At 34.3% G+C, this 207,961-nt stretch overlaps 10 protein-coding genes, 2 long non-coding RNA genes and 1 other non-coding gene across 34 annotated transcripts; 10 read left to right on the top strand and 3 right to left on the bottom strand.

Moving 5' to 3' along the window:
• The first annotated feature begins 306 nt into the window (after window positions 1–306).
• On the top strand, window positions 307–17,178 carry LOC105339997 (serine/threonine-protein kinase PAK 1). 6 transcript variants are annotated; one of them, XM_034449709.2, is made up of 9 exons: window positions 307–448; window positions 696–768; window positions 9,448–9,669; window positions 10,328–10,521; window positions 12,032–12,278; window positions 12,674–12,812; window positions 13,324–13,387; window positions 14,110–14,595; window positions 14,990–17,178. In XM_034449709.2, exons 3-9 carry the CDS (start codon window positions 9,637–9,639, stop codon window positions 15,306–15,308), a joined length of 1,482 nt encoding a protein of 493 aa, XP_034305600.2. In that variant the 5' UTR covers window positions 307–448; window positions 696–768; window positions 9,448–9,636; the 3' UTR covers window positions 15,309–17,178. The 6 variants fall into 6 exon arrangements, with proteins under 6 accessions (XP_034305600.2, XP_011444119.2, XP_011444118.2 ...); XM_011445817.4 differs by lacking the exon at window positions 9,448–9,669; XM_011445816.4 differs by lacking the exon at window positions 10,328–10,521.
• Window positions 17,179–19,446: 2,268 nt separating this feature from the next.
• On the top strand, window positions 19,447–56,728 carry LOC105339998 (uncharacterized). 8 transcript variants are annotated; one of them, XM_011445820.4, is made up of 10 exons: window positions 19,447–19,650; window positions 22,319–22,502; window positions 41,990–42,154; window positions 48,541–48,613; window positions 51,549–51,887; window positions 53,099–53,146; window positions 54,357–54,451; window positions 54,801–54,881; window positions 55,252–55,461; window positions 55,765–56,728. In XM_011445820.4, exons 1-10 carry the CDS (start codon window positions 19,568–19,570, stop codon window positions 56,311–56,313), a joined length of 1,827 nt encoding a protein of 608 aa, XP_011444122.3. In that variant the 5' UTR covers window positions 19,447–19,567; the 3' UTR covers window positions 56,314–56,728. The 8 variants fall into 8 exon arrangements, with proteins under 8 accessions (XP_011444122.3, XP_011444123.3, XP_011444124.3 ...); XM_011445821.4 differs by lacking the exon at window positions 53,099–53,146 and having other exon boundaries at window positions 19,448–19,650; XM_011445822.4 differs by lacking the exons at window positions 19,447–19,650; window positions 22,319–22,502 and adding an exon at window positions 25,920–26,117.
• A 5,956-nt stretch (window positions 56,729–62,684) lies between these two features.
• On the top strand, window positions 62,685–76,202 carry LOC105340000 (protein bicaudal D homolog 2). Of its 7 annotated transcripts, none has more exons than XM_020072125.3 (5): window positions 62,685–63,020; window positions 68,799–69,177; window positions 69,490–71,246; window positions 72,559–72,611; window positions 74,284–76,202. In XM_020072125.3, the coding sequence occupies exons 1-5, from the start codon at window positions 62,805–62,807 to the stop codon at window positions 74,423–74,425; spliced, it is 2,547 nt and encodes an 848-aa protein (XP_019927684.3). In that variant the 5' UTR covers window positions 62,685–62,804; the 3' UTR covers window positions 74,426–76,202. The 7 variants fall into 7 exon arrangements, with proteins under 7 accessions (XP_019927684.3, XP_065938337.1, XP_019927687.2 ...); XM_066082265.1 differs by having other exon boundaries at window positions 72,597–72,611; window positions 74,284–74,511; XM_020072128.3 differs by having other exon boundaries at window positions 72,594–72,611; window positions 74,284–74,511.
• Window positions 76,203–78,130: 1,928 nt separating this feature from the next.
• LOC105347623 (tripartite motif-containing protein 2) lies at window positions 78,131–80,897 on the top strand. Of its 2 annotated transcripts, none has more exons than XM_011456782.4 (2): window positions 78,131–78,366; window positions 79,105–80,897. In XM_011456782.4, the coding sequence occupies exon 2, from the start codon at window positions 79,109–79,111 to the stop codon at window positions 80,771–80,773; it is 1,665 nt and encodes a 554-aa protein (XP_011455084.3). In that variant the 5' UTR covers window positions 78,131–78,366; window positions 79,105–79,108; the 3' UTR covers window positions 80,774–80,897. The 2 variants fall into 2 exon arrangements, with proteins under 2 accessions (XP_011455084.3, XP_011455075.3); XM_011456773.4 differs by lacking the exon at window positions 78,131–78,366 and adding an exon at window positions 78,442–78,636.
• Window positions 80,898–85,115: 4,218 nt separating this feature from the next.
• On the bottom strand, window positions 85,116–108,463 carry LOC105347636 (protein mono-ADP-ribosyltransferase PARP14). The gene is made up of 21 exons (XM_066082263.1): window positions 108,308–108,463; window positions 106,659–106,805; window positions 106,038–106,256; window positions 105,125–105,418; window positions 104,362–104,463; window positions 99,951–100,078; window positions 99,059–99,173; window positions 97,876–98,049; window positions 97,277–97,570; window positions 96,432–96,557; window positions 96,048–96,170; window positions 95,655–95,882; window positions 93,402–94,990; window positions 93,012–93,156; window positions 92,265–92,490; window positions 89,090–89,340; window positions 88,671–88,876; window positions 87,743–88,151; window positions 87,155–87,312; window positions 86,080–86,260; window positions 85,116–85,637 (listed from the first exon to the last, which is right to left on the bottom strand). Coding segments are annotated over exons 1-21 (5,409 nt in total). The 5' UTR covers window positions 108,309–108,463; the 3' UTR covers window positions 85,116–85,344.
• A 139-nt stretch (window positions 108,464–108,602) lies between these two features.
• Window positions 108,603–112,624, top strand: LOC105347645 (N-alpha-acetyltransferase 11). Of its 2 annotated transcripts, none has more exons than XM_011456813.4 (7): window positions 108,603–108,708; window positions 108,872–108,970; window positions 110,135–110,193; window positions 110,634–110,682; window positions 111,604–111,764; window positions 111,937–112,021; window positions 112,289–112,624. In XM_011456813.4, exons 1-7 carry the CDS (start codon window positions 108,688–108,690, stop codon window positions 112,328–112,330), a joined length of 516 nt encoding a protein of 171 aa, XP_011455115.1. In that variant the 5' UTR covers window positions 108,603–108,687; the 3' UTR covers window positions 112,331–112,624. The 2 variants fall into 2 exon arrangements, with proteins under 2 accessions (XP_011455115.1, XP_011455106.1); XM_011456804.4 differs by having other exon boundaries at window positions 111,937–112,027.
• Window positions 112,625–114,898: 2,274 nt separating this feature from the next.
• Window positions 114,899–126,072, top strand: LOC105347660 (cyclin-Q). The gene is made up of 6 exons (XM_066082262.1): window positions 114,899–115,083; window positions 116,792–116,889; window positions 117,198–117,283; window positions 122,358–122,490; window positions 123,547–123,774; window positions 125,368–126,072. Exons 1-6 carry the CDS (start codon window positions 115,029–115,031, stop codon window positions 125,452–125,454), a joined length of 687 nt encoding a protein of 228 aa, XP_065938334.1. The 5' UTR covers window positions 114,899–115,028; the 3' UTR covers window positions 125,455–126,072.
• Window positions 124,141–124,213, bottom strand: Trnat-agu (transfer RNA threonine (anticodon AGU)). Its single transcript has one exon. It is a non-coding gene; the product is annotated as a tRNA-Thr (tRNA).
• Window positions 126,073–127,553: 1,481 nt separating the features above from the next.
• LOC105347669 (multiple epidermal growth factor-like domains protein 6) lies at window positions 127,554–138,600 on the top strand. Its single transcript, XM_066082261.1, has 10 exons — window positions 127,554–127,680; window positions 129,855–130,075; window positions 130,333–130,423; window positions 131,004–131,146; window positions 131,397–131,669; window positions 132,220–132,346; window positions 132,775–132,923; window positions 133,390–137,239; window positions 137,383–137,477; window positions 137,663–138,600. Exons 1-10 carry the CDS (start codon window positions 127,618–127,620, stop codon window positions 137,733–137,735), a joined length of 5,085 nt encoding a protein of 1,694 aa, XP_065938333.1. The 5' UTR covers window positions 127,554–127,617; the 3' UTR covers window positions 137,736–138,600.
• A 4,212-nt stretch (window positions 138,601–142,812) lies between these two features.
• Window positions 142,813–143,954, top strand: LOC136274416 (uncharacterized). Its single transcript, XR_010712732.1, has 3 exons — window positions 142,813–143,033; window positions 143,203–143,317; window positions 143,832–143,954. It is a non-coding gene; the product is annotated as an uncharacterized lncRNA (long non-coding RNA).
• Window positions 143,955–157,572: 13,618 nt separating this feature from the next.
• LOC105347678 (uncharacterized) lies at window positions 157,573–159,989 on the top strand. Its single transcript, XR_010712546.1, has 4 exons — window positions 157,573–157,957; window positions 158,111–158,294; window positions 158,936–159,030; window positions 159,471–159,989. It is a non-coding gene; the product is annotated as an uncharacterized lncRNA (long non-coding RNA).
• Window positions 159,990–161,486: 1,497 nt separating this feature from the next.
• LOC105347865 (phospholipid-transporting ATPase ABCA3) lies at window positions 161,487–177,065 on the bottom strand. 2 transcript variants are annotated; one of them, XM_034449715.2, is made up of 21 exons: window positions 176,748–177,065; window positions 174,139–174,518; window positions 173,993–174,016; window positions 173,328–173,558; window positions 172,572–172,822; window positions 171,709–171,946; window positions 168,888–169,061; window positions 168,453–168,634; window positions 168,222–168,350; window positions 167,922–168,051; window positions 167,500–167,654; window positions 167,166–167,321; window positions 166,765–166,975; window positions 166,351–166,600; window positions 165,987–166,207; window positions 164,832–165,842; window positions 164,295–164,525; window positions 163,689–164,200; window positions 162,836–163,023; window positions 162,138–162,308; window positions 161,487–161,968 (listed from the first exon to the last, which is right to left on the bottom strand). In XM_034449715.2, exons 2-21 carry the CDS (start codon window positions 174,431–174,433, stop codon window positions 161,533–161,535), a joined length of 5,196 nt encoding a protein of 1,731 aa, XP_034305606.2. In that variant the 5' UTR covers window positions 174,434–174,518; window positions 176,748–177,065; the 3' UTR covers window positions 161,487–161,532. The 2 variants fall into 2 exon arrangements, with proteins under 2 accessions (XP_034305606.2, XP_034305605.2); XM_034449714.2 differs by having other exon boundaries at window positions 176,753–177,065.
• A 7,477-nt stretch (window positions 177,066–184,542) lies between these two features.
• LOC105347684 (cysteine-rich DPF motif domain-containing protein 1) lies at window positions 184,543–196,006 on the top strand. The gene is made up of 4 exons (XM_011456856.4): window positions 184,543–184,697; window positions 187,919–188,027; window positions 188,606–188,689; window positions 195,704–196,006. Exons 1-4 carry the CDS (start codon window positions 184,579–184,581, stop codon window positions 195,734–195,736), a joined length of 345 nt encoding a protein of 114 aa, XP_011455158.3. The 5' UTR covers window positions 184,543–184,578; the 3' UTR covers window positions 195,737–196,006.
• Window positions 196,007–207,961: the final 11,955 nt, after the last annotated feature.

The raw sequence follows: 207,961 nt of genomic DNA, 5'->3' as shown, positions 1-207,961 counted from the left end.
TTAATTTTCTATTTTGAGAACATATCACATTGAAATTTTGGGTATTTTTGGTTTTTTTTTTTTTTTCTTTTTGATTGTTTTTTTTTTTTTGGGGGGGGGGGGTGTTTTTTGGGTTGTTTGTTTGTTTTTGTTTTTTATTTTTTGGTTCTTTTTTTTTTTTTTTTGGTTTTGTTTTGTTTTGTTTTGTTTTTTTTTTTTTGCTTTTTTTTTTTAAGGGGGGGGGGGGTGTTCGTTATTTACCATGAGTGTCGTCAGCAGCTGTGGAAGTTGTACAAGAAAATATTCTTATGTTTTTAGAGTTACGCCTCTTGATTTTCAGGTGCATTGTGGGTCAATTTTTCCGGAAACAAACTTCAGGAAGTAATGTTACTGCCCAAAAAAGAAAGTCTGCACGTTTTGAACATATTGATGAAGTAATTATGTATCCATGTTTTAAATTCAATTACTGGTAAGTAGAATAGATCAATTATTTCCTTGTTATGACGTATTATTATCAGTATTCCACTAGAAAATAACGATAAAAAATAACTTTTCAAAGTGAAACAAGTTGCTAACAATTTTTGGAGAGAAACCAAGCAAACAAAGCCTCAAAATGATGGTATATCTCTGAAAGCAAAATATTACAGCTATATTTATGAACATATAACTCAACATAAAAGCATTGTCATAGTACGAGATTTTTCTATTTTGAGCAGATGGTGTGAACATAGCGCGCAAGTCTCGAATAAGGAAGTTACACATTCAGGAACTGGAAAATTTTGTGATTAGGTATTGTATTCTGTTCTGTCATATTCACCATTCATGTCCTGTTGATAATCACCCATACATGTTGGACAGTGTATTGTTTCTTTGTCATCATGGAGACTACTATGTCCAAAGTCAAGAGAAGGGCTAGCTTTGTGGTAATGAGTTATTTTAAGTCCTATCAAATTCTTTCGTTTAAAATAACGCATGTATATTTTTAGGATTTTGTTCGAGTGGTTAGTTATAGATAAAGGTGGCAGATATGTGTATGCAGCTGCTCTAGTGTTGCCATTATTATTACACCATCATTGCCATTGATATTGTGATTACAGATTTGGAGGCGCTGTTTTAATTATATTTTTTATGTTCACTAACTTAACTTGCATTTCTTTACCATTTAGAATTAGCATAAGGAGTCATCATTATTTGTAACTGCTTGATTTTATAAACTTTTGATTGTGAATGCGTCAAGTAAATGTCAATTTAGATGTTGATGAAGTTCAGAAGTTTCCACACGAAAGTGTTCTGAACTGTAGCATTTTCTCTATACTAGTATGTGGACTTAAACCACTATCCATAAGGCTCCAACAATAAATATCAGTCGCTGGAACTTCACTATTTTTAATTTTGTCAATTAGACCTCATTATAGTATGGATAGTAGGATGCAGTTCAAACAATGGCAATTAAAATTCAAAGGTCATAGTACCAGTATCATATTTGTTTTGCACATGCATGCAACTTATGTGTCATAGATGTATGACACACATGCATATATGTACCAGAAATTCCACTTTTGAGCTGTGCATTTATCATTTTTATCCCACCAAATTTTTTTAATACAGTAGCATATTGTACCAAACTTTCAATGATTCATTTGTTTATGTTAAAACATATACAACAGTTTTATCAGATTTTGGGTCAGGTTTTTCTTATCTTTCTTTGTTGTTTTCAAAAAGTTCAAAAAAGAAAATTATTGTTATAATTGAAGAATTTCTTCATGGGCAAGAAAAAAGATTCATTAAGCCCATTTCCATTGTCATTGTTTTATAAGTTCTTTAGTTGTATTATGTTGATTTGTATGAAACTTCAAACAAAATATCAATCAATGAATAGCCTAGTTGATTAATTTAAAAGGATGGCCCACCATTACTCATACTATGAGATAAATGGACGAAAATGGTTCTTAAATTTAAATGTACTCTTTGGGGTTTTTTTTCAATTCTCATGCACACATGATATTTTTTTCTTTTCTCACAAAAATAGTTAACAAACTATAAAAAAAAACCAAATAATGCAAATTCCTTTGTGTATATACACACTGTATCTAATATTACATTCTGTCTGATTTCGTTGATAAACAATGGTTGGATGCACTGAAGTGAATCAAAACTGTGCGCTGTCTACCAAGATTTAAAGCAGTTTGGAGTTGTCTTCATTTGATATGTTAGCTGTGCTTCTTGTTAGGCTTATTTTATCCCTGTTGGAAAAGTCATAACCTGTGTCTCCTGAAGCGGACAGTGGTGCCTATTAATTTTACCATTTACCAAACATTATGTGCCAATCTTTAACACTACACTGTAAATATGACTTAATGTGAACTTGTTCATGTATGGCAGTATAGTTTCAATGGATTAGTAATTTTGTTGTAATTGCAGATGTTGACCTCAACTTTCTAACTAATATCTGTAGCACAGGAATCAAGTGATTTGTTGTTGTTGACGGAGGTTTTTTAATTAGAAAGGTCAAAGTTCATTGTCAGGTCAATCCCTATTATTTAGGGTCAAGGTCAGATGAAGGTCAACAGCTTCGCAAACATCAAAAAGTGATAGCTTCCATTTGGGTCCCCATATATCTATGATACGAACCCATCATGATGAAAACAAAGCTAAAAGACATGATAACACATATACATATTGAATTAAAAATTTCAATTGAGGAAAAGAAAAAAAAAATAAATGCCTACAATGTTACTTGATAATAAACACTTAAAATGCATTTAAATATAGGAAATATGAGATGCATCAGAAAATCTTGTAGGCTATCTGGAAGTGTTGATGGTCTAGATGTAAGAGCTTGAATCCTGGTGTTAGTTAAGAGGATGTAAGGCTGTTGTATCTTGACTAAAATCCTGTCCAATGGGATTTCACGGTGAACAAAACATAGGGGGCCGGTAGTATTACAGCCAGGCAAGAGGTCCTACTAGCAGTCTAATGCAACAATATACATGTACTTCCATATACAATGTACACAATTTAACACCCATCATGTAGTAAAAGAATTCTAATATTTCAAGTACAGGTTCATATCGTTAGGGGTTTCATATTTACACAGTCACTTTCATTGTTGTGTGTCTAAAATTTCATTCAGGGAAATTTTAGGGGAATTTAACCCAAGATTAACCAGTGTCTTTATCTTTGGATTATCCTGAGATAAGCTAGGTCTGATGCTGCCCCTACAGAATCCAGGTCTCGGGATTATAGGATATTCCCAAGATTTTGTTTTACGCCAAAACAGTTTTATCATACAGTACGCTTGTCAGTCTTCTGTTGATCCTTGGGTTATGGAGAGTAAATTTTCTTATCAGCTTTTTAAATATGAAAGGCATTTCAGTATTTGTACAACTAGTTAAAAACTGCTTAACCTGGATAGGAACTTATTTGTTACTTTAAGCGAAATACCTGTAAAAAGTATAAAGCTACAATTTAAAGTGTACTAAGTAGATGTAATATTTATTTGGTTTTGTTTAAATACTGACTTCCAGGGAAATTTATTCAGAGCTGTCATTTAAAAAAGCAAATGTCTTTGTCGTCAAAATTACCATATATGTATTAAGTTCAGTGGATTCTTTAAAGAATTCTGGTAGTACATGTATTTGCTGAGTTCTTGTGACGAATTGATTCGTACAACTTTGGTGTCTGGCATTTGGTGTTTGGTACTTGTAGTATATTTGCTTTTAAAATTCTTGAGTGATTATAACAATATATCACCAAGCTCTCTCGCATGTATTGTAATGAGTACTAGCTGGGATACTAGTACACTGTAGGACTTTATTATAGTAGGTAGATAGATATTCTCAATTTCCTGATTACACGATGATATCATGAGTGGGTATGACAATGATGATGGTGTACAGAGTGTTTATTGGAAAACTTAGTTCTTGTTCCCATTAGTTTTACTACCATGCCAGTTGCTTTATAGTGCTCCACTTGCTTAAATTGATACTAGACATTTTATTACCATATCAAACTTACAACTGGATTTATGAAACACTTCATTGTATTATGGTAAAATCTTCACTGTTTAATGTGAAAAAAATGAAGATTTTGACCTTCTTTTTTTTTAAGTGGGTGGGGGGAGATAGGTAGGAATTTGGGGGGTGGGGGGTGACTAAAGTGGATTAAAAAAATGTTAGGATATGTATCGATAGCTATCTTTTAGGTTTATTATAGATCTGTAAGAACATGCTCTCTGGTCAAAGAGAGCTTCAGGTATATTGTTACTACCTGTGTAACTACAGGTAGACTTGGTTGTATCTGCAGGGGATAGAGACACGACTGTCACCATTACCTAGTACCTGTAGTAATGATGGCATGTCATTAGGCCGGCAATTATCACTTCAACATTAACTTGTCTGATAGAATGGGGCAAGTCATCTGCACATGATCATTGTAGTACATTGAAGTTCTACACCTACATGACTATATATACAGATAGGGCAGCTAGTAGGTACTTTATAAATTTAAAGGAGGGGGGGTTATAATGTTTTACTGTATTTTGCAGAATATAGTACTATAGAGTTCTTTTTTATCAGAATATTTCGTTAACTTGTCTGACAGAAGGGCCGGGGCATATCATGTGTTGCATATTGTTATTCTTGTGTACAATGAGATTCTGCATGACTTTGTGAAATAAGGCCATCCTGAAAAAATATTTGTTTGGAATTGCTGCCTGGTTTCTAGACCCAGGAGGGGAGAGGGTGGTCTATTTTTCACTAATATCAAAAATTGATAATTAAAAAAAAATTCCCATATAAAAAAAAGTTCTTTATTTTTTGCTATTAGAATTTTATCAGTGAGGCTATTTCAATGAGGCAGGAGGCAATTCCAAACAAACAATTTTATTTTGGACTGATACAAAATTTGGACACAAAATAAATACTTCATGTACTTAGTACGTTTTTTATATCGATTGACATTGATGGAAATCATTTTTTATACTAAGGACTTAAACTTGATATAGTTTGCAGTTAATTTATATATAACTTGTAGAACCTTGGAAAAGCTTGATGATCTAGGATAGTTAGCCTCGGAAAAGGAAGGATGCATATTCATATATTTAAAAAGCTTAAGAATCATTTAATTAATTGTCTTAGTTCCTGATATGGATGCAGGGGTGCTCTAGACAAAGTCACTTTTTGTTTGGAACCAAGGGGTCCAAGGCTCATAATAATTGTAATTGTGGCTTAACTTTAAAGAATATTTTTTGGTAAATATACCACCTTAACTTAATGGTGGTGCACATCTCACAAAATGATGTCGATTAAGATATGCATTTTCTATTTATTAAGAACATGCATTCCAAAAATTTTTGACACTGAATAGCAATCAAGCTTTCTATTTGTACATGCATTATATGGGACAGGTATTCACTTCTGATGTCTCCAAGTTGCAGGAGATCAATACAGTCTAAAAATAGACATGACCATCCAGGTTTTTTTTAATGTATATAAAAGCGGTTTGTTCTCGTTTTGCACACATTTGAAAATCTAGTATAGAAAAAATGTGTGCAGAACGGGAATTTGTCCAGGTAAGTTAATTACCTAATTGCTATATTCCGTATCACATTTAATGCTTCAATTATAGTTCAATACCTAGTTCCAAAGCTACAAAACGCAAGGAAAAATTGATATATCAATATTTTATATGATGTACCCATTTTTTGTCATATATGTTATATGTAAATTTATATTGCACAATTTTGGATGGTTAATTTTTAATATTTTGTTTATTGTTCAACCACCACCCACCCCCACCCCTTATTGTGTACATATAAGCCACAGGAATCGCACCAGGTTATATGTACATTATACACTAAACTCTTCTTTGAAATGCCATTGAAACTCGGGTAAAAAGCAGACTATAATTGTTATCAAAACACTTACAATTCACACCTATTGTTTTGAACTCATACAATTATCAAATGTGTGCAAAAACGGGAACACACTATTAAAAACAAGCAACAACAAACGCTATTTATACAGACATATATATATAGGGGCTTACAGGTACGTGCTACGCCGGGACAAAGACAGTGAAGTTTTGCCAACTGACTAATTGCTACACTGAGCCTGATTGCCACATCTTTGAACTCATCTAAACATTACCACTCACCTAGGAGGCTTGACACGTGACACTCGAACTCGCTGTACAGTAATGCATCATCGCGATTAAATGATAGCCATTGTGTGTTTGTTAGTCATGGGATATGTTACAATGAAGCTGAAGTAGATCTTTGTTTTTGTTGAGGAGTTGAGTTATTTGGGGGATGCATCAGGGTATTTTTTGTGTTTGGCTGCCAGGCTTGAGAAGATATGAGAAGTGACTGTTCATATTTTAGACAGGGAAACAAAGGCACTGTTTTTATGCAGGAAGAATCTGACTGATATATTTATATATAAACATAGTACACATACAAATTACAGGACGTTTAACAGAACTTGGGCAAAAATCTCCCCTCGAGTACAAGGAAGGAACGCAAAATTTCATACAAGACAGCTAGAGTGCGGTATTTAATGCACTGTTATTCTGTTGCAAATATAATGAGCCGCTTTTTGATACGCGCGTTTAATTAGATCATTGTCAACTACATGGATATTCATTACAACTGTGCATGCAGTGGGCCTAAGTTACTGTATGACGATAGGATAAGTACAATGTATAGGGATTTTTATTTTTTTTAAAACAGTTTGTGAAGTACTTTGTCGAATGGGTTGAGGAAGTTATATAGTGTTGGAAAGGAACTAGCTGACAAATTACAGTTTACACACAGAATGTGGCCCCTTATTGTGTGACAAAACTCTTACACCGTGATTCTTCTCGAGGAATGTGATATTTAAAACATTTTCAAGTTTTTTTTCAATCTTGTGTGACATAACTACATCAGGAAGGAATTTAAATCCTTTACGAGAATTTGTCCGCGAAGCTCTGAATACTGTACCTGTATTTACATGTAGGTTTGTTTTACATACACACAATTTTTTTTATTCAGGAAGAAGCAGTTTGTTTTTTGTCCTCCCATATCAAAGGTTTATGAGACATAAAAGTAGATCAACCTAAGAAATGTTTTAACCACATTTGAATTTGTATTTTGATGAATCTCAGCTAGGATTTGATTTTGTTTTTCCTAAAAAAAAAAAAAAAAAAGAAAATGACAAAATGAATTGTTAAAGCCACCATATTATATACTGATCCAAAAACAAAAATGTTCAGTCCATTAAAATGGATTTCTTACTTATTTAATTGTTACCACAATTCTAATATCCCCGTCCAAAGAGACTGTGAATTACATGATTTTGGTACTGTACCTATTTTTTAACTATATTGAAATCTGAACTCTAGCTCAGTTTATCTTCTTTGGTTTTATAAATAATCAATCTTCACATGAGCATCAATTTTACAGTACATGGATTTTTATTAAAAATTCAGTTTTGAGGTTTGTAAGGAAATTCTTGGTCTATGATCATGAAAATATGAAATACATGTAATACTAAAAGTTTCTGACTTTGCTTAACTTTTAATTTTGAGGATGAACTCAATTAAAAACAAACTGAATGAACTGCAAGTGAATTAGTGATGAGAGCCAAATATGAAAAATCATATATATATAAATAATACCAGTATATTCTTAACTTTGAAAAAATTATTCCCAATTCCATGAACAATGGGTAGAAATTATATAGCATACCGCTTTTTCAGATTAATCTCATATCAGATATATAGTCAAGGTAATGTATGTACAAATAAGGCATTATAATCACTTTACGCCTGGTAACTTTACGTCCTGGTGATCGACTGTTATTGAAATAGTGGGAGGAGGAGATCATCTAAGATCTATAATATTTGATATTTCGCATGTCGTGTGTTGTGATTTTCTTAACAATGTTATTTCATTCATGTGTTGAGTGGTACGTGTTTATATATTAAGTCATAAAATCAAATACAGCACACGTACATGTACTTTAAATTGATATGATTAATCAATACATGTACATAGTTAAGTATGACAGTATTTCATGATCAGCTTATGGTCACGAATGGTAATTGCACGAAAAGGTCTATCGCTATCAGACTTAAATTTTATGATTTTATTATGACAAGGATGTTACTAAGCATGTAGTTTATATAATGCTGTTTTTTTAGAATGCTCCATTTTAAGGCAATGGGTAATTGAGTGAATGAGTGAAGAATGAGTGAATAAGTTCTCTCTTGTCAAATGCTTATCAAGTGCAAGGTAGTAAGTTTTTTTATCCACGATGATTTTCTTAAAGTTAATAATCTATTTTTAATAGTTTAGCTGTAGTTTCTATAGTTGATTTTGTAGGCCAGAGTTTGATAGATTTTAAGATAGGAAGATTTAATTGGAGTGAGCTTGCATAATTATTTCAAAAACTGGATTCCAAATCTTTTCAGTTGCGCAAACTTGTCCTGAAATCTATCTGAACATAAATCACAGGATTCCAATCCACATTAATTTAACACATTTATACATTTGTGTTCAATGTACAAGCATATACAAGCTTTTGAAGTTGGAAAAATGCTTTTTATTGAATAAATTATAATTTCTGTTCGTGTTAAAAAAAAAAAAATCTCGATTTGGTTCCTTTTTCTTCAGTCATTCTTGGGAGAGCAAATAAACAATTCTTTTAAAGATGACCCAAGAAAAATTAAGAGTTGTATGAAGTTCCAGTAATTTTTAATAACCTAATTGTGGATTGTGTTTCGCGTGCAGTGTCACGACGATTGCCTGTGAATTTTTAAGTTTTAAAGCAATTAAAACCCCTTCCTGTAGTTATTAAAGTTCATTAAGGAAGTCAAAGGTTTTTAATTAGAAGATATCTCTGCATGACCCAAACATTGATTTATATATATTTTTTCATTTAGGTCTTCATTGTTTGCAGCTGGACTTTATGAAGAAATATTGCCTTCATCGAAAATCATCTTAGTGCTAAATGCTTGTTCTTAATCTTGACATTTTTTTGTTATGGAACATATGAAATATGAAAGTTTTGGGATTTTTTTATTGTTAACTTGAACATGTCGACATGTTCTAAACTTCTAATATTAGCTACATTGTAGCTAGGGTGTATTTTGAGGAAACATGCCTTCAGTTACTGCTTTGAACCTTGTATTTGTGTATAGGTACCGGCTGATTCGGAAGGTTTAAAAGCTAGACTTCATAAGGAAGTCATGAACTAGCTTATAGCATTCATTTAATCTCTTCGCTGTACAACATGTAAGTTCAAGATTAAGGCTACTGGCTACTTTGTTAGATATTTCAGAATGTGGCGTATTGTGTTTGTCTTTAAAAAGCAGGAGGTGATCTTAGATATTTTAAGAACCTAATGATATATAATAAGATTTCATGGTTCCTTTGCTATATAATCCATTGTCAGTGTTGACTTTGACTCGTTTTTTTTGATACAGCAACTTTAGACAGTAGAGAGCGTTGATCATGAGTTTCATAAAAAAGTTCCGCAAAAGCCGCATGGGAGCGAGCAGCGAGAAAGACCCCTCGGCTTCCGGGATTCACGAGATTAGCTCGCCAACAGGAGTCAAACACAACCTGCATATAAATATTGACATGGTCACGGGAGATCTGATACTCTCAGAGACATGGAAAAAACTGCTGAAATCGGCAGACATTTCGTAAGTAGATCATCGCCACACTCCCACCCATGGAATCTTGGATCCGCCTCTTCCTCTCTGCTGTGTTGGATCTGCCCTCAAGTTACTCCTCTAGCTATGAATGAGACTGTGATCACCTCCTCCACATTAATTTATTAATCCTCCAAGAGTTACGCTGCGTTTTATGCTTCGTATTTGGAAGTGTGATGAACCTATGGATGATTAACCATGCTGTGTGTTATGTCGTACATGTATACTCATTTTGTATTGTATACACCTCTACTATGTACTGTATTTTGTAGCGAGACGTAACAAGATATTGCTCGGTAACCTTATTGTTGTTACTGTACAGCATGGAGATGTACCCGAGCCTCAAAACCATGATTGTTTTTTTCTGTCAATACATACACCTTTGTAAAGTTAACTGTTAAGGTCAATCCTGCAATAAATTCCATGAGGACAAATCAAATTCAGAAGCATTGATTCAGGAGTATTATTCTGCTTATTTAAAAAAAAAAAAAAAAAAAAGGTGCATGTTGACAATGAAAAAAAAATTTGGTTGAGACTGAGGATTATGTATTCCTATGTGATATTTATACTGTATTTATATTATTACACACACAGTTCTGGCTTTGTAATCGTATATATTATCGTTGCCTATTTTCTTTTTCTGCTTCAGTTAAGCATGCCTTTCAAGATTGGTGGTAAGAAGCGGCCCTCGGGGTCGTCTTCCTCCGATAACGCCCCGGCCATGAACATTGGTCCCCCCACAGCCGTCAAACACAACTTTCACGTAGGTTTTAATCAGGAGACTGGGGATTTTGAGGGGCTCCCTCCAGCATGGACTGCTTTACTTCAGTCCTCCAATATATCGTAAGTCTTCCTTTTATATCGTAAGTGTCTTCCTTTGTATCACAAGTCTTCCATTATATCAAATCTTCCATCATATCATGCATATTAATCCTTTTATATTATGAGTCTTGGTCTTTATATTAATTAATACATTTAATTAGTATGGGAAGTTTTCCTTGAAGAGTATTCTAGTATCGTAATGCCTATTCCTATAAAGTCTTCCTTTATAGCAAAACCCATTGTTTATATTGGAGGTTTTTCTTTAGTCGACTTTTATGTTGCAAGTCTTGCATTATATTGCAAGCCTTCCTGTATATATCTAATTAAAAGATTTCCTTTTGTATTGTCAATTTAATCTTCCTTTTCTGACAAGAGAGCCTTTGATATATATTGAGTAATCTTGGATATCCTTTGACAAGTTGTTCTGACAACTGGTATATTATCCGACACATATTCTTTCATAGGCTGTCGGTATGAAATTATTAATTAGATAAGGATATAGACACCTGTTATACCTTGCGAGTTTTATTCTATTTAAGTATTATAATTAATCTTCCCATTCGTAGTCCTGGTAAATCAGAGCTAGTACGTTAAAACGTCCTCTCCATACCCTGTTTATTGACATCAAAACATGTAAAATAATCTTATAAACCGTATTATTACTAAGCACCATATTCCATTGTATCTGTACGAATCAACTGTAAGAATTACTTCACATGAGACATGCAGACAATATCATTCTATTTAGATATATGCATATTTACCTATAATTTTGTTTATCACAAAATTTAAATATTGTTGTTAATAATAATATAATTAACCTACCTAGCCCAACAAAATGCTTTATTTATAATTGATGAAATCAAGTTCTCCTATTTTGGAATAACACCCCACCCTTACCCTAGTACTCGAACCAAAAATTTGGGGGGGGGGGTTTAGAGGAGGAAGACATCTAAGCTCACTGGATGCAATTTATTATGCAATTCATTTCCTTCATACCATTGTTTTTATTGAGTCATAAACTGTTTTATTTTTATCGCATATACAAAATATATAGATCTGCTTATTTTTCCTATTGATGAATTAAAGATAAATAAAAGTTTAATGATTGATATAAACTTAATGATCAACTTGTGATGTCAGCTGAAAAGACTTTTCATGATGGTGGGTTACTCTGCATGAAGTCGTTTTCATTTGTGAAGGTCATTTTTTCATGAATTGATAATTTTTCAGTTACATGAATTCTGATATTATTTCCTGGATTTGCTAGTATAAATGATGAATGGTTGTATAATTTATTTTTAGGATGTACATTTTTTGTTTCCAATGAAATTTATGAAAATTGTGCCTCCACAAATTCTAATGATTTCACAGTACCGGTAACTGTGTTCTCCGAATAAATCAGTTATCACCTAGACATCAATTATTTATAAATTTTGACAATGCATTCAAGAAATTACATTGAAAGTAGAGTTTAAGTGAATCTGATCTTGAGAGATTCTAACTTGCTTTTTGATTGGACGATTTAAAGGAAAGCTGACCAGGCAGCCAATCCAGAGGCTGTTATTAATTCACTGCGAACCTTCACCAAGTCCGTCAAGAAAAAACCTGGGGAGGGCAAGTTTATCAACGTTCAACAGTCAATCGCCGAGTCCGATGATGAACTCGATTACAGCGATGAGGAAAAACGCAACAGCAAAAAGTCAAATGAAGAAAAGCTTCCCGCCCCACACAATGTGGACCCCCCCGTTTTTGAGAGGACACCATCAGACGCTGAGGTAAGTGTGTAAATAAAAGAGGAAACCATTCAGTATTACTATTGGTACTTTATCTTCAATTGAGTTATAAAAATGTTGCTTATAAGTTGAATTAAACTTCTTGTGCTGTAAATGATTAATTAAGTTTTACATGTTAGATGATTTTTGATGAGTTTTTCTGTGAATTAAGTGCAGATGTAAATTTCAGTAAAAAAATGAATGTTACATAATGTTTTGAATCAATTATGAGAGGGTCAAAGAATGGTGTTTAGTCATTTATGAGAGGGTAAAAGAATGATAATAAACACAATTTCTCAAGTTTTGAGATGTATTAGAAACTATAACATTTAACTATGACATTTAGTTGTATTTTGTGTTAATTTTCATAGTTACCATTATATCCCTTTTTCCTTTAGCAGCATAAGACTGATATTGTTGATGGTGTGAACAAAATTACGATCGACAATGACAACGAACCTCCAGCCGAAGCCATCCAGAGGCGACCCAAATCTCAAAAGAAAAACATGACAGACGAAGAAATCAACAATGGCCTTCGTGAGTTCAACTGCTTCTTAGAAAAGAAATTAAAGAAACTTTATTATATTATTTCAGTTTGGTTCAATTAAAAACTTTTTTTTTTGAAGGTTTGTTTTCCAGTGTACAAATTGTCCGTATTGTATATGCTTCATTCAGAATTTATTAAACTCAAATGAATACAAGGAAAATCACCTTTCTGATTAAAGCAAAGTTTTATTTTTATGAAAATAGGGGATGCAAGGATAAGTTTTTGATTTCTCTGTAAATTGCTTCCCTTTATCGAAGCTCTTGTGTAAATGAGGCTATATATATATATTTAAAATTAGAAATGAACAGACATACCTGAGCAGCCCCACATTTACATAAACTTTTATATTGTCAATAAGATTTTACTCCGCATCATACTTGTATAATTATCAATAATACATGTATCAAGTCATAGGGATAAAATACTTCTTGAAATTGAAAACTTTAGATACTTGTTTTCCAATTCATTTGATTACTGATTTTTTGTTTGTTTTTTTATCAGGGGCACTTGCATCACCTGGGGACCCCACCTCTAAGTACACCACTCAAAAGAAACTGGGAGCTGGGTAAGAAGTCCATTTACAAATGTACTATAAACCTAGCTATAGGTTGATACATGAACAAGTTTTTATTTACATCTGTAACAAGCTACAGAACAGATGGATAATATAAGAGTTATAAGTTACAGCAGAGCTGGAAATAACTCTGATTATTTTGTGAAATGATTTTTGAAGATCATAGGAGATTTACCTAACATTAATATTAATATTTAAGTATTTATAACATTATTTATTTGAGTACTGTGGAATCATCATTGTTTCTGGGGGACCGATGTTCGTTGCTTTCGTGGGTAACCCTTGCTCATGAATTTACATCCCCACAAACGTATATACATTTCAAGTACCAAAAAAAAAATATGGCTACCAACAAACATTGACAACCCCCCCCCCCCCCCCACCCCAAATAAAAATGATTCCATAGTAATTGCAAATGTCTTAATCTTTTTCACACACTTTGAAACATCCCAGTAATCGAGATATCGAGGGTAAAATACTGAAAAAATAAGTTGTTGGGACTTAGAATCACTTCGACATATCCATTGTATTCGAGATATCAGTGTTCAAGATATCAAACTTCAACTGTATTATATTTTTAATTTGATTTCTGAAAAATTTGGTAGAATTTTGAATAATTCGTTAAATGTTTTAAGATACATTCGCCTTGGAAATTTAAATTCAAATGTTAACAAAAAAACTTTTGTAAACATGCTTTGAAATTGGTATTGCAGAGCATCAGGTTGTGTGTACATGGCAAAGCCAATCAAAGAAGGAGATACAGTGGTGGCCATTAAATCGATGGATTTAGCCAACCAGCCCAAGAAAGAGCTTCTCATCACAGAAATCGAAGTCATGAAAACCTACCGACATCAGAACATCGTCAACTTCTTAGATTGTTACTTCCTGTCGGAGAAAAATGAATTGTGGGTAGTCATGGAGTACCTAGATGGAGGTGCGCTGACCGACGTTGTCACGGAAACCATTATGAACGAAGGACAGATCGCCGCGGTAACCCGCGAGTGCCTACAGGCTCTGAACTATTTGCACTCCAAGGGTATTATACATAGGGATATTAAAAGTGACAATGTACTATTAGGAATGAACGGGTCGGTCAAGCTCACCGATTTCGGGTTCTGTGCCCAGTTGAGCGGGGATAACTCCAAACGACAGACCATGGTGGGAACTCCATATTGGATGGCTCCCGAAGTTGTATCTAGGTTTGTACAAATGGTGCTGTTCAATTTAGATTTAGGATCATTAATGATTTTTGGTGGGACATGACTTTTCATCCAACAAGTTGTGGTTTTTAACTGAGCATACTTCCCATTTGTCAGGAGGATAATCCTGTCCCATCAAAAGCAATGGAAGACCCATTTTATGTTTTGATTTTTTTTTTTTTTTTTTTGTTGATAACTTTAAAAGGCAAAAAAAAAATGAAAATACAACGGCATTGTATAGAATTGTTTGTCCTGTCAGTACAGAGTTGATATCAAAATAAACATCAACTAATCAGAAGTTGATAATTAAGTCGAGTGTTATCCATTGGAGATGAGTTACAAATAGATTCTTCATTTTTATCAAGGAAGTTATCACTGTATGATTCTTTTGCAGGAAACATTATGGCAAGAAGGTGGACGTTTGGTCAATGGGGATCATGATAATCGAAATGTTAGAAGGCGAACCTCCATATCTCAACGAAACCCCACTGAAGGCTATTTATAGAATTGCCACCAAGGGAAAACCCGAAATTAAGAATTTCGAAAAGCTCTCTAAACTACTTCAGAATTTTATTGACCGGACATTAGAAGTGGACGTGGAGGATCGCGCAGATACTGACGAACTTCTGGTGCACGATTTCCTGAAATGTGCGAAAGACCTCAAAACCCTCCGACCCTTAATCGTGGCAGCAAAGCAAGCCACAGGACGCTAATTCATCATAAGTGTATATATAGTTTAAAGCGTTTCAAATTTTACTTTGATTTTTGTGTCATAACCACACAGCTGACGAAGATTTTGTACACAAAATGGCACATACCTTTTTCGCAACTGTACTGAGTGTATGATGCTATCATATGGAAATACTATGCTCTTGTTGAGTATTTTTCTTCCAATTCTCTATGTATGTTTTCAATGCAACTAGGCAATATTTTGTGAGGGAAAAAAATGATATCTCAATTGCATTTTAGCACTCGATCTGTACGTGAAATTAGTGTTTAACATTGAAACAAGTATAATGCATTCCTTCAAACTACATGTATGGTATTCCCACCACTTCCTGAACTCTTTAAAAATCAAAAACTTGTCACAAGCCATGTCGTATAGTTGAAAGGGAATATGCAGTCTGCAGAAAGTAATTCAACAGCGATAAAAAAAGATTTTAATTTAATGTACCATTAAATGGTATGATGTGCACAATTTTCACAAAAATTAACTAGGTAATATGCATTTCTTCTTTTTTTATGTTTTTTTTTTTGGTTTAGTATTTAAAATGAATTCTCCAATGTTTATGCAAAAATATTAATAATAATATCTACATGATCTATGTCCAATTAAAATGGAATGAAGACTACCCAGTAGCCACTTTTGCTTATTTCTGGTTAAAAGCAGATTTAGTAGATTTGATATTCATTGGCTTGGTTTTATTTGACTTACCGTAATCTTTAAACTGTGTATGAATTGTGTATGAATGATTGACTGATGAGGAAAATTGTCCATGTATGGTGGAATTGGAGTTATTCATGTATGCCTGCTCAGAACACTGAGACATTTTACTTAATTCAACATTCCATGAATGATCTCTCAAATATTTTATTAAAGATGTATATTTGATATTTGCTGCCATCATATTTTATTTTTTTCCTTTTCTGTTTGGACTTTAAATATTTTTTTTTTTTATTTGCGAAAAAATTTTGGTTTGCAGCATTGGGGATAAAAATTCTCAATTTTTTTTTTTTTTTTTTTTAAGAATCGAATAAACTTTTCATACATGTGATGTGAATGGCTCGATGAGAGAATTTCTTGATCATGTGACTTGTGTGGTGTAATTTTGCTGCTAACAAAGCTGTGTTGCTATCTTCCATGTATATTTTTTGTATCTCTGTTGATAGATTTTTTTTTTATCGATTGTATTTTTTATACATTATTATTATTATATGTCTGTTGCAAACCATTCCTGTTAATTTTCTATAGTATTTATCCCCTTTTTGTTAAATGAACAATTGATATAGACAAAAATTAAAATTCTTATGTGCTATATATGTGAAAATAAAAACTCTGCTGGTGAACCTGCTCTTTGTAAAAATTGGGAATTCAATTCTGTTGCTTTGCTTTATAAAAAATCATGGAATATCTTATGTTTTATATGTGAAGATAACACCTTTTGACAACAGGAAATAATTTTACCACATATAAAACAATTTTTTTTCCATTCTTCCAAGTGGAAATATGCTCTGAACTTCAACTGGCTTTAAAAATGTGTATATGTTATTTGGATGGTGGGAGGAAAAAAAATACCAGTATTACATATATGTGTACATGTGTATTGTAAACAACCACTCCTTTCATTAAGATATCGATAAGACTACACTGTTATGTTCACATTGACCTTACAGCAGGAAATTGTAATTTCCTTCGACCGGAAGTACATGTACAATTGTGTTGATTTTAGCTGAATTTTTTTTTGTTCAATGCACTTGTCACAAAAAAAAGAATGAAATCAAGGGTTATCTTCTCTTTGTAAGGGGAGGCAGATACCATAATGTAATTTATAGTGATGTATGTAATAAACGAATTTAATCTACTTTATTTGGGTTTTCTATTACATGTAGTTGTGGTGTATATATCTGATGTATTTTCCAAAAAAACCAAAAAAAACGCAACAAAACATTAACAAGACTCAATGTAGATAATTAAAACTGCTCTTTGTTATCAATGATGAAATTGCTTAATATTATATGCAGGAAACTTTGTTATTTCATAGTGTTAATATTTTTTTTTTTTAGTGTTGTGGTGACATTTAAGGGATTTCATTTCTTACTTATAAATTACTATAGTAATTTTAAATATTACAATAATATTTTCAAAGACAAAATGTAAAAATCCGAATAATTAATTAGGAATAAACTCTTAACTACTTTGTTTCATTAGATATAACCACTGTGAATTTCAGTGATTACCGGGTACTGTACATGTAGAAAGCTTCCCAGCGTTTAATTATTTGAGGTCTTGGGTTCGATCCGTGGCTGGGACAGACGTTTTGATTGACAGAAAAGCAGGTCGCTTCGATTCGATGAAAATCATCGACAATGTCGCAGTTTGGTGAATCAACGGATCGAGATATCATCATCTTTTTCTTCTCCAAATTATCGGAATATTTTAGTGGGTCGAGCGGGTAGAGGGGGGGGGGGTCTCTAATTTTGGTTCCTTGTCTACGGTAGGGGGTTAAACAGGACATGCTCAGCTCTAAATATGTTTGTTTCTAAATCTAAGGGTCCCCAACACCACAAACAAATAATGTATTTAAATGGTATGATATTGTAGCATGTAAGCGATTTGAAAATATGATCATTTTGGTGGGAAACAGTTTTCAAAATATTTGTAATATGCAAGTAAATGTGTCGCAATCGGTGTGGAGAATCTTTGTTGTTTTTATGCAATTTATCCGGAATCTGCTGACCCCTCGAGAGTTAGAAATGGAAATTTGGAGAGGCTGCAATTACGATCACGCACACAATCATTAAGGCGCTCGGGGCGCTAAGACATGTGGAAGGTACATGTATGGACCATTTTTCGTGGATTTCATGGGTACACTGAACCCACTAATTTTATAATACACAATTTTTTTTTAATTTGATCATCTTCGCTAGCCTATTAGGGTTTTCCATACACTCCGTTCCTCCTTTGACTATCGAAGATAAAAAATTTTATTCAATAATCTCTATAATATTTATTGTTTGTAAAACTTGACATCATGACCCAACGAACTCATTCCATGAGTAATTATAATCAGCGAAAAATCAAGTTGCTATTGCCACGGATGTATTACACATGTACATGTATATATAATATGGCGCTGTGGTTTTATCATTATTCATAGAACACATTTTTTGTGTATTTCGTTGATGCACATGTATTTGTTAAATGAATTGACACAGGTGGTTTTGATGAACGAAATTAAACTTTGTATACAGCTTTACCAGTCTTGTCAACTATACAAGATATTTTGAAACTAGCGCTGATAACTCTCAGAGAGAGAGAGAGAGAGAGAGAGAGAGAGAGAGAGAGAGAGAACACGTCCGCGCAACATACTGTGTTATTTTTCCACCTTAATTGTTTGAAGCTAGTGCAATATACGCTTTTTGTTGCACATGTACCTACCGGTACTGCTGTCTGTCTCGCACACGGAAACTGGGCTTCTGGCATTGGTCCTCATTCAACGCCCAGTTTCTGCATGCCCTTTACTCCCCACCATTTGGAAATCGGGACACAGTTACTAAACCAATATAGAACGCATTCACAAGTCACAATATTTGCACTGAGTTGTTAGAGAAAATTGCTAGATTGAAATACAATCCAGGCACGTAGCATCGTTTTTGAAAGTGAATTTTCCAAAATCTTCAAAATCCTAATCCGGGGGCGGGGGGGGGGGGGGGGGGGGCTAGTATATCTATAACTTCAATATAACGTCAAGAACGTTATTGATACATCTAAAAAAAAATTCTTTGTCAAACTCATTAATGCATTCTTCTGAAAGTAGACAATGATTAGTTACGTAAAATATACATATATATCATAGTAACCTGGCTATTTCTACTGAAATGTTCGATCAGTTAAATTGATATACAGTACATGTACATGCATTGTAATAATAATGTACAAAAACCTTTTATCAGCAATATGAAAAGAATTTGCACAAATCGTAGTTATTGTATAAAGGCCTACAATGACAACGATGAAACCTCAAATCAAGCGCAAACTTCAAATGTATACATGATGTAAGTAATCGATCAAGTAAGCGCACCGAAATTTGGCGGGAATGTTTATTTCGGCAGTCACGTGAGAGGAAGTTACCATAGTTGAGCACGTGACAAACACTTTTCTTTGGCAAGGTGCCCCGGAGAAGACCTCCGTTTATCTATTTATCATGCTTCAAAGATAAAATGGTGTATAAACTATCAACATAAATTAAAAATGAAAACAGCCGACCACTTATCCAGCAGTCTACCAGCGGTTCTAAAGCAGTATCTTCCGGAGTACGAGCCCACTGTACCCGTGTAAGTTATGTCGTCGGTCGTGTTTACATTAGAGATCAATATCGATAAGGTTTTTATCGCTCATTTATGATATATTTCCTTCCTATTGATGATTTTGGTTTAAATATAAGAGGGCATTTAGATAGTATATCATACATGCACCATTTCATTGAGAAATTGCAGTGTTTTACGATTGATAGTACTTTCTGTACGTCGCCGTTCGAATTTCCTCATCTGTTTTCTGTCGATAGTACGTTTGAAGTTGACATTGTTTATAGCTCTTTTGTCGAGGGCAATTTTCATTTGAAATACACAACAACTTTACACGTTCGATTAGTGTTCTATAGTCTTCAGCTTTCATCATAGATAGGATATTATATATATCGGCTAAAATTTGGCCATTTTTTTGTTTTAAACATTTACGAGACCTTTCTTCTTTGAAAATTTCAATTTTTTTTGTATTGAAAAAGTCTGATTTTGACAACTCTATTTTTACTTTTTAAAGATAGAAAGAAAATTGACAATTGCTTTCTATGATAATAAGGACAATTAATTTAAAACCTCATGGTATCTTAATTGTAATAAATTTCTTAAGCTTAGTCTAATATTATGCACTGTAAACAGAGAAATATTCACCCGTGTTTTCTTCCCACCCCTTTCAATCTCGTTGTAAGTGGGCAAATTTAATATTGGGCAATACTGGGCAAACCCGAGACAATTTTTTATGTTACTGTCTTAATTCAAAAGAATATCTATCCCACATCTATGTCTCGGTTGAATTCAAGACAGGATGAAACCCTTTTCAGGTGTAGAAGGGAGAAGAAAGTATTACATGGGCCAAAAATAATTCTGTATACAGTATATTTACTAACTGATGAACTTAACTGTGGGATTTGCAAAATTGAGAGAGAAAGTAAAATTCTTTTTGTTTTTATCATGAAATTTTTAATTAAAAATGGTTCTCGAAAATAATACAATCAATTCTAAGGACAGACTACCTATTTTGTATCATACAATTTCACTTACATACATTATAAATTCATAAATTATATACCTTTAATATATGTTTAAGCGTAGGGACTCTGACTCAAAAAACCATTGTTTTACAGGTCTTTATAGTACAAAGATGTCAGGTATTTCATCGTTTAACAATGCGAATGCTTTTGTTGATTTGAGAACATGTTGATTAATTTTGAACAACATAACATTTTGGTAATGTTATTTATATTAACCATACTGACCAATTAACAGTGTTTATTTCACCCCCTGATTGTGTTATTTTGTATGTTGGTTTTGTTCAGAAGAAATGCATGAATTGGATGACCAATTAACAGTGTTTATTTCACCCCCTGGTTGTGTTATTTTGTATGTTGGTTTTGTTCAGAAGAAATGCATGAATTGGACCACTGACTGTTGATATGGCCAAAATAAAATTATTGATTGTTTGGAATTGCCTCCCCTCTGATACAATATTATTAGCAAAAAACAAAGAACTTTTTTTAAATGGAGATTTCTATTTTATTTAACAATTTTTTATTAGTTTAAAAACTTCAAGTTTGAAAATAAAAATCCCTCCCTTCCTCCTGGGTCTAGAAACCTCCAGATGGCAATTTCAAACAAACATTTTTTTTAAGGATGGCCTAATCAGCTGTTTCTGAAAAAACAAACAAAAACAAACATGGCTACTTAACCTCAGCACAAAAAATTTGACTGAATATGTACATCAATAAAAGCATGCTGATTTCTGACACACCCAAGGCATTGAAGTATAGATTTTTTTTTCCTGAAAATTTTAGTGATATTGTATTGTCAGCTTTGGGGGTTATAGAATGGATGTGTTCTCTTTTGTATAGGATCAAGGCAACATCTTTGCAAGATACCATATACTGTCATTTCGGTTTCATGTAAACAATTTAATCAAATATATTCATTTGCAGTTTTATTTAGCACATGCTATTGATTATACATTGTATAAAGCTAAAAATAAATCAAACGGCTTCAGAGTGTATTTTTAAAATTTTTATTTGAAATGAAAAAGAATCATTCAAAGCGATGGGTTTAGGAATGGGGGGAGGGATATGTCAAGAGAGCTAGTAAGAGTACCTTCTTAATGGAGTTATAGGGTGTTAGGTCTGAAGGTTACTCAGCAGTTGACCTAGAAAGAAATGGTTGCAGTGGAACAATTATGAAGCCACGGTGTACAATAAATTACAATGAAATATTCATGTCTTGACACCATTTAGAGTATCTTTCTCTCCATTATTGATGATCTTGTCAACTTGTACCTGGATGTTGGTAATTGCATTCAAATGCTGCATCTTCAATGTATTTGTTTAACTTACAAATTTAGTGCATTCACTCAGAATCCACAGAGCATTTCAACATGTTTTGAGTTTCGTTTTTCATTAATTCAAATTTTAGATCAGGGGCACAGATCTGAGTAAGCCTTAAAATTGATAACATCTGTCTTTGAAAATTACGAAAAAAGCAACATTAATCTGATAGTTATTCAAAGTGTTTAAGAAAGGAAATAAGTCAAAGTTCTATTTAATTTTTTTTTTCATAGAATGTGGTAAATATGATAGTAGTACATATATATGAGTGTACATATATTTGGAACCTCATGCAAAAGTTTGTGAAATATCATTTCATTGCACATTTTGTACATTTTTACCATTGCCATTTGCAGAAAAGCGCTGGACTCTCTCTCCCCGCGGAACACTTCATCCCAAAAGTCCAGCAGGAGCAGCAGATCCCCGGGAAGGAAGGCCAGCTCAGCCCGGAACAGCAGCCGGAATGAGGACAACCTGCTCCTAGGATCCGAGTCTTCAGACAATGGGCAGAACAAGAGGAGACAATCCAGTGAGGCAGAGGTAAAGGGTCTTGGCAGAGTTATTGCCCCTGATCATGTATAGAAGCCAATGATATACATGAATATGTATATAGATTTGAAACAAATTTGGTACTAACAAAAGATGTAGTCATAAAACAAAGCAGTATTTTGGAATTTTGGACGCCTTATTTATTATAGTGACGCAGCATCTCAATTATTCTTAGTTCTACCGAAAATCTAGAGTTTGTGAATAAACTAAGTCCCTTTGCCGAGTTTGCCCTAATTTATGCCTTCTATTTCTTTGATGGAAAGTAGCATCTGTTTAAATTCTACATCTGCCAAAAATCAAAAATGCATAGCAAAATGTCTTGCATTTTAAGCTTATGAATATAAAAATCTACACAAATTCAATTCCTGCCAAATATTTAGCTAAATGCTATGTTGTAGCAGTATTTGTAATAAAATTTGGATAGCATATATTTAACTGCAGAATTTCTCTTCATTGGACATCTCAACCAGCTATGTACAGGTTTCTCAAATTCTCAAATGGCTTACATAGAGATGTTCATACAAAGGGCTGAAGAAATAATGCTAAGTGTCCTTAGACAAATAGTTTAATTATATAGTGAGGGTTACATTCACCCTCAATTCTGATGACTATTTTTAGTCTAACAGATCCTTTATTAACCCCACCCCCCTCCTTTTCCCCCATTTTCTCTCATCTCTGCATTTCTATTGATTAGGTACATTTGTACATTTGTTATAGAGAGACAGAATGGGGGAAATTGATTCTACACTGGATAATGAATTAACTATTTGTTCAGGGAATTTCCAAATGCTTGGGTGATTTGTAGTACTGTGGTAGGTGGGAAATTGAATTAGGGGAGCCCTGCTCGGTTTGGTTTGCCGGTTTGGGTTGCCGTATTGCTGGGGTTTGTTGCTCCAGGGGCCTTCGTAATAAACACAATAAGTTTATTATAAATTCCATAGGTGCATTTTGTCTTATAAATATTTCTATCAACGTCAATGTTTGGTGCAGGGAAAATCTTTGCGTTATAAACTCTGCTTTGTTTTTTTTTGTTTCACTGAGATCTGCCGGCCATGTTGGGCCGCCTTCAAACATCTAATTTTGGGTCAAATATTGACATTTTATCAGCAAGCTAATGCAATTTACACACAATTTGTGTAATTAAAGTCTGTTTGTTTTTCAGAACAACTAACTCTCTCAAGTAAATTGATTTATTCTTCTAAAAGTACAGGTTAATGTAACAGAGGTCGATGCAAGGTATACACCTATTTCATGTTATTATTGTAATATACCATACTAATAATTTGGAGAAAAAAATAGATGTTTTTAAGACAGCACTATCTTTTAGTTTCAATAAGAAAAATAAGACATTCATTCTTTGTTTGTTTGATATTTTCTTAGTTAATTGTCATATTTCATAGTAAATTTTGTGTTTAAATTTGTGTTCTATATTGACCTGTACCTAAAGCAAAATACTTTTTATTGGTACATGACTTATTCCCCTTTGGCAGAAATGAATTGCTGTATAAAATCTTCAGTTCTTCTTTAATTTTATTTGCCTTTTTATTTTTATTCACCCTTTAATTTCTAGATTTTCATCTTCACTTTTTGATCTTTTTTTTTTTTTTTGCTACATATTTAATATATATGGTATTGTAAATTATTTCTTTTTCCAAAATTGCCATCTGCATTCAGTAAAAAACAATAATAAACTATTTTTGGAAATAAAACACCTCTTATTAGGGTTTTTTCAAAGGAGAGATTTATTTGTTTTATGAAAAAATATGATTTCATTTGAGCATTCACATGGAAAAAATAAGGTTAATATTGTGAATATTCATGTAGTTAAATCTTCTACTGGGGGTGGAGAAATAGCATTATGATATTAAAATGACGGAAAAGTAGATAGAAAAACACGGAGTTAAAAACATGTCTAAACAGCTTGTCCTACAGCCAAATCATTGATTGTCCCACGAAACATGAGTATACTCCTTTTTTTTTTAAACTATACGCTTCTTCGATTTAGCTTGGGTTTCTCTTTTCTTCCTCCCTTCTCCTCTCCCTCAATCTTGCGTCAGTGGCTGAATTATTATCGAACTTTACGGAGTGTGTATGAATATTGTGTCAAGTCACCGGTCGGTATTGATATCCATTTCAGCGGTGTTTAATAGTTTGTTTAGGTAATCGCGAAACAGTATCCGTTCAATAAGTCGTCGAAGCGGGACGGCTAGAAGTTGTGTTTGCTTAAAATGAGTTACCTTGTTGCCCTGGTAACCTTTTCATCAATAATTGAGCCAAATCAAGCTTGTACAAGTTTCGGGGGGCTTTGTTTAGATAATAGATTTTTTTTATTCTTTAAGCATTGAATGAGTTGCAATTATGACTGAATTTTGTGTGTTTGTGTAATGGTTTAAAGGTTTAAACTATTGGTAAGAATTGTGGAAGCTCATACAAAGGCTACCAAAATGGGGCCCATAAAAGGAAAATGCAGAGAATATTTTTAATGAGGATCATTAAAGGGACATAAAAGTGGTACATACAATTTTACAATTTGATACTCATACTAATTTTGTTAGAACATGTTTCATTAGGTTGTTCAAGTAGAAAATCTAATTTAGAAGATTAATGATATAAGATCTTCATATTTTCCAAATTAAAGAGTGTTTGATTAATGATTGAAAGATATATCTAGATGGATATATTTCAAAAGAAGAAAAAGAAAGGAAAATTGCCATTTAGGTTTGTAATTGAATTCATTGAACTGTAGTGTACAAATACCAGTAAGTAAATTTTCCAAGAACAAATTATATAGACATTGCGAATGGAGATGAGCTGAAGGCATGACAGGATGGGAAAAAAGGCTTTTCATGCAAAAATGGGGACCAGTCATGAAATAAAATCATGCCAGCTGACGTTTATTCGGTAGATGTATTGGTCTATCTCCTTTTTTCACCGCTCGGTCCACTTTGAAGTCGGTGAAATTTGCCCGATCCCCGAAGAACGCCGCAATGAAACATTCATAATTAGTGGTCCCAGTGGTGTCAGAGATGGTGGAGGATGCTGAAACATTGATATATCTGGTTCCCCCGAGTAGGTATATTTCCCCCACCTCTCTCTCTCTCTCTCTCTCAATGGAGGGCCGTATAAAGTCTACTTCTATTGTTTCTGCAGCGGGAAGATCAACAGCTGTGGGGTATATGTGCTGTTGTAAGTGTGCGTGTGTACACAGAAATTGCTGCGCGGTATACAGAGGCCTCATCCTGGTCAATAATTCAGTTTACTGCATGTACGGGAATTCCTCTCATTTTTGTTGCCGACAAAATTCACGATATTTTTTAGGGACCGATACCCAGTTTCAGTTAAAGAGAAAGAGGAATCAAATGGTGACAGTTTGGTCGGGTAATTTTTTTTTTCCCCTCCTCCTCCAATGTGGGTGGATTGTAGGAAATTTGGAACTGAGTTATGCCTGATCGACTTTCAGATATGTTTTGCCGTTGCGCTACAGTGCCCCGGTTTTGAGAAGCAGTGAGGAGTAGGGTCTTTTAAATGAAGGGGTAATGGGAAAGGTCGTTAGTGCCACGAGTTCGTAGCAATTCACCCGTTCTAAACGCATGGTCACAGTCCTAGGTAAGTTGTCGTTTTTTTTGTTATGAATAGCTCATTATTATTTGGCGAGTCCAGAATTTGTAATTAGATGTTGCCACTGTTCTATCGGTCAGTCACTTCTCTAAGGTTTGATATTCAATCCTGGGTATGGAGTTTCGTCTTCATGAACAGAAGGGCTTTATTCTGATATGTAATAAGAAAAATCATATCTAATATTGGGTGTTTAATGATAGTAAGAGAGTAAGCAACAAGTCCTTTGTTCCATATACTATATATTTATAATGAGATGTACTGAAGTGTAGTAATTTTTTTGTACCTTTGATTACTGGGATGTATGGTATATGCATGTGCTAGCTTAAAGTGTTGCAATATTAACATAAAGTCATTGCATTACTATTTAACGACAGAATTCATTTATTGTCATGATTTACTGGATTCTGCTTGTTTTAGAATAAAAAGGAGAAAATTAATTTTTTAATTCAGAGACTAACAGAATAATTGTTTTCTTGTTATTTTCATTATTTTGTGTGGTTGAAGACAAATGCAGCATTATTTTGAATCATTGAAGATGTATGTATGTGTTTTAATAAGGCCGGGCCAGTTCTCGAGGGATTCATTGTTAGCAAGACTTGATAGGACGCATGTACAGGGATTGTGGTTGGAATATCCTGAACCTCAATCATTCCATGACGGAGATTGGGTTTTAGTAGAGTATAATTATAATTACAGTAGCATCTCTTTAATCTCAGGTATAATATACGGATAAATGTCCACCTGTATGCTGACTGACCAATCATTTGTCTTCGTGAATTTTTTTTCAGAAGACCAAAATCTTCAGCATGTTTTGTAATAATTAAAATGTTTTTACATTATATTATGAGAACAAAATTATATCGGGCCATGGCATGCATGATATAAATCTATTGTAAAATATATGACTATATGTGAACGGAGATGATCAGATCAAAAGTATCTAACTGCCAGATCAGTTGTTTTATCTCAACATTGTCGCCCATATTTGATACAAGGGATTTTATCATATTGCTTGTAGGTAAATGAACTACTCTGATCACTGCTCTGAAAATTGTCAAGAGAGAAGTTGTTAGATTTTGCTGTTTGTTCATAAGTTTGTTTTGAACTGCACTGTTAGCAATTAGTGTTCTCCGATTTGTTCCTGTGTTAACCTGGTTCATAATTTCCTGCATCAACATGATCAAGCTCCCTGTGAGATCTTGAGTAAAACTAGTTCTTTTCTTTTTTTTCTATGGCAATTGGTTTAGTTTTATGATATGAATTTCTGCCACCAAACAGTTTCTGAACCAAGGCTTGCACAGTCCTATTATGTATTGCCCTGCAAACTTTTCCAAGCATGCAGTTTCTGCACTAGGTTATCTAAATAAATTAAGTTTTTCTAATATCACGTACCCTGTAAGTTTTTTTTTTTTCCAAAATCCATGCAGTTTCTGCGCTGAGCTTTGTACTAAATCTCAAGTTTTATTTTAGTATCGCCCTGCAAGTTTTTTTTCAGTATGGCCCAGTATTACCGCCCTCACGCGTACAAATGCTCCACTCCTGGCCTGACAGTGGGTCAGCCTGCTACCTAACACAACAGGTTTTATATTGATTGGTTCGCCCCACAGGCATTTTTTGTGGTCAATCTTCTTCTCTCGGAATATATGTTAACACGTTACCTTTTATATACCACCTAGAGCTGGACAGAATCTGTGTGAATGTTTCTAATAGTGGACGGATGATGTGGCGGCCGGTGGAACCATATAATTGTGTGTCAGTGTACACCTCTTCATTGGAAAATTGATCTTCGTAGGTGTTTGGGAGATAGAAAAAAAGGTATTGGGGAAAGGTTGGTTTCCTGTTTTAAAATGTTATACACGGTGGATGGGTAAAATGATTGAGTGTTTATGCTAGTAATTACATTGCAATGTTATAAATGCTCCACGAAGTTTAGAGCTGAATTGCTATTTTAGTAAATCTTTGAATTGCTTTCATACAGCTTTGACCCCAAGGGTTACTTGAAATAAACTGACAATACTTCTGATTCATGGCTTTGATGAGAGAGAGAGAGAGACAGAGGGGGAGGGAGGGATAGATAGAAAAAAATTTTAGAAGAAAAGGAAGGGTTAATCAATTTCAACTTTACTTTAGAGAAGCTTGTCATTTTGATAATATAGGTGTAACATGGAAAGAGATTGGAGGATGGTCGTATGAAATTTACCTGTTCACAGTTTACTCTATAGAAGTATAAGTTTTTTGTGCATGTTGACACGTTTTATGATTCCTTGTTTGGAGAATCTGACAGGTAGTATGCCAAGCTACACAGATTGCGTTTTATAGAGTCGTAAACATCAGCCATGTGTCCCTATACAACCCATGTAGCAGAAACCATGTAGGGAAGGTGTTTTATTATTTATTCGGCACAATTAGGGGGGTGTGTTGCCAGAAGTGGTCAGTGAATAGAGGAGGAGGGGCTAAGGAATTTTGCGACCTGAAAATTACCTGCCAATTTTTCAGTGTCAATAACAGGGGTGAAATTACAGCTCAATGTGAGGCCATTTTTGCCAGGTATATAATCACAGATGTTTTTGTTTTTGTTTGCAACGAAAATCCATACCTGATGTGAAATCTGGCCAAGTCTCCATGATTGGAAGCTTTGATTTCAGGCAGTATAAAATTTTTTTTATCAATTATGCGGTATAAAATGATGCCTAGATTTTGTTGGTTTAATCAATGGGAAAATTGAAGCTTTGCGGTTACCCAAAACCCGAAACTGAATTGCAAACTTGAGGTAAAAAAAAATGTTATTGGGTTTCGATGCATACGCAAGGTGACTGCCTGTTGTGATAATTACACGGAAAAGGAAGTTTGTCGGGGGAAAATACAAGACAGGAAGTGCCTCATTTTATGGAGTATAGTTGAGCAGAAATCTTAAATATATTATTAACCAAAAAAAACCTTTAGAAACAGAGAGGAAGGGGAATTTTATAGCTTTATAGCAGGGTAAAATTGAGGAAAACATGATTGATTTTTCTCTTTTTTTTTTCTGTGTAGATAGAACCATATGATAGAGCAGGTTTCAAGAAATGCCTCATAAAGACAAAACTGCTGGTAGAAAGAGTTAATTGAAAAACTAACGAAAATTAATAGCCGAAGTTCTGGCTTTTTACAGAACTTGCTAGATCCCAAGTGCTAATTTTTCACGGCGCAAAAGAAATAAACATTAAAAATGCTGGTTTTAGCAGGTAGTAGTTATGCATATTGTCAAGCACTCATATATGGTGGGGGAGGCATTATTTATTGTGTGGTTGTTGCAATTGCTCTGTATTTAAAATCCTTTGATTGTTAATTTATAACATATCAAGTAAGCATAATCATGATAATTATCCTATTTGATCTGAACATGCTGAAATTGGAGTCACAGAATATTTCCAAATATTTTTCCCCTGACTATGTTATACAAAGTCCAGGATTTCGAAGCATTCAGAATGCATGATTCTCCTGCCAGAATTGGTATACACGTATATGTGTCTTCATTAAAGCAGGTTTGTAAAGGAATGGCTATTTCTGAAGAACACCGGACGTTAATGGGGACAGGAAGTGTAATCACTTAGCGAGTTCACTGCCAAGTTCCTGTTGCGAAACGTCTTCTGCGAAATCCCTGATCATTCGTGTCGCAGCATATACCTGTATTAATTACAGAATCCATGATCAAATCTTGTGACACCATCATAAGCATTACATGTCATATACATTGGCTAGCTGATAACAGTTTGATAACTTGAGGAATTGAAAACGAATGATGATTTTGTTGTCAAGCAATAAATGGTATCCATTGATACTAATATAAGATACTATCTAGATAAAAGATTTTAACTATACTAAGGGTATATAGTTTTAAACAATGCCGTACAGTAGGTAGAAACATTGATTCCTTGCATTCATTAACTATTTCTTGGCTTTGATTTTTTTCTCAGGATCATTTGTAATAATAAATTGTATCCTATTAGTATATATAGACCTGTACATATAATGTACATCTAGACATCATGCCCGGGAAAGGTTGTTTCCAAGTTGTCAAAGCACGGAGTTTGATTGGTTCATTCATTGTTTTTCATGAGTTTGGTATTGATTGAACATCATAAACAATAGAAATGATATGTGCAGTTCCTACCTCAGAATCCACCAGACATTTTACCCTCTGCCTCTTGTTGGTGTTCCTTTCCATTAATTAGTTTAATTGATTGCATTTATCTGGAGTACACTTGTCTCCGTGAATTGGTCTGATGTAATCGGAGGAGAGTTTTTCGTGATCAGAGATTGTCGTTAATGTACAACTGCCATGTTTTATTCTTTTGATAATTGTCACATTAGCTCGCTGTGCCCTGGTCTATTTTTGAAAAGGTGTACCGTGTTCAAACTGTATGTTCGATACTGAGCTATTATACTTATATACCTTGATGATATTTCAAGATGGAGGAAAGGTTTGTGAAAATATGTGACGTTTCCTTCAATAAGAATGTTTGAATGGTTGCAGGGAATCTATCACATAGTGTTTAGCAATATGAGATCAAGATTTAAAAAAAATAATTTGGAAATAGTAGGTTTTTAAGTTAAAATTAATATCCAACTATTCTAGAGTTGTTTTTTATTTAAATCAAACTTGCAATAGTGGTTCTCTAAGTGAGATTGGATCCTGTAAGTTTTTATCTTCTTTGTGGTTTATCTAAATCTTTAAATATGTTTTAAGACATTGAAACTTAAGACATGGTTGCAATTTTGCAATAGACTGACTTTATGTTTTTATACCATTACCTGGTCTATGAAAAATGATACCACTTTAAACATATGTGTTCTGTGGAATATATATGTTATGATGGTAGTGTATCTAACTTTGGAGATGGTAGATTAATATAACTGAAGAATTGACATTTTGATTTGTTTCCATGAACAAATTGTACGATCACAAGAGATTGCAAAACGATTCATGGAGATGCACTAAGTTGGTTTTGTAGGGAGATACTGTTTCATTCCAGTATTTTGCATATTTGTGGACACTCTGATGCAAAGTAGTGAGGTGGAATAATTAGCACACTCTGTTATGCAATTTTGTAATTTAGAATATTGGAAGAGCCTGAATATGATCCATTTGTTTTTGTTTATGATTGAATTTTTATTATATTTTTTTTTTATGAATTTGCTTTGCGAAATGACCTGTCCTAATTTAACCGTTGGAAGGAAATTAGTTTCTTTTGCATGGGAGAAAAGGAGTTTTATGTGGAAATTCAGAGCCAATGAAATGAATATGGTTAGTTAAGTGGAGGAAATTGATTGAGTTAAAATGCCCAATTGTTTGGTATTGATGTTTTTGGGGAAGGTTTTTCGCTGGTTCCCCCCGTCTCTAATGGACGGCATCCAACAGCGCGGAATCCTGAACTAGAAACAGGAAAGCACCACAGGTCCTTTTGTGTGCCTGGGAAGATTCCGCGGTTGGTCGTGGGTCAATATAGCAAAAACCAAATTGTATACATGTAGCCCTGAAATTACAGGGCCCGTGTTTTGTTAGGCATCAATATTTATGGATTTTTGTTTTTAACCAAATGATGTTTATGAAGTTTGTCTTGTGTGGAAATTTTCGTCCGTGATAATAATGACTAGCACAGATTGTAGAGAAGTCTAAATGGATATAGGTCCATACTACAATTTGGCTCAAGTTCGATTGATATTTTATCCATAAAGATATATATTTGTAAGATTATATATATATACATTGAAGCAAGATCAACCTTTTATAGGTTTTTGACTTCATGTCTATGGAAAAGAATCACCATATTTTAGCTTTTCTTTAAGCATCCCATCAGGGGAAATTAAATTATTACTATTTTCTCTATAAGGTTGTGTTGTAATTGGAGCAGAATCTTTCAGCTGGGCAGTTTATCAGAAAAAAAATTGTTTTTTATGTTACCTCAGGCTCAAGTGCACAGCAAGTTGATAGAACTGTAACAAATGGTTGCAAACTAACCAAGTTTTTGATCATATGAAAATAGAAATATTTATTTTTGGACAAATGGGGAGAGAAAGTGTGTTTGATGTCTGTGATGTAATAACCAGTAATATAACCAGGAGCCAATGAAAATCAATTAATTCAATTACAGCATGTAACAAAATAGTTCGATCCCCTCCTGTATTGTCCTGTGATCTACCACCATCTGTTGTGACAGAATCGCTGATGACTTGTGTGAAATCAATTGTAATGAGGTAAAAGCCAAATATTTGCCAACTTGAGAGAGGGAGAGAGAACAGGGTCAATTGAGAGCTTACAAAGGAAACATCAAGTCAATAGGCCCTTTCTCTGAAGTCCCTTCTGTATGTTCACACTTGTTCTTTGAGGGGAAGACCTGGCTTCTGGGTGAAAAAATAAAAACTGGTATGCTTGCATAAGGGCTAGCTGTCTGAGACAGTCTCTGTATAACAGGATTCAAAAGGGAAGAACAATTCCCTTCAGAAACACTCTTTGAAAAGTTATGAAATAAAGTTATTTGCAGCATACCATCTTTTATATTTTTTTTCTTCTAATAATTATTAACATGAAAGGTGTTTCTGCCTTTAACAAATGATTATTTTTCTTTGAACATGCAGACTTTCAAGGTGATTTTTAAACATGTACAGCTTTTTTTATTCATAATAAAGAAAAGGGGGGAAAAAGATATTTCTAGTAAGTTGACGCTTTAAGGAATAAAAATAGGTTGCCGATTTCTGCTTGCTTTGCAAAATGCAAAAATTTCAGTAATAGATTGTTTGCAGCAGGACTTTTTCATTGGCTGCAATGGAGGCAATAAATCGTCAGCTAGGGCTGCTGAGCATGTACTTTAGGTGTTGGAAATTTGCTGTAAAATTATGACTGCCTGCATTCTTACATATATCATGGCTACTGAAAGAAGTCCCACATAATGATTTCAATGACAGCTAAAGAATGGGTCCTCATTAACATAGAGATGGGGTCAGAAGGCAAGAGTATTACCGTGGCATTATGACTTGGTTTTTGTGTACGACCAAAATCGTTAGACAATTACTGTTGAAAGTTAGAGAAGGATTTAGGGGTTTAAGGTAGTACTGGATGAATATGGTATGAGGAGGGGAAAAAGAGCTGATTAGCCAAGCGGTCTTGGACTGTATCATGTAATGTCCAGCTAACGGTATTGTGACAGGGGTGTTGATCTGAGAGAGAGAGTGTAATCGGACAAGTTTGTTTTAGCGTCCGTGAAGTAGTAGCACTATGCAAAAGCTTTAAACTGTTTGCTCAATAAGCATTACCTTGGGGGAAAAGAGAATTTGTTTAAATACAGAATTATAAGCTTTTGTTAGAATGAAATAATTCCGCATTGGGGTTTATTCAATGTGGTCAATAGTTGGTGAGAGGGGCACAGAAAAGGGGGAATAGGTTATGGCCAATTTTTTTTTATTTCTGGTAAGCAGAATCTAAAAAAAAATTTCTACTGAAGATGTCTGACAACAAGTTCTATAAATGTGGAAACTTGAGACCTGATGATCAAAAATCTAATACAATGTTGTCTATAAAAAAAATTTTTATATATATTTCTTCTCTTGTTCTTCTTTTCTTATCAATTGGATTGCTCATTACGATGATAAAAAGATCAATGCATATTAAAGTTCAGAAGGAAATTCAATTTCTTCTTTTTATCAAGGTCAACAAAACTAATCTATTCTACCTTGTTTACTACTGCAGCGGTTATTTTTGGCATTCTTGTTGGATATTAAAAAGCAGTGTCATGTACTTTTATAAAAATTTTCAAAGAGGAAACCTGCTTGAACCTCGTTGGCTTAACCATAGATAATTCTCTATTTTCCATCTAGGTAATCCCCTACTCTTTTTTTTAATTCACTGGGCCAGTAAAAGCAAAGGCAGATTAGGGTCAGTGAACTGTAAACTGTATTTTTGGAGCCATTCTTTACTGACCATGCTTTCGACAGTAGCACTAGTAGACTCCAGAGGCAAGTAAATTCCTCTGACCCCTTCCTAGCTCTCTCTGACCAGCAGTGTGGCTACCGGTATTCGTACTTGTACAGTGTGCATCTGAAATGAGGCTCCGTTCCAACAAGTTGCATTTCTTTAATTATTTTTTTTTTTTTAATGGTAAAGACATAGAATATGACTTTAAGAGCAGATGAAAGAGAGATATTGTCAGCTTGACCTGTGCGCTATATCGAATGGTGATAGAATTTTCACCTTGGTGGTGCCATCCAGTCCCCAAGCATATGATTTCACAGGATATGAACAAACCAATTACACACCTTTGCTAGAAAAAGGGGAAACAACCTAGGGGTAGGTATTTGTTCATTGTATTCTTGTTTACCTTTGAAGACAACTTATTCTTTTTAATTCAAGACGAGATCTCTCTTTTCCTTTTTCTTTTCCCTCTATACCCCCTTTCGGTTTCTCCCCTGTTGTGATCCCCTTTTATTGTTGCTTTAATTATTGATTTGTTAATTGGATGTTACTAGAAATTGCTTACAGAAATATTGAGCTTTTGACCAGTGTGCGGGACTCTTTACCATATACACACACTCCCAGTCTCTCTCTTTCTCTCTCAATTCTTCGACTACTCTCGGTATCTCTGTTAGGGTTGGAGAAGGTTGAAACAGGTGCTTGCGCTCTTCTTCTTGTTTCTGTTTAACGGGGAGGTGTCAGCTGACCTTGAGAGAGTGAAACTTCCGCATGTTGCCTACGATGTGTTACACGGATTTACCTGTGTATTTGTTTTTCACCTGTAAAACTCCAGGTATGTGTAAAATCATTCAGGTCATAAATTACAAACAGTTTGCAAACATGTTAACTGTTTCTTGGTCTGAGTACTTTTGACCATAGTTCTGTGTCTATTTTTGTGAAGGTATATCTTCTTGTATATATGTATATTCCCCTCTTTTCCCTTATCTTGATCAATATTTATTGTATAAGTATAATAGTGTTGTATAGTAAACTAGATTACTTTGGCTCGTATGTCATGAGAAAAACAAATGATACTTAAATATTAAAACTGAAGTGAAGTTGTTAATTGTAAATGGACTGGGGGGAAAAAATATATAAATTTCTGCAAAGTATGTGCTGTACTCATGCAAGCCCATACCCATTATTGAGTTAGGAATGTGCCAGCTAGTTCTCTGGGGAGATTGTACCCGGCCATATCTAGGATGATCAAACAACAGGGCTAATTCATTGAACAATGGATCGAGGGGAAGGGGAGATTAAATATTGATGCTTATGACACAAAATACATGTGAAGGTATGTCATCTGAGCTGGTCCCCATAGACCATTGTTTGGTCGTCGGGAGTCTCGCATTCCAGCGCCCTATAGGGTTAGTGCTCTAGTATCATGTGCAGGGTATGTTTCAATCATGCTATTGCTATGATATATATCATGTATTGCTTAAAACCGATGCAGTCCATATGTGATGCTGGCGGCAGCACCAGTCATGCTGATGATGCTGCAGGCTAATGTGTAACTTGATCTCCCCACTGCTTGGACCAAGTGTACACCAGATGCATTAACCCTTCTATTTTTTTTTCTCTCCTTAGCATTGCTTCTTGAGCTGAGTTGACAGGATATGCAGGCCTGTTATGTTGATTTACTTGAAGGCCATGGTTTGTCATACCCTTGTCATGTTGTACCACAGTCAAACTGAGACATTGCAGCTTGGTCCACTTGATTGAGATGCATGGCAGTCTCCATGTGATAGAAATTGTTTCATTTTAGTAACCAATTGATAATATATTTTCTTTCACATGGGTGCAATATTACTCTGAGTAGCAACTTGAATGTACCCTTTTTTCCTTTTTATATTCTTTCATTTATACTCAGTTTTAATAAAAACATATTTGATGCTTTGCTTAATTTTTTCTAAAAAAGAAATGTCAGCGATATTTTATGTCAGACTTGAAGGAGAGCGGCTCATTTGAGGGAAAAGGATTGAAAAAAGATCAATTGGCATTTTAATCTGTTAATTAATTTAGTCAAAACATGTCAGTTTAAACTTCGCGATTGCTCATCAACGCTGGATAATGTTTGTGCATCGGCAAATGAATCGCATAAAAAATGCGACTTTGTAATGGTTCAGGCATCAGCATGGTGTGAAGTCCCTGTCGTTTTTTTAGCTGCATCTTGTGAATTTTAAAGCCTTTTTGTGAGGTAATTATGTTATGCCAGAGAATGAAACATGGCCTTATTGACTCTTGTGCTATTGTCATTGGGTGATTATAGCAGTTTGTTTTTTATCGTGTGACAAAAAAAGGAAATTAGAAAAAAAAGTTTTGTAATCGTAACCCTTATTTTGCTCCTATCTGCCAAGACAACATGGATCTGACAAGTACTGGCTTTGGATTCCTCGGCAGAAATAAGGTTTTAAATGTGACGCGTGGGACCTTGATATTGTGAAAGCGATAATTCGTACTCTTTTTCCGTCTTTTCTTTTTTTTCTTCTTCTTTTCGATTGGGTAATAGAAATTGAGAGAATTTGCAGAAACATGAGCAAAAATGGAAAAGACTTGTAGACTTGATTGTATTATAGCTGTGAGCCACAAGAGAAGGAATCTGTCATGGGAGATATCTAGGGGGATCCTTTTACAGAGTTAGTAAAATGGAATTCAAAAAGATGATCCAAAACAGTTTTTTTTTTAGGGTTTTTTTAAGGGGGAGGGGAGATATTTTACAAAGGGATGAGGAAGATATGCAAATTCAAGGTTCCAAAAAGATGTGCAAAGGGGAGGTTTGCGATCAAAGCCTTCATAGCTAGGCCCGAACTAGATGCATGTTGTCTACCATAGAAAAATTATTTTTGGTCATAATCAGTAATCTTTCCCCCCCAAAAAAATGATCAAAATGAAAAAGAAATAGTTAGAGGTTTACACATTTCAGTTGAAGTACAAGAAGATATTTTGTTTGTGGTTTGCTGAATTCTCAATCATGCATATGAGTCAGATTGAGTTATTAGACTGTATTAGGTAGGAGTAAAGTGAAATAAAATCCCTCCAGCTAATTCCAGTGGTCAAGCTGGATTTTTTTTCTTTTTTCACTGATCATGTATCGGCAAGAAAAGTGTGAAAGTATAGACCTGGGTACATATTTATGTAGAGAATTAGTTTTGTAGTGTCCCGGGGAAAGGAAGACAGTGAATTGATATTTATTCTGTTTCTGGTTGGCAAAACACCATTAACCTTGTGCAAAAACCTTTGCTGTAGCAGGTGTCTTTCTGTGTTGTAAGAACTATTTCATATATACATTGTAGATTCCCCAAGTGTTTTTTTTTTATTATTGAACATGTACAATAAAAAGTGGTTGTTTTTTGGTTAAAGTTTATACATATTTGTATATCTTACCAGAGTTCACCTCTTTTTAATGTTTACATATATATATATATATACATATATGTATACAATTAAAACAACAATCTGTGTGTTGTTAAACAATTGTTTGACCTTTTTAAGGATAAAAGTCTGTTCGCAGTATATTTTGTTTTAACGATATATCTGTTACCTTGGACATTTTTAACTAAAACTATGCATTTCAATTTTTTTTTTCCAAATTTGATTATTTTCTTCTTTTTATCCAACAATTTCTTTCGCAAGTTCATTGTTGTCTCTTTTTTCCTTTTTGAAAAGCAGTATTTAAGTGTCTATTTTGGTACATATATACTGGTATTTAACAATTGTTTTTATTCATGGCACAGCAGCTGTATAGGCTAACATCTACTGTTAAAAATAGATAGCAAAAATATGTTGTTGTTTTTTTTAATTGAAAGGAAGCAACATTTGTGCAAGAAGACAGTGTTTAAACTATTTTGGCTTAACCTTTAAATTGGAGGTCAATGCACATATTGAATAATTTTCTCATTTAAACCTAAAAAAATCAATGACAAGTATTCTTAAGGGTAATTTAGATGGGGACAAAAAGCAAAAATTGCACAGGCAAATGAGCATTGTGAAGTAACCCAGCCAAAGACTTGTGCAGGAAGTGGGCTAGCTAGCTTGTATGGTACATTGCTCTCTGTATTGCGTGTCTTAGATCTGGAGCTTGCTCCGACTATCAGGCAAGCTTAAAACTTATCCCTACCCTGCACACTACATTAATTTCAGAACATTGTCTCTGTCACGGGTCCCGGTTAGCTAGATGCTCCCGTATATTTGATCTCTGAATGGTTCTGTCTTACAGTATAGAAGGAATTTAGGTGTAACTGGGGTAGATAATATTGTATTTCGGTAATTGCTTCATGGGGCACATAATCCAAGATTTAATTGAGTTAAAAGATTTGCTAAGTGATATTGAAGTCATATTTTTAGAATTGACAAAGGCAGAGTGATTGCTGAGAGCACTATTAAGAAATTAATGTAATTTATCCGATAGAAAGTGTTGTGTATATTGCACTAAAATAATGCCATTTACTCTGTATAAAGTTTCTGTTCATTCATAGTATTTTTCTCAGTCTCTGATTTCAATATGTTCTAAATTTAACAGGTATTTTATTTAGAGTACACACTGTGTTGAGGGCATTGTAAACATTTAAGCCTTTTCAGTATTTAAAGCAATTTCGCAAGACCTGCGTAAAACTGGAACTTTGTGGAAGGAATACTGACTGTAGAAAATTGTTCAAGTCTTATGTTTTTAAAAATGATATAATGGAGGATTTGGGACAAGATATGTATGGTATTCCTGCATGGTGACTTCCTTACAAGGACAATTCTGCCATAGATACCTGACCCTGGCCATTGTGAATGCTGTAATCAGAACCTTTAATCAGTTCCAGGCAGGCAAACTCTTCTGTCAGAAGTCGTAACCGAATTCTCAGTCCCCATACAGGACTCGCCTGAGTGCACTCATAGAAACTCGTTTTGCTGTTCCCGTATGTGTATACATGTGTGCTAAACTTTTGTTCTTTTTGTTTTTCCCCCCTTCTGTTCTCATTGATTGAGTGTGCGTACAAGTCTTCACGTGAACGAGGGAGGGTGAATTGCATGCCGTGGAGGTTCTATAGGTAGATATAGACTCAGGCTTTCAATATGGCCAAGTTTTTTCATGATTGTGCGTGGAATTAACAGAAAATTAGTTGAGAAGAACTTTTAAGAAACAGTCCGACCTTTTCTATTATGACAATGATATAACATAGAGGTAAGATAGCAGGGATATGGAGATATAGTTTCAGTAAGATATTTTGTTTTTGTTTGAAGGAGAGAGGTCTGTTGCAATTGCATTATGAATATTGTTAAATATTCATAAGGACCCAATGTTTTTCAATGATAATATGCTCTTTACTTTATAAATATGTTGTAGAATTTTTTAAGGATTTATTTTCGCATTGGGCAATATTTTGTCCCTCGGGAGCTAACATAATCAATTGTGCCCTCAACCCCTCAACGTCAACATTTATATATTAAATGTGTTGAGTTTACAACTGGAATAATGTTTGGGTTAAGAACAGGTTTTTTGAAAATCACCATTACAGATGTCGTCTGAACTAAAAAGAAATGCAGACTTTGCGACAAATTAGGGTTATCATCAGACTAAGTAGTGCATTTGGTAATAAAACTTGGGCCCATATTGATACTTGCTACAAATATCTGAGTAAGCCCTAGACAATTATCATTCTTGCTTTCAATTTGTCATCTTGCATGCAGTTGATGAGCTCTTGAGAACCATTGCAGAATTTTTGCAAATGAGATCAAAAGAAGCTTATAGACCAAGCTTTCATTCATTATGGAACATCCAAGTTACCGTGTGGTTTGGTGGGTCCTTTGGTTTTTCCATTGTTGCCTCCATTGGCTTGCAAAGACAGGGTTTAATGCAGCAAGATGATTTGGGGTCTGTCTGATGTTGAAAATTGGTGCAAAGAGCTCACATTTTGACCCAGTTTTTCTAAGAGGGGGGAAAAAAAGTTATTGCTGGCATTATAACACGCTTATTTGGCATATAGGATCCTTTATGACCATCTCCTGTCTGCAGAGCCGTATTTCTACATGCAGGACTGTTGAAATGCTTTGGAAATAATCAATAGATCTGCTTTCACTGGATTTTCCCGATGAAAAAATTCTGGATAGGTTGTTAATGATCGTAAACTTAAAGGAAATACATGCAATTAGTGAATGTTGGATAATGACTTAAGTAACCTTTATAATTTAAGGGGTCTTTAACACAAGGGTCATCAAACTGGAAACAAAACAAAAGAAGGAAAGATCTTATGATTCTCCAGCTTTGTTTTTGGAAGAAATATTGTTTTCTAAGTAAGGAAATTAAGAATTTGTCATTTGGTATTAGCCCTTAGATTTTGTAGCATTCTAACATGTTTTTGTGCAGTTCTAGCTGTTTTGGTTGATTTCTCAATCCATTTTGTGTTGTATATCATTGTAAATAAATTGCCCTGTTGATGTTAATTTCTCCAATTTTGGACAATACATTTTTTGGTTCCATGATAATTATAATGTTCTGCACCTTCTGATGGTCAACTAGGCATGAAATTGGGAAACATTCAATCATAAACCATGAAAATTAAATGTGCCAGTAATTAACACAGTAGAAGAGCAATGGATAACCTTGGCCAACATTGAATTTGTTGGTTTCAAACCACAAAACTATATTTGTTGTTGACTAGAATCTATAGCAGAAAATTTGTAAATGGGTAAGATGTTCAGCCAACAGAGGAAAGGTTTTGAGGCGACCTTGGAAGTTGTCTAAGCTAATACAATAATTCTCTCATATTTGAAATGAATGAGAGGGGATTCAAAACTAGGTCCCTCACCAGAGCGTTGAACTTGGGCAGGGATGTTTTTTAGTCGCAGAGTGCATTCATTGCTTTGGCTTATTGATTTGAGTCGATCTGTTGTTGGCCTATTAATAGAGAAATGGAGTAGAGGAACTTTGCATAATGTCACTGTGACTTTGATGCATATGATCAGTGCTGCAGCAGTTTCATTAAAGTTATTTGTAACCTTTGAGTTGACCCCCAACCAATAAGTGATCAATCAATAGGAAGGGCTCAGTAACTTAATGACTGCAGTGTGTACTAATAACTGCACATTAATCCCATATTTATTGCATTTTCCTACTCTCTTCTATTGATTTAAATTTCTTTGCTTAAATTCAGTGAGTGATATTTATAATTTCATCACTAAAAATCTTTACTTTCCTACACATATTTAGTATCAACCACCCACCCACCAACCAATCCTGTTTTCTGATTATTTTAATCAAAGGTCAATGCATGATCTGAGAATAGGTCAAAGGTTATAAGGTTGCATGGCCATAGACATAAGAGAAGCTCCACTCCATTAATGGTATAATTCAAGTGTGGCATTTTCTCTCTCTGTTGAACTTGTGGTCTGTGGGAAGGGAGTTAATGGTTTGTTGTCACCTCACATGGGGAAAAAAAAAGGAAGCTAAGTTGTAGTAGGAAATAGGATTAGAACACAATGAGTCATTCAGAAAAATGTGCCACTTGGTATGGCAGCTTGGGACTATGTTATGTATATAATATGATTTGATTAGAGAATTTAAAGTTTTCATTGTACTAGAATTACACACTGATTAAGAGAAAAATATTGCCATTCAAATCTGTAAGTGCCCGTACCGAGAGAGTGCGGAGTGCAAATTCCCCATTAATTTGGAGGTATTTGTCAAGATGATCAGTGCCAATTAACTAATGTCTCATCAATTGCAGTCTGTACAATTTGATTATTTGTGTGAGCCTGGTTAACAAATGCAACAGTTTTTTCTTAAGTTTCTTGTATTGTCAAATTATGAGATCACATAATGCATCTATATGAATTACAAAGAGAGTTTTGAAATTGATAGGTTGTTTTTTTTATTTTTGTCTTACAGAGACTAGAGAAGCTGTCATTGAAGTGGGACATTGCCAAAAATGATGTCAAGCAAGACCAGCATCAGATGCTCAAGGACAAAGTCCTGTTACAGCAACAGCTCATTAAGAAACAGGACGCCCTCGCACAAGCCAAGCGGGAAGATGCCGATAACGAAGCCCGAAAGGTATGCATAACTTTTCTGGGTTACTAACAGCAAGACTCACTTACATAAAACTCGGATTGAAGGAAATCTTGGGAAGATACAAATCTTATCTGGGTTACATGTATACAGTATAACTTGCTGATGATGAAGAACTCACATAGAAGTAAATTTTGTGAAAACAGGAAGTTACGTCTTTTCTCCCTCAAATCGTAAAGATTTCTGGTTTGGAGCTGAGAATCTTGGTTTGTGTTGAAACTAAGAATTTATGGTTCACAGGGCTTCATTTTACCAGTAAGTTTTACTGTAGGCACAAAATTAGGATGGATTTAGAGGGGGTTTTGATTGCAGGTCATGTGAGCTGTTTCCATGGAAATGAGAATCTGCTGTAGGTCCCTGGTTTCAAGTGGTGAATAGATTTTGGAGTGAAAATACTGTCTAGCACCATTTGAAATCAGTGCATCTTTTAGTGGAATGACAAAGCATGGATTTGGACATTGAAATGTGGCCTTGATATTTGTCTTAGATAGGTGCCCTTTTGATTGGTTGAGGTAACTAAGGCATAGAATGTTTTTCTAGACATCAGTTTTTCTGAACGATCTTGCTTTTCATTGAAGTTTGAATTCTATTTTAACTGGGGATATACAAAATTAATTACTATGTAGCATTTTTGTTTTTATTAGAATTTCTTTAAAACTTTCTAGATTGGTTTCTAAAGTTCTAATTCACAAATGGGACTTTTAATCAAGCTCTTTAGATCAAATGCAAGGACCTTGGAAAATTGAGGGGACTGTTGGTTGCCTGCCTGCAAGACAAAACAGAGTGGTTTTGGGGGAAGTTTTTTTTTGATTTTTTTTGTTTTATCTTCTTCGGAATTTTAATTTTTTTTTAATCCTGCCACCAATAAGAAGACTTTGTAATTCTGACCTCACTTTGAGTTTCTTAACTTCTATTCTGCTTTTTAAAAGGAACTCAAATTTTACACACCATCTCAATAGTTAGTCTAGATTTTGGCAGAGTGAGGGTTTAGAATCTCAGTGTTTGGCATTAAACTGACTGTCCAATATAGATGATGGTGAGAGGATGTGTTTGGGGGACCATTATTTTGCTTTATTTTTTGCAATGCCTTGGGTCAACAACCTTGGAGGTTGGGATCCCTGGTGAAAGTTCAAAGGCTCTGCATCGATCTTTTGCTCGCTGTAATTGGTTGTAGTCCTTGGTCATTACCCAGCTTCAGGGAAAGATAACTCTAGTTTTATTGCTTGGCATGGTGCTTTAATTGTTCCAAGTGTGTACATGAGATTGTTGGAAGTTGATAACAGTTGTTCCCGACAAAAATTTTGTAGCTTTTTCTTATTTTTGACAGCATAATTAGATCAAGCGTTACAAAATGTTTCTTACATTCCAAGTTTAAGCCCAAATAGAAAATTTTGTTCATGAATTTTGAAACATGAAAGCAACACAAATTGATAATTTATAGGCTTTGAATGGATTTGTCAGTATCCCTTTATGAGAAATCCATTAGTTGGTAGATGCATCTATACTTGAAACATTGATCTTTTTTGGAATTTTTTTTTTTTAAGTTCCTTTGTGTAAAACGTGATGAATAGAACATAGAAGGCGATGCCTGAATAATTGTTTAAATTATTAATGCCTCCCAGATGCTCCTGATAAAAGGACCAATATAGGATATATGTACATCTCAGTGGCTCTAGCATTTAAATCATTCATATCAAAGATAATGCTCCACTGAGGCCTTTGTTTTTGAAACTCATGCAGGACGAAGAGATGGATATTGCAGAATTCAAGATCTTGCGTGTTAATTAGGCATTGCATTGGATTGTTGTAAAGGCTGCAGTTTGCTGTAGATTTGGAATGCTAGAGACGATTTGGAATGCTAGAGACGACTCTCCAAAAATAGGATTGAATTGTTCCATGGAGAGTTTGACATCTCGAATAGGAGTAGTCTGACCTTATGTGGTAGTTAGAAACACACAAGTTGATGTAATCTTGGCCTGTTGGAACCTACAGACTATTGAATCACCCTAATATAGCATATATGTATATATACGGTGGCTAGAGCTGGAAAAGATGATTGAGGGAGCAATAGAGACAGATAATACCTCTATCGTTATGCCCATTGTGAGCGATGGTCACCAAGACTGTATATTGTGAGAACAAAGCGTGGTCAATCAATTGGAATTCAAGAGAGACTGGGTCAGTGCAGGAGTGATTGACAATCGAGTCTTCCGTGGTCTATGTACAGTCTACGCAAATTATTGACGCTATTTTGAGCCGTTGGCATGTACACAAGTACATGAAAGGTATGGATTGATGCTAATATAATTTTCTTTCTACTGCAAATTTGAGAGGCAGGAATCTGTGAATGAACAAAGTGGCTACTTTTTGGGGGTAGATTTATCAGTAGAACGGCACCTGTGTTTTACCCTCCTTGGGACGCCTACCATGGGTGCAGACTAGAAGTTGTGAATGCTAGAGTCTCACTGCTTTCTCCTGTACATTAACAATTTATTGGGCTGGGAGCTACATCTATATATTGATTCGCATTGCTTGTTTTTTATCGATCTCAAAGAGGACTGATTCTCTTCCTAAACATAGATACCAGGCTCATTAAATTTGGACCGCGTGCCTCCGAAAATCGTCTGTCTGGTGTGGAACTGACAGTTCATTCATGGGCTCTTCTTCCAAGGGTGTACAGACTTTTAGGATCCCTATCTCATTGAAATCGAGTACAACAAATTATTGGCAGAAAAATTAAGGCCTCATGATGTTGCAGGTATTTGCTTTGAAATCTTTGTTCAGGTTTTGATAGCGATGTCGCTTTTGTTTAATGTGTAATGGGGAAATGGGATCTGCGCATTGAGTATATGTAACACAGTATGCATTTCATATTAACTTGTCGTTGAATATTTTCTGAAATTAATCAATTATGAAGTAGATTCACGGAGACTTGGGGATTCTGCAGCGGGCCCCGGCATTGATTCCATCATTGAGTGCATCCATTGATTCAGTCACTTGGCTAGGTTTAATTCGGATAAACTCAACTTCTTCAGGTAATAAAAAAAAGTATCCCATGTGGAGATACAGTAAATGAGAAAATACTGGGAGGGAAGTAGTAGAAAAATATGAATGAATTGAAACCATTTGGCCATGTTCTTTCTGAAATCAGGTTCCATGTTGTGTGGTTTTTCAGGTGCTTTCATTTCCTGCAATTCCTGGTTTGTGGGTTTTCCTGGTTTTGTGATTTCCTGGTTCAGAAAACGTAAGGCCTGATGCTAATGGGCTTATTTGTATATTTGCAGCTATATTTGTCTGTCTGGCACATGTTGAGGCAAAAGAGTTGCAGAATAACACTTGTATGCAGACTGATTCATTGATTGCATTATGTTTGATGTCCCAAAGAGAATCTTAATTAGATTCCAAGACAAATGTCTATACCACTACTAAAGGACAGTGTAGTCCATGTTGATTATCAATTTTGTCTTGTAATGGTTTTGTCTCTGCATGGACCTCTGTTTTGCAATGTTTTATCCATTTGAATTTGATTATTCTAATTTGGAGGTTAGCGAAAAAGAACAAAAATTAAGTTTAAATTTTGTCAATTTGCAGATGCTAGAAAAAGACAACATTTTCTGGTGTTAGAAGTTTGATTTTTAAGGTTTTCTTCATAATACAGTTTTTTGTTTTTTTTAAAGAAAGATGGGGTTTTTTTTAAAGTGCATAAATGGAGAAATGAAGTCATGCCTTTCACTGGTTAGAAACTGTAGTTTGGAATGGACAAGTAAGACCTGTTTCTTACAATAGCCCTTTGATGTACAAATGTTTTTTCTACGAATCAATAGGACATTAACTGTGGGGAAGAGAGAAAACAATAAAAAATTGATCAGACCTAGCTCTGATATGGCCAGAAGATAGCATTCCTTCATGTGTGATTACCAAGTAGTCATCATCTAATGGTCGGTTTCACTGAAGTTGAGGGGGCTATCCATTCCAGGGCCAATGGACCTTGATGGGCTGTACACCAACACAGGCCATTGTCTTAACAGTAGGGCAGTCAAAGTACACTGTATGATGAATGGGGAGGTAGAATTCCTCTTGAACTTGTAAGCAAACTCTAGAGGTAAAATAATTGTGTCAATTCTATCTGAAAAATGAGGGTTTTTTGTGTTTGTTCATTTTTTTTTTCTTTTCTTTTTTTTCTATTTTTTTTTTTTATTCTTTTGGGGGGGGGTTTCATTTTTTTATGAGGAAATTCCAAGTGTATAAGATACTTAGAATTTGGATTTGATCTAGAAAAGGAAATACAAAGTTGGCTTAATTGTTACCTATTATGAAACCTCTTTTGAATTTTGCTGCCTAAGAATAAACTTTCTCGAACTATTAAATTGACTTTGCCTTAGAACGATTCTTTTAGATGGCCAAGGGAGATAAGTAATGGAACAAGGGAAGAAACTGCAGGGGGAAACGACAGCAAAGGGAAACAACTGAGACACGCTACTGGCTGACAGCCTGGTCTCATGTGGTGAATAGATGAAATCAAGTTCTAGCACCATTTGAAATCAGTTTGTCTGAGTGGCACAGCATCTGAATGTTACCACAGGAAATGTGGGGGGAATTAATAGAGGGAGAATCATCATGTTATTGTAAAGCATAATGGTCAATTCCCTTTTAGCAATTTTTTTCTGCTATGTATGAAAAATCAGGAGAAATGAGATGAGCAACTTTTCAAAAAAAATCATTTCATTGTTTTCATATAGTTATTTACCATCATATGGAAGTTTACTACTAAAAACATTGGATAAATATTGTGTGTGTTTTCTCTAAGCTTTGGTTGTCAAAGGTCAATGTTCAAAGGAATCTCTTTCAATATTCACCCTTCAAAGGAATAGGCATCAGTTGTAATTTATAGTAGAGCATACAGGTATATTGATTGCATTTTTGAAGAGTTTGTTCAGACATATACAAAAAATGGTAGAAAAGCATCAAAGTGCCTTATTGCAAACCTTTAATAAAAAAAAGCATGCATATTTAAGCAAAATTCAAGTGCATAGAAATTCTTTTGTATGAAAAAATGGATTTCATTACTCACCCCATCCTATAGAGCTACATTTCATGAAATTTAAATGATCTTTTTTTTTTAATTACAAGGAGCGATGCTTGGCGGTTATTGAACCTAATCACGTCGATCTGTCATTTTTTGAATGGGTTTCTTCAATGTCTTTTTTTTTTCATCGAAGTGTTTGGCTATGTTATATTTGTACATTGTCTACTGAGTAGGAAAGATATAGCTCATTTTTTTTAGTGTGAACAGAATCAGATGTGTTTGAAAACACTGGGACTTTGACTATTTATTTTTTGTTCAACCCCAAAAAAATAAGGATTCAAAAGCCTCGATAGACAGATTTCGAAGGATTTTTGAGAGAGGACTATAATGGTTAGGGAATAGAATCCCCTGTTTGAACAATCAGTACTGAAAATCTTTGTCTTTGTCTCCAAGAAATGGATGAACATCTAGAAATTTAATCAGTGAATGGCTCATTGAAGAAGACAATATATCTACACAACAGAAGAAGATAAAAAAAACAAAAAAAAGAGCCTCCATTGTTTCTTTGGAGAGGAATTTGTTAATTGTTCAATGCCATGCCTGTAAGTGCAGTTTGCCGTTTTCCAGTTGGTGTCATTCACACAAGTGTATAGAGCTAGTGCGTTAGTGATCCTCCATTGGTTACATTGTGTTGGATAGGCCTCAGTTTTAGTCACGCCGGGCTGGGTAGATTATTGTCATGTCCCCGAGATTTTCATAAATATACGACTTCCCTTTGTCTAGTTGTGCGGCTCTTGTTTCATGGGTAAACCCCATAGAGATTTCAGATTAATTAAAACGACAATTTTTTTTTTTTTAAAGTCATTGTGCAGTTTTGAAAATATATGGAGTGAAACCAAATTTTGTTCTTTGTTAAATGAGTTTGGTTTTTAATTTAGATTTGTTAACTGTTTCATGTGGATTGTATTGCTTACTCCTTAATTTGCTCTCTCTCTCTTTCTATGGTGTAGAACAATGAATGTATGCTAATGATAAAATTTGATATTCCTTACATGCAAGCTCCAAAGTTAAGCTTGAAAAATGAAAACTGCAAAATATAAATTACAAAGGTAATGAGAATTGTTGATTAAATTATTAAAAATTTTGAGTTTTGTGCCATAATTACCGGTAAGAGTTAATTACTTAAATTACTTTCGTGTTAGATGTTAGATAACAATATTTTGTTCATGTTTAAATAATTGTCCGTTCAGGGGTTTAATTTTTTTTTTAATATCCTTGTTTATCTTTTATATCGTGTACAGACTTTTTGGCTGTAGTCAGTCTAAATATTGAAGTTTTTTTTCAGCAAAAGGAGTTGGAGAAGGCAAAGAAACAGGCCAAAGAGGCAGCTTTACTTCAACAGTGCAAAAATTCTATAGGTAAGTCCAGAAACAAGACACCCTCCAAGTGCTCTAGACCCCAATATATGTACGAAACCCAGATGTTCATGGCAAGTTACTTCTGACTTGGCGCCATGTTCCACATTAGAATTTGGACTTAAATCAAGGCTGCTACTTTTAGGAGCCCTTTACAGTCCAAGCAGAAGTGCAGAAGTTCTGTAATGACATATTTAAATATAAGTTCCCTACTCACAAGCAAGAATTGTCAATGAGTTCTCAAATTGACCAGCAAGAGTAAGTCAAAATTTAGAAGAATAAGTTGGTACAAGTTTTACAGGCAAGTCAGTTGGAAGTTGTTATGTCAAGAAAGGAAAAATTACAATTTCTGTGAACAAACAGTGTTTTTGGCTAGTACCATGGGCGAGAGAGTCAAGGCAGTGTTGCTTGTGGTTAATCCACTTTCTTTATGCAACTTTTTGTCCTCACCTGTTGGTCTTTGTAGCTGCAATGTCAAAGTTGCTTGTCAAATTAAGTATTGCACACAAAATTTGTACTTTTCCCAGATGAAATTTCCATTTTGTTGAGGGGGTTTTTAATTGGTCCTCTTTAACCTATTTAAGACTAATTTTAGGCAAAAAGATGGTTAAGAAGGCTGTGCATTTGTGTGTCACTAGACCATTTTAACCTTGAATCACAGAAGAGTTTTTTGGTGGACTCAATCAAAAGGTTTATTGGGGCAGAAACTGTGCTCTGTTTGGATTCACCGAGCTGCATTGTTGATGATTATATGCAATAAATGTGGTGAAATAATTGTTTAAATCTCTCCCCCTTGAATTTTACTCTGTAGTTTGCAAACCTAACCCCTTTATGTTATTAGAATAGACCTCAAATCAGAAAGCTTTATGGAGATAATGCATTTCTTTCTTTTTTCAAGAAAGCTATTATTGTGTAAAAAAAAAAAATGAAGTTGAAGAAAATTTGATATAACAAAAAATCTTAATTTTAGTCAATTCAGTTTAGGCAATCTTATTCTCTCATCTTCAGGGTTGATAACTGTAATGCTAAATGCTTGATTAAGGTACTCTATGTAAATCAGATACTTAGAAAGAGTTGTTCCTCCTGAATTGTTTAAAGTCCTGCGAATTTGAAGAATTCAGCGGATAATGTACTTCAGTTTTAATTCCTGGGTTGTTTTTGATTGACGTGTGTATACAGGTCTCGCTGTGGACATAAATAATTACAGGTGTATTTACAGAGTTTGCTGACATTGTTACTCCTTAAAATAAACAAGCTTACCTGTAGGGGGATCAATCTTGATTAAAAGAGGCCTCCAGGTGTCGGGATTAAGCCGCAGGATGAAAGTTTCTCAGGTGTTTCATCTTTTAAAATAGTTCACCTGTAAAATGGATGCAGAGATAAAAACCTACCTGCACTCCAATAAATATAATTTGGGTATTTCTATACTTTAATAAAATAGGTACAGGCAAAAAAAAAAATTTTTAACTGTTCATTTACACCTGATGGAATGGGGTGTAGATGGTAGGGTAAATTTTCTTTAGAGTTAATTGCCCAAAGCTCGTTAACCTTTTTTTTTTTTTTAGATGTAAACTTCTTTATAAAATTTACATATTCTGAAATTGGAGAGCTGGTTAAGATAATCTTTGTTATGGATTAGTTGAATGGGGTAATCTGCTAATCTTAATAATAAAGATTTAGTTGGATTCAATGTATCGGATGCATTCAAAAGGAATTAAATAGGGCCGTAAATCTACCTGGATAATCCCAACTCAATATCGCCATGCAATTGTAACCCATACCTGGTTATATACCTGTTCCTAACCTGAACACGCTGTGGCAAGGTATATACAGGTATACCTGTGGTAGATGGGAAATCTTTATAACGTGTATGAATATTATCTGTAGCTGCACTCGGAACCGACTGATTCTGATCAAAATTTGGAACTCTACAATGACAATTTCAAGTTGTTGATTGAAGGATCGAGAGAGATATTTACACATGTGGGTTTGTCACTGTGGGAATGGAACTAAGAGATTTGGGACACATCTAAGTAAACCCTGGACTGTGATCTCTAAAGGTGTTGTTTCTCTGTGCTAGTTTCCCCGTTTCTTGTCCACCATGTTTCCGTCTAGATCCCGACTTTCTAACTCCATCGGGTCATCGTCAAGCAGTCTGGAGGCAATCTCAGGTAAAATCGGACAGGTGTATGTTACAGCGTGTACAGGCATTTCAATTGTAAATTCACAGGGGTCTCCACACACTTGGTACTTCTGTAATGTTGTCGTTTGAAATCATGTGTAGTTATTTTAGGAGTGGTTCAAAATATGTCTTTTAAAATTTTCATATCTAAAAGTTTATAAAGTGTTTAATGTTTATATACATTTAGGTATTTGAAAGTTGTTTATATGCACATAAAAGCCAGGAATCAATGATACAATGAGGTACCGTTTCTGCTAAATCTGCATCTTCCTTATTGAAATATTCAATTCATTGGATGCGTCGAGTTCCATTTTGTGCTAGATGCGCGATGTGGGGGTTATGATGTGAAGAAATTCAAAATATAAATCACTGCAGCAGACCGGCAAAAATCAATAGTGGGGTTTCTTATCCACATCAGACTCTACATAGGGGAGGCCTCGACAGATACTGAAACAGATTTATGGCCAAGTCAGGAGAGATTGTTCTCCCACCATGTCCCTCTGGGATCTGAGTGTTTGTCTAGGTCAGAGGTCAAATCAGCCGTAGGTCAGATTTATTCTGAGTGTATTGGTTACGTATGATTAACATCATAATATCAAATACTAAACAATTTTTTGTTTATAAGTTGTATGGTTTTTTTTGTTCGTAAAATGGCGATTAGTTTTGTTGCTGTTTATTTTTTAAAGTAAAAGTGGTTATGTGTGCAATTTATTGGAAAAAAACAAAACAGTGGGTTCATCTTGCTTTTTTTTTCAGAGGAAGACAGGAGGTCTGCCAGTAAAGAGAGAAAATCCAAGGCCAAAGCTTCCGTCACCACCCCACCCACCCCTTCATCCAATGTCCCCTCCAGCCCCATCAGAACGCCCTCCAAGTCGCGGCGTTTCCACCCCAACCTGTCGCCGGTCAGTCGCACCCCCACAAACACGGAGCTTCTGGACCGCGACCCCTCCTGGAGCATGCCCGAGGGGGAGAAGCTTCAGTGGCACCAGAAGCAGCTGTACCAGGTGCTGGGTAAAGGGGCCGACTACTTCCTGCACCCCAAGATAGAGAAGAAGGCTGTTAAGCCCATCAACAGCAAGCTCAGGAAGGAAGGAGGTGGGTTACTGTAAATCGTGTTAAATATGCATTTCTACTTGGCTTTTTGTATGATTTGTATGTATCTATGTATAGGTGTTTATCCCTGCATGTATGTACAAAATGTATCAATTTATATTAATGGTGTACGCAGATATTGCTTTACCTAAATAGCTTTCAATTTAATTATTATTACGTATTATTCTTTTTGGTCTTGTTGATAACATTCAGAAGTGTTTTCAGAATATGATAGTCTAAGATAAGGGCAAAAAATATTGAAGGCTTATATCTTTTGGAGTTTTTGAGAAGTTGCAAGTAGTTTTTGGCTCTATTATGAAAGTTTAGGAGAGAGTTATGTCCCTTTCTGATAGAGATGATTGCATGTAAAACAGAACCACTAAAATAAAATAAAAACTTTTCATAGCTGAACATTCTTGTATGAAATATTCAAAACAAAATTTGATTTGATCAGACAATACATTTTTCACTGCAACCTATTTTATCAAGATACTGGCAATAAAACAAACAGGTTTTTTATACTCTTTTATTATCGTTTTTGTATTTTTGCAAATTAAACAATGGACTACCCATGCTCACACTATCGAATGTCTAGATTGCTATACAAGTTATTTGCGCAGTGCTGTAAACATTCTGTCTTTATGAAGTTTATCTTGGCTTCCATCTTCAGACGTGCTATTTTAACTGTCCCTATTGCACTTAATATGTGCAGTGCATCTTCTTAATTGGTTGTGAGATAAAAAACACTCAAGTATTGCTTGCATGTTGCTGGTTTTAAAATGGTCATAAATGGTACACGAATATCACAGATTCTTTTCTGTTTTTAGCGTTATTGTAAAATGATTATATCTTTATATGTACAGCAGAAGAAGCAAAGCTATTAATTATTTTTTGTCAATAAAAACAAAGTAGTATCTTTTCTTTTAAAAAATTGAGAAGAGTATACATGTACCATTACCAATATCATTCAACAATATGATATTTGGCCATCAGGTTTCATAGAAGAGGCTTATATGGTTACTTTTGTTTTTTATTTTATTTTGTAAAACATGTATCAATTTAATTAACACATCTTTAATTTTAAGTGTATAGCTGACATGTATATGTATATCCCCAGCTTGCATCGTAATACATTTAATTTCATTTCCATTGCTTCGCCTGCATTTTGGTTAACAGATGTGTATCTATATGACAAATGCTTGCCTCTCTCACAGGAAAACGCAGAAAGCGGGAGAGTTCCGAGATGTCCTTTGATTCCCTAGGTAATCGGTTGTCTCCCTTGATCCAGTGTGGACAATATATTCCCTGTGTTGTTCTTCCCTACCCCATCAGACACTGGCAAATTGATAATTCCTCCATAACAATGAGACATTTACCAATATCTCATCCATAATTTATTGTTTATAGAGGCTCTGTGCATGTTCCTCTTTTTATTCACTGATTTAGTACAGCTGTTATACTAAAATCTTGTTATATGATTATAAATAGTTTATGAATTGAAATCAATTTTAAAATGTAAAGAGAGATAACTCCTATTTGAGAAGATCAATTTGCCAGTGTCGGTGGCTATTTTAACAGTCAGTCAGTCACAACATTTAAAGTTTGTAGGTGCAGGAGGGAGAAAGGTGGAATATTTAAACTTAAATTTGTGTACAATGTTTATTTAAATGGTCATTGGAAATCAGTTTGACCTTTGTAAGAATGCCAAAAGAAAAAAAATGAAATCTGATTATCAAAGATTAAAATTTAAGTCACTTTGTTTTCATCACCATATTTGTTATTTGTTAATTAACAATGTTTATTATATACCAAATTTAAGTTTAATCAGAACATCTACAAGATGGTTAAGTTTAAATGTCTCCATTTTTGTTTTAATTTTCCCTTTGGAAAACACTTTAAACCTTGAAAATGTTAATGTTACAATACTTTTACTGATTTCAACGTTTATTCATTTATCTCATGAGTAGACCCATCGCAATGAATATATGTTTTAAAAATGGAGACATTTATTGAAATAACTGACTTAAAATGATTAATTACTGCTGTCATTTTCGAATGTGATAGAAAGTTGTAATGTTATTTGTCCTGGTTGAATTTAGATTTGGTATAATAATGTGTTTTGATCCCTAACCCGATGTACCCAAAGTTGTGTGTGCATGCTTACCCCTGCAATATATACTGGTACTTAGTCATTTGAATTATGAGACAGATGTAGACAGATTTTAACAAGTCCACCATGAATGGTATACATTTGTTTAAACAGAGGGTTTTATTTTATATTTTTCTTGGATCTATAACTATATATTTGTACCATTTAAAGGTGGTGAAAATTGTATAATTGTTGAATGCTACTTGTTCTGTGTGATTTGCAATAGAAAAATTCATTGGTTTGAACTACATAAACTTTATTTTTGCTCTCATTAATCAGAATCTATTGAGTTTTCTTTATCAGGGTATTTTTGTTTTTAACAGGTCGAGCTGGTGTGGACAGACTGTTGAAGACCCTGAGGGACGAGTCCCAGATCAGACTGCTGAAGGCTGACGCCCACATTCCCCAGGAGCTGAAGGTAAACAGGGGTGGCATTAAACCATTAACAACTATGTATAAACGTACATTAAACCGGGCCTCTCAGTAACAGTAGTTGTCAGCCAGTTAGCTGATAATGCATTACATGCAATATTAATCAACAAATGTATATATATATTTTTAATATAAAGACAAAACGAACGAGATTAACAATGCCAGAGCAAATGTAAACCTGCAATCTGCAGTTGACAAAAGATTTAATGAATCAAACAGCTTTGTAACATAAACAAAAATGCTGTTATGCATAAATAAATATACCACTACATGTATTGCATGTCGATTATATTAACCTTGACAAATTGTCATGTAATAACCTTGAACCTTAACAGGACACCTTTGGAGCCTTTGTGAGGGAGAGTGTCGGCAAGGACCGCCCACCAGTCAGGAGGTTTTTCTGTCCACAAGAAGACGTAAGCACTTAGTGGTTGTGGTTGTACAAGAAACAGCAGTGTGCTCAATTCTAAATGGCACTGTGCTGAGTGTGCTCCATTCAGTTTGGTGCACCATAAAGCACAAAATCTCAAATTCATCTGAGATTCAGACAGTCATTAATAAAGTTTATAAATGCATGTTCTACTGTTAATGAGATTAATCAATCATAGATTTAAAAATTAATGTATACATAAACTGGATTACTAATACAGAAAAATAATATAACATACATCTCCAATATAAATGATTAATTAAGTGTCATATTTAACAAATGGCTTCTTTTTTTCTTAACAAAGATTGAATTATCATTATTTGTTTAAACATGTAGATGTACACTTTGTTTCACAGGTTCCCGAGTTGGCTCGCCTACAAGACCATTCAAAGACTGCTCGCGTGCGCCATTACAAGCACAGAGTAGACCTAATGTACCGGGCCTCCAGGAACAATGAGGACCGCACCAACATCCTGATCCACAACAACCCACCCCCTGAGGTGGCTTCCCTTGATACTGACCAGGACGGGGTGGGGCGTTACCTCCCCTCATGGATGGACGATAGAGTAAGTGACCAAAAAAAGAAAACCAGGGTAATCTCTCTAGATTCACCACACTGAATGTTAAGAGGAGGGATGTAGGATTGAGATTGTTTAGATAAATTTATGCTGTTAAGTCAAGAATAAATTCATAGGTCATTAACTTACTGATTGGTCTCAGATTTACATCAAATTTACTTTGATCAGAAGTTATGACAGAAAAATAACATGGCATGCCGTACAGTTTTGGCTATAATTTAATGCAATAGACTTAAAAACTTTTCCAAGATACACTCGGTATCTTATGAAGTTTTATTTTTTGACTTTCAGGCAGAATCTGAGCCAGATTACATGAAATGGGTGAAGGAAGGAGGAAACACCCACCGTGACCTCACCAGCCAGCCAATCAAAGAAGACGATGAGGACTGGCAGAAACCAGAGGAAGACTTGGGTGGCGAGGGATTCACAGATGAGGTCATCCTCCAGATGAGTCGCCGGAAACACCGTCATCCACAGCCTAAGTACATCTTCATGAAGGAGGAGGACACGAATGTCAAGGGGACCTTTACAGACAAGTTCCGAGACATGTATGACAACGCAGACATCCCGCGACCATTCAACGCGACCAAGCTGCCGACCCCCACCAAATCCAAGTCTGTGCTGGGTCTGACGACGGAGGACTTGGTAGAGGACAGGACTTCCTGTCAGTCCGCCCCGGTCCCCGAGAGGCATCGACGTTACTACGACTACATCTCTCAATGGGAGCCTCTCAGCATGAACGCACTGATCGAGTACACGCAGAAGAAAGAGGCGGAGGGAGTCGGAGAGTACAACCAGGGTCGACCCAAAATGTGGTCCACGCAGGTCAAGGTCACATGACCCGCCTGAGCCAATGGTTGACGATTAAAGACTATAGCTGTGATACATAAAAGACTTGTGATATAATGATAATAATTGTGTGAAATTAGATTTTATACATAATCATGATTATATAATTTGTTTTTACAAATATATTATCTTTACTGAGTTTAATTCTCTATCTTGTTTGAAAAAAACATTCAGTAGATTTTTCGACAATATTTATATAATAAGTATATGTAAACTATGGATCTGTTTATTTAATGATCAGACTTGATTTGATTCAGTATTATTTTTGAGAGTGTTGATGAAATACTGTAAGTGATATTTGTTGATTTAATAACTCTATTTTTCTTGTCCGTCCAGGTGAATGGATTTTTACTGTTTATATATTTCTTGTGCTTTTACAAGATTCATTAAATTTTGTTACAATTGAGCTTTAAAAAACTCTTGTTGTGATTTGGAAAACTCACTCTCACTAGGTTTTGATACAAAGTGCCATTATTTCATTTTGTGGAATTAGAGTGCTGTGCGGAGATTTAATGGTAAAGTTCTCCAATCCTCAGCCTCAAAGTGTTTCTATCATTCTTAATCTAAGAATGTTGTGTGTTGCTCCTCACAACTTTCATACATGCACATTCACACATACATATTAAATATAAGATGAAAAAAAAAAATAATGTTCATTATGATAACCAGTCATTTACAAAGTCTTGACAAATTTGTCAACCTGAGGTATAATGAAACGGAATAAACAAAAAGGAAACGTTTATAGGTTTAAAGACAGACCAAACCAAAATCTTCATTTCTAACTTTTTGTTGGTAGAAGTGTGATAGACTTATGGTGTGTATATATATATATATAGATATATATATACACACACACACACACACACACACTTTCTGGATATGTAAGAGTTTTGCTCTAGATTGTTAAAACATCTCCATCTTGGTTATAACTTGCTGAGCAGAGGAAAATCTATTATAGACGGAAAGTCTCGCTCTATAAAGGGCTCTTAACTTGAAGGGCCCACAGTATATACTAATGAAATATATTTTTTGGACTTCGTGTCCAAAGCTGTACATTTTGAGTAAGTTTTCTGCAAAAATATTTAAGACAATGCTTACCGTTACGTAATCGGGTACTCTATATCTTGGTCCAAAATGGCAGATCACTCCAAAGTGTCCAAAATTATCAAGGAATCGGACTTTTTCAAGATGACCGTATGTGGTTTAAAAAGAAAATCGAAAATGTGCACAAACGATAATATTAGCATATTGTAATATAGTATGAGCATCGAATCTTGTCAATAACAAGTGAAAAGCTGTCAATGTGACAGCAAACCGGGTTTTCTTTTATGTGAACTGTATCCATAATCCATGTCAACCCATATCCAGTGAAATGGTGTACCCTATATGCAAGATTTTGCCAAAAAATGACTAAGTTCAAAAGCTGGTATTTTTTTCATGAATTATTGGAAATCAAAATCCTTGCAATATGCACACCTCTGATATATGTACAATTGATCTGCAAAAGAACAACTTCCTATCTTGAAAGCTGTAGGGGGAGTTATCCGTACAATGAGGGTACCCTATATGCAATATTTGGCAAAAAAATGACTAAGTTCAAAAGCTGGTATTTTTTTCATAAAATATCAGAAATAAAAATCCTAGCAATATGCACACCTCTGATATATGTACAATTGATCTGCAAAAGAACAACTTGCTACCTTGAAAACTGTAGGAGGAGTTATCCGTACAATGAGGGTACCCTATATGCAATATTTTGCCAAAAAATGACTAAGTTCAAAAGCTGGTATTTTTTTCATAAATTATCGGAAATCAAAACCCTAGCAATATGCACACCTCTGATATATGTACAATTGATCTGCAAAAGAACAACTTCATATCTTGAAAACTGTAGGAGGAGTTATCCGTACAATGAGGGTACCCTTTTGGCAGCCGCACGCCCGCCATTTTCACCATTTTAATAACCGGATTTTTCCTTCGGAAAACACGGTTAAAAACATTTAAGAATGTTGTTTGGAATATTCTTCGATGGGTTTATTTTGTCATATAATCCTATATCAATTGAAACAATTAAAAAGAAAAAAAGGATACATATATTTATTATCAAGATGCTAGGAAAACCATTTCTGTGCCATTACTATATATGCACATGTACATAAAGAGATGAAATTAGTATAATGGCGAAAATAAAGATGTAAACTAATTAAGTGAAAAGGAAAATAATGGGTGAGCGCGAAAATTGAAGTAAAATTTCAAGGTTATACCGATTTTTACCCCATTTTTAATGGCAATTTTAACGAAACGTCAATATTTTTGTGCACTGTTCTCCACAGCAGAAGAGCTGCATGAACTACACTGCGGACAAAAGAGGATGACACACAATTTCAAAACCAGTTAGAAACAATTGGAAACTCTGCGTGCTAAATTTCCTGTTTAAATTTTAATGCACTACGTGAATATTTATCAACTTTTCTAATATGATACAGTATATGCACAACGCTTGATACAAATACTCGAGTAACAGTAACGATCAATGGATACTTATAAATTATCCATTAAAAACCTGTAGGGCTTGGCATGATTTGAACTAAAGGTTTAATTAACATCTTTTTATCCCCCCTCCCGTTTTTTCAAGCCTAGAACAGTTAACTTGAGCAATAGTAATCCATTACAACAAATTTAAACATTGAAATTCAACTTGAGTTACAAGCAAGATACAAAGATCAGAATTCCGTAAAACAAGCTCGATTCTTGTTACTGTTTTCAAGTAATGTACATGTAAGGATGAATAAAATTATTACATATTTACATATTGTAACTCGTGGCAAACAAAATAAACTGCTTTATAGTATTCTATAACCCATAATATCCCTTGATAATTTCATAAGTAGAAAAAACACAATTTGAAGCATTGTAACTAAAGTTATCCAATCCATATTGATATTTATTGGACCTAATTTTCTAACATTGAAGATCCATCATAATTCTGATTTTAATTCGAAGCATGTTAGAGTAGAAAAGATTTAAAAAAAAAACCACAAAAACGTTACTGCTTATAAGAAGTAATTAATTAAAGAAAATTGAAATAAGGTCTATAGGTCTCTATTTTTTTTTTTTTTTTTTTTTTTGAAAATGAAAAAAGTAAACGCTTAGAATATCAATAAATGCTTAGGTGGAGAAATGTATAAATTAATCATTAGGAATATAGAAAACCAATTGAAAAGATAAACAAATTTTATACTGGATATATTTTATTAGAATTGATTTAAAAGCAAGGGGGGGGGGAACTTTTCAAGCACTTGAAGCGGTCATTAGGACGCAATTCCGCTCCTACATGTATACTAGTATACTGGTACTTAAACATGAACATTATGTCTAAGTAAATACTAAGTATTAATCAATACACATGTGTTTTGAATCCATATTCAATGAATCCTGGGCTATTGTGGGTCGTTAAAGGCTAAAAAGCTATTACCTGAAACACAATCATACTTTTTCTTATTAGCATAATTTATTCCAGTGTTCACGGTTCATGAAAATTAGAAAAGTTGTTAAAAAAAGCATAAACGCCAAAACCTTTAAACATCAATATTTGGAAAATTATTTTCTATTCGATAGATACCGCTCCTAAAAATTTAGGGGTGGGGTGGTTCATTTTCTGTATGTAAATTGAAGAAAAATGTAGTTTTCCAAATAAATTGAAGGGGAATATCGAACAGTCCCCTGATTTAACTTGATTGAGGTTTATTTCAAACCCATCATTTTATTAAATGTTGTATAGCTTAGTATTTCTATTCAGTATCGGTCATTTGCGAATTACATGTATACAACTTGTTGCCTCATAGATACCCTTTATTTTCGTGTAAAATGGATTTTATTCAGTAAAAAAAAAAAAACACTCTCCGTTTTATTAAAAGATAAAAGTGTATAAAAATTGTTAATCCTATAAGATTGATCAATGTTTAATATGACGTATAAATTATGTTAAGCTCTATACGGATTGAATTTTTTAGCCATCGATTTAGACGGGGCGCCATTGAAAAAAGAAAAATAAAAGCAACCGTGTATATATATATATTTTTTTGTTTTATTTTTTTTTTTGGGGGGGGGGGGGTTGCATGGTTACATGTATACTTATAAATCAGTGGCGTAGCTAGACCAGAAACGAAGTGCTTGCTTAAAATGGCAGGGGGTGACCGGTCTGTGGGCCGCCATGAGGCCCCAAGTGGGTACAGGGCGAAGCCTGGTGGGGGCTCAGGGGGCGAAGGCCCCGGAAGCTCATGGATTCTGACGATTTTTAACAATAAAATTCTTCGCAGAAATTGAAAGGAATGCTCACTATTTAAGCATATTTTTAGGCAGTTAAAATTATTTTGGGTATAGTTTAGGCATAAAATACAATCACAAAACTTATTAAAAGCTAAAAGAAGAAAAAACTTTTGACGTTTGTTTTTGACCCACTCAAATATGGCACGCCAAATTCACAAAAAAGAGCTAAACATAGTTTCACAGTCGATAAACTAGGTTTATCAGCCGTTTACTATAGTTTACGAATCCTAAACTATAGTTCACGATTCGTGAACTATAGTTTACATCTGTGAAACTATATTTCACGAATGTAAACTATAGTTTACGAATGATAATCATAGTTTATCTATCTGTAAAAAACGTTAACAATAGATTTAGCTGCTAAATATAGATTCACATTTGTTAATTACAATTTACAATCGTAAACTATAGTTAAGAGTTGTTAATTAATTATAGTTTCACAAATCGTGAAACTACATTTATGAGACAAATTCACAAAAATGAGCTAAGCATAGTTTCAAACCTAGTTTATCGACTGTTAACTATAGTTTACGGATCGAAAACTATAGTTACCAACGTTAATCTATATTTCACGTCTGTAAACTATAGTTAACGCGATAATCTATGTTTCCCATCTGTAAACTATAGTTAACATTGAAAACAATCATTTGCGATTGTTAAACATAGCTTATCTGATAAATATAGTTTCACAATTGTGAAACTATGATTAACAACTCTAAACTATAGTTCACGAATGCAAATTGTATTATTTAGACATTAAGGCGCCAAATTCACAAAAATGTGATAAACATAGTTTTACGTTTGTAAAGCATGGTATAAATGACAGTTAACTATAGTTTAGAACCGAAAACTATATTTAACGATTGTAAAACATAGTTTATCTGATTAATATAGTTTCACAATCGTAAAACTATATTTATCAATTCTAACCTATAGTTTACGAATGTAAACTATAGTTTACAGATGTGAATCTATATTTATCAGCAAATTCTATTGTTAACGTGTATTTCCAGACAGAAAAACATAGATTTGCATTCGTAAATTATAGTTTACAGATGTGAAATATAGATTAACGTCGGTAACTATAGTTTAGGATCCGTAAACTATAGTTAACAGCCGATAAACCTAGTTTATCGACTGTGAGACTATGTTTTGCTTATTTTTGTGAATTTGGCGTGCTTTAGATTTGTAAACCGTTATTTACTGATCATAAAACCCTATTTATCAGATAAACTATATGTTTAACAACCGCAAATGATTGTTTTCAGTGTAAACTATAGTTTACAGATGGGAAACATAGATTATCGCGTTAACTATAGTTTTATATGTGAAGTATAGATTAACGTCGGTAATTATAGTTTACGATCCGTAAACTATAGTTAACAGTCGATAAACCTAGTTTATCGACTGTGAACCTATGTTTAGCTCATTTTTGTGAATTTGGCGTGCCATACTCAAAGCTTTTATTCTTAAGTTCATTTTCACCTAGTTTATGGTAATGAATATCTCAACAAAGCTGTGATATTCTATGGGGGAAATTTAAAATGATGTGTAAAACCAAGTTCAAATGCAAAATAAATCTTTGCTTTATTAGGTACATGCATTGTGTACTGTTTCTTTAATATGGTACTGTAAGACCACATTGCGTGTCTATATTTGGTACTTAAGACGTCTTTGTTTAGTATCAATTGATAAATTTGTCGATGACCGGTTGATGGAATAACTAAGTATGGACCTTAATACTTGAATTCTTTTTTAATTTTTTTTCTTTATTTTTTTTACTGAGTTTCTTCCTTTTTTCCCAAATGATGTGCATGCTCAGGCATATAAGCATACATGGTAGCTTCTAACAGATTCCATGTATTATAACGATAATTCAGTAAATATCAATGATATAGCCTATACTAATTAAATACTTAATATTGAATAAGTTTGTCTATTTTGATTGTGTCTAACATGTTATAGAATAAATGCCCGCTTCTTTTTCGTATTTTAGCTACGCCATTGATCAAAAATAGCAGTATCCGTTGTCACGTGATACGCATAACTGCATAAATTAAGATGGCGACTGGCTGAATGGAAAACCTGCCCTTGTGAGACTTTCTTCCAAAATTTCGTCCTTATGAAGAAGAGAAATCGGCCTCAAACACAAAATGTCGGAAATTAATACAAGTGACCTAACTCCCGATGAACTTCGGAGAGAAATTGAACGTCTGCAAGTCGAGTTACAGGAGACAACTCAGGAGAAATTGCAGGCTGCAGAATATGGTTTGGCCGTTTTAGAGGAAAAAGAACGCCTACGTCTGCAGATAGAAGAGATAGAAGGTCATTATGAAACCGTGAAACACGAGCTCGATTGTGCCAAAGAGGTACGGGGTTTATTGATATAGATTTAAGATTCCATTATTTTATTTAGGTCTATGTTGTACATGTGTTCGGCTTAGGGGGACAATTCATTTGGTGATGCAATCTGACCGGCATTTTCCTGATTACACTGTTAATATGCATCTGACGGAAAGCTAAATGGGCGAAACAGAACGTATATTCTGTGAATCAAATCAAAACCAAAAAGAAAACATTTTCATTCAACGAGTTTGTATTAAATTAGGCCTATAGTTGCACACACGTGAAGGTATAAGCATGTTCCAAAGCCTGAGTCACTGTGTTGACTAATATATATACATCTGTCTCAGAGAAGAAGGTGTGTATCTTATTACATGCTGTGTAATGCCTACATACTTCTGTGATTTCATCATTTGTGTGCCTGATACAGTTTAGTATATTTCATTTTTTTAGTAACTCACTTTACCACAATAGAAGTAACGAGACTGCACTACAGTTCGATGCATTTCTGTATGTTGTTTCTTGCATGTAGGATATAAATATGCTGGTATACTTGTTACATCGATTCTTGTTCTACATCGAAAAAATATCATTGACGTTAAATGCCATTCTTTGTGTTCGGGATATCTAGAATATCATGAATACTGCATTAAATACATTGAATTACATTGATGAAACTTGACTACGGATTAAGATTAACTAATACAATTTTGTATCAGATTGCCTGATTACAGTGACCAATATTGTTCTCATGTTTATTATCTTGTAAATAGTTTCAGGCAAATGTTACAGGGGTAAATATTGACTGTGGTCTTAAATGTTATCTCTGGCTCTTGGGTACGAGGTTACACACACTTCCTTTCTTTCTGGTCAGGGTATAAGTGAATACCAATCCAGACATCAGTCTACGAGGGATTTTTGCCTCATGTTATAAAGTAGACACGTAAACATGTGACAAAAAAACATCATTCTGAATTTTGAGCTTTTAAGTTGCACACCACACCTTATTTTTTTTTTTTGCCTTTATCACTCAAGTTTCTTGTGACTGAATTGATCGAGACAATTCTGTTGGAATTTGAAACCAAATAATGCACTAGTCTGTCACCTCTGACAATATTGAATGCTTGTTTAGATACTTTATTCTTCACATGATTGCACAGTTTTCTATTTAAAAATAATGAGGTGTTTCGGACTTTTGGTTTTGTTTGCTGTGTGTCGATCTTCTGCACATTCGTGTTGGTCTTTGTTTATATTTCTGTTTTTCATCATTTGAAGTTTCAGCATTGAATAATACAAGGACATAATAGTGACACTATATACATTCAAATACCTTTTTGTGTAGATTTCAGAATTTTATAAATCCTTATTATAAATATGTCCAATTCACAGATACATGAAGGAAGGAATTCAATCTAAAAAAATTTCTGAATGACACAAATGAAAAAGAAACCCTGTAATGATAATAATTACTGTGAAGTGGTAACCTCTATTTCTGAGAATATGTATGTACTTGAAACGTCAGACTCTCTATTCAGGAATTAAATGTTATTGTTTATCTTCAGTTGCTGATTTAGAATTGGGGAGAATTGATTTTTGTATGTTGGACTTGATACATTAATGTAGGGTCGTAAGTTTATATCAAGATCAGGAGCCTAATGCACCATGTACATTACTGTATGATGTTTACTGAATTGAAAAAAAAATATATTAATTTGAAAGATGTGATGTTTGTGTGCAACATCCTTTGTTTGGTAACGGGATGATGTGATAGCTGTTCATTCCCCCCCCCCCCCAAAAAAAATATAGATTTTTAAAGAATATTATAGGCTATCATTAATTTGTAGGTTTATAATCATAAATGTATTACCAAGATTTAATTAAATTAATCTATTGTGTGAATTAAGTTAAATTTTCTGTATAAATTGTGTGAGATTATTTACCAGTACAATGGATGTAATTAAATTAAGCTACAATGATCAGGTAATGCTCACTTAATTAAGGACTGGTGGCCTGCAGTGTGCAGCTTTGTCAAACAAGTCCTGTTCTGCCAGGGGGCTCACTGCTGACACAGTCAGCCTTGTAACATGTCTGTGCAGAAAAAAAAACTACCTATAAGGGTCTCCACTGTACTGTAGTGAGATGGAAGAGATCTTAAAAAATGTCAAAATGTTTTGCACTGTGGTCCCAGAGAGAGAGAGAGAGAGAGAGAGAGAGAGAGAGAGAGAGAGAGAGAGAGAGAGAGAGAGAGATTGGAAAAAAGGCCAGGCTATGCAGCTGTGTTTATACTTTTTGTTTGTATAGTCATTCTGGAGTTTTAGAAAGCACTAAGCTTTGGTATGTGTAAAAAAAGAAAAGTCAGCAAAATGTTTTGAACTAGGCAGTTTTTAGAACCTCATAAAGGCACACATATTAAATAAATATATGTGCATTTTGTGTAGCTCTCCTTTGTTGCATTTATGATCTAAGTTTAAATATGTTTCATAGCACAACGGAAAATGTCTGAGCTCAGTATTATTTGTGGCCTCATTAACACATACATGATAAATGAATATGTGCATTTTGTCTGGTCCTCTTTTTTATTGCATCCACAGTCAGTTAAATGTATATAAACAAGGGGAAGGTACTCTGTTCAGAGAAACAATTTGTGATACTTTATGGGCAGATAAATAGCTCCCCTCATTTTGATCTTACAATAAATCAACAATTATCACTCTATACTGCCACTCATTCCAACTGGACCGTTAATTATTTCACCTGGGAGGTGTAACCAACAGGTATGTAATTTACCTGTCCCAGGTAAAGCCACATGTAATGGCTGTTTAATTTTCCTAACATTTGTATCTGAGGTAATTTCCCATGTAATGAACCCCAAGTCTTTTGGGTTCAAAAATGAAGGAAAAAATATTTGTCTGTTACAAAATAAACTCAACAGGTAGTAAATACCTTCTGTCTGACACAAGGTAGGGCACAGGTAGATACAGGTGTGTCAGAGTGATTCGACCGGACAGGTAAACTGTCAACTTGGCTTAGCATGTGTCCTTTAATTAATATTGATATATATTAATCTGGAGATATTGATTCCAGGTCACTTAAACTGTTATTATACCGGCATGCCAGGTAGCTAGCAGGGCGAAATCTAAGATATTTTTTCTGGTAACTATAGTAGCATATTGTAGTTCAGAGAAAGCATGGCTACCATTATGGAATCAATACATATATCAAGTGCTGCATATGAAGATGGAATTCTGATTTATATGTAGTAACTGTTGACTCTCATGAATACAGATTTAAATTGTACATGAGTATCTATAGATATTGTATTATAATAAATGAATAAAATGATATTGTAAATAAACATATCTTTATTGATAATGGAAGACTTGAATAGCATTTGTATATGTGAAGTTGCATTTATTTGCATCATCTCAGTTCAATATTTTAAGTAGTAATGGTTCTGAGACAGAGCTATGATAAAAGTATCACCCAATGAAACATCCATGATATTTAGAAACTGATAATTTAAAACATCTATGATATTAAGAATCTATTTTAGAACATAGTAATTTATTTGTTCATTTCTGATGCATTCTTGTCAAAATTTGATCACATTTCATTGTATGGCCTGGTATACAAAGTGTTGGGGTCATTAAGGTCATGTGAGGTCATAGCATGCCCCATTTGCATCTGACCTTCATTGGCTGTGGCTGGTGCAGTAAGGAGGCTTGTTATAGCAGCTGTTTCAGAAGCAGACAACTGTTCCCTTTGTCATGGTAAATTGGGATCATGTTAAAGGGGAGATGAATGGAGAGTGGGGAAGTCTGCATCTGTTTTGATGTGGCTGATGATGATAAAATCTGTATACTCCCCAGTGAACTCTCTCTCTCTCTCTCTCTCTCTCTCTCTCTCTCTCTCTCTCTCTTGTAGACAGTGAATCAGGGAAATATCAACCAATATGACAAAACATTGCTGCAGCAATGGATTAAGGGTAATTAACCATAGTCATGTTAATCAACTGTAAAGGAGTAGCCTTCATCTCCTATGTCTCGAATTAGCAAAGTCTTTATGTTGTAATGTTACGTATCGGTTTTCCAGATTTGATGCAGCTTTTGCAAAGACAAGAACATAGATCTGTGCCAATCCCTGGGTTCAAAAAAGGGAGAGGGTGTCATCTTTGGCTAGCATTAAGAAGGGCAGTAGGAAAATAGATATGGAGTAGTAGTTGTGATCAATGAATCCTGGCACTTGGTATAAAGCAAGGGTTTTCTATTTTTATGGTATTATCTTGGAAACCATATTCTAGGAAGAATTGACTCTAACTATTGATAGAGAGGAAATTTTCAAAAAATTAGATTATTGAATTTATGAATACAACTAGACAACGGACAAAAAAAAATGAAAGTTTCATAATACAAATATAATATATTGTAAAAAGATATTCTTTCTAATATATCCCCACGAACTTCAAGCACATGTTTGATTATACTACAATGTACCAACGAAATTACATCCCCATGAACCAAGAAAATTTTGGCTACCCAAGAACATTGACTCCCACAAATAAAAATGATTCCTCAGTTTGGAAAACCTATTTACAAGATCTACTAGAAATTAATATCTTTGTCATCATCGCCACAAAATAACCCCCTATCTTAATCTGTAATTGCCCATAATGAGATCTGCTGTATCACCGATAATAAGACCAGTATAGCATGTATACCAGTACTTGTTTATCTGATTTCTATCAGGATGAGAATCTCCTTCAAACACACTGCTCTGGCCTCCCAAGTGAAAACATACGGTTGCTGTTGGAGGAGATAATAATGGAGCCAGGTTAATGATCTATTGTGATATCAGGAAGTTATATGAACAAAAACTTCCAACCAACTCAATACATGTACATGCATTGTAGTGCAATGTAGCCAAGTTTTCTAGAAAGAAAAAAAAAGTACATTGTTTACAGTTGTGTAATTTTTTGGAAATCTGTATATTAACCTTACATCTATTATGAGTCATACATTTTTAGTCAATAATCACAAGGGTTTATTATAATCAGAAATTTTTTTGCTGAATCGATAAACTTAATTGATACATGAGGGTCATGGGAGTTTTATTCCCTTTAATTCAAAGATTGGTAAATTTGTTGATTATTATATGCTTGTTTGTTCTTTTGCTTACAAGTGCAACCTTCCTTTAATTATTACATGTATTAAGATTTAAATACTGTATACAGGGAAATATTCGCCGCCATTTTTCGCTTCTTTCACCCTCATTGTCAGCTGGCTAATTTAAGACTAGGCAAATTCCAATATCTCAATCCATCTATCTTTAACATAACTGTGTGTGCGCAAATTCAAGATGGAGCAAAACTGTTTGCAAGTGTAGAAGGCCAAAAATTACGCGGGGCGAAAATAACCCTGTACACTGTTTACATTTGGTGAAAACTAAAATTAAGTATACAGATTTGCAAACTTAGCTATAGCCATCCGATGAACTGTCTAAGACTGTGTCGTGACCTTAAAGTCCCATCATCAACATTGTATTTGAAAATAAATGCTGCCTTTTAATCCTTTTAAACAGCGCTAGTTTCATCTATTCCAAATGAAGTGCTCAAAACAAAATTACAAAAGGCTGTTCAGATATTTTGTATTCTCTTTCCATTGCTTGTAGAATTAGATTGATAGTGATGGGGGTGAAAAAATAGGATTTAAATCTTTCGCTTTCACCAATTTTGTTAACTTCATGAGATGACATCTGTATTAATTTTCTTTTCTGCAAACTGATAAATATGTTGTCTTTTATTGTAGGCCTTAAGTAAACACCAGGACACTTTTCGGAAGCAGCAGAAGTCCGGGATCCACCATGAGGACTCGGTCCTACAGGAAGCTGCCACGCGGGAAGAAAGTTACAAGTCCACCCTCATCGAGTACGAGACAGAACTCAAGACCTGCAAGCAGGCGCTCGAGCGCTTCTCATCTGAAAACGAGCGCCTGAACTCGGCACTGCTCGAGTGTCAGCAGCACAACGACAGCCTGGAGGAACAGAGGCGGCAGATCAAGAACGAGATTCGCGAGTACAAGATCCGAGAGAACAGGAATCTCGTGGACTACGCCGAGCTCGAGGATGAGAACATCAACCTCCAGAAGCAGGTGTCTCAACTCAAGCAGAGCCAGGTGGAGTTCGAGGGTAGGAAACTGGTTTCAGGAAAAAATACCATTATTTGTCAAATGTTAACCTTTCATAAGCTTGGATGAAAAATTATGAAGATGATGATTAAAAATATTCTGTTAGATTTATCCAAGATTTTTCAATCACACCAAGGCAGATTATTCACTGTTTTAAGAGATCATTTAAACTATTGATATATTTGGATGAATTTATAAATGTTTGAGACAGTTTAAATTAAACTGGTTTTCTTCAGCTCACTAATTACAAATGCCGAGTAATTACTTGCAACTCAGAAATCAATGAAACTCTCACAAATCATTCTTTTTCCAGCTATGAAGCATGAAGTAAAGCGACTCCAAGAAGAGGCAGATGACCTAAATGTACAGCTGGATGATGCTGTCAATTTAAAAAAAATTGTGGACAAAAACTACGAGGAAGCAATCGCAGCTCTCCAACATGAGCGAGAGCAAAAACACGCCCTCAAAAAGGAACTGGACACCAGGCTTAATCAGGAGTCCATGTTTAATTTGAGTAACCTCGCTCAGCTGGGGGGTCTCACAGAGGGGCTACCCAGGTCGATGCATCAAGACAACGGGGTCGCCCCAGAGGAGGACGACAGTGAAAATCCGTCCCTGCGAAGGTTACAGGCAGATTTCAAGAAGGACGACACAAAGTCACCTGTCAAGCCTGGGCCGGGTAAGGTAAATGACATTCTGAGTGAGATCCAGGAGAACGAGGTGAAGAAGTTGGAACAGCTATTGGAGCAGAGTGAGTCAGAGAAGTCGGAGCTTCAGAATGCCCTCGAGGAGGCTCAGAAACTCATTGAGGACACACAGAGGGACCTCATCGAGCAGAAGAGTCGGGCCGATCAATTGAAGGCCCAGATTTCCTCTGTGATAAGTTCCCCGGAATCTCCAGGAGTGGAGGAATCTTTGGAAGAACTTATTGCTAAGGAGAGCGATCCGGAGAAGAGGGCTCTGCTCGAGATGAAGAAGAACTTGTTCTCCAATGAGAAGAAATACTCAACAGCTCTGTCTGAGATTAGCCACTTACAGAGCGAGATCAATAAACTTCAGGAAAAAGGTCATAGTGGTTCAAAGCAAGGTAACAAGGAGTTTGACAGTGCAATCAATGATTTGAGGAGCAAGTGTAATCAATATGAAGAGCTGATCAAAGATTTGGAGAAAGATCTGAAGACGATGACCCTGGCTGCTGGAGAAGCTCAAGGCAGTCTGAACACGACTCAGGACGAGTTAGTCAGGGTTACAGAGGAGCTTGCACAGCTTTATCATCTCGTGTGTGAAGTCACAGGTGAAACACCAAGCCGAGTCATGTTGGACCATGCCAAGGCATCGTCACAACTGGCGCGGCAAGAGAATGGTGAGGAGAAAGAAGAGGAGAAAGATGATGAAAAATCAGATGAGACTTCACCAAAGACCAAATCTAAAAAATCAAAATCCAAGAAAGACATTTCTAGTAGTGAAAGTAAGGGAGATCCTATCTCCTGCTACAAACTGTCAGAGACAATCATGGATCAAGTGAAATATCTCAAGCGAGCTGTGGAACATCTCATGGAGGTGTCCCGACAGCGTGGAGACGACTCGGAGAGTTCGGACGTTTTGGAGTTGCAAGAACAAATTGTTAAACTCAAAGCCATGTTGTCCACCAAGAGAGAACAAATTGCCACACTCAGGAGCGTGCTCAAAGCCAACAAGTCCACTGCCGAGATCGCTCTGGCCAATCTCAAACAGAAGTACGAGAACGAGAAGGTCATTGTTACAGAAACCATGATGAAACTCAGAAATGAGCTCAAGGCACTCAAGGAAGACGCGGCTACGTTTGCCTCGCTGAGAGCCATTTTTGCCAAACGGTGCGACGAGTATGTCACTCAGCTCGACGAGCAACAGCGACAGTTGATCAGTGCCGAAGAGGAGAAGAAAACTCTGAACTCGCTGCTGCGTATGGCGATTCAGCAGAAACTGACGCTGACGCAGCGCCTTGAGGATCTGGAGTTTGACCGGGAGAGGCGGACCATGCGGCGACAAGATGGGGGTGGAGGAAGGGGGCGGAGTAAGACGGCGTCCAAAGTAAGTCACTCCCACAACTCATATCCTGACGACCGGCACGGGGGCGCGAGGTCTTATCACCATAACTTCAGGCGAGATTATTAGTCGCCTGTTTTGCGGTGAGTTTAGTCAACAGAAGAGCACAAGTGCTTAGGAATGCCTGGCAACCATTTCCTCTCTCTCTATACATAATATCTTAATCATTTATATACTGTTGCCTCTGTATTTGCAATGTTATAAAGAATGCACTTTTTTGGAATAATATCTCTCTTCTTTTTTAAAAAGTACTTTATCAAGTATTTTGCTTTTTCCTTTATATGCATGACTTTATTTTAATATACATGTACCTTGATTTTGATATTTTACCAAAATTGTGTTAGGACATTTAGCAATGCTCATATTTTAATACTTTGGCCATTTTTATGAACATTTTCCTGTTTAATCTATCCCAAAAAAAAGTTTCAAATTTAAATTCATTGAATTTTCTGTAAGTATTTGAGGGACATAGTGCTAATATAATTATGTATTTCGAGAACATATATCTGTTCCTGAGGTTTTCAGGAAAGTAAGCTATAGGAAATGGTTGCCAGTGATGCCACTCTCTCTTACCTACCGCTTACTCCTGTACTGCTAGAGGTGAAGGTCAGGTCACGGGTTTGTATCATAACCATGGGAACAGGTCACATGTACCTTTAGGTCTCTGTCAGGCTTAGATGTAGGTAACTATAATCAACTCATACTGGTGTACATATATATAAGGAGCCGAGCACTTAAATTAACAACGCAAGCTGTTGAAAGGTTTCAACATTATATTCTATCAATTCTCTCTTCTGAGTGTTTTCATTCAAAAGTAGGTTGCTCTGCTTCGATCAATGAGGAAGGAACAAGTGCCTGACTATAGGTGAAGCTTTTTAACCAGATTCGGAATTTTTCTATTTCCTTAAAGAAAAGTATTTCTTCAGTGTTCTTCCAGCAATAGAAGATCTTTGTTTTGTCCTACACGTAGCTACTACTAGTACCATTTATATATAACTACAACACTGATCCATTTCTTTGCCTTTCTTGGAGTGATGTCTTATATCAAATGTGTGTAATAATTTTCAAGGAAGATAACTCTTAGGAAAAATGACCAATCAAATCAGTTTGAAAAAGTGCTCTGTATGGATAAATCAATTTGTGATAATTGTATTCAGAATAATAGGAAATCAAGAATTAGTGATTTTGGTATTTTCTGGGAGCAAAGCTTATGAAATATTTGTAAAAAGATTTTTTAAAAGAGAGAAAAAAAAAATATGACCATTCCATTTGAACACCGTCTAGTAATGACTTGTAGACTTGCTTCTCTTTTCCTCCTTGTACGGGAAACAGCAGCAGTATGTATGACGTGTAATTATCATTTTGTTATTTCTCTTTTCTTACAATTTGATAGAATTTCTATCTATATGTATATGTATTATAAACTTCTAGAGCCTTTGTGTTTGTGTTCCGTCGGACAGATGTGTGCTGCATGAGATCACCTTGCTATTTCAAACAGATCTATTCTCTTATAGTCATATTAGTACAGTGTATATAATATATACGTGTACAATATACTGCAAATGTATGATATTTGGCTGTTCATCACATTTTGCCTTTTTTTGGGGGGGGGGGGGGGGGAGAGTAGCTTCCACTGTATCAATAACATTTATAAATGTTATGTGTGTATATGAAATTATGAATAGAAACATTCAAAAAACATACCAAAGCAAATCTAGGCTAACTTGTTGAAATATCAAATAATGTACTGCCAGTTGTCGTTCCTGTTAATTACATGTTTACAGTGTACCTTTCTTTGCTAAAAAATGTATGTATTTTACAATTGAATTTTTGGTGGTTTAAGTTTCATTCATAGAAAATTCCACTCAACCATAAAGCTTATGAATCATATGGAGAATGCAAGAAACTTGTAAAAAACATCAATATTCTTGACCAGGAAAATTAGAACCATATAAAGAGTCCTGCATCTTTGAAGAATTCTAGAAACCCATGCATTCTGTAATGGAGGAGGGAAGGGGGTGTAATGAAGTAAAGTTTTAGTGAATAATATTTATTGGAAAACATCGCTTCATTATTAGGGCTCTTTATACTCTAACAAACAATAAAGTTTTTGGACTAAAAAATTAAGATTACTGAATGAATTTGTATTTAGCCGCAGTGATAAATGTCTAAATTGAGCATATGTTTTTATTTTCCCTGGGAAACATGCTTACAGTAATACTCAAACCGAAATTCATGCAAACAAAGCATATTTGATCTTTGCCTTGGTCTAACTTATAAAACTTTTTACATTCAAGGGCAGACAACTCCCACAATTACACATAGTGCTGCTTAGCCGTTCAGATGAATATGAATTTGATCATGATTGACATCTTTGCTTCCCTTGAATTTAATTTAATTTCAGTTTATTAGGTTGTGTCTCGTTGATTATCTTCTTATGGCTTTTATACATGAGCATGCTGAAGTTTGCTACAGGAAGATAAATCTGTCTATGTACTTTTTGAAACGATTTTCCTTTAAAAGTGTAGAAAATTGTTTATTTATTATAAAATTATTTGTGGGTTTAACAAATGTGAAAGCTAATTTAGTGGGAAAAAAATGTTTATACATGTTAGTATACAGGGAAGTTTTCACGCCTGTTTTAGTTTGGCTATATTTGCTCTTATTGGCAGTGGGCAAATTTAAAAATGGAGTTTACGTAGCGAAAACTGCAAATAAGACATATGAAGATGAATTTCAAGCATGGTGAAATTATTACTGTAACAATGGTGATTTGGGGAAATAACACTGTGAAAATTACTTTCTAAGTATTTAGTTTATCTATGTCACAATTTAAGTTTTTGTTATGGGCTTTCATTGTATAAATGTCTACAGAATTTTGATAAATTCAACATATTTTTTTCATTTAAATAAATAATGATAAATAAGGAAATAGAAGAAAGTATTCACATAAATTGTGGAAGATAAAATTTACGTTTCTCCATTTTCAATCTTTATAAGTATCTTATCAAATTTTTTACAGTGCTAACTTGAATTCTCAAGGAAAAGAGACCAGAATTCCAGAGAGACGTCAAAACCAGAGCAGACAAGCTGAACAAACCAGACGCAGGGGAATGCTAAATACCCCAAGAGCCTCTAATCTACCCGGACGAGTAGAAAAATAGTGTGTGGTGCATACAGACATGAAAGAGCTTGTAAAAAGCATGGATGTAGAAAAAAAATGGAATACAAGAAAAGTAATCATCATAGGCTACAAAGATTTTTTTCTGTGATAAACTGTCTGGTTGTCAGCCATGCTTGTACGTGCGACTCATTGTAAAACATTTTTTATCTTATTAATAAGCCAGTGTGTCGAATTCAGCTTTTTGAAATGAGTATAATGCTATAATGTAATATGTTTTGTCATTTGAAACCATTCTGTACGGACCTTTTACTTCGTTTAATTTTTTACGTTGCCAAAGTTCAGTTAGGTCGGTCACAATTATTATTGGGTGAAGTGGTGGCTTAATGGTACAGGTGGTGGTACCACTCAAGTGGTGCTTTTCAAGGCTGTGCCTGTCTCCACATCTAACCATTCCATGTACAGAATGTAAATCAATTATACCACACCATTGTGTATTCAGTATTCTAATATGATATATAGTCAAAGTAGTCATATTAATGAGTGTTCATATCTGTATGACAACATTGTGTAATAAGGTTACCATAGTAACCTATTAGATGTGTTCTGTATATGAGATGTAAACTTAACAACTGATGATTTAAATTTCACGGGTATATGTCTTTTTTTCTTATAAGTTTGTAACATTAGTCAACACTTACAATTTTTTTTTTAAAGGTATTTGAGCCGACATAACCATTAAGATATTAATTATTGAGACTTTGCAGTGTTCCATATACATGTATATTGCAGAACCTTAAATGATAGAAAATCCCAAGGTTGTGTCAAATTTAAAAAAGAAAAGAAAAGAAGTATTAGAATGTATAGGTATCCACGATCCTATTTAAATACAAGTTTAGTGTATATCATTTGTACTAGAAAATTAGTGACCATGAATAAAAAAAAAAAGGATTTTGCCATAGATGCTTGGGAGGAATGTCCCCCTTCAGTGTATAATGATTTCTTTTTTATAGCTATTAAAGAAACTATTGTATATTGATGCCATTTGAAGGAAATTTTGATAATATATGTATTTTAATTTATTACAAATTTGAATTTTATTTATTGTATTATACATATTTTAATTCGCCATGGTATAGGACTCTGAAATGGTAACAGTCTGTGATATTTTGGATATTTTGTTTTATAAACAAGACGACCGATTCTTCTTCATACCCCCATGACATGGGACTTTCTGATAGGACTGATGATCGAGGCTTTAATTTGTTGATAGAGAACAAAAATTATAGATATTCACATATCATTCTTGAACTTGAAAATCTTTGAATACTAGATTTCAAAATGGAATCTGATTCTCTGTGTATATTACATGTACCAGTATATTAGACTTTAAAAAATGTAATGAAAAAATAAATTTGAAAAAAATGAAAGGGAGATAATTTTGAAAGACAAACAAGAATTATCAGAATAATTCTTTAATTTCCTGTTCTTTGTGTAAAAAGCTTCAAGCTATAGAATATTAGTTTACAACTTTATTTGTGAACGTTGAATTTATTTTTTAATACCTTATGTGCAAATATTTATTGTAATTGTATTTGTGCAGTACTGCTGTCCATTCTAATCAATTTAATCAATTGAAATGTGAGATTTGCACTCAAAAAGTTATGCACACATGTAGACTTATTTAATGCGCATCATGAATTATGGTAGTTCTAATTTTTTTTTTATAGAAAATTTTTTTTAAATCATGTATCAAAGATTGTTATTGGCCTGAGGATGTGTTTTGTTAAAGATCTGCAATAAAATAATAATATATGATTGTGTGGATTTTTTTTTCATTCTGGATTACTCTTCCTACTGTAGGGAACTGAAATAATGAATCATCATTACATCCACATTTTTTTTTATCAGGGGAGGAGGGGGGGGGGATCGGAGGTTATTTTTGCTAATAGGAACAGACCCTGAAAAGAATTTGATGTATAATAGAAATAAAATTAAAGAATATTTAATACTGTTTAAAACGGTATATCAACATACTGAGGATCAGAGTGCTACAGTACCCAGTGCATTCTTAGAATATATGTACATGTGTACTCGGAAAACGAAAATCTGAAACTGTTTCTGACAGAAAGAAAGAGGTCATACCCCTGTTGCAACGCACTTTGAGAAAATTACGCACTTTGAAAAAAATTTTCAAAGTGCGTTAATTTTGGGACCAAGTCAACTCACTTTGAAATTTTTTTTTCAAAGTGCGTTGATATCGTCGATATTAACGAACTTTTAAAAAAATATTAATGGTTTAGTGAAAATAGTTGATATTTTTATATACAATAAATGATTGTTTTAACCTTGTTTAGCTTAATGTGATATATTTAAAAAAGAACTCATTGCATTCTCGGCTAACTTGATAAACAGTTTCTAGATGAGAATTTTTTTCTTTTCTCGTAAGACAAAATCGACAATTTACACAGAAAAAAAATCTCGTTAATATAAAAAATAATGTAAATATTCTTTTATTGAAGTGATTTATTTCATTAGAATACGAAAAGAGGGTTACTGTTGAAACACATAGATTCTTTAACATACCAATAGAGAAATTATTGTTCGGCCAGCTCGTTTTTGCAATAACAATGCATGTACTTATACAGAGCATATTTCTTTTTCCGATCTTAAATGTTTACCTAAAGTTGCTGAATATCGTATGTTTTGGAAGGAAAATGAGGGGAAGGGGACCCTCCTCTTGTAATCAATTAAATGATGCACTGGTATTTGACCTGTATCTTTGGTTAACCACCATCCCCACCCCCGTTCTAAATACGGTAAATTAGATTTACGAGTTTGAACAAATCATCATTCTATCAAGTTAGAAATTCAGTTCCAGTGTGATATAAAACTATTTTTTCAAAGTGCGTTAAGAGTGTCGATACTAAAAAATGTTGATGTACCTTCATAACGCACTTAGAAATTTTTTTTCAAAGTGGGTTAACTTGGTCCAAAATTTATAACGCACTTTGAAAAAATTTTTCAAAGTGCGTTGAATTTGTCTAAAATTTAGCGCCCTTTGAAAAAATTTTTAAAGTGCGCAATTTTTTCAAAGTGCGTTGCCACATACCCCAAATGTATTGTTTGCTTTTTTTTTATTCCCAAAAAGCTAAAAATAACTAGAATTCGAGCCGTGTGTGTTTAGTTTTGGAAGGGGGCGGGGTGGGGGGCTTCTTATTGAAATAAGAATTTCTCGACATTGAATTTCAAATCAGTTTATTGACATCACCATGTTTGATTTCAAAATGAAATCAAATGACAGACAAAAGAATATTATATATATATAACATAAAGGCTATAGCAAATTTATACAATTCTTTTTAGTCCCTGAAACTGTTTTCTTTGCATAAAGCATTTATCAAAATAGTAACAATTTCTTTAATGGGATCAATACTTACAGTATAGTTTATCATTAAAATTATCACAATATTGAAATCGAAGATTGTCATACCATGCATACGCAGGACAGTAAAGTATGATATCAAAAAGATTTTGATATTCTTAATTTTGATTCAAATTGTGATGACTTCTGTCGACTACATGCAACAGGTGCGTTATAGGAGCCCCCCCCCCCCTCCTCCCACCCCCACCCCGTCGTGTTGCTATACTATGCTTGACTACAATAAAGGATTTCCCGTGAATCTGATTAGATAATTTGCACCAAAGTCATATATGAACATGTACACACGTATCAATGCATGCACAAACATAATTATGTAGAGAAACGGACGACGCAATTTACACCGTACGAACCGCAATCTTTATACGGAATTAATTAATTGACTAAATTAGGACGTAGTTCTTTTAGGAACAGTTCGGCGCGACGCAAATGAGTGATGTAATTTGCAGTTTGTATATATAAAGAAGTCAATTCATGTGCAAACTATTAATAGAAAGAATCTCCTCCGGATTTGCTGAGCAGACATTTATTAATCATATTTGGTAAGAGAGAGAGAAAGAGAGAGAGAGAGAGAGAGAGAGAGAGAGAGAGAGAGAGAGAGAGAGAGATTGTACTATGTAAACGTCCACTGGGGTCTACTTTCTATATGGATGTTTAAAAAGTGAAACAACACACGTGTTTGGTATTCAGAGCGATTATAGCAGCTGTGTTTAAAATCATTGTAAAGGGGAAATAGGACGTGTAGATCAACCCACTAAACTATGACTTTGCTTTAAATTATTGGCTCTAGTGTTGATTATGAGTTGATTAAGGTATGGTTCTATCTTTTTTTCCTTTGTTCTCTTGTCAATGTGACATTTGTGCCAATTATAGACATCGTGCAAGGAAGTCGATCGATTTAAATGCCTGAGCCATATTTTTTATTTTTTAAGTGACGAGGTAAAATATTTTTCTTCATAAGAGTTTACACACGTGTTTACAAACCTTATTATTTCAGTTTTAGACAGCAGTCAGAATCTTACTAAAAGTGAATTAATATATTATGTATGAAGTATTTATAAAATTGACTAACATGTTCATTTGTTAATTAATATACCGGGGCGGGGGGGGGGGGGGGGGGGGGGGGGAGTTAGGGTAGGGGATTGATGCTTTTAGGGTCATGCATAGTCGAGGCTTGCAAAAGCATTTTATAACAGAATGATTTCAAGTCATTGAGGTTTGATAAGATTTTCATAGTTAAAGGTTTGAATTTTTAAGAGTTGTGTATTAATGTGTTTCAGAACAATGACCACCCTAGTTCCAGAATCTCAAGAGGTCGTGACCTGTGACCTTTGTTCCAAGGCGACTCACCAATTCTGCAATGACTGTCAGGTCGGTCTGTGTGTAGACTGTGTGGGTCACCATGTTGACAAGTTCAAGTCTCTCACTCACGACATGGTACCTTACGACGAAAGAAAATCCCACTTAGTTCTCTCTCCGTGCCCCACTCATCAGGGGCATAGATGTGAAGCCCACTGCCAACAGTGTGACGTCCATGTTTGTGTCAAGTGCATTCTGGGTACCCATAAGTCTCATCCAGTTTTTGAAATGGCAGATGTGGTTCAGAGAAAGAAAGAAGAAATTGCAAAGGAAAATGAGCACATTGAATCGGTCATCATCCCGAAATACAAGAAAGAGAAGGACGACAGTAAAGTGAAGATTTCTGAGTCTGAGGTGAGGTGTGCAGAGCTGAAGAAAGAAGTGGAAAGTCAGCGAGAGCTCTGGCATCACGAGGTGGATGAAATCTTTAATAAGGTCTTAACAAAAATCAAGTTCATGACCGACAAACACATCACAGCATTGAAGATACACCAGTCCAAGCTCAGAAGTATGATCCCAAACATCTACCATACGATAGAACAGAACAAGGAAATCCTGAAGACCAAACACACTTCTACTGTCACTGACCACAAGTCCAAACTCCGTGAATTTCAGGAAATCCCCCCTGTCATCGGGATAACGATTCACGAATTGACCACTGTCACGGACAAAGGGAGAGAACTCATGATAGAGCTAGGGGACTACAGGGCCAGCCTGACTCAAATGATGCTTCCAAACACAGAAGAGGAGGACAACGCTGAAAATCTCACAGAACTGTCCGAGAAAGCTACTGTGTTGAGAAACATTGCGACGGACATAAAGAACATGCGTGGCTTGGAGTGCGTTGGAACAAACGAAGCTTGGATCAACGGTGAAGATAAAATGATAAGGCGAGTGGATGTGGAAGGTACTTTGAAGGAATCTGTGACCAGTACTTGTCCAATAGCTCCAAATGACATTGCCGTGACCAAGCATGGGGAACTTCTTTACTGTGATGGGCGAAACAGAGCGGTCAATGTCGTCAAAAATGGGAGGTCACAGGTTCTGTTAACCACCCCCTTAGGCTGGCACCCGGACGGACTCTGCTGTACCAGCTCGGGGGATGTCCTTGTCAGCTTAGGAACCACTGATTTCAAGTGTCGAAAAATCACCTGCTATGATTACGAGAGTAAATATGTAAAACTGGAAATCGAAAAGGATGAAGACGGGATTGGGATCTTCAAAGGAGGCGAGTTTGCTCTCTATGTGGCAGAAAACAAAAATGGTGACGTTTGTGCGTCGGATCAAAACGCTGATGTTGTGGTAGCGGTTAGTATTTCTGGCAGAGTTCGATTTCGTTACGATGGTTTGTCAATGGAAGGGATCGATAGTTTTAGTCCTAGACAGATAACCACCGACTCCCTGTCCCAGATAATCGTGACCGATGCCCTGAACCACTGCCTCCACATCCTGGACTCCAGGGGTCAGATGTTGGGCTACATCGAGGACGAATCGTTGCTGAACCCCAGGGGACTGAGCCTTAACCGGGCGGGGCGACTTTGGGTGGGTCTCTCCTCAGGAGACATCAAAATCATTCAGTATTTACAGTAATAGTGTAATATCAAGGCCAATCAGTATTTACAGTAATACTGATAATTCAGCATTTACAGTGATACCTGTCGATTAATATTTTTACAGTATATTTACAGTAATAAAAGTGTGATACCAAGGTCAATCATAATTTCTGGTAATACTAGTAGTGTAATACATTTTTAAAGATTATTTACAGTAATTAGTGTAATATCAAGGTAAATCAGTACTGGTATTTACAGTATAATCCTTGTAATCATCAAGGTCACAGGGTTATTTACTGTAAATAATATCTGTTAGAAGTCAATTGAGTGTGCTTAAACCTCGAAGAAGAAACTTTTTAAATGTTTTACAATACATTAAATTAAACCTTGAAAAAGTTGAAAGCTAGTATTATGTGTGTCTCCACTTGAATTTTTAATAGGTACATGTACATCCTTCCTACTTCCTGTTTTTAGTCAACTGAGGCAATATTTAAGCTGTGATAACAGTCAAGAATTTTAAATTTCAGATGATATTTTTTTTCCATGGAGAGGGCATTTTGTGGTACCTTTCTATATTATAACTTTGAATTTTCAAGTCCAACACCCCTGTCCTCCCTCCCCTCGACCCCCCCCCCCCCCCCCCCCCCCCGGCCAAAAAAAAATGCTATCTGTTCCAGACATGAAATATTTTCAATATTGCTTCTCATCTGTCATCTTTACTTGTACCAAATATGTTCCTGTAAGTTTTTACTTGTTATTTTTCTGCTTTAGTGAAGTATTAAAAAAATCCGCCAAAAATCCATTAAAATTCGATCTCTGAATATTCAGGAGGAAGAAGAATTATTTTCCCCTACCATGAACATGTTTTTCTTGAAACTTTACTCAACTGAAACTGTTGCATCTTTGAACCATTTTGACACATTAATGGATATGATGCCATGAAAACTTGGGTTTGAAAAATCTGTACTAGTCTGTTGTTCTAATAGTATATTATTCAGGTGATATGTACCTGACACTTTAGAATCATTTTAACAAGAGCTTGGACTTTGGGTAGTTGTGTCAAACAGCAATGTGACGTAGGCCTGTCTATTTCTTTGATGGCCACCCATGCAGCCATGGCTCTTTGAAATCTACAAGATTTTTTCTTTGCATATTTCACTTAACATCAGCGTCATGTTTGAAATAGTTCCTTCCAAAAGTCCAAGGTCTTGTTAAAATGGTTCTAGTTTAATTGTTAAATGTTAAAATCAAAATTATTATAAAAAAAGTTACTGTGCCATCTTTGCCAATCATTATTGAATTTTTGTTTTGTATACATATACACAGCTGTTATTTAAATATATGATTATCTATTTTATGTGCTATAATTCGTATATATATACACAGCTTGTATTCAAACTGTATTCATTTGTTTATTGATTGTGCCATATTTTAGAATTTTTTGTTTTGTCTATACATGTACACAGCAGGTATTCAATGTTTATGAGTCAATGTTTTACAAAATAAAAAATGTAAACCATGCGTCAAGAGCATAAAATTTCCATGTTTCATATTGAAACATAATGCTGCTACTGTGCAAGGTACACTAGCAGGAAGTTTCAAGAGAATTTGAATGTAGATAGCTGCAAACTTAACTTTCAGAGTCATAGTGTGTACATTTATGAGTTAATGAAATAACTGTGTAGAAATAAGTTGAACAGGTACAGTGTTAGTTCAAACCACTTAGTTCCACTTATCTGGTAATTATCTGTAATTGATATTGCCAGCAATATTTTTCCTCAAAGCATATATATTGCTCAAGAAACAAAAGGCCTGTATGGATGACTTTGCTCACCTATCCATCAATATAATCCCCAATACACTGTAGATCAAAACAAACAGCTAGCTTCTCCACATATATGTCAAAATAACTTTGCAAAAATATTCCAAAATTTTGATCCTTGGAATGGAATGCCTTGGGTTGTTCTTCATCGATTCAATTTTAGCTCACCTGGCTAATGGATCAAGTGAGTCTTGTCTCAGGATTCATTGTGTGCTTTAATTTTTAACATTTTTATCTTCTCCAAAACATGGAACAATGCATCCTTTATATTTCTAGTAAATGGAATGCCACCACATCAAAAGGGATAAAATTTGGAAATGGTGCATGGTTGGAAAATCCTCTTCTCATGATCAACAAGTACCTGCAGTACTGTTGCTATTCAATCACTACAGTTCCTTAAATACAAAAATTTAATTTCGGGCAAATAAATATGTTCTAGCACATTTGAATATTTTTTGACAGTGAATAAAACTTTAGTTCTCACCCTTAGAAGTTTCTTTCCATTTCATAATTATATTTAATTTCCAAAAGATGTGTGGGATCATATGAGAGAAATATATAGTGTTAAATGTAAAAAAATTGTCTCAAAATAAATGCAGACATCTTGTTTTGGTTAAATAAAGTTTATGACATCTAAATCTCCATCAAACAAATTTGCAAATAAAGAGATAATGAACTTTGCCCTTTGCATCCAGCTTTGCAATTTATGGTGGAATAACACACCTAGAAAAATCACTCAAATTTACAGTAAAAATTTTGATTATGAAAGATATAATGATAAATAAACTATACATATGTCAAATAAGCGAAAAATTTGCAGTTTGGGGATAAAAAAAATGATTATTTAAAAAAATTAATTCTGTAAGTAACAACAAAAAGCCCTTTCGGGATTCGAACTCGGGAAGTACGGTTCGCTAGACCGAGACCTTATCCACTTGGCTATGGAGTGAGTTATATGTTGCCATCAAAAAAATTCTTTTAATGAAACGAAATATCGCTTCGATCAGAGGTCAGCCATTTTGTGACGATGTGTTATTCCACCTTAATTAAAGATTTCAAGCCGACAGAACAAAAATAAGAAAGAGAAAATTCATATATGATATACAGTGACTTTGGTTTAATATCAGTTCACGTATACAGTCATGTAATATGGTTGGTTTATATATGATCATCTCTGTTGCACATGGGTGTAAAAATACCCTGGTCATATTGCTTTCTCTGGCTGAGATTTTACATAACATTTATTCAGCATTATAAAACAAGCACACATAAGGCTTACAAAACACAGCTAATATAAAAAAAATAATGCATGTTTATATTATATGCATAACCATTTGTAACAGTAACACTAAAATAAGCATGTATATAATACATGCATAACTAATTGTAACAAGGAAAGCAGTATTTTTTTTAATCATCATGAATTGTATACGTCATTTCATTAATATGATTTATTTTGGAAAATAATTTATTTAATGCCTAAAAACAAATGTTGACTATCCCTAATCAGCAGAGTTCAGCAGATAAAGAAGTACTCAAACAATTAGGATCAGTGACAATTAAAAAAAAAATTAACTAGATCAAAATGATTGAATAGAATATAAGTTTAATGCTGTTACTCTGTTCACTGGCCAAATCATAACACATATAAAATACCGTAGTACAAGTACAGTCACGGGGCTGCAAAAGTAGGTCACTTTTTTTCACTAGACTAAGGATACATTCTTTGAATACAAACATTTTTTCAAGAATTGTCATCAACTTTAAGTCGCCAGTCCATTGATTTTGAAAAGATTTAGATTAATTTAATAAATTTGGAATTTCTTGATATGCTTTTTTTTTGCATAATAATTTAAAATTATTTTTTCAACCTTCTGTACCTTCAGAGGTTTGATATTAACAATTCAAAGTAAGATGTTTTGACTTGAATGAATCAGGCAAAAAATATATATAGTAGAGCTCTAACAAATTTATCTTAATGGCGTGTTTGAAATACCCAAATTTTACAAACGATCAAGTCGACAAAAAAAAAAATTGTATTGTGTATTGTCTTAATGTCTTTTAAAAACTATAAATACACATCAAAATTCATAGTGTCATTAAACACTGTTACAAAAAATTAAAAGCCCATGTCCTCTTGAAACTTGAATCATATTTTATATATAAATTCATATAATTTTAAAAAATAGATGATTGCTATAAAATTGCTAGCTTACTGTTATAAACAATTAATGCTACAAATTTAAGCATAATTAGTCATTCTTTTTGATAATTTGACATTAAACATTTGATTATAAATATACAAATACATTTATTTATCACATAATAAAATATTACAGTAAATTAATTTTATATATAAATTAATAAATGTATTATATAACTAAATAAAGTACCATATATCTTTTGAAATTTTAAATGAGAAAAAATGTGATTTTTTTCTTTACACTTTGAAATAATAATTTGTTGACGTTAATTATTTTTTTTATCATCAGTATTATAATTCAAAAATGCTGCCAGTTGTACAAAATAAGAATTTAAAACAGGAATGAATATACAAAGATTTAAATTATATATACATGTAACTGTCTTTATTAATCTGGAGAGAAGTTATCAAAATTAACATATATTCATTTCCTTATAAAAACACACTCTAAAAACCATCAAATACATGCCATTGTATTAACCCATATCAAACCTTCAACTTAATATTTTTGAAAATCTAACAAATAACCATTATTTTAGTCCTTTTATGTCATTGAATTAATTACAACCAGTATGAAAGGTTTTCATTGGATGGAAGATTTGATCAAATACTCCGGATAGGCCTGAGAATCCTGAAAAACAGCAAAGGTCTGCGGGGCATTCATTTTGTCCACCACAGAATCGTAGCGTTGATGACCAGTTTTGCTGCTCTTTTTTTCTGGAGGAACGGAGAGGCTCGGAGATCCTTCAGTGAAGCTTCCAGTCAGAACGCGACACAAATAGACGGCCCTCTGTCTGCCTGTGGTCTGTAGCTTGGTCTCCTGGAGACTGTGGATCAGTGAGGTGTCAAAGTATACTCCATTACCAAGGCTCATAGCTGTGTCAACCATATAGTGGAAAAATAAAAGTACATTTGTAATAATTCAGGCTTGTGGTGACTAATTTATAAAAAAGAATCTTTGTTAAGGTCTTACACTAAATTTAAAACAATTCTAAGAAACATTTTTAAAAGGACTTAAAAAAACTGTTTATGGCAAAAGTATTTGCAACAGCAATTGAAGCTTCTAGTTAACCTAAGAAAAATAAATTGCATGCAAATAAAAGCGCATTTTCTTTTCTCATAGTTCAAATAACATGTTAAACTGACTTGAAAAAAAAATTGTGATGGCTTTAAAGATAATCTCATTATCTTTACAGTTTGCAAAATAAACTACAATGACTTTTTTAAATACATGTATACTAGTATAAACACAACTAATGATCAGGTGTTTCTTCTACAATCAAGTTACTATATGTTAGTATTTGATGAAGGGTCTTACATTTTCGGCTACACTTGTTCCTGTTGAATCCTGATGAATTAACTTCGGATATGTCTTCTATGTCTACTGCATGCCATAGTTGCCGCTCCAAGGGGACAGAACTCCCTTGGGACTGAGTCTCTATGAACTCTTTCATAGCTGAGTACTGCTCAAACAAGGTACGATTCTGAACTCTTTCCACCTGTCAAAACCATGACGATTATATTACATGTATATTAATATTTTCATCCAGTTCAGGGGTTTGTACAAGATTACTGCATAAATACTTTTGCTATCAAAGAAGATCAAAATATCTCTCTATATTTACATTTTCCAGTGTCATTGCCTGTGATAACACTACGTATCGATTTTGTACTATATAACCCATAATGCAAATGACGCCAAATCGAGGCGCCAGTGGGGTTTGCTTATTTATATTTAAATATACAATCGTACGATGGCTTAAAATTATATAAATATAAGTAATAAGGAATCATTCTTTGAATATTATGAGATGATAATTTTGGTCGGGGTGTGATCAAATCTATCATAAAGCCCTTCGGGCTTTATTGGATTTGATCACACCCCGACCGAAATTATCACCTCATAATACTCAAAAAATGATTCCTTATTTAGAAGAGTAGAAAGGCATAGAATTTATCCATGAATGACCACTACTCTAAATAGATAGGTCAAGCTGCATACTGTAAAAGTATTATATTGGCACATACGATATTTGGTGTAAATAAGGTTTTGAACAAGTTGGAGTGGATTTGAATTGGCGTATTCCTGAATGTGACTATTCTTATACATACATGCATGACAATTAGCGATGTACTTGATTTAGCAAAGGCTGTGTTCCGCCAAAGCGCTAAAAGGAATACACAGCCAAATATACAGTAAAACTCGCTTATAACGAAGTCCCAGGGACGGACAATTTAACTTCGTTATAACTGCAAGTTTACAACATGAAATAGAGACTTGGGGAATGAAATTCACTTCGCTGTAAGCGTCAATTCATTATAAGCGTGTTCGCTATAACCGTGTTTTACTGTAGTATGTTTACAGTAATTGTACGTAGCTCGCTCAAACTCACCTCAAAACTTGAAACTGTCAAATGGCCAGCCAGCTCACCCTTCAGCTTACTGACAATCTCTGTGTACTCCTGTTTAGTGCGGTTCAATGGTATCGTGATCAAGTTATCGTCTGCACTCATTGGTGACCAGTGATCAGGAAGAATTGTCTTGCTTGGTTCTGAAAAATTAAATTTTTTTGTAAATCAATTTGATATCTATATGCGCAATTTTTCTGTTCAAAATTCATTCAAAATGTATCTGAAGATTTATTTATTTTAAAACACTTTTCATTTGCTAAAAAAATGTAAGAGGTTATTTTTCTATATGCTTCAATTTGATTGTACCCTACAAGTCAAGGAAGCTATCAAGGATAGTTTCAGTACTTTGATTACTCTCAATGAAAACAAATAAAACTAACACTTCTGTGATTTTTCAAAATAGATTATCAACCCAAATTAATACATTATCATGTTATTTCACTAAACTTCATTGAATATCTTTTGATTAAAATTAGTTTTCTAATTTGATACAAAATTTAAAAAAAATTACAGTGCACTTTCATCTCATGATAAATTCTTATTCAATTGACCATTCATCCATTCTCATACCGTTAAGTTTTGAATGACGCTGAAGTTCGGAAACTTCCGTAGTATCAAAAGGGTCGTGCAGGGTCATCTTTGTGAAATCGACAATATACTCCTCTTGACTAATATGAAACCGAATCCGTTTTTCCTGCTGCTGGTAGTATTTCTCTAGACTCATGTTCAGCTGAGGGGAACACTCCACCTCCTCCTGGTCATTGAAGACCCTCTTCCACTGGACCACCGTCTGGTAGTGGCTCAACTCCTTCTCCGTCTGCTGTTGCATGTTATGTTTTCGTAACAATTTCTGAATGACGTTCTCCATCTCGAAGACGTCTTGCGTCAGTCCGTGTAGCTTGATGCGACCTATGCGCTGGAGCTTGCTGAGATCTATCTCCACGCCGAGCTCTCTGGCCTTGTTTTGCAGCTTGGATTTCTGTTATGGGAAGAATTACAAAATTAAACTCAACTGCTAAGAAGGAGGAATTACTTACCCGGCCACAATCAGAAAACATGATTTACTGAAAATTTTATCTTGTCACATGCATATGAACATAACACTGCTGTATTTTTGATTAATATGTTTCAAAGTACAGTGCATGGTGGAAGTTACTATGACAACAAACATGTACTGTAAAAATGCTTTTTGTGGGAGTGTTTTTAAAAGTATGCATTTTTTATAGTCAAACAATATGTGTATTTAATATGCAGATGAGTTATTGATCACACTAAAGTTTTGATTTTTTACTTTCTACAATATGCATGGGGGTATTTTAAGCTTACCACATAACTATCATAATGTAAATTTTCCCCATGTGTAAATAACCAGTATTTGTAAGATTAAGTATGCACAGAGGTTGCATTCATAGCACTATGAAGATACAAGCAGGGAAAAGGCTTGGGGGTTGGGTTTTTCAATATCTAAATTTTAAATACAAGCATTTCGATCTGATACCTGTTTATCATTTAGAGTCTTCAGACCGGAGTCGGTGAAGTCTTTCCTCTTATAGTCCTCGCTAGCCATCTCCCGGAACTTCTCCATTGCTGATCGGAGTTGATCCTGATTGTGTCCATACAGGGTTAATTCTATGGAGGTTTCTAAGACGTTTTCCGACCTCAAGGAATCTCCTAGACTGTATTCAATCTCTTTAGGAGCCTTTTCTATTGAAATAAAAACAGTTCACTGCACACTGTGATTAGAAAGCATACTCTGCTCTTATGTTTGCACCAAATATGAGCATGGACAGGACAATTCAAATACAACCCCTTTAAAATTTCTCTTGTGGTGGGTATAAAAAAACAGGATATATTTATAAGCCATTTTTTAACCTATCATGAAATTCTTTGGTATGAAATTGTCCATGGACAGATTACCATGAGGGGTCTTGAGCCTCTTCCATGCCTGGTCATGCCCTTCCCCCTCGACTACATTCAAAAATTTCTCTTTCAGAGCTGCTGTAAATGCCTCAACAACAAGAGTTTTGATGTCACATAGGTAAACTTCGCGGATGACCGAATCTGGATTTGCCAGGAAATATTCTTTTATCGTCTCCACAATGACCCGTGTGGCCATTTCCCGTGGATAATTAAAGACACCAGTACTGATGGCAGGAATAGCTATCGATCTGAAAATACAATACATGTATTTGAAGAAGAAATTTAAATTCAACTTCTCTTACAGCAATAGCTTAGTACCTAGAATATGATATAAACTACAGTAAAACTTCGTTATCTCGAACTAGATGGAACTGTTTTAAAACTTCGAGATATCCCAGTATTCGAGATATCGAAGGTAAAATACTTAAAAAATTAGTAGTTTGGACTTACAAATCACTTCAACATATCCATTGTATTCGAGATATCCATGTTCCAGATATCGAAGTTCAACTGTATTTAATTTCCTTATGATACCATATTTTTTTTTTTTTTTTTTGGTGAGTGAATATTTTAATGGCTCAACAATTATGGTACATATATTTTTAGAACACAATTCAAAACGTTTCACAATAGTATAAATGATAAATGGCATTGAAACAGATCAATATATGAGTACCTTGGACATGGAGCTAAAATATTAACATGGATCTAAAATATACATGCATCTTAGTTTTAACATGGTATAAAGCATTAATCAGCAAACTTCAAACAATCAAGACAATCCATATAATACTGAAAGACCACAGTTTATAAGTTAACTAATATTGGCTGCCATAATTCATAAAAAATGAGCATTTGATTCTTTGAACAAAGATAATTTTCTTTCGCATGAAGTTTGTTTCTTAGAAAATTTTTAAAAGCAATGAACTCAATTTGTTTGCCAGGAGATTTTGAATGAATTAGATGTATAAAGCATTTTCCAAGTAAAATACAATAATTTTGTGGAACATTTTTTACTTTGTAGACACCAAATATGACATCTTGCATTGTTAAGTGATTGACATTTTCTATATGTTGTTGCCACCAATATAATAGATCTTTTCAGAAAATTTGTATGCTTCTACATTGGAAATATCTATGATGTATAGTGTCAATTTCATTACAGTTGTGTGTGTTACAGTTCGGACTTGGAATCAATTTCATATTAAAAAGCGACTTGTTATGTACTATGATTCTGTGTAATATTTTGAGCTGAAGAGATTGTGCATTAGTTTGTGTGCAACACTGAAAAGGTAAATTAAATATCTTTTTATTATCAGAGACTGGAATTTCTACTTCAAATATTTCTGACCATTTTTGGATACAGAGAGTAATTTCCTTGCAACTGTTAATTAAAATCTAATATGCATCTTTACATTTTAGTTCACTTAATGGTAGAAGTTTTCCTTGAACAGACAAGGAGTGCATTATATTCCCTTCGCTATGGGGAGGATGTGTTTTGTCTTTGACATGTTTTTTCCAATTATTTGGGATAGAGGAAAGGAGACTGTTGTATTGAAGAAAAGAGGGTTTAAATTTAAATTTTTCGTAAAACTCATCTAAAGTTAAGAAAGAACCATCATTGTTAATAATATCTTTTAAAAACATTATTCCATTTTTATACCATTCAGAAAAAAAGATTGATTTATTGTCGATGCATATAAAATTGTTAAACCACAAGCATTCTGTAAAAATGGGTGGGTTTATGCTGATTTCATTCATACAATTTCTAAATATTTTCCATGAAGTAATTATATTATAATAAATAAATAAAAGGTAGGTAACTTTTCTGGAAAACTTGGCAGGCTACATCTTGTTAAGAGAAGATCAGTAATTTCTATTTTACTAACAAAAGCATTTATTAATTTTTTCCATTTTGCATCACTCTCACTAAAAAATCTTTTGATCCAATTTATTTGAAGTGATTTAACTTGAATTTATGATACCATATTTGCTAAATGGAACTCAACAGACAAAAGTGCAATAATTACCATACTTGCCAACTGACCCGATTTCGTCGGGTCACACCCGATTTTTCAACCCTTCACCCGATTATTTTTTATGACCTGGCGGGTCATGCTTTTCACCCAATTTTTGTCGAACAACCCGAAAATCTCCCCATTTCCGGATTTGGTTCGTAAATTACGTTGCGCGTTTAACTTCCAGTTATGAACCCAAGCTGAGCTTGGATTTACGTAACGCGTAAACAATGCCGATGGCTATAACAGACACATTAAGTGTAATTATTATCGTGAGTTGTTTTGACTAAGCGAAGGTTTAAATCATTAAATGTGATTGTTTCCAATAAGAAAAGGTCTTCATCGTAGCTAGCGGAATCAAAACCAACAAAAAGAAAACGATATTTTTGTACTTATCAACATATCTGGGAAATTGAATTCCCATAGGTAAAACAAAGTAATCGAGTACAAAACGAGGCTTTTGCGTTCTATGTAACGCACATTTGAATATTGGATTTTGTGCCCAAAATGATCTGACTAAACATTCAAAAACGCTTAGTCATGTATAGAATGCTTTTTAATACACAAAAGTCTTCCAAGTCACTTACAACTTTCATGCCATCATTTACAGAGTTCAAAAGCAAGGTTAATGTAGCAGAAACTCTTTTTGCATTTTTTTTTTTCAGATGAACACAACCTACCATTTTCTGTGTCAGATCACTTTACAAAATTCAAAATCAGCAACTGTTTAATAGTTAAAATGCTTCTTTGCAATAAAGTATTACACATAAGTTTTAACACATACATGTATTTCTATTGTATATACCTATGAAATGCATGATTAATATGTCGTGAATGTCGTTACGCGCTATGACCAGATTTTTTACTTTCCAAATCTGGTCATGACCAGATTTTCACATGTTGGAGGTTGGCATCATAATTTAACTTTTCAAGTGAAAAAGAATGCATTATGCTCTTTTTGACATATCATTATCCCTTAGTGTATCTTAGATTGATATATCAATTTGTGTCCCCTGTCCAATAACTAGTCATGGGTTGACACAATAACTTCATAGTGTGATGCATGAATGCTACGAAAAATGAACAAATGCCTGGAGTTACAAGTACTTTCAGTACTTTAATTTTTTCTGGCAATAATGACACCTGTCACTCACTTGAACTGATTGTTTGGTTGGTCGCACTCCATTAGACAGCTGTAGATTGCCTCCCTCAGAAGCTCCGCCTCCTGGTACTCTCCGTCCTGCCACACAGGACCCACTGAGTGAACCACAGCCCTGCACTTCAACTGACCCGAAGCAGGGCAGCAAAACACATCCCCGGGACTCAGCGGCCCCTGGTCACGGATAAACTTCTGACAACACTGGTACATCTCATCTCCACCTTTGTGACAAAAATACGGTCATATTGCTGTGTTTTTATTTGTCCTAATGTAACAGAGACACTTATTGCCTCTGCTGGGGTTTGAACCCGGGTCCTCTGGCACGCCAGTCCAGCACTCTACCGAGCGAGCTAAAGGGTTAACCCGCTAGCCAGAGCTAGTAGGAATGCCATTTACCTGACTCTACCCCACTAATCATACAGTCATACAATGTTCTTTAAACAATTTACTAGAGAGGTGATTGGCAATGCAAAAAGGTGAGTTATTTTCATTTTTTGTTTTAGAGGAAGGAAATTAAATTTTTCTTATATATCATCTGATAGTGAATATCTTTGTACACCAAGCAATCCTGATAAAATAAATGGGTTGGAAAATACTCATGGTATCTTTATATACATGTTAATTAATGAAAATATTGGTCATATGATGTTATTATAGTACTAATATTCCTTAATTTGGTTATCAAAATTTGATCAAAACAAGTATGATTGAATGAATGAATAAATGAATGAATGAGTCCGACCTTTTTGACCTATGACTAGGGCGAGCCCTCCCTCCAGTTTTAGTTTTGCGTCTGCTGCATTCACGATCACATCCACATCTAGCTCAGTCAGGTCTTGTTTCACCACCACAATTTTCCCTCCAAAATTTAGGTCACAGGATGCCAACTGTATTCAGAATGGAAAGAGAATTTACAATATCATCCTTATCCAGTAAAATAGAATTACAGTTAAATGCCACAGACCAATTAATTTTGTTTTCTTATATATGAAAATATATATAATTATATAATTTATATTGATTACTGATAAATTCATTAAACGCTCTTGGACTACAGAGAGAAATGAAACAAACTTTGCTGTAAGCATGAATTTTTTTTCTTTAATCTTCGGATAGACAATAGATTTTGTACCTGGTACATGTCTTTTTCACGAGACTGTTGTTTCTGGATGGGTGTACCGTGAAAACTCTCCTTATCTGCCGTGATGACACACTGAAATTCATGCTCCACATCCTCAGCTTTTGTGCGAGCATGATCTCCAAGTAGATACTTTACCACACTAGGAAGTTTCAGGGTCTCCATTCTTTTTTCAATTTTTTGAATCAAGGCAACGACTTTTCCCTTTATTTCAGACAAGGCGCTCTCAACAGCAGTGACGCAAACAGCTGTCTGTGAGCAGTAGACCTCGGCAGAAGCTTTGTTCTGACCCTGCGTAGCTATATTTTCTAATTCCTCTGAGCAAAAGTCACTGAGATACCTCAACATGGCAGGAGGCAACTCAATAGCCTCTCCAACCATGACATTAGTCTGGAAGAAATTGTCTATTAATTCCAGGACCCTTTTCTCCAATTCAGATACCATTAATGTTTTTACAACCAACTTCTCTTTATCAGCAACAACCTTCATTAAATTATCATGATCCTTTTCAATTTTCTTCATTTCTTTTTCAAATTCAGGTGATGAAAGAAGCAATTTGTCAAACTTGGAAACTTTGCGTGGTGTCTCAATAATGAAGTTCTTGATAAACTGAGCCATCTTTACTGCTTGTTCATCTGTTTCAGCATTAACTTCAATGCAGCGATCATGTTTGATCTCATAAAAGCCTTTAAGGTTACTTTCCTTCAATTTTTTCTCCAAGTGGCTTTGAATTTTGGGAGATTCCAAGAAATTCAGTTTCTCCTGAGTAAATGACCCAACAGGGACCCTACTTCTTCTGTGTAAAAGTTCAAGTAATGCACATTTTGCCTTGTACACATCGGTGGGAAACCCATGAAAATTGATCCTCAAGTTCTTTTCATCTATGTCTATTCTACAGCGTGGAAAATACTCCTCGCATTTCTCACAAAACTTTGTAAACTTCAAGATTCTCAAGCTCATTTGTTTTTGCAGCTGAAGTACCTCAGTTATTTCATTTTTTATTTTTTCCAATTTTTCATTGGCCTTTTTAATGAAGTCGGTTAATTTGCCCATTGCTATGGAAACGTCATCTTTCCACCCAATGACCTTGACCTCTAACAACTCCTTCTTTGGTACAATGACTACACACCCTTCAGCCTCACTTTCAAACTCCTCTTTCTTTCCTTCGACTTCTTCCCAAATTTCCTTCAGAGGTCTTACAGACTCAACAAAAATGCAGTTAAAAAACTGGTCTAATTCCTTTCTAACCTTTTTTTCCCATTTCTTTGCTCTTTGCCTACAATCAGGGACATCATATTCTAGAAAGCAACTAACAGAGATTTTTTTAATGCCACCTTCACTCTGAATTTCTGCCAAAGCATATAGTGGATCTAACTTGGATTTCAATACATCTTGTGCTTTTGAAGATTTTTCCAGAAACATTAACTTTTCTGTCTCTTTGGGGTCATAGGTCAGCTTTGATGGAGGGGTGAAGGTCAGCTGCAGTTTGGAGCTCCTAGTGACCCCAAGGCACTCATAATACAGACAGACTTCTAGCTCCTGTCCATCCACACTGTGGTATTGACTACAAATGTCTCCGGTCACTGGAATAAAATAATTACAAAATCAAATGCATGTATATCACATTTAGATCAGCGGGATGTAATTTATTTTTTCATTTGGTTCAACTGAGAAAGAAAAATGCTTTCCATTCCATGTACAAACATGCTCCCTTTCTGTTTTTAACTTGCATCAACTCTCCCATCCCTCCTTCTTTAATTTTCATGCTATAATAATGCTAATTAATCTAGTTGCTACCAGTTTGCTAATTAAACTAGTAACCAATACCTGTAAGGTCAACAGACAAGGAAATAATCCCTTAATTACTGTAAATTCCTAAGTAAAGTCGAGGGAATTTATATCCGCGTAAAACCGCGAGAAGCCTGTCTCCCGAATTTTAAAATCTCGCTTTTAATTTTTGGACATATATAAACTACATGAAACTATAATAAAATTTCGGCATTTGTGATTTTATGTTCTTGCGATGTGATGGAAAACCGTTGAATCACGGAATTAAGTACTCGCGTAAAATAAGGAATCTACAGTATTTTGGTTACGTTTATTAGTCAAACTACAAGTTCATGATTGTGTACAGTAAAACACGTTTAAAACGACCACACTTATAATCACAAAATTGCAAGTCTCTGAAATTTCGTTATAAGCATGTTTTACTGTGCTTTGGTAATTAAACTGGTTCCCAATACATACCTGCAGGGTCTATGAACCAGACAATGAAGGAGTCTTCTCCTTGCTTCTGAATCTTGTGGATCTTGCCCCCGTTCACCCTGTACTGGAAATGCATGCCTAGGCAGTCCTCTGTTGTTGTGTCAAGGACGTTTCTTACAAGGACACTGTGTGTAACCTTGACCTTTTCAACTGTCAGGTGTCTATCGTCAAGTGTCTTGTTTTCACACAGCTCTTGGAGTTTTTGAACATCTGTTACCATACAATAGTATAACACATTGTCTTGAATTGACTAAATCAGAAACTGAAAATCTATTTAATTATATGGTTAGGACTAAAAGTAAAGCATTTTGCTCAAAAGTCATTTTAAAATATTGAAGAATTGCAATAAATGCAAAGTTTAGTTTTAGGAGATACCGATATCCGAGGCAAAAGTGACCACAGCTTTCGAGGCATCCCTGCAGATGTTCGACACACGAACATTCGCTCGATTTTGTAAATAGTTTTCCAGGCCATCCTGAGTTGTCTTGGGATCAATTCCTAGAACAAGGATAAACAAATATAATACAGTACATGTACTGTGAATGTTATTGACAAAACATATGTATTAAGAAAATTACTTATTAGCCATTAATATGCATACAACAATCATGAAAACATCAAAAAGATTAAACATTGTAAGTTTTTTTCTTTTGACATAGTGGTTGAATAAAGAATCAAATTGAATATTGATAAAAAAAATATTAATTGTAAAATGATAGAATATGTTTATTACATCAATTCAAAAGATAGACTCTTTACCTGTTACAAACACTTTGTTTTTATAGAATTTGGGTTGTGAAACATTTCGCCTATGGACATGCTCATGGACCCTGAGTTTGACCCCATCCAGCATGTGACCTTCCTTATGTAGAACACTCTCTGCCACTACAGAAAAGGAACCCCATTAACATCATGATAAAATTATTTCGTAACCTTCCTGAACATTTTTTATTTCACTTCATTCAAGAGATTTGGACCAATTTTTTAATCATCTTGTAATTTATCTGTAAAATTACCTTAGGTTTACTCATTTTGTGATGAATAAGACATAAAATTAATATCGTTTTTGCATGCATTAAAATGGGCTTGGAATACATTCAATGTGTTTAATCAAACATTTGACAGCTTACATAGCCCTTTTTATAAAATAAATGATATGCACATGATATATCTTTTCAATTGATAGCATTTTAAATGCCAATTCTACTCATTTCAACGGTAATGTAATGAAGTGTAATGTAATGCAGTGTAATTTAATGCAGTGTAATATAATGCAGTGTACTGTAATGCAGTGTAATATAATGCAGTGTACTTAATGCAGTGTAATGTAATATAACGTAATGAAATGCAGTGTAATGTAATGCAGTGTAATGTAATGAAGTGTAATGTAATGCAGTGTAATATAATGCAGTGTACTTAATGCAGTGTAATGTAATGCAGTGTACTGTAATGCAGTGTAATGTAATACAATGTAATGTAATACAATGTAATGTAACGCAGTGTAATGTCAACCTAACTTATGTGAGTGATATTCACTGCATATTGGTGATCATACACATGATTTCATGAGGGAATTTGATCTACCATTGCAGTAGTTAACAAACCTTCTTTGTCCTTGAACTCTACGTATGCGACACTCTTATCAGGCTCCATTCTGATTGGTAGACGGATGCTGTCCGCCTTCCCTCCACTCTTCTCATTCTCAAAGTAATCCTCCAGAGTTTCTTCCCTTGTTTCGGGTTTGAATCCACTGACCTCCAGTGTGACCAGGGGTCCCTGTTCCGGTTCAGCAAGTCCACTGAGGGTGAGCAAACTATCGTCGTTGGGATGGTAGGGCTCTACGTTAATGTAGTGGGTTTTGAAAAGAAGGGGCTTACTCTGGAGAAGTCTGCCAACAGCTGGGAATAAAAGAATGAAGGAAAAAATCAAAGTCCTGAATGTACTTAAGACTTCATAAACTTTTCGTGAGGGTAGTTTTTCAAATCTTAGCTTGTTCATCAAGTTTTGAATTTGAGGTTAGAGGAAGCTGGTAATTATGAGATTAAAAAACTTATTATAGGACTGTTAAAAGGTATATGAGTTATCTTCAAATTTCACCAACTGACTGTTTTTAAATGTTTATGAACAGATACTGTTTTTTTGGAATCGTTTAATTTCAAGACATCACAAAATCAGTGTGCATTATGGTTTGCTTTCTTTATACCTCTGTAATCAGTAAAATTAACAATGGCCTCCCCTCTCTGTGTGTTCAACCTCATATCCTTGACTGGTCCGCCTCCATGTTCCCGTCTCCTCTCAAAATACTCTCGTAATTCCTCCTCCTGAACATCTCGGGGCAGATTGCTGACCACAATGGAATGTGTGTAGGCTTCCTGCTCTGTAAACAATGGCCGTGAAAAAAAAAATATCCAGATGAAATACCATAACAAGGGACATCCATTTCGATGCCTTTATTGGTGATGATTTTATCCACATCACCAGCTTTGAGAAGTCCAAGTTCATATTTGTTTGCGCTCGGAAGCAAATAAACGTAACTAGTACCATTAGGGTCACAACTATACTGTTGAACTTTGTTGAGCTCTTGATTATAGTATTCTGTTTTATCTACCGGTATATTATAAGATCTAATCCAATAACTAATTGAATCTATAATTAACATAATTACATTAAACTTAAGAAACATCTAATTGGTCCTAAATTATTTTATTCAGAACAATAACTTGATCAGACCAATATAATGCCCCTTAAAAAATACACCTGGGATATTGATGGAACAGACTGTAGCTTATGGATTAAAAAAAAATTGTGGCAAAAAAACTGATGTTTAATGAAAAAATAAACCAGAGATGTTTGTAAAACACTTATGCCCCCTCCCTTGGAAACTTCTGCAAAGAGAATGAATGGAAACTGCAATTAATTGAAACATCTGCGAAGAAAATTAATGGAAACTGCAAATAATTGGAATTTTTTTAAGTCGAAGGTGCATAACTTTGACAAAAATTATTTGATCGTATCCAAAATTACACTTGACCTAGATAAAATTATGAATAATTTGTATACAAAATGAACGGAAACTGTTGGTGAACAGACCCACCGACTGACAGACAGCAGCAAAGCAATATGCCCTCCCTTCTTCAAAGGGGGGCATAAATATTTGATTTTTTTTTTAATTAATAACAATTAAGAAATGAACTAAAACATTTTAGTTAATGACCATTGTGACCAAGTGGTAGCAGTGTATTGGAATACTTGTTGACATCTCTATAGTATTTATGAACAAAATAGTTTTTCAGATGGGCTATTCATCAAGGAGACATGCAATAAGGATAAAAAAAAGCCTGCATGGTACATGTACAATTGATGACCACACATAAAATTAGTCTTACCAAAATCACTCCCTTTATCAACACTCTTCTGGGATCTGTAGGTAAGCTCCATGTCTGTTTGCTCAGGAAATTGCTCCCCCGAATTACCAGAAAGTTCCTGTACACTAAAAACTACCTAAAAGTCATCAAATTTAAAATAGATTAACTTTTTTTCTGAATAACAAATCATACATTTAAGTCTTGTTTGATTTTAAATAAAACCCACATGTATGATGAAATTCTCAAATTCCTGCTTTCAGAAAAAGAAAAAAAGAAATTATGGTTTAATTGGACCCCATCTCTTCTATGAATCTATTCACAACAAAAGATGTTTGTGAAACACTTATGCCCCCCTCCCTTGGAAACATCCACAAAGAAAATGAAAACTGCAAATATTTGGAATTTTTCTAAGTCCAAGGGACATAACTCTGTTGAAAATTGCTCAATCGTATCCAATATCAAACTTGACCTAGATATTGTTGGTGGACCGACCGACAAACCGACAGACAGCAGCAAAGTAATATGCCCTCCCTTCTTCGAAGGGGGCATAAAAATTAAACATAACTGGTTTATAAAGTCCCCCCCCCCCCATCACTGCATGATGGGTAAGTTGTAATGAATCAGATTGAAAATCTGTACGGTTCACTGAAAATCTGTTCAGTACTGTAAAAATCCATTAGTCCATGAAGAATGGCCAAATTTCAAATTTAGTGAATAAATTAATGATGACTTTAGTGATTTCAAGATTAAAATACATAAAAAACAGTAGTTGCAATGTCCAACTTGCTTATACATAGTACTCTACAAATGGACAATAAAGTTCCAAATTCAACCTTTCTATTTTTATATGATAACAGATTGACTGAATTAGATAAAGATTTGCATGATAATTATGTTATACAGTTTCTATCACCTGAGGATTAGGGACCCTCAGACTTTTTACAGGAGTTGAGACGAGGGAGGTGAAATCCAAACCAAGTTCTCCCGATGCCGCCTTTGGGGCCATTTTCGTCAACGATCCCTGGAACGATTTTCTTCGCTCTAGAAAATAAATATGTACTGTTCAATTTTGATTTGAAGTTGTTCTCAACAATTTTAAAAGTAAATAATTAACTTAATATGTGCATACAGTGTAAGCTTAAGGATCCTCAACACCCCTCAATGTGAAACTGTTTACTGTAAATTCCTATTAATTAAACGCGGGAAATTAATCTCCGCGTAAAATCACGATAAGCACACCTCGCAGATTTTAAAATCTTGCTTTAATTTCTGTACAGATGTAAACTATTTGGAATGATGACAAAAATTTGGCGTTCGCAATTTTACATTTTCCCGATTTGATGCTAAACCGTTGAATGGCGGAATTAAGCACTCGAGTAAAATAAGGAAACTTCAGTATATCACTGAATTTGGGTGAATATCTCTGTAATGCAATGGGTATAGCTTCAGTCTACTCACTCTTAAGTACCAAGTTAAAATACAGCAGCAACTTTTGTTTTCATTAACAGCAAAAAACATTTAAAGCTGGTACAATATGCATTATCCTCAAAACTGAACTTTTTTCCCTTGTCATTTTCAATTTGAATACATGCTAAAATTCCAAATCTTTAAAAAATATAAAACTTTGGAATTGTGATTGAAACTTTTTTCAAAAGGTGTGGAGGACCCTTTAAATTACTTCAAAACTGAAAAATGCAAAAATACAGTACTGCAAAAATCTGCCGACAAACAATATTCTAGACACTGTAAATATATTACCGGTACATTTAACTGTGTATTTTGCAGAATCATGCAGCTTCTGCTAAATCAAGGACATCGTTGAATGTCAAACAAATATGTACATGTATAAGATTATATTAAAGGTGAATTCTGAAAAGCCATAAATCAAGTCCATGCTATCCTGTTGTAAAAAAAACAACATTTTCTGCCAATTATTGTGTACGTTAAGGATAATATGTTTACAGTTGAAGGTATAATCTCATTATTGTGTAATTCCCAGCTCTGCATACATTTGAGCGACAGTATACAGTTGTTGACTGGGGTTGAGGGCAACAGTTGATCTGTCGGACTGGCTCACAAACTGTTGCCCAAGGTTTTGGCCTTGGGCAACAGTTTGTGAGGCGGTCCGACAGATCAACTGTTGCTCGAGACACAGTCAACAACTGTTTTGTTATACTCCTTCTAATCATTAATTTGTTTTCGCGGAATGTGACGTCATCGGTCAACAGTCTTTTTTAACAGTCGATTTTAACAGTTCCAATCCAACAAATTCCAGTCCAACAGTCAAAATGCTGGACTTTTTTTCGTAAAGAGTTACATGTATATAGTAACTGTTTTACAGGGGTATAACAAAATTTTATTCCTCTGATAATAGCCGTAAAATCAAAGACAATGTAAACACCTGGGGCCTGTTTCTCAAAGAGGCGTAAATCTGGGCCTAAGTTAGTCCGACTAACAAAGTTACGCCAATATTTATTCGGGTCTAAGTTGCGTTTCTGAAAGAGGCGTAAGTTAGGGTTTAAATGTCGAAAATTTAGACATCATGAGTACTAAGCATGTGCATATCATATTTTGTTTTGCTTTGAGGCTATGATTATATGTGGTGGATCAATTTTCCAATTCATAGTACATGTAGTACCCGAAAGTACGCATGTTATACTTTACCACTGAATGTGCATAGTTCAAGCTGTTCATGACATTTTATATTAATAAAAGTAGAACAAATGCCTATACACTTCTTAACATAATGAAATTTTAGAGAAAGGTTTCAGAAACCAAATATGTGACAATTAAATGCATTATAGATGATATTGAGGCACAATCTTACATATAAATTGAACGAAACAATACATAGAAATTAACTTCAATGTTCGTGTAAACTTCAAATATTTATAGAATACAGGAACAAGGTACAGTGGATATGCCCCAGTACGTCTGCAGAATGAGAAGTATGCTTCATAGACACTGTAGATCTTTAGACATTTTCAGATGCTGGGATAAAGCTTGATTCTTTTTTATCAGTCCACTATATTATTTATAGAAAATAATATGACCATGAGTATAACAGCAACCAACTGAAATCAAAAATATCTACTGTATAAATAATATTACATGAACCTTGTCCATCCTCTTTTCCAATATTGAAAGAATGTAGACAATGACATGGAAACGATTCTTAATTTTCTGCGATTCAAATGATAATATTTTTGAAAGATATTAATAGTCAACAACAATTAACAAGACAGGAATTATCAACATTTGAGGTTTTGGTTTAATCGATTGATTATTTTTTTTTTTTCGGGGGGGGGGGGGGGGGGGTTGAAAGTAATATAGTAATATACACCATAAACAGGGAATAATTTGCCCTGTTTAATTTTCAATTATTTCATCCTTGTTGTCAGCGGGCGAATTTATGTTGATTTTCAATATCTAATATTAAGTAACTTAAGTAACAGCTGTGACTGGGCGAAGTCACGACAGAGTGAAACTGTTTGCAAGTGTAGAAGGACGGAAATTACACGGGACCAAAATACCCTGTATACAGTATCTTGATTAAAATAAAGATATAAAAGCAGTTATCTAAGAACACTCTTCCTATTTAAAGAAAGTTTTATAAATAAAAGGATTTTACAAGTTTAATGGAAAAGGCATCTAAAAAATCCCCTATCCCCTTAAGATAAGACATTTTGCATCTTTGCGGTTTTAACAAGTGCATGTGAGTCTTACTTTTTTCCCTATCTGCTTTGAGTTATTGGGGTGGGGATGTATACAATTGTTTATATAATAAGTATGACAAATGCAAGCTAGTTAAATTTATAAACAATGCACACTGTTGTAAAACTGCTAAAACAACGCTTTTGTATTGCAAGTCAACAACTTTGAAATAAAAAAAAATCCCTTGATATACGCACATCTTAAATATGATGAAACAAAACTATCATCATGAATTCAAGTAATTAAAGATTAATTCAATTAAATGAGTACAAATAAACAATGCATATGAATAAGCACGAAGATCATTGACAGTACATGTGCACCATACCTATTTTAAAAGAATTACCATCCATGTTAAATATGAATGCAATTGATCACTTCGATAATCCTAGAATTCATAAGATTAATGAATTTGATTTCCAAAAATTCAAGGTGTGCATGTGAAATTTTATGATATTCGATAACCTTGACAAACGCTTGTCAACAGATCTAAAATTGATGCAGACTCTGCATGCTTCTAAAACATATTTTTAAGTAATATTTTAACAAACAAAAATTGATTGTACCTAATTGCGAGTTCATAAACATTCCAAAATACATGTAGCTTTCATACGGTTTTGTAAAGATACTAGGAGTAAAAAAAGGAAAATGAGAATGCATACGTGTTGTAAAGTTTTCAGTAATAAATGTATAGATAAAGAACAAACAACCACATACAAAGACAAATTACAAATGTAAACGTTTTGAGTTGCTCTTATTCATAATTTTGAAATCGGTTTCGTTTCACAGGTTCAAATTTGATTAGAAACATTAAATTTCTAGTTCATGCTTACTGAGTATTGATTAAAAAAATCAGTAATCTACTCGTACTTTTATACATCTATCTTGACTTGTTGGGGAATACATGTTTAATTTAGAAATGAAGCATCTTTTTAATAATTGTGTTTCTATCATTTATCGGGGTATACCCATTCTTCACACTTTAGATAAATTTCATTACGAGAAGTAATATTAATGTTTATTACATACGTTTGATAAGGTGAGCCCATTATTTATCAAATTGATTTAATCTTAATTTATTTAGAAATAGAAACAGTTATCGAACAATAGGTATTTTTTAAAGTTATAAGTACATGTACAAATATTTAAATAAATGTGAATGTATTCTTTAATAACACATAAAACAAACCAAAAAATAAAATTCTCAGTATATTTTGCCTTAGAAACAAAACACTCGCTATTTTTGTGCACAGACTTACGCCAACCCATTAGAAGGCGTAGATTTAAACCCAAATTTAGTCCCGACTAAGTTTCCGCCTTTTTGTGAAACGCAACATAGTCTGGTTTTGAGGTTTAGTCCCTGATTTAGTCCGGACTAAGCTTACGCCTGGACGTAGGCCTTTTTGAGAAACGGGCCCCTGACCAATAATTGGCATAAAACATTCAAAAGCCATATCCATTGTATTTTATATTCTTACCAGCATTTCCAATCTCACAGCTTCCCTAGGGCTGTAGGTTGGAAACATATGATGGTAAAAAGTATTTTCTCAGATCAAAAATTGCAAATTTTAATTTTAGAAAACAATCTTAAAACAATAGTAGCCTCCCACCTTTCTCTATCTCTAACAAATTCCTCTGTGCCTTGTCTAGCTGGGTCTCCAGATCTCTTTGTCTCTTCAAAATGTTCCGGATTTCACTGGCATGGTAACCACCTTCATATATGATTTTAATGATTATACAATCATTAAACAATGATTATACAATCATTAAACAATGATTATACAATCATTAAACAATGATTATACAATCATTAAACAATGATTATACAATCATTAAACAATGATTATACAATCATGAATACACAAAATGTCTGACAAAAATGACACAAAAAAATATTTAACATCATGATAGTAAAACAAGCTTATAACGAAGTGCAAGGGACAGGAGATATTACTTCGTTATATGCGTAATTCGTTATATCCATCAATTTTACACAACGTGTAATTAAGTAACAGGGAATGAGAAACACTTCGCTGTGAGCGTCAATTCATTATAAGTGTGTTCGCTATAATTGTGTTTTACTGTATATTCAATAATATTTGTTATTGTTAAATTCATACTTTTCTGGCAATTATACGCATTTTTAATTTTAATTAATGAAACCAAATACAGCTAATTTATTGTTATTACACATTAAATTTTTTTGTCTTTGATCAAAACAAGAATTCTGGCACAAAATTGGCATTTATTTTATTAAAAAAAGAAGAAAGAATTAATCCTGGTTACCTCATCTCAACTAATTAAAATAAATTAATATTCAAATCAATTGGGGGGGGGGGGGACCATGAAAAATAAAATTGCAGATGTAAATACCATAACAAGGTACATCTATTTCGATGCCTTTATTGGTGATGATTTTATCCACATCCACAGCTTTGAGAAGTCCGAGTTCATATTTGTCTGCGCACGGAAGCAATTCGATGTAGGCCTCCAGTACCATCAGTGTCACCACTATACTGTTGGACGGTTCGATTCCCGCCACTATTACGTACTCCGGCTGACACCCCATTAGCTGTGCTACGGTTCGCTGAACATGTTCAAGCTGTGGTCGCCTAAACGTGTCCAAACCACCAGCCACATGGAATTTAATGAACTGGTAGCCATTTTCTGTCAAGATATTATAAACAAAATCATTAATTTACCGTACTATTTGTTGCAATACAAAATAATCTAAGTACAAAAATTGTAATAGCAGTATTTTGTAGTAACTGTAAATCAACAAAACTAAATAAATATATATTAAATATATATCTAATAGACAACTTACGGAGGATTGACACAAAATTATATATATTTAAATCAAAAAGTTCATAGATCAATTTTGACTGTATGGTACATTGTATTGAGTACTGTTTACTGTATAATAAAACAATTCCTTATCTATGGTGAAACAAAACTGAGTGTAATGTATGCGAGATGCTATGGGACTATACACACATGTGTAACAGAAGAGGAGGAATGACAACAACTAGGCTCCAACTCGGGACCTTTCAGTTTAAAAACCGACGCTCTACCGCTTAGCTAAAGGGTTAACCCACTGAGTTAGTGCTAGTAGGAGCGTGGCAGTACTGAGCCTTTATATACACACTATTACACATGAATCACATACTGGTATTTTTTTTTTTTACTCGTGTGAGATAACCACTGAACCCTGAGCGAACATTTCCTCATTTACAGCAACAATTTTGGGAATGGATGCATCCTATAAATATGTATAAATACCTACCTGGTGTATCCTTTGGGCAGTAGAAATGGAGAATCTTGTCAGACGATTTAGCGAACTCTACACATTTTCTATGTAGGTCACGGCGACCTACGTTCCACAGACACGCCTGCACAAAGATCAGGTTCTCCCTGTTCAGGTACATTTTTTCTTTGAGGACCGTGAAAAAATCCACAGCACTTGTGATGCCAGAAAGTGTTCTTTTCTGTAGGCCTCCATCTCCTTCAAATATAAGGAGTCACAGAAATAAATACTCATGAAGTATGTTAGAAATATACAAAATTCAAATTCTCTGTTCCTTAGCAAGGTTCTGTAACTCTTGACTTGGCAATTCCTCACTTGATAAATTACTTCCCCCCACTTTTTTTTGGAATCAGCAGAATAATTGCAGAATAAAATCTTTTGGTGAAATTATGTTTTCATTTTTTATATTGAAGAACTTGCAAAGACTGGTTTTTTTTTTACTTGATCTTTAATTTGGTTATAATTTTTTTTGCCTTTGAATATGCTATCTTAACAACAACTTTGATATTTCTTTCCAAAAGTTGAAAACTAATTTGAAAAAATTTCATGTTTTTTTATGTGGTCCAGAAGTTGACTTGGAGGAGTCGAAAACCAACAGACCATGAAGCAGACTTTTTAAGTTTTGAAGATCTTCATCCGTTATTTCACTGGCAAGTTTCTGTAGGAAGGTGTTCAGCTGGAAATCTTGAGGTATCGGCATATTCAGGGACTGCCACCCTAAGGTTGGTGAAGGCTCGAGGCCTGCCACTGGGAAGCAATGAAGAGATTTGAGTATATTGATTTAATAGCAACACCACAGAATGATAACATGACTCCAGTGCTCAGGTATCTGAATCAAATTCTTTTTGTCATTTGTTTCAGTAGACTGTATTTTTTTAATCTACTGTAGAAGCGGTAATATTCGTCGAGGACTGTAAAAATCAATGAAATTAAATATATAGTGAATTTTAATCCCAAAGATTAATAAATATAGAGTTGATATGCAATACATTTTATAGATTACGATATGACGAAATTAAATGCCAACGAAATTTTATTTTGCTTAAAAACAACATCCTATGCCTGTCCACTTTTCAAGAGAGAAGTACCTTCATATCCAGCATGAATCACCAAAGAAAGTATTTTATTACTTTTAAAAGTAAATCACTGTAATCTGTATGCATGTATACAGAGGTGAATTAAATCACACTGTCAATATAAGTACAAAAAACAATAAGGAAGTTCTGCACATACCGTTTCATATGATCATTCAGTCTGATAATTTTGATCAAGACTTAATTAATTTGGACAGCTAGTACTTAAAACATTTTTAACAAATTCATTGGTTTTAAATAAGTATAACCCATACTCAGTTTTGAGATGAACAAGCTTTTAAAACCTTAAATAGTACTGAAGGTGGTATAATTGAACTAGCTGTGACCACATATGAAATTCATGAAGTGATCAGTGTTTCAATTTTAAACTGTCACTGAAGTATTGACGAAATTGGCTGAACATCCAATTTATGCTTCCATATACAGTTGAAAATTTAAAAACTTAAGACTGAATTCTCAGAGTGGCTTATCTTATAGAGACCTCAGGAATGTTTGAATTCTAAAAATACATGTAAAGTTGCATGATTAGTTTGAATAGAAATACATGTTCATGTCTGAAAGTCTAATAAGTGCATCCAAGGTTAACGCTTCCATCACATTTTTCCCATTTTCTTAATAAGTACACATACCTGTCAGTAAAAAAAAATAAATTAAATTGATTTCTAAGATTTTTTTCTTTAAAATGATCCCTAGCTCTTTATGCCAAGAAAAAAAAATCACAGGAATTGAATTCTTATGGAGATTTATGATGGGAATTAAAATTATCCATTAGGAAATTATATATTCTTATGACTCCTTGCACAGTTTTTCACCATTATCATAATGGTTTTGTTCATACTGCCTATATATGTCAACATGGTCAACGAGCATTTTGAGATTTAATGTTAACAAATCTGGGATTATCTGAAGATTTGCCCATTCAGGGTTTAAATTGTACTACATGTACTATATGTTGCCTATAAAATGTACGTGTCCCTTCTTCTAGCATGTATGGTTAAGAAAATCAGGATACGCTTATAAAAAAATTTAATATTTTTAAAAATTGACAGAACGATTGCCTTCGCAAGGTCAAGTATAGTGCTTCAGGGTGCATTCTACTGACGCTAGACCTCAGTCACTATGACTTTGACAGCATTGTAAACAAATAACACTCACTTCTTTGTCGCTGTTTCCAGCTCAGTCCTTAAAAAAATCGAGTAAAGTTTACATATTGTAACCGTTACAATCGTTACATGATTAAATTATCATAAACACACCACATTACTTCCAAAAATATTTTCTTGTGAAGTCAAAACGAAAGTAGAAATTTACGACAATATCTACTACTGTTATAAACCACATCGGTTTGTTTTGTTATACATCCAGTAAATTTTTGTTCCGTTATATCTTTTATATGCTGTGGATATACATTTTTCAAATGATTTTAAAAGTAATCCATTTTTTTTTATTGCGACAGGTGCCGCAAAGTGTTCTTATTTCCGGTTTGTAACGGGAGATACACGAGTTTTGACAACTGATCTTAAATTTGCACTAAAATGAATATAAGATGTGCAAGGGTATGTGTTATTTACTTTTTTTTTTATTACATAACAATATATTTACTTTTAGAATATCATTATTTCAGTGTATCATCAGTTCCAGTTTTTAAAATGTATGGAAACAAAGTGTTGTCCTCTTGTTATAACAGTAATAATGTTATTGTAATTTTTTTTATTTAAGCCGGAAGACCTGATGAATATGCAGCACTGTAACCTGTTGTGCCTGCCTGAGAACTACCAGATGAAATACTACTTCTACCATGGACTTTCCTGGCCTCAGGTACATGTTTCAGACTTGTACTTGTAGAAAACTGTCGACCATCTAATCGGAGATTCCTCTGACTCTAACCCCCGCTTTTATATTGTGACTTGCGGGGGAGAGTTTCTCCCCCGTAAGTCACAATATAAAATCAGGGGTTAGAGTCAGAGGAATCTCGGATTATCGACCATCATGCTGGCAGGACTGATTTAAAATGATTGTGGTGTGGTCAATTTCCCTGTGTGTCCAAATAAATATAAAATATATGGTTACTCTCTTGTTATACAAGCGATATTTAGGCAAGGTAAGAGAACATGATAGAGAGTAAAGGTGCGGTCAGACGATACAATTTTTTTATCTGATTTGCTTTCGACTAAAATCGTATCGTGTGACCACCTAAGTCAAAAGTCGAAAGCAAAGTCTGAAGTTAATTGAAAACCTGAAGTGCGTCGGATTTTCATTCGACTCTCAGGTGAGAATCGTGACGTCACAATGACTTTTACTCATACAACAAAAATATCGAATAGGATTAATTAATCAAAAATCGATTGTAAAATCGTATCGTGTGACCACCTCAACAATCGACTCCAATCAATATACCTGAGCAAGTTGATTGAAAATCTGATGTAAAATCGCTTCATGTGACCACACCTTTAGGCTTGCTGCATATGGGCCCTTTTCATACCATATCCTTAGTATCACTTAAATGTCAAGACAGTTAACATGTATTTTGTTTATATACTGCAACAAAAAATCACAATTGATGAATTGAAAATCACAACTTCAGACAGACTATTTTTAACAAATATTGGTGCATAACTGCAGTTTCAACCTAATACCATGATGCAAATTGGCAGTAATAAAAAAAAAAATAGTTGGTGTCATAATGCTTTTGAACGTATAGGGTAAATACAGAAGGCTATATTTGGGATTGGGTCAACTTAATTTGATGAATAAAAGGGGTAGTTGCAGGGTAATTATATATATTTAATTCCATAATTTTGATTTAGGTACCAAACTTCAAACTTGAAACTAATTACTATAATTGCAACAGGATTTCTGGTATGGATTATCAAAAGCTTAAAAAGTTGATGAGTACTTTAGTAAATGGTAAACATAATGTATTATTGCAAATAAATTTATGAATACACACACTTTTACCATTCTTTTGTTTTGTTATTTCAGCTCTCATATGTAGCAGAAGATGAAGAGGGGAAAATAGTGGGTTATGTATTAGCTAAAATGTAAGTCAGAAAGAATTAATTAGTAAATAAGGTTCAAAAGATTTTCCTTATGATACCCCAAGAGATCAATTATCTGATGGTCATATTCAGGGGTTTATTTTTTAAATATTTTCAACTGCTGCTAGGGATAACTTTTTACTGTAGCTTTTTGACAACAGTTGCTAGATTGTGCAATTTCATACATAATACTGTTACCACAATTTTGTGCTATTGTCGATTTCTTGTATATTTTCTACCATTCACAAAGTTTAAAAAATAAGTTTTAAGGCCAACATTATGTTGAAAGAGTACAAATGTGCCTTGCACATGGGGGCCCCCTTCTATAGTCTTTAAGTACCCAGGGTTTACTTGATAGTGATGATATAGTACCATTTAAGGTGTTGTGTGCAGTACTTGATTTATGGACAGATATCTGTATAAAATTTACATGTGTTTTGTAGGGAGGAGGACCCAGAAGACTCTGTTCCTCATGGTCACATTACATCACTGGTAAGTTACCATCGACAGGAAGAACTCATTGCTGGTTAGATTATTGACACTGGCAAGATTCCATTTCTGGTCACTAAGATTATGTACATCACTTTTAAGATAACATTACTGATACAGTAAGATTACATTTCTGGTACAATTACACCTCTGGTGATATAACATTACTGATGCAGTTACATTTCTAGTAAGATTACATTCATTTACAAAATGAATACCGGTAACTAGTAATATTACATTGCTTGAACATTAGCATTATAATTTATTTGTAAGATTACATTGTGGGCACAATTACATCACTGGTAAGAGTACATTAATGGTACAATCACTGATAAGATTCCATCAATGGTAACTTTTCATCACTAGTAACATTGCATTACTGGATGAATTTGATCACTGTATGGTAACATTGCATTACTAGTAGGATTGCATCACTACGAATATATTAAGATTACTTGAAGCTTGTAACATTGCATTACTAGTACGATTGCAATACTGGTAACATTGCATTACTACTAGGATTGCATCACTACTAAGATATTACGATTTCTTGAAGCTGGTAAGATTGCAATTCTAATCGGATAATATCACTGGTCAAATTACTTAAGTGGTAATTTCAAATCACTCGTAAAACCACCAGTAAAGGGATTTTGTCGATATTTATTGAAAATCAAGAACTAAAAAGGGGCAAGTAGGGAACAGTTTGGTGATATATATACAGTATTTGAAAGGAAGGAAAATGAACTGTTATTGAAACATGCCTATGAGAGAGAGGTTATTTGACATGAGTTTGGGCAAAAATCAAAGTTTCTCATGCATTGTTACGTGTACAACAATAAATTATTATTAATTTTGTCTTTGACATTTGGTCTGAGAAAATAAAGATTTTTTTGGCCGAATTTTTTAAAATTATTTTTTTTGTAGGCGGTGAAGCGTTCACATCGAAGGTTGGGGCTGGCCCAGAAGTTGATGGATCAAGCTTCCAGAGGAATGATCGAGTGCTTCGACGCTCAATACGTCTCCCTGCATGTTAGAAAGAGCAATCGCGCAGCTTTACATCTCTACAAAAACACACTCAAATTCTCGTATGTCCATCGTAAATATACAAATTTTAAAGAGTTTTTCAGTAATATCTAACATCTGGCTAAAGAGAAGTACATTTTTTGCTATGAAGTTAAAGATATTTTTCTCTTGTCAAACATCACTGTATGCAAAATAATGTATAATAATGTATTTCGTTCTTGTGATGCATTTTAGAGTAAGTGAAATTGAACCCAAATATTACGCAGATGGGGAAGATGCGTATGCTATGAGACGGAACTTGGGTGAATTCAGAGAGAAAGTAAGGGCGAGTATATTTTTTTATTTACATTTTTTTTTACATCAAAACTCTGCAAATATGTTGAATTTTTTTTCATTGGTGATATATTTATACTTATATTCATGTCTTGCATTTTCTTTGTTTAGGTATCTTCTCTCCATATTATTAATACTTAAATTGTTATAAATTTGTTATAAAAAGAAATAAAAATGCCTGAATGGTAAAGAGCATTATAAAACTGTTGAAAACACTCCAATTTAATGGTCAGTTTCCTCTTCTCTTTCACAGTATGGACTGAAAGCACAAGCTGAGGCAGGACCATCGTCATGACAACAGTGAAAAGAAAGTGGAAATATGTGAAATAATGACATCTGATAAAACTTGATACGCGTGTGAAGTGGGAGTTAGACAGCTGGGAATTGACTGTGTATACTTGGTGGTTTCTGACTGTTCAAGAATACATTTTATTCTCATTAAAATGAACAATATATATTTTCTTTTTTCGCTTTGTGAAGTATACTGTACATTAATTTTACACTATAAAACGTACCATCCATGTACTAACGAAAATGTTGTTATTTCTATGGTATTTGAATTCGTCATAATTAGGATGTTGATATTCATGCATGGTGTTTTTCTTTTATTGTTAAATATGAATTTGATTCATGATTTAAAAATATTTACAGCCCTCTTTTACGTGTATCTCCTCATTAGAAAAAACAAGGCACCTTAAGGTCAAGATATAGTAAATGAAAGGTGCCTACAGGTTCATGGAATTTGAGATATAAATTTTTTCAATGATGCTTCATAACAATAGCTTTGTTTGATAGGGTGTACCGGGGCTTAATTTTTTTGTAAACACAATGAAAAATCAGGTTTGAAACTGTCATTTTCAATGAAATACATGTATAACGGAATTGATTTACAAAGGACTAAGTGCGGTTTTATGCATTTTTTGCCCCCAAAATCAAAGTTTTAGAAAGAGCTTTAAAAATCAAAGTACTGAAGAACTGACGGGAGTTGATTTTGTCGATGTTTATTTATTTTAAAATCAATGATATGTTATTTTGCATGACAAGTACATGTATACGTAGTTTCTAATTTGAATTACGCATATTTTTATAATATGAATTTTTGAACTTTTTCGACTAGAATGTCGAGAAACCTCCATATGATCATGTTAAATAATATTTAAAGATAAAATTAATTCAATCAAACTATGTATCAGTGGTAGAAATATTTCTCGAAAATTGTATGGATCCAAGCAATATTGAACTCTAGTCTCGTTCAACCAAATGCTCGGCTGACACCGTAAATCTCTGACAAGGGTTTACAGAGACAGCCGAGCGTCGAGTTGAACGAGACTATATTGAACTCTGGCGTAGGAATACATTCGACTACAAAAAATATTTAAATTGTTCGTATCATTTAAAATCTGACTATTTTTAAGGTATTTGTAAATAAGTTTCCTTGAAAAACAATGCTTTAGCATACATTACATCGAATTCATCAATTAATTTCAAGAACTAAGTCTTGTCAGGAGCAATGATTTGTGCTGAGGTCCAAACACTGTTTCACTTTCGGTTTGTCCGAGTGACTGCATAGGAGAGTTGATTAAAAATCAACTCCCAATAAGGTGAAAGATAGTTAAAATCATATTGGAAATAAAGGTGTAAAAGGTTATCACTACAGTGACGTCATAATGTAGATATGACGTCATGAAGATTGCATTATTTTGATAAATTGATGTTTTGTAGCGAAATATGGGTGTTTTCTGGTGGTTTTTCGACTGTGAAACATCGAGCGCAGGCTTGCTCAAGTACCATATTTTAGTATAATGTGTATAACTATCTGAAGAAAAACATATGTTAAAATCGCACTTGAGCAGACCTGCGCTCTATACTTCCGAATGCAAAATATATAGCAAAAATGAGAATATTTTCATTTGTTTGCAAATTTGCGAGATTTGGGCCATTTAGGTGACGTCATAGATATATGCACAGCGAATGAGCAATGATGACTAAAATCATTATTAAAGTTATAGGCATCCTCTATACAATGATTTGTAAAGATTTTATTTTTATACAATACTATTTAAAAATTGGTTGAAATAGGGGGCAGATATTTGATCATACCGCACATAGTCCTTTTGGAGTTTTGTCCATTTTTGACTAACAAATATATTTAGAATGCCTACAGTCTCCCCAAAAACGGAAATAAACAAGCTCTTGACCTCCTCTCAAGAATGATGTCAAATTGAATATAGGTATCAGGATTACTTTTGCCATAATTTAACATAGAATGTCAAGAAATTGTTTAATTTTCTACCTAATTCCTATAAAGCCATAAAGTACGGGGAAAAGATTCTTCAAATCAATTATGACATCATAATGGTTCTAGCACCAAAAAGACACTATGAAATCATTTACTAATTCTTGACCATAAGGAGACTCCGAGTCCAATACAGAACTGTTTAGTTATAAATGTGTATATGAGTAAATTTTATGAAGGCATATCTTTTGAATGAAATGATAATTATCCATGGAGTATGAGGAGATAATGATATGCTGCATTGCAATATCTTTTGCTGCTTGGTATTTTGAAACAGAGACATCAAACAGGCTGATATAAGATATAAGTATAAAGCAAAAAGTTTGATGGACATGCACTATCAACTGTGTGCTTTTTAATATGTAGGGTGGAATATCTGAACTAAACTCTTACCTCCATATATTTACATGAGAACTATTTTAAGTGAAAGATATAATTTTTAATAAAAAAGAATTCAAGCATTTAAGATAAGTTAATAATCCCATCCAACAGTGAACTCATGGCCCTCTAAAAAAAAAAAAATCCGGAATTTTCAATATGGTACATTCTCGGCTTTAATTTTAGACTGATAACCAATGCTTCCTGAATGATCTGACGCCAACCAAAGAAAACAAAGGCGTGCAAATATTATAATTATTATATATTAAAAATGCTGCAGTAAATCATTTGCTGATTTTGATTCTCTTCTTTAAGAACAATGACGAACACAGAGAAGGTCCATTTTGTGGTGAACCATTTCATAAATGAAGCAGGTGGGAATCAGTCGTTGGCCGGTAACCGTTAAATGTGTAGCAAGGGTGATAACTATGCCCTCTCTATATATAAATATAAAAATCTGTAATCGTTCAGAGAATTTACTTCTGATATGGTTGCTTTACTCACGGGCCTCGGATTTTTTTTCAATAAGCCGTTTTATGTAGGTAGATAGCTGCAGGACTGTAGCTCCCGGTCTGAAAAAATTCGGATGGACGACCTGGGAGCTACAGTGCCTCCCATAGTAAAAAACTGCAATTTACGGCGCACAAAAAATTGCGCTAGTTTTGGACTTATTAACCCTATTTTCACATTAATTCTGTAAAAATAATTAGAACCATAAAATTTTTCAGCAAAATTACTACTGATATCGTCACTTTACTTGACTCAGACTTTCTCTTAAACATGATAACCGACCTCGGAAAATGAAGTTTGTTAATTTACGTCGAGATCGAGAGTCGCCATTTTTAAATGTAAACAAACTTGCACCACTTTAATTTACAGGGCTGGGGATGTTGTTTAAAAGAATATCAGAGGCAAGTAAAGTGACAATATCTTTAGTAAAATGTCCGAGGAATTTTTTGGGATTAAATATTTGTACAGAATGAGATCGTAAATGAGATTAATAAGTCCAAACCTAGCGCATTTTTTTGTGCGTCGTAAATTGCAGATTTTTACTATGGGAGGCACTGTAGCTCCCAGGTCGTCCATCCGATTTTTTTTCAGACCGGGAGCTACAGTCCTGCAGCTAGTAGGTAGATGGCAAGAAGGATTATGTGAAATATATACCTAGATATAGTCTGTCCAAAGTTATTGCTTCCATCAATTTTTTGATGATTTTTAATAAAAAAAAAAACCCCACATACCCGTGAAGGAAGTACAATTGAAATCGATGAAAGGGAATATAACCAAGATATCTTCATTGAACAATTATCCCTTTTCACTCATAAAATTTCACAGGAACGAATACAATTTTCTTACGGAGATTTGTAATGGGAAATGTTTACATCTTTTCTCCATTCGGAATACACTCGGAATACATCGCGCAATTTTTTAACATTGTCATCCGGGCTTATTAATGGCTGATGCAATGCAAAATCTCCGTAGACTTTCAATTTTTTTATGTGTATTGAAACCTGAAGCGGTAGAGGGGGCTTTTCAAAACAGATAATCTGGACATTTTTCATATTAGTGGATGAATGTAGTTTGAGCACAAAGGTATTTACTATTATCGAAATATCAAGCAAAAAGTGGTGGAAGCAAAAACTAGTCCAGAACTTGAGAAATTTTTGTTTGCTGTAAATTGCAAAATTTTTTTTGCATTGGGAGGCTCTGTAGTTCTAAGGCATGTCATGATGTCAGCTCAAATTTTCTCATAGAGCTACTTACCTGTAGCTATGACATTTTTAAATGTCTTAATGCTCTTTTGGGAAAAATTATAGAAATAGAAAATTGGAAAGTTTACAATATAGAGACTTTGAGAGGACACAAAAAGTATTACTAATAAGTAATATATACGTGCCAGAGCTGATACATTTGCAAAATACAAAACATGATATGTTTAGATATCACTTTATGTAATATTTTTCTAATTTACAGATGTTTTATTTTTGTTGTGCTGAAAAGCTATTAGTAATACGTTTTGGGGAATAATTATGATATCATAAAGCCTGATGTGATAATTAAAAATAAACTGTTTTCTTTTAGGTTTACGACTTCATATGAATTCTGTTCCCTTGGCAACTGCATCTGTCATTTACCACAAATTCTTTCGAGAGAACTCACTTCAACAGTATGACCCATATGTAAGAAAAAGATTGTTTACTTAGTTTTAAAACTATCTTACATGTCATGATATTTCAGAATATAAATAATTATGTTTTAACCAGTAAATGCATTAAAAGATAATTGTCATGTAAAATACCAGATAATTTAATGGACAACAAAGTTTCACAAATTTTATTGGTGTGACCCATGCTTATGTTTAAATTGAATTTTAGAAAAGGATATTATAATAATCATGTTTTAATTTGTACATAGGTAATATCAAAAATTGTCATAAAAAATCACACGGTTTTCTGCAATACCTTATATGCTTTAGTTTGAATTGTAGCTGATTGCAACAACTGCACTATATCTTGCTGGGAAGGAAGAAGAACAACACCTAAAGCTACGAGATGTGGTGAATGTTTGCTACAGGTAAATAACTACAGTGTAGAAGCAGAAATATTTTTTGAGGATTTAATTTCGTTATTTTCTTCGGCAGTTTAAATCAATTAATGAAATTAAATCCACGACAAATTTTTAACCCAAGTTTATTAAATACAGAGTTGATATGTGAGACGTTTTAAAGATTTAAGATATATGACGAAAATAAATTCCAGCTGTACCAAGAGTAAAAGCAACAGATATTATGGAATCATTTAGGGCTCAGTTTTGTGCATTTCAGGGGTAGCCCTTCTCAGGGGCATTATAAAACACAATCTAATACACAAATCCATAAAATTTACATCCCAAAGAGTCATAAAAAATTAACAATCCATTAAAAGTTGCCCCCTCCCCTTTAGTTGGAATTATTTCACAGTATGTAGATATTATTAGATATTTTTGTATCCAAATTCAAGAGATATTGATATTAAAGAGAAACACATTAATATGCTTTGTTTTGCCAATTTTTCTTTGCTCATTAAATAAATACATTATAAAAAATATGAAGGAATTTTGAGTGTGTATGTGGCAACAGAATTATTAAAACATGATTTGTATCTATATGTAAATGTACTGACTGATATGAAATCAAAGTACTGAAGTAACGACGGGAGTTGATGTTTTAAAATATATTACCTGGTACATACCTGGTATAAGTATATGTAGTTTCATAGCTGTACTGAATAATTTCGCACGTTTTTACTACTATAAATTATCAAGCTTTAGACGGAAATCCCCATATGAATTATGTTTTGTAATATTTAAGAATAGATTTAACGCCATCAAACTCTGCGATGCATTATGTATCAGTAATTGAAATATATCTTCAAAATTGCATCCCAGCAATATTGAATTCTGGCATAGGAATACATACGACTACAAAAAATATCTAAATTGTTCGTACCATTTAAAATCTGACTATTTGATTTCCTAGATACATGTATAACTAGAGCAGAGCTCGTGGCAAAGCCCCGAGTAGGTCTTCCGTTGTTGCTGCGAGTTGAAAATATATGTTATATGGTGTCAAACGATTATAATGACTAAACTTTCAGTTCTGCTTTTGTTATAAAAACGTGTTGTGATTGAAAGCCTGTATATAAAACGTGTTTTGAAACAAAGAAAGGAAGAAAATATTTTAGGAAAACTATTTGTCGAGCAGAGTTTACGTAATCGTTTCAAACATTCTTTAAAAAGTGAGATGTTTAATGGCGAGTTAAATTTTCAAGGTTAGCAAGCATTGTTATAAACAGTATGTACTCATGATTCATGTCAGGAATTGTATTTCTTTTTTAAACTGAACCCGCCTACAAAACACGTAAACCTTTCTCAAAGATAACTTCTATATTAAAATATTTCCAAATTTTTGAAGACTATGTGCAAGTTTAGAATTGCGTGCTGACAAAATTTACAGACCCTAAAACGTACTACTACACCAAAAAAGCGTGCGGCCTACGTGCGAGAAACGTTTCGTGTAAACCTTTTAGAGTTTCATGTAAACCGTTTAGCGTTTCGGGCAAAGCGTGTAAATCGTTTCGAGCAAAGCGTGCGAGAACCGTGTGATTCAGATTTCATTCGGAACTCTCTGACAAGTTAATTGTTTCAAAATGGCGCCCGTGTTTTACATTACTTTAACAAAATTGAGCGAATTTTTAACAAACAAAAGAAAGGTATATATATTAAAAGACTACTAGTAACAGATAATTACATGTATATTTAACGTTTTCATGCGATGTTTCAGTACTGAAACAATATTAAAAGTCGCTATACATAAGAAATATTAAATACAGTTAGCGAAACATGATTTCTATTGGAACAAACCTAAATCAACTTTAACTTGCACGATCATGTTTTGATAAGCATGTATTTTTATTATTTATTTACATCGATAACTCTTACTGAGACCATTCGGCTGTGTACAAGCAGCACACATAACCTCGGACATCGGGTGAGACCTGCACCTGGCTAAACCTGTCAATCAAACTCTGTGTATTTGTTTTCATTGGATGGTCAGGCGTCTCTCTTTTGTCAAAAGCCAATGGAAAATTAATGACTTCAAGGTAATCGGAATACGTATTTGATGAAGCACACAATTTAAATGATAGAAAATTTATTAATTATTTGAACAAAATTAAATGTAAACATAGAAAGGTAATAAAAAAAATCAATTATTATGGGAATCTATACGCATTGTACTCAATTCAAATAGATTATATTATGATTTTGTTATTTTATGTAGTAAAATCACCCTTCCAACTGTTACTCAATTACATAACAATTGATGACCTGGGGCTATAAATGTTCTGAGCTGTGTGCGCTGAAGCGACACAAGATTCTCGGTCGCATGCGGCAATTGAATTAACACAGACTGGCCGAATAAACAAAGGGGTGGGAAAGTGAAACAAAATGTTACACATAAGAAACCACCAAAAATGATTTTCGACAGATCTTGCTATCTTTTCTCCAATTAAAAAAAAAATCCAGCGCGAGCACCTGTCAGCGGGGCGGGAGGAGGGGGGGGGGGGGGCAGCAATGAGTTCGCTTCCGTAGTGATTAATATGTGACCGATAGAATCTAATCTAAAGTTGTTTAAACTCATGTGAATATTTTTTAAAATAATCATCGAATGCCTCAATTCAGGGCATTCCTTTATCGTGCTAGCACCTACCGCAAACATGTAACATGGAACTTTGATTATAATTTGATTTGATTTTTAAACTACCTTATACGCTATCGTATAAATCAATGCTTAATCAACTGTACAAGTAAAATAAATTTATCTTTTCATCTTAAACCAATATAATAGTTGAAAACATAATAAAATATAGTTGTGTCCGTGCAAAATATGAAACATAAACGCGTCATAAGGTACATGTAGAAGAACACGAACCGACCGCGGATCACTTATCCACTCGCGCCGGATCTCCTCAGCCATGTGCGAGGGATGATCATCATTTAAATGTTTAATATTTGAGGGGGAGGGGGGTGTTGAATTAAAACATTAATTGTACAGTTTTTAAAGTAGTTTACATAAACAAACCAACCATTAGTTTATGTCTAACGATTTTTCCGATTTGGAGTAATATCGTTCATTAATATTCATTTACACTCAAATATTTAATTAAATATATACAAGTAGGACAAACTTTTATAACATAAAATTAAAACAGTTCTTGTATATACGGCTATATTAACTCAAACACGTTCATATGCATGTAAGTGTAAGTCGCGGTGTGCGAATCTTGTGTATTAAATAACCGCTTACCGCTAGGTAATGCAGCCGTCGCTGATCTCCTCGGCCGTGGGCAAAGAATATATTTCGTAAAGGTACAACGCAAAGAAACGCACAGCTCACAACCAAGGAAGATTTGAAAAGTTTGCAATATAATGACCTTACTCTATCAAATAGAAGTTATATATTTTAAACTTAAACCCCACAATTGATCTATGTCTATTATTGCTTTAGAGAATGGCATTGCTTTTATTAATTAAATGAACTATTTCTTACTTGACATCCAATCGTTTAATCCACAAAAGATTTTGTGTAATCAAAACTTAAACAATTCTTGAGTTCGCGGCTAAATAAACTCATATATGAGAGACGCAACTCTCGTGTATTAGATAACCGCTGACCGCTAGGTAGTCCAGCCGCGAGCATGGTGACCGATTTTCTCGGCCGCGGGCGAGCTTACGTAATGGTACACACACACACAGCTCTGATTCAAGGTAGATTTTAAATGCATGGAGTTAATAAATAAACTGTAATGCATAGAGTTTTTTAATTCCATATTTTGTGGTTAAAAAGAAAAGAAAAAGAATGTTTTGTTTTCCAATTGCCGTTTTTAATGATTGTGCACTATGAGAACTAAACAACAATGACTTAAACTCCTAAAAAAAAAAAGCATGTACTCCAAAAAAAAAAATTCTTATAAATTAATGCCTCCTGTATAAACCAGCATACTTTCTGCGGCAACTTTATGCCAGTTGTACGCACAAAGACTTTCGTTAACTTGTCTAATGAAAACAGGTACATGTCAACATGTAAAGCTTTTTACACTCATACTACACAAATCACTTACAAAATAATATTGTTACGACCTTTATGAGATCCCAACAAACAACTTTTCAAGCGACATCCATATCAAAATCCAAACCGTTTTTGAGTTATTAAGCAAAAACTTTTAGGGGCTATTGGCCCTTAATTTAAGGGGCCAGCCCTTTTTTATTGGTGTCAAATAAAAGCCCTTGATATTCTGCACAACTTTTATTCTGCATGTTTTAACAAAATATTTTTCGTTAAAAAGATATAAAGGAAAATATGTCTAAATTTTTGCACTTTTTGGAATCCTGTTTTTTGACCCCCTACCTTTTCCTAAATAAGGAACGTAATCCAAAAACAAAAACCGATGTATACAACTTCAATGTCTTTGTTATTCAAATTCGTTGGATTCCCATTCCCTGCTATCATAGTCTCGGAGCCTTTGTCTGGAAACCAAAGGCCCTAAAATTTTTTAAAAGGGGAATAACTCGTTAACGGAAAGGGAATTCTAACTTTTATGAATTGATGAAGATAGTGTTTTGTTAAGTCCATTAGCCCTGAAAATTTGAGCAAAATCCATTCAGAAATGAGCACGATATGAAGCCTCAAAGTTCGCGTCTAGGAAGAAAAAAAAAAAAAAGAAAAATAAGAATAATCTTAACCCGCACAATAATAGAAAGGTCTTCCGTTGGAAACGGAAGACCTTAATTATAAATAAGTTTCCGGGAAAAACAGTGCCTTAAAATACATTACAACAAAATTATCGATTATTTCCAAGTAATAAGTCTTGTCAACGGTGATGATGTGTGCTACAGTCCAAACAGTTTCACTTCCGGTTTGCCACAGTAACTGCATAAGAGTGTTGATTAAAATCAACTCCTAAAAATATGACAGAAATTTAAAAAAGAACACTTGTTGATGCTCAGTTTCTTTGTGCCTTATGTTATTTGCTGTAGATTGTATTCCCAAACAAATCCATTATTTGACCTAAGATACTGTAATATTCATGAAATGAAAAATATATTGTAGAATTCTGCACAGCACCAAGCCGCCCTTGGAGATGGGGGAAGCTTTCATGTCTCTCAGGGATACTGTCGCAAACTGTGAGCTGTTTGTTTTGAGAATGCTGCAGTTTAAGATTTCATTCCAGCATCCACACAAGGTATGAAATGGGTTTATTAGCTAAAGTTGAATAGTGCTACCGGTAGTTTTGATATTGTTTAAGACTTTGGCAGGACTGATTTTATTGTAATTGACTGTTCAATGTTTTTAAACCACAGGATTCATAGTGTCTGATTTTGATTTCTTGATTAATAAATGAAAAGTGTCCAAATAATCTAGAAAACCTCAAGTACTTTTTCACATGTTGCGTAAGGGAAAGATTTGATACCAGGGCTGCGTTCAAGATCCTTGCAGCTAGCCTAGTCGCTAGGTCGTAGATATCTAGGTCTATTGAACGGATGGCTAGGTTAGCCGCTAGGTCTCAGATTTGAAGTTGGAAATATTCAACTAAAGACTTATTACATCGACAAAATTTGTTAATTTCAAGTGGAAATATATATGTGAAAATTCATAATAACTTAAGGGATGAACAAAATAGATTTATTGTTTTTTACAAAGTGGTAGCGAAGGTGGCCATCTTGAATTTGATGCTTAGCATAAAATATTTAATAGGCTACCAATATCTACATAGACCAGGGTTGTCTCTAAAAATTGAAGTAGATGGAAGAAATAAAAAAGTAGAAGGGGGGTCTAGGGGTCTTGCTTATAGCTACATTGTGTTGAAATGCAATAATAGCCGGGTAATTGAGGCATTATAGGCGGGGAAATTCCCCACCTCCCGGGTCTTAGAGACAACCCTGATAGAGGCTAGGCTAGCTTACCATTCAACTACGTAGCCCTATGTAGCAGCTACGATCTTGAACGCAGCCCTGAAAATATGTAATAATAAGGTTATGTTTTTCATTAACGATGTCTTATTTGTAAATAACTATAATAACAGAGTAGTAAAAGACTTTAGTGGGTTATCAATTACATGTATTATCTTTTCCAACTTTCTGTATACAGGGAAGGAAATCATTTGGAATAACTGGAAATTCATATATTTTAACCAGCAATCTTGTTCCATTGTTCTGCTACATGTATATTTAAATGATATTTAATATTAATTTTAAAAATTTGATATTAATTAAGTAATTGAAATCTTATACCATTTCAGTACCTGCTTCATTATCTGAAGTTCCTGAAAGACTGGTTTGAGCCCTATAAATGGGAGACAACTCCTATAGCTCGCTCAGCCTGGACGTTTCTGAAGGACAGTTACCATGGAAACCTGTGTCTGCTCCACAAGCCTCAGCACATTGCGGTGGGGCTGATCTACATGGCCCTGGAATGTCACGGGGTGGAGGTGCCACTTCAGTCCAGCGTGGCTATTCCCTGGTGGAAGGTCATTGTCTTTTTTATGTTTGATTACAATATTGTAGTGCACAGTTTATAATTTTTGTTAATTAAGGGTGCAATATCAAAGCTACATGGGGTGGAAGTGCCATTTCAGTTAAATGCGGTCATTCCCTGGCGGAAGATAACCTTGGTATTAGGAACAATATGTCTTTTGATCTTGGTATACAATATTGAACTGGTATTAGCTTCTGGCTCCATAGGACTTAGACACACTTAAATAATCTCATTCATTTCTAGTAGAAATAAGTGAGGCTGAGATCAGACATGGACGCATATATTGATTATTTAGATGGTAGCATGTAATACTATGTCCAAAATTTTTTCCACAAATGTAACAGATGGTGAAAAGTCAAGTCTCAACTGGGACTCAAACCCAGGGCCTCTGGCGTACCATGCCAGCGCTCTAACCACTGAGCTAATGAGACACGACATATTGACTGACAGTCACACACCTGTCAACCTGGTGACACAAAGAAACATGAGAAGCTCACAATTTATAAAAAGGGTAATTACCCAGACATGTTTTATTTTTCTCCGAAAAATATTTAATTTTAAAGAGCATCGGCAGGACATGAAAATTTTGAAGGACTGACACAAGTAGGGGATACTTATCTCTTTAGGACATCTTTTTGTTTACATCAAGTCTGTGCTCAATTATCAGTGTTAAGTCTTGATAATACAATCAATTTTATGGCAACGACTGATTGTACATGTAGGTAAGATAAATGTTTACCTGAATTGAAACCCCAAGGAGTAGAACTCAAAGGTTGTATTTGAGCTATTCATCTGACCTACATGTGATATAACAGGCCACAAGATACGGTTACCTAAATAACGACTTCACACACAAGGTCATGGTCAATTGCTGTATCGTGAGTATGCATATTACATGATAGCTGATGGGCTTGTTGGTTTACTGATAGCCTAGTAAGTGGACTTAAACCATATAGAAACATTTTCTAGCTAGATTGGGGTGGACCATTGAAACCCAGCAGGATTTTGCAGATTTCTGTATATGAATTATATTTAGCGTGTATAATTTTTGGAGTAAATTCATTTTTTAACAAGTTAGCATGGATATATATATATATATATATATATATATATATATATATATATAAAGCTTCAGAGCCAAATGTATCCTTAACTTTGGTTATGCAGGGTTGGCTCTAAGACCTGGGAGGCCGGGAATTCCCCCGCCTATAATGCCTTAATTACCCGGCTATTATTGCATTTCAACACAATCTAGCTATTAGCTACACCCCCAGACTCCCATTCTACTTTTTTATTTCTTCCTTCTACTTCAATTTTTAGAGACAACTTTGGTTATGTACCTCTTCAGTTTAATTAGTTACAATTGCCATTAGCTTACAGTCAAGCACCATGAAAATAATTTCCATTTAGGAGTGTACGTGATTATTAAACCTGCAAATTCTGAATTTATTTTCAGGTTTTGTTGTAATTCCCTACCCCCTCCCAACAAAATCATTACTATACACACACTCGCATACAAAATTGCTGGGTTTTTTTTTTCAGGATGACCTTATTGCCTTACTTTCTATTTCTATTTTCATTTCAGGTTCTCACTGATGACATCACAGAGGATATCATAAAAGACATCATAGAAGTTGTTATAAGGACGTATGAAATAGAAACACTGGCATGACACGATACAACCAAGATGTATATAGTTCACATGGTATCATGACATGATGAACGAAGACGTCATGAAGATGCATAAGGATTTATGATATAGAGAGACTAGTGCAACATGCAGACATGTTCTATTGGAAAAGCATGACGGAAGTTGTTGCATAGACTTCTGAAACGGAGATTGACATGGAGATTTTTTATTATTTTACAATGGTAAATTGAAAGATTAGCAACAACAGCACATGGAACCAGACTTGATGGGAGCAAGATATGATTGAAATGAGAGTTGTTTTATCAGCTGACATGACAGATATGATGATAATTTCTAACAAGATGATGTTGGAAAACATATTTTATATGGAGGAAACCTATGGAGAAAAAAACATTTTTCTCCAAAATTAATTTTTCTTCAAACATATTAAATTGCATGTTCATTAGATAAATTTTATATTGAATATATTCATGAAACACCACAAATGTGATCCTGTATGATGAAGTGATGATGATGATGATATTGATGATGATGATGAAGATGATGATGATGAATAATTAATTAACATTTTATTGACCATTTTGTAAGACAATTTTAGATTTGGAACTATTTTTACAAAAATTAAAAGACTTAACAAATGTTCTTTGTTCTTAAAATATTAAGTTTTGATTCTAAATGTTAATAAATTAAACTTGTCATGTAGTTTTGTCTTTGACGTTTTAAAATACCGATAGTTTTTTTTAAATAGTTGATCAATAATGATAATTTTGGCCTTTTTGCTTTCTTAGTATGTTACAATGTAACTAAGATGTTCATATAACTTTAGAATACATTTTTGTTCACCACTGTACATGACAGGTGATAGCTGCCCAGTTTCAATAATGTGAGCTGTACTTTGGATTTGAGTAATTTTGCATAACAGAGATAGGAAATGATATGAAATGACCATAGACAGCCGATAAAGATTTGAAGCAATGCATCAGGCGTGAGAACTAAAACTCAGCATGAATTGTTGTTATTGTAAACCCAGCGATTTACATTTACGTCCCTGTGTAAACCAGGTGACACTCATGAATGTTACGTAATATCATATGGCACGTATGTGTAACCTTCGTCTGTGCGTTCCACGTATAACTAGTGCACAAAAAATATGCGTATAACAAGTGCTGTTTGCTTAAATCAAATCCGCTTCTAAAGCTGCATCTTAATTAATATAAAGTCAAGCCACTCGGCCCTAAAGAATGTATTTTTACTTTTTAAACCTTTCTCCTTTTGCGTGCGTTTCATGACGTCCTTTTTTTTTTCTTTTGATCTGGCGAACTTGTGTCTAATTTTCGCGTGAAAAACATGCAAATAAATTCGACGTGAAATTTTACCATTTTGAAGTACATATGGTATGATTTTGTGTTACCCAGCGTTAAAAATTTATGTTGAATTCATGTGGTATGAATTGGACGTGGAAATAATTCGTGTGGTGCCCACGTAATATCACGTGAGGAACACTGGTTTATGTCCGCTGATGTACTATAGTCATAAACGGACAATTTTTGGTCGCGAAAAATCTGAATGTCTATGACGTGAGTTTACGACTTCTTTTCAGAACATTTCCGGAAATTGAGTGGTTGCGTCTTTATAACATGTAAAGCTAGCCACACCTTGTCGGATAACTTTATATAAACGGATGAAGAAAAGGGCAGAACACAAGACTGTCGTCGCCACAATTGAAGGTTAACGTTTTCGTAGACAGTGTATTGAAGATGAAGATTCACTGTATATACCAGTAACTAAATTTGAGATGACTTATTATTGATCTAACTACAAATTTGTTTCATTGATTTGGAAACCTCGAATAAATAAATTCAATATTACTATGCCCGTTTCTTTCCAGAAAAAACAGACCATAAATTTTTGTACAGTAACTTTTCTTTTAAAAAAAAATGCAATTAAATAATATAAACGGCATGCAGGTATGGAAATTCTAGGAATCAATGCGTCATCTCTTTATTAAAACGGACCAAACAGCCGTAACAAACAAATTAAGTACAATGTATTACATGAAAATGTTTGCTGAAGTTTATCTGAAAAAGATTATACTAAGTAAACAAAAAGGCGTTTATCAGATTTCCTTGTAGTACACCAACATTCTTAACGAATACACCGCTGAAGACAAATATAAAAGTTTGAATGAATTATCGGAGGATGGCTAATTTTACAAATATTTTAGTTCTTTCTGCAATTTTCTTGACGGTAAGTGAAAATTTTGAGTTTACCCGTACTTGTCAAGAAACTGGAGAGCAAATTAGCGATTTATTTTTTCGATAGATTGATCAATCATCCAAAAAATTTAGCGATTTATTTTTTGGATAGATTAAACAAATTCGACCCTATTTTAAATGGATTGTTCTCAGTAGTAAAAGATCTTTTACATTATCATTACTGAAGAAGAAAGGTGATTTTATTGTTCTATTTGATGTCATAACGTACTATCATTTGAAAACCTAATCTTTGAAATGACATTCCGTATGTATGGATAAGCAATTTTCTTCACGAAAGTGTGGAAGAGCCAGTTCGAATATTACATGAATTATTCACATTCAGGCACGTAGCATCGTTTTTGAAATTGGGGGGGGGGGGGGGGGCAGACTCATCCAAAAAATCTTGACAAGCAAATAAAAAAAGAAAAGAAAAAGAGAAATTTAAAGTTTCCAAAAATCATCAAAATCCTAATCCGGGCCGGGTGGGGGGGGGGGGGGGCGTAGTATGTAACTTCAATTTCACTCCTCATTTATTTTCATATAAATTTTTTACATACTTCCAAAAAAGTGGGGGGGGGGGGGACTCCACGGTAATTCACTTTTTTTTAATGTAAATATTAAAAAATTTGTTGCTGCGAGAAAAAGTGGGGGGGGCCAGCCCCACCCCCCCCCCCCCGGCCACCCCTGATGTTACGTGCCTGACATTAACGATAAACGTTCAATGAGTTTGCCCACGGTCAATTAGCGAATTGTTTTTGTACGTAGACCTGTGAGTGAAGGTGTGGCTTTGTAAATGTAGATATGAATGCATATGTGAACTAACAAATTGTCTTGCAATCCTTATGTGGTATACAGAAGTTAATTAGAAAACTATAATTTGATATTCAATTATCAATTGTCTTATGTACACAAAATATCAATTTGTTTTCCCTCGGACTGAAATGTCACACTTTCATTGGTTTAAACATAGCACGTGATTACCTCATATGTCTCTATATTTGTTCGGTGAGAAATAATACTAGGCAATATGGCCGTCACTGGCCGACGCTTCGCTTACTCCTTTCGACATTTCATAGTATTTAACCGAATGCCGTAAGTTCTTAAAGTATTTAGAGTAGTTGCCCTTCGAAATTCTTTGAAATTAGAGTAGTTGCCCTTAGAATATTGACGTCACATTGTTTTGTCTGGAGCAGAACAAAATGGCAGCGTCAAAATTTGCTCAAATCTCTGCAGAGAAAGGGAGAAAACATTTAAAATTGAATAGCAACAAAACATTGCAAGTAAACATGGGTGAAGATAGAACGGATATCTTAATACATGTGTAATTAATGCTATTTTTTAATTTAAACATATTTTACTAATATTCAAACGAATTAGGTAACAGGCATATATCACATTGTAAAGTAGTAATACATGTAACCATATTCTAAAAAAATATTTTATAACACCCCTACTTTGACTTTGTAATTTGGAGAGAGTTTACAAAGGCTATGCCTGTTACCTAATTCGTTTGAATATTAGTAAAATATGTTTAAATTAAAAAATAGCATTAATTACACATGTATTAAGATATCCGTTCTAAAAAAAAAAAAAAAAAAAAAAAAAAAAAGATATCCGTTCTATCAGTAAAGACGAACTTCCTCTTTCTTACTCTGCTAAGGAATTTTCATTGGTAAAAAGCTTCGCTCGTCATTCTGTGATCTAAAATCGTTTTCAAATGGTGGTGTTTAATTTCTCTGTTTCAAAAATAGTCAACATATCAAACGAATCGGGAGATGAACAATTTTGTATCTCGTATTATGATAACCCTGAGTATTTTGCATAAGTTAAGGTCATATGCATATCTCATTAAGCATTCACAGAGTATAAGAGAACAAAAAGCAAGAAATATATTCCTTTATAGGTAGATAAAACTTTTGTAGAAAAATAAACCTTTTCTGATTTCCAGATTTACGGGTGTAATACCAGTATTTGTACAAGTATGGTGTTTTTTGGGGTGTTTTTTTTCACGTTTTTTGTAAAAGTATTCTGTGTTTTCCTACAGTATGTATATGAGTACAAGTATCGACTAAGACTTATATTTTTACCACATGTGTGTATAAGTATATTTTTCAATGCGCATAAACAAGTGTATTACTTTTCTCAATATGTGGGTTTTTTGTTCAGACTTTGTTGCTGAGCTTCGTATCTTCAGAGAACAATGCGCATGTGAAAGTAGACTCGTGCACAACGTATTGCAATGCCACAATGTTCCAACACTGTAAATGTACAAACCACTCCACCATCATGGAGTGCGACAGGACGAGATGGGTGGGGATTTACCTGTCCATGACAATCAAGGACACGGGTCCCGGGAACACGAGCTTTCCTTTGTTCTACACGCTCATGTAAGCTCTTGCAATTAAATGTGCTCTCTTTAAATCAAATAATGAGATTTTGATACATTTTCTGTACAGATAGAATTTTGAAAAAAAATTTCCCCCCGATATGTTTTAAAAATTGACATAATTAGCAGAAGATAAAAAAAAAATAGTGGAAAGGAGATTTGCATGCATATTTGACACGAATCGTATTAAAGATTTTGAATCCTCATGACTTTATAGTAATATGGTTTAAAACCATGCCTTTTTATCAATATTTTAAGGTACGACAACACCACATTTTGCCAAGGACAACTGGAGATTCCTCCCTCTGGGAAAGAGGTTAAGATTTACCTACCAGAAAGTGACGATAAGGTAAATATATGCACAAGGCATTGTTTGTTCTGTTCTGTTTTTTTGTTATGTTATGTTATATTATATCACATCACATCATATTATATTACATTATAACTATAGGGTTGAAAACAAATCAAAGATACGTCAAATTTCACAAAAGTGTCTCTTCACGAAGTTTTATACTAAATTTCACTGAAAATGTCTTGAATAACAGTATATCAAAATTTTAATTCCATGACTTTCAGTCGGAACATGCCCAATCTTTTAAATAAATATCGTATTATATTAATTTTCAAATAATATCAACAATATACATTTGTGTAGATATATGTGCCGACTTACTCGATGCACGCGCTTATATATTGCATATGGATGAGGAATTCATTTTTTTGCAAGAATCAATTCAATGAAGAATCTTAAAACTGATCGAATCAATTTTTTGATAAGTAAAATTTTGGTTTACAAGGGAAGTATACTGTACAATGTATATACATGTACTTTGTATTTACGCCCATGAGTTCACTATATACGCCATGTTTCTTTCAAATTGTAATAATTAACATGTAACATTTTAAAAAACAATCTAATAATTTTTCAGGCGAATCCAATAGTCAATTTAACAACGACTGGTAAACACAAATTGACTTTGCCACTGATACATATTGAAAACAGCATACAAACCGCGTCTAGTATACTATCAAAATCATCTCCTTCAGCTTATATTGAAAACACAGCAATACGGTACGTCAGATCTCAATTTAAAATTCCAATACTACGGTATGTTTTCTATCGAACCCTTTTTTATAGAACCAATAAAAAAAAGAATAAATTATTGCTTTGATTTTTTCTGTTGGCGCATTGTTTCACTTTATATTTATATATACTAGTATATACATGTACATGTATGTAATCTGTTTGGATTATCAACATTTGAATATACAATTGTCTTATCTATTGAATAATAAACTTTCATTTTTTATTCTCTCTGTAGAGCGAGTGATTTTCGCGTCTATTATGACTGTGAAGCGGGTGAAAACCAACTTTGTGACGAAACAGGTCACGTGCAGTGTGCGCCAGGTTACTATGGAGACAAATGTCAAACTTACTGTAACTCAACCATGTTTGATAACTGTAACTGCTCAACAGACGGGAACCTCCAATGCAGTGAAAAGCCTGTGGGAGTATATTTTGATGTCCGACTGATTTCAGCGCATATTCCTCCCAACATGCACAATACCTCATACACACTCTCTCTTGACCAAAGGTATAGCAATCGAATTTATATAATCATTTTCATTTATACTTAATACACTTAGTGTCTAAATTTCAAATATTTCATGTACAGTAACTGTTTGATATCTAAGCGGAACCATGTAAATCATCCATGTGATGTTCCGGAATGTATTGTGAAGAAAATCGATTAATCATTATGAAAACAGAAAAATGAAAAACGACATTTCTTATGGTTAAAAATACACCAATTAATCAGTCTAGACGGAACTCCTACTTACAATCTGAGAACGCTATGTAAAAGTCAAACCAACATTGTAAAATCCGGATTGTGACGTTGTTCGATACTCGAAATACACGTACTTAAATTCCCCTTTAAATACTTGTTTTGCCTCGGAAATCATTGGTTAAAAATGAGTCGTGGTCGAACGTGATTGCCGTCTAAAACTCTGTAGATAACGCGTAACAAAATTTAGACGGCAACACCCATTAAAAACACTTTAAACTTCTTATTTAAGAAGCAACATGTAGTTTACCAATACTTTTTTTTATCATTATCATATTATCCATAATATTTTTATTAGTTACCGAAACATCTCCTTTCGACGACTCACGTTTTCGCCTCTTATTCTTCACGAGACACCTGATCTGGCTCCATTGGGTTTCTCAAACAACACGATGGTGTTCTTTTATCCCAGCTTTAATTTGCTTGTGAGTATTCCTCTTCTTCGTCGTAAAGGTTGATTGATACAGGCACGCATCATCGTGTTTGAAAGTGAAGGGACAGGACTAAAAGCTGAGGAACCAATTGTTTTACGATAACTTTCAGTGGATTTTTTAAATAAAAAATTTAAGAAAATGGTACTTTTAAATAAAAGTGAAGACCCCCCACTTTCGCTACTACATTGCCTGTGATATGACATAATAATTGTATGATATATGCACCGATTCAAAGAAGTACATGTGAGTACTAGGATAGTTTTTAGTGAGGGTTTTAAAATCTGTCATTTAAGAGAAGTATGGATATGAATGAAAAGAAATATGAAATTAAGAAAATGTAAGAAAACTTACAGAACCATATGCACCCAAGAATAATTGTTTGATGTAGCATTTATCTTCTTATACCGTCATTTGTTTAGAAAGATGCAAGCTGTACAATAAGCATAAAGAAAGATGGCAACATAAAAGCTGGGCAGATCTTCCATCTTAGTGCTGTCTCCTCATCAAGAAATGTCGATATATATTCAAATTTAACTCTCCCGGAGAAAAAGAATGATTCCGGTTTATAGTAAGTGCTAAACAGTTGACAAATAGCTCATCTGTCTTATACGCAAAAATATATTTAAAGATAATATTCAGATAAAATATATCATAGAAAATTTTTATCCATGTAAAATCTGATGATTTTGTTCAAATGCTTCTTGCTTTCAAACTAAAACAAATTAGTTCCTGTTCAAGTATTAGTACATGAGTATATACGGTTTATTGCTAGAGTCCTATGGCCGTACTAGCTCAATATTTCTTCTGTAAAAACGCTGGCTCAGCTTTTTAAAAATGTTTTATATTGATGCCTTCTAGTCAGGGCATTATTACGATATAATAATATCACTTTAAAACAGAGTTAACAAACATATTAAATGATATAAATTATGGAAAAAATATCCCATATTGTTAATCATTTACGTAAACACACCCTCTTTTATTTTCTGAATCATAGTCTTAAATAAATTATGTTTACTCCGATTCTGTTTTAGCTTCAACATTCAGATCCGTTTAGCTTATAACTGTACACCGTCATCAGAAAATCAGAAATGTAACAAAACTGGAGAACTTGTGTGCAAGGAATACTTTTTTGGTGACGACTGTCAAAGGTTCTGTAACAGAAGCATTGAACATGGCAATTGTAGTGTAAATGGAAAACAAATGTGTGAAACTAATTATTTTGGTGATGACTGTGAAGTGTTTTGTAACGTGACTATTCTACATGGTAACTGTTCACGGAATGGAAGTCGTATTTGTGCAACTAATTACTTTGGTGATAACTGTGAAGTGTTTTGTAATGTGACTATGCTACATGGTAATTGTTCAGTGAATGGAACTCGTATTTGTGCAACTAGTTACTTTGGTGATAACTGTGAAGTGTTTTGTAATGTGACTATGCTACAAGGTAACTGTTCACGGAATGGAACTCGTATTTGTGCAACTAATTACTTTGGTGATAACTGTGAAGTGTTTTGTAATGTGACTATGCTACATGGTAATTGTTCAGTGAATGGAACTCGTATTTGTGCAACTAGTTACTTTGGTGATAACTGTGAAGTGTTTTGTAATGTGACTATGCTACAAGGTAATTGTTCAGTGAATGGAACTCGTATTTGTGCAACTAATTACTTTGGTGATAACTGTGAAGTGTTTTGTAATGTGACTATGCTACATGGTAATTGTTCAGTGAATGGAACTCGTATTTGTGCAACTAATTACTTTGGTGATAACTGTGAAGTGTTTTGTAATGTGACTATGCTACATGGTAATTGTTCAGTGAATGGAACTCGTATTTGTGCAACTAGTTACTTTGGTGATAACTGTGAAGTGTTTTGTAATGTGACTATGCTACAAGGTAACTGTTCACGGAATGGAACTCGTATTTGTGCAACTAATTACTTTGGTGATAACTGTGAAGTGTTTTGTAATGTGACTATGCTACATGGTAATTGTTCAGTGAATGGAACTCGTATTTGTGCAACTAGTTACTTTGGTGATAACTGTGAAGTGTTTTGTAATGTGACTATGCTACAAGGTAATTGTTCAGTGAATGGAACTCGTATTTGTGCAACTAATTACTTTGGTGATAACTGTGAAGTGTTTTGTAATGTGACTATGCTACAAGGTAACTGTTCACGGAATGGAACTCGTATTTGTGCAACTAATTACTTTGGTGATAACTGTGAAGTGTTTTGTAATGTGACTATGCTACATGGTAATTGTTCAGTGAATGGAACTCGTATTTGTGCAACTAGTTACTTTGGTGATAACTGTGAAGTGTTTTGTAATGTGACTATGCTACAAGGTAACTGTTCACGGAATGGAACTCGTATTTGTGCAACTAATTACTTTGGTGATAACTGTGAAGTGTTTTGTAATGTGACTATGCTACATGGTAATTGTTCAGTGAATGGAACTCGTATTTGTGCAACTAATTACTTTGGTGATAACTGTGAAGTGTTTTGTAATGTGACTATGCTACATGGTAATTGTTCAGTGAATGGAACTCGTATTTGTGCAACTAGTTACTTTGGTGATAACTGTGAAGTGTTTTGTAATGTGACTATGCTACAAGGTAACTGTTCACGGAATGGAACTCGTATTTGTGCAACTAATTACTTTGGTGATAACTGTGAAGTGTTTTGTAATGTGACTATGCTACATGGTAATTGTTCAGTGAATGGAACTCGTATTTGTGCAACTAATTACTTTGGTGATAACTGTGAAGTGTTTTGTAATGTGACTATGCTACATGGTAATTGTTCAGTGAATGGAACTCGTATTTGTGCAACTAGTTACTTTGGTGATAACTGTGAAGTGTTTTGTAATGTGACTATGCTACAAGGTAACTGTTCACGGAATGGAACTCGTATTTGTGCAACTAATTACTTTGGTGATAACTGTGAAGTGTTTTGTAATGTGACTATGCTACATGGTAATTGTTCAGTGAATGGAACTCGTATTTGTGCAACTAGTTACTTTGGTGATAACTGTGAAGTGTTTTGTAATGTGACTATGCTACAAGGTAATTGTTCAGTGAATGGAACTCGTATTTGTGCAACTAATTACTTTGGTGATAACTGTGAAGTGTTTTGTAATGTGACTATGCTACAAGGTAACTGTTCAGTGAATGGAACTCGTATTTGTGCAACTAGTTACTTTGGGGATAACTGTAATGTATTTTGTAATGTGACTATGCAACAAGGTAACTGTTCAGAGAATGGAACTCGTATTTGTGCCAGGAATTACTTTGGTGATAACTGTGAAGTGTTTTGTAATGTGACTATGCTACAAGGTAATTGTTCAGAGAATGGAACTCGTATTTGTGCAACTAATTACTTTGGGGATAACTGTGAAGTGTTTTGTAATGTAACTATACTACAAGGTAACTGTTCAGAGAATGGAACTCGTATTTGTGCAACTAATTACTTTGGGGATGACTGTAATGTATTTTGTAATGTGGCTATGCAACAAGGTAACTGTTCAGAGAATGGAACTCGTATTTGTGCAACTAGTTACTTTGGTGATAACTGTGAAGTGTTTTGTAATGTGACTATGCTACAAGGTAACTGTTCAGAGAATGGAAGTTGTATTTGTGCCGGGAATTACTTTGGTGATAACTGTGAAGTGTTTTGTAATGTAACTATGCTACAAGGTAACTTTTCAGAGAATGGAACTCGGATTTGTGCAACTAATTACTTTGGGGATAACTGTAATGTATTTTGTAATGTGACTATGCTACAAGGTAACTGTTCAGAGAATGGAACTCGTATTTGTGCAACTAATTACTTTGGTGATAACTGTGAAGTGTTTTGTAATGTGACTATGCTACAAGGTAACTGTTCAGGGAATGGAAGTCGTATTTGTGCCGGGAATTACTTTGGTGATAACTGTGAAGTGTTTTGTAATGTAACTATGCTACAAGGTAACTGTTCAGAGAATGGAACTCGGATTTGTGCAACTAATTACTTTGGGGATAACTGTAATGTATTTTGTAATGTGACTATGCTACAAGGTAACTGTTCAGAGAATGGAAGTCGTATTTGTACAACTAATTACTTTGGTGATAACTGTGAAGTGTTTTGTAATGTGACTATGCTACAAGGTAACTGTTCAGAGAATGGAAGTCGTATTTGTGCCAGGAATTACTTTGGTGATAACTGTGAAGTGTTTTGTAATGTGACTATGCCACAAGGTAACTGTTCAGAAAATGGAAGTCGTATTTGTGCCAGGAATTACTTTGGTGATAACTGTGAAGTGTTTTGTAATGTGACTATGCCACAAGGTAACTGTTCAGAAAATGGAAGTCGTATTTGTACAACTAATTACTTTGGTGATAACTGTGAAGTGTTTTGTAATGTGACTATGCCACAAGGTAACTGTTCAGAGAACGGAAGTCGTATTTGTTCAACTAATTACTTTGGTGATCACTGTAATGTATTTTGTAATGTGACTATGCCACAAGGTAGCTGTTCACAGAATGGGAGTCCTATTTGTGCAACTAAATACTTTGGTGATCACTGTAATGTATTTTGTAATGTAACTATGCCACAAGGTAACTGTTCAGAGAACGGAAGTCGTATTTGTGCCAGTAATTACTTTGGTGATAACTGTGATGTATTTTGTAATGTAACTATGCCACAAGGTAACTGTTCAGAGAACGGAAGTCGTATTTGTGCCAGTAATTACTTTGGTGATAACTGTGATGTATTCTGTGAAAGTAACACGGAGTATGAACGTTGCACTGTCAATAAGACCAATAAGTGCGAAGTACAGGCGTGCTGTGGCAGTGGAGACTGTCCTGTAGTGGTATTCAACAATGGAGTCAAGAAATATCAACAGGTATCTCGTGCTTCGTTATAACTGCGCTTAACTATATACATGAACAATTTAGGAAAACGTTAAAAGACTACATTTGACATGTAAATCAACAATACTTGCACTTTTGAAATTTTAATTTTTACATTATATTAATTATATTTAAGGACTCGCTGTCAAAGAACTGGAGACTGATAGCGTCTATTTTGGGAGCCATTTCTATAGCCTTGAGTATCGTTCTTTTCGCTGAAATTGGAAAAATGTAAGTAAACCGCAAGTATGCAAAAATCCTTTACATAGGAAGACGATTAAATCAAATTAATATGTTGTCGTTACAATTCATATCATCAGCCAGAAATGTGAATGAAATAAATAAGCTCTTTATAAAATGAACTTGTTTTTTTAAATCTTGCAGTCATAATTAAAAACCGTGTATATTGTTTACAGGAAATACCGGAACTTACTGGGAGTTTCCTCGATGGTAACACCTGATACCTGGAAGAAGAACATTGTCAACTGAATTCACTTCCACTGACAATGTTTATTTATCAAAAGTTCTTTGACGCAAACCATTATATTTTCAATGTCGTGCAATCCTGTATAATAACAACCACTATATATTGTGTTCTAGAAGTCATCACATTTGTGTTTTAATTACATTTGTGTTTTAATTACATTTGTGTTTTTATTACATGTGTTTTTTTATATATATATTTTTCGGTTATCACTGAAGATTGCCTAAAGCAGTTGGAACACGTGCAATATTTATTGTTTCTTTTTTTAGACAGACGCCACTGCAGCAAATATTGTTTGATTAACTCATTTCAGTTTTGCATAATAAACATCATTAATTGTGTAAAGAGTTTGTGTACACATATATAAACTACATATAAATGTAGAGCTAACGGAGTGCATTATTGCTTTTGATTATGCAATGAAACCAGGGTTTTCCTTCTACGACATATTTGCTTTATCTTAAAATGTGCAACCAACCAAAAATCATTTTACCTTTCATCAGCTTAGATAAGCTTACTTTTCTTATCACATTTTGCCTGTCGTATCTTGTCACTTTGTTAATTTCTTGCATGTTCAACTTCTTTTCAAGAACCACTTGGCTAACTTTAATTGAAATTTGTATTAGGCATCACTAGGTTAAGAAAAAAAGATTTTATGCATTGAAGATCGAGCTATGTCCTCTTTCCATGGGAGGTAATAAACATCAAACTTTGACGGACATTTAATTTTCTCGAAAAACTGTTTAGCTAGAAAAGTATTGCCAGGTATTGTAGATTCAAATATATGTTTGAATTATGATCCTTGAAGGAAGATTACACAGGTACATGAGGACAGGATCCCCCCCCCCCCCTCCGCCTCAATATGTAGACCCCCGGGACTTTATTTTTTTTTTTATTAAATTATCCTTTTATGACATATTTCTAATCTAAAATATGCATCCATTGCCCAAAATTACATAAAACAAACATTTTTGAAAAAAATCAGACCAGCAGTGGCGTAGCTACCATGTACTAGTATGCTTAAATGCCTGAGCATGCACATCGTTTGCGAATAAAAGGAAGAAACTCAGTAAAAAAAATAAAGAAAAAAAATTAACAAAAAGAATTCAAGTATTAGGGTCCATGCTTAGTTATTCCATCAACCCGTCAACCGGACATCGACAAATTTATCAATGCCATTGCCTAAACAAAGACGTCTTTAAAAGTACCAAATATAGACACGCAATGTGGCCTTACAGTACCATATTAAAGAAACAGTACACAATGCATGTACCTAATAAAGCAAAGATTTATTTTGTCATTTGAACTTAGTTTTACACATCATTTTAAATTTCCCCCATATAATATCACAGCTTTATTGAGATTTCCATTACCATAAACTAGATGAAAATGAACTTAAGAATAAAAGCTTTGAGTGGGTCAAAAACAAACGTCAAAAGTTTTTTTCTTCTTTTAGCTTTTAATAAGTTTTGTGATTTTATTTTATGCCTATACTATACCCAAAACAATTTTAACTGCCTAAAAATGTGCTTAAATAGTGAGCATTCCTTTCAATTTCTGCGATGATTTTTAGTGTTAAAAATCGTCAAAATCCATGAGCTTCCGGGGCCTTCGCCCCTTGGGCCCCCACTAAGCGTCGCCCTGGACCCACGGGGGGCCTCATGGCGGCCTACAGACCCTTGCCATTTTAAGCATGCACTTCATTTCTGGTCTAGCTACGCCACTACATAGAATACAAGAAGGTTGCCAACTTCGTCCATCTAGAACCAACGGAAGTAAGGGTTAATCGCAAGGAAGATAACTCGTAACATATTTTTTTAAATTTTCTCTTTTATGTCTTCCATTGTAATACACTCAGTATGAGTGCCTTCTTTTAGATTTTACAGTTCCCAAGACGATATAAAAGTTTTCGCGGCTTGATTAGAATTCATACTTCTTATGAATTGTACTTTTTTCGAATTTGCCATGCATAAATCTCTCGGAGTTGTCTTCCTTGCGATAAAACCTCACTTCCGTTGGTTCTAGATGGATCGGTTCAAAACTTGTCGGTGAAAATTGTCCTATTTACCTAATAAATGTATTTACACGGACATGGCATGCAGATATTCAGTGAAGGGAATTATCGGGCTACGACTTGAGGTCACCGGTTTTTACTGGTAGATGTGTTTGATAGTACATTTGAACAAATTAAATATTCATCGGCAGTGCCTCTCGGCTGGCAGACGAAGTTAGCAACCTTCTTGTATTATATGTGTAGAGGGTCTGATTTAAAAAAAAAAATATTTGTTTTAGGTAATTTGGGGTAATGAATGTATAAATTAGATTAGAAATATGTCATAAAAGGATAATTTAATAAGAAAAAATAATTAAGTCCCAGGGGTCTATAATCTTTGGGGGGGGGGGGGGGGGGGGTTCGATCCTGTCCTCAAGCACCTGTGGAAGATTGGGTTTACAAGTGGGCTGAATTTTTACATAGGAATATATAGAGAAAACCCTAACAAATCTTTTCAATACAAAATTCGTCTGAAGAGTCGAAATTTGGATGGAAGGTTCCATGGGTAGTGTTTGTTTTTAAAATTATAATCCCTTAGAGAAGGGTGGAGCCATATCAGGGGATCAAATAATTCAATAGGAGTGTGGGGAAATATTTCAATAGGAGTGTGGGGAAGTATTTCAATAGGAGTGTGGGGAAATATTTCAATAGGAGTGTGGGGAAATATTTCAAAATCATATTCTAAAATTTCATTCGGCCAAAAATTGCAAATTGTGTGAAAGCACCCCTAGGAAGTGATTGTTCAATCCATGTGTTAACGGGGCAGAGTGGAGCCGCAATGGAAATATTACTCATATTCATCATCCATGTAAAGCAAAATACATGAAAAAAGAATTTTCCTTAATTACTTAATCTGAAACTAATTGGTTAAAGAAAATGAAAATTATGCAAGTACAATTAATCTTAGTCCTACTGCATTGTTTACGGAAGGTATTGAAATAAGGAATAAGAAATCATTCTTTGAGTATTATGAGGTGATAATTTTGGTCGGGGCGTGATCAAATCCAATAAAGCCCGAAGGGCTTTATGATAGATTTGATCACGCCCCGACCGAAATTATCACCTCATAATATTCAAAGAATGATTCCTTATTACTTATATTTATATAATTTTAAACCATCCTACGATTAAATATTTAAATATAAATAAGCAAACCCCGCTGGTGCCTCAATTTGGCTTTATGAGTTATATAGTACAAAATGGATATGTAGTGTTATCACAAGCATAGACATTAGAAAATGTAAATATTTGATCTTAACCTCTTCTTCTTGTTTGTCTAAACCCATTAACAACAATAATGCAAATTCAAAAACGAAATGTTTCAATCAATTTATTATATTCGTATAGTTCATTAGATAAGTTCACTATTTTACAATGAAAAATAAAAATAAGTCCTTAAATTGACAACTGCATGTTTTACTAGTCTTGTAATAAAGGTTATCATTTGGTACTTTATGTACGTAAACAAAGTCGAGACAATGGTTTTATTTTTATTAATTTCTATTTACCCTATCCTTTCCCTGCGATTAATTTGTTCAATCTGTATTGTCTCAGGGTGTTATACAATAGATACAATAACATATAAATAGGATCAGGAGGTCAGTTTGCTATTGTTCGGCACACAATAGATAAATTTTCTGTGTAAACAATACAGTCTTTATCTACCCTCTCTGTTGCACACCAATATTCATCACAAATGAAGTGTAATTATACCACCGAAAAATGACTAATTTGAAGTTTCTTCGATTTTTTCTCGTCACAAAGGTAAGTTATTTACTTAATTAAATTAAATCGGAACAAAGAGGTTTATTGCTATATCAATACCTAATTATTACTCGAAAACCATTTTTTTGGTTTTGCTGAAAACATTATCCCATGATCATTTCATTAGATGGACCTTTTTTAACGCAGTGATATGGAAGAAAAGGACTCCAAACCAATCCATTTTACTGCTCTAAAAAAATTAAACTTTCCGAAATTCGGCAAAGTTATAACAGAAAAAGCTAAAGCACTGAGAGTTTTAAAAAAGATAGTAATATATACGGGTATCTAATTAATAACATTGATTGTGAAAATTAATATTAATTTTGATTACATACTGAACACTAACTGAGCTTAGCCTTCAAATTAACAATTTTCTTCCTTTAACTTTGAAGCATACTTGACTTCTTTGAATGAAATTGATACAAACATACAATAACATTGGTTATACACTTATAAATAAATACACTTAACAAAACTTAACGAAAAGAAGATACGTAATAATAATTAAACATTTAACATTCAACAAAGGTAAGTTTTAAGGTGACCAATACAGAGGTACTGATATTGATATTTGTATGTTATACATTTAACCAAACTTCTAAGTGTTCACCCGAAAAAAAAATGAATTAGTCTTAAGTAATAGTCCAACATAAAAATTGCTTTAATTTTTCGAACGACGATTGAGAAAAAAAAGCCCAGGAACGTTGAAATGTTAGTGTCTGAATTTTTCTCACTTTAAATCAAATTTTGTTCTCCATATTGTTTGAAATATTTGGTAATCCGTATAAAAATTATTTTAACATGATTGTTCAGTGCTATAAATGTATGGTTAATTCTATCGATAACCAGCTATGGGAGAAATTCAACAAAATCAAAAGTGTTCAAGGCCAAGGTCAAGATTACTCTATCGTTCTCAACCCCCTGAGGGTTGGATGGAATTCAGGCACCCCAACGACAAGACAAACGAATGTTTATTTCATAGAACCAGTGTATTATATTTGTTGAACACTTAGAACTTTGGTTTAGTGTACTTTTTATTATGGTATGATAGTGTACTTTCATTAATAGCAGAGCTCTTGCAGTTCACGATGCTATGTTTACAGAAGGCAACTATACTACGCTTCTGCTCCAATCTTACATATTTACATGTATAACAGCTTTCGATATTAGTTTTATACAGGATCAAAAGAAAAGACTTCGCATTTAAATTTTTTTCTGGATTACTAATCTATGTACCAAAATACTTAGAAATCTCTCCCTTTTTATCACAGACACTACTCATCGCCATTGTATCAGCGAAGGATGATATGTACTACGGTGGATGCGCGTCGCACTGCGATGCCTCCATTTTCCGCCAGTGTGACTGCAGGAAAAACAACACTATCCTAGTGTGCAACAAAACAGGGGTCGGCATAGTTTTGGCCCTGACGATCAAACAGACAAGTTCCAACAGTGGCTGTAAAACTGTGCTGTCATTTAGGTTATCGTAAGTAAAGTCACATACATTTACACTGTATTCAACACTGTCGTTTGTACATTTTTGAAACATTTTCGTGTTGTTTTTTTTTTTACTTTTTAACCTCACAAAAATAAATTAATTTTCTATAGAAAAAAATATCTTAAATATTGTAAGAATTTACTTTAAAAAAATGTAGGTATGATTCCAAACCGTTTTGTCAAGCAAAGCTGGAGTTAGATGCATTGCCTCTTTCACAAGGTCCATTCAAATCAACACCAATAAAGCTTTATTTTCCGGAAAGTGATTGGAATGTAGGTATTCTACAAAAGTTTTTATTTAATAAGTTTATTTTAATTTTTTGTTATCACATATACAAATTTGTTTAAATAAAATTTATTTTTAGCAAAATTTGTAATTAAAACATTGTTGCTCGCGATGGAACCACAGGGGCATCGTATCCGCTCTACACTCTATGACATATACACAAATGTATTATTTGTATATATATGTAATAGAGTGTAGAGCGAATACGATGCCCTTGTGTATCACCCAAGTCCTATTTTTTGTGTAATGCGAACAAAATATACAAATGCAACCCCACCAATCCGAGAGAGAGAGAGAGAGAGAGAGAGAGAGAGAGAGAGAGAGAGAGAGAGAGAGAGAGACCATTAGATTTCTTGATAGCTTATTTCCGTCAACAAAGAAAACATAATCAATACATGCAATAGGAGTTTCTTAAACAATCCATTAATTTAAAGTTTTCCACTTTAATCTGACAAAACATTGGTCATATTTTATTAGTGTTTTTTGATTGTTATAACACAGTTGACTCCCGAAATAGAAGTGACAGCCACTAGTGCATGTCGTCAACATGTCAACATCGCTTTTAATATTACTACCATCTCAAGCTCTGAACACACAGCCCCAAGAGATAACGAGCCACCGGTCTCACTCGGAAACACACATATAGCGTATGTATAAACCACATCACAAAATAATGAAAATATGCATAAATTTTAAGTATTTGATCAAGTAATCACGAATTTTTAGAATTACTGATAACTAATGATACAATATATGTATCTGAAGTCCAGTATGTAAAATTAAATGTTTGAGTAAAAAAAAATAATTTATAAACAAAACCCAGAAATATTGAACTGCTTTTTGTCCCTGTTCTTATTCAGACTGAGTGATATTCGCGTCTTCTTTGACTGTGTAGCCAATAAAAACCAAATATGTGACGAAAGAGGTCACGTGAGGTGCGTGCCCGGTTACTATGGTAACGAATGTCGGCGTTACTGTAATGCTACCATGTTTGAAACTTGCAATTGTACTACTGTTGGGGAACTTCAATGCAACGAAAAACCCGTTGGTGCGTTCTTTGAAGTTCGATTGGTATCCGTTCATATTCCACCAAGAATGCGTAATGTCAGTTATGCTCTCAACTTTCGACAAAGGTAAGTTTTTTAGTGCTTTGTTGATAATCGAATTAGAATGTTACATGTACATGTATGATATAATTTGGGTCTTGATTTTAGATTCATTTTAACCAAGAGGAAGCAGGTTATATATTTCATAAACAACATGCTCACAGTGATGGATATCAATTTGTAAAAAAAGTAAATAAAAAAGTAAAAATAACTGCACATTCTATTGGTATATAAGATTTAACATGAGTTACATTTGCATTACCTATTGTTTATTTGAGATTTTTGTCGTAGCAGACCTCAATGCAAAATACAGTCGTACTTTTTTATTGTTTGTCATTAATATATCTTCTTATAGGTTACTCGAGTCACTTCTGCGACCTACATGTATTGCATCGGTCTTTGCCCTTTATAAAAAAAATTCATGATCCCTGGTTGAAGGATTTAGGTCCTAGGGTTAGGTCAACATGGGACAATAGTGAAAATTTACGTATTCTCAAAAAATCTCCTTCTCTACTCAGTCATATGTTTGGGATAAACCAAATGCAAAAAATTTGTGTTAATTAAGCCCTCTACCTTAATTGTGAACTTCAAGGCTCATGTGTCAGGGTTTCAAGTTGTAGGGCAGGCCATATTGTGCAAAACATATTAATCGTAGAAAACCATTTGCTCAACGTTTATAGATAAACCGAATGCATGAAACCCTCCAACAAAATTGTGAAATTTAAGACTCCTGGGTTAAGATCCAAGAGTAAGGCGAAGATGGCCATATAATGAAAATGTTTTTTTTCTCAATCCACATATTTATTTGCAATATATTGAATGAATAAATTATTGTTCATGAAACCCTCTACCAAAATTTTGAAATTAATGGATCCTGTGTCAGAGGGTCGGACCCTAGGGCAGGGCCAATTTGGCCACAATGTTAAAATGAGTCAAATCTTGGAGATAAACTGAATGTATGATATCAATGAAGCCTTCTGTCTAAATTTTGAAATTTGTGACCACAGAGTACACAGTGAAAATGTATTGAATTTTATAACATATTCTATGGTACTTTCACGGTCTTTGTGCAATGTTATCGTGTACATAATGTCCTGTTCTTAACTTGTTAAAGTCATCCATGGGACAGGTGTTGACTGTTTTCTTACTGGGGGGAGTGGGTGACCAGTATGGCTGTATTGTGAATATGTATTTACTGGAAGGTCAATTAAATTACCGCCTATGTCTCCTGAAACTAGGGTACATATTATTCAAGATTCCCCCGACTTTGCCCCCCCCCCCCTCCCTTATTTATGAATAACTGTTTTTCAAACCTCGAATAATGAAAGATAGGAATGTCATTCAGAGGAGTTTTGTACTAGGATTAAGATTCCTATAAAAGGCTTTTAAAAATGCAAAACATGAAGTCCTTTGACAGGTCAATCTAAGGGCTATGGTACATGTACTCTGGTGACCATAAAGCCATGTAGGCCTCTTGTTTCATGATAACATAAGAAATAAAAACCCAAACGAAATAAAATGAAAATGAATTATTTAAAAAAAGTCAAAAATAAATTACAAAAAAGAATATTTACTTCTGTTTTAACTTTTTTAAGTAAGTATTTTTTTTTTTTACTTTTTTATAATTTCTGAGACATTCCTGAATCTACTTTCAAGATACGGTAACCACAGCTTCCAGCACGCCTCGTTTTCGCCTTTAATTCTGACTGACCACCAAGATCTTAGCCATTTTGGATTCACTAATAACAACACCATCAGCGTGTTTTATCCAAGTTTCAATAATTTTGTGAGTATACCTTATTTATCTTTTATTATTATTATTTTTTTATGATTTTCTTTTTGTTACAAGTATAATTATCTATACATTAAACTGTAAGGTACAATGGTGTTAAACACACAGTCTTTTGAGATTGAAACTGTTTAGTGAGAGTAAAATGAAATAAATTGCATTTCTTTAAATAATTTGCAAACAGTATATTATAATCTAAATCCCGGTAGAGATCTAAGCAAATAAACTTTACAAATAAGTTAAAAATATTTTTGTTGCAACGGTTAATTCGAACCAACAAAACAACTTTGAATATATACACACTTGATCTAAAGTTTTCATACTCTGTAAATAAAGTATTTTGCATTTATTTGTACATTTAACTACAAAATGGCCAGTGGAAACTTATTTGTGAAAATTAATTTCCCACAACAAGTAGTATATTTTTATATAATGCGAAATTAGTGAACATTTTAATAAAACACGAATTTAAAGTAGATTAGGAGAATGCCTGAATGGGAAAAACCCATGACTTTTTCTTTATTTTGAATATTTCTTGTCATAGAAAAACGCTGTCTTCATTATTAGCCTCGCCGATCGAAACGGTACCTCATTGGCAGAGCAGTTATTTCAGCTGAATAAGATACCGATATCTTCCTCCAGAAACACAAATTTCAACTCCTTTACCTTACACAGAAACAGAAGCGACACAAGTTTATAGTAAATAACATGAATTTTTCACTTCCTTTTTAGCTCACCTGAGCTGAAAGCTCAAGTGAGCTATTCTGATCACTTTTTGTCCGTCGTCCGTCCGTCCGTCCGTCTGTCCGTCTGTAAACTTTTTACATTTTGAACTTCTTCTCTAAAACCGCTTATCCAATTTCAACCAAATTTGGCACAAAGCATCCTTATGGGAGGGCGAATATAAATTGCAGAAATAAAAGTCCGATCTGTATTCAAAGCGGAGAAAACCTTGAAAATGTAGAAAAAGGGGGGTGCATTTTTAAAAATCTTCTTCTCAAGAACTACTGATTCCAATTCAACGTAGTTTAGCATAAATTATCCTTATGGGAAGGAAAATATAAATTGCAAAAATTAAGGTCTAATTCTGTTTCAAATCTGAGTTATTACGAAAATAATAATAAAGGAAAGGCGTATTTCAATCAGTTTAATAGCCTCGGATTCGGCATCCGGTAAAATGGGTAGACAAGACTTGGCCTGGGCAAAACAAAAGATAAGCAGTTATTAATCTGCCAATCTCATTAAAATTTCAGGATATTTGATGGACCAGTATATTTGTATTTGCTGTAATTATTGCTGCAAAATAATGCGTATTTGGAATTGACGATTGCCGATCTGCCCCGGCTTTTATTTTGCCACGGCCCGGTTTTGCTTACCCATTTTACCAAGACTCGTATTCCATACTTCTAAAACGAGGTTCTTTGTTGAAAGCAGCCATGACATTATACGAAAAAGGGTCGATCTGACTATGATGAATTTGCTTGTTGTGCAACAGTTCGCGTATGAAGGGAAATTTTTGAAACATGAAAAATATATTGGTGCCGATTTTGTGAAGTAAATTGAGGCTAAATATTTCAATGCGTTGACAGTTTTCACACATGACGTTGATGTTAGCTTGTTCTGATTTTCGTTTCGTTTTCATTATTTATGCTTTGTAACATGGAAACTGTCGTCTGTATTTCGTGATTTTTACGTATCAAATCAAACAGGGACTTCGGTAAATCAAACAGTTACGTTAACTGTTTACCTGCGCAAATTAAGCAAAATCTGATGTAGGAGTACTGAAATACAATTCATTCTATCGGTAATTCGGCATTATTTTTTGCGTAATGGTAGATTAATGCAATAGGTTTTTGTTGAGATGCTCGGCATTTTCTCTAGTTTATTCAGTTTAAATAGAGTTTGATATCGCTTACGGAAATATGTAGGTATATACATGTATATATATGATTCATTTCGAAAAAATAAATTGTGTTCTTTATTTGTTATACATGTAGTGCATGTTTCTTGTGTTTAATTGTTAACAATTTCTATTTACTAACCATTTTTGAGTGTTTGCTTCGAATTATAAGCAAGATACAGAGATTTGCTAACAATTCTATGTTTGTACACAGATCATAAAAGCTAAAGATTAAATCAAAGTACTGATAGTACTGAAAAGCGCTAACCCAGCTTCTGTATGTATATAACAGATATATGTATATAGCATTTCAGCTTCTGTATACGCACTATATTTCCTCATCACTGCATGACAGTCCCTGCAATGATGTATGTAAGCCCCGTACATTAATTTCACAATAACCCGTAAATTAGATTCACAATAGCCCGTGCAGTTATGTGCATAAACCCCTGAAACTGGTTCCCTAACCAGTTTAAATGATGTATACTTTTGCTTAGAGGGGGCGGTTATTCGATGCACCGGAAGTTGAAGTCTAACGACCATAAAGGGCTGAGCTATGCTTAGCGCTTTAAAAAGTAAAAAAAATTGTCAATATTTATTACGAAAATTTTCAAAATCTGTTCTTCCAGAAACCAACTTATTGAATTGTAAACTTAACCTTTTTAGCTCACCTGAGAATGGGGCCACAATGGGGGGTCGAAGTTTAACAAATGAATATATAGAGTAAATCTTTAGAAATCCTCTTCTCAGAAACTAATCGACCAGGAAAGCTGAAACTTGTGTGGAAGCATCCTCAGGTAGTGTAGATTCAAAGATGTGAAAATCATGACCCCTGGGGATAGGGTGGGGCCACAATGGAGGGTCGAAGTTTAACATATGAATATAAAAAGTAAATCTTTAAAAATCTTCTTCTCAGAAACTAATTGGCCAGGAAAGCTGACACTTGTGTGGATGCATCCTTATGTAGTGAAGATTCAAATTTGTGAAAATCAAGACCCCTGGGGTAGGTTTGGACCACAATGGGAGATCGACGTTTTACATAGGTATATATACAGTAAATCTTTAAAAATCTTCTTCTCAGTAACTAATTCGAAGGCAAAGCTGGAACTTGTGTGGAAGCATCCTCAGGTAGTGAAGATTCAAAGTTGTGAAAATCATGACCCCTGGGGGTAGGTTGGGGCCACAATGGGGGATTGAAGTTAAACATATGATTATATACAGTAAATCTTTAAAAATCTTCTTCTCAGAAACTAATTAGCCAGGAAAGCTAAAACTTGTGTGGAAGCATCCTCAGTTAGTGTAGATTCAAATTTGTGAAAAGCATGACCCCTGGGGGTAGGTTTGGGCCACAATGGGAGGTCGATGTTTTACATAGGAATAAACAGAGTCATCTTTAAAAATCTTCTTCTCAGAAACTAATCAGCCAGGAAAGCTGGAACTTGTGTGAAAGCATCCTCAGGTAGTGTAGATTCAAAGTTGTGAAAATAATGATCCCCAGGGGTAGGGTGGGGCCACAATGGGGGGGGTCAAAGTTTAACACAGGAATTTATAGGGTAAATCTTTAAAAATCTTCTCAGAAACTAATCAGCCAGATGATTCTTTATAATTGTTAAGACTTTGGCCCCAGGACAATTCTTTGGCCTCACGAGAAGGTTGAGAGTTTACTGTACGTTTATATCCCATATATAAACTATTGTTAGGGATCTTTTTGAGAACTGCAATACTCAACACATGATATGACTATAAAATCATCCTGTTAGAAAAGGGACTAATGATTATAAACATAAGAATATCCAGGGGAAAATGGATTTTATTTATACAGGATTTACATGAATTATTGTATATTGTCCAGATAGTTTGTATTATGACTCCATTGAGCTGATTTTATCATACCTATTGTTCCTCAGGTGAGCGATGTGGCCCATGGGCCTCTTGTTTAAACACCATATGATCTTAAGATTAAAAACTTCTCTGTGTATCGTAAAAAAAACCCGTTTAATAATTCGACAATTTATTTACATTTTAAAAAGATTTCTGTTTGTTTCTGTTATTATATCTGAATGCTATAATTAAAAAAAAAACGTAAAATCGACGTCTAAATCAAAACACATAAAAATTCATTGTCCTTTTCATATCAAAATTCACTTTATCCTTACAGTTTCAATACAATGTATAGCTTAGCATACGATTGTAAACCAGCAACGACACATTATCACTGCAACGAAACAGGAGAACAGGTGTGTAAAGACAATTTCTTTGGGGAACACTGCGAAAGATTTTGCAATGAAAGCATGAAGCATGGACGGTGTTTGGCAAATGGGAGTTCTGAATGTGAAAGCAATTACTATGGTCCAGACTGTGAAGTATTTTGTAACAGCAGCATGCCACATGGAAATTGCAGTGCAAATGGGACGGCTGTTTGTGAGGTTAATTTCTTTGGCAAACACTGTGAAAGATTTTGTAATGAAAGCATGAAGCATGGACGGTGTTTGGCAAATGGGAGTTCTGAATGTGAAAGCAATTACTATGGTCCAGACTGTGAAGTATTTTGTAACAGCAGCATGCCACATGGAAATTGCAGTGCAAATGGGACGGCTGTTTGTGAGGTTAATTTCTTTGGCAAACACTGTGAAAGATTTTGTAATGAAAGCATGAAGCATGGACGGTGTTTGGCAAATGGGAGTTCTGAATGTGAAAGCAATTACTATGGTCCAGACTGTGAAGTATTTTGTAACAGCAGCATGCCACATGGAAATTGCAGTGCAAATGGGACGGCTGTTTGTGAGGTTAATTTCTTTGGCAAACACTGTGAAAGATTTTGTAATGAAAGCATGAAGCATGGACGGTGTTTGGCAAATGGGGACTCTGAATGTGAAAGCAATTACTATGGTCCAGACTGTGAAGTATTTTGTAACAGCAGCATGCCACATGGAAATTGCATTGCAAATGGGACGGCTGTTTGTGAGGTTAATTTCTTTGGCAAACACTGTGAAAGATTTTGTAATGAAAGCATGAAGCATGGACGGTGTTTGGCAAATGGGGACTCTGAATGTGAAAGCAATTACTATGGTCCAGACTGTGAAGTATTTTGTAACAGCAGCATGCCACATGGAAATTGCATTGCAAATGGGACGGCTGTTTGTGAGGTTAATTTCTTTGGCAAACACTGTGAAAGATTTTGTAATGAAAGCATGAAGCATGGACGGTGTTTGGCAAATGGGGACTCTGAATGTGAAAGCAATTACTATGGTCCAGACTGTGAAGTATTTTGTAACAGCAGCATGCCACATGGAAATTGCATTGCAAATGGGACGGCTGTTTGTGAGGTTAATTTCTTTGGCAAACACTGTGAAAGATTTTGTAATGAAAGCATGAAGCATGGACGGTGTTTGGCAAATGGGGACTCTGAATGTGAAAGCAATTACTATGGTCCAGACTGTGAAGTATTTTGTAACAGCAGCATGCCACATGGAAATTGCATTGCAAATGGGACGGCTGTTTGTGAGGTTAATTTCTTTGGCAAACACTGTGAAAGATTTTGTAATGAAAGCATGAAGCATGGACGGTGTTTGGCAAATGGGAGTTCTGAATGTGAAAGCAATTACTATGGTCCAGACTGTGAAGTATTTTGTAACAGCAGCATGCCACATGGAAATTGCATTGCAAATGGGACGGCTGTTTGTGAGGTTAATTTCTTTGGCAAACACTGTGAAAGATTTTGTAATGAAAGCATGAAGCATGGACGGTGTTTGGCAAATGGGGACTCTGAATGTGAAAGCAATTACTATGGTCCAGACTGTGAAGTATTTTGTAACAGCAGCATGCCACATGGAAATTGCAGTGCAAATGGGACGGCGGTTTGTGAGGTTAATTTCTTTGGCAAACACTGTGAAAGATTTTGTAATGAAAGCATGAAGCATGGACGGTGTTTGGCAAATGGGGACTCTGAATGTGAAAGCAATTACTATGGTCCAGACTGTGAAGTATTTTGTAACAGCAGCATGCCACATGGAAATTGCATTGCAAATGGGACGGCTGTTTGTGAGGTTAATTTCTTTGGCAAACACTGTGAAAGATTTTGTAATGAAAGCATGAAGCATGGACGGTGTTTGGCAAATGGGGACTCTGAATGTGAAAGCAATTACTATGGTCCAGACTGTGAAGTATTTTGTAACAGCAGCATGCCACATGGAAATTGCAGTGCAAATGGGACGGCTATTTGTGAGATTAATTTCTTTGGCAAACGCTGTGAAAGATTTTGTAATGAAAGCATGAAGCATGGACGGTGTTTGGCAAATGGGAGTTCTGAATGTGAAAGCAATTACTATGGTCCAGACTGTGAAGTATTTTGTAACAGCAGCAGCATGCCACATGGAAATTGCAGTGCAAATGGGACGGTTGTTTGTGAGGTTAATTTCTTTGGCAAACACTGTGAAAGATTTTGTAATGAAAGCATGAAGCATGGACGGTGTTTGGCAAATGGGGACTCTGAATGTGAAAGCAATTACTATGGTCCAGACTGTGAAGTATTTTGTAACAGTAGCATGCCACATGGAAATTGCATTGCAAATGGGACGGCTGTTTGTGAGGTTAATTTCTTTGGCAAACACTGTGAAAGATTTTGTAATGAAAGCATGAACAATGGACGTTGTTTGGCAAATGGGAGTTCTGAATGTGAAAGCAATTACTATGGTCCAGACTGTGAAGTATTTTGTAACAGCAGCATGCCACATGGAAATTGCAGTGCAAATGGGACGGTTGTTTGTGAGGTTAATTTCTTTGGCAAACACTGTGAAAGATTTTGTAATGAAAGCATGAAGCATGGACAGTGTTCGGCAAATGGGAGTTCTGAATGTGAAAGCAATTACTATGGTCCAAACTGTGAAGTATTTTGTAACAGCAACATGCCACATGGAAATTGCAGTGCAAATGGGACGGCTGTTTGTGAGGTTAATTTCTTTGGCAAACACTGTGAAAGATTTTGTAAGGAAAGCATGAAGCATGGACGGTGTTTGGCAAATGGGAGTTCTGAATGTGAAAGCAATTACTATGGTCCAGACTGTGAAGTATTTTGTAACAGCAGCATGCCACATGGAAATTGCATTGCAAATGGGACGGCTGTTTGTGAGGTTAATTTCTTTGGCAAACACTGTAAAAGATTTTGTAATGAAAGCATGAAGCATGGACGGTGTTTGGCAAATGGGAGTTCTGAATGTGAAAGCAATTACTATGGTCCAGACTGTGAAGTATTATGTAACAGCAGCATGCCACATAAAAATTGCAGTGCAAATGGGACGGCTGTTTGTGAGGTTAATTTCTTTGGCAAACACTGTGAACGATTTTGTAATGAAAGCATGAAGCATGGACGATGTTTGGCAAAGGGGAGTTCTGAATGTGAAAGCAATTACTATGGTCCAGACTGTGAAGTATTTTGTAACAGCAGCAGCATGCCACATGGAAATTGCAGTGCAAATGGGACGGCTGTTTGTGAGGTTAATTTCTTTGGCAAACACTGTGAAAGATTTTGTAATGAAAGTATAAAGCATGGACGGTGTTTGGCAAATGGGGACTCTGAATGTGAAAGCAATTACTATGGTCCAGACTGTGAAGTATTTTGTAACAGCAGCATGCCACATGGAAATTGCATTGCAAATGGGACGGCTGTTTGTGAGGTTAATTTCTTTGACAAACACTGTGAAAGATTTTGTAATGAAAGCATGAAGCATGGACGGTGTTTGGCAAATGGGAGTTCTGAATGTGAAAGCAATTACTATGGTCCAGACTGTGAAGTATTTTGCAACAGCAGCATGCCACATGGAAATTGCAGTGCAAATGGGACGGCTATTTGTGAGATTAATTTCTTTGGCAAACACTGTGAAAGATTTTGTAATGAAAGCATGAAGCATGGACGGTGTTTGGCAAATGGGGACTCTGAATGTGAAAGCAATTACTATGGTCCAGACTGTGAAGTATTTTGTAACAGCAGCATGCCACATGGAAATTGCAGTGCAAATGGGACGGCTATTTGTGAGATTAATTTCTTTGGCAAACACTGTGAAAGATTTTGTAATGAAAGCATGAAGCATGGACGGTGTTTGGCAAATGGGAGTTCTGAATGTGAAAGCAATTACTATGGTCCAAACTGTGAAGTATTTTGTAACAGCAGCATGCCACATGGAAATTGCATTGCAAATGGGAAGGCTGTTTGTGAGGTTAATTTCTTTGGCAAACACTGTGAAAGATTTTGTAATGAAAGCATGAAGCATGGACGGTGTTTGGCAAATGGGAGTTCTGAATGTGAAAGCAATTACTATGGTCCAGACTGTGAAGTATTTTGTAACAGCAGCATGCCACATGGAAATTGCATTGCAAATGGGACGGCTGTTTGTGAGGTTAATTTCTTTGGCAAACACTGTGAAAGATTTTGTAATGAAAGCATGAAGCATGGACGGTGTTTGGCAAATGGGGACTCTGAATGTGAAAGCAATTACTATGGTCCAGACTGTGAAGTATTTTGTAACAGCAGCATGCCACATGGAAATTGCAGTGCAAATGGGACGGCTATTTGTGAGATTAATTTCTTTGGCAAACGCTGTGAAAGATTTTGTAATGAAAGCATGAAGCATGGACGGTGTTTGGCAAATGGGAGTTCTGAATGTGAAAGCAATTACTATGGTCCAGACTGTGAAGTATTTTGTAACAGCAGCAGCATGCCACATGGAAATTGCAGTGCAAATGGGACGGCTGTTTGTGAGGTTAATTTCTTTGGCAAACACTGTAAAAGATTTTGTAATGAAAGCATGAAGCATGGACGGTGTTTGGCAAATGGGGACTCTGAATGTGAAAGCAATTACTATGGTCCAGACTGTGAAGTATTTTGTAACAGCAGCAGCATGCCACATGGAAATTGCAGTGCAAATGGGACGGCTGTTTGTGAGGTTAATTTCTTTGGCAAACGCTGTGAAAGATTTTGTAATGAAAGCATGAAGCATGGACGGTGTTTGGCAAATGGGAGTTCTGAATGTGAAAGCAATTACTATGGTCCAGACTGTGAAGTATTTTGTAACAGCAGCAGCATGCCACATGGAAATTGCAGTGCAAATGGGACGGCTGTTTGTGAGGTTAATTTCTTTGGCAAACACTGTAAAAGATTTTGTAATGAAAGCATGAAGCATGGACAGTGTTTGGCAAATGGGAGTTCTGAATGTGAAAGCAATTACTATGGTCCAGACTGTGAAGTATTATGTAACAGCAGCATGCCACATAAAAATTGCAGTGCAAATGGGACGGCTGTTTGTGAGGTTAATTTCTTTGGCAAACACTGTGAAAGATTTTGTAATGAAAGCATGAAGCATGGACGGTGTTTGGCAAATGGGAGTTCTGAATGTGAAAGCAATTACTATGGTCCAGACTGTGAAGTATTTTGTAACAGCAGCATGCCACATGGAAATTGCAGTGCAAATGGGACGGCTGTTTGTGAGGTTAATTTCTTTGGCAAACACTGTGAAAGATTTTGTAATGAAAGCATGAAGCATGGACGGTGTTTGGCAAATGGGAGTTCTGAATGTGAAAGCAATTACTATGGTCCAGACTGTGAAGTATTTTGTAACAGCAGCATGCCACATGGAAATTGCAGTGCAAATGGGACGGCTGTTTGTGAGGTTAATTTCTTTGGCAAACACTGTGAAAGATTTTGTAATGAAAGCATGAAGCATGGACGTTGTTTGGCAAATGGGGACTCTGAATGTGAAAGCAATTACTATGGTCCAGACTGTGAAGTATTTTGTAACAGCAGCATGCCACATGGAAATTGCATTGCAAATGGGACGGCTGTTTGTGAGGTTAATTTCTTTGGCAAACACTGTGAAAGATTTTGTAATGAAAGCATGAAGCATGGACAGTGTTCGGCAAATGGGAGTTCTGAATGTGAAAGCAATTACTATGGTCCAGACTGTGAAGTATTTTGTAACAGGAGCATGCCACATGGAAATTGCAGTGCAAATGGGACGGCTGTTTGTGAGGTTAATTTCTTTGGCAAACACTGTGAAAGATTTTGTAATGAAAGCATGAAGCATGGACGGTGTTTGGCAAATGGGAGTTCTGAATGTGAAAGCAATTACTATGGTCCAGACTGTGAAGTATTTTGTAACAGCAGCATGCCACATGGAAATTGCAGTGCAAATGGGACGGCTATTTGTGAGATTAATTTCTTTGGCAAACACTGTGAAAGATTTTGTAATGAAAGCATGAAGCATGGACGGTGTTTGGCAAATGGGAGTTCTGAATGTGAAAGCAATTACTATGGTCCAGACTGTGAAGTATTTTGTAACAGCAGCAGCATGCCACATGGAAATTGCATTGCAAACGGGACGGCTGTTTGTGAGGTTAATTTCTTTGGCAAACACTGTGAAAGATTTTGTAATGAAAGCATGAAGTATGGACGGTGTTTGGCAAATGGGGACTCTGAATGTGAAAGCAATTACTATGGTCCAGACTGTGAAGTATTTTGTAACAGTAGCATGCCACATGGAAATTGCAGTGCAAATGGGACGGCTGTTTGTGAGGTTAATTTCTTTGGCAAACACTGTGAAAGATTTTGTAATGAAAGCATGAAGCATGGACGGTGTTTGGCAAATGGGGACTCTGAATGTGAAAGCAATTACTATGGTCCAGACTGTGAAGTATTTTGTAACAGCAGCATGCCACATGGAAATTGCATTGCAAATGGGACGGCTGTTTGTGAGGTTAATTTCTTTGGCAAACACTGTGAAAGATTTTGTAATGAAATCATGAAGCATGGACGGTTTTTGGCAAATGGGAGTTCTGAATGTGAAAGCAATTACTATGGTCCAGACTGTGAAGTATTTTGTAACAGCAGCATGCCACATGGAAATTGCATTGCAAATGGGACGGCGGTTTGTGAGGTTAATTTCTTTGGCAAACACTGTGAAAGATTTTGTAATGAAAGCATGAAGCATGGACGGTGTTTGGCAAATGGGGACTCTGAATGTGAAAGCAATTACTATGGTCCAGACTGTGAAGTATTTTGTAACAGCAGCATGCCACATGGAAATTGCATTGCAAATGGGACGGCTGTTTGTGAGGTTAATTTCTTTGGCAAACACTGTGAAAGATTTTGTAATGAAATCATGAAGCATGGACGGTGTTTGGCAAATGGGAGTTCTGAATGTGAAAGCAATTACTATGGTCCAGACTGTGAAGTATTTTGTAACAGCAGCATGCCACATGGAAATTGCATTGCAAATGGGACGGCGGTTTGTGAGGTTAATTTCTTTGGCAAACACTGTGAAAGATTTTGTAATGAAAGCATGAAGCATGGACGGTGTTTGGCAAATGGGGACTCTGAATGTGAAAGCAATTACTATGGTCCAGACTGTGAAGTATTTTGTAACAGCAGCAGCATGCCACATGGAAATTGCAGTGCAAATGGGACGGCTGTTTGTGAGGTTAATTTCTTTGGCAAACACTGCGAAAGATTTTGTAATGAAAGCATGAAGCATGGACACTGCTTGGCAAATTGGAGTTCTGAATGTGAAAACATTATTGATTTTCAGAAAAATGAAACTAATTGTAAGAGAAATTTTACAAGATTGAAATGCCTTGATTCACCTTTTAAAATATGCAGTGATTCGATTTACACACACAAAAAGAGTAACACGACTGAAAAATCAGACTTCACAATTGGTTTAATGTTTCAAGGCAGCCTCGATTTTGAAATGATACCAGACATTTTTGACGAGATGTCATCAATATTTGGATGTGTTGATGATAAATGGGATTACTACCTTGAACGAATAGAAATGAATTCCAGGTTAACATTCTTAATTTTAATGTTGTTGTTTTTTTGTTTTTTTAAATAATAATAATGATAATATTCTGCGAAAATTTAAAAAGAGTCATTCTGTTTTCAATTTTTTTTTAAAAAAAAGGTCAAATTCTAATTGTTTTTGTGTGTGTGTTTCAGCAAATCTAGAAATGATGGAATGACCACGGTATCCTTCCAGTTTGCTTGCAACGATTCGCTGTTGACTGAAAATGATTTTTATGAAGTTTGTCTTCAACATAAAGCAAGGATTCAGAAAAAGATTTATCCAGTTGTGATGGTCTATCCAGCAATCCCACACATCAAGAAATATCCATACTTACATGTACGTTTTTAAATACTGTAAAACATGTACACTTACCTGTTGTTTTGTGATTATTTTTATATGTTCTAGGAAAAAATTTCATTCGATTTTCCCGGAGCTTTGAAAAGCATGAGTTAAGGGATAATTATAAGGCGTGATAAAAGATGTATTCAGGGTACAATGTAGAACCAACTTTTTTCTAGGGCGGTAGTTTAAAGAAAAGTGTTAAAAAATTAAAGGTATAAAAATTAAAAATAAATTCAGTCCTATGGTAAAATCTTATGCTTTTATTTGACAACTTAATTTGTTAATTATTTTAACTCATCCCAACAATAAAATCGCTGTTTAGTTAATTTTGATAGACCTGTACTGGTAGCAAATTTTTTGGTAATATGGTTAGCCTGCTGGTGAAGGTTTGTCCTCCAATAGCATTGTGAATAGTCCCAAAGTTAAAAACACTGATCAATGATATTGCTAAGCATCATTTTGATGCACGGAATACCCCCGAAACACTGCTAACGGCTTTGAGATTTAGAAGAAAAAAAAACAAAACCCAAAACAATATATAGATTGTTCCTATTAAAAGTCGTTCACACAAAATAAAAGGAAAATTTTATCTATGTTTTGAGATTATGAATTAATCGGGGTTTTTTTTCTCATAGGACTGGCTCTCAGATAGTTGGAGACTCATGGCGTCTATTCTCGGAGTGATTTCAATGGCGTTATGCATAGTCCTTGTAACTGAATTTGGAAAATTGTAAGTTTTAGAAACAGCATTTAATGATGTCAAATGTAAAAATTAATATTCAAAAACCTTATTTGTGATTAGTATTCCCTAAAGTTATCAAAGACAATATTTAAAAAGATTCCTTTAAGTTAGCCATGCATTAATGGATTAGTAAGAGATTTTGCTATTCTATTTTTAATGAAAATGTGTGCAATTCAACTTCAATCAAATTCTTTTGTTTGTAAAAAAAAAATAATTGTTTATGTTGCACAGAGTATACAGAAACTATTTTTGATTAGTTGTTATATTGACAGCTACATGCAAAACTGTAAGCTTCATTAATGCAAGCTGATACATGTACATTTGTTTGAAAAATATTATTTTAGAGACTTCAAACGATACTTGTATTTTTATTACAGATTAATTTTACTTGCATGTCAAAATGAATTGCAAATTTACTCCTTTAACAGGAAATACAGGAAGTTGATAAAGGGAGTTTCATTATCGAGGCACCCAACCGGAAAAGGTGTCACGTGACATGCTGCATATTGAGGAATCAATGAGACACGCCCGTCCCAGTTTCTTGAGTTTCTTGATGTGTGACATTGTGACACACGGCCAGACGATGAGCGATAGATGCAAGGTTTCTTACAAACATAAGTGACAAGGTGTTTAAACTTGAAACTATCGGTGGTGGATTACGTAATTATTAGATGACGTAATTGTTAGATGACGTAGTAGCCGAGGTATTCTGTAAATACTGCAGTTTTTAAAACAGTTCTTGAACTATCATTCTTAACCACCTCATATCTCCAACCTCATTATAAATTACGTATTCGTATTATATAAGTACATGTTATCAAAAAGTTGCAAGAAACAACAATGTTAAAAAAAGAAATGTGTGGTTTTAAAAGCTCCGGGTTTGTTAGGAATTTGTAAAGTAAATAATGCTCGCCAACCTGTTCTGGAGTGTCGTAGCTTTAGGTGAATTCACCCGTTTGCGCAATTTACACACTTGAAATTATTGTATTACATTACAAATAAAAGAATGATAAAGTGACTTCTAGTTGTTGTTTTTTTGTTGTTGTTTTTTTTTTTGAAAAACCGATACAATTATTTTATGTAGACATAGTTACATCAAACACCAATCTTAAATACGTCAAACTATAGCTACAGAGACAGTACACAGAAGGTATACTAACAATATACGATATAACCAATGTATGTCTGTATGACTGTAAACTGTGCGACATCCAAAGCAAACGTACAGTGGTACAGTGTTTTGGTTTTATTGCATTGCGTCAGCTAAATCTACTACAATATTGCCCAAGGAAGCGGCCAATAAATATTAAATTTTCAGGTTTGTTTTCAATTTTAGTCTTTACAATCCCTAATGTTAGTATTTCAAACGTTTAAGCTAAAATACAATGACATTTGTTCAGGTCATGTATTTTTTTACATCGGTAAAAGTGGCAATAACTGTCATATCATATTTTTTTCTTATTTGACTGGAATTCTTTTCATCTGTCACTTGTACATACATTTTAAAACGTTTATTAAAAATTCTAAATTTGTTTAATAAAAAAACAACACCCAAATTTTACAAAAGTATGGTACGTAAAAAGAATTCGAATATTCAGCTTCCGATAAATTGGAAAAATTTACGTTCACATGTATTTTACTTAATAAAAATGGAGACAAAAAATGAATGGGTAACACAATCCTTTAAACTTTAATATACGGATTTCTACATTATGTATTCCTGCATGGTTCTGTTTTGATATTTGCGGCTAATGTATCGATTGTCGGTCAGGATTGATTTATTCCTGTCTTTTATCCAAAATGTCATAAAATGTCACTTGACATTAAATAAAACAGATCTGGGATTTATTAAAGATGACGAGAACACACGCACGCACACACACTATGTGGAAAGTATAATATTGTACACAGTGTCTGTGATTGAATGTAACGTTTACACACACCTTAATAAAACAAACACAATTTCTTATTTTTTTTTAATTAAAAAGATAATAAAATAATTTATTATGTATGAGAACATCTTCAAGAGAAAAAATACAATGTAGTAGTGTTTTTATAATAACCTCTTATTTTTAACATAGGATTCAAATTTTTTTTAAAACATTCAAAAACTAAAAAAGGTAAAAAGAAATGAAACGTGAATCACGGATGAAAAGAACTTCATTGATTTAAAAAAGTAAACTATATCAAAGAAATAAAATGCCCCATAAACAATATAACTTAGTACGTAGTTCAAGAATAAAGATGAGGAGAATTTGTTAAAAACATAACACATACTAATTTTGTTCACAATACATGGACAGACCGTCCCAACAACAAATATATACACAAACAATAACAATGTTCTTGAAGGAAAATAAACATTTTAGTTTTAAATAAGTGATTTTTGTCCTGAATTGTGTGTGTGTGTATATATATATATATATATATATATATATATATATATATATATATATATATATATATATGCATGCAATAAAACCAATAACCTTAACAACAAAAGCAACAACAACAACATTTCTTTTTCTCCTCTTGCACGCTTTGTGCTTCCTGGTGTCTGGTAAAGCTCAAGAATACTTGTTCTAGAGTTGTTTGGTGAACTGAGTAGTCTTCAATGTTAAACTGAGATTTCGCGCGCTCCATTTCACCAAATACTCTGCCCAAGGCGACATTGTTGTCTGGAATTTGAAAATGCACGTAGCCCTGGTGGTCGTCAAAGATTATGCTGTCCGGAAACGTGGATTTTATGAAGTTTTTGAGGGGTTCCGATGAAGCTGTGATTCCATCTTTCGATTGCCCAAGTCTCGCTATTAGAGTATATCCATGTCCGAATTTGTTCTTGAGGTGTTGGGCACTTCCCAGGCAAACAAACCTTCCGTTAACCATGATAACGAGTTTTGTACATAGAGCGTCACATTCTTCCATGCTAAAACATTTAAAAAAAATTCCATGATGTACAAATAGCACCATTGTACGTATCAAAATTGAAGTATTGAAATATTATTCTAATATTGTTAAGCAGAAAACAAACCAAGTAGAAAATCTAGACAAAATGCACTTTATTAATCACACAAAAAAGCAGTTATAGACGATACCTATGAGATGTAAGAATAAGCGTCCTTCCACTAGCGCGGACCTGTGAGAGAACATTCCAGAGCTGTCGTCTTGCTGCAGGATCCATTCCAGTGGTTGGCTCGTCAAGAAGTATAAAAGGCGGGTCTCCAATCAAAGCTATGGCTGTGCTTAATTTACGTTTATTACCACCACTTTCAAAAAAATCAAAATCAAACATTATTATTTCATAAAAGTATTGAATGTGTAAGGCATATATAAAATTATTCAAACAAAACATTTTCATTATATTATTAATATTTCGCCAGACTCCGGGAAATAAAGGAAAATCAAAATAAGGGGGTTGTCAAATTAATTATATTATTGCACATGTATTACACTAAAATAAGTTCAAAATGTATTGCATCCTTTAACTCATCAAAGTGTATAATATCTTTTTCTTGCTTAAGTAATGTAATATCACATATTTAAATACAAATATCGCAAGGCAAAAAAAAAAAAATGAAAAAATAAAGAAATACTGCAGTATGTTGTATAAATGTTTTCAATAAACATCTTTTATCCAAAGAAAATGTTGCAATATGTAAATAAATGTAAATGTTATCATAAAATGTGTAATATTAAAGTACATGTTGCAGTAAGTAATGTTAATGTAATTATTAAATGTATTTCATTCAAAGACATTGTAACTTTATGTTATGAATGTAAGGTAAATCTCTACCTGTACGTGCCGCACTGCCTGTCAGCATATTTCCTGAGCATCATGATCTCTAGTAGGTCGTTGACAACCCCCTTGATTTGATTTTCCTTTATTCCCCGGAGTCTGGCGTACATTGTAAGGGTCTCTCTTCCAGTCATCTGGTCAATCAACGCATCAAACTGGGGGCAATATCCTAGATTTTGTTGTACCTGCAAATCAATAAAAATCAATATCGTTAATTTTTGTGCATAATACTGGTACATGTATACCATCTATAGGATGACCAATATTAATATTATCGCACATCTTTTGTAGACTGACGTATGTATGTGCGTATGATTTTTCAAATAAGGGTTCAATGAAGTTCATCATCGTCATTTTCTCAGTTTACTTTCAGCCAATGAACCCATATCACGATTTTGTTCACTTTCATTATTAACGAAAAATGCGTGATGTATGCTGCACTACGCACTTTCTGGAGATACGGTTCTTTAAAAAAATTGTTTGCAGGTAAAATCTAATACCGCCATCAAATTCTTTTTCCTATCACTATATTATTTCTTTCATAATGTGTTCTTAGTTTAATTAGTTAAATGAACGATATTCAGGAGTGAACGAGCTGCTCTAAGTTTAAGGAATTCATCTTCTATCAAAGTCTGTGCCAGTATACTGATTCCGTTATTTTTTTGACAAATTTAAATGAGGATAAATATGCCTGTCAAAGAAGTACAAATTGATATCAATACATAGGAAACAATACATGATTTCTTCTTTAACACTTCATTTATTTTAAATTCGCTATTTAAATTACAATCGCTCTTTCTGGTAGATTTCTCCGCTTCTCAGAAAGGCCGGAAAAGTTGCGATTGCTTACCATTTTTAGATCTGTTTTGACGTCATATCCGTTCAGATATGCATTGCCCCCTGTCACTATTTCGTCTCCTGTTAACATTTTGAATGTCGAAGTTTTCCCTGCTCCGTTTTGACCCAAAAGTCCGAAACACTCTTGCTGCGGAACTCCAACACACACACTTTTCACAGCGGAGTACGAACCATAAGATTTACTGAGGTTGCGTAGAAGCAGAGAATCTGTTTTAAGGAGGCTGTCGATGCTAGTTTTGTTGATGCGACGTCTTTCGTCTTCTACGTCATCATCGTCAGGAATGGCGTCACTTGTTGTTCCGACTTCTGCCGAATTCACGATGGGAGGATCACGATTACAAATCAGATATCGGATTCGACTAATGACGCCAAACTCGACTAGAAACACAAGAGTCATATAGAAAACACCCTGTGCCGCCATGAAAACGAAGTATTTCCCCACTCCTGGGGTCTCCCAAGCGAGGTAGTTAGTGTCGAAAATCAAACAATTCTTTTCACATTTATCTGTTAAATAAACGGAAAAACATTATTGAAGATATCCAGTATACACATAAAAAGTTAAGTTGATGAGAAATCGAAGAATAAATCTTTTTCTTACCTCTACAACATGATGTGATTGGGGGATTTTTAAGAGCACACATGGTCTCGTAGTTCAGTTTTGTACACGTGTCGATGTACTCATAGTTCACGTACATATTCATCAGCGTCTGTCCCAGGCAGTAGTTAGGAAGAAATATAGTGAAGAGCCAATCAATGGTGTCCGATATGTCAGCTGATATGCCAAGGTCTGGGACGCGGAGAGTGAACACAGCCATGATTGTTGCAAGACCTAGAAAACATAACATACAATTTTTTTTCAAAACCTTGACATTTTATTTTGTTGTAGTCCATTCTTATAAAATAGTTCGTACCTTTTTAAATAGCCCTTAACACCGTTGAAGAAAAAAAAGAAAAAAAACCTTTTCTGTCTGTTAGGTCCTTTTTAATTTCGCTACCTCTCAATACAATGCATGGCAAATAGGGCGTAAATAATTGGGTAGATATTTTACTGTTAACGATATATCATTACACGACTTTCCACTTTTAATATGTTTAAGTTTGTGTGTAACTTTCAATCTAATACAAAATGGCGTACCAGTAAGAATGTTGAGTAAACTTCCGGCAACCATTCCGGAAGCAGGCGTTTTGAAGACATAGTAAAAGATGTACACGAAAGGCATGCAGGCCCATCCGTACAGGAAGAACATGGCGTAAACAAGTCCAAGGCGGCTGTCGCCGGTGTATGCCTGAGTCTGGAAGGCTGCGAAACATACCATTATCAACAGGATGGGTACCTGGTAGTTTAACAAGTCCCAGACGAGGTTAGACATCCAGTAGGCGTACGAGCTGACACCGCTCACCTTCTGAAGGTGCTTGGCGCCTGTCACCTTTTCTTTGATCAAAAATATGATGAAGCTCGTTGACAGGAAGGCCAGTCCGAATAGCATACAGAAAGCGATCGTGAATCCCGTGCCTCTTGTGGCGTATCCGATGCCCCGGCTGGATTCGTTCAGCGGTCTTGGGAAAGGGAAATTTGTAGTTTTGATGGAGTGGGTGCTATCGGTGTAATGTTTGAGCATTGCGTTCATTGTGTTGGTTAAACTTATTGCACTGGCATGGAGTGGGTCCCCGTTGAAATATGACGTTATGCTACCAGTAGTGGCGCTACCAATATCAAACAGACCTCCGACGATGTAATTGCGTTTAAAGAATGCTTGTCCAATTTCGGTGGTTTTTTCAATGATAAAGTTGTCAAAGTCGTTTGGAGTTTTATCATATTTAGAAACTTGATATCCTTGACTTTTTATATAATTCGCATAGTCAGCCGCCATTGAAGTGCTTTCGGGAAACGCTGATTTTGAGGAATACATGGCCACACTGTTGGGGAAATCCTTTAGGTTTAATAGCAAAGACGGTTCATCTTCTTGTTTTGGTAGGGTTTTCTCGACTGTCAAGGCAAGAATGGTGAATATAACAGGTACTAGAAGCTGAACAAGCGTCACTGTTCTGTTTCTCCAGGTGTGTATCAGCTTCTTTACAAACATGCTGAAAAACTGTTGTAAGGCCAATGTTGTTCCAGAATTTTTCTTTAAACCAGAATTGAAACCTGCAATTACAACTTCACACTTCAATTTCTTTTATCATTTTGGTTGCGTTTTGATTTGTTATTTCATTTTAAGAATGTTTTTATTCTAGTGTCGTCAGTAGTTATCAATTTGAAAATTAACCATGAAACACACTAAACTTTTACCTATGAATGACTCTCCGTTAGCAATCTTTAGATTTTGAATGACGCCATTTTGGCCTTTTTCAGTGACGCCATTTTGGCCTTTTTCGGCGGACCCGTTGCTGACTCCGTTTGCAATGTTAGTAATGCTGCCATAACCCATGTTATCGTAAGACTTGAGAGACTTCTGATGGTGAGCATGAATTTCCTCTTCTTCTTCCGTTCTTTGGCTACTTTCGCCTACCCTAGATCAAAGGAAAAGAATATTTTGTACAGGACCAGATTGAAATTATCAACAGGCTGCACCTGGTTTTTTCTTAATCAAAACACATTTGTGTAATAAAGGTTACAATCAATTCTCAATTACTATTAGAGACAGAGCACTAACTTCAGAAAAACTTCTTCCATAGTTGTAGCAGACGTTCCAAAACTGCTCAATTTTAGCTCTGTTTTCCTTTTCTCGATTTCATTGAATAACTGTTCAAACTTCTTGGATTCTTCAAACGGCAGAAGATAGGATAACTCGGCGCTGATTTCACTCTCTAGCTCGGCTGCTGGTATGTGTTGCTTGATGACGTTCGTTACAGCTTTGACGTCACAATCTCGATCCTTTACCATTACAAGATGGTACCCGGCTCCTGTAAAATCAAAGTTTATTTAAATTCCAGCTATGAAAACATCACAACATCGCATTTCTAATTTTCCATCATTCATTAGATCATCTGTGCATTTGGATGAATGCATTCATTGAAATGAATACCATAAAAGAATACCATATAACTTCATTAAATGAAAAAAATACCATATAACTTCTTCAGAAATAAAGATGTTCCGCAGCACTTGACAACTCCATCTGCCATTATTGCAATGCGGTCACCAAGAAGATCTGCTTCGTCCATGAAATGAGTAGAAAGAATCATTGTTCGGTCCTCCCTGAATTTCTGCAAAATTTCCCAAGTTTGGCGCCGAGCCGCAGGATCCATACCAGACGTTGGCTCATCCAAGATTACAACCTAATGTAAAACAGACAAAATTAATATGAATCCAAAATACTGTGAAAAGGAAAGCTTTGAAATCTATTTTATTAATATACTTCCAGTACATGTAATTGGAAAAAAAAATGGAAAAAAAATTGAGTACTGTATAATGATATGACAAGAAGTCTAGATTCGATCAACATATTAATCATAGTATTTCTCTTACCTTTGATCCTGCAATTAGTGCTATCCCAACAGACAACTTTCTCTTTTGTCCACCAGATAGTGTCATAGAAAAACTTTTCCTCTTGGCTTCCAGACCTAGAACTCTGATCATTTCATCCACCTCTTTCTGAACATTGTCTTTGGGACAACCTTTCAGCTGTAACAATACATTATTTTCGATTCATGTCAATTGTCAACTCAAACAAAATATGTCTAAAAATGGATACTTTTCCTCAGAATTCTGTATTTGATCGTTTTCTCTTCAAATTTTATTGATCAAGTTCTTCTAATTTTTTTTCCAAAAAAAGAGCGTCTTCACAATGAAGTGTTTGTACCTGTGCAAAAAACTGCAAGTGTTCTTCCACGGTTAACGTGTCAAACAGGATGTTATGCTGAGGACACAGACCCAGGCTCTTCCTCACATTCTGTATGTCCTCAGAAATGTCATATCCATTTACAACGGCTGTACCAGATGTAGGAGGCAGGAACCCTGATAGAGAATCATCACAATCATCATCATCATGATCATCATCAAGATTATCACCATCATCAAGATCATCATCGGTATCATCATCGATATCATCATCAATATCATCATGATCATCAATATCATCATCATCATCATCATCATCAACATGATCATGATGACGATGATCATCATCATCATCATACACGTAGTTATATTTATCAAAAACAAACGTGATGTGTCGTCAATAGTAAAACAAATCTAAGAAATAAGAATTTTTAGGTTAGTTACCTGTTAGCATAGACATGGTTGTAGTTTTTCCAGCGCCATTGTGACCTAAAAGTGCTGTAATTTGACCTTCAAATATATTCAGCGTTGTGTCTGCTACAGCTGTTTTCTTCCTTTTTCCACTTCCAAATTCCTAAAAAAATGTCACATTTTATTAACTCTTTCAAATCTAACTTCATATCTCTGCACTAATGCATCAACTCATTTAGTCATTGTGACATACTAGTAAACGATGAGAGAGAGAGAGAGAGAGAGAGAGAGAGAGAGAGAGAGAGAGAGAGAGAGAGAGAGAGAGAGAGAGACCTTTCGGAGATGATTTATGCTGATGCCTATAGACAGGGCATTCGGATCTCTCTCAAAGTATTTAGGATCCAACTTTCCTGTATCGCTTTTTGCTGATGATTTCCGAGTCGTTCCGCACCAGTAATTTTTCTAGAAAACAAAAGTGCAATTTTTGTGTACAGTTTTTCTTGAAAAATAAAAACTGAAATTTCTATCCCTCAAAGTAATTAAAATTAAAATAATTATTCTCACCGACAATGGGAAATACCATGGTAACGGTACACCATATTCTCCCGGAAATACGCCATCAACATACCACGTGATCACCAAATACACGCCGCTGGAACCGAGCAACATGAGCATGGAGTCCAACAGCGAGAAATTATCGTCCACAGTGGCTGGTTTGGCAAAGTTATTCCACTGTGCACCATAACCTATGACGACAGAATCAAATATAGTTACACTCACACCAAGCATTATTTTCTACACGATCAATCATCTTCAGTTGGCATCAATAATCTATATTCAGGTACTTTCAAAAGGTTTGGTAGGCATACTAGTCTTGTTACCTTAAAGTGTAGTACCACTGTTTAATTAAAGGTAACGCGTAGACTGCACGCGTACGATATTTTTGCTCTTTTGAATTCGTGGTAAAAAGGACCAAGCAAGTAAATCAAATGTTCTTACCAGTTCCTTCGTATAAACCGATGGTGTTTATGCCAAATGCCATTCCCATATTGTTAAGAATGCATATGCCGAGTTTCTCTGATCTGGCCATCGTCTCGTATCTGCTTTGGAGGAAGAAGTATGGCACGTACGTGCAGAAGTACCCAATACCACTGGCAAAGGCGGCCGAGTTAGCTAATGAGAGAAAGGGGAAAATGTGCTACATGTATTATAGGTACTACATGTATTGCAGGTATTTAAAGAATTACTGTGAAAAATACCCGATGTTATCATAAAATTTTTATGGTATGTGCATGCAGTTTTTTAATTACATGTAACTTAAAAATAGATTACAAAATAATGCAATTAAAACAAGTGAAAAGCTGTCAATGTGACAGCAAACCGGGTTTCCTTTCACCCCTGCGAATGTGTTCGGAATGTTTTCTTTATCGTTGCTAAGTACGTAATAATCCAGAGGTGCTGGAATGAAAGTTCACGAGACTTCACCGAGATGTGTTCAATTCATGTGAAATTTCGAGCGGAAGAACAAGTGTTCGGATAAAATTCTCAAAATACGTAAGTACTGGTCGTTTTTCATATTATATCCTACTTTGATTTATATTAAAACGTGGAAAGCTTTTAAGATGTATGTCTTATTCCACCATCTAACAGTAACATGTATTTATATTAAACGATAATATTCAGAACAGAGTTATCGTTCGTGTTCAAACACGTGTAGAGTGATTGGAAATATAAACATTGGATTGCTTAATAAAATCATAGCCATGATTGATGCTTGTATGGTGCAATACCATGTTTAAAAAAAATAATGGGTGTCTGTTTTGCATAAAAACTTAGTATATCGAGCCATTTTCAAAGAACATTCTGCATAAAATAGTATAGTCTATTTCACTATTGATGTTATTACTAGCTAGGTCAGGCGCGGATCGAAAATTAATCCTCAGAAGGGATCTCTTTTAAGCATGTTAGTTGTTTTTTTGTGTTGTCACATTTATTTGTAGACCACATTTTATTCACCAATTAATGAAGATAAAGTTTAAAATCAATAAACCTCTAGATTTTATAATTGACTAAAAGAACCTAGATTCTGTGAAAAAGACTATAAACACGAGGCACGATTGTTACTGCGAAACTGAAAGGGTCAAATAAAACCACGTGGTCTAAAATTTGAATGACATTGGGTGCGTTCAGTGTATTTCCAGTGGTACCAATACCAGTTTGCCAATGGTAAGAATTCGTGCCATTGGTGCCATTGGACCCATATATACTCTGAACGAGTTTTAGGGTACAGATAGTAGGAAATTTACCAATGTTAACAATGGTACCTTTCGTGTACCATTGGTAACACTGGCTGATTATTTAGCGGAAAATGTCAAACCAAGATGCAATATTTTTGCCTTGTTGATCATTTTGCACCAAAAGATAATAATTTTTGTACAATAAGGAATTTTTTCTTACAGTCTTTCTTCTCCCATAAAACGTGTGTATATCTTTGGAAAAACATGGCTAGAGCGAGTCATAACTATGCAATTACTTTAATACCATAATATAGACACCGATGATTTTGATACTGTTTGTCCAGGGACACATTTGAAAGTCAATGCTATGGTTAATACTAACAACAATCTAATTGGCCCCACCCCTAATGTTGAAAAGGAATTATTGGTGTTTTGTGGAAACTACGTTTGAGAACTTTCGATGCATGGCTGAACGGTTTTAGAACATCTTCAAAAGGAAGTTTTTTATAGAGTATTTTCTCCTCCTTAAAAAATATTAAGGCCAAATAGATAGCCTTCATCATAATTAAGCAAATAATTGGATAAAACTTTCAATTTCAAAATGTTTTGGTGCTTTATATGGCAGTCATATTCCAACCAATGTCCCCCAAACACCTGCAACATGCCTACATATACGGACGGAATTTTTTTCAGTTGTATTTTTGGAATGTTACAATGCTTAAAGGAATTGTTCAGCTACAACAAGATTTAAGGTGGAAAAGCTGTGAAATTAATCTGTTGCCTTCAGTGCATACAAAATATCCGCCATTTTTGTGACGTCATAAAAAGTTACCATCGCTAACAGAGCTCTAGATCGTCTGCAGAAATGTCTACCTATGGTAAGTTTTATCGGCAAACATTGGTACCGTTGGTATACCAATGGTAAAAGAAATTGCCAATGGTAACTTTTGTATGCCAACGGCAGTACTCTGAACGCACCCAATAACATTCGCAGGGGTGCTTTATGTGAACTGTATCTATAATCCATGTCAACCCTGAATTGATAAACACTACCTACTGTATCCAGTGAAATGGAGTACCCTATATGCAATATTTTGCAAAAAAATGACTACATTCAAAAGCTGGTATTTTTTCATAAATTATCAGAAATCAAAATCCCATCTGATATAATTATGTACAATTGATATGCAAAAGAACACCTTCCTATTTTGAAAACTGTAGGAGGAGTTATCCGTACAATGAGGGTGCCCTTTAGCAGCCGCCCGCCCGCCCGCAATTTTCACCATTTTAATAACCGGATTTTTTCGTTGGAAACCCGGTTAATGATGTGATATCACGTGACAAGTGTCAGGAAATAAAAAATCCCCAAATATAATGAATTCATACAAATCAAGTGTAGTTTATGAAGTACATGTCACGCAAAATTCAAGTTTAAAACTTTTCAAAATTGCATGAATGCATGCTATTTTTTATGATCATTTTAAAATGTGTTAGTATATAAAAAAAATCCAAGAGGAATACGCTTGACTTTGTCACATCATGATAAAGTTCGAAATTATATAATACATGTAATCCGAAATTACCTTTGTTGAAGAACGTGCTGACCATGAAACAGAAACAGATGATAGAGATGGAGTAACAGATCAGGAAGACAAAGAAGAGCGAGGGGTCTGTCTTGGCCAGGACTTTGCCCTTGTCGGAGACCTCAATGGAGAATAAGATGCAGTAGACGGCGGATGAGATGACCAGATAGATGGAGCTCTTCACCAGCCACGACGCCCAGTAAATGGACGAGTTCAGTCCCATCAGCTTCATGGATTCCTGTTTCAACGAACAAGTTGGAGGAGGGATTAATGTTTGGTTTCATGTCAGCAAACTTTTTTTTCGGCATTCAATTACAGCTCTCTCTCTCTCTCTCTCTCTCTCTCTCTCTCTCTCTCTCTCTCTCTCTCTCTCTCAATTTGCTCTTCTTTTGCTTTGGTATTGTTTTTTTTTTCATGTCTTTGTTTTAAATAAAAATAAAGAGTGTTTTTTTCCTGATGACTGTATCATGTTCTAATATTATGCTCGTGTTTTGTTGAAAAGTTGTAGAGAAACAAGACTGAATATCTTTTGTTGCAATACAATTCGCATGGAATAATGCAGTTTTGTTTATTTGTTGCGAAACTAAAGTTCGAATAAGACAAAGCAAAATGTACATCTGTATTTACGTTTCCTATACGTATCAATCGTAATTGCATCTATATTTTTGTGTGTATTATAAATTTTGTTTTGTAAACAAATTCTTACAAATCATTTCCTCTTTCAAATTGGGCTTTAATGACACGGAAAACTACTTTGAAACGTACAATTACACGCAAATTAAACAAAATCATTGTTTAAAAGCGTACATAAAATTTGATGTTAAATCGAACCAACCAGCTTTAGATTTAATGTTGCCCTATACCTTCAGCTTTTTCTCCTTTTCGTACACGATAGCTTTGGTGGTTTGGAGGGCGGACAGTATAAAACCCAGGATGAGAAAGAAGGGCAGGTACATTTGTAGAATAGTGGTCAGATTATCCTTGGTGTAGGGGGGATAAGGCATCTTCTTCAGGAAAAGGTCAAAAAGGTCCACGGCGGCCGAAGAGTTGAAATGTTTTATGACCGCTAGGTCCACAGCGTATTGGAAGGCCAAAAATCCGGTTCCTTCATAGTCTGCAAAAAAAAAAAGGAAATTGAAATACGTTTGAGCTATCGTCATCATCTTCACATTGTCCAAGCTAATTGTTACTTTGACACAAATGAAAGGAATAAAACATTAGAAGCTATGCATAGCATTGTGGAGATGCTGGGCTTTACGTACATGTATTTGTATACGTAATTTGTAAACGTAATATATTTCATCACGACACTGATTAACAAACTAATTGAGTAGAAATAAAACCCTATAATATTTTCAGCATCTACCAAAACTTACGTATACTTATATATGACATTGTTTTTAGTGAAATCCTTTAAAAACCAGCAATAAAATCAAATATAACTGAATTCAATAAATTAATTTTAAAATGCCTAAATATATTATGATCTTTATAAATAATAAAATATAACTTAAATAGACAGTCAGCAATTCACATTTTAAAACTATTCGTATTTTATCAAAGCAAGCATGTCACATTTATATTCACAAGAGGAAATTAAAAATGACGCATTGAATTACCTGGGTTACCTCCCGTTGAATCATTGTTCCGGGGCCCAGTCAGTTGGAAGAAAGGGTAGACATTCTTGGTCAGCCACCTGTCGTTGAAATCTTTCCGAGCCACGCGAAGTGTGTATTCCACATCCTTAGGTAAACTGGGAGTTGCTTTCATAAAGGAAATTGCCGCTCGAACTTTTTTGTAGTTCTTTTGATGATAATCCAAGAGGGCTTCCTCGTCATCAAATCCGTACACTGTGTGTCGATAAAAGAAACAATTTAACGAATATTAATTTAGCTCTATCCAATTATGACGGCTGCAAATTGTAGATTTTTACCAAGGCTAAATGCTGAGGCAAATGTCAATTTTTATTTTTGGTGTAATATTGTTTCACTTAGTTTTTGATTTTTTGATTTTTCTTAACATCATATTACAATTTCTATCTAATCACGAAGACCTCAAGTTGTAGATTTTTTCCCCGAGGCTAAAAGCCGAGGCAAATATCAATTTTTTTGGGTCTATTATTGTTTCACTTAGTTTTTTTTTAAATTATTTTTATTCCTAACATCATATTACAATTTCTTTTATAATGAAAACGGGTTTTGCTTATTTTGACCTCAATATATTGTTCTTTATCAATGTTATAATATGAAAATAAATTTTATTATCATATTAGAGCCATATTTACCATGCCACTGGCTTCCATTGGGCTCTGCAAAAAAGTTTTAAAAGAATTATTTTGTGTCAAACCGAAACAAAATTTCAACAGAACAATTCAAGTAAAAATTAAAAAAAAGGAACATGAATGATGAAAAAAAAAATCCTATGTAATACCTAAACCTGGTAAAAAATTGCGGAAAGTGTTCATCATTGTCTGAATATCAGTCGTGTTTGGCGAGTAAAGGATTTCGATTTGGGATCCCCTAAGCATTACGTCATTTGGTTTGAACGGCGGCCATATTGTTGACTGTGAGATCGTTTCGTTCTTCGCTATTAGACGTATGCAGACAAGGATCACAGCGAACACTATGGGCATAACGATTTCAAACACCGTCACGCAAGCTTTTCTCTTCTGCAGGAGCCAGTTTTTCCATAGCAGCAAAATGAACTGCCTACCAACACCCGCCATTGTTTTGAGAAGAACTGTCGTCAGCCGTCAGTCGTCACCTCTGTGTGCGATAATTCTATTGTGTTTTGCTTCTGTATTCTGTTTGCTGTTGAACAAGAAGAACAATATAGGATGGTGATCGATATGCCACGTTGTAAATTTTTGAAGGAAAAAAAAACTGGGTGGCTGAAATACATAATATACCATCCAATAAATTTAATATTTACAACATGACAGATGTCAAAAAAAAATTCACCAGTACCCAAATAAAACCAGAACTAGTATCAGTATCAGTATCAGTATCAGTATCAGTTCGAATCAATAATGACAAGAAAAAACCCAAACAGGAAGCAGCATTTCTTACATCTCAGACTAATAAAACCATACAGTTGATAATAATTCTGTTCGTTATCATCTTTGATTAAAAAAAAACTGTTTCTCAAACACAGATCATCGGTTATTTCATATTGGATATAGGGATGGGCTGTGATGATGAAATTAAAGTAATTTGCTACATAATTGAAGTAAGAAGAAAACTACGGAGAATTATCCATAAAACATGGGATTTTTATGTATTGTACAACTGTATTTCAAAAGCAGAACAATTTCCTTTCCGATCTATTTCATATAAAGTAGTCATTTTGTATATTTTATTTCATAAAATGAAATATATCCAAAAAGGACAATATAAGACTATACATGTATGTGAAAATATATTTTTCACAATTTATAGATTCATTATCTTTTTACATCATTTTTTTTTAATAAGATCATAACTTTTTTCGAAATATGATAAGACAGATATCCATAAATTTCTAGCCATTTATATCTCGTATTTTTCTAAATTTTCTGAGTTTGCTAAAAGGAAAATCGATTCTGACTTAAAATTACAGAACAATCAGGAAGCACTACAGTTGACAGTGAGTTTAAATAACGTGAGATTTATTGCCGTCACTTTGGGTCAAACGAATGATTCTAAAATACAGCTGACACCCCCCCCTCCCCCCCACACACCACCACTTTTTTTCAATGAAGGACTTGTCCTCCACTATTATGGGAACATTTAAAAAAAATGTTATGAAGTTATCAAATATCATAATGTATGACATTAAGTGAGAAAATACTCATATTGAAATCAACATTCCTAGGAGTAAAACGGATATTTATAGAAGATGAAATTCTGTGATTATAGCAAAGACTAGAAACGATATGTGCCCCGTTTTGTTGTTGTTGTTGTTGAATAAATATATTCAGGTTAGAGAAAGTTTCAGAAGATTATCTTTTAACAGTCGTTATATTTTTAAAATCCCAAAATGTATATAAAGCTGTAAACAAATCCAAACCTCTCTCATACACGAGAGCTAGAGAAATATTGTTACCATCTTTGAAAGAAATTGGCCTTGATAGTTCCAAATTTGCCTTACATAGTTTACGCAGTGGTGGTGCCACTGCTGCGACTATAAGCCTTTATATTAACCGCAGTTTTCTTACTTTTTGTCCTATAATAATAAAAATATGTGTTTGCTGAAAAAAAATGGTCGTTGGGTCACGAACAAAGCCAAAACCGGATATATATATGAAGGATAGCCTCGAACAAAAACTACTTGTTTCAATGAATCTTGGCTTGTAAAATTTTTGTATTATATTAACACTATAAACTCCTTTGTACATGCGATTTGTAACGAACGCACCAATCCTGAAAAAAAATCTGTTTTGTTTTTCAAATTAGTCAAGAAAATATTTATTTTCGGTGGAGTGAAACAAGGGAGAAAATAATGATATACAATTGCTGAAGTAGAAAAGGTGTTTTGTGAGATTTCAGATAAACTGAACATTCAAAACTTTTCTGCTTTACAAAACAGTTCGGCTACCGGATTCATGAATGTCTGAACAAGTGGTACTTACTCTTACTAGGTCGGGGGTAGGGGTGGGTGGTGGTCCAGATTCTATCATCGATTAAATTGACAACGTGGATTAAATAAGTCTGAATTTTACATGAATAGGAGGGAGGGGGCCGCTCCAGTGCTAGTTTTGCTGGCCAGCGCTTCACCTTTTTGGAATGGATCACAGACCGATATCTTATCAGAGCGATATATATATACAAGTAATGGCTTCCATTGACATTTCTATACAAATCCTGAAAGTCAGGCAGAACAAAGCAGACCCAACATCTGTTTAGTAAGAACTATGGAATGATAATCATATCCTTACATATTTACAATAACATTAAAGTCCCTACCCCGGCCTAGATTTTGCACCACTCCCCACCCCCACCCTCCCACCCCCGCGCGCACAACATTCGACATACAAAAAAGTATAATGAATCATCAATTACCTTACCTAAAAGTCTTCTTTCCTAATGAGTTTGACTTGGTTCATCAGTCATTTCTTGAAATTCACCTGTGCACCTGAAATTTTCACGTGTGTATCAACGCGGTTTGTGGAACATTGTTTTATTACCCCTTTATCTCTGGATCACGTGAATATTTACAACTCCAGAGTCAACAAAGAAACGCCATTGCATGGGGGGTATATGAGGGTAGTTGTATAAACAGTCCTTTATCTTTGGTTTCACAACCAGATTTCACGTGCATGGGTTGTACAACACATGCATCGGCAGACAGTAAATCAGAAGTCTTGTGACAACTTAAAAATCACTGTCCTCTCCTTTATACATTTCACCGTATACTGTATATTGATTTTAGGACCACACCTTACATTTTATAACATCTACCAGTTATATATATCGATTTAAGGTTGTTCGTGGGGTGTTCTATGACGGCAAACCATTCATAATTTTCAGAAATCATATTTCTCTTCTTTATTTTTCATTAGCAACAGCTGACAAAGTACTATTATACTATAGTATCCGCTAGTAATTAGTAAGGGAAATTTTGACAGTGCTGTTCATGTACAAAATACACGCATAAAAAAAACTCTACATGTACATGTACATTGTAAAACACCTAGGAAGATATTCAACAATGAGCTCACAAAATTCACATTATTATACCTTCCTTACACCCATATTTTATCTTGTTAAAAACATATCATATCACAGCCTATTGTGCCTTAAGGAAAAATCACGTGAAAAGAGCTGAATATAATGAATTACACGTGAAACTTCATGTGAAATTTATGTGACTCACAAATGCTAGCTGTGGGTCTGTAGCTCCCCGTCTGAAAAAAAATTCGGATGGACGACCTGGGGGCAACAGTGCCTCCCATAGAAAAAAAATGCAATTTACGGCGCACAAAAAAAATGCGCTAATTTTGGACTGATTAACATTATTGCAGTTGTTTTTTTTATACTATTGGAGGCACTGTAGCTCCCAGGTCGTCTATCCGATTTTTTTTTAGACCGGGAGCTACAGACCTGCAGCTATACACAAATGCCTGAGTATGCAATTAAAACAAAATGTTCTTCTGATCATCTTCCATAACATCGGATCATCTGATTAACCAACCCTAATCTGGCACAGCGTGATTTTTTAGGACAACAACGACGATAAAAAAAGTTCAGGCTCAGTGCCATCTATAGAGTGCACATGTACCCGGACATATCATGTGCACATGTTTTTTGTAATCATGGGAACCATGAAGGATTTTTCCTTCAGAAATATTAACAAAAAACTTTTTTCTTCCTTTTGATCTAAAGACAAATTATGTTTTTTAGGGTTTTCTGTACGGTACCTCTTTATACTCTGTAGCAAGATATTTAGGCAGATTATTTTTTTAAAGCATTCATTAAAACCTAATGGTTATCATATGTTTATTCATTGAGGATGAAAAAAACCAACCCAGTTTCTCCTTTAAAAGCCCCCTGTAGCTTGTCAGGTTTCAATACATGGTTAAAAATAAAAAGTCTTTGGGGATTGCGATAAGAAGGTACCCGGAAGATAACGTGGAAAAATTGTGCGAGGTATTCCGAGTACTGAACTTCCGAATCAAAATCCCTTCATAAATCTCCGTAACAAATCTGTTTTCGTGCATATGATTTTCCGAGTGAAAAATGATAATGTGTCAATGGACATATCCTGAATGCTTTTCCCCCTTTCATCAATTTCATATTTTACAGGAACGTCAGTTTTTATTAAAAATGAGACTGTATTATAATATATAATGAACTGATATGTATAATGTCCTGATGAACTTTCTTTTTCAAGTTGTAGATGATTAAATAGATGGTTTGTTATAATTTTTACATTTTATTTGATTAAGCTTAAAAATCATTTAGTTAAAAGTTTGGAATATTTTATTACCCGTTTTTAAATCTGAATGGTAAAATAGCCTGATATTTTGTAAAATGGCCCGATGACCTGATGAACATTCTTTTCAAATTGTACATAATTAAAAAGAATGATATTTAAATATTTATACAAAGTATTTGATTAATTTTAATATGTCTCAATCTAATTAAACTTAGATCTTTGATCCGCTACTATTACTTTGTGTAGCGATCTAATAGGAGCGGATCAAAGATCTAATTTTAATTGGATTGAATATGTCTTTAATGATTTAAAATAATACAATGATTTAATTATGACTTTAGAATATTCCTTACCCCATTTTGAAAGTTAAACGTTATAATGTCCTGTGTACCGGTAGTAGTTCAAGTTCAAGTTCTTTATTAACTTTAAGCTATACAGCTCATCAGTACAATAAATATAAACAATATACACGTACAGGTAGGTTAACAGGAGAATGTGGCAGAAGTGTACATACTATGATATCAACATCTAATTTGCATTAAGTAAATCTTTTCTTAATTTCAAACCAAAGTGAATAAATTTACCCAGATTACATAGTTCCTTTACATTTTCAACATTAAAAAGTTGCAGAAGTTTACACATTGTAGGTTTTTTCCAGTAATAAGGCTTATGTATTTTTTGCGATAGCCTTCGTATATGGGACATATTAAAATAAAATGAAATTCATCTTCAATAGAATTTGAACATAAAAAACAATTTCTATTGTGTCTTTCAATATTATAAAATCGACCTGTTTCTATCGACAATTGATGTGAAGACAACCTGAATCTGGAAATACACTTTTGATATTTGTTTGGAATAGGTTTCCTTAAATAAAATTGTAAATTATGGGTTGCAATTAGGTATTTGAAAAAAGAGCATTTACTAGAAATATCTAGTTGAGAAAAAATATACTGTGTAGCTTGGTCAAAAATACGTTGCTTAACAACAATGAGATCTGCAGCTGTTATTTTTTGTTTTTCCCACAATTCAAACATACCCAGATTGCATAAAAAATCTTTAACATGATACAACCAGTTTTTTGCATTATGCTTTTCGACACAGTCATATAGTGTATAATAGCAATGTTGAATAATACAATTATTATGGTACAGTATTTTTTTCCAGAACTTAACTATGTTGAACATTCTTTGGTACATCAGAGGACAGCGTCCTAATTCAGAATAAACTGCTACGTTACAAGTTGACCTTTTAACTCCCAATATATGTTTACAAAAATCAAGATGAAGTTTCTCAATATTAGGTGCTTTGAGTGAACCCCATACCTCAGAAGCATAGTTAATGACACTGCCAACAAAGCAATCAAACAATGATAGCAAAGTATTATGGTTAAAAAACATGTTTCTAATATTTTTTTTCAATACAAATAATGCCTTCCTGCCTTGCTCAGCAAGTTGTTTCTCAGCTTTAGAAAATTTATTATTGTAGTAAAAAATAATGCCAAGATAAGCAAACTGATCTACAATGTCAAGTGGTTTACCATAAATATACCATTTTTCGTTTTCTTTTACCCTTCCACCTTTTCTAAAAACAACAATCTTTGACTTATCAACATTAATGTGTAATTTCCATGTGCTACAATAATATGTTAATTCATCCAAAAGTGATTGAAGACCAGCAATTGTTTCTGAAAAAATCACCATGTCATCAGCATACATAAGAAGGAAAAGATTCAGTGATGAAATTTCAAATGGTACACATTCAGAATTTAAAAAATTGATTTCAAAATCATTTACATACAGATTAAATAAAATGGGTGAAAGTACTTCACCTTGCATTAAACCAAGATTGCTGTTAAAGAAATCACTCAAGTGTCCATCAGAAGTCACACATGCTTTAACATTTTTATACAACCCTTTTATAACACGTAGAAGTTTTCCTTGGATACCAATTTTTGACAATTTCATCCAAAGTTTAGACCTATCAACAGAGTCAAATGCTTTTTTGAAATCAATAAAGGCACAGTAAAGTTTTTTATTATTACTAGCCAACGATGAAGTAATTAAAGTATGTAGAGCAAAGATTGCATCACTTGTACCACATTTAGATTTAAAACCAAATTGTGCATCAGTAATGACATCATTTTCATCTGACCATGTTATAAGTCTGTTGTTCAATACAGAAGTAAAAAGTTTACACATGTTGCTAACAAGGCTGATTCCTCTATAATTATTAGGATCAGATTTATCTCCCTTTTTAAAAATAGGCACAATAATAGAAGAAGACCATGATTCAGGAAAGAAACCCGTTTGTAGTATACAATTAAAAAGTCTATGTAGGATAGGCAACAAATATTCTTCAAATTCAATGAAATATTCATTAAGTAAACAGTCGTCACCATGTGATTTACCTTTTTTTAATTTCTTAATAGCTACTTTAATTTCTTCAACATCAATATCCTTATCTAGTTCTTCAAAAATACAATCTTCAGCATCATTGGAGATATCATTATCAATAGTAACATTGCTTTGTGAAGTTAATTTAAAATGGTCAAAAAACTCACTTAGTTGCACATTAGATTTAAAATTAGATTTTCGTTTAAATTTTGCAAAAAATTGCTTAGGATTATTTTTCTTAAGAATTTCTAGTCTTTGACCTTCATGCAATAAATACTGTCTTTTGCATTTAGCTTCACAAAGCTTATATGTGCGCTTTTTGCATATCAATACTTGATGATTAACAACACTTTTACAAGAATTGAATTTACGTAATGCAACAATATACTCTTTATACAGTGATTTTAATTTACAATCGAACCATGGTTTATCACTTGTAGATAAATATAATTCATGTACATTATCTTGCTTTGTTTGATTTCTTCTAGTGCTACAATCACTGGTGTCAAATTTCTTGATTTCAAAAAATGGATCTACAATTTCATGAAAAACTTCATTAAATTTGTTAATACAAGAATCCATGTCAGTTTGAGATGAGATATCTTCAATATTAATACAATCATTCAATCTGTGTTGATTTTGGATAATAGATTCTGTGCACGGTCCGAGGTGTTCCACTTTCCATGAGGAACGTTTACGTTGAGAGTATTCATGCGAGTCAGCCAGCTTATGGCATGGGTTGATGTTCATACTAATGTGCAGTTCTATGTGTAGTGGTGCATGGTCAGAAAAAGCATTGAAATTACAGACAATAAACTTATGAAAACAATCAAACATATGAACAGGTGATAGTAAATAATCAATTGTACTGAGTCCACGTGACCCATTGAAAGAAAAATCATTTGCGTGACCGCCTTCATGTCTTCCATTCACAATACGAAGACCTGTGGTCTTACATAATAACAATAGTTTTGTACCATATTCATTACGCCCAGTGTCAGGGTTCATTCTTACAGGTAACTTGCTGTCAGCTGTATATGTAGGCAGACTATCTAAGATATCATTATGTAATGAATCATTTTCAATAAAATCTGGTAATGATTGCGTTCTACTATTAAAGTCTCCAAAAACAAAAACATCACCTTGATTCAAATAATTACACAAAAAATTTTCTAATTCACTAAAGATATCACAATTTAGATTTTTTAAAAATACAGAATTCGCAGGGGGTAAATATGTAAATGCGCAATACACATCGCATTTATATACACAAAGAGATTTGTCAATTTTGAACCAAATAATCATATCGTATAAAGAATCAATAACAGACACATATTTATCATATATATCTTTTATCAGAATAATAGTTCCTCCTCCCTGGACGGATCTAGAATCTCTATGGAATATGTGTGTTTTATAGCCTTCCACATCAACGGAGAAGTCTTTACGAATCCAACATTCCGATAGACATATAATGTCGTATGTACACAGATAGTGCTTTAATTGACCCCACTTGTTTTCAGAACCACCGTTAATGTTCCAACCAATAATTTTGAGGGTATTTTCATTCTCCGGACCTCCTCACCTCGACTGGGATCCCTTTCGGTTTGGTAATGGTGTTGTTCCCTGGTCCTGTCTGTAGAGTCGCCCATCAATGAAAAGCTTATCTTTAACAAAAACCGTTTTCCTGTTGTTGGCCTTCGCTTGCTTCAGCACTGGAAGAAGTTGTTTTCTTCTGTCTTGGATTTCCCTTGGGAATTGCTCGGAAATGGAGAGATCTGTGTTTTTCAACTTAAATGCACTCTTACGCACAAGCTCCCGCTGAGGAAATCTGGTGAATTTCACAACAATCGGGCGAATCTTTCCACTCTCTCTTTTGCCGATCCTGTGGGCTCTCTCGATACTGACGTCTTCCATCATTTCCAATTCAGATGAACAGATATCCTGAATAATTCGGACACAATCCTCAGTTTCTTTGTTTTGAGCCTCCTTGATGTTGTAAAACAGCAGGTTATCTCTCATCGATCTGCATTGTAAGTCCAGAATTTCTTCTTTCATTTGTGCGTTTAGCTTAATGGACTCCTCAAGTTCTAATTTTAACCTGCTCGTAACACAGCTGTTTCCCTCGGTTTTTTGTTTGTTTTCCTCTACTGTCTTGGAAAGAAATTCTTGGCTTTTTTCCACTTCACCAACTCTCGAAGAAAGGGTTTTCACTTCTCTCTGTATAGCACTTATTGATGATTGGATACTGTCAAGCTTTTCGAGACGGCGAGAAATTCCGTCTAACCTGCTAAATATATCTAGCGCCCACTGAGGTGGAACGCCTGTACTTGGTGACGGAATGTTATTGTTAGGAATGTTCGATTGAATGTTCGGTTGAAAGTTTTGTTGCATATGAGTAGGATGCGTACTTGCATAAAATTGTGGATCCACTGCCGATTGGTGGTAATGCTGTTGTTGTGTAGGGACTGGACTGGTACCTGGATGTTGAAATATGCTAGGAGCAGGACCCGTCATAGTAGTGTTCATGTTAGACGCCATATTGTCTTCCTGACCTCCCTTTTTGGATTTAGTTCGTTTTTTCTTCTTCGGTGGTTTCACTGGAGACACAGAACTCATTCTATTGAAACGGGATAGTGTAATAAACGGCACACAGCATTTTCACATAAGAAATCCACTGGGAAAAATGATGGCCTGTTAGAACGGTTTTTTTAAACTTTACACTGGATACATGTAATTTGTACGTCATAATAGGTTTTTTTTTTTCATTTTAATTGATGAATATTTGTATTTTTGTATTAATAATACATGTAATAATATTACACAATAAGATTATGACTATGAAAATACATAAATGACTTGATATATGTATGTATTATAACGAGCATCAATTTCATCATTCATTAGGGTATTTGATAGGGTATTACAGTGAATTTCATTTAGAAATTTTATCTATGAAATTAAAGAAACCAGATTAATTTTATTTTATTTACGCGAATTATACAATCTAATTAAAATTATTTCTTTGATCCGCTCCTATTAAATCGCTACACAAAGCTTGAGTCTTATTTAGTTGTTTACAAAAATGGTATGTAGAAATTACCATTTTTTAGACAAAATGACACGTAAAAAAAACTAATTCAGTATCTTCTTAAATACTGTTATCAACAAAAGAAAGATACATGTACATTTGATTGAAACTTACACCAATACTATACATATGTAAAATGACAATATTCGAGCTTTGTTTACAAAACAAAGAATTATGAACTCTATATCTTGCTCATAACTTGATAGGCCTATTTGGCTTCCAAATTTTGACATAGTATAATAAACTTCTATATTTATCATTATAAACATTGAAAATGGAAAAAGAAATTTTGAAAATTTAAAGTCAAATCGTGTCTAAGTTCCTCTAAATGAATATATTGGGACAGATATATTTTATTCCATGCACAATAGTGATGAACACATTACAAGAGGAAGTCAAATTAACATATCGGAAATAAAGTAAACTATCGTTTGAGTTTCTCTTTTACCGCCGTGAATTAAATTTCCGATGGCGGAAACCCACGAAAAAGCCAAACCTGCAAAAGATGTTTTTGTCTGTGAAAACTGTAATTTTTCTGTTTCGTTTGATTACTTTGGAAGAAAACCCCCATTTGCCAGATCTTACGTGTAAGTATAATTATAGTGGGGGCCGCTGTCGCCATGATGTGTTTAACTGTTTGTCAAGGGCCAATGTGTCATTTGAAATCCCTATTATACTCTGTCCCAAGATATTTTGGATTCACGTTTGGATTAATTGTTTGATATTTATAAATACCTCAGGATTCAAACGATGTTCATTCAAAAGTATGAAAAATTTCCAAGATTTCTCAGTCAAAACGCCCCTGTTAGCTTATCAGGTTTCAATACAATGCTAAAAAATGTTATGTCTACGGAGATTTTGTATTGCAGCAAGCCCGGATGATAACGTTGAAATATTGCGCGATGTATTCCGAGTGTATTCCGAATGGACAAAAATGTAAACATTCCCCATTATAAATCTCCGTAAGGAATCTGTTTTCGTTCCTGTGAATTTTTCCGAGTGAAAGATGATAATGTGTCAATGAAATTATCTTGGAAAATATCCCTTTCAACTATTTCAATTCCACTTCTTTCACAGGTAAGTGTATTTTTATTAAAAATCGTCCAAATGTGCAGCATAAATATCTTGGGACAGACTATAGCAAGAAGTAAAAAATACGTACACGATAGAACATCCTACCAACGCAAACATGGTTTACGGTGCTACCGTTGTGGCGAGCGCAGCAAGAATTACACATACAGTACATTGCATCATTGTCAACTTAGTGTTATTTAGTTATCAACTAACATCAAAGAATTTGAGAGAGAGAGAAAGAGAGAGAGAGAGAGAATCATTAGATTTCTAAGTTTTAAAATTCTTACAAAATACATAGACTTGCTTCCGCCTAAAACCGAATTGATCAATCAGTCTGTAAAACATAATTTGAGTTTATTTGGTCAAAATTGTTAACGATAAATAAAGTATTTTTTTTTTTTTTTGGTTCCTTGTTGTTTTCTGAATTTTTTTTCTCTCCTGGTTCATAATTTTTTGTTTGTTTATTTTTTCATTCTAATTACATACGTTGTATCCGTGCCTTCGGCCCCTGTTTGTAGGTGTGTAATTTCCCATTTTCTAATTTTAATGGTTTGGCAATATGCAAAATCTGTATAGATTTTTAACTGTTTAGTTTATTCTATTTTATTCAGTTCATAAAGACCTAATTTTTTAATCTACCCGACTAGAATGCTTACTGTACATCCATGCAAATTAAGATTGGAGCGATATGACAGTAAAGTATTGCTCTTGCTAGTATATATATATAATCTCTCTATTCAAAAAAAGAAAAAGATTAAAAACATCATCTGAGGCAGGTATCGCAGTCTTTACTTAAATTACTAGCGCACGCATGACAGATATTTGTTCCACCTCTAAATTTATTGGGGGAAATATAGCGTGAGATCCCTATGACGTCATACGTTAAAGTATAGAATCATTTGTTTACATGTCTAAACTCAATACGAAGGAATGGAAACATGTAAAAATCAAAGTACTGAAGTACTGACGGGAGTTGATTTTATTGATTATCATTTATTCAAAATCAACGATATGTGATTTTGCATGGTAAGTAGTATCAGTAATCGAAATATTTCAGAGAAATTGTTTGGATCCAGGCAAGATTGAACTCTTGTCTTGTTCAACCAAACGCTCGGCTGTCTCCGTTTATCTCCGGCAAGCAATAGAAAGTCTGTTTTGTCGGATATTAACAGAGACAGCAAAGCGTCTGGTTGAACGAGACTACATTGAACTATAGCGTAGGAATACATACGACTTTAAAAATTTAAACAAAGAAGAAATACACAATCAAAATGATTTTTATTGTTGTCAACACAATTCCTTCTTACATTTATGTTCAATGCCTCTGTCAATAAGACAATTTTCATTATCAGTCTGTTCATTTCACCATGATTATGTTCATAATTTATTTCAAAATCTTTACTTTCTGAGTCAACATCATTTTCTACTCTTTCACTAGCCCTCTCTGGAGTCTTTGCTACTGTCATCTCAACAATTTCACAACAGTTGCATTTTTTGATTAGAAATAAAGATGAAACCTTAAAATGGGTCCAAGATGGCTGATACACTGACCACTTGTGGCAGAGTGTGATATAGAACCATTTTATCAAGAGCTTGGACTTTGGGTAGTTGTGTCAGACAGCAATGTGATGCAGACCTGTCTATTTCATTGCTGGCCACTCAGCCATGGTTTTTTGAAATCAACAAGATTTGTCTGGCTTTTGAGCTAAGACTATGCAATCGGTGCATATTTCACTTGAAACCGCGTCATTTTTAACTTGTTTTGACGCAAGAAATAGATAGCTACGTCCAACCGAAAGTCCAAGGTCTTGTTAAAATGGTTCTAATGAGATACCTTATCATAGGTTAGAAAGCATGGGGACCATGGGTATCTTTGTTATTATTTTGAATTAGCCTGGTTTTTGTGACTTTTCCTTTTCTACAAGCAAGATCAATTTTGTCGCCATTGCTGTTTATTTGACCCTCGCCTTTGTATCCAGATCCCACATTGATAGCACCATGTCTGATTTTTTTCTATCGGTCATTTGGACTGAAAGTTACACAAAGTTATCGGTCCAGGCAATATTTTTTAAATCTTTCTTGCTGACAAAACTGACTGTTTTTGACAACCCTGCAGTTCTTGCACATTCTAGCTACATTGTACTTTCATTTATTCTACATGTACATGTCGTGAACTGTAACTGCATCAACAATAAACATGTAAACTCCAATCAGATAATCAAAGAATGTATGAAAAATCAGCTATGTTTTAATTACTGGTGTTGGTCAATACATTCATTAGCTCTGAAAGGCATTCTCTTTCCATGAAACCATGGTACATGTAGTATGTGAGTCCCTGAATCATTTATACACAGTGCCATTGTCACATTTTCAACAATTTCCCCATCTGAAGCTCAATAAATCAGTCATTCAATCTATATCAGCTTTTCTATAATTGAGAAAAAATATGTATTTGAATACTTGAAATGGTGTAGGCCTTTTATCTCTCTTTATATCTTATCCTTTTTTCCCCCATCATATGATTTGAAAAAATAAAATATAATAATGTTTATAAAGTACTGAATGAATGAACTCAGTAAGTTGTAAAAAAAAATATTTTTATCATATGGTAGGAGGAATGGTCACAAATGGCAATTCAGTAAACATGGTATATTGGGTACATGCATGTGCTACTCTACTCTAAATCATCTTTGGTTCACATTGATATATTAGCCGTTATTTTTTTTTTATTTAGGTTGATGGAAGAGGCCTATGTAATGAAGGACCCTTTCAGTAAGGAGCGGGGTTTTATAACACTGGGTTCCAGTTGTAATATCTGCAGAGCCAAAGTCTGTTTGTCACAGGTACTGAAGATGATGCTATATATAAAAGAAACTGTAGCTTATATCTAGTCTCGAGTACTAGTACTATGATGATTTCAGATTTTTGTTACATAATATAAACCTACAAGTAGTCACACGTACTTCCATAGATATTTTTAAAACAAGGTTGTCGTACCTTTTCCAAGACAAATTTAATCAAATATAGGACCAAGTGATGAATATTTATTCGTTAAGATTTTTATTTTCATTAATACTTCATAGTAATGGTAAAAAAGAGAAACAAACTGACAGAACTGATGAGACAGTGTGAATATTTCCTTTGTTCATGTAAGAATTAAAGAAAGATTGACCAGAAAAAAAAAATTCAAAAGTTTAGATCAGTAGAAAAAAATTGTCGCTTGAAACCTCGCCGTTTTATTTCAAGGTGTTTTTTAAAATTAATGGCCATGCATCAATAAGGCTTATATTTTAAATTGCATGTATAAGATTCATGTTGGCATAGATTACAGGTGAATAAAATATGCATGGTATAATAAAACAAATAGACATAAAAATAAAAACTCAGATTATTAATAATATCATGTATTTATATTCCTTAGAACTGCAGCCTTTTCTACACCAAACGTTTTTGTTTACGATGTGTGAAAAAAAACCTGAAAGAATTTCCCGCAGAGATTAAAGAGGTAAGTAAGGAGAAGGCCATGCAAGCCAAGCTGCTCAGGGGTCTAAGTGTTAGGATCCTCACTCTAACCCAGGCTCGACCCCATTCTTAATGAGTTTCATTTGAGGTCGGATGGTCATCAAATTAAATATCAGATCTACTTAAAATTTTAAAATATGATTTGTTAATTAAGCTATAAACTGTTATTAAGTGAAGATAAAATCCTTATATTTTACTCTTTAGATTTTAGTATTTTCCTATATATTTATATAGAGAGAGCTCTTCTTCTATGTAGAAGGGATCAATATAATCTAAAAAATGGCCATGATCATCAAGCTTGAGTGAGTTGGGCATTAGTTGTTCCCAGTTGCTCGATGAGGGACATTGGTCATGGGTCTCTTGTATTTCGACTGTAATAACATGCGCAGATCTTAAAAGGGTTGTTGGGGGTCCAACCCCCCTGCAAAATTCAAATTTCATTAAATTACATTATAAAATAACCAAAAAATGTGCCTTGAACCCTCCCTTTCTCCTGGCAATCTTAAATAACTGTTGTTACGGTAACCCCCAACCCCTCCCCCCCCCCCCCCCCTTTGAATTTTTTTCTGGATTAGCTTAATATTAAAATTTTGTACACAAACTCTTTTCATGATTTGATTAGAAAAAAAAATATATTAAGGAGACTGGGATGTCAACAAAGTACTCTTTAGATCTGCTTTAAACTTTCGTATATGTTTTTATTCTAAAATATTATTTAGTGATTAAAGAAAAAACGCAAATACTAGTAATTTAGCTTTTAAAATGATCGTTTTTCATAAATTTTTATACAAATCTCTGTGTCTAAAGAAGGAAAATATAGCATAATCAAAGTACTGAAGAACTGATGGGAGTTGATTTTGTCGATGTTTATTTATTTTTAAATCAATGATATGTTATTTTGCATGACAAGTACATGTATTTTCTAATTTGAATTACGCAAATCTTTATAATATGATTTTTTTTACTTTTCCGACAAGAATGTCGAGAAACCCCCATATGAATAATGTTAAATAATATTTAAAGATAAACTTTATTCAATCAACCTATGTATCAGTGATAGAAATATTTCTCGAAAATTGTATGGATCAAAGCAATATTGAACTCTAGTCTCGTTCAAGCAAACGCTCGGTTGACACTGTAAATCTCCGACAAGGATTTACAGAGACAGCCGAGCGTCGAGTTGAACGAGACTATATTGACCTCTGGCGTAGGAATACATACAACTACAAAAAATATTTAAATAGTTCGTACCATTTAAAATCGACTATTTTCAAGGTATTTAGAAATAAGTTTCCTTGAAAAACAATGCTTCAGCATATACATTACATCGAATTTGTCAATTATTTTCAAGAACTAAGTCTTATCTGCAGCAATGATTTGTGCTGAGGTCCAAACACTGTTTCACTTTCGGTTTGTCTGAGTAACTGCATAGGAGAGTTGATTAAAATCAACTCCCAAAAATGACCACGGCCATCCAACCGGCTAGATCGAAACTTTGTCCTCTGTTTGCCAATTAATGAGTAAGGAGCGATAACTCCAGTAAAGAACTGTTTTCATGAGATTTGAACTTAGTTGTCTTTCTTGACACTGGGATGTTCCTGATGCATATTGTTATATAACAGTTCAATTTCAATGTGCACTGAATGTGATACTTGAAACAAAATGCTTTTATCAACCCCTAGGAAAAAGTTAATTTTGTCTTCAGCAAGATAGAAAAATATTCAATATTTACATGTACATGTGTATGTTCTGAAGTTTTTATTTACTGGTATCGCTATTGATCAATTGATAAAGTTCTACGCTGGTTTGTTCATTGTTTGATCTCTCTTATTGTGTCAATATACATGTTTATATATGTTCAAATACTGTGGTTTCATTAACATTCAAGGGTATCAATTTTCGTGGATAAAGTGAAAATTACAGTTTCAAAGATAAGTAAATTCGTGGCCAATGACCCTATCAATACAAAATGTTAATAGAAATTGCACTTCAATGAACACTTAATTTCGAGGATCAACTTAATAGCGAAGTCGACGAAAATTGGTATTCAACGAATATTGATGAAACCACAGTAGTCCTTTAGTGTCACTGACTGACTTCTCAGTTTTGCCCATTATCGAGTGCTTAGAATGATATGGTTTGGGTCACATTTGCTTTAGGTTGGAGGATGAAAATAAGTTAAAGTACTCTCACAAGAATGAAATAATATACTATTTTCAAAGAAATTTTTTCCACAGGCATAGGTACATGTAATAAAGATATTTTTGTTCCTTTATATTGTTTTCAAACCCTAAATTATGCAAGTACTTAGAATTAGATAAAATAATCCTTTTATTTTATTTTTAAAATAATCTAATTTCTATCACACATACACAGTGTATTCAAGAAAGTTGTCTTTCTTTGCATATAAATACATACATATATTGCATTTGTTGTAACTACCTTATGCAACTGATAAAATTAAAAATTAAATGGCCCCTCTACCTCTCGCTAAGGCACATGAATCATTGAGTGATGTCAGAGATTTTTGACAGACACCTGTCACTTTAATGTCACCCCCCTCTTCCAACCCCAAATGATGAATGGATAGCATGCAGACGTTATGCAAGGCTTTCGCTAGTCCAGTCTGCTCTTGGCACATAGTGATATTTTTGTTCATTTCCCTTTTAGACTTGTAATTGAAGTAAAAAATATTTAGCCTTACTTACCAGTGGTATGAGAGAAAAAAACACGAGCTGCATTCTCTATTTTTGCATGTTCTGTTGGATATAAATATTAATATTAAATTATTAACCTCTAATTGAAAATTGACGTGACCAACAGCACACTTTTAAAAATGACCTTTTTATTTTAATTTTGATTTTAGTTTTAATTTCATGCCTTGAATTTAAATCATTTATAATTAAACAAACTTATTTTGATTTTGAACTTTAAAAATGCAGACAAAAAGAGCACGATCATTTTAAGCAATTAATAATGTAAAAAAGATTTATTTATTAATTAAAATAATTTGGGATGAGTTGATTGATGAAGGTTGAAAAATGGTAAACACAACAAAGGCTTGATTTTTCATGATCGCAACCCAGCTGCTTGGTGAAACTGATCATGATAGACGAGTTTTTCAACTGCAAATCAAGTAAGGAAAGGTTAATTACGTATTGATATCATTGAAGAATTTTATTTCTTAGAAATTGCTTGAGATGCATATAAATCAAAAAATATATATGCACACACGTGTTTTTGAATTTGAATCGTAGAAGACAGAGAAATGATTATATAACATGCATAATCAGCGACACCTACCGCGGTATGGCGGCATCAACAGAGAACTATGTCTATTTTTAGAAGTCGCATTATGTACAAAAAACTGCTTGACTCTATTTAGTGTTGACTTCGAGTTGTCGCGTTACGGGTTTGAACCCTCATATTTATTTATCGTAAAATAGTGATGAAAGCATGGAACAAATTATTCTTACATAAATACTGACCCACCGTGTTATCACAAACTGTTCTTTTTTTAACTTAAATCATCATCTTCATCCTCATCATCACTCTTTTTTCCTTTCATATATAATAACTATATAATTCAGACAAAACAACTTTAATATTTCCTTCATGCGAAGATACATATAAAAATAAGTGGTTACATGCAATTGGAAGAGGATTAAAAAGTTGCAGGATATAGTTTGTCTCAATCCTGTCCCTATATTAAAGGCCTGAACAGATTTCTGAAAAGAATCCAAATACGGAACAAGTTGAAGTTATTTTTGTATTTATGAGCAATAAATCAACATTTTTATTGTGCTTACCATACAAATAAATTTTTGCTCTGGAAAATCAATTAAACCTGTGTTGCCTTAATTTTGTTATTTCTATCATCATGACTTTGCATAGCATTCAAAAGTACACAATGATGCCGGGGTTTCAAAGAAAACTGTGCTAATTTATTTTGGTTGACGACTTCGAAAATCCAGTTCGGGAATGGGAGTAAACGCCAAAGACTTTCAAATTCCATTTTTGGTTGCCCATCTCATTAAGGAGCTTTTAATATAGAAATCGTTGGCACTTCGCACCCACGTTAATAAACCACGAAAACCAAAATTTATTCAGAACACATTAACAATTGCAGTTTTATAACTTGAATTTCAATCAAAGAAGTCGAAAAAGAATTTTTTTTGTGATTAACCTTTAGGAAAACACTAACATCATCCATAGTGTTCAGCTTTTTTTTTTATTCTGTTGCGTTTTTTCCCCCAAGTCGTGCATATCAGAAATGATCGATTAGTTCCTTTGTAACTTAAAGAAGATTCTCAAAACAATTGAATTTGTCTTCTATTGAATCCGGATTGGGGCCAAAAGGTAGGCGTTATAGTATAGGTATACTACTTGAAAGTCAGTTTTGATGAGTTTATTGGAGAACCCTGTCATTAACATGAATTCTTAAAAAAGGAGGAAATTTTGGGACCTCCAGGTGTTTCGTTTTAATTCAAAAGTTTCAGTTATGTAATTAGGCAAAACGAGGATCTCTGCATGCATGAATTTAAAGTTACTAATTCTCTCAGTTATTAAGGCAATTTCTTCTAAGGATATTATATAAGATTACTATATCCCGCCCCGTCCCCCCTGCAAGATGCTTTCACTATGCGTGAGTCTGTGTGTGTAGCTGTGTCCTAGTTATTGTGGATCTATTTCCGGTTGAGAGACACCTAGCGCACAAAATCCTGACCGACTGACGGACTGAGTTCCTGTCAGCTTAACATCCAATATTTGTTGTTAGATGAAACTTCAATATTGCATGCCAAAAATAAAAATTATATACTAGTACTGTACCAGTCTGTATCTTTCAATTTCCGAATATTACCTATTACGTATCCATAGAGAAATGACAGTCTTCTACAATAATTAAGTCACTATCTTATCATATATATCTTTGTACACATTTTCTACTAGTAACGAAAAAAAAGCAAATATCATGAAAAAGTATACTTATTTGAAGTCGCAGTGTCCAAGAAGGCTGTTTTTTGGTGGTCACTCGGTGACACCCCCCCCCCCCCATTGAATACATGATGCGTGAGCTATTTTACCCAAGAGAGAGACAGACAGACAGACGATATATATATATATATATATATATATATATATATATATATATATATATATATATATATATATATATATATATATATATATATATATATATATATATCAGAATCAACCTAGCAGGTTCTTAGTTTGATACTCCATGGTTTGGGAAATTTTTCTATTTTAGAAGTTGAATAGTTATGTATATTTGTAATCGAAGTATTCTTAGCCCCGTGTTCCCATTACCAGAATTGAATTCTGTAATATACAGGTGTGTTTTAATTCAGTTATCCCTATTCTAAATGAAGTTGATGCTTGTTCCATAACTGTTTAAGATTTCTCTTATTTCAATGCCGCTATCTCTTGAGATTGGTACTAAAGCCAAAGGAGACGTCATTTTCTTAGACTGGAACAAGAGATATAAAGAGACCCTCAATGTTTCACTCAACTATCTGTGTGTTTTGTGCATACAAGATTACTTACAACTAAAGGGCAGGGTTTGTTTAGGTATATACAAGATTCCAAACTTCTCAGCGTCAGGGTGGAGTCCCGTCGATAAATTGATTTAATTTGTTGTGCGCCAACCATATGTTAGATGTATTGCAGAAGTAGTACAAAGTAATTTAAAGACCGTCTAAGGATAACTGTTCAAATTAATATCGTGATATATTTATTAATTGCTACATTAAATGACTAATGCATTACATAGATTATAGTTGGGAACGTTTTGAAGTCATATCTTTTGTAATGTCTAGCAAGAACAACCGTTTCCATTAGAAAGGTGCAATATTTAACAATTTTAAGATTTGGCATATAAATCCAGTTGTCTGTTAAACCCGTGTTATAAGTTATTAGCTTTCTCGCATTCAGCACTTTTAAGATTTTAACCAATCAATTTCAAAACAGTCTATCCGACAAGGCGTTCTCTATAGCTTTATTTAAAAAAAAAAGTTGCTTTTTCATTTTCACCGTCCAAAATTAGAGGTTGGACTAGCTTTGAAGTGAGATTAAAAGCCCAAAGTTTAATTTGGATTCAAAAAAAGAAAAAAAAGTACATATACATGATTATCCCCTGTTTTTCATCTGGCCGCCAATTCTTAGCTGCTTTGTCGGTAATCCCTACTCATTATAACCTTATAGCGGTTCTTTGGCGCGGCCTTTCTGAAAAGGTATTGACTCGGGCTTACGGCCAATTTGTATCGCAGATTGAATTCTGATTTCGTCAATCAAAATTAAAATGTTCGACTGAAATCATTTTCGATTTCTTCTATTCATTTGACCATGATTGACACTCGTTTGGCGTCGATCTCATAAAATGTTTTTATTTTGTGAGATAATAGCCTTTGAAATCAGAAATCATCACTAATTAGGGGGTTTCGAGCGCTTAATATTCACCATGTTCTCAAGTTGCTTTTGGAAATAGAATCGCCACAAAGACACTGGCGTGATTATCCAAATTTCTCAAATTCCGTTGATTCTGAATTGTAACCAGTTGCTGCGGGAGTTTTCAAATTGTAAATATTCCGTTAAATGCACAAAGCTGATCAGTCGCTTATATAATTATCAACTAACATTACTCAACGTTTAACTTTTCAGAAAGTCTTTTCAGTGAATAAATTAGGGGAGAATTTGAGATTTTAACTAGGTATTTGCAGAGATTAAGGTTTCCCTGTGGAATGTTTACATTTGATTTTTTCTTTATCTGATTTATCATTTAGACGGGTGTTCTTTTTTTTTTTTTTGGTGACACTAGGCCAGCCAAAGCATGATTCAGTCGTACGTATGTAGACTATGGACCTTCATGGAAGTAGAGCCATACAAAACCATTGTATAGAACATTTATCTAAGGATTTCCATATTCCGCATTTGAAGAGAGTCGTTTTCCTATGTATTTTCTTTTTTCTCTATTAAACAGGAGATGACAAAGAAAAGTACGAAGAATGACTAAACAACAAAGAGGAAGTAGTCTCGTGGGATAACGCTCGTGAAATTGGTCCCCTAATTTGACGTCACGAGACGTGGCGACAACATGCAGAACAAACGAAGAAGAGGCAAAGGAATGCACATTTTATGCAATATCATTCACATCTTTAATAATACAGATATCGCAAAAAAGTACAAAAAGATTAAGGTGATTTGCAAAGACCTCGAGAATGTTATCTAGCTTTGTAAGACCTTGATCTACCATTATACAGATGTTAAAAGTATTGGCAATTATTGGCCTCCAAAAAATCTCGATTCATTTGTTGATAACTGTAAGGGGAAAAAAACTTACTGAAGGGTGTTATCGGTAACCGAATTCGTTTATCGCCGTTTCTGATTGCAGAGCATTTTAACTCTCTAGTTTGAGGCAATGCAACGCGGAAAACAGAAAGCCTTTTTCCAACTTTTTTGTGTCTTTGTTGATTTTAGTTGTTTTAGCCGTGTGACGATTCGCAGTGAGAAAATGCATTGTTATTGAGAAAAAAATTCTTAGATAAGATGCATATTTGAAATACTGGGATACGTAATTATGCATACCTTTTTATCATTATGTTGTTTATTGTCATTTCTCTAACTTTATTTCAAATAAACCAATGAAAATATATTTGTATTTAACTGCAAATTTCTTGCGATTGGTTATGATAGTTGCGATTTTATTTACATTTCAGCTATTAAATATGTAATTGAAGCAACATGATGTGCAATATTATAATATAGAAGATTATATGATCGATAAATTTCACTGCAACTTTCATTATAAAAGTATAAAAATGATAAAAGCGTTGATGCTAATATAACTTCAATAAAGAGCCACGGATATTATATTTGTTTGTTTTTTTTAATTTTTTTTTCAGCGCAAAAAATATTTTTCTCAAATTTTTTTTTATTTCGAAATTTTTCCAATACCTATTCTAGAGAAAAGAAAACAACAGGGTCGTTACCTGAGTATTGAGATAAGGCAGGTAGTGGCGATGGTAAATTTTCTTCCTTTTTTTTTTTTAATTCCCAATCTTCGAACAACTTGACATAAACAAGTGTAAAATGAAAGAGATTGAATGTCCACTCTTGTCGACGAGTGGAACAATTATTATTAATCTGGAGTAAAAATAGCAATAAGCGCGTGCTAGAAAGAGATTCGGGAGAAGTCGGACTTTGATCTTGCGGACTGGGAAGCGGGGGCCTCTGTCTTTTATCTCTCTTGAGGAAGATTTGCATGTCGACTTATTACTACTCGTCTTATTAATTTTATTGGAAAAAAAGGAAAAACTTCTTTTGCTAATTCTTAACAAACCCTAAAAGTCCTTGGGATATAATTCTATCGGGAGATGTGGAGTGTTTTGTAAAATAAGTTTTTGAAGAAAAAAATACACGTATATTTATTAAAACTGATAGAATTTTATTTTCATTTGTAAACATTTTTTATTGGTTGAAGTCACACAGTTTCAGTGATAAAAAAAACTTAAATATGAAAAAACCTATTATTTTTGTATCTTTCTAAGTGAAATAAAAGGAACATGGCTGTCGTTTAAAATAAGAAAAGCAGAATGATCTATTTAAAAAGGAAGGATAAGGGAATCAATAATTTATCAATTAATTTGACTCGAATAGATAGTGTAATTTCAACTAGAAATAGGCGTGACGTGTATAGTCTGGTCTGTACGTTTCAACACTTTAAAATTAAACTTTAGCAAGATTTACTTCATGGTAAACTCTCGAAGTTTCAAATGATTGTACAAAAAGCTATATATTGGGATATGGGGGGAAAAGACGCGCAGAATTTTGGAGAATGTGATTTTATAGTAAACGTATATTATACATTCATTAAATGCAAAAGCTCTCAAGTCAAAGATTTTGATTTAACAGTATCAATATAACAAAAAAAGTCTTATAATACTTTACTACTAAGATCAGATTCTTTACTTCTTTACATCGTAAACATATTTTGTTGTAACTTGAAAAAAATAAATCCTCTTACAAGAGTTACATTCCGGAAATGATGGCGTTACCAAGTCCGTGTCAATTTCGTTTCTTTGCAGTAGGAAGGCACACACTTGCAGCCACCCAATCAGTTGATCTCAGATTAAAGTTCAATCAAATTTGATTTGAGCAAGGACTATCCAATCAAAATTGATCTTTTATCAATGACATGCCGTACCCGTCTTTAGTAAATCGTTTCCGTAAACTTTATACCTTTAAATTACACTTCTTGCTTTTTTTTTTAATCTGAGGAGGCCGTAACTCTATCAGCCCTTTGAAAATACGTGTTAGACGATTGTATAAATCAATTTGTAAAAAAAAAATTGAATGTGAAAAAAATCGATATTTTAAACTTTATGATAGCCAATCAAAACCTAAATGGCTATCAGTCTCGACGTTTCGTTTTCAGTCAAGTTTAAATCTCAATTTGTGATTTTCATAAGAAGTGAAAAGAGTATGTGTTGTATTCATTCGATTAATTTACTCTAAAAGAGCACTTCATTATTTATCAGGGAAATAAAATAAAATTATGCACCATTGTTGCATCAAGTATCATATTGTGTATTATGCAAAGCTTATTTTGAATTCGCATGATTAGTTGTGCTGGAAAATATACAAATGGTCAGTAAAATTCAAAGTACGTGTACTAGCTTGATACTGTTTATAACCTTTTGTCATAATTAGTAAACATTATATATATTGTTATAATATAGCGAAAACAAGAAGAAATGTTATATCTATACATGTATATTATTGGAGTGCCAATGAGCTAAGTAGGCTTCAAAATCACATGGCTACAACAAGGCATGCATTCGTCTCATTGTAGATTTGGATTTTTCTGGACGAGAGTAATTAACTGAAACTTATGTTTTTACACCAACCTAGTAAATTCAGAATTAATAATATGACGCACATGTATGAATGCATGTATATAAGTAAAGTTGAAGTATTTTACCTCACACCATTTAAAAAAAGACACATGTACATGTATATATACACTACCCGTTATTCTATTAGCTATTTAGTTCGTTATGCACCATATTTTCAATATTAATGCTCTCTATATGACTGAAAACTCTTCGCGTAAAGTTGTGCACTTTTACAGTGGAGGTATTTTTCTTTGATATTTTCCTGGATGTTGTAAGGCGTAAAATTTACATCTTTTCTCCATTTTTTATAATCAAAAGTTTAAAATAGCACTTTGCAACAATGATAAAGTGCATCAAGGTCTGTTGATTAAAAGTACAACCAGGAGAAACGTACAATGTAAAACAGGTATTTCCATTCTGTTTTTTTTTCTTCTTCAGTCTTAAATTGCTTGATAAATGACCAAAGGGTTAAACGTAACTTTGCATTAGTACCTTCTGAAAGTGTTATGTCGTTTCTCGAAGGCCTTTTTAATGCTCAGACAAAATTGATATATGACTTCGCGTTACGGAAAAGGCTGAGATTTCGCCTTCGACACTTGGCCTTTAGAATGTTGTTCGTTTCCTTGTATATGTCATTTTATTAGGTCATCCTGCAAAGATTGACCCAGATAACTCTAGTTGTCTGTAATCCGTAGAATATTTATAAGAATATGTAATTTTTTTCTTCTTTTTTAGTAGTCATCACATCCATAATGTAATGCGATTCTTAACTTGTTTGGTGAATTTTGAATGACCCTTTCTTGATAGAATAATGAACTCATAAAAGGGATGATAGAGATAGAAAGGAAAAAAGTCTTTTGTATTATTTATAAGTTGTGTGCGAGTTTTTGAATACTGAAGGACAAAAAACCTTGGGTCCGTATAATAAATTATACACAATTAGTAAGCAATATGCAGATAGGGTGATAATTCCATTGTGTATGTCTGTCTCTCCAGAATATGATATGCTAATTGTGATTTGTGTTCAGCAAGAAATAGTTAAGAGCTATCAGAATCGGGCGCTCATTTTTTACCACTAAATTGCTATAATTCCATTTCCATATATGGCTTTCTTTGGGCTATTTCGGCTACTCTGGTTTACCAGCGTGTAGTAGAAGGCCTTTTTTTACTCTACAAATCGCCAAGTGTCTACTCATAGAATATGCTGTTTGTCTGTTACAGGTGACACTTTGCCATCAGGGTTGAGAAATGTTTCCTGTGTGCTGAATGTTCCGTTTCGGTCAAAATGTAAAATATACAGCTAATTATGCAAACGTTCCTGATGCTTAGCACTGCATTAACGGGGGACAAGAGTACGGGTAAAACGGTATATATACTTCTTGGTATCAAAAGAAATAAGTACACCTTGTTTTCCTGTAGCCATAAATCATTGACATACGCTGTTTACCATCGTGTATTGCTTTATATATACTTTGCACGTGTTTTCTTTGAGTACATGTCCTTATTGCACCAACACGTGATCTCAGATGTATCTAGGATATTGTGAGCTCAATATCGGTATAAGGCCAAATAACCCGTCGAAGGGGGAAACGTATTGCCGAGAGACCAAATTATAGCCCCTGGTACAGTTTGTTTTGGGTTTTTTTTGGCCCACCGGCTCTAGAAGGTTCATTGACTTTGAGAATAGACGTTATAAGTATGTCGGAGAACGACCATGACCATAAACCGGTGGTAATTGGTCGTCGTCTAATCGTCCGTCCCTAGATTGATACCGTCTGCCTTATCGCAGGGGAGAGTTGTCGGTTAAAACGATTGGGAAAGTGGAAGAGCTGTTGCGACAAACCGCTCGCAGATCTGGGATTATCGTCCAAAGCTCTCATCCGGTGTCCTCGCCCAGATTTACTTCCGGTTACACGTAATGGCACCGTGTTGATAAACGCAGTTCCACGGGTCCAAGTACAAGGTCAAATACTAGACTGTGGCGACTGCTTGTTTGTGCCCGCCTTTGTACGTACTTCTACACTGCATTTTACTCTACTTTTCCCCACAAATATTAGCACGACGTATGGTACTTATATAAAACAACTTAGACAGCACTCTTGCTTACTTGTCTTTTGTGTATGTATATACATGAAAATACGAAACCAACGTCATCATTTTGCAGTTGAACTACAGATCTCGATATATCAATGTTTTTATAAGACCGATTTTAATGAGATACAATGATCAACTGACACCTTCATGCATAGCACATCTGCAAAAGACGAATTCACCCTATAACGTCCCGATACAGCAACCGTGAACTTCCTGATAAGAGTATATATATAACTATGCTCTGAAATCTCAAGGTCTATATTCGGAATCAGTATACAAACTGAAAGGCATGAAGCACTGATTGACTGCTGAAAATTATGATCATCTTTGACACAAAAGCAGATGTTCACCTAGTTGAGGGAGTAGATTTCCTGCCCCAGAATCTTTGTCATCAGTGTTTTTGTCGTATGGTTATTCACAGTGAATATAAACGAGAAGATTTTTTTAAATAACGAGCTTATTACGGATTCTGTGTTCATTTATCATTTTGATAGCTGCAGGTCTGTAGCTCCCGGTCTGAAAAAAATCGGATGGACGACCTGGGAGCTACAGTGCCTCCCATAGTAAAAAACTGCAATTTACGGCGCACAAAAAATTGCGCTAGTTTTGGATTGATTAATCTCATTTCCGAACATATTCTGTACAAATACTTGATTCCAAAAAATTCATTGGACAATTTACTACAGATATCGTCATTTCACTTGCCTCTGATATTCTTTTAAACACGATCACCAGCCCTGTAAAGTGAAGTGGTGCAGTTTGTTTACATGTAAAAATGGCGACTCTCGATCTCGACGTGAATTAATATACTTTATTTTCCGAGGTCGGTTAGCATGTTTCAAAGAAAGTCTGAGGCAAGTAAAGTAACAATATCAGTAGTAAATTGTCTGAAGAATTTAATGGTACTAACTGAATTTGTGTGAAAATGAGGTTAATCAGTCCAAAACTAGCGCAATTTTTTGTGCGCTGTAAATTGCAGTTTTTTACTATGGGAGGCACTGTAGCTCCCAGGTCGTCCATCCGAATTTTTTCAGACCGGGAGCTACAGACCTGCAGCTATCATTTTGATACAATGCAATTTTGTATGGAAGGACATTTGAGAACATTTATGTCATTGTTCTAATTAAATCAGCTAATCAGAAAAAGTTAAAACTATGTTCTTTAATTAATAAAAAAAGAAGAAGAGTAAATACTTAACGGTTTTGTTAATTACTCCCAAGACGTAAAAACAGAAACATCAAAGAACGATTAAATTTCATGGACACCTTTTTGGCAATTTCAAATTGTTTTATAGGATAATTTAAGAATTTAAAATTTTAAAAAAAGTATTGTAATTTTTTCAGTCGACTGAACGTGATTCCATTCCTATAGCATCTGTGACCTCGAAACAAAAGCATAGATGCTCTGCAAAGACCAGCATTTCTGACTATGATAGTTTAACAGTGTATTGATGAAACATTTATCCTTGTATCTGTGATCAGAGCTTCGAGGAACGGATTATCAATTCATCTAGCATATCGATAGAGACAGAACAAAATGATTTATATATGATGTAAAGTTTAACAGATAACGTAAAATATATCTAGGTTAATTGACATGCATTGGGAAATTTAATGCAATAAAACAAGTGTAAAGGCTTGAATACTTAAAGTTTATATATATACATGTATATATATATAATCCAAGATGATTGTATAAGGACACAAAGGTCGTTACCAATAACTAGAAGAGAGAGAGAGAGAGAGAGAGAGAGAGAGAGAGAGAGAGAGAGAGAGAGAGTCTAGCTATCGGTAACGGACTTTGTGTCCTTAGATGGTCATCTTGAATTCAATGCACTAGATTTCAAGCTTAGAAGTTCCTGGATGTCATTTTAAAAAATCTATATATCTTGCGTTCAATTTTAGCTAAAATTGTTTTGAAGTGAAACAGTTAATTTGGTCCCTTTTTATTCAAATCTGGAACCATTTGATGTGAAAACATTTATGAACGAAATGTCTTTAGATCTTATGTGTAAATAATGGAATTACTAGTCAGAACTTATAATTCTAACATAAACGCAATAAATTGTATACGTGTAGGTTATTAAGATGTTTCTTAGAAGTAATTATACAATATCTTTTTCTCTTTCTAAGACGACCAAAGCTGCCAATTATCCTCATTTATTTCGTAATTCATTGCAACATAATACCAATCGATTTGTCAAGTAACAAAGCATATGATTATCGCGTTGTTGCCACAGGATCGATTTATACTTCTCTATTTCTCTTAAAGGTAGTATATGGGCCACTACTTTGAGATATAAATGAGGATGAAAGTACATCATTTTCTAAAATGTAAAAAAAACCAACTTTTCTTGGGTTTTCAAATTCTACAGACTAACAACACTTTTCAAATTCTACAATATTTACCATAAAATAGAATAAAATTATAGAAAATCTTAAAATGGTAAAAAAAAATATGTAAAACACCCCAGATCAACGGATGACGCAACTTGACCCCTTTACGCTACAATGTTGGACATCTAGATGGCGATAAAAGAAAAATCACACGTTATAGTGATTGTTTACTCAAGCAAGTCATCCGACTGTTTCTAATCATCTTTTTCATGGTAGTAAAAAACGTCTACATGGCTCTTTCTACACTTTATCTGCAAAACAGTTTACTTGCATGTTCTGTGCATATCATACTTTCTCCTTCTTTATACGAGAAGATGAATACTACTGTAGAAGCACATATTTTCGTTTGAGGCAAAATTTCGTTGTTTTTAAACTTAAATAAAGAAGATTGGTGGATAAGGCGTGTAAAATGCCCATACGCGATCGGACCGGCTACTGAAAAATTAAAGTATCAATAAATCTGATGGTGTTTTTTTAAGTCATTTAAAACAATATATATTTAACGAATCATTGATTTTTAACCTATAGGTATGTTCAATACTTGGAATATGTTGACTCAAACAGGCGTATACGTATCAAAACCTGCAAATACTGTCATTTTTTAGAACTTCAAGGCATTTTCTTTTATAGAGTGGGTCTGTGCTCCATATTTTTCTCATAGTCTAATTAAGGTCTATTGGAAAACAAACCCATTTCTATCAACAAAAACGTGGAGAGATGACCCACTATACATTAAAAATATCATTTTGTATCCCAACAACTGAACGTTTTGAAAAAATAATACAAGTCCGGTAGTTCGTGACCTTAGTCACGCATAATATTTAAAAAGCCCACTTTTTTGTGTCTGAAATGGCTCAGTGGTTAGAGTACCTGGAATAACTAACCTTATATATCTAGGATTTTTATGTTACGGGTTCGATACCACCAAAATTTCCAACAATATTTTTTTTCTTATTTATTGTTAAATATATAAAAAACTGACTATAATTAGAAATTTTGCTTTTGCGAAGTTGTATTATAATATATTTGAATAGATTTAATCGGGGAAAAATAAATTTAAAATAATTGTATTTCACTACTAATCCGAATGGGCATTTGCGCCATCTTATTCCCCCATCTTCAAATTTCGATCGCATTTTAATTTCGTCATATCGTAATCTCTTAATCATTAATACCTGGGTTAAAATTCGTCATGGATTTAATTATGTTCAGTTAAACTCCCACCGAAAATAACGAAATTAAATCGTCAACGAATATTTCTGCTTCTTCAGAAGTTGATAATTTAAAGAAGGTTACTTTTTAAAGGTATCACCGAAGAAAGAACGAAAAGAATTTGTGTTTAAAAAAAGATACATATGTGTGATTTATTATCATGAATATTTTCATATTTTGTGTACCAATCATCTTTTTTTTTATCAAAGCCGTCTGGATACCAAGTGGTATAAATTAATAAGCCTTCTTAGATTCATAAGAATCTTAAAAAGTAATTAAGCTTGATTGATATTTCGTAATAATTGGTATACATGTCAATTCAGCAGGTGTCGGCAACGTCATTTTAAAGAAAAATACAGACGGCTGCTTTGCCTCACTCAAAGAAAATAATTATCTTTTGATTCTACCACCAGATGGAGAAATATGAAGAAAAGCCAATCTTTTAATTAAGTCCTCTTATATCCGACTCTTGTAAGGAGACAAAGGCCTATATATATATTGCTTATAAGCGATAGTAATTGCACGTTCATTGTAAGTCGATTACGTGAGACCTGAGTATGGTTCCTATACCTTCCAAAGCAGATGGCGGAACGATGCGTTATGACCGTGACATAACTGGAAACCAAAAATGCGTAAAATTTTGTTTCATCAAACAATTTGTCATCAAACGTGTTAGTCCTTGATCGTCTGGGCATTGACCCATTTGGATTGTGTGTCGCTGTGTATTGTGTTCAACAAACAATTTTTCAGCATACCTTGGAGGCTGGATGGTAAACAAGTTAACCATCATAAAAGTTTTAGATATGAAATTTTAGCCATAAAATTTTTTAGTAAGTAAAGATTTAGATTTCATTTAAAATTTGAATATTTTCCCATCTCCTTAAACAAAGCTCTGTAGACGAAGGTAATGTAGTCTTAAATGGCCAGGTCCATCACACCCTCTAGAGATTCTTCTGAGGAAATGAAAACTAGCACTACTTTGCAGTTACGCAGTTGTGACTCGAACCGCAGCACTCCCTCTAATAAACAAGAGAATCCGTTACAAGAAAAAAAAAAACTAGATGCTGTCATTAGACAGTAATACCCGCACCATGTGTTTGCCCCTAAATAACACTGTTTTGTACCAGTTTAATTAAAAATGAAGGCTATATGCAAGCTCCGGTAATGCAATTAAAATTTATAATTTTCATAACTGAAGGATGAGATCCCTTCCCATACGATAATACACATCGTGACATGAGCAGCACTTTATGTGCAATTTGGGGTAGAACTGTTTGCAGTGAATTTTCAGTTAATCAATAATCTTAACATTTTATGTCATAGAAAGTATAATGGTCTACATAATTATTACAAACAAAATTAAAAATTAAATTATGCCCCCTCCCCGTGGCGGTTGCCGGTTTTAGATTTGCTTCTGTGTGCCTACATGAACATCATCGTGTGCACAGATTTAGAGAAGGGATGGGAGTGAGGGGTCCAGACCCCCCCCCCCCCCAATGAAAATTCATTTATATCAATTGTAAAATTACCAAAAATACACCTTGGACCCCAATGCTCTTACAGACATGTAAACGCTCTAACCCATTGCGCTTCAATGTTAGGTAACATTATTTGGGGGGTAAATATTTAATCAATATTTAACATACTTTATTGTTATAATATACTAGTATATAATATACTATATATATATATATAAAAATACTAGTTTCACAAATTACTAGTTTCACAAATTACCGGGTATTTTAATGTTTACTGTATTTTAATTTTTAATGTCGTCAGTCCTACGGTTTTTTTTCTTCCATCTCAATGATACTGTATCGTCTGTATGATAAAAGATCGTCTAGAACACCGAAAATTCAATTTTGATGTAAGTATATACATGCATGTACATCATATTTGAAATATAAAATACTCAAAACACGCATAAAACGCTTTCACTAACTGCGTACGTTACGCTGATATGCCAGCAATACCATACAAGAAAAATAAGTAAAAAGTTATAGCTAATTTGCTCGTTTAATCATGTTAATGTTTCACAATTCGTATACATTTGATTTTTCCGTTTCCGTACTCAACTAAAGCCGAATGATTACAATGCTATAATTGATAGACATTCATATGAATATTAATAAGATAACAACGTGTTGATAATCATTCATTAGATATAAATAAAAGATACAAACTTAAGTAAATCGTTTCTGGCAGACTGAGTCTATACCCTTTTTAAGCGATAAACGTGATGATATTTTCCATTCCGTTCCGCTTTCCGTTCCGTTTTCCGTTCCGCGTTTTAGCAACACCCATACATGCATGTCTGTGTTTTCCGTATGCAGAAAAGGATTAATTAGTTAAGATCAGCTAAAGGAATTCATTATTGTGTTTTAATTGGATTATCATTATGATGTTGACCAATTTAGATGAGATGCCAGCATACATATATAAGTTCTACTTTCACTTTCTAAATGTGATCTCCCTTTGACAGCATACTGTATCATCATCTTTTAGTATTTAAATAAGCTTATCATAGTTACCTATCTTATCGCATTTGTAAAGATTCTGTCATTTTAGTTGCAAAAGTTATTTTTTTCATTTGTCAGACTGCTTGCAGTATTGAGTTGACCCCATATTGACCCTGTATAAACAATTTCTTATTAAATTTGTGTATTACATGTAAGTAGGTGTAGACACTTATCATTTTTATATGAGTTATAATAGGAAGGAAGGAGTATTTCTTTCTTAATGTATTATAATGCATTAAAAACAATGTAGGTCATGACCTTATGGGACTGTTCTGACCCCACGAAACAGGAAAATACAAAATATCTTCTAATGTCATTATGATGCATCAAATGGTGTAAAGTACATTAATGACCCCCAGGTGTTGTCTTTAACCCCCCCCCCCCCCCCCCCCCCCCGCCTTTATGAAATAGGAAATGATATGATACACTGTATATTTTGTTAACTTCTGAGATCTGAGATCCTCATCCCTAAACCATATAATTTATTTTTGCTCTTTGTGTCATTGCGCATAAAATTGTATGTAGATTATGCCCCCTTGGAGACACCCTGACATTTTAGAACTAGAAATAATAATGTATTTTATCTTATTCATATGTTATACAGTAGTGTTTGATCCATGTGGGTAAATCCTAGCCTAATGATGTCACTGCTTTGTTGAGGAGACTTTACAATTGCCCCAAATAGGCGAATACACATGGAAGTGATGCATATAACATTTTGTTTATAAATCTTTAAAATTGAATTAAGCAATTTCCAAAATGTAAATGTGAATCACGAGAGAAAAAGCAATCAAGAAATGATTTAAAATTTGCTACTGTACACATGTAAGAATGTATTAAGAAGACTGAATCTTTATAACAAGGTTAGATTTGGGGGGGGGGGTGTTGAATGTGGAGTATTAACATTTATAATTTGAATCGTTTATTGTTATTAATTTCAACTTGTCAATGAATACTACTTATTGATCCCAAGGTAGAAATATGACCTCTGATCATATCTCAATAGATCATTTGTCAATTATGCAAGGTGTAATATAATTTTTTTTTAAGAATAACATTTTTTACCAGTTTATAAAAGTTTTTAGACACCCAAATTATATTTTGATTTTAATAGATCATTCGA

The sequence above is a fragment of the Magallana gigas genome, chromosome 4 (assembly GCF_963853765.1).
Source record: "Magallana gigas chromosome 4, xbMagGiga1.1, whole genome shotgun sequence".
Classification (NCBI taxonomy): domain Eukaryota; kingdom Metazoa; phylum Mollusca; class Bivalvia; order Ostreida; family Ostreidae; genus Magallana; species Magallana gigas.
This window is presented reverse-complemented; position numbering and strand designations above follow the sequence as displayed.

Coding starts and splice junctions, on each gene's coding strand:
- LOC105339997 (XM_011445814.4), top strand. CDS start 858: ATGGAGACTACTATGTCCAAAGTCAAGAGAAGGGCTAGCTTTGTG. Junction 903..10,327: donor AGAGAAGGGCTAGCTTTGTG/GTAATGAGTTAT, acceptor TTTCTGCTTCAG/TTAAGCATGCCTTTCAAGAT. Junction 12,813..13,323: donor AGAAATCAACAATGGCCTTC/GTGAGTTCAACT, acceptor TTTTTTTATCAG/GGGCACTTGCATCACCTGGG.
- LOC105339998 (XM_011445820.4), top strand. CDS start 19,568: ATGAAAACAGCCGACCACTTATCCAGCAGTCTACCAGCGGTTCTAAAG. Junction 22,503..41,989: donor GACAATCCAGTGAGGCAGAG/GTAAAGGGTCTT, acceptor TTTGTCTTACAG/AGACTAGAGAAGCTGTCATT. Junction 53,147..54,356: donor GATGTCCTTTGATTCCCTAG/GTAATCGGTTGT, acceptor TGTTTTTAACAG/GTCGAGCTGGTGTGGACAGA.
- LOC105340000 (XM_020072125.3), top strand. CDS start 62,805: ATGTCGGAAATTAATACAAGTGACCTAACTCCCGATGAACTTCGGAGA. Junction 63,021..68,798: donor AGCTCGATTGTGCCAAAGAG/GTACGGGGTTTA, acceptor CTTTTATTGTAG/GCCTTAAGTAAACACCAGGA. Junction 71,247..72,558: donor GGAGTAAGACGGCGTCCAAA/GTAAGTCACTCC, acceptor AATGACTTGTAG/ACTTGCTTCTCTTTTCCTCC.
- LOC105347623 (XM_011456782.4), top strand. CDS start 79,109: ATGACCACCCTAGTTCCAGAATCTCAAGAGGTCGTGACCTGTGACCTT.
- LOC105347636 (XM_066082263.1), bottom strand. Junction 97,571..97,875: donor TAATTTTACTGATTACAGAG/GTATAAAGAAAG, acceptor TTTTATTCCCAG/CTGTTGGCAGACTTCTCCAG. Junction 88,877..89,089: donor GAGGCTCAAGACCCCTCATG/GTAATCTGTCCA, acceptor TTATTTCAATAG/AAAAGGCTCCTAAAGAGATT.
- LOC105347645 (XM_011456804.4), top strand. CDS start 108,688: ATGAATATAAGATGTGCAAGG. Junction 110,194..110,633: donor GGTTATGTATTAGCTAAAAT/GTAAGTCAGAAA, acceptor TGTGTTTTGTAG/GGAGGAGGACCCAGAAGACT. Junction 112,028..112,288: donor AATTCAGAGAGAAAGTAAGG/GCGAGTATATTT, acceptor TCTCTTTCACAG/TATGGACTGAAAGCACAAGC.
- LOC105347660 (XM_066082262.1), top strand. CDS start 115,029: ATGACGAACACAGAGAAGGTCCATTTTGTGGTGAACCATTTCATAAAT. Junction 115,084..116,791: donor CCATTTCATAAATGAAGCAG/GTGGGAATCAGT, acceptor GTTTTCTTTTAG/GTTTACGACTTCATATGAAT. Junction 117,284..122,357: donor GTGGTGAATGTTTGCTACAG/GTAAATAACTAC, acceptor AATATATTGTAG/AATTCTGCACAGCACCAAGC.
- LOC105347669 (XM_066082261.1), top strand. CDS start 127,618: ATGAATTATCGGAGGATGGCTAATTTTACAAATATTTTAGTTCTTTCT. Junction 130,424..131,003: donor TACCAGAAAGTGACGATAAG/GTAAATATATGC, acceptor ATAATTTTTCAG/GCGAATCCAATAGTCAATTT. Junction 132,347..132,774: donor ATCCCAGCTTTAATTTGCTT/GTGAGTATTCCT, acceptor TCATTTGTTTAG/AAAGATGCAAGCTGTACAAT.
- LOC105347865 (XM_034449715.2), bottom strand. CDS start 174,433: ATGGCGGGTGTTGGTAGGCAGTTCATTTTGCTGCTATGGAAAAACTGG. Junction 167,655..167,921: donor AACCATGTCTATGCTAACAG/GTAACTAACCTA, acceptor ATTCTCTATCAG/GGTTCCTGCCTCCTACATCT. Junction 164,526..164,831: donor TTTACTCAACATTCTTACTG/GTACGCCATTTT, acceptor TATGTTTTCTAG/GTCTTGCAACAATCATGGCT.
- LOC105347684 (XM_011456856.4), top strand. CDS start 184,579: ATGGCGGAAACCCACGAAAAAGCCAAACCTGCAAAAGATGTTTTTGTC. Junction 184,698..187,918: donor CCATTTGCCAGATCTTACGT/GTAAGTATAATT, acceptor TTTTTTATTTAG/GTTGATGGAAGAGGCCTATG. Junction 188,690..195,703: donor TTCCCGCAGAGATTAAAGAG/GTAAGTAAGGAG, acceptor TCTATTAAACAG/GAGATGACAAAGAAAAGTAC.